General features: G+C 39.6%; 6 protein-coding genes across 12 annotated transcripts; 3 read left to right on the forward strand and 3 right to left on the reverse strand.

The window, feature by feature from the left end:
• Positions 1-7,249: 7,249 nt before the first annotated feature.
• On the reverse strand, positions 7,250-86,693 carry wdr27 (WD repeat domain 27). 5 transcript variants are annotated; one of them, XM_077236584.1, is made up of 25 exons: positions 86,547-86,693; positions 84,068-84,241; positions 83,107-83,251; positions 82,839-82,963; positions 82,297-82,410; positions 81,536-81,587; positions 81,354-81,424; positions 81,136-81,262; positions 80,911-81,013; positions 79,556-79,644; positions 76,064-76,122; positions 75,487-75,620; positions 75,132-75,205; positions 72,868-72,952; positions 65,895-65,966; positions 65,695-65,804; positions 65,171-65,260; positions 64,436-64,557; positions 63,164-63,285; positions 62,227-62,324; positions 61,495-61,616; positions 55,911-56,008; positions 40,180-40,282; positions 32,374-32,472; positions 7,250-7,752 (listed from the first exon to the last, which is right to left on the reverse strand). In XM_077236584.1, exons 2-25 carry the CDS (start codon positions 84,221-84,223, stop codon positions 7,687-7,689), a joined length of 2,436 nt encoding a protein of 811 aa, XP_077092699.1. In that variant the 5' UTR covers positions 84,224-84,241; positions 86,547-86,693; the 3' UTR covers positions 7,250-7,686. The 5 variants fall into 5 exon arrangements, with proteins under 5 accessions (XP_077092699.1, XP_077092698.1, XP_077092700.1 ...); XM_077236583.1 differs by having other exon boundaries at positions 79,547-79,644; XM_077236585.1 differs by lacking the exon at positions 62,227-62,324 and having other exon boundaries at positions 61,495-61,624; positions 79,547-79,644; positions 86,547-86,664.
• A 1,214-nt stretch (positions 86,694-87,907) lies between these two features.
• Positions 87,908-101,847, forward strand: memo1 (mediator of cell motility 1). Its single transcript, XM_077236554.1, has 10 exons — positions 87,908-87,990; positions 88,184-88,281; positions 91,831-91,912; positions 91,997-92,065; positions 92,174-92,286; positions 92,693-92,804; positions 97,925-98,067; positions 99,158-99,234; positions 99,799-99,903; positions 100,189-101,847. Exons 1-10 carry the CDS (start codon positions 87,983-87,985, stop codon positions 100,318-100,320), a joined length of 939 nt encoding a protein of 312 aa, XP_077092669.1. The 5' UTR covers positions 87,908-87,982; the 3' UTR covers positions 100,321-101,847.
• Positions 101,848-107,378: 5,531 nt separating this feature from the next.
• Positions 107,379-109,031, forward strand: srd5a2b (steroid-5-alpha-reductase, alpha polypeptide 2b). The gene is made up of 5 exons (XM_077236336.1): positions 107,379-107,653; positions 108,089-108,252; positions 108,465-108,566; positions 108,702-108,852; positions 108,965-109,031. Exons 1-5 carry the CDS (start codon positions 107,379-107,381, stop codon positions 109,029-109,031), a joined length of 759 nt encoding a protein of 252 aa, XP_077092451.1.
• Positions 109,032-113,814: 4,783 nt separating this feature from the next.
• On the reverse strand, positions 113,815-130,246 carry mkks (MKKS centrosomal shuttling protein). 3 transcript variants are annotated; one of them, XM_077236556.1, is made up of 5 exons: positions 130,132-130,246; positions 128,556-129,541; positions 127,113-127,294; positions 117,364-117,474; positions 113,815-114,289 (listed from the first exon to the last, which is right to left on the reverse strand). In XM_077236556.1, exons 2-5 carry the CDS (start codon positions 129,538-129,540, stop codon positions 113,876-113,878), a joined length of 1,692 nt encoding a protein of 563 aa, XP_077092671.1. In that variant the 5' UTR covers position 129,541; positions 130,132-130,246; the 3' UTR covers positions 113,815-113,875. The 3 variants fall into 3 exon arrangements, with proteins under 3 accessions (XP_077092671.1, XP_077092672.1, XP_077092673.1); XM_077236557.1 differs by having other exon boundaries at positions 130,169-130,228; XM_077236558.1 differs by having other exon boundaries at positions 130,116-130,223.
• Positions 130,247-130,463: 217 nt separating this feature from the next.
• Positions 130,464-199,703, forward strand: slx4ip (SLX4 interacting protein). Its single transcript, XM_077236559.1, has 8 exons — positions 130,464-130,726; positions 130,872-130,912; positions 151,810-151,899; positions 152,212-152,338; positions 172,136-172,213; positions 173,551-173,639; positions 198,099-198,196; positions 198,265-199,703. Exons 2-8 carry the CDS (start codon positions 130,886-130,888, stop codon positions 198,782-198,784), a joined length of 1,029 nt encoding a protein of 342 aa, XP_077092674.1. The 5' UTR covers positions 130,464-130,726; positions 130,872-130,885; the 3' UTR covers positions 198,785-199,703.
• A 980-nt stretch (positions 199,704-200,683) lies between these two features.
• jag1b (jagged canonical Notch ligand 1b) lies at positions 200,684-233,035 on the reverse strand. The gene is made up of 26 exons (XM_077236555.1): positions 232,677-233,035; positions 232,086-232,388; positions 223,786-223,843; positions 219,987-220,238; positions 218,978-219,038; positions 216,221-216,351; positions 216,017-216,136; positions 213,792-213,905; positions 213,587-213,700; positions 213,388-213,501; positions 213,238-213,284; positions 212,311-212,484; positions 210,952-211,102; positions 210,090-210,254; positions 209,748-209,861; positions 209,541-209,654; positions 209,320-209,433; positions 208,226-208,342; positions 207,632-207,659; positions 206,850-206,935; positions 205,746-205,859; positions 205,334-205,443; positions 204,990-205,223; positions 204,154-204,285; positions 203,688-203,835; positions 200,684-202,610 (listed from the first exon to the last, which is right to left on the reverse strand). Exons 1-26 carry the CDS (start codon positions 232,746-232,748, stop codon positions 202,156-202,158), a joined length of 3,642 nt encoding a protein of 1,213 aa, XP_077092670.1. The 5' UTR covers positions 232,749-233,035; the 3' UTR covers positions 200,684-202,155.
• Positions 233,036-288,358: the final 55,323 nt, after the last annotated feature.

Below are 288,358 nucleotides of genomic sequence, written 5' to 3' on the forward strand. Positions count from 1 at the left end.
ATTTTCATGGATTAATAACCTAATTCTGCTCTTTAATGTTACCTCATATAAAACTATTATATACTGCCATAGAGGACTGCGACACATCATCATGTGAACGACATTTGGTACCGGTTTTGACATTTTCTCAATAAATAAATTATTGTGATTATACGTGTCTGTCTGTTGCTTTCTATCTTTGAAAATTACGTATTAATCCCTAAGTATTAACAATGAGACCAGCATTATAATGTAAAACAATTTTCTTCAATTCTTTTCCGGTAAACAGTTTGTGGTTCTAAAAGGCGAATTTGATGATGGCAGACTCGTTGCTCATCTTGCCGCCGCTCACACCAGCAACCAAATGAAGACACTGACGGCTCTGACGGCACGGCAGTATCTTTGCATTGCACCATGGGACGTCATTTTCAAATAATGCCCGTCAACATTGCATTTTATTATTATTGTTGTTATGTGTTGTGTGGTTTTTTTATATGAACATAAAAAAAATGCGTTGGAAAAAATAATCTCGAGGACTCGGTCTGAAATTACGAGTCCTTCTCCTCCCATTGTGGTCCGAGTCCGAGTCAAGACCGAGTCTTTGAAGGGTCGAGTCCGAGTCAAGACAGAGTCTTTGAAGGAACAAGTCTGAGACGAGTCAGAGAAAGTAGAAATCGGTCTCGAGACCGGTCTCACCCGAGTACTAAATCGCTGACATAACGTGTAAAGTTATTAGCATGCTAAAGTTAGATGGGGATGGGAGTGCAAGTGCTGTCCCGGCTGGTGACAGAGAGCTCTGTCACAGGCCCCCTGAGGGCACCGAGGGGAGACGGGCACCGTATAATAGGTGGGATCCGCCTTCAGACACAATAACGGTCCTCAGATCCACCTTGCCCTTCGAGGACTTCGAAATGAGTGTGAGCTCTGCTTTTGCTGCGCCCTATGCGAGGAGCTGGTAGACGACTAGAGCTCCCACCCAGCAGCCCCAGAGACATGAGCTCAGCACGGAAGGAAGACTGGAGCGCCTCCGCCTGCTTTTTGGCTTCTTGACACATCGACTAAATTTACTGAATCATCGAAGAGGCAGGCAAGAGAAAGCCGCCGAATACACTTTACCTGTAGTAATACACAAAACCTGTAGTTTAGCCACATGTCTGTAGGCTAAACACACAGCATGAAACCGGTCTATTCCACGACCTCGACACCAAGGTGTGGAGGTCTGGAAAGAACGGTAAGCACCTGCGTGGAGGTAGAACACCAGAAGGCAGGAAGCATTCATCAAGCTTGCTTTTCTGCCTAGTCTCTTGTTTGTCTGCTGGCCACTCTATGTTTAATTTAGCGACCAAACAAGTGATTACCTCCACAAGCTCCTCACATGCAGGAGACTAAAGTGATGAGTCTTCAGTTTCTCCTGTTTCAATACTTACAACATCCAGCTCCTCAGAACTAGATAATTGCAGTACCGGTGTCTCGGGAAGGAAGTAACCACAGTCGGAGAGATGAAGCAATGGAACTGGCAAGTGTAGGCAGAGAAAGGGCGAAGCCCGTCTCAAACCCCTCTGCCAGATCCATTTGCGAACCTTACGACTTGAGCTGCGGCAGAGTGGCAGAAGCGAGACCGGAGCCGCAAGGACACGAGCCGAGGCTCCCTCCTCAAAGAGTCAAAGAGGCGCCCCGCCGAGGGCTGACTCAGCATGCTGCACTCCCAAACAAACAAGACACAATACATGTGTATCCCCACCCGTAGTGTATGTGGGCAGGGATGAACACACTTCTTGAACTGTTGTTCGCTCTCCATTATAATGCCTTTTTTATATAGGTGAAAAACTCCTGCCTAGCAACTTTCTAAAGACAGACAAAAAATACCAGAGACACAGATTCACTTCAGTGCTTGCTGAAGACAAAGAAGCTCACACTCTTTGGTTTGGGTATGCTTTATAGTTTCCTGGTCGATGACATCACCCGCCTATGTAGTTCTGTCACGCCTATGTAACTCTGTGTTTCACAACGCAATCATGCAGAGGCGTTCCCACAGCGTCTCGACGCAGCGCGAGTTCTCTTAAAAGGAAACTTGTATGTTGTTGGTGAGAATCTGACAAGTTTAAAAAATATTTTCTGGCAAAGGTCACACAATCAAATGACTTCAGTTACAAGAAACATCCCGCAGCTGCCTTCCGCATACTCTGACCGACCGTATTGTTTCCCTCATCATATGAACAAAATGAATAAGAAGAACAGAAATTTTCATTGTAAGTCTAGTGAGAGTCTTGAACTCTGGGAACTGGATTGCAGTTTTTTTGCACACTTTGCACACTGCTCAAAGTAAAACCACCCTAAACTAACATGCTATTATTTGAAAAGAGCAATAAAGAATCTAAGGGTCTGACTGTTTTCTCTTACAGTGGGGTCCAAAAATCTGAGACCTCATTGAAAGTCTGGGTTTTTTCCCATTTAAACCCGGAAATTATGGAAACTTAAAGGGATTGTTCATCCAAAAATGAAAATTCTGCCATAATTTACTCATGCTCACATCATTGTAAACCTACAGTGTCTTTGTTGTCCATACAATGAAAGTCAATAGGGTCCAATATAGTTAGTCTTCTTTGTGTTCCACATCAAACTCTAAAGGTAAAGTGTAAAAGAGTTTGGGTAGAAAATTAAAAATGTTTTATTTATTTTTTTAAGCATTAAACATCAGTGTATCTCAGAAAAAAAAGATAAATGAAATGACCTCTTTAAAGTTTGGTAGTCTATGTGTCATTAACACACACACACACACACACACACACGCACGCACGCACACACACACACACACACACACACACACACACACACACACACACACGGTTATGTCTTTGTTCTGACTTCCCACATGTCAAGTTCAGCAGCTGCGTCCATCTGTTCCTAATTTCAGTGTCAGTCACTGTCTGCAGGAAAAGCAAGGAAAACGGCCTGATCCAGTGTTCCGTTTGGCCGTCAGGCGATCATTTTATCAATGTAACCCAGCATCTAGACTTCAGAGAGTTCAGACGGTTCTCAGAGTTCTCTCCAAAGCATTGCATGCAGTATAAAGCTAAAATATCAGAACAGGACTGTGTTAGAACTGGCAAGCAGTTAATATTGTATGTTGGTTGAGAGAATCTAAAAGCGAGAGTCTAAAAATATTTTGTGGCAGAGGTCACACAATCAAATGACTTCAGTTATGAGAAACGTCTTACAGCTGCCTTCCGCGTTCACTGACCGTAGTTTAACACACCATATGATTAATATAACTGAAGTGAAGGTCTTGAACTCTTGGAGCTTCCTGTGACTTACGATGTAACCTGTAAAACCACTCATAATTTTCTTAATTAGTATTTTTTAATCTTCATTTTCAGTAAAAATATCCTTAAACCTAGACATATAAATAAAAATACAGAAAAACAGTGTATACCTATATAGGCCTATTTTTTGCCCACACAAAGTTCTTTTTTGTTCCCGAATCTGATTGGCTGAGAGCTTTTACCAGCTGTGCAATATTCACACAGTATCAGCACTGGAACCGTTTCACCATTTGTATCACTCTGCTTGTGGCTACTGTCATGCATGGTGGATGAGCATATCCACCTTTTTTTTTTTTTTACGAATACCAATGTTGTTGTCACTAATGTAGTTTTAAGAGTTTTTTAGGTGAGAATATAGTTTAGACTACAAATATGTGACTCATATATAAACATAGCTTCTATTTTACAATTTGTTTAGACGCTTTAGCAGATGTGAGATCCAGCCCGTCAGCGGCCGTTCAGCGCTCATGGACCCGCAGACAACAGCTTCTTCATTTGGTCTTTATGTTTTCAAAAACTTCTTACAAAAACATATACAGTACATAGCTCATGCAGTATTTTTTTTTCTGCAGCGTTTTAGTTGGACGTTCATCTAATGTTTTTTAACATTCTCTGAATGTTTGAAGAATGCTCAAATGGAGTGTTCCCTTAACAATTGCATAACCAAGAAAAAACGGGGTGAATTCGGGTTGATTAGGACACTTTTTTCCAGTCATCCCGATAGCAAACCCATGCAAAAATGTAATATATGGCCATATATTTTAAATAGCATGACATTTATCATATATTTGACTTATCTGAGAACACAATATATGCCTGCAACATATATGAACATTTATGTGTCCAAACATGTGAAGAAAATATTTGAGTTCATCCATATATGATACCATATATCTGCATATATTACAGTATAGTATTGGTTTCTTGCATATATGGACAACATTAAGTATAAATATGTGAAACATATTTGTTTCCCATATATTTAATAAATGTATGTAAACATGCATGTGATACTGATGCATTTTTAAAGCTGTGGCATATGGTTATGGTGGACATATATGCATATATACATATATGCGTCTTACATATATTTAACTTTTATGTGCATATACGGGAAAATATATGGCACTTACATGAAAACGGCCATATTTGCTATATTTTGAAATATATGTCTCATATACGTCCATGTGTTTTACATATATGAATTTTGCATATATTCTCATATAGGCAGCAGAAATACATGGGCACTGGCATTATATATTTAATTTACATATATTGACATATATTACATTTCTGTATGGGAAATGTGTCCCAATCAACCTGAATTTACCCTATATAAAATGGAAACACTTTACAAAAAGGTCTAATTTTTTAACATTAGTTAATGCATTTAAGTAACACAAACTAACAATGAGCATAAAACATTTGTGAATGTTATAAAAATGTTAATGTTTATGTTAGTTCACAGTGCATTAACTATTAACAGATACAACTTTGGATCTTAAAATATCTTTTAAGTTCATGTTAACTAATGTAAACAAATGAAACTTTATTGTAAAGTGTTATAAAACAGACAAATATACTAACATATAAAATGAAAAGCATTGAATGAAATTGATCTTACAGTCAGTGATCTTGCACATGAAAATGAACTAATGCGTTAAAAAAAAATGTCTTTGGCAGAGCCATGCATAAGCAAACCCACACATATAAATCTCTCATTATCAAATCATTAATATGTGTACACCTCCTTTGATAAAGCACTCCTCTCTCTTCCCCATCAACAATATCTCAAATAAATTAATTGCATCCTGTTCTGACAGACTGAAGGAACATCCTTTGAATGAACTTTCATATATAAAGCTAATGTGGGAAAGTTTTATTCTTGAGTCCTTTAGTTTGTTAACTGGTTAGGGAAATAAAGCACCCACACAGTTTTCAAATCGCATAAACCTGGAACAATTTTTAAAGACAATGAAATGGACAAAATAAAAGTCTTTAATGCGACATTGATGTTTTCCATGTGCACTCAGGTTATCTGTAAGTCTAATTGGACTGAGAATGCCAACTAAGCCATGGACAACTGCATTTTTTACATAACAACAGAGGTCTTGTACAACTGATCGAATGAAGAACTGGTTTATCGTCTTTCTAATGTTTTTATAATTAATAATTGTAATAAATTAACAGGTCACACTGGGAGCTATAATAGGAAGAGGTTTGAAACAACATTGTGGCCAATTTAGTAATTTAAATTATTCTCCATTTGTTTTTTTACACCTTATTTCACATATTGCCTAAGCAAGATTTCAGCATCCTGTCATAAACTTGGAGCCGTTAAGAACATATCTTTAAAAATGAGGTCTCTGAAAGCAGCTCGCACACAGACTATTCACAGAAACAGGCATGAGGTAGTTAAGTGCATCCATATTGAACATCACTCTGTTTAGCATTATAAGTGCACAGCTTCTTTGTTTAGGAAAAGCAGCCAAACCCAATCATAAGAGAGAAGTTGAGGCATTATTGTTTTTCTTTAATTCAAAAGTAAAGATCAAACGTGAAACCACTGCATAACTTCCTCAGCTATTTCTTGAAGTCATGTGGGTTGAAAATGTTTTCCTGTAATGGCTCGTGACAATGAACAAAAACTGCTGAATTGTTTCCATTCACATTTAGAAATTAAAAAGTGTACTTTTCGTTTTATCTTGGTATTTCATATACTTTTGTAAAATTAATGTATATCTTGCCATTTTTATGCAAACTATTTAATGCCATTAGATATTAATGGTATAACATTAAAAGTTAGGAGAGTCAATATAAGCTTTTGTAGAACAAGTTCTACTAAAGGTAAGTTTCCAAACGGGCAGAAAACAGAATGACCTCAGAAAAGTTATAGGTGCAGAAATGCTGCCAGCCATTGTAGTGGAAACCACCCATCATTAAAGACTCCAACATTATTCTCTATCACTTATATGAAGATCTATTGGCGCCAGATAGACACAATACATGTATTGCTTTCAGATGAGCATCCTGTCTCTGCATTTAAAAATCGAACCACATCTCGGTGAGGTTTTTGTTCTAAACCCCAAACTGTATGTTTTTAAAACGGCAAATAATTCAGCCCAAACCATTTAATGTACAGAGGTCACTCAAACTTTGTTTCGTAGATAATGTCAGTCTTAGGTCTGCTGTCTATATTTAATTTTGGAGAGTGGAAAGTTCTCCGCATGATCTACTGACGACGCGCAAAATAAAGAACAGTCACAGCCGGATAATTTCCATAATGACCAACACAATCTACCAAGAGCAGCGCAAATTAGTGTCCGGTTTAATACATGCTTTTTTTGGGTCGTTAAATAATGGCAAATTGACTAGCGCAAACCTTAGTAAATCACATTGCGTGATTTATTTAAATACTCTCCTCTCATAAATTTTGCATGTAAAAGGGAAACTCCAACAAATGCATATGCAATAAGTTCAGCCACAAAAATAACTGTTTCCAAGCCTTTTCAGTACTAATTTTAAATGCGTGTCTTTAGTCAATTCCTGACAGTAGTTTTTTTAACGCCAGAAGAGTATTTGCACTGGTGCAAGCTGTTAGTATATCTGGCCCTAAATTGCAAATAGCCTTCTTTCTTACTTCTAATTACATAGTGAATCATGATTGGTCCCTTGCATACATGTATTACATCAATTATAGTCGCCTTCATACTACTGTTGACTCTTAAAAGAGAAGCCGGCTGAAAGGTAATAAGAATGCTAAAGTGGTTTGGATATATAGCATTTCATTTATGCAAAACCAAACCTAAAACAAACTTACCTAAACATGATATCCTTATATCCATCTTCATTTCATTTTCTTCATTACAAACTGCTGCAAAATGGGCTGTTATTCAACACACAGATAAAACATTTTAAAAATGAATCATTTTGGGTCTGAAATTGTAAAGTATATATAAAAAAGTATTTTTTAATTTGTATAGTTACATAAACTGAGTCACTCTCAAAATAAGATTTACTTTCACAATTTAGGTATACTTTAATATCCTTTTGCTGCAAAGAGTATTACATATCAGATGAACATGTGCATAATACTGCATAGTGTGTGTATGTGTATCTGTGCATGGGAACGTGTTGCTATGTAATGTTCAAATGGACTTTTCTCTGAGGGTGCATCTTTGGCTTAATGGTTGAGGGTGTGAGCATGTTGTCACATCTGTAGGTTTTCAACGGCGGCTGAAATGATGAAATCACAGATCCTGTCCATGATGTAGGTCTCAGAGGTGGCACGCCAGCATCTCAACGTCACTGATGTAAGACTTTCATTAGTCTGCAGCATCGGTGGACTTGGGGCAAGAACTGAGCCATAGGGTGAATTCCACACTTAAGGGAGAAGAGATTCGGCCGGATGAAATAAAGCCAGTTTTCCATCGAGTGTTCCAGTCAACAGCTGTGAACAAAAAAAAAGACTTCACTCATGAAACATCCTGTTGCAGCGTGAATTAGTTCATGATAAAACTCTCTATTCTAACTATGAGATCCTGAATGATTCAAATGAATGCTATGCAGTTATAAATTGCAAAAGTGCCGTTTCACATAATCAATGGCATAGTTTTTTTCGTGATCAATTATTAAAGCAAAACCACAGACAAAACAGGAACATAACACATCTGCCGTCTTAATGAAGTCAAAGGGTTGATGGTTTTCATTTATTTATATTTGCCAATAAAAATGTTCTGAAGCTTTTATGTCCTGCACTTTGAATTGTGCTCTCCTGAAGACAATTAGCCATTTAGTTATGAAACCCCATTTATTCATCAGTTTGTGTACTGGAATCCTACCAACTCTGGATTTTTACTGACTCTCTATATCTTTTAACGTTTTGACAGACACAAATCAGAAGCAAAACTTCAGAAGTGTGTTGTGACGTGCAGACCCACAGGCTGAAGGGTCTAACCACCACATGGTGCCTGGAGGGTTATAGACCTGAGGTAGCAACAAAGACCTCATTGCTTTTTCATAGGTGGGAAATTGTCCAGTCAGGTTTTACAGTGACATGAAACTTGGGAGTGACCTAAGCCCCTTTCACACAGAGATTCCGGAAAATACACGGATAAAGTGACCTGGGATTTGACCCGGGTTCGCTTGACTTTGGTTCATTCACACTGCCACTGATTTTCCGGAATCAGAGAGTGCGTTCACACACAACCAGTGGCGGCTCCAGAGATTTTCTGGAGGTGGGTTGCTTGGGTCGTCTTACATGCGCTTGACGAGGCACACAAGCACATTTGCACACACACGCAAGGTCTCTCGCTCTCTCTGCCGTGAGCGCGCTACGCGGTTTGGAGCTCGCAAGCTCTAGATTCTAATTTGCGGGCATCAGGTGCCCGCTATCAATATACGGAAGACTCCAGGAACTTCCGGGAGACTTGGGATGTCTGCAAACGTAAACAGGGCGCTGCACCTGTTGGCCAAAGAAGATCGCCTGTTTGGGCCTCATGTTATTTTAGACTAAATATATATTTTTAAATTATTATTTAATACCCTTTTTTAACAACATGAAAAAGACTATTCAAACATGACATTAAAATATAAATATAAAAAATTACAGAAATTTCTCGGGCGTGCTGGGCGGGTGTTATGGCTATTATAGGGGGAGCTACAGTACCACCTAGCTCCTCCCTGACGCCGCCACTGCACACAACCCGTAAAAATCCCGTAAAGACACGTGACATTGATGTGACATGTAATGTAGGCTACCGGCAGCATCTATAGTTTGCTTATGAGCTGCGATTTCTCTCTCACTCATACCACGCTTGTGCATTTTTTCTCTGATTCGATCATAAACTAGCGCATTACGCATCGTTTTACGCTGGCGAACGATCCCGGCTTCAGCGCCATCATTACGACACGGCATTGATTACGGCTTTTGTTCACACAGCGCGCGTTCCGGGATTGAACATGGCAATGTTACTTAGGTCCCCAACCCGGCATCGATCCCGGCATCAATCCCGGGTCGTGTTTGCGTTCACACAGAAGGTGTTCTGGCAATTTCCCAGGATCAACGCGCTGTGTGAAAGGGGCTGGAGTGCGTTTTGAACAGAGAATATCACATACCTGCCTTTACACACACAGTAAAGTATTCTGAAACACAATTTAAAGACATTTGAAAGTTAAATAATACAATTTGAAAATAATTTGAATTTTTTTTTTTTATAAAAAAACATATTCAGTTCCAAACTTTTTCAGTCACAAGTGTTTCCCAAACCTGTCCTGAAGCACCCCCAACACTGCACGTTGTCTTTGTCTACCTAATCAAACACACCTGATTTAACTCATCAGCTCATTATCACATGGCGAAACCAATGGTACTAGTGTAGGAAACAGAAACAATGCTACATCTGTGTTCGTTTTCAGGTCTTCTCAGTGCAAGAAAGATTTTTCTAATATTAACACAGGTTGCCTGATCATAACTCCTCTTTATTTTACATTTAAATACACAAGTACAATTTAATTAAGAACTGTTAATCATTCCCAGTCCTTTTTAAAATAAGTTTCTAGAGACTACACTCACAATTTCTAACAAATTGTGTGGTTGGACTTTATTTTACAGTAAATGTACTTAGTTACCCAAAAAATTACTGCTAATATAACATAACTACATGGGTTAAAGTTAGGTTTAGGGATAGGTAAAGTGTTATTACCTAGTTATAGCCCAGTTATTGTAATTGATATAATAAGTGCACAGTATGTACATGCGGAACAGGACTGTTAAATAAAGTGCGACCAATTGATCTATAAATTAAATTGACTACAGACATTTCCATGACTTTTAAAGATTGTATTGATTTTCTTAATATTTCCAGGCTTGGAAACAACAATCATCTTCAAAAAGCGCTTTTTTTTTGCAACCTATTGAATATAACAAATAAACAAACAAAAATACATCTATGTATAACAAATGAGATGTATAACAAATAAAATACATCTTTAAGTGTAAATGAATAAAAGATATTAAAGCAAAAGCAGCAAAATAAAAAAAAGTATTATTATTGCTTATTTATGAAGATTTCAATGAGTTGGATGAGATGGTTTTTTTTTTAAGAAGGCAGAAAAAAGTATCCGTCATAAAATGTACATAAAAAATAATGAATTATTAGGGAAGAATTCCCTGTCCTATGTATCCTGATCTTCCTTTCATTGAGTATTTCTACCATAGGAGTATACCTAAGCCTAAATGGTTTTACAAGCAACTTGACGATAAATCAGAATGCAAAATATCGTACATTCTGACGCAGGTTTCATAACCTGATTTACTGCAATGTTCACTGACTGAAAGCTAAGGAAGGAAGAAACACAAATCAAAGTTTCAAAAAGAAAGCTGAAGGATAAATAACTTGTAGACATGTTTACATGTTTGTTTTTAGCTCATAGGGGGATCATTTAATATGGTTAGAATAGCCTCCTCGGGATATAAAGCTTTTAGTCATTTAGTCTATGTTTGCAGTGACCCAAGAAAAGCCTGTATTTTAATTTAAATCCCATTTAAATCCCAGATTACCCTGAAGTCACAGGGAAAATCCTTGAAGCTGAAGCTGTGATTTTGAAGACTCAATTTAATTGCACAGTTGCTCTAAACATGCCTTTGAATAAAAAATTATTAGAATTATGAGCACATATGACATGCCATCCTTCTTCTGCCAATAATAGCCTGGCATAACATTGAGTTGCTTTAAATGATCTGCATTGAAGAATAAAGCTGGCTGCTTTAGGGCGGGTGTCAGTAGAGGTGTCTCCAAAAAATGTGTAGACCTTCGGAGGGAAAAGCTGAGAACAGATACAAAGCAAACTGACAGAGCCACTGCCACTGCCCAAAGCCACAAGAGTTATACAAGCAGGAAAATATGCCATCCTGCTGGGCTTACCATAGAAATAAACTTCTTAAGACTGACCCACACTAAAAAGGTTTTTTAAATGTTCTTCCGAGCACATTCAATCACTCTTAACACACCTCACACCACAGGAATATCTGATAAGATTATCTGTAGAACCTTCGGGACTTTACCTAGGATTGTCGGAGGAGGAGAATTGGGCCCAAAATCGACCAGATTATCTTGTAATGTGTGGGTATCTTTACTTAGGAAAAACTGGGCGTGAGAATTTATTTAGTATACCAATACACTGTATAAAGTATATATTTATGAATTCCACAAGAGTTAACAACTGTTAAGTCATGATGCACTGTGAATCCAAAGATGAACGACTTATTATACACGTGGCCTGACAGCCTCTTCAGTCTGTATTACAGTTACAGCCCAAAAGCTCCCAAAGCTGTCAAGAATGAGACATTTTCCAGACACATTCAAATGCAACCTCAAGACAGACCTCTTTAGGTCAGATCACCATCCCTGTGTCACGGAATGGGTTGATTAAAGGTGCGAGGACTCAAGTGCATAAACAAATGGGTATATTTTTTAAGAAAAACAAACTAAACTAAACAAAACACAGGGAGATTAATTAGAGGAGCAAACATAAGAGGGTAACAAGGCAGGCAGGTGGGGAAAATTAAACAATAACGAGATAACAAGATGGGCGGGGTTTGACAATTAACAGGAGAGCACATGGCACAAGGAAATAACATGACAACATGAGATGTGCTCCCAACAGACCAGACTAAACACAAACACATGACAAACCGGGAGTGTCACAGCTCTGTCACTAACCAAGAGAAAACCCAGACAAGGGTGACAGAACTGTGACACCCTGTCCTCATATGAATCCCTTAATTAAACTTAACTTCCATCCCTTGCATCTTCACTTATGAAACATTTGGATTTGATAATGCTTTGAGATACCAATAAAAATGTAGGAAATCACTGTTATCTATTTTATCATATTTTAATCCATTTAGCAGATTTTACCCCCAAAAGTCAGCATAGAAAATGTGAAAATTTACAGACTCCATTTGTGTCTTTAAAGGGTTATTTAACCCAAAAATTTACATTCTGTCATCGTTTACACACCCTTGTGTTGTTCCAAACCCGTAAGACTTTCGCTCATCTTCGGAACACAAATGAAGATCTTTTTGATGAAATCTAAGAGATTTCTGTCCCTCCATTGACAGTCCACGCAACTACCACTTTGACGCTTCATAAAGTTCATAGAGAAATCGTAAAACTAACTCTGAAGAGACTTGATCGCTTTATATGATGCACAGATTTAATTTAAGCTTTTATTCACATATCAACATTAATCAGTGAACATAAACAGAAGCTCAACCGAACCTGCTGAAGCTCAAACGTGCTGCATAACACACGAGAATGAACCTCACTGGTTCTTGCAGAAGCTCAAACGTGCTCCGTAACACGAGAATGAACCTCATTGGTTCTTGCTGAAGCTCAAACGTGCTCCGTAACACGAGAATGAACCTCAGTGGTTCTTGCTGAAGCTCAAACATGCTGCGTAACACTAGAATGAACCTCATTGGTTCTTGCCTAAGCTCAAACATGCTGCGTAACACGAGAATGAACCTCATTGGTTCTTGCTGAAGCTCAAACATGCTGCGTAACACAAGAATGAACCTCAGTGGTTCCTGTTGAAGCTTAAACGTACTGCGTAACACGAGAATGAACCTCATTGGTTCTTGTGGAAGCTCAAACGTGCTCCGTAACACGAGAATGAACCTCAGTGGTTCTTGTGGAAGCTCAAACATGCTCCGTAACACGAGAATGAAGCTTATTGGTTCTTGCAGAAGCTCAAACGTCCTCCGTAACATGAGAATGAACCTCAGTGGTTCTTCCAGAAGCTCAAACTTGCTGCGTAACACACGAGAATAAACCTCATTGGTTCTTGCAGAAGCTCAAAGTTCCTTCATGACATGAGAATGAACCTCATTGGTGCTGAAGCTCAAACATGCTGCGTAACACACAAGAATGAACCTCATTGGTTCTAAAACATCAAGAGAACATGCTTGAGCTTCCGTTTACCATAACTGATGTGCAAGTTGATGAATGTTTACATGTGAACAAAAGCCTAAATTAAATCTGTTCATCATATAAAGCGATCGTGTCTCTTCAGAAAATTTGGACTAAACCGCTCAATTCATATGGATTCGTTTTCTGATCTCTTCATGAACTTTTTGAAGCATCAAAGTGGTAGTTATGTAGCTGTCAACGGAGGGACAGAAATCGCTCAGATTTCATCAAAAAGATCTTCGTTTGTGTTCCGAAGATGAATGAAAGTCTTATGGGTTTGGAATAAACTATTTTTATAACATTTTTGGGTGAACTATCCCATTAATTCTGTTAAAAAGTCTCTCCTTTCTTAACAAAGTTTGGGGTCAAGTTGGAATTTTTTATGTTTTTGAAAGAAGAATCTTATGCTCACCAATGCTGCATTTATTTGATTAAAATACAGTAAAAGTAATATTGTCAAATATTATTACCATTTGAAATAACTGCTTTTCTTTTCAAATATATTTTAAAGTTTATTCCTGTGATGGCAAAGGTGAATTTACAGCATCATTACTCCAGTCTTCAGTGTCACATGATCCTTCAGAAATCATTCTAATATGCTGATTTGCTGCTCAAGAAAAGTTATTGAAAACAGTTGAGCTGCTTAATATTTTTGTGGAACCGTGATACATTATTTATTAGGATTATTTGATGAATAGAAAACTTAAAAGAGCAGCATTTATTTTAAGTATACTTTTTTGTAACATTATAAATGTCTTTACTGTTGGTTTTGATCAATTTAATGTATGCTTGCTGAATAAAATTGTTAATTTATTTCGCCAACTTTTAAATTAAATCTTAAAGGGATATTTATTTAGTATGATTTAGTAGACCTAAAATTTGAATTAATGGTAACATCCAACAGTGTAAAATTGATAACATCTTTAATCATACAAAAGATCACAAAAGTAAGACTAAAGCAAGTAGAGAGGGACAGCTGAATGATTTACTATAATTTGAGGCCTTTTCAAGTAGCTATGCAGACCTGCATTGATTTTTTGTTAGTACTGTTCTTATTGTTGCTCTTCCCTAAAAGGCATAGGTAAGATGCAAGCAACCCTTCTGGAGAACAAAGAACCTGCGCGATATCACACATCTGTAAAATGTCACAGAAGGGTCACACCTGTGCACTAACTTCCACAAGAATGTCTCAGACTTAGCTTATATGTAGTGTCTGCCTGAACGGAAAGTCTCTCTCACTCTCTGAAGCCCGTTAGGCGGTAAAACTGAGAGCATTTGAAGCAGGAGAAATCAAGGCCAAGGATTATACTTTCAGAATTATACATAGTAGTTGTGCTATTTGGACGCCAAGGGTGTGAGTCACACACTGATATCTTCATGTGCATGTGCAAACCACTGTTTAAATTACTTCATTGTTCTTATCTACCAGGAATGCCTCATCCTTAAATGTCCTAATAACACAAAAAGACAGTGTTTTGAAAAGAGGAACTTAACTTGAATAATTGAATTAAATATAATACACAGTGACTATTCACAATAGGAACTTCTGTAAGTGGCTGAATAACAAGCAAAAGTAGGTTACATGGACTGGCTGCAATATCTTCCCTTGGGATATTATGTGAATAATAGGTCAAACATAAACACAAAAAACTACTTTTTGACAACACATTGCTTTACATTACAAAAGTTAGTGAGACAGACAATTGAATAAGCAGTGGAAAAAACGACTGTTAGGAGAATCTTACACCTGAAATACATTAAAACAGGGGAATGTCCTGGAATAAGGATGACATCTCCTTTGGCAGAGACCAGTAAAGCATTACAGAGAGCATCTGCAGCACAAAATGGGCTAATAACCTCATTGTAAATTATATAAAGTGGCCAACCAACCACTGCTGACCATGTACTGTATTTCTCAAATATAATATTATATAAATATATAAATATAAAATAAGGAATTGAAAATAAATAAATAACATAAAAATCTATTTTAAATACATTTTATGTCAACATCACAAAATGCTTGCCCATTGTAAGAATGCAAATATATTTTAAAGCATTTATTTTATTTATTGTTTTACATTGTGAAAGAATACAAAGTTGAAAAGATGACCTCAGGGTTCTGTACAGTTTTATGCAACATGGCTTCCATAGCACTGGATCTCTCCAAACTTATGACCACAAAGCAGCCATGAGATACAGCTACAGCTGTTTATGCAATAAAATCCGGCATCTGCCTTAGGATATAACTCTCTCGTCACACATAGCTTCCAAAGTCCATGTGCTGCAACTTATAGACAAATACAGCCCAATGTGCAGAAATAATATACAGTTGCCTCCAAAAGTATTTGGTCACTTAATTCAAATAAAAATGTCTGAATACCATTGTATTATATAACAAAATATCAAAGCAAGTGGCATTGCAACCAAATGCTGCTCTGCATGGTTTCAATATTAAATTCGCTTTTCTGAGCCATTTTTATGGTAAATTTTTTTTGTCCCAAATGGTGATTTTTAGTAGCCTGGCAAGCCAGACCCACATCAAGATGTTAGGTCTGGGAAAACACCATTGGAATGCTTCAATCCGAGGGGCGGAATAAACAGTTGTCTTTCAAATTTCCTCTGCACGCAATAGGATAGCGCTACAACCAACCAGAGCAACGAACGGCTGTGGCTGAGTGAGTCCCATGCGTTTTCCCACAAGCGGAGCTAGTTGATATATTAAACTTTTGCCGTATCCGGTCGACAAAACTCTGAACACATCTTGCTTTTTTAAGAATGACTTAAGTGCCGTTCTTTGTTCTTTTTCACAAAAAAGAAAAGCTTAACTCCATGTCCTCCAGAGTCGCGGCCAAAGCCGATTTGCAAGACCGCTGTTCACCAGCAGCAGCCGCCATCTTCTCTGTTTTCAAGTAGCAGGGAATTCACGCGGAACCGTCACAACTCTGCCGTCATTATGTTAAGGCCGCCGACCAACTCTATACACGATATGATTGGCCAGACTAGAGTTTAGTTTTTCCAGCTCGAAAGCCAATGGAGAGATGCTAGACTATACTGGCTGCAAAATAAATTTTAGTGGATGTACTGTATGAATTCGCAACTATGTTCCACTAAGTGCCCAAATACATTTTGTCTTAATATGGAACCATCTGTCTGTTTATCCATCCATCTATCCATCCATCCATCCATCCATCCATCCACCCATTCATCCATCCATTTTAAATCCTAACAAATCCTTGCTTGAAAAGTGCACTTAATTCAGTGACATTAAGATATTAGATGTGACTTTAGTGTCCAAATATGTTTAAGGGACAATGTCATAAAGAGCATCTAGTGCAAAAAAGAATTGCAGAGTTGCAGTAAACACTATGGGAAAGAAACTCTAGCATACTTCACTCTTTGAGTGAGTAACAACAATAAACGCAGATTTGACTGATGGAGTACATATTAAAATCGTCTGAATGAAACGAGACCTGAGAGTTTATGCATGTTGAAATATGAACTGAGCTTTTAAACTTCACAGATCTCTGTATCTCAGCCAGCACAACAGCGACCACTAAGAATTTCCACTTCCAGTCTTGGAAATCTGAATGAATAAGAGCTTGGAACAGGACAAAGATAGAGGACAAAACAGTGCATGCAAATCCCAAGGCCATGTGCATATTAATACCAGCTCAAAACACAAGGACTAATTCACACTGGAGAGTTTAAGACATAATATGGGACTGGATGTGATTACACCTATCAAAGCGAATGAACAATGAACCACTCTGTGGATAGGAGACTGCCAAACAAGACAGCCAAATGGTAAAATGGTAAATGGACTGCATTTATATAGCGCTTTCACAGACCGAATGGCCACCAAAGCGCTTTACATATTTGCCTCACATTCACCCATTCATACATACATTCATACACTGATGGCGGTGTCAGCCATGCGAGGCGCCACCCAGCTCGTCGGGAGCAGTTGGGGTTAGGTGTCTCGCTCATGGACACCTCGACACTTGGTCACGTGGAACCGGGGATTGAACCACCAACCTTTCGGTTTGTAGACAACCTACATGAACCACTGAGCCACTGCCGCCCCAAAGATGCGTGTTTATATTTTCCCCCCAAAATTGGTGGGGAAATAAGCTTTTAAGCTTCCAAAATGAAGCAAAAGCACCATAAGTCTCATAAAAGTACTTGATTAATCAAGATTCACCTTAAAAGAATGATTCACTCATGAAATGGTCTGTACTTCTTTCATGAATGCAAGAAGAGCTAGGGCAGAAGATAGGATTCAGTGAATTATGACTTTAATTTTGGTTTGTTCTTCATGCAAACCTACTTCAGAAGACAGCTGTATTGTGTTGTATATTCAAGTTTTATGCTGCAATTGCATCCTTTTTGAAGCTTGAAAAGCTTCAGTTCCCTTTCAGTCGATAACGTCAGACGTAGTCGACGGTCGACTGAATTGGGATCTCGCTAGAGAGCCTATCCTCTTCGAGTACTATTGAACGAGCCAATGTAATTGGCGTGCGTGATTCGCATCACACACTCCGCCCCCGCTGCGCGGGTATAAATACGGAAGTGGATGCACGCACTAGTTGCCTTTCAGTTCGGAGCCGATCGTTTGATGTCTCTGAGAGTGCTGTTGTCTACAACGAGCGAGTGTGTCGGTGTTCTTCAGGAAGACTCTCCCAGTGCTGGTGTTCTACAGCGCGAGTGCAGCGGTGATCGCGAGCTTTGAGCTCTCAACTGCTGTTTTAACAGCAACAAATTTCTAAATGTTTGTGTGTGTTGATGGCTGGTTAGAGGGCGGAAAAGTGAGTGCTTCACTGTTTCAGTTCTCTGTTCAGTGTTGCCGCGGTCATTCCCCTGTGTGCTCCGGCACTGGTGACGGTCCTATTTTCTGAAAGAGCAACACGGGTGCGTTTGCGTCTTTTTCAAGATGTCATTCCGCCCGTGCGTTTCTGGGTGCGGTCGTTCCCTGTCTCTCTCTGATGGTCACAACTGTTGTGTCACGTGTTTGGGCTTACAGCACGCTGAGACAGCTTTTGTGGACAGCTCATGTTTTCACTGTGGGAACATGACTGTCGCAGTGTTGAGGGCGAGACTCGCCTTCGTTCTCAGAGAGCGAGTCCCCATTACCATGCCCCACCCTCGGGTGCTGTGTGGGATGGGTGACCGGAGGATAGTGTTGGATGTCCCGCCCGGTAACCATTCCCTGTGGGCTCCTCACTCCTCCCTTCCACTGCAACCACTGGAGCCTCCTGTGTTGTCTGCTGGTCCATCTGTAATGGGTGGGCCAGCGGTTTCACTCGGGGCTCCCCTGGAGGACAGGACGCCGATTGCAGCATCGGAGGGTGAGCTGACTTCTAGAGATGATGACTCGGCTGCATTGTTTCCCTCCGGGAGTTCAATGTTGCCCGAGCCGGATCCAGAATTATCAGCTATGCTGAAACGGGCCGCCGAGGCTGCCGGGCTCGAGTGGAACCTCCACCGTGTCCCGTTCAGTCTCGGTTGGAATCTGTAGTTTGGTATCTTGGGGCGGGCCGCGCTGGTTCTCAGCTCGCCGCCCCAGTACCTTTCTTTCCCGAAATGCATGGAGAGCTTATCAGGTGGTGAACAGCATCTTTCTCTGCCAGAAACTGCCTGAATAGCTTTTCCCCCTCATTACCCTTGATGGAGGAACGGTGAAGGGTTGCGAGGTGTCCCTCCATTGGAGCGGTCTGTCGACACAGGTGCACCTGTGTCCGGCGGCCGCTGCCTTTTGGGGGGATCCTCGTCTCCCCCCTAAGGCCTGTGAGTTTTCGTCCGTTCCGACGGGCAGAGCTTACAAAGCCTGTGGGCAAGCCGCTTCCTCTTGCGTGCCATGGCGTTGCTGCAGGCTAAAAAGGGCACCCATGGCATGCACGAGGGTAATCCAGACCGTGCGCTCATAGGTGAGCACTGCACTGCATCCGACCTCACCCTCCGGGGCATGAGTGTCGTAGCGTGTGTGATCGGTCTGGCGATGTCCACCTAGGTGGTCAAGTAGCGCCTTCGTTGGCTCAGCCTGGTTGGTATGGCGGATGCGGACAAGGTTCGGTTCCTGGTCTCCCCAATTTCCCAGGTTGGGCTGGTCGGCGACGCAGTGGAGAACTGCATCCAACAGTTCTCTGCCGCTCAAGCGCAGACGGAGGTCATCCGGCACATCCTGCCCCGGTGGCCAGCTGCTGCCTCCACCCGCCGCCGGTCGCAGCTCATCCGCCTGCTCGTCGCCGTGGGCGTTCCCCGGCCGCCGCTCCTGCTGGCCCTCCGCAGCAGCCTCCACCGAGGCCTCAGCATGGAGCCGGACGCAGTAGAGACGCCCAGCCCGCTCCAGGCGCTGCCAAGCCAGGTGGCAAGCGACAGTGAAAGCATTCCGGAGCGGGCCGCCCAGGAATGGATGAGATGCTCTTGGAGTGGCACGATTACTCCCTCCCCCCGGGTGAGGGCCGGGTCGAGCCTTAGTTTGTGTGTGTGTCTGTTCCGCCGCTGGCTCCCTAAAAAAAAAAAAAAAAAAAAAGCGGAGCAAGCGGTACCCACACTTCAAAGAGAGAGCAATTTTATCTGTTCCTGGGTCCCAAGAGGGCCAGTCTGGCGGGTGTGACCCTGTATAGCCTTACACCCCTCAGCTCCCCCTTGGTCGCCAGCAGGCAGCTTGGTGCGTTCGAGGACCCGGTCATCCGCCTTCTCACGCGCCCCCTGCCGCTTGTGGAGACAGGTAAGTGTTGCACAGCACACTAACACCACTCTCTCTACTTTGCTGCCCCACCTCAGGCTCGGCTACCCCGCTCAAGTCAGTGATAGTCATCACATTAGGTGTTGAGCAGACGTGCTCCTGAAAATTCAGCTATATTCATCACACCGAGTGTTGAGCAGTGCTCCTGACTTGTGCGTGCTTATCTTATCCTGCTGGCGAAGGATTTGATATAGCCGCTCCTCCAGCTGGTACGAAGGCCAGTTGTAAACTCGTTCTTCGTGCTACTAGGTGGTGGGTCGTGACCATCTTGGCCCCAGATTGGTCTGCAGCTCCGACCTGAAAGACATGTGCTTAAAAACAGATCTCTACCTTCCGCACCGAAGGCCATCCTGTGGGTTGCGTGTAAGGGTGGAGTATCAGTACAGTGTCCTTCCCTTCGAGTGCTCCAGAGCCCGTTGGGTCTTCAGGTCAACTGGAAGAGAGTAATCTCGCCCATGGGCTGAGTATCTCTTTTTCAGTTTTGGAGATGGACTCGGTCTAACACGTCTCTCCAATGAGAATGTGTTCAGCTGGTGTTTGAAGTGAGAAAGGGTCCCACTGAAAGAACTTTCAGAGGGTCCTGGGGTATATGATAGTAGCAGCCATTTGCTTCCTCCATATGTGACCGCTTCAGCGCTAGCTTCATGATCGAGTCCCGAGGTGACCGTGGCAGAGCAGCTCACCCTGTGTGACTATAGATCATCCCGGTCTGCTGCCAAACCCTCTTCAACAGAGGGGCCATGTACAAAGGGCGTGTTTTAACGGGGGCCTGGGCGGCCCTCGACTACACGGGCATTGGTGCCTCGAGTTGTTAGACATTGCGACCGTTGCGCAAGCTTCCCTTACATGTCACAACTCACCCGTCACCTCCTCCTTGGAGTCAGAAGCTTCTGAGGACGCTTTGTTCCACTCTTCCCGCTCTACTCAATCGTGCCGCCATCGAGCCTCACGACAGTTATAGCCAGTGCAAGTGGAGACTCCATCCCCTGGGTCCAGCTGGGTCATGACCATTCCGGGGCCGCTCAGTTGCCCCTCCGGTTTCGTCTTCCTGCCAGTGTTTGTACAAACCGAGCGGACTACCCTTGGACAAACACTGGCTCTCAGCTGCCCCAGGGGCCCGCATAAATGCGTTTAACCCCAGTGAGCCTTCTAAAAGCGACTGCTACTCATGGTCGCCTTGCGCCTGCTCAAGTCAGTGAATTCATCACACTTCATGTTGAGCAGAAATGCTCCTGAAACTCAGTGAAGTTCATCGCACTCAGGTGTTGAGCAGCAATGCTCCTGTAGCTCAGTGAGTTCATCACACTCAGGTCTTGAGCAGAAAGGCTCCTGTAGCTCAGTGAATTCATCACACGCAGTACTGAGCGGAAATGCTCCTGGTGCTCAGTGAAGTTCTTTGCACTCAAGGGTTGAGCAGAGATGCTCCTGAAGCTCAGTGAGTTTATCACACTCAGGTGTTGAGCAGGAATGCTCCTGAAGCTCAGTGAACTTATCACACTCAAGTGCTGAGCAGAAAATGCTCCGGAAGCCCAGTGATCTCCACATGTTGTGTTGAGCAATGCTCCTGTCTTTTAGCGTGCTTACGCCTTTAGAAGTGGAACCTAGTCGTTGAGTGCGTCTTCTCTCCAGAGGAGATCCTGAAAGCTTTCGATCACTTCAGTGCTCTCTTTCCTGCAAAATGGGTTGGAGTAGGCTGTTTTCCTTCACCGTCAAAATGATGTTGCCTCGGTGTTTAAACGACGCTCATCGTGTTGCAGAAGTGTGCAGACGCACGTTCTGATCGTCAGGTTCCTGAGGAGCAAGGTCTTGTAAATCCTTGCATCCCTCTTTATCCTCTTGGGCCTTGTCCCTGGTGCGATTGCACTGCAGAGACCGCCCCTGAGCCACTGCAGGGAGTGAGTTAAAAACTCTGTTATATCAGTTCTCCTGCTCACGTGGTCTCTACTAGAGGGTAGGGACTTGCTCGCTTTCGGTCAACGTATTGTGCCTGGAGTCTGGGCCGGCTAACTCTCACAAGCTGAGACCACGGCTCGGATTGTGCCCATGGTTCCTACCTCTCCCGTAATAGGAGCAGGTGGTGAGCCTGCAAGCGCTGCCCTGGAGGAGGCAGATCCAGCCCTGGCTTCTCTGTCCGTTCGCTTGGACGTGTACAGAATGCAAGCTATAGACCTCAGACCAGCTCTACAAATATCTGTTGGAACTCAGCAGAGAGGGAAGGCTGTTTCCATGCAAAGTTGCACTTAGTGCTTGCCTTCATTTCGGTAAAAATCCGAGATGCAACATGTCCACTTAGGTGTTGAGCTCCTCTATGATGAGTGTAAAGTGCTCCGCCTGGGTGTTGACGATATGCTTTGCTAAACAGATTCTAGAGTTGGGGGCTGGACGACACCTAGTTGAACCGCTGCTTCCCGTGGGCTCCCTTCTCATGAAGCCAGTTTCACCGTGAGCCCGGTTCAAGTGTCGGATTGCTGCGCCGTTCCCCTCCTATGGACTGGATACGTGCGCCTTTCTACTCCAGTTGAGTTCCCTTAAAATTGAACCCTGTTGAGTTCCTCCACACCCCTCCGACGTCGGACGTACTGAACGTCTGGGGTTAGGCCTACCACTCGTAAGCAGTGTGGAACCTGTGTTAGGCTGGGTCCATATGTTGCGGTCCCTACGGCAACCCCATATGTGTATTCTTCCACGATACGGCTCCCAGCGGCGAGCCCGTGTCTTCCCTCGGCAGAGTCTCTCTGCCGTCACTGTCCGGTGTGTCTCCCCCCATCTTAGGCTGGAGCCACCCCAGTGACATTCCATATGTTAGACTGCCCGGTTTCCGCCCAGTTCATATGTGTATTCTCCACGTTACCTCCCTCTGGGTTGGATGTGGCTTCCGCAGCGTCCCTTCCTTCCAATGTACGGGGAACGCTTTCCCAGTGGTCCTGTAGGAACAGCAGTGACTTCCCTGGCCTAAGCCCTGTCCTTCCCTGCCTTAAATTTGCGGGGGCATCAGGAGGCTTTGGTTTAGGCACTGCAAGGTGGCAGCGTTAGTGGCGTTTTCAAAGGTTATCCCAATTCAGTCGACCGTCGACCACGTCTGACGTTATCGACTGAAAGGGAACGTCCTGGTTGCGTATGCAACCCACCGTTCCCCGAAGGAGGGAACGGAGGACGTAGTCCCCTTGCCCTGCCGCTAGACCACCGCTGACCCCGGGTTACTCTCGGCTCCTCAGCGAAAAGCAACTAGTGCGTGCATCCACTTCCTTATTTATACCCGCGCTGCGGGGGCGGAGTGTGTGATGCGAATCACGCACACCAATTACATTGGCTCGTTCAATAGTACTCGAAGAGGATAGGCTCTCTAGCGAGATCCCAATTCAGTCGACCGTCAACTACGTCCTCCGTTCCCTCCTTCAGGGAACGGCTGGGTTGCATATGCAACCAGGACGTTCTCAGTCATTGCAATCCGATGGAAAAGAGAATGAAAAATAATCTCCGAAAATATCTCTTTTTGTGTTCTGTAGGAGAAGAAAAAAGTCATATCGTTTTGGAACAACATGAGGGTGATATAATTTTGGGTGAATTATACTTTTAAGTGATGACTGAAGACTTCTTCCAGAGGACACTTCATTTCCTTCTGAAGAATAGACAGGCTATAATTGAACATCTGCTGTGTGTTCTTGAAAAATGAAGAGTACTACCAAAGCAAAACAAGCCATTTATGGTTCACATAATGATCTGATCAGCCATTGTAGTGAACAACCATGGCCAAGATCTCTGATATCCAGACCCGTAAACAACAAAACAGCTAAGAAGTTGACTATTTAGGTAAGAGATGACACTACAGATGTGTTGGTATGGACAATAAATACTCAAATACAGAACCATCAAAAGGACTGCGTTAAAAAAACTATAATATAAAAATGTATGATTTTTTTGGCTCATAGTATGGCCTTAAACAGGGGCCTCCATAAATAATAAAACTAAGCAGGGATTCACTGTGACATACATTACTATTTAAAATATTATGAATCCTGGCCTATAATAATGTGCATACATTAAAGCATTTGAATGTGATGCTTAAATTGCAAAGCCTTTAAAATAATCTTTCTAGAGTCATATCCTTAAATATACTACTGTTCCACAACAAAGTTTGGGGTCTGTAATATATTTATTTTTAGTTGTTTGAACAAAGTCTCTTATGCTCACCAATGCCACATTTATTTGATAAAAAAACAGTAAAAACAGTAATATTGTGAAAACTATTACAATTAAAAATAACTGTTTTCTATTTGAATATATTTAAAAATTTAATTTATTCCTGCGATCGCAAAACAGAATTTTTGGCAGCCATTACTCCAGTCTTCAGTGTCAAAGTGTCAGAAATCATTTGGTGCTCAAAAAACATTTCTTGTTCATTGAAAAAAATTAGCTGGTTAATATTTCTAGTGTAAATCGTAATACCTAATTTTCCAGGATTCTTCTGTTCAAAAGAACAGCTTTTATTTTAAATCTTTTGTCAAAATGTCTTTACTGTTGCTTCGATCAATTTAACACATTCTTGCTGAATAAAAGCATTAATTAAAAAAAATCTCACAAAAGTTAGTTCAAACAATAATTAGTGGACCCTCTGCAGCTCCACCGTGGACCCCTTTTGAAGACCCCTGATCTAAAGAAATGCAAGTATTAATGGTGAGCCCTTCAATCTGACAACTGATGTCCTTTCAAATCATTCCAGAAAGACATACTGTGGTATTGAGCACCTAATGCAGAGCAGGTGCATGACATTCTCTTTTGTCAGGGCTAATACATAACCATGAAATCAGAGTTCCTACTTCAGTGTGGAAGGGTTTTTCAAGGCCATCTCTACGAAATATGATCATGCATCTGTTTCTGGCTTCAGACAAGCAAGTCCGTCAAAAGCTCAGGCTGATCAGTTAAAGTGCTACATCCTGACTTCCTACACACACTCCAACATATAAACAGATGCTCCAATGGATCATTCAGAGCATGCACTGTCAAAGCCAGTAATTTAGTTTTATATTTTCTGTGCTAACATGAAACTGAGATAAATAATTTGAGGATAACTTGAGGAGATGACATGATGTACAAGACCCGCAGTTATATTTACAATACAGACTCCCCAGAAAGCAGTGATTGGTGTGAACAATTAATGTCATCTACACAACCACAATGTCTGTAAATCATTAATGGGCTTTTAAATAGTTTATACCTTTCAGGCCGATGTGTGGTCACACATTGATGGACTGCTCAGAAAAGTTCTCATTTTTCACAAAGACAAATTTTGACCCAGATTTGGACTTGGTTTTCTATTCTCATAATCTTTCTTAGACTCATCCGTCTATAATCCTTCTGTTTTAATGAGTTTTGCAGGACAATATGTCTTATGGAAGAATGGTAAAACCATCAAAAAACAACACAACAAAATAAAACATGCAGGCTTTTAAATCATTTACAATAATTCTTCTCATACATCTCATTCATAAGCATAAAGCGGCCTTGTGCAAATATGATCTGCTTTTCTTGTTTGTGGGGTAGCATTAGAAAAATAACTAAATGCCCTCAGTCTTCTGGAATGCTTTACATAAAAGCAAGAGGATCTACAAAGAAGGTAATACAAGTTAAAAACAACATGAGGGTGAGTTAATGGCAGATTTTTTTATTGGTGTGAACTGCTACTTTAAAGTCAGTGTCATAAACTAACATGATGTAGCCTGTATGTTATTCTGTTTTTACAACTGCTCATCTCTCAAATATTTCCCATTTCTTATTCATAAACAGAGCACACACTTTTTCCGCTCTGATAAGGAATGCTCTGTAGATGACAGATAGTTGAGTTATGGAGCAGAAGTACTGGCACCACCACTGTGCTGGGGATCCAAAAGGTGTCAGTCTGAGTGCAAGGCGCTCTGGGAAGTTGTGACATGGACAGAGGAAGAGGTGGATTCATGAGAAAGGAGCTGAGCTAAGGCACATGGGTCAGGAAGTCAAGACGCAAGACAGCCAGATTGGACAAGATTGGCTAATAAAGAAAAAAAAGCCTAGTCCAAAAACCACTATTTGGGCACTTCGTGAAATGAAACTTTAAAAATTCCTGAAATCAAAATTCTGTCATTATTTACAGTATTTACATACTTATGCCGTTTCAAACCCAAGTATGGTTACTCTTTTCACATATCTTTTCCATAACAAAAAGTTTATACCAAGCTTCAAAAAGTCACCATGAAAACAATAAAAAGTAGTTTACATTTCACAAGTAAGTAGTCTGACTTGTGTGCATTATTGAGACATGATTTGATTATCAGTGAATAATAAATAACATTTTGGCCTGTTAATCAAACAATACTGTTGTATAGCTTAAAAAAATACTCTGCACACTATGAACTGCATAAATATTTATTGATATTAACTTTATTATATTATATTACATAGATGTACACTACCGATAAAAAGTTTAGGTTCATAATAGAAGTATAACAGAATGATTTCTGAAGGATCATGTGACACTGAAGATTGGAGTAATGATGCTGAAAATTCACCTTCACCATCACAAGAATAAATTATATTTAACATTTTTTAAATTGTAATAGTACTTCAGAATATTTTCACAAAAGTATTTTCGATCAAATAAATGCAGCCTTGGTGAATATCAGATGAAAATCAGATATTCAGAACATCAGAACGCCGACCATACCCTATGAAAAGTAGTGCATATTAGATTTTTTTCCAACTTTTTGTCTGTTTCACAGAACAAATATAACAGATTTCCATTACACGAGAGTAGATGTTAAAACCTCATGCTGATTTGTACTCGGCTTTCTCCAAGATAAGCACCAACTAAGACATAGCTTTACAGTAACCTATGCTTCTCCATCCATTTACGCTTCTTTCCATATGGTGATGTAAATCTCCCTCTGTCTGGTGTTAATATGTGTCAGCAAACACAACGGCTGCAACCACAGTGCGGTCCCTCCATGACAACCGTCTGGATTGAGCTGAGTAGGGGACATCTCTAGGGTCTTCAAGTGGGCACCTTGCGTCCTCAGTGTTTCGTCGACTAGCCCACGACACCTCAAGAGGGGTCGACAGTGACTCTGGCGTCCCAGACTCACCCCCCTCCGTCCCCCACTCAACTCAGCCCAGCTTACTGACCTCTACTTCCCTCTTGCTGCTGAGACCTAACCACAATCTCACAATCTCTCCGCAACCCAACCATACGCGCCAAACCGTTTGACTAAGGCTGTCGAGCACCATTGGTGCGTTAATATGCAGTTTCAGTGGCAAAGGTTCCGTATGGCATACCACCTACCGCAAAACACAATATCTGCCCAACCACCCGTCATTCACGCAATATACACAGGAACGTAATGACTGTAAATACTATACAACCTATACAAATAAACCAACAGACTCTTCAAGTTTTCAAGAATTCTACGAAACCGTAGCGTGGCGGCCTGTACACAGCCAGCTAGAATCTTTCCGTCTCAACCACAGCCAGTTGCCGCTCCTTTCTGCTGTTTCAGATAAGTTCTTTACTGTGCGACGCAACTCTTGGCCACTGAATCCGACATCTCTGAGGAACCGGGTTGTAGAGTGTGCCACAAAACCTCGACAACCCACTTCCACTGGATAAACCTGGACTCTCCATCCTCGCTGTTCTGCTTCAGTGGCCAGATGAGCATACCGCAGTTTCTTCCTCTCATATGCCTCATCTACCGCATCCAGTTGAACAATGCGTGCTGATCCAGACCACAAAACAATATCTGGTCGTAGGTTAGTGGTGGCAATCTCAGGTGGAAAAATAAGCCGTTGATCAAGAACAGCCAGCATCTTCCAGTCCCTAGCAGCTTCCAGTTGTCCTGGGCGAGAATTGGTGTTAGCACCTTTTCTTGGTGGTTGCTCGCCTGGGCGGAGGAATATTGTCTTCTGCGTGTAATGTTTTGCTAGAACAGGCGGCAACTTATTGGTCATACTACGCTTGCCTTCAAATGCTAAAGCCAAACATCGCAATACTTGGTCATGGCGCCAAGTAAACCGACCTTGGCTAAGAGCCACCTTACATCCTGTCAAAATGTACCTTAGTGTGGCAGGTGATGAACACAAAGGACAAGAGGGATCCTCTCCTACCCAGAGGTTTAGGTTCTGCGGTGATGGGAGAACATCATATTTTGACCTAATAAGGAAACTGATCCTACTCTCTTCCATTGACCAAAGGTCTTGCCAGCCCATTTTGCGTTGTTCCACACTCTCCCATCTCATCCACTCTCCCTGCTTGGCCTGGGAAATGGCTTTTATACATCTCATCCTCTCCTCCTGCTTTCGCACCTCGTTGACTACCAGCTTCCTCCTTTGAGCTGGGCCTGCCTTGTGCCATTTAGGAGGAGCTAAACTGAGCCCAAAACCCCCTCTTCCATGCTGTACCTGTCCCACGATATCCCCAATTTGAAGGTCAGCCGTTGCCTCTACTACAGATTTCTTTGCTGACCACTTTCTACCAGTTTTTACCACAGCATATATATGAAACAAAGACATGATGGAAAAGTAAATTATAACAGAATTTTCAAAAAAATTTTGAGAGAACTATTACTTTCAAACACATTAATGGCACTGCATTAGATAAAAAATATCAATAAGTGGCATTTATTTTAAAGAAAGATAGCACAGGCAAAATGTTCACACAAAAAAAGGAGAGAAAAACACCTGTCCATGGGTAGTGTGTTGAACTACACCTGTGGTTATTCTGGGACAACTGCCTTCATATAGTCACTAAAAACATATTGGAATCATTTAGGAACCAGTCCAAAAAAAAACAAAAAACGTTAAAACATGTTAGTTCTGAGCTATGCTCTAGCGTCATTTGCTTGCAGACATCACTTGGTTTGATTTTGTTATCTAATTTTTATCAATGAAATTAATGTACTGTAATTGTGGTGTTTCAGGGTCACTGTCTCTGAGATCACTATAGAGTCTCAATCCAATCTAAACTATCCAAGATTAAGAAACACTCTTTCATTAATGTAACAGAAAGTTTGTGTCAATTAAAATATGTACTTGTAAATGCTGGTAAAGTATTTGATCTGATTGTTTAAATCACTAGAATTTGTCTGCCAAAGATGTCATAGCCCTGGGTTTTCAATGCACAGAATCCCTTAATGGAAAGCACAAAAGTCTTTCAGAGGATCATTTGCTCAAGGGCCAAAGACAAGGCAAGACTTCAGACAGCTTCATATCTTCAGTTGATATACTGACCAGATGATGACCGAGCATCTATTCCCCAACAAGGAAGATCTCCCTGCCGATCACGTCTCTCTCTCATGGCCCAGAGAATCAGAGATGTGAGCACACGCTGAGTTTACTCCAGAGCGCTTTATAAATCCCAAACATTTGCAATGCATGAATCACACTTTCCCTCGCAAAAACGTCCTGTAGTACTAAACCAAAGAATACATTTTACAGCGCTGTAAATAACCACTCACTCCTTCCTGCGTTCCACTGTCCAAGGTTACAGCACGTTTGTATCCACCGCTGATCAAAAATGGTTAGTGAGATTGCTAATTTGTAGTTTAAAGATAGTTCACCCAAAAATAGTCCTCTCACTATTTACTCATTCTCATATTTGAAACTTTGACTTTGACTCTCATATGTGACTTTCTTTCCTGATTTCCATTATAACGAATGAGGAATACAATATGATTCTTTTATGGTGGTTTTGTATGGGAGCTTGTTTCCGCCACAGAATAATTTTTTTTAAAAGATAATTGCAACTTTTTCTCACAATTTTGAGTTAATTGTGAAAATAAAAAGTGAATTGCGTGATCTAAACTTTTTTACGAGAAAAAACTCGCAATTCTGACTTTATATCTCGCAATTCTGACTTTTTTTTCACGCAATTGCGAGTTTACATCTCACAATTCTGAGATATAAACTATATCTCACAATTCTGACTTTATAACACACAATTGCGACTTTATATCACGCAATTCTGACTTTATATCTTGCAATTGCAAGTCAGAATTGTGAGATAAAAAGTTAAAACTTAAAAAATTTACTTTTTTATTTTTTATCCTGTGGCAGAAACAAGCTTCCATAGTTTTGCATCATTTTTGAAACATCCAAAACTCAGTCCTTTTTATCTGCAAATTAAAAAACTTTTGAAAAACATAACATTTTTCCTTTTGTGTTTCACAAAAAAAGCATACACATATACACACACATGATGTTCACACAAGTTTTTTGATTTTTGAAGATGACATTAAGTGGAATTCACCCTATCTATTTTCTAAATGCATGTTACTGTATGCACCTTATTGATCTTATAGTGAATTATTCATCCATGTATGTTTTTTTTAAAATGATTAATCAAGTAATTTATCAAAACGTAATTACTCAATCTACCAGTAAAATAACTTTTCTAGTGATATACGCAGACTTCTCCAATCATTTCGTCTGCATAAAACCCGACCCTTTCTTAAAATTGAATGCAAGCTCGATTTCAGATCTGCCTTGATCCAAACAACTACCTCTGGATTAAACCAAGTCTCTGCCCTACATTTCTTCTTTTCAATAGTATGTTTCACTTGGATGTACATCACAAAAACAGGAGAAAGTATCTGTCGCTGCTTCCATAACCTTGATGGATTTCTCAATCCATATTTATTATATCATGTCTAACTCACTGGACTCTTAAACCTATTGTGCTTTCCATGGCAACACAAAAAAAAACTTTTTTAGAGCTCTCTTGTGCCTAAAGTAACAACCTTAGCAGAGTACATACTTGATTCACAGCCCGCCATACACCAGGGAACAAAACGTATATCTCAGATCGTTCCTCAAAACATACCTTTAGCACAGTTGGCAAAATCATTCATGTGAACATGACAATGAAACAGATATTTGTTGGAGTGTATTTGACTAACATTCGATATGAGGACTCTGTTTATTAAAACAGCAGTATGATGGCTGTAACAGGCCCGTTTGAGTGATGTGTTGAGCTGTGTTGGAGACCAGGGACTGAGGTGAGGACACACTGAACCGAGTGAGGGGTGTCGAGGCTCGTGCTGTGTCTCACAGCGATCTCCCCACACAACATTTGATTCGCTGCGTGAAACCCCCATGTGGAAGCTTTTTCTGTGGATTCATTTAACGGTGAAAGGAAGATGGGGTTTCTCATATGTCCAACAGTAAGGCAGCGGGACAAAACACACTGTAAAACATACTGAGCTGCACTAAACGAGAAAGGCTGTAATAAAAGAATCTCATTCAGTAGTCAAAAATTTTCTTCTTTTCAGTACCTTCATACCTTGTGTTATTGTAATCTATGTCATGAGGTATTTGAGAAAAGAATCTTTCTGTCATTTATAGTCTTTGTGGTTAGAAGCAAAATTCAAGAGTACAGTACAAAAAAAACAAGTACACACAAACAATTCCAGTCATTTCAACAGGAATCCACATGACCAGGAATATCTCATGAGAGTGAAACATTTCCCCACTCAGATATAACTTTGGGTTCAAGTTTGTCTCACAATTTTTCTCTGACAGAAAGTGACTTTGTGGACTCCACTATTGACAATGGACCTTTTTTGCAGAAATCTCCTTATGTGACCACATCTTAATTTTAATTAAGGCAGGATAGCATGCATTGCTTGGTTGGGAAGCATCCCAGAATGCACAACAATAGAGAAAAACAAGCCTGCAGACAAGGCGAAAGAAATACAGTATAATTCAGTACTGAAAAATACTGGTAACAATTGTGTAATTAAAATTGATTATTTTACCCAATAGGTTAATGTCAAACATAACTGAAATTAATAATGAATTATGCCTTATAGGTAGCTGCCTATGTAGGTAATGCACAGCATGGCAGCTCAATTGGTTAGACAGAGGTAGATTATAGTGCTTGCAAGGCAGCATTGTATTGATATTTGACAAAGAGTATATTTATCAGTATGGTTTGAAAAAACGTTGCCGCCTTAAAATTTTAAGTACAATCAACTTGGATGTATAAGTCACTTCAAGTTAAATTATATTAAACTGACTTTTATTATACATTATATTAAACATTTATTTTTTTGAAAATTGCTTAACTTATTTTGATGAGTTAAAGCAATGTAAAAATGTAAAAAAAATCAGCCCAAATCATGTACAAAAACAGTTTTGTTATAATTTCAGTCTTAGGTTGTGCAATTGGTTTAATTTTCTTACACCTATTCACACAATGAATAAATGCAATTGGAGGCATTAAGCCAAAGCCTAAAATGCCCTAAAACTTAACACTAACTGCTTTGTAAGAACAGGTATTGTTTTAGTAAAATTAGAGTTATCGTTATATTGTTTTAGTATTATTTACCTCTGGATTTGCAGGGTTGAAAGCCACATTTAGGACCGTTTCAGAGTGTCTCTGGAGCTTATGGAGAAAGTTGCTGCTGCGTGTGTCATATATATAGGCCTAGAAGAAAGGTTAAAGGACAGGTTGAAGGTTGAAGTCTCAGCACATGAAACACATATTATCAACATCAATACAATATAAGCAAAAAATGCTTGCCTCATTATGCATTCACACTCTTTGTAAAGAAACTTTCATACACTGGCTTCAGTGTCTGAGAGAAAAAAGTTAAAAATGTTGAAGAGGCCAAACATGCTACGTCATGTTGCATGCTGTAGGCCTATTTGTGTTACACAAATGTGCAAATCTAGGGATTACAAATGTAGAGTGTGAAATCTTAAAACCTAACTATCCGGGTAACAAAGATAAACAGTATGCATGGGTGCATGTCTAACTATGGAATCTTCTTGATAGCATTTTGGCAGTATTTATAGCTGGCAGACCAGCAATCAGCAGACCTGCACTATTTCCAAGCTCAGGTCTGTGTAGTGTTTGTAGCACAAAGTTACACTACTGTTCAAAAGTTAAGGGTAAGTATGATTAAAAAAAAAGAAATTAATACTGTGGCGAAGGACGGCCGAGGGACATGAGAGAACGGCGCGAGGCCGGTGGTGCGATTGCTAATGAGCAACACCTGTGAAGCACACCGGTCTCGCATCTCTCACGGAGGAGCGGAAGCATAAAGGAGGAGCGACAACGTTGATGATCGAGAGAGGAACAGGCCTGGTTTTATGTTGTGTTTTGGTTTTTGTATTTGTATTTTATTTTAGCCAGCAGTCGTCCGTGAGGGGCTGCTGGCAGTTTTATTTATTTTCGGTACCCAGCAGTCCGTCGTCTGCGAGGGGCTGCTGGCGGTATTTTGGTTTGTTTGTTTTATTTTAAATACAGTTTCTTTGATTGTTCGCCGGTTCCCGCCTCCTCCTTCCCTGAACATTGCTACAAATACTTATTCAGCAAGGATGATCAAAACCGACAGTAAAGACATTTATAATGTTATAAAACTGTTTATTTTCAAATAAAATTCTGTTCATCACAGGAATAAATAATAAAACCGATATCTTAAATTGTAATGTAATACTTTACAATAAGGTTTCATTAGTTAACATTAGTTAACTACATTAGTTAACATGAACTAATAATGAACTGAACCTCCAAAGCATTTATTAATCGTTGTTAATTTTAATTTCAACATTTACTAATACATTATTAAAATCAAAAGTTGCATTTGTTAACATTAGTTCATACACTGTGAAGTAACATGAACAAACAATGAACAGCTGTTTTTTTTGTTAACTAACTTTAACAAAGATTAACAAATACAGTAACAACTGTATTGCTGATGTTAGTTAATACTGTTTTGGTTCTCCGGGTGTCTGCCTGGACCCTTTGTCTGCGCACCGCCCTCTGGAGATGATGATGGGCGTCCTCCCAGACCCTCTGACTCTCTCGGAACCAATGTCAACAGAAGGAACATCAGAGGGCTCTCCAGACCACGGGAACAATGGAGGCTGGTAACCAAGTACACACTGGAAGGGAGTGAGTCCAGTAGCAGACTGACGTAGGGAGTTCTGTGCGTACTCGGCCCAGCCTAGGAATTGGTACCAGGAGTTCTGGTGACCATGCCAGAAGGTTCTCAGGAAGCGCCCAATTTCCTGAATCTTCCTCTCCGTTTGCCCATTCGTTTGAGGATGGTAACCTGATGAAAAACTGACGGCCACACCTAGGAGTTTGAAAAAAGCGTTCCAAACCTGGGAGATGAACTGCGGGCCTCTGTCTGAAACAATATCCTCTGGAATTCCGTATTATCGGAACACGTGGTTGAACAGTAATTCAGCTGTTTCCAGGGCAGTAGGGAGTCCTCTTAATGGGATGAGACGGCAGGACTTGGAAAAGCGATCAACAATCACAAAGATGCAGGTGTTACCTTCGGAGGGTGGTAGGTCAGTTGCAAAATCTACTCCTAGGTGTGACCTAGGGCGGTGGGGAATGAGCAATGGAAGGAGCTTGCCGGAGGGAAGATGGCGTGGGCTTTTGGTGATAGCACAGTCTGAGCATCCCTGGACGAACCTTCTCACATCCCTGGCCATGTTGGGCCACCAGAAGCGATCTTGTAGCAGTGAGAGGGTGCGATTGGCCCCAGGATGACCAGTGCCCACGGAAGAGTGTGCTGAGTGCATAAGGTTATTGCGTTGTGACCGAGGAACAAAGATGTGGCAAACAATGACTGGGTGGACATCCTGGTGGAGATGGCTTAGAGACACTGGAGGAAGTGATCTGTTGATGTAGGGACCATTTAATGGGACTCAGAAGAATCTTTTGGGGGAAGATGGGTTCAGGATCCTCTGTGTTTTCCTCGGGATTGTAGAGACGAGATAGAGCGTCTGCTTTAAGGTTCTTCGTACCTGGACGATATGAGATGTTAAAGTTAAAATGAGTGAAGAACAAAGCCCACCTCGCCTGCCGAGGATTAAGACGTTTGGCCTCCCGGAGATATGAAAGATTCTTATGATCAGTGAGAACTGTGAATCTTTCCTTGGCACCCTCCAACCAGTGTCTCCATTCTTCCAGAGCGAGCTTGATGGCCAGGAGTTCTCTATTGCCGATGTCATAATTAATCTCTGCTGGGGAAAGTCCATCTGTCCATCTGGATACCATGCTTACTAATGTTGTAACCGAGAAACGTTACGGATGTTTGATGGAAAGTACATTTCTCAGCATTGAGGAAGAGCTGGTGTTCTCGGAGACATTGAAGGACCTCCACAACGTGATGGCGATATTCGGCCAGACTCCGGGAGTAAATCAGAATATCATCAATGTAAACAATAACGGAGTGATGAAGGAAATCCCGGAGCACCTCATGCATGAAATCCTGGAATACGGAGGGGGCGTTTACTAGACCATACGGCATGACCAGGTACTCATAGTGGCCAGTAGGTGTCACGAAGGCTGTCTTCCACTCGTCCCCCTCACGTATCCGGACGAGGATATATGCGCTGCGGAGGTCCAATTTAGTAAACACGGCGGCACCACGAAGTTGTTCCAGGGCTGTTGGGACGAGAGGAAGTGGGTAACGGAACTTGACGGTGATGTTATTGAGTGCTCTGTAATCTATGCAGGGCCACAAGCCTCCATCCTTCTTGGCTACAAAGAAAAAACTAGAAGCAGCAGGGGAAGTGGAAGGTCGGATGTAGCCTTGTTGGAGCGCCTCTGCAATGTATTCTTCCATGGCTTTCTGTTCCGGAAGTGAGAGTGGATGGATCTTACCGTGGGGCACTGGTTCATCCGGTAGGAAGTCTATGGCGCAATCCCAAGGTCGGTGAGGTGGTAGTGATGACGCTCTTTTAGGGCAGAAGACGTCACTGAAGGGAGCGTAACAGGTAGGAATTTCAACCGACTGTTTCTCGACAGGGCTCTCGATGGATGTGAAGTGGATGGGAAGAGGAGTAACGGGTCGAGGAAGACAATAAAAACAGTTTGGGAAACACTTATCGCCCCACTTCAGGATTTCTCCGGTGGTCCAGGAAAGTGATGGATTGTGTTGTGCCAACCATGGAAGTCCCAGAACTATATCCGCAGTGGAGTTCTCCAGAACCAGCAGGGAAATGGATTCGATGTGAAGGAGTCCAACCTGTAGCTGGATGGGTCCTATTGTGTAACGTACATTATTTTTGTTGAGTGGCTTACCGATTATTGACTGAACTTGATATTGGACCGGATTGCGCCTCTTCGGGAGGTTGAGCTGGCGACAGAGGGAGTCGGAGATGAAGTTGCCAGCGGACCCGGAGTTGAGAAGGGCGTAGACTGGAATCGAGAAATGGGAAGTTGAAATGGTTACTTGAGTAGTAAGTGGTTTCATACTGCTGGGGAAGTTATGGATTACACTCACCCATGGACGTGGTGGACGAATGGGGCAGACGGAAATGAGGTGTCCTGCAGCGCCACAGTATAAACAGAGACCCTGGGCCATCCTCCTCTGTCGCTCAGAACGTGAAAGACGGGTGTTGTCAACTTGCATGGGAACTGGTTCTTGAGAACTGGTTAGTTCGGGTTGACGAGATGGAAAAGGTGAAAACTGGCCCTGTAGATCTCCTAGGCATGGTTGCATACGACGATCGGTGCGGATGGCGAGATGCATGAACCTTTCAAGACCAATGGCATCGTCGTATGCAGCGAGATGTAGTCGCAACCACGGATTCAAACCTTGCCGATAGGTGGTAAGGAGCGAACGCTTGTTCCACCCGCTGGCTGTTGCTAGGGTTCTAAACCTAAGAGTGTAATCGGAGACAGAATCAGCATTTTGTTTGAGGTGATATAGTTTCTCAACCGTGGTTGAATCGCCATCCGGAATTCCGAAGACCTCCCGGAAGTGAGGAACGAAGTTGTTGTGTGTTCGTGTGACTGTAGTATCTTGATTCCAGATTGTTTGGGCCCAATGCAGAGCTTGTCCCGTCAGCAAGGAAATTATATACGCGATTTTTGCGCGTTCGGTGAGATAGCGCGGTGACGGCATCTCCAAGGCCAGTGAACATTGCAGTAGAAATCCCTCACATTCCTCTGCCACACCAGAGAAGGGTGCTGGAGTGGCCATGGGACTGACGACGGCGGGTGGTGAAGAAGGATCGGTGTCGGATGACGCAGAAGTAGCTGAAAATAGTGCATGTTTGAGGACGTCCACCAGTTCTTAGAATGATTCAGGGGAACTCATATTGCAGCTGTGTTGGTCTGGTCTTCTGTTACGGAACAGACTCCAGAGTAAACAGGTGAATTGATGATAAACAGGTTTATTGGTATAACAGATGATAAGTCACCACAGTCAGAGGAAATAGATGACAGTGCTGGAAGGTGGATGATGGAAATACCAATAGACTGTCCTCACTGGTGATGATGAGTGATAGAGAAGGTAATAGATGGATCTCTGATGCTTTAGGAGAGGGACGGAAAGATCGCTGGAGAACGTAAGGAGATAGCAGGAGCCTGAGGTGAGGAATGGAGAGGTCGCCGGAGATCAGGGAGAGATCGCTGGAGACCAGGGATAGATCGCTGGAGTTCAAGGAGAGACTGCTGGATAGCAGGTTAGTTTGTCTTGAAGAGAGTCTGAACATCTATAAATGAGACCAGACAATGTGACTTTGGTTGACGAGTGCTTATATACAGACTGTGAAGAGGATCTGATGACGTGCAGGTGTGTGGTGATTAATACTCAGGTGATAGTGATCTCTGTGATTGTGTGGTGATGAAACCTGGCTGATCTCTGACAAATACATTAATGTAAACAAATTCAACCCAATTGTAGTGTTACCAATTGTAATAATATTTCACAATATTAATGTATTTTTTGATCAAATAAATGTAGCTTGTGTGAGACTGAAAATCTTAAAGACCCCAAACATTTGAACGGGTTTAATTTTCTTCAACCAGGGTTTACAGCATCATTTACAGCATTAACAAATTAATGAAAAGATAAATAATGCCTTAGATGAGGAAGAGAAAACCGGCCATTAAAAAATCTGCCATATAGATAAAAACATGAGACCTATCACAGCAGTCTGTTTGGGTTCCTCCATATGTTTCTTATTGAGTTCTCGGAAATACATTGAGAGTGTTCTGGAAAAGACACGGGTCTCTGTGCCAGAAAGAAGCCAGAGATAGCTACTGTAACAGGTTTTTGCAACAGGTTTTCAATTATGTGTATATTTAAGGCATTTAGCAGATGGCCTTATAGAACACTTACAAATCAACTTCAGCTTCAGGGGCAAACCTAACATGGTCAACAGATAGGAAGCCCATGAGATCTGCCAACACTATGTCCAAAAAAGACGCAATGTGACAAAGCAATATGCAATAAATGCTTCTTCATGTTCAATATTTTATCTTAACCAGCTATCAATGGAATTTAGTCAATGGCTTGCTTTTATTTATTTTCTCTTGACATTCCTCTATTTCTTTTGTTTTTAAATGGATAGCTCACCTAAAATTCTATCATCTGTATATCCAAATCTATCATTATTTCTTCTGTGGAACACAAAATAAATATTTTGAAAAACGCCTCAGTGCTATATTTTGTCCATACAATGAAAGTCAATATGCTCCAGAGTTGATCTGGACACGGAAAAAAGATTTTCCACTGAACTAAAGTGACATTAAGATTGGGTAAATGATCATTTTTATTTATTTATTTTTTGATTTTGGGGTAAACTATCCCCTTAAATTACTAATAGGTAATGGCAACACAGTTAAAAGCACAATTTACAATGTGGTTAAAAGCATAATTTGCCATGTTTTCCACGTCATCACTCCTATGAGGTCAAAATCAATCACTTTTTGATGATCATACTTGTATTTGGTACTTATGGTACTTAAAATAAGGCTTGGGATTAATGCAGTAATGAGATGGCGATAAAGTTATTTTTTTCTGTGATTGTCTTGTGAAATATAAAATGCATCAACAAATTCATCTGGCTTATCGAAATCTCAAGACAAAACTACTGTTCTCTCCATTCGGCTTCCAGGAAACACTGGAAAGCAGGCGGTGCTGTGGAGATCTTCTCAAAACTGCTTTACCCAGTGCCGGCGATTAATAACAGCTATCAACACGCACATATTATTCCACTGACTTGAGCAAAGACTAAAAACACATACACAAACAGAACAGAGACGGCAGTCCTCCCACACTGGCAACGAGACACATATGGAAAAGTAATTTGATTGATTCAAAAAGACAAAAATAAACATTTATTATATCCAAAATATGGCTAATAAAAGAAAAGAGTAAGTGGCTGCTTTAAATGGTAAGTTTGTGTAAAGCCTGATGATCATGCTATCCAGCTTGAGAATAAACCAAAGAGCATCTTTTGCTTCATTGGAAGCGAGAAAATCTGACCATCTGTATAAAGACATTCACAATCAATTTTATTTGATTAGTGACCTAGAAATATTGGTGAATCCTAAATATTTCTCTTTAAATCCTAAATCTAGGTCATTCATGAGAATTCGTATAAGTCAAAACCCAGTATCGCGAGTCATCACAGTTTTTTTTAAGGTCAATGGGACAATAGCTCTGTAAAAGATACAATTTTTTTTCTCAGAGCTCTTTTAACCACAGAACACCATGAAAGTATGGATATCCAACTGTTTTCCTCATATGAGTGAACTGTTTTGACAATCCTGGCAAAGGACATAAGACATGGAGAAGCTCAGCAGTTAATGTGACGCAGCTGCTGGATATGATAAGAGATACTCAGAGAGGGAGAAATAAAGAGGTCAATGGAAAAAAGTGGCCTGTCTGTCCATCTATCTATAACTATTAAGAAAGAAATAATTTACTTTTGGCTGTTGAACTTGAACATTTTCTAAATTTGAAACGGTCTTTACATATTCAAACTCAAAGCATTTTCATAATAACATTTTCATAACTCCGATAAGAGAAAAGAAAAAAGTACTGACAACAATACCTGTTTTTACCTATAATGTGAGAAATGTGGTGTTAAGCGGTCCTGAATGGCGGTTTTATTACCTCTGTCAAGATACACAGGCTCACACTGGGCCAGAACAGGATTATCTGATTTACAATTATGCTGTACATTTTGTACAATGCTTGTGAAAAATGTAGAGGCACTATGAATTATAGGTCTTATGAATTCTATTACACCTTGTGCTTATCATGACACCATAAAACACTCAACTTAAGCAAGAAGAAACTATTCTCAATAAACACAGCAGAAAGAGACGAGGGTTACAGGACACTGTAGCAGATGTATTAAATGTACTCACACAATGGTCCTCCGAGCCAGTAGCTATGAAGCGTCCACAGGGTGAGAAGGCCGCAGTGCAGTTATGACAGCGGTTAACATGGCTCTCATAGCGCCGAACACACCTGACAGAGATGGACAGAAAGAAAGAAAGAGATATTAATTAGTTGAGTTTTGTGAATAATTCTACAATGTGCCAAATTTAAAAAAAAAAAATTGCGGCTGCCGGAACTGGTTTGCTGGCGCTTTGTGAATAATATGCAGGTGTTTCACATTAAATGCCATGCACTAAAGTCGCCCAACTTTGCCCATTATGCTTTAATTCAAATATTTATCCAATAGGATCCACTCATGTAAAGCAGCTGTAAAATACATATCTAGACAGTATAAATGACTATTGCCAAATTTGAACACATTCACAATATTCCCGTTTGACTTGACCAGTCAGAAATGATTATCTGAAAGAAAGAAAAAAACACTCAGGAAAGTCATCATTCCTTAAAGTGGATCTGTTTAAAATCAGCTTTTCATTTCCAGGCCTTCTTTTGTCTCTCTCTGTAGACATCACATCCTTTAGAATGTAAATATTTATTTAGCAGATACCACTCATCCAAAGCAACATACAGCACCATCTTCTGGAACACTGACCCCATTTACACCTGGTATTAAAATGCGATCTGTATCCAGATAAGTTATCCGGATAATAAAAAACGCATGTTAATGCAAGGTGTAAATACGTTGTGATCGGATCTGCCTGACCACATCTGGAGGTAGTCTGGCTCGCATTGTGTTCGGATCTTTACTAGGTGTAAACGCAATCCGTACCACGTGATGGCATTCGTACCTAGGGTGGCCATACGTCCGGATTTTGGCCGGACAGTCCGGATTTTAAGCCCCCTGTCCGGTGTCCGGCGCAGCCTCAAGCCGGACACTCATTTGTCCTCCTTTTTGGAGTTGCGCTGAATTGTTTTAAAAAAAAATTAACCTAGAAAAATCCCGCATATTGATAGCGGCTGCGTGATGCCCGTAAATTAAAGGTGGGGTATGTGATTTTCCTTTTTGACCATTTTTTCAAATTCACTTGAAATCCTATTCCTGACCCACTTGCTGGCTGTAAATTAGAAGCACTGACATTAAAATTAAGCAATTTAATCATCTGTGGAACGGGCAGGACTCGAAAAACTCCAGCCAATCATTTTCAAGACCGTCTAGAATCATTGGACAGAGAATGCGTCACTCAAACGGTCTTACCATGCCCCCCTCCCCCCACCCCCCTCGCGCGCGTGTCCCATTCGTGGGCATACTCAAAGCTCGTGACCCAGTCACGGTAAGTGTAAGTCGCTCCGGTACAGAGAGAGAGAGAAGGAGAAGGTATAGTTGCTTCCGTTTGGAGAATGTCAGACAAGACACCATCACAGAAAAGGAAATCTATTTTCGAGAGAGCAATTGCGAACAAAACGGCCGAAAGAGAAAGGTCTAAAACAAGGGTCATTCTAGGCGATGCTTTTCAACGTTGGCGGCAACTGAAGGACCAGGAAGGACTACCAACAGATGCGGCTGTGGCATTTTTTCTGCTTGACAGGTGAGAAGCCGATTATCTTGTAGTATTTACTACTAATCAGGGAACTGTCTTTACTGACGATATGCGCACGAGAATTGTAGCTGTTCTAAAGTTATAGCCCAGCCGTATGTAGAACTAGCTAGCTAAACAACCTGTTTGGGGAGGAAGCTAATGTGAGCGATTGTATCTATGTACAGGCATCTGAGTTTTCGCTCGTGCTTGATTGCGCGTCCATGTTTTTCGATTGGGTGGAGTCAGAGCCAGCGTTGGAGGAGAAGTAGGTAGGACTTTATGAGACGTGTATTTTCAAAATCTGCCGGCCGTTTTGCAAATCACATACCCCACCTTTAACTGTTAGTTCAAATCTCCAGGAATCTAGAGCCGCGCATGCGAGACAGAACATACTGTATGTGCTCCAAACTGTGTAGCGCGCGGCAGAGAGCGAGAGACCTTGCGTACCTACCGCGACAGAGAAAAAGTAGAAACAGGCGGTACAGTAATAGCATCTCTAACGATCCTACACCTGCCATGTTGACAAACTACAGCTGATTTCCCGCCACCTCAGTGCTCACGCGCAGGTGTCACTCTGGATGACAGAGATCCGAACTCAATGTGGATAAAAAGAACACATTAAAAATACAAGGTGTAAACGCAAAGGTAAGATCAGAACACTTATTATCCGGATAACTTATCTGGATACAGATCGCATTTTAATACCAGGTGTTAATGGGGTGACTGTGATGACTAAGAAAATGTCCAAATACACAAAATAATTTTCAGTTGAGTAGCCACACATCTGGAATCAGTGATTTCTCTGAAGGTGCTATCAAACAGTCAGGATCCATGTTTCATCATGTGGTCCAGAGGGACTATGTAAACTAATGTGAGACGATGCTTCACTTCATTACTCCCATGCTAGGGGCTGTGTTTGCATTTGCTAGACCACATTTCCCTGCATTCTTTTAGTTTATGCTAAATGATGGAGGTAACATTACTTAAATATATTTAATTATTCGCTTATTGAATTCCATATTGACCTTCAATTTGTCAATATGCATACTGTATAGATTTAAAGGCTAATCATATAGGACAGCTTTCAGGGTCAATGAGGTCAATGTTACAAAGATGTAACAACATGGAATTCAAACACATGCACTTTCATTGGGAATTTAGGGTCTGCACGGTGAGCATCCACAAATTAAAAAGTGCTATTTCAAAATCCACAGATGGGAAAATACCTGTAGAGCTTAACCCAAACCTTTTTTTTTTAATATAAACCTATGATTTGTGCCTAATGAGATCATTATGCCATTATGGAAGTCACAAAATGGCATATAAATTAATTTAATGCTAGCCACATGCCTCTATGGACTAGCACAAGCATAATAAATTAACTCTTTTAATGAGACTACATAGACTGCCAAAGCAGGCTGTTTCAGTCCGCGCAATAAAAAAAAAGCAAAAAAAGCAAACAAAAAACAAACAAACAAAAAAACTGGCATAGACATAACCAGAAAATTCAAAAGATATATAATATATAATATAAAGGTTAAAATAAATTGGAGTGCAACAGAAAAAGCATCATGGCACATCATGGAAGAGTTTGCGTGAGGTTCTTGCTCATTACATGGAGTCGGTTGTTATGTTCACTCTGATTGCTTTGCACGCCTTAATGAATCTAGAGTGCTTTTCTTAGGATCTGGGTCTCAATTCCCATTCTGTACAAGCAAGGTTAATCTGCTTCTCATTACGAGGAAAGTTTATGCTTTAAGAGAAAGAATAGACAAATTTATTGTGTAAAGCCCACATATTTTCTTCACATTTAGTCAACCACCAGAGCGGAAACTAACAGAATGCCAACATGAGAGCCACCACAGACTCTGCATGTAACGGTGCATCAATCCGGGTGTTTGTTCTGAGTTTCTGTTGGTGTGTTTTGTAGACGTGGGTTTGTGGGTGTGTTCACCTGTTTGTTGTTAGCTCCAGCTGACACTTATCAGCCTTCAGCTGCAGCTTATCATTAGACTCGTTAGCTAACACTAAGTTAGCGTTAGCTAGTTCATGCTTACAGCTGTTAGCTAACAATGACTGTACCTAACGTTAGTTGTTTGCTGGTTCGACCAGCTTACATGCATCTTTCATTTGGATCTACGACTCCTCATTGTGACAGAACGAACAGACCACCTTATGGATCCAGCAAGTGCGGAAGAATTGCAGGACATATTGCTCAAGAGTGACACTCGTCTTCAGCAACAGGAGGAACAGTACGGTAACAGACTATTCTATTGAATTTCTTATGTTGGTTGCTGAGTGTGGCTGGAATGCCAAGGCCCAATGGGACATGTTTTTACACGGACTTTCTGAGTACATTAAGGACGAGATTTACGCTTTGGAATTACCCACCGGGGTGGATAGATTGATTGATCTAGCAGTTCAAGTTAATACTCGACTACGTCGACGAGATCGTCGGTCACAACGAGGCCACGTGAATTATTCTTCTGATCACACTTTTTCTCCGGTCGAGACCACAGTATTTCCTCCGGAACCCGAACCTATGCAGCTTGGCAGATCTCGCTTATCCTCTCGGGAGAAACAGAGGAGAAAGGAGAGGGGATTATGTTTTTATTGTGGTACAGCTGGTCATATCGCGCAGCAGTGTCCGGTAAAAGCCAGCCCCCGTTAGTAGGTAAGGGGTTACTGACGGGTGGGGTTGCACAGACTGAATCCTCTTTTTCTGCTACTCATCTCCCTGTGAGTTACACGTCGTCTTTTTGTCAGTACTAATAAAGTTCACTAGCTAAACACTAAGTTAGCGTTAGCTAGTTCATGCTTACAGCTGTTAGCTAACAATGACTGTACCTAACGTTAGTTGTTTGCTGGTTCGACCAGCTTACATGCATCTTTCACTGTATTTTACTGAACTCAGCAAAGAGCAAACCCACCCCGTGACGTCACCGGTTATAATACTGCACAATGGCGGCGCCCTTGCCACGAAAGATATAACGGTGTTTCTTTTATATGTTAACATTTGTCATGTTTCTTATATAATTTTTGATTATAGTGGAAATCCATCTTTTAAATCATGTAAACTTGACTGACTGCTTCATTTCCCCTTTAAGGCTGTGGTGGATTGGCCAACTCCAGATTCCCGTAAGGCCCTACAGAGGTTTCTGGGGTTTGCCCATTTTTACAGGCGTTTTATTCGCAATTTCAGCCAACTAGCCGCTCCTCTGACTGCCATGACCTCCACCAAGACGACGTTCAGGTGGTCGGGTGTAGCTGAAGCTGCATTTACCAACCTCAAGAGCTGCTTTGTTTCAGCCCCCATTCTTGTTGCCCCTGATACATCACGTCAGTTTGTGGTGGAGGTCGACGCGTCAGAGGTGGGGGTAGGAGCGGTTCTTTCCCAGCGCTCGTCCGTGGATGACAAGATACACCCTTGCGCGTTTTTCTCCTATCATTTATCTCCGGCTGAATGCAATTATGACATTGGTAACAGAGAGTTGCTGGCAGTCAAGTTAGCATTGGAGGAGTGGCGCCATTGGTTAGAGGGTTCGGGGGTACCCTTTATTGTCTGGGCCGATCATAAGAACCTTGAATATATTAGATCTGCTAAAAGACTCAACTCCAGGCAGGCTCGGTGGGCACTTTTTTTTCGGTCGTTTTGAGTTTACATTGTCGTATCGTCCGGGTTCCAAGAACATCAAACCCGATGCTTTGTCTCGCATTTTTGACCGTTCCGTTCGCCCGTCCACTCCCGAGTGCATTTTTTCCGAGAGACTCATTGTCTCCACACTCGTTTGGGAGATCGAGTCGAAGGTCCGTGCGGCCTTAAAAGGGGTAACGCCTCTGCTCGGGTGTCCACCGAGTCGCTTATTTGTACCGGAGGGGTTACGGTCCGGCGTTATTCGGTGGGGTCACTGTTCCAATGTAGCATGTCATCCAGGAGTCAATCGCACCAGTTTTTTGGTCAGCAACGATTCTGGTGGCCTTCCATGGCTCATGATATTCAGAGTTTTGTTTTGGCATGTTCAGTCTGTGCGTGTGGTAAGACTTCCAATCGCCCACCGGATGGGTTACTCCAACGCTGTCTGTCCCTTCGAGACCCTGGTCCCACATCGCGCTAGATTTTGTCACTGCCCTCCCAGGGCAATACGGTCGTTTTGACTGTAGTGGGCCGGTTCTCGAAGGCGGCTCATTTCATTCCCTTGCCCAAATTACCGTCTGCCGAGGAGACAGCGGTCGCTGTTGTAGACCACGTCTTTCGGTTACATGGTATCCCGGCAGACGTGGTCTCTGACAGGGGTCCCCAATTTATTTCCAAATTTTGGAGATAATTTTGTCGTTTGTTGGGGGCGAGTGTCAGTCTTTCTTCTGGGTTTCATCCTCAGAGCAACGGGCAAACTGAGCGTGCCCACCAAGACTTAGAGAGAGTATTGCGATGTTTGGTTTCTCAGAATCCTTCCTCCTGGAGCCAGAAGCTCTCATGGGTGGAGTACGCAGATAACTCGCTACCAGTGTCATCCACGGGCCTATCTCCATTTGAGTGTAGCGTAGGGTACCAGCCACCTATTTTTCCCAGTCTTGAATCCGAAGTCACGGTCCCCTCGGCTCACGCCTTCGTCCAGAGGTGCCACCGCACTTGGACCAGAGCCCGTGAGACTCTGCTCCAGGTGGGGGCGCGCACCAAGGCTAAGGCCGATCGCCACCGGTCAAGGCCTCCCGTATACGTCGTGGGTCAAAAAGTGTGGCTTTCTACAAGAATATTCTGCTCCGTTCTGTGTCTAATAAGCTAGCTCCTAAATTTATTGGTCCGTTCACTGTCACCAAGATCATTAGTCCGGTGACAGTCCGTCTCAAACTTCCTTCAGCGTACAGGAGAATTCACCCCGCCTTTCATGTCTCCAAATTGAAACCCGTTTTTCATTCTGACCTTAATCCGCCCACCCCAGTTCCCCCACTGCCACGTCTCGTAGACGGGGAGCCTACTTATTCGGTTAATCGTATTCTGGAATCGAGACGGAGGGGACGCGGATTCCAGTACCTGATGGACTGGGAGGGTTACGGTCCGGAGGAGAGGAGTTGGGTTCCTGCTGGGGCGTCAGTGGCTCAGTGGTTCATGTAGGTTGTCCGAAAGGTTGGTGGTTCAATCCCCGGTTCCACCTGACCAAGTGTCGAGGTGTCCATGAGCAAGACACCTAACCCCAACTGCTCCCGACGAGCTGGGTGGCGCCTTGCATGGCTGACACCGCCGTCGGTGTATGAATGTGTGTATGAATGGGTGAATGTGAGGCAAATATGTAAAGCGCTTTGGTGGCCATTCGGTCTGAGAAAGCGCTATATAAATGCAGTCCATTTACCATATACTGGATCACTCCCTTATCGATGATTACAATCGTCAGGTAAGCTCGCCTTTGAGCTAGCCTTCTCTGGAGATTCCCCGTCGGACTCCTTCCAGGTCACCCGCCTGTTAATCGTGGCGTTTTGAGTATCTCCTGTGCTGTGTCTACAATAAACTGTTTTACTTGCATTTGGATCTACGACTCCTCATTGTGACACAGTGCAAGCACCTTCAAAAATCAGAATGAAAATACCAAGCAGTAACCACCAACAGTCACCTAAAACACTCTAGCAACTACATAGAAGCATGCTAAAAACCAGATAACAGTATCTTCTCTGACTTTGGTTATACCCATTTCAAGGGGTGAACTTGAATGACTATAAAAAAGCTGCCTAAGGACATGATGGCTGTTGAGTGAAAAAGAATCAACTTTGAGGCACAACTGTCGATTTTAAAGGTCGCAGTTGTTTATATTCATTCACTGATTGATTTGAGGATTCTTTCAGTAGATTACATCATAATACCTGTAGTTACTTGTACAATGTAAAAAATGATTGTTGTAATTGGCTATCACAACTTAAAATGTAGCGTTGGAGTAACTTTCCTGAATTTAATTTGAAATAACTCAAATATCCAAGTTGTCATTTATAGAACTCCACATTTAAAGTTGACTAAACTTAAAATTGTAAGGCAGTATGAACATGTGGACAGGGTGAAAAAAAATGTAAAGTTAAATTTACTTTTTACACTGTACCAACACTAATTCTCCAAGAAATAACTAATAAAGCTTTTTAGAAGATGGCAGCTATGACAGAAATAAATTAAGGATGTCAAAACCCCAGGTATTTATTTGAAACGGTGGCTAAACTAACGAAAAATAAAGTTTCAAGCCCAGACGTTTCCAAGCAGCTTAGTAGTAATGCCTTTATGAACTTTTTTACTTACAAGATTGATAATATCAGGGAGAAAATTATAACTATGCAACCGTCTACTACAGTATCGTATCAGACAGTGCACTGTAGTCTCCCTGACGAAAAATTCTATTCATTCATTGCTATAGGAGAGGGTGAATTTTATAAACTTGTTAAATCATCTAAATCGACAACATGTATGTTAGACCCTATACAGACTAAACTACTGAAAGAGATGCTGCCAGAGGTCATAGATCCTCTTCTCAATATCATTAATTCATCTTTGTCATTAAGATAAGTACCAAAAACGTTTTAGCTGGCTATGAATAAACCGCTTGTTAAAAAAACGCAACTTGATCCTACAGAATTAGTCAATTACAGGCCGATCTCGAATCTACCTTTTCTGTCAAAGATACTAGAGAAGGCAGTATCTATCCTTTTTAGAAAGAAATGGTCTCTGCGAGGATTTTCAATCAGGATTTAGACCGTATCATAGTACTGACTGAGACAGCTCTCATTAGAGTCACAAATGAATCAGCCCTGGGAAGGCCTCATGGACACCTCAATAAACTCATCTCTATACCAGCGTGATGACTCTGACCCCCAACCGGATGGAACTGGATAAATATTGTGAAAGTTCTGATCCAATCTGACTTCTGACCTATAATGCTGCCTGAATCATAATCATACACTGTTCGTTCATTGGCCAGAGGAGAACTGACCCCCTGACTGAGCCCGGGTTCTCCCAAGGTTTTTTTCTCCCTTCTGTCACCTGATGGAGTTTTGGTTTCTTGCCACTGTCGCCTTTCTTCGCCTTTGTCGCCATTGGCTTTTGGCTTGCTTAGTTGGGGACATTTAATTTTATATTTAACAATATTATTACAACTTTATTTTTCTGTTATCTCTGTAAAGCTGCTTTGAAACAATCTGTATTGTAAATAATATAAATAAAGGTGTCTTGACTTGACTTGATGTACAAACAATGAAAAATGCTTTAACAGTGTGTTGACTGTACCAGTCCAAGGTCCAGGGTCCAACCGGCGGTGCCCTGACCTCCTGTGCAGCTGAAGACAGAGTGATGCTTCATAAAAAGATTTTAGAAAGTCTTCATGAAGCACTTCAGAGTCTCAATTTCTCATACATAATTCAAAATCCAGAGGGCTGCTGCTCCCATCTTAGTCTGAAATTCAATATACTACTGTATACCTATAAAGGCATCATTGTCACATGCAAAACATACAGTCCCAGAACAGGTAGAGAATGGTGATGTGGAAGATCACAAGAGCTTCCAGAACTCCTTGGCTTTTGGCTGAAGGTTTTGTCTTGGCCTCTGGAATGATGTCACTTGTGCTTTAAATGAAGTTTTGGGGGAGATAAATCTGTTTCACGTGCTTGAAGTTGGAGCACTGTTAAAGAGCCAGCCATTGGAAAAATGGAAAATACACATAAAATGGCTTGCTCTGAAAGACTTCATTGCCAGATCTCAGTTTGTCAATGACTGCAGACAAATGATGTCACTAATTCTCACATATGCTCCTGTAAGCCCGACTCAATCGGCCTGAGAGGAGGCATCCGATCAGCGTGTGAAGGTCTCTGCGCGTTACTGTCTTTCCGCGTGGCAAAGTGATTTGATTAAATTAAATACATTTTCTCATTTGTATCAACTCGATATTTCATCTGACTCTATAAATGAAAAAGGTTTTAATGATATCTGTGCATCATTAAGTATGACCGAATGTTTGACTATTCTTTTTAACTCTTTACTGAAAAATAATGTCAGAGTCGATTAGAATAAAATCAAATGTTTACAATTTATTATGTCAGGTAAATGTATCACACCAATTGCATAATCAGTTCAAAGATAATAATACAAACATCAAATGCTCTGAAATAAAGAGAGAAGATGCAATACCTTGAGATTATAAAATACATGATGCAAAGTGTTTTGCTTACACTTCGCATCACGGCTATTCTGGGTTACAGAATCGCGCCGAGCCTCTCGTTGTATTTCATTATATAGACAGACCAAGGCAGAAACCTCTTTTCAAATGTAAACATGAGTTCACAGTGGGAATTTACATTAATCACCGTCCCAGACTTACTGGGGGCAGAAGTTGATTTACATGTAACCATTTGCTAACAATGGGAATTTTAAATGAGTTTACACCTTCTGAGAGCAGGAGACCATTTGCCTGGAAAAACCCACCCTCCTCTGTGTTCAAGTTATCTCTAAACTCTTATAAAACTTTATTACCTTTTGGTTTACGTCTCAGAAAATATCACGGTTTACAGGATTAATCAATTATTAAATAAATGGTATTATTAAATTATGGTTATTATTATTATCATCAGTTAAAATGACAGTTAAATTAAAGAAAACAGGTTTTTTGGGGGTTGAACAAATACTTTTATTATAACAAACTTGAAACCAATTGTTTGTTTTGTTTATTAAATTTTCAATAGAACATGTCTAATCAATTAAATTCAACAATTGATAATGAATTAGATTAACAACTCATTTTTAACATTAATAATTTATTAAATTTTTTAAGAATAATATAGTCCTATGAAATGTATTTTATTCATAAAATTAATGTTTCTTTTTATGATTTACTCCAAATATATTATCAAAAACGGTGGCAATCAAATGAAAATTTAAACTTGTGTCCTTTTATTTTTTGGGGAAGAGCTGCAAAAAACAGATTTACTAAATTAAAACATGGACAAAAAATATATGCCTTAATTAATGTTTAAATAAATTGTATTATTATTGTTGTTGTTGTTATTATTATTATTTTGAGAAGTACATTCTATGTATGCCTACAATAGTAATATATTTCTGTCATAATTTCTCCTAGTCAAACCAAACTTTTATTTTGATGGGTTGTAGTGATGACCTGTTTCAAAGTGTAAGCCTTTTTGACTATGGTTTTTCTCAAATAAAATGATGAAAATGCTCATTAGGCGTTCTCTCAGAGTAGCTCTGGAAAAGTTCATGTATTCATCATGTATTCAAATTGTTTGTGAGATGCTGAAAACACCACGCGTACTTGAGTATGTAGTAGACAAAGTGGAGCAGCTCATTCACACCGATTCACAGAAACGCAGAACAAGCAGGTTATATATTTACATAGCAGTGTTTTTGCGCTTAAATATTCCAAGACCATGACCAGGATTTATTGCACAGTTCTACTTTCGATGTATTCATCCATCCATCATTTTGCGTGTTTTATGTGACATCTTCTGCGTTATGTAAATTCCATTTTCATGACTGGATTCCGGGATTCCCTCTGCATCACGTAAATCATTCGGCCTTACGTTATAATCGGGACATACCTTTATCTGCAGGAGGGATGGTGTCCTATGTATCCTCCTTTTGCAGCCACTTTGTGTCCACATTTTTTGCAAATTGGATATCTATCCTCGGGGACAACCACACTTTTTTCTACATCCAAAGTATTTCCATACTGGCCATAATTTGTTTCATAAGAATTCGAGGGCGCTTCGCTTTCAGCTTCAGCTGGGTCTCCGTCACCTTTTTTGCGTGTTTGTAGTCCCGCCCTTCAATCAATGCAGTAGTTTCCTGAGTGTGATTTTTTTTCTCCCTTGTATTATTTTTTACTCAGTAATGGATATGATTTCAAATGTAGCGAAGTACAATACTTCAAACAAAACATACTTAAGTAAAAGTAAAATTACAGATTTTAAAAACTACTTAAAAAAGTAGAAGTAGCCTACACAAAAAAACGACTCAATTACGTATCGCGAGTAAATGTAATTCGTTACTTTTCACCTCTGGTATTTTGTGTTAAGTGTTTTTAATGCTTTCCTCCCTGTGACAATTTTCCTTTCTAATCCGGTTCTAATGATCTAATCCTTCAAAGAAGTGAAAAAATATTCTATACAGCAAGGTTGTTTTTAGGCAATCAGTGTGATGATACCATTTTCCTGCAGCTCAAGAGTGATCAGTCATATGGTTTTTACAACTAAGGTGATTGGCTCAAAAACATTTTGTGATTTCATGGGCAAAAATGGCAGAATTCGACTTAGCAATAGCAGAGTTTGTACTTCAGGGGGTTCATGTGGCAGGAGAAAAACTGCCATTGAGATGAATGGGAATGCTATCGGATAGCTTTCTCTAGGTATTACAAACCTCCTTGGGGAGGAAATTGTCAGTTGTGAAACATACAGCATGTTTGCAAAACATATCAAACTCTTTTATTTTAAAGCAGAGAATTCATGCTTCGGTAAAGCAGAACTAAGTAACTTTTTTACCTTAACCAAACAGCTTTGGAGTCATTGTAATGTTTATATTACTGATTTCGTGTTGAATGGTGGTCGTCTCGCACCCCCCTGGTGCCTGTGAGCCGCAAAACCACCCTTGCAACTTTGGGCCGGCGGGCCTGATATCAGGTCTCGCGAGGTAACGAATTGCTTTACGGCACTGCACGCGTACACGCCCCCATCCAGGATACGGCTATCTATAAGAACAACTATCGTCCCATGGCAAAGCTGGCAAATAAGAAGCAGAAAGCTAGAAAAGCATTGTCGGAGGAACAGAGAAAGAGGAAATGGCAGACTGACCGAGCAAGGAGTCAGACACGAGTAAACATCGGACCAGCGTTTTCAGAATGGCGAAAAACGAAGAAAGCGCGGTCGGAAGAGTCTAGAAAAAGGTAACGAGAATCTGACAGCACGAGGAACCGGACAAGAGTCCCACTCGCTCAGTCTTTCACTGTTAAAGTTGATTCCTGCGATTATCATGAGAACAGTTGTCAATATCTCACATAATTATCAGGACATAAATAAGCCTACATGTTGTAAATAGTGTAAATGAGTGCAGTTTGCAAACTTTTATGATAAATTGCAATAATCATGTCTAACAACATCATAACGGACATTGTTACGAAATCAGGGCTCTCAAGTGTCACGCATTGAGCGTGACAGTCACTCATATCGGTCTTTTGTCACACTCTCCCGCCAGGCCGCCACACATTGTATTTCTCATGCTGAAAAACTATTTAATAATATATTTAATATGCCAAAACTCTGGCCGCGCTGCTCTCACTGTGGAACCGGCAGGAATCAAGCGCGTCTCCTCTGGTGTTGTTCGTCGAGCTACACAATAGCCAATCAGAAAATAGCACTATTGTATCTGGGTAAGATTTAACGCAACAACCAATGACAAAAATGTATCTGTCGGCTGGATGTCACTCTTGCCTGTCTTCAAAACTTGAGAGCCCTGCGAAATAATGCGACGTACATGATACACTTTATTGGTGTCATCTGGCATTTAGGCTCAGGTAAGCCTAACGCGGTAGGCTACTTTATTATTATGAAGTGCAGAGGCCGTGAGTGCAGATACGCTCTGCGTGAGTGGTGTTTACAACAGTAACGTTACATACAAGTACTCTACAGCGACTCTAGGGATTGCTGTTTGACAAAAACAAAAATCCTGCATAGTGCCGCTTTAAAGACGTTAGATTCTGCAAGGATGGATGAAGTTGTTATACGCTGCTGACCAGAACTTGACTCTTCCCTCTGTGCAAATATTTATCAAGGCAAGTAAAAAGTATTTGACACTTTCTTGAGTTTTCAAGTAAGAGCAGGAAGATCTAAGATCCAAGCATAATAGAATAAAGGATGTATAAGTATAGAAGCAATTCATACCATTTCACAAAGTTAGGGAATTAAAAGTCTATCATCACTTACTTCAGCTGTCCTTATAAGGGAAATAAAACTGAATGGAGAAGATCAGGTGCAGAATATAACTAAGTTCCGAGACAAAAATATGATCAGAGTCTGGAACTTTCTGCACAGATTCCTGTATCTGCAGTTGTTGTCTCTGTTCTAGTTTTGTTTCCTACTTTCAAAGGACAACAAATGAGTCCAAAATGCTTTCCCCGCCCTGATGTATTTATGGACTGTTCTTAAAGGAACAGGCCATTCAAAAATAAAAATCTGTCATCATTAATCTCCCTACGGAGCCCCTAAAGGGACGCAGTGCTGGAAAAAATGTGGGATGGGAGACATTTTTTTTTCAAATCCTTTGCGTTTCCTCGCAAAACTTTTGCGTACCCCAGAGAAACTTTGCGTTCCCTCGCAAAGTTATTTGCGTACCAACGCAAAACTTTTGCGTTCCCTCCAAAAGATATTTGTGTTCCCACACAAAACCGGTTGTGAGCTCGGACAGACACTACCTCTTTAATTCAGAGATCCATACGTTAATGGAGCGTTTCATAGTGTTTGAACTTGGTTGAACTCAAATATAAAGAAATGCGGTCAGTGCTTATCTCAAGGAGTTCAGTAAAGTTGGCAATATATTCGCGTAGGCTATTCGAAGTTCCCGGTTATCCGTGAGCTAAACGTTGTTAAAACACAAATGACACCTATTTACAATCACAGTAACCAACGAGCTACAACCCAGTTTTCCTCAAAGCAAGCTTTATAATATAATATTTTCTCTAAACAGCAGATTGAGAGACAAGTCCGAATAAGGGGCCGTCTGCAAAGTGCAAATCCCAACACCCTTCTGCACATTTTATATTATCAAACATATTCAGTAGCTTCACTGTGGCACACTGTAGCTACTGTCACCAAATTCAGCTCACACATCACTGCTCTCTCACTGAATTGGATGGCACTAGTTTATAACATTGAAGTTAATGACTATTTTTGTAGTCACGTTTTTTGGGTTATATTACACTTTGCAGGTGGTCCCTCTGGACTTTTCTCTCAGCCGCCTGCTCATAGAGATCCATTTAGCCTATATTATAAAGATCTGTCAAGAGGATTTGATAGCTAATAGTCTAAAAAATATGACAATTAAGTAGAAACTAATAAAAGCTATAGAAAAACCTCCATGTTAGCTCTGTTATGTTACTGTATGTATACACACATACATATACGAAAATTGATACAAGATTAGGGTGCGCAAATTATGACAAAATAATTTGAGTGAACTGTCAAGTTAAAGAAGTAATTTCTCACTAATCGGTCCTACAAGGAATGAAACAAAACCAGGTCAGAGACAGAAACTACAAGTACAAGAATATGTGCTTAAAGTTCCAGACTCTAAAAACTCTGAAAAATGTGTTTGCACAAAGATGACATTACTATTACATTCAAATGATAAATGGATAATAAAACACTAGCACTATACAAGCACAAAATTAATTTTGAACAAGAATTAATACAAATATTAATAAATTTAGAAGTACTAAAAGGTTTATTTTTCACATAGCGCTGGTTTCGTTGTCTATTTATCTATATATTTAACTTGGTCGTATACAGACCAACGAGGGACTGTAAAAGAAACAGCATTGCTGAATTCACTCCACATAAAGCAGAGTGGTTACTGTTAGGTCAACTGCAGGGAGGGAATTCTTTCCAGAGTCCTTTTGGCAGTGGGCCGGGCAGACTCAGCTTCTAGAGAATCTGGAAATTTTGGATTCTTTGTTTAAATGATGTATGTACCTTTCTGAGTGCCCCTAATCCTGGTTGTTCTCAACGATCTTAAGGGCATTATGTAATGGTAGTATCCCGCAAGCCTATAAACAAACTGGGATTTGACTGTTATTCACTTCTCTGAAGGATATGTAATCACCGATTTACTGAGGTGAGGGCATGAAAATGTATGCTGGAAAAAACATAACTTGAGCAACATATGTAGATGGCCAATTACTCAATAGCCAATTTTAAATCATCATAAATTGTAAAATGGCACAAAAGTAGACATTTCATCTTTGGCTCAAAGGTGATTTATAATAATGTTCTGTAAGCCTAAGCATGGCAGCTAACAAACTTTTTAGAATATTGTAATATTTATTAAAAGAGAATTGCATAATTCAACATTTAGGTGTTGGTAAATGCACTGAATTTTATGCAGTCTTGCCCTCTAAAGGTCTCAGAAAGCCAGGGAAAGGAGATGAAGGGTCTACCTAGCTGTGCGCAGGTCCCACAATTTCAGACCGTCCGTTATGGCACTGCTCAGGAAGAGATTGTATGATTCCAGGGCCTGTGAACAGAACGAGGACCCCTGCAATAAAGGAAACAGAGGAAAGAATCACACTAAAAGAAATTGGCACAATAAAAGGAGAATCAAATATCCTGAATGGGGAAACATTGGCAAACCGGCCAACAACTAATAAGGACACAATGAGGACCTACAGGAGACACTAAAGGACAAATGTTCATTGTCGTATAAAAGTCTTTAATTAGCCTGATATTCAGAGAGAATATAGCAACTTTTTGAAGTTTTACTTGTGGTTTAATCAATCTGTGAGCTGCAATATCACATCAGTCTTTAAATATACACAACTGTTCAAAAGTTTGGGATTTTCACTGCTTTTGAAAGAAGTCTTTAATGCTCACCAAGGCTGCATTTATTTGATCAAATTACAATAAAAAATAGTAATATTGTGAAATAATATTATAATATAAAATAAAAAAATTCTGTTTAAACATATTTTAAAATGTAGTTTATTCCTGTGATCACGGCAAAGCTGAATTTTCAGCATCAGTGTCACATGATCCTTCAGAAATCATTATAATATGCTGATTTGGTGCTCAAGAAACATTTCTTATTATAATCAATGTTGACAATAAAATAGTTGTGCTACTAAAAAAATACATGCTTGCAGCATCCTTGTTAAATTTAGTTGTCATAGCTGTTGACCGGTCATAGAAAGAGACATGGATTTGGCAGAAGATTGCAAACAAAGCTGCACGTGTACGCTGAAAGCGTGCAGACTTTCCAGAACTGAAGTTCTCTCGAAAAGCCAGAAAAGTCCACAGAATGGAAATGTTTGTCATACATTGTGGAAGCCCAGTCAAACCATCTCTCTCCTGCCCTAACACAAATAAAGATGGTTTAAAGTGTCCTGCGTGATTACTTACACACAATTCATCAGAAATATTCTCTACGAATGTAGCTTTAGAAAGAGGAACATGTTGCCCACGGAGGAGAATGTAGAGTAGCTGAGAAGAGAAAAGGTTTGTTGTAGCTAATTCACAGCTGGCAGGAATTCCCAGTGATCAGCTCTCTTGATCCCTCTAGGCGTCTCTAATGCATGGGCTTCTTGTTGGAGGATCCCATATGTATGTAAGAGCCAGGTTGTGTTATTGTGAAGAGATCAGACTCACAAGTACAGCAGACAATGTGTAGCGTGACTGAAGGTTGGTATGCTGGTATGGAAAGTGGCCGCTCAGGGAACGTGGGAGAGTGCCCGCTAGCTAAAACCATTATACTGCATTAGATTAGTTATTCCAGTCCACTGTCCACTTGTGTACCCAACTAATCTCAGTTGACCCTCTCAAACTGGGGAGTATCTGGGGCAGTGAATTTGCAAATCACGTGATACACTGCTCTCACGTCATACAAGACATGAGAGCAGAGGTCGGTAAGGGCAATATACCCTACAAAAGCCTAAGTTTAACCTGTTGCATCTCACATGTGTGGTAGTACATTTTCGGACACTCAATATTTGAATATACAATCATTTGGTGCTCAGAAAAGAAAAGAAAGAATGTTTAAGTACATTTTGTAGCAACCATTGCAGCAGTAATTCATCAAGTCAGAGCATTAGTGTAATTAGTAAGTAGTAATTCAGAGCAAGATTTCTTTTAAAGAAATTAATACTTTTAATCATTAAATTGATCCAAAGTGACAGTAAAGGTCTTTTCTGTACATTGTTACAAAGAATCCTGATGGTTTCATGGTTTCCACAAAAATATTAGGCAGCACAACCATATTCAATTACCATTTTCAACTTTTGTGATAATAATAATAATAATGATAATAAGAAGAAATGTTTCTTGAGCATCAAATCAGCATTTTAGAATGATTTCAGAAGGATCATGTGACACTGAAGACTGGAGTAATGATGCTGAAAATTCAGCTTTGATCACAGGAATAAATTACATTTTACAAATATTAAAATAGAAAACAGTTTTAAATTGTAATAATATTTCACAATATTACTATATTCACTATATTTTTGATTAAATAAATGCACCCTTCGTGAGCATAAGCAACTTAATCATACTTGTAGGTGAATGGAGTGCCACAGTGGAGTCCATGTCAGTCCAACAGTTTCACAGATGCAAAGGGATAGTATGCAGATGTTCATAAAACATCACAGACTCTACAGACAGAATATGCTTACCCAACATGCTTGGCTTAAGGGAGATCCTCACTCAACTTATTTCATGTTTCCGTCCTAATCTGTAAACCTGAGGGATTTAGACCAAGATACTCTGCAAGATAAATGGGACACGCGAGGCCTACAATTTAGGCCCACCTTGGAAAACCTCACAACTGTGGTTTGGATTATCCCAACTAAAACGGTGAACTTTTATCCTTCAAATAAGAAGACATAATTTCTTGCATAATGTTCCAAAAGGCCTTATATAATGGGAGGATGGGAGTGCCAAACTGCAGAGAAAATTTGGTTTGGAAAATGAACTTGTTAAGGAACTCCCAACACAAGCTGAATCCGTTCATTATCTTTCACTCCCTTCAAGGATGCCACACATTAAGGTTGAGGTTGAATTTGGATATTGAGAATAATCTACTTCTTCCTGACTACACTGAACTCCTGTTCAAAGAAGCCTGAATAAAGTAATATCTGGGTGTGGACGGTAGTATTAGTATGGGCCCCATTTCCCCTCAGTATGATTTCCCAGCAAACAAAACTCATCCAATCAGCTTCATTAACTATAATTATCTTTAAGATGAGGGCTCAGTCAGTATTTCCTTGGTATTGTTTCTGAAAGTGACTTCATCAAGGTTGCCATGGATATGAGGTTAACCCAAGAGTAAAGTGAGTCAGAAGCAAAGCATATTACTTTAGGTTTACAACGAACCCAGAGCACAGTCCAGACACACAACAAATATACATACACAACCCACAAACAGCTTAAGTGGTTTGTAATTCCAATTTTAGTGTTGTAACTCAAGGGTCACCACCAGTATTGAGTCGTGTGCACCTTGTAAATGACCACTGAGGTCAGACAATTCTGAGTGAAAAGGGCACTGGTCTCTCTGCAGCATGAGCGTCACTGCTTTGTTTTTAAAATGGTGGTCACAACAAAACAAGTTTTAGAGGGTTGAGTAAAAGGATGGTTGTACATACTTCCCCTTGATATATAATAAACACGAACATTCAAAAGGTTAGCCAGTAAAAAATGTTTTGAAAGAAGTTTCTTATGCTCACCAAGACTGCATTAATGTGCTAAAAATACAGTAAAAACAGTAATATTCTGAAATATTATTACTATTTTGAAGAACTTAACTTATTCCTGTGATCATGGCAAAGCTGAATTTTTCGCATCATTACTCCAGTCTTCAGTGTCACATGATCCTTCAGAAATCAATCAATCAATACACTAATTTGGTTATTATTATTGGTTAATATTTTTGTGGAGGGTGTGATACGTTTTTCAAAAGAACAGCATTTATTTGATTTTTTTGAGCATTTGCTCATTTTCAAGTCAAAACTGCAAGGACAATATTTTTCAGTAGTATACAATTACAAATAAAACATACCAAATAATTGAGAGCACTTTAATAGCTAAATTCCTCACTCATTTCTTAAATATAATATAACAGTACTGGCTCCAAAAATAATTTTTTTAGTCGTTTAATTGGTTTTTAGTTGCCAAATAAGAAAAATGTAAGGATGATTTTAAAAGGCAGTAAAATATTTGTAGTATCCGGCACAGCCAGTCTCTGGATTGTTTCGGGAAACTGTACACATTTTGGGGAACTGTATAAATGGGCCTGTTCACACCCGGTCACTTCATGCGTTTTTACTGATTGGATAGCTATCTGATTTGTTAAAACAGTTCCATTTACACGTGGCCACATAAATGTGTTCCAGCAAAAAAAAAAAAAATATATATATCCAATCTTCAATTCCCACTCTATATGTAAATTCAATGGAGTTCACGTCAACAAAAGCATCAGATATGAGCTGCATTTTATTTATCATCAACTAATTTCAAGATCAAAGACCGGAATAGGAGGTAGTGCAGAAATGTATTGTCAACACTGTTCTGTGATTTACTAATAAAACAGCTCAGAAACTGAAAAGTTCTAGCATATAATTCTTAGTAACTAAAACCCACAGGTTCACTGTTAGTAGAGTGACGCTGCCATGTAGAATTAATTCACACGCAATCTTTCTCCCACTAATGCATTCATATAAATGTAATCTTTACTGTGCTACTTTATCTGTATCTGATTTAGATACAAGCAGAAATGCTTTGTATCTTATACAAGCAGAAATGTGTGAGAAATATAACGACCCAAAGACAAAAGAACTGATAAAAATAAGCTGTTACGTAGGAGCAAAAGCCTTGTGGGCAGCAATGTGTCATATGCCGTAGCTTTGATTTAAAAAAAAAAATCTGAAGTCATAGTCATTTAACCCCTAGGTTATACCATGTAGTACAGCTTTATTACACGCCCTCACACACAAATTTTAATTTTTTTACATTTTGGGAGGAGTAAAATTTATATATGTGGTTTTAACAACCAGAAGCATTTACAATTGTCCAGTCAGCAATGCATATCAGACCACCTCCTGAAATTGTTTGAGCGATTGGATTTAAATTAGTCTCAAATGCGTTTCGGAGGGCATTTACAACTGGTCTTTTCACGATAGGATAGCTATCCGATCAGAAAAAAACACATAAGATGAATAAGTGCAAACAGGCCCTACACTACCAGTCAAAAGTTTTGGATCGATAAGATTTTTTAAGGTTTTACAATGAGTCTCTTCTGGTCACCAAGGCTGCATTTATTTGATTAAAAATAAAAAAATAAACTTTAATATTGTGAAATATTATTACAATTTAATATGTTTACAATTATAACAATTTTCTATGTGAATATATAGTAAAGTGTAATTTATTCCTGTGATCAAAGCTGAATTTTCAGCATTATTACTTCAGTCTTCAGTGTCACATGATTTTTCAGATATCATTCTAATATGATGATTTGATGCTCAAGAAACATTTCTCATTATTATCAATGTTGAAAACAGTTATTTACATTTAATTTCTGGATTCTTTGATGAACAGAAGGTTAAAAAGAATAGCATTTATATGAAATAGAAAGCTTTTGTAACATTAACCACTACCGTTCAAAAGTTTGGGGTCAGTAAGAAATTGTATTTAATTTTTTGAGGGAAATAAATAAAAGAAATCAATACTTCCGTTCATCAATTAAATTGATCAAATGTTACAGTAAAGAAATTTATAATTTTACAAAAGATTCTACTTCAAATAAATTCTGTTCTTTGAACTCTCTACTCATCAAAGAATCCTGAAAATACATTGTACACAACTGTTTTCAACATTGATAATAATAATAATGAATGTTTTTTAAGGATCAAATCCACATATTAGAATGATTTCTGAAGAATCATGTGACACTGAAGACTGGAGTAATGATGCAATAAATCCAGCTTTGATCACAGGAACAAAATTACATTTTAAAATATATACAAATTCTCTTACCTTGTTCTGGGTGAGGTGGTGGACAGCTCTACTGTGGGCATCAGGGATCTGAGTGGCTATACAGCCCTGGTTCATATCGAACACCTGGATGGTGCGGTCAGCGCCAGCAGCCAAGATGATGTCTGATATACTACGGTTAAAGAGGTACACTGAACTTACACTTCAGCTAAAGTCCTGTCACCTTTAAAGAAATCTAATATGGTTAAATAAACATTTTCTGAATAGTTCATGACTTTTATAGCACTACCAAAGAGGGCATGAGATTACCCTCTACATTATATATTATAATCTGTACAAGCTTTATTATTTCAGAATCCTAAATACACACAGAAAATTATTTGATCATTACGCTGATGTGTTTCACTGCAAGTGTTGCAAAATCAGGCCAACTGCATTACCTTACGCAAGGATAGGCTAAACTGAACAGACTGCAGTGTTCAGAACATTTATTGCTTAGTAAATTAAATGTAAAACATTTAATAAGGAAAATGTTTGGACACACTTCTCAAGAGCTTAAACAACTTTAGATCTAAAAGCATATGCTTAAATGCTTGAAATTCAGTTTGTTGACAAATATAAATGTGTATGTAAATTTATGTTATAGGTATTCATATCTACCAAAATATTCAGAAGAAGCCTGTGCGTTTAAGGAATCTTCATGCAATGACACCTTCAGCTATCGCTTTTTGAGTTGTGCAAAGCATATATTCTCCGTCAGGTTTTTTAGGATACAGGAGTAGAAGTCATTGATCGCTGACATTGAAGTAATGTCTGTTCCTGACTTCATGCTTAATTTACTGGCCAGTTTGGACTTGCTTCTTTGCGTATACCTGTATTATAGGAGAAGAAAGAGCAAAAAAAATGCTTGAACAGAGTCCATAAAGCTAATCATTCTGAAACATAAATGTTTCTATGGATAATAACAAAGCATTGCAGTAGCAGTGTGGACATGAGCCTTATGTGCAAATATTGTAAGCATAGATAGCACACTACTTTTAACACTTAAATTAAATAATATACTACCATTCAGAAGTTTATATTAAGCAGCAAACTGCTTTTATGATAAAAAATATGATTTTTTTTTCTTGAAAAAGCGCCTTATTTCTGTAGGATTCTGTAGAATTCAGTTTTGCCGTTACAGGAATGAATGACAAATTGAAAATATATTAAAATAGGAAACAGTTATATAAATTGTAATAATATCTCACAGCAAGTCAGGCAAAAACTAAGCATAACCCTTACACAACAACATTATTGTATTTTTTGAACAAATAAATGCAGCCTCGGTGAGCAGACTTTTCAAAAACATTATAAATTCTTACCGACTCCCAAATTTCTTTTAACAGTATATCAACTGTGATTGCATATGGACCATTTCAGAGAAATATGAAAAAAAAGAAAGATAGTCTTTATACAAGTTACAAAGAAATTCTACACAGTAGGAAGCCTGAAGTAGGTGTTTGTAATATTAAACAGTGTTAACTAGAGTTTAAATTATGATTTTGATATATGGCTATAAATCTGATCGCCTGGCGTACTTCCAGTTTTTACATCCCTCGAACTGAACCTTGCAATTGTCATACCAGATCTTCAGTTATTGTACGGTCCTCAGTACCCTGCGTTTACCCTTGCTCACTGTCTATTAACTGCTTGTGTGTGTGTCCCGTACCTCTTGATGTCATCTCTTGTGGTGTCCAGATGGTATAGGTACAACATTAGATTTGATCCTGACGCCAGCAGTAAAAACTTGTCCAGATAATAAAACTGAGCCGTTCTGATGGGCTTTGTGAACTGCAAAAGCATGAAGTTAAACAAACAGTGCATAAACAGACAGTCAGTAATTCACATCAACATTGCAGTTTATTAATAGCTTTTAAATAAGTGCTAAGTGCATTCATATGTCACGTCGTATAAATTACAGCACCATATCAGTTTAAAATATCAAGATCTCAGTCATTCTCTCTTTTTACCAAAGATGGAGTGTGAAGAGATAAATGAGGATAGAGGAACATAGGAATGTTGTTTTTTCTGTCTGGAAAATATGAGAATATTGAAAGTCAATGAGAGACAATTTGGTGAGTGGAATATGAGTGCTACTGGATATTTAGTGTATGCAAGTACGTGAATGTATGTAGTTTCTAGTTCATGATTTAATGCATAGTTGCCTTCCGAAATGTGCACAACTATGTGCTCAATTATCATCACTACCACAAGGGCCCATATTAGTGTAAACATTCTGCTTTTATTATGCTATTTAAAACAATATATATTCTTACTTTTTACTTATTTTTTTGCTACCAGTCAAACCTTGACTCCTTGTCTGCAATGTTCTTGCCAAACATTTGTCCTTGTTTGTTTGCATATTTACTTTAGTGTATTTCTGGCCAAAATGCCTAAAATGTATTTATACTCTGCTTTCAACATTAAGTAGCCCTGTTTCTTATTGCAGACTCAGGATTTTCTTTTTAATATAAATGACACAAACACTGATACATTGGGTCATATTTGGCTCCACAGATACACACAGGTGCACAAGTCTTGAAGACTGGGTGGGAAGACACCAGAGAGAAACTGTAAGCCAGAATGTGTTTTGAATGAACTTCAGTTGTGTTGGGAGTTCTGGGAAAGAGTGAAATAAGGGTTTAGAGATGTCTGCAAGTGTTTAGAGCACTGATGTGCTGATCAGGGGACTGCACAGATGCCTTTGATGTTCCAGCAGAGGTATACTGCCAAGACAAACACTTCTCACAGGAGTACGCATTCAAATGCAAATGAATTTCTTGAATCTTAAAACTTTTCTTCAGATACTTTGCTCATTTGTTCACTCTGAGCTGGGCTTGACTATAATTATAGGTACTGGAAAAGCTCAGAACTAATATAACCTTTTAAATTGCTCATGTCAGAGCAAAGACTGTATTTGGCTTAATTTTTGATACGTTACCATGGTCAGAACAGGTTCAGAAGCACTTGCAGTCCAGATGCAAAGGGTGGGGTCCTCACACGTACTCATAAACCACCGCCTACTATGACTCCAGCATACAGTGTTCACAGCCTTACTGTGCCCTGCAAACAGAAAACAACAGTCAAGTGAGGAACAACTCTAGTTTAAAATTCTGATGCCAGGTCCCCAAAAATGATGATCCCCTTGCAAGATACCCTCTACTAAAACTATGCAGGCAGCTATGAAACTATATTAGACTAATTTATACTGTTATCAAAAAAAATAGTAAGCCTGAAATTATAAAGACAACATTTCAGACATTTCGTTTCAGTGCATTTCTGTCTAAAACTCTCCACAAAAGCATATGAGGACTGGACATCTGTTATTGAAATGAATGACACGAACTGTTGAGTGACAGGAGCTGAAAACATAAAAATATGTAGGCATATTTTGATATATTTATAAATTGCAACACATGTGTGAACTGTTGTTTCACTCTTCCTTGTTTATAACAATCCTTAGTCCAATGAAAAGAGCGTCTATTTCAGGGACAAGAAAGGCCTCCAAATAACAGAATTCCCCAACTGTCAGTTTAAGCTGTGCTATCAGAAAGGTATGTAAAAATTCAAATACTGAATCAATTCCTTTGCGCCACTCATTCAGGAAATGAAAATAATAATAGTGCGAAGGAATTTTACAAAAATAAACACTACAGATCTGAAGCTCTCCCACTACCTGTATAGACAGCTGGGTTACCGGTGAGTGGAGAGTTATACAACAAAACCGAACTGTCTCCAAGACCACACACAAGCTGCTTTCCATCTCCTAGACACAAAAATAGAAAGTTAACAGACAAAAACGAAGGCATAATTAGTTCAAAAATGACGCTCCTGAGGCGAAAGTCTAAAACTAAAGCACTACAGCACTCTTAAAAACAGGCGTGCACAACTTTATTGTGTTTAACTCCAGGAGTCTACTCTGCTTTGCTGCTGCTGCTACAGTATATTGCATCTTTATGTGAGACCACAGGAGAACCAAAAATGCAAATAATCAACAGGCAAATGATCGTTAGATACTGCTATTAAGTGCTGTTGGTCATGCATGAAGTTGGAAAAGAAACTATGTGCTATGCAATGTTAAGCCAATAAAATTACAGAAGGTTACTATAGTGCTATAGGGTTACACTTTGTGTAGAAAAAAGTATGACCATAAAAAAACCTCACATGCTTGAAGCCTAGTGTGACCGTACCGTTACTCACCTGAGTACTGTAGAGAGTTGACTGTGGTTGGAGTTGTGGAAACCATCAAACGATTGTAAGGCACACTTGGTGCTTCAAAATGTGATGGATACTCATTTAAGAGGCCTTTTCTGTTGAAAAACAGCACATAGATTTCAGCAGAAGCCACAATGATCTTATTGAGTACTGCTGCATTCTTGAGACTCTGTACTTAAACTTACGTATTTGTGGTAGTTGTTGAAGCAGAGTGGGTTTTCTTCTTAACGTTGGTCTTTGGTCTAAACATTGTCCTACTATAAAAGAGATATATGCTATAGTTTATAGTCTAATTCCTGAAAAAACCCAATAGAACATACCCTAGTTCCCTTTCGTAGTCACTCCGAGTTACGTCGGATGACGGAGAATGGCGGTTTCGCCTAGAAAGCTAATCATCTTCGTGTATTATAAAACGAGCCAATGGCGATGAAATGCCACGGGTCTGCGGAATTTGCATAGCGTATCTCCGCCCCACCTCGTGGGTATAAAAGGAGGACGCCGGCAACATGCAGATATGTTTTCGCTTCGGAGCCAAGAGCTTCTCTTCACTCCACAAGCCAAATCCTGTGACATCATCTTCTTCGAGACGAGCGAACTCTCCGGTGTTGGTGTGACGGCGGTACCCAGCGAGTTCACATTGCCTGCGATCTGAGCAGTGATCTGCCAGTCTGTGTGTTTCTCCCTGGTCGCCTCAGCATCGCTGAGTTTTTCTCTAAAAGAGCTGCACGTGGAACGTCTTTTTAAAGATGTCTCGCCCGTGTTCTTCTGGATGCGGTCGTTTCCTGTCTTCCTTTGATGTGCACAATCGCTGCTTTGCGTGTTTGGGCTTAGAACATGCTAAAGACATCTTACGCTAACATGGCCATCGCAACACTAAGGTCTAGACTCAATGATCTCATTCGAGAGAGAGTCCCCTCATCCACACCCCGATCTACATCCTCCACGAGAGGCTGTACTTCGGCTGGTGGACAGGGTGACTTGAGGGTGACGTGTGGGACAATCCGACGATGCCTCCTCGGACCACGCCCCCCTCTACAGTGTTGCAACCCGCGAGTGCTGCGGTGATTCTACCGGGTTCATCTTCTGATGCCCCGCGTGTTTCATTCGGCGCTCCAGAGGAAGACTCGATGTCGATCGCGGCATCACAAGGCGGGCAAGAGTCATCGGGAAGTGACGATGCGGCTGCGTTGCCTCCTTCTGGAGTTCCAGCGTTGCCCGTATCAGATCCCGAGATGACGGCAATGCTCTCCCGTGCCGCCGCGAGCATCGGGCTTGAGTGGAACCCTCCGCCCTGCCCTGAGCGCTCGCGGTTGGATGATTGGTTTTTGGGTGCGGCTGCCGCCTCACGGCCACAGCCGACCCCAATGCCATTCTTCCCGGAAGTGCATGAGGAGTTGACGAAATCATGGAAGGCTCCCTTGACCTCCCGTGTACGTTCGTCAGCTTTCTCCGCCTTTCCTCCCCTCGATGGGGCGGCCGCCCATGGGTACACTGGGATTCCCCCGGTTGAACGCTCTGTTGCCATGCAACTATGTCCTCAGAGTGCTCCATCTCGTGGTAATCCTAAGCACCCGTCCAAGGCCTGTAGATTTTCGTCCACCCTAGTGGCGAGATCTCACAGAGCTGCAGGACAGGCGGCTGCCACTCTGCATGCGATGAGCACCTTGCAGGTCTACCAGGCCCAGCTGCTCAGAGATATGCACGAGGCGGGGACTGACCCAGGGCTCTTCAATGAGCTGCGTGCCGCCACTGACCTCGCTCTCCGAGCGACGAAAGTGGCCTCACGCTCCCTGGGTCAGGTGATGGCCACCTCTGTGGTCCAGGAGCGTCACCTGTGGCTGAACCTGGCTGATATGCGGGATGCCGAGCGAACCCGTTTGCTCGACGCCCCCATATCCCAGGCCGACCTCTTCGGCGGAGCGGTTGATGACTTTGCCCAGCAGTTCTCAACCGCACAGAAGCAGTCTGAGGCGATTAAACATATTCTGCCCCGACGGCCTGCTGCTGCCTCCACCCAGCCGTCGGTACAGACACCTCAGACTGCTCGCCGCCGAGGGCGCCCTCCTGTGGCTCCCTCCCCTCCAGCACGGCCCCAGCAGCAGCCTTCACCCGGGCCGCGTCGTGGAGGAGGCCGCAGGAAGGCGCGACAGCCCTCTCCAGCCCCGCGCCCCGCTAAACGCCAGGTTAAGCGGCGCTCCTGAGACGGGCTGCTCAGTGATGGTGTCGGTTTTTTCCCAGGAGGTGGTTGCAGGCCCCCTCCTTCCCCCGGCGGAGGGCCGGGGGAGAATCTTTTGTTCTCCCGCTGCTCACCCACGGGTGGGCAGTACCCTATTATGGTCAAAGAAAGAACCAATACACCCATCACTGAGCACACAGAGCCGGTTGACAGTGCGCGACGCCCCCGGGCCTCGCCGCTCTCATCCCTCTCTGTCACAGAGTTCTTGGACCGCAGTGTGTGCCGCCTCCGGGCCTCGCCACTCCCGTCCCCCTCTGTCCCAGAGGGTGCGGACGACAGTGTGTGCTGTCTCCGGACCTCACCACTCTCGTCCCCCTCTATCGCCAGACCCCTGGCAGAGCAGACCCCCGTGGAACGCTGGTCCTTCCCTGGTCTCCTCTGTCAGGACGCGGAGCATGACCGCGCCCCCGCACCGGGCCGCTTTGCCAACCTCGCCTGGGCCGGTCACTCCGCTTCGCTGCCCCTCCGGGGGGATGCCTGTGGTTCGTATGACCCCACTGGTTCAGTATCTGACAGCTTGGTTGGAGCTTCCCAGCCTTTCTCGCTGGGTCGCCCGAACTATCAGGCTCGGCTATGCGATTCAGTTTGCACGGTCTCCTCCCCGCTTCAGGGGAGTTCGCTTCACTATGGTCGGTGGCAATGCCCCTATCATGAGAGCGGAGGTTGCCACCCTGCTGGCGAAGGGTGCAATCGAGACTGTCCCTCCAGCCGAGATGAAGTCAGGGTTTTACAGCCCGTACTTCAATTGTCCCCAAGAAGACCGGTGGGTTACGGCCGATCCTGGATCTGCGCGTCTTGAATCGCTCCCTTCTCAGGCTGCCATTCAAGATGCTCACGGCCAAACGCATTTTCGAATGTGTGCGGCCACAGGATTGGTTTGCAGCGATAGACCTGAAGGACGCCTACTTTCATGTCTCCATTTTACCTCGACACAGACCGTTCCTACGGTTTGCTTTCGAGGGGCAGGCATACCAGTACGCGGTTCTCCCCTTCGGGCTAGCCCTGTCTCCTCGCGTCTTCACGAAGGTCGTCGAGGCTGCCCTTGTTCCCCTTCGGGAACACGGGGTTCGCATCCTGAACTATCTCGACGACTGGCTGATCCTAGCTCACTCTCGAGACCAGGTTTGCGAAAACACGGGGACTTGTGCTCCGGCACCTAGCCTGTCTGGGCCTTCGGGTCAACTGGGAGAAGAGCAAACTCTGCCCCGTGCAGAGGATCTCTTTTCTCGGTATGGAGATCGACTCGGTCGCCATGTCCGCGCAGCTTACGAGCGAGCGCGCACACTCGCTGCTGACCTGTATTCGACAGTTCGATGGCAAGAGTGCGGTTCCACTGAAATTGTTTCAGAGGCTCCTGGGGCATGTGGCATCTGCAGCCGCGGCAACGCCGCTCGGATTGAAAAAAGCATATGAGACCGCTTCAGCTGTGGCTTCGCGATCGAGTCCCGAGGTGGGCATGGCATCATGGCACGTTCCGAGTCCCAGTGACTGGCGACTGACGAGACCCAGTGGAGTTCCCCTAGAAAGAGTTTCCAGGCATGTTGTTGTCTCCACAGATGCCTCTTCCACGGGTTGGGGCGCCATGTGCAACGGACATGCTGCCGCGGGCTCCTGGACAGGACCCCAGCACCTTCTGCATGTCAATTGCCTCGAGTTGCTGGCAGTACGCCTTGCCCTGCACCGCTTTCTCACGTTGCTCAGGGGTCAACACGTACTAGTCCGTTCAGACAATACCGCGACTGTAGCGTACATCAACCGTCAGGGTGGTCTACGCTCCCGCCGTATGTCGCAACTCGCACGCCACCTCCTCTTATGGAGTCAGAAGCACCTGAGGTCCCTTCGTGCTATCTACATTCCGGGAGATCGGAACTTTGCAGCCGACGAGCTGTCACTGTTTCGGCCCATCTCCGGCGAATGGCGACTCCATCCCCAGTCGGTTCAGCTGATTTGGGACCAGTTCGGGGACGCACAGATAGATCTGTTTGCCTCTCACGACTCGACCCATTGCGCCCTGTTCTATTCTCTGACCGAGGGCACCCTCGGCACGGATGCACTGGCGCACACCTGGCCGCGGGGCCTACGCAAATATGCGTTTCCCCCAGTGAGCCTTCTCGCACAGACCTTGTGCAAGATCAAGGAGGACGAGGAGCAGGTCATTCTGGTTGCGCCGTATTGGCCCACCCGGACCTGGTTCTCCGAACTGATACTCCTCGCGACAGCACCTCCTTGGCCAATTCCTCTGAGGAAGGATCTCCTTTCTCAGAGACGGGGCACCCTATGGCACCCTCGACCCGATCTTTGGAGGCTCCACGTGTGGCTCCTGGACGGGACGAGGCAGGTTTGAGTACCCTGCCACCAGCGGTGGCGGCTACCATCACTTCCGCTAGAGCATCGTCCACGAGACATGTCTATGCGTTGAAGTGGAACCTCTTCGTCAACTGGTGCTCTTCTCGTCGAGAAGACCCCAGGAGATGCTCGATCTGTGTCGTGCTTTCCTTCCTGCAAGATGGGCTGGAGCGAAGGCTGTCTCCCTCCACCCTGAAGGTGTATGTCGCCGCATATCACGAAGCAGTTCAAGGTAAGTCTCTGGGGAAGCACGACCTGATCGTCAGGTTCCTGAGAGGAGCGAGGAGACTGAATCCTCCTCGCCCTCCTCTCGTTCCCTCTTGGGACCTCTCAGTGGTCTTAAATGCCCTGCAGAGGGCTCCCTTTAAGCCTCTGCAATCAGTTGAGCTTAAGTTCCTGTCTATGAAGACAGCGCTCCTGGTTGCTTTGGCCTCTATCAAGAGGGTAGGGGACCTGCACGCATTCTCCGTTGACGAAGAGTGCCTGGAGTTCGGGCCCGGTCACTCTCACGTGATCCTGAGACCCCGGCCTGGATATGTGCCCAAGGTTCCCACCACTCCATTCCGGGACCAGGTGGTGAACCTGCAAGCGCTGCCCCTGGAGGAGGCAGACCCAGCCTTGGCACTGCTCTGTCCAGTACGCGCTCGCCGTGCTTACGTAGACAGAACGCAGTGTTTCAGGACCTCAGACCAGCTCTTTTTCTGTTATGGTGGGAGACTGAAGGGAAAGGCTTTCTCAAAGCAGAGGTTGACTCACTGGATAGTGGACGCTATTGCTTTGGCTTACCAACAGCAAGGCCGACCGTGCCCCCTTGGTGTGACAGCCCACTCCACCCGGAGTGTGGCTTCCTCTTGGTCACTAGCGCATGGCGCCTCGCTGGCAGACATCTGTAGAGCTGCAGGCTGGGCGACACCCGACACATTCGCCAGATTTTATAATCTCCGAGTGGAGCCTGTGTCCTCTCGTGTACTCGATTCAACCAGCTAGTACTGGACCCGCTCAGGTGTCTTCGCTTGCTCGCCATTCCACTCTACGGACTGGATATGTGCAATATTCTCCTCAGGTGAGCCTTCCTCTCCGAAGCCCTGAGTTCCTCCAGCACTGTTGACGCTGGCGCCAGTGTCTATTGCCTGTGCGTCGGCTAGGTGCCTCCGTGTGCTTGGTTCCTCCCCTGAGTAACCCCCACATGTGTATTTCCACTGTAAGCCTCCTTGAGCATGTGTCTTTCCCTCGGCAAGTCACCTTGCCTCTCCTGGAGTTGAAAGTTGCCACCCCACGGGCTGGTCACTCCAGTGTTCCTCCATATGTAGCCCTCCGGCCAAATGTGTATTCTTAAGTCCTCCCTACGGGTAAGAATGCTGCGTCATATTTCTTCTGAGATATGCTTCCCAGTGTACCTTGGTATTCCTGTGCTAAGTAGGACTCCTTCGTCCGTGCCAGTATCACGACAGGGGGATCAGACTTTCGCAGGGCACTGGAAGACAGCTGTGAAGGTGGCGTGATTACACAGGGACCCCCATTCTCCGCCATCCGACGTAACTCGGAGTGACTACGAAAGGGAACGTCTCGGTTACGTATGTAACCCTCGTTCCCTGAGTAGGGAACGGAGACGTTACGTCTCCCTGCCACTTCCGCTGTACCGCTGGGTAGACGCCTGAGTTCAGTCTCGGCTCCTCAGCGAAGACATATCTGCATGTTGCCGGCGTCCTCCTTTTATACCCACGAGGTGGGGCGGAGATACGCTATGCAAATTCCGCAGACCCATGGCATTTCATCGCCATTGGTTCGTTTTATAATACACGAAGATGATTGGCTTTCTAGGCGAAACCTCCATTCTCCGTCATCCGACGTAACGTCTCCGTTCCCTACTCAGGGAACGAGGGTTACATACGTAACCGAGACGTTTTTCATACACATGGTACTTGAACTGGCCACAAGCAATGCAGAAACCACATTTGTGATCGGCTTCGAGATGAGAGCGATTCTACTAAGATAGTCCTTAAATACATCATGAAGATACTTCCCCAAGGTCCTCTTGTTCCTTCACAACATAATATTGCAACAACAAAAAAATCTTAAGACAAAAAAGCCTTTCAGCAGAGTGAGTCTGAGCAGGCCTGTAGGTTCCGTGGAAACGGAATTAAACAGTGTTTAAATCAATATCATGCAATTGACCTCAGATTAAACTCCAAAGTTACAGCATGGAAGATATTAGGTATGAGTACAATTAGAGTAATTTGAGATGGAAGTCACATTTCAAAGCTACCAGAACATAGCCTGAGTAATATTTTTTATTATAATTCTATAGAACTTCTTAGTCTATATTAATGTTGTTCCTAAAAGGAAGTTTTGACATAGGCACCATTTTATAAATATCTAAAACTCTCATTACACACACTGAAGGGATGAATTTCACACATTTTCTAAATGTTGTACTCAACAGGGAGCTTGATAGCTTACAACTTTCAAAGCCTGAAACCATGCAAACTATATGCACACAAGCCAGAAACCGTAAAGTTTGTTAGACTTCTGTTCTGACCCTAAAATGCATTTCTCTGTGTCGTCTACTGACTTACTGAGGAGCTGCATTGTATCCTGATGACTTCACTTGTGTGTGAAAAACTAAAGCCTGATCCTTCACAGTCTTCTGACAGCTCACACCTAGAAGACAAAAAGAGAACAGGTCACTCATATAATTAAGATCTACCTATATGTGGTCTGAACATTATCGTAATCGTGTGGCACCAACACTACATTTGAAATACGTTGGATAGATGGTAACTAAAGCGTGTAATAACCCAACTGCTGTTTAGCTATTTTCATAAATCTCATTTCACTCTTCAGTCTCTTTCCACTCACATAAAAAAATATTTTTTTCTTGTCCATATATTTATTTATTTATTTGGTAAGAAGCTCTGCTTGATACTGTACAGTCAGTTGGTTATTATGGCAAAATATACCCCTTCAAGATGACATTTTATTTGGGTTTATTTTGTGATACTGCACAGTTGACTGTACATTTTACCTGACTAAAGCGTTATTGACCACACAATTTATACTAATAGGAACTTATTCAAATAAAAAGTCATATTACAGTAAAAAATATGTCATATGATACAAATCACAACCTGAAGAACTGACATTTTTCCAAGTTTCCTTCTCTTCAGTGAACTCCTTTTTTCCAGCTCCATTAAATCTAATGCACACTTTTCCAAAAACGGTTCCTCTGTCAACCACAGACTAAACGTATATTCTGAAAAGTGGCTTATAAATTCAACTACTTCCTAAAGCAGGGGTGTCCAGTACTGCTCATGTAGGGCCAATGTCCTGCTGAGTTTAGCTCCAACATGCCCCAACACACTTGCCTGGAAGTTTCTAGTAATCCTGAAAACCATGATTAGCTGGTTCAGATGTGTTTAAAATCAGTTAAATTCATTATTGTGCAAAAATCTTTTTGGACTTTATAAAAAAGTTCCTGTAATGAGTTCAGTCAATAAAGAATCATGTACAGTATTCTTTCATAGCGCATACTTATTTCTGTGGTATCTCAAATTGTTTCATTTTACATTGGCAAATGGTACAGAAACAGTGTACCAAAGAGAAGTAGTGGTTTCGGTTCATTGTCAACAAACCACATACTGACATAACCCGTTCTTCAAGAATGTTACTCTGTTCTGAGAACAGTGATCAGCCTGTTATCAGACCTTTAATCACACAGACTAAACTGCTAGATCCTGAATAGTGCATGTCAAACCCCAGCAGTAGGAAGAAAATGAGTTGTCCTAGCTATGGTATTGACTTAGGCCCCAGAAAGAGCTATGGAATAAATTTAAACCTCTGAGGATATGTAACTCTAGTAAGGAAGAGAAATAATGCCCAGATGGAGATGGAAGAAGACCCTCCCTTAAGGGAAAAAGAGAAATGATGATGATGATAGATTGCTTTTACATCTATGAAACATATAATAATCATTATTCAGTTAAAACACACACTCAAAAAAAATGTGTTTGCAAGGAAATAAAAGAGCTTTAAAAAGTATTTTAGAATTTCTTTGATTCATTTTAATTTTGAGATTAGGAGAGAGAATGGAAGTACTACTGTAGGTCAGTATGTGGGCCACATATATTACTGTTTTTGCTGTATTTTTGATCAAATAAATGCAGCCATGATCAGCACAAGAGGCCCGGCCCCAAACTTTTAAATGCTTATACTGTAGTATAAATGAATTTTGTCAGTTTATTCAATATCAAACTTTACAAACACGCTACCACATTTCATTTTATGGATACATTTTTAGTCTTTTGAATAATATGCAGTGATGAATCATGCAAATTAAGACCACGATCCTGTGTTAAGGAAATAAATAGGGTACAGGGTACTAAAAAAATAAGAATGATTTGATGTTGGATTTTGTGACATAGTTTGGGGCTTGTCTCTTCATTCTGTGGTTATGAAAACCCTGTATCTGTGTGACTTCAGACACCAGATGGCATCAGACTGTTTTACTGAAGATAAATATTTAAGAGTTACATTTTTATTGGACGGTTTCCTTTCCATGTATTTCAAAAGTATTTCAAATAAACCCAAATATCTCAAACTGCAGTCTATAAAGAACGCTGCTGTGCCTAATGACGACTTTCTTTTGAAAAGTTATATTGTGGTACAGATCATTCGCCAGGCTAGAAAGATAAACATCTTGGACAGTAATTCGTTAGCTTCATAAATTTTACCTTAGGGGTGTCAATAACACAAAAACGCCACCAAAGGTGGCTTTTTTTATTACATGGCAAAAATGCGTGTGTGTGTGTGTGTGTGTGTGTGTGGTTTTGTGAACTCCAACCTATTTTTCTCTGAGGTTTTGGGTCCTGTTTTGCCAGCTCAGCATTCAGAGGGGACATAGTCATCAGAGGAGAGCTGAAAAATGGTGAATATAAAGGAAAAAGTGGCAGAAAATCAAGCATGGAAAAACAACATAAATAGACTTCTATTACTGGAAATAATATAATACAGAATTTTCCATTGTGGTGGTTGACTCATCAAGAACAGACAATACTGTATATCTACTAAAGAAAGTTCTAGCTAAAACCAAAATAAAACAATGAGTAAATTTTTCTTGGATGTTGTTTAAAATGATACCCTGCATATCCTTAATCCAAGAACCTCCTGACCAGTGGCTGAAAGATACGTTTTGCTACCTGGGCACGACTGAAAGATGCTCTTCCACAGAGAAGCTCTTCGCCATCCTAAAGCAGAGCTTGTCCAGCCAAGCACTGTTAACCTCAAAAAGGACGACTGAATTTCCAAATAGAGAGGACACCAAACAACACATCTAACCAGAAAGAGAGAGAGGATGAGGGTTATGTCATTATGTAGTCCTTATGTCATACTGTGTCGTACACAGACAACTTTCCTCCCAGAATGCAAACCACAGCCAAACCTTGTAAAATCTTTACATCTTAAATAATCTAGGCTTTAGAAAACTGTAAACTGCTAATTGCAGGGCTGTAAAAATACCAAAGGTGCTATACATGTGAGCTCTAGAGTGGTTGAAGGTTAACTACGGGAATCATTAAAAAAATAGCAAGTATATGACTTCTATGAAAGTGATCCTCACAGTTTGCCATTAATATGGAAATGTATTCTGTTAAACAAATCATCATAAGAATCTATCAAGAGCTGTACAGACATGGAATACTGTAAATCAATACAATATTGTATTTGTATACACGATGCATTCTTTTACAGACACCAAAAATGTAACACAGTACTTACATTGCCACCATGTCCATGGGTGATGGCCCATGATTCTGCTATTGAAATGCTAAGGTCACCTGTCAGGGGAAAATGCAAAACTTCAAAAGAAAACTAATTTAGATTTAGAGATAACCAGGCAAATATTTAATGACTACTGTAAGCGCCAACATGGATCTGGGAATCTGAAGGATCTGGAGATATTCTGTTTGGAGGAATGATCTCTGATCTCTTGTCAGATTCTCCAAACTCATCAGGCATTATAGGAGAAAACTCAGAGTTGTTATCTTGGAAAAAGGAGGTTGCAAAAAGTATTTAATAAAGGCGGGTAAATAATTGTTCCAAATAATTGGCAAATAAAAGCATCTGCTACCCTCTGGATTACGGCCTATGCCAAGGAAATTTAGCATTTAATCTATTTGATACTAATTTGTAAACAACTGTTAAATAATTTTTATTCATACTTTCTTTTACCTCCTGAGTCTTTCTGGTAGAACTAATTTGACCGACTAGCAGTTAGTTAGGGGTAATCAGTTTATTTTTCAGTATAGTTTTTTATGTAACTGACATTAAAAAAAAATGATGATCAGTCTTGAAGAAAAACATTTGATGCCTAACTTGTTAGCAGCCACATGAGAAATTAGTGTATTTGAAAGAAGACAAACAGAAATTCGTAACCCTCAGAAACCCAAGCATTAATATTCATGGTGACATTTTCACTGATTAAATGTGTTCCTAGGAAGCCATTTGTTATAAAAAAATCATGATGTTTATACATATTTTTGAGGTGAATTTTGTTTTGAGGTTGCAAGAGTTTACCAATGTTATCATTAAGTGTACAAGTACTTACGCAATGACTTTCTAAAGTTTCATAATCCTGGAATATTCCAAGTTAGAACACTGAAACCCTAAATGGTTTTCTCATAGCACCCCGCTGACAGGTTATGCTGAAAATGATTTATCTAACATTTACTGAACGTGCCTTGTTGACATTCAAGTTTCACTCATGTTTATGCTAATAACTTTCGAACCATAAGGGCTAGAAACAAAATTGAAATAGAAATGAAAATTGGTCCGCCATTTAGAATTTTCAGAAAAACCTACTTTTTCGAACTCCTCCTAGGCCGATGCTCCGATTTTCACGAAAAGCGATCCAGATCATCTCCAGGCCATGTCGATTAAAAGTTGAGGGATTAATGTCGATTCGTCAAACCGTTCTCGAATACCACGCAAACTAATTTTACGTAGCGATTGCGAAAACAGACGAAAGGCTTTATCTCCACAACGCTTTATCGTATTCAGACCAAACTTGGTACTTGTCATCACAAGCATGACCTGAGGCTACATGCAGTGTTTCGGCGCAGCGCCACCTACTGGTCCGGATATATGAAAAATGGCTATTTTTGCTTATAACTGAACGGTTAGATCCAAAAATCATCAAAATGGACTCGTTAGATTCAGGACGTCATGCCGAGTCGACTGATATCCAATTTTTTCCATATCGACTATTTTAGGCGACGGCCATTTTGAATTTTGTTCCAAAATGCTGTATTTTCTGAACGCATGAACGTATCGTTACGAAACTCGGTATGGGTCATCAGTATGATGCCCTGAAGGAGCCTGAGAAGTTTCGAACCAGCACCACCTAGTGGCAAAGTTAAATTTTCAAATGCTTATAACTCTGGATGTGGTTGACTGATTTCCACGGGAGACATCTCCTTGGGTTCCTGAATCCTTGCCGAGTCCAACGATACCACCCATGCCAGGTTTCACCTTACGGTTTGTGTAGCGTTGTGATTTAGCGCTTAAAAAACATTTGCCAATATCTTCGAAACAGTTTGACCGATCGAGAGGAAACCACCGTCAGAAGTTTGGAAATATAGGTTGTTGGCTAGACTTTAATGCCCAAATGTCAAAATATTAATAGTAAGTGGCATGAAAATGCAAACAAAGTCATGTGTAGGTCATTTTTTAAGCGTGTATACATATAAATGACTATAACTCCAAAGCGAAATGAGATAATTTCACCAAATTTGACACACATATGTATGGGCTCACTCCTAGGACATATGAAAAAAAACTGTGGGATTGTGCCACTTGTTGGCGCTTTAATAGAACAACACGTGAAATTGCCATTTAATTCATTACAGTTTTGTGATTAAAATGCTATACTTAATGAATACATTGGTGTTACATTACGAAACCCAGTATGTGCCATCAGCAGCATGCCCTGAAGGTACTCAAAAAATATTTTAAACAGCGCCACCTTTTGGTCAAAATTTATAATTAAATTTACAACAATGCTAATATCTTTTGAATTAATTTGCCTAATGTAATGACTCTGGGTTATGCCGAAAACAAAGATACCAATTTTGCCAAAGTCAGCCAAACTTCCTGTCCACCATCTTCTTAGACCGTTTTTCCAATTTTCACCAAAATCGAATCGTATCATCTACAGACCGTACCGACTAAAATTTATGGATTTAGTGACGAGAGATAAAACGGTTTTTGTATACCACAGCAGCAAATTTGAGGTATGATGCCAAAATGACTATTCAGGCTTTATATCTGCAGTGACTTGAAATATTGACACCAAACTTTGTATGTGTCATTCTCACTTCACACTGACCACATCACATTGATTTCGTAACTGCGCCACCAATAGGTCGCAAGCGACAAACCATTAAATCATCTTATAAGTTACTTTATATATGAGTTTTCAGTCATTTGCCCAAAATGTCTCTAATTGCTCCTTGCTGCAGTTGGTCTGACACTCCCAGCCATGTTGGCATGTCTTAGCGTCTTCTTTTGCACTTGGCCCCAGTAATGGCTGCTTGCAGCTATATTTTGTATTATATTTATGTTGTTTAAGTGTACATTTTTTTATATGTTGCCATTTTCTACTAATAAACATACCAGGAACTGAGATAAAAAAAAATAAAACAGGTGAAATAGGTTACAAATTGAGCGTCAGTCCTGGCAGGCCTATTTGGCCAACAACACGGTCTCATCAGCTGATCTGCATCAGCGCATCAGCTGTTCAACTACCCTCGCTGCTAATGGCTACGCTCAAATCAAGGCGCCCTATTTTAAGCAGATTCAGTTCGCTCCTAACTGCTTGCTGCTCGCTTCTCTGCAGCCCGCCACCTCCTACTTGTCGTGTATAACGTGGCATTTGTTATTCTGTCATCGTTGCCGCTCTGTTCATATGGGGGGAATAGTTCAGCTCTCCCAGTCCGAAACTGTGGGAGCGTTCTGTAATGCTGCTGCTGCTCTCTGACTCTCTGCTATTTCATGGTGCTCATGAAAGGTCAGAGGACTCCCTGAACAAAGCCACAATTTATTTTTTAATTCAGAATTTATCAACTTGAATTGCAATTTATTTGATAAAAAATTTCCTAAATCATTTTTTGTCATGTGGGTTCTTGACTTAATGGACCCGACAGAAATGGGTAAATTTGAATCTAAAACATGTTTAAGTGTCTCCAAGAGTTAAGTGAAAACCTATTATGCCTTTGAGTGGAAGAATCTTGAGAAGCTCTGAAGTATCCAGGTCAAGCAGATAAAGCCCATCAGAACTTCCGATCCACACACAACTTCCTCTATGGAAAAAGTACAAAGAAGAGACTGTTTGCCAAAAGACACTAAAAGGAACTAAGGCCTGATTAATGTAACTGAGTACAACAGACAACAACAACAACAACCCAAAAGATCGTATAGTATAGGTCTACTGTAGTGTAGTCATTCAAACCCACAAAGTCTCTATAATAGAGAACATGAAAACCTGTAATATATAATTGAGACTACAGTTGCAGACTCTATGATTAGAGATTGATCTAAAGCAAAACTCCACTAAAGCTTTGAAAACTTGATTTAAGTCAGTGGTCAAACCTGTTGTACTGCATTGCAAATGATAAAGTGTCAGGGGTCAGGGGTCATCTCTCCTGTCTAATAAACTAGAGTTGTTGAGGTAACATGTTGTTTTCTAAGAATCACTGGGACAATGAGAAGAATTCATGCACAGTTACAACTAAGCATGAGTGTGTAAAAGAAGAAATTCAGATAATATATTTTATATTATAATAAAATTAAAGGTTTTTGTCCAAGTGGTTAGCATTAATGCTTTGGAAAACAAAGACATTTGCGTAACCTTGCCTATTCCAGTGAAGACTGTTGGGGTCTGCAGACATTTCCTCCAACAGTGTTTATAAATGAATTTCATATAATGACATGATTTTCATGTCATGCTAAAGCACTTATGTTCAGTTCTGAAGTCAGCAGGGCCATCACAGGCTCTGCTGGTGCCCTAGGCGAGAGTTTAGATACTCTGATTAACTTAAACACCTATGATTGGCCATTGTGTTCAATAGATCAACAGACATGTCTGTAATTGGCTTCATTGCTCAACGCTGCATAAACAAGTAAATAGAAACCCTTTGAGGCTCTCCTGAGTGCAAACACATACACACTGGAGTGAATGCCAAATCTGTTACAGTATCTGTTACTATTACATTATCATGCAGTATCAACTGTGGGTGCTCTTGCTTTCGTATTGCGGTGTCCCCCGGAGTGATTTCAACCGACCACCCAAGGAAATCGCCTATGCCACGGGCCAGCCCTGGAGGTCAGGGACTAAAAGCATGTCATAACCTCCAAACTCTACAGATGTCCTTTGCTTCCAACCATCTTGTCATAGCTGTAACTGTAGTTTGGACAGCATGAAACCAGAAAAAGGGGTATAATGACTTCTTATTATGGTATGTGCAATCTAACCTTCCCATGTCTGCCTTACATAATTTCTCACCCCAGAAATTCCACAACTGCACAACCAGATAAAGGTGAACAACAAAAACGGGCCAAAGACATACCCCTGCTGCAGGCTAGCATGGCTTGACTGTGGTCTCTGTGCCCAGATTCTCAGAACAGGCTTTGTTGTCTCCACTGTTCCTCTCACATCATTACGAGTCGTTCCTAGCAAAGCACACAGATGAAGCTTACATTGAAGCAGATGTATCATTTTCCGCAGTGAGGTAGGCACATGAAAAACAGCAGTCATACGCAGTCTGAATTGTGGCTTGTGGGTTTTTTCTAACCATGTGTTCCATTTTGAGGTGGGTTGATTTTCCTGAGGTTTCTCTCATGCTTCTGTTCAAGCTTCGAAAGGTCCAGTTTTGTCACCAAGCGACATTTGTGGTCCACAGGGAGAGTGTAGCACCAAAGCTTGAATCACAGATATTCCAACATAAATAAGCGATATATGGATTACACAATAGAGGCTGCAAGAGTTTGTGTGTGTGTGTGTATGACTCACCTGTCCATCACCAGACCCTGTGATGAACTGACTGTTTTGCTCCAAGAAGAACAGACTAAGCAGTGGATACGCTGTGAAACAGAAACATCTTCACTACATATTCTCTACATTTACAGGCTATAATAAATTAGGAATTTCAATTTCTGATGTATAAATATTGGTGTTAGAAATTATACACCAACCTGATAGAACAGCAGATTCAAAGAGAATATCCCCCTTCTTCACGTCCCACATCTGATACAAAAAAGAAAGCCATATATATAAACAAGTATATATACAGTATATATACAGGTATATATATATATATACAGGTATATATATATATATATATATATATATATATATATATACACACACACACACACACACACACACACACACATATATGCTAAAATTTGATTTGTACAATAAATTATTATCCCCGGATTCACAGACAAGACTTAAGACTAGCCCTAGACTAAAATAAATGTTTGAGCTGTTTTAACTGAAAGCAACTTGCACTGACATATCTTAATATATTTTCTGAAGATGCACACCAGTAATATTTTTTTCTAAGGCATGTTTACAAAAGCTACTTAAATATCCTAATTGAACTAAGGTCTAATCCGGGCTTAATCTAAGCCCTGTATGTGAAGGTTTAATGCAGTAGACATTAATGCAAGTCTATGTTGATTTGGAGCTCAAGAAAAATGTCCTATTATTATCAATGATAATCAATTGATATTTTCGATTTATTTAAAACATTTTTGCAGTTAATTTTTTTAACATCTATATTTATATCTATATATACATTTGTCTAATAATTTTTTGATGAATTAAAAAAACAATTCTGACCCCAAACTTTTGAATGGTAGTGTGTGTAAACACAATAATAAAGACTTAGAAAAAACTTAGGCTATTTACAGGTACAGTCATGGTGTTCCGGTTTGTATCGTATCTGTACCTTGAATGTTCTGTCTTCTGAGATTGAGATGAGAAGATTAGCATCCCATGGACAGAACTCTGATGCAGTCACAGGACCAAGATGAGCTTTCAGCACTCCAAGCACTTCCTCCTTCTATAGGAAAAAGATATACAGTGGCCTCAAGTTTTGTCTTTATTTATCTTAATGGAAAATATGTTTATTGTTTAATAATTTCATTGAAAGGTGTTTTAGTACATACAGCAAAGATGATCGTATATTTTTAAGTTAATACATTAAAAAAAAAAAAGTTTTATATACAAGACAGAAGTGAGGGGCTTATTCTGATTTTTTTGTACACTGATTTACTGCTGGTTTCATGTGAGTATTTCAATGTAATCTCTCAAACTTTATGGGCTGGTCAATCACAGCCTGAGTAACGGAATGTTCTGCATGCAGGCTTTGTTCAGCGTTTCATCTGGAGATGGGTCAAAAGGGCTTTTTTTCTCTCTTTTACCGTTTCAGCATAACTGTTTTTTTTTTTCAATTCACTGAACAAAAACGGTGTGCACCTTATTTCATACCTCTGCATTCAATAGAACCACTCTGGAGCCTGAGCATGCTGCCACTTTCCAGCTCAGTGGACATAGTGACAGATGAACCACCCTGCCGAGCAATGTGCCAACAACTCTACCTGAGGCAATTACACCTGGAACACACATGTCATGGTTATGAGATAAATAAATAAAAATAACAGAGAGAGAATAATGGCAACATTCTTGAGAGGCACCATTTATATTTCTGGATGTTTTTGACTCCAGATGAGCAGATTTTTTAAATGTATTTTATTACCTTCTTTGATTTGTCTGTAACAGCGATAGATGTCCCAGACAATCACATAATCTTCAGAAGCACTACAGAGGATGAGACGATCACTCACTGTCCCAAACACCATGGCAGACACTTCGCTATGGTGGCCAGTAAGTTCCAAGGGAGACTTCAGGAAACATTCAAATTAGTTGTAGGTTTAAAAATATATTTGATAAAAATACAATATTATTGTAATAACGTGAAATATTATTAGAGTTTAAGCAAACTTAATTGTATTTTAAACATTTTTAATTATTTTAAATTTATTCCTGTGATGCAAAGCTGAATTTTCATCATCAATACTCCAGTCTTCAGTGTCACATAATCCTTCAAAAATCATTCTAATATGCTAATTTGGTGCTTAATTTCTAATAATAGTTTGTATTATAATGTTGAAAAAAGTTTGTTGCTGCTTAATATTTTGGTGGAAATTGTGATAAATTTTTCAGGATTCTTTGATGAATAGAAAGTTCAAAATAACTGCATTTGTTTGAAATCTTGTGCAACATTATAAACGTCTTTTGTGTCACATTTGATAAATTGGATGCATCCTTTTTGTAAAAAAGTATTAATTTCATTTTTAAAAAATATATTTAAAAATGACTTAATCCAAACTTCTTAGAGTATTAGTTTCTACAAAAATATGCAGCACAAATGTTTTCGACATTGATAATAATAAGAAAAGTTTCTGAAGCAGCAATTTAGAATGATTTCTAAAGGATCATGTGACATTGACGACTGGAGTAATGGCCACGTTGCCATCACAGGAATAATGTACATTTATAACTATAACTATATTATTTTAAATAGTAATAATACTGCACATTATTTTTTTTTACTGGATTTTAAATGCAGCCTTTAGTGAGCATAAGAGACTTCTTTCAAAAACATCCAAGTTTAATTTTGGCATTCTTTGAAAATATATATGTAAGTGCACAAAGACCTCTAGGTTGTTGTTTTCATAAATCTTTATATTCTTGCCCTGCCATGGGACAGCACAGTGGGTAGGGCAGCAGGTCAGCTGCAGGTGGGACACTGGATTATTGCAAGTTACAGCGAACCTCTCGACAAAATACTGCTCTGAGGTCACAGCAGCCATGGAGTACCCAATAGTCACCTGTAACAACACACAATGAGAAGTCTGAAAAAAAAACATTGCTTAAGTGTTCAGCAGGGAAGGATGACATCTAACAGGCCTAGTAAAAAGGCAGTATTAGTAATTACTAGTGTTACTGGATGGAGGTTTTAAAAATAACAGACAATTGCCAAGCACACATGACGGATCAATGTAACATCACCCCTCCCTACATCAGTTTCAGTTGTAAACTCATACTGCACAGGTGTTGTGCCGAATTTGAACTCCCAGCCAAATTATAACCCCCTTGTTGAGGCCGCTATCTGATTGCCTAATCCTAACCCCATGTAAAGCCTTTTTACCATGCCATACCATACCATGAACCTAGGAGCCTGTGTAGACCTCAATCTGCCCCTGATGGTTTCCCATTAGATTTTTTATAAAGCATTAGTGGATAAGAAAACTATTTTTTTTTTTTAGACCTAGTAGCTATGTTTGATAAACTAGCATATAACATTAAATTAATCAAGCATGAAAAACAGACATTGTTAAAGACAGTAATCCTTCTTGAATGTATAGTTTACAACGCCATGGTTGCAGTCAATAATATAAGTGGTCTAAATATTAAAACATGTACATATATCTTCTGTGGAAGTCTCAGGAAAAACATTTTTTTTGTCCAATCATTGCAATCGGTCTGAATTTGGGAGCCGTAAACAAACAGCAGACATCTTTTACAGTTCCTCCTGAACCAAAACAAGCTGCTTAAGCTCCGTTCACACCATTCTAACCATAATTACAAGATGGTAACCCATGACGTCCTACCTGGAGCTGTTCACATCCTCAGACTGGGATTTATCCATTTCTATGTCAACACTATCAACGCTGAAATGAATCTGCAGCAGTCAGGTGGTAAAAGTAAGAGCTCTGTAAGTTGCTTATGTTCATTATTATTTTTATGTTATGTGCTTATAGATATGCCGTCTCTAATGACACTTTGATGAATCTGCTCTGGCTGTGTGAGACCTGTGCGTTCATGTGTTTTTAATGTATTTAATAGGGGAAACTGTGAAAACGAGAGTAAAACAAACGATTATCAGTTTAAACTAAAGGTTGGACTCAATATAGTGTTCCTTACAACTTACCAAAGATCCATCCAGTGATCTATGGATATTGACATGGAGCCAGGAATTTTGTTTCCTGACATTTATATGTGTCTGATTTTGATGCCGGGGAAATACATAAAGCACATTTGCCTGTGAACGCTTTATATAAATACAATATATGTAGGTCTAAATCCGGATCACTTATATCAATGTTATATAAGTCATCAGATCATCCAGCCCTAAAACTTAAAAACATCCAATTATGCAGAATATTTAATGGTAAATATTTAATTGATGAGTTGATACAATATATAACAATACAATTTATAGGGTATGATTTTACCCTTAAATTGATTTTACCCTTAATTCAGCATATTGATACAAAATGATAACTGCAAATCCACCTTTCGCTGCCTGGAGTCCATTTTTTTCTATAAATTGCAGCGGTCCATTTGCTTATCTGTTCTGTAGCTTTCGGCAGTCCGTAAAAGTATAGGCCTACCTCAGATTTCTTGTCAAATCTAGTTGTAGCAAACAGTCTATAGCAAAGCTCTTTCTCAATTTAGATGTGCTTTGTGTGTTTTTCGCAGCATTCACGCTGAAAACCAATGATGCCGCTCAGTCTTTTTGCCACTCAGTGGGCGTAACCGCAGTCACTCCGCCCAACAGAGACATCACACGCATAGGCTACCCTCAACAAAATTGCCAACCCTACCTTTAATATTTAATTCATTGGAACAACATTTTAATATTAATTATTAACTTTAATTAACACAAGCGTAATATTCAACTGTGTCCCACATTTTATGTACACTCTTAAGTTACCACATTATTTTACTCCAATATTTTTTTTTTTTAAATTCCTTACAATTGTGACGACACAGAGCTAACATCATGCAATTTGAACCAACGATAGAGAATGCAGGAAGTAAATAATTTCATTCAATTCATTTTTTTTCCAATTTTTACACTAATTGTAATTTTCGACTGTATTAATCAAAGTCCTATTAACCAAGTTACTGTACAGACGTTAGCCCTTGAGAGAAAGCTTAATTTACTCTTTAAAAACTCAAAACCTGCTTTCACTTACAATTTGTTGAAAACTAACTTAGCTCTAACAGTTACGTTTTTTGAGTTATAGGCTATGGTTATAGGTCGTGTTTTGTAACGTTAACACTTAATTCATGGAAAGTGCCAATGACATCAGCTTCAAAAGTACGTTTATTCCGTTCATCACTCACCTGAAAGTAAATTGCGTTTGCTGGTTAAGTATTACGAATGAGACCATGCATATGGTTTAATCATATATAACTGAAGTTCAAACATTCGTGCATTTCAGTTTTTGGCCTCTGATCCAGTAGCAATTGCGTCTTTGTTGCTTTGGAAACGGGATCTTTTCGGGACGGCACACCAGAAGGGACAATTCCTAACGTTTGTACGGTTTGTTCAGGCGATTTTCAAAAATGTATTAATTTGTGATTTAGTCAGTGTACAGTGAAAAAAAACATGCTGATACGACACTGTAGATTTGTTGGAATTTTTGTGTTTCTGGCTTATTCCAAATATTTTTTAATGTCTATAATAACAATTCACGTTGTTAAAGTCTTACATGAAGAACAATATAACTGAAGAGTTGACAGGTTGATTCTACTTGGATTCGTATTCGTAGCGCAGCAGATCTGTAGCCTCTGATTTTGTATTTACACAAACGGCCCAACTAACACAGACTTATTGTTGGAAACCGTAAAGTTGGAAACACAGTATTAGTTTAAAAAGGGAATTAATCTTCTATGCAATAATGCCCTCTGGTGGTAAACTGCAGTCAGTCAGTCAGTCAATGCACATTGAAATTAAGTCACAATGAACAATTATACAAGAAAAATCATAAAACAATAAATTAAAGCATGTTTAGATTCAAGATGAATGGCGTGCTCCATTCCTTTTGAGTTTGATTTGGGTGCTCTTCGGTCCAAGGTAAAACATCTAAGTGTAGAGAAATAATTTTCTGATGACTGAGGCACTTGTAATACATTAAAGCAAAAAGAAAACTTTAATAGTAAGAAAACGTCAAAGATTAACAGGCTATTTTTTGTAAAATAATATATAAAACATGAAATTTGGCTGGTTAAGATATTGTATATTACCTTAATATAAGCTCACAACATTTACACATTTGTGAATATAAAAGTATACATTTGAGCATGTTGTCAATAATTTTATCATATTCACAATAACAAACATAAAGTTATAGAAAATAGATATTAAAAATTTCCAATTTTTTTAGTACAATTTGACAACGATGAAACAAATGACATATTCTATGACTCTTCTGTCGTTTCACGACAAAAACAAAACATTTCTTCAACACAAAATGTATTTAATCCTATTTGAACGTTACAAATGTTGAATGGTGCTTTTAGCAACAAAACGTCTGCGAGTCCACGCCCACATAGGTTTTCCGCCAATGAGTCTCAGCCAAACACATGAGCTATCCAATAATCAAAGCGTTATCTACATATGCATCCTCTTGGACACGCCTTTAATCTCCATCGACCAATCAATCTATTGCTTTAGTCAGTCAATCAACTCTCCCCGCCCAGTTTTTCTGACGGAACGGAAGCCGACATGGGCCAAATCAGCCCATCCGGATAACACAGACAAACTTGGCAGCGAGCGGATGAACTGGTTGGATCTTTGTTCTTCACAGCTAGACTATCAACCTCTTTATATATTTCAGTGTATTGTCACTCATATGTATAGCATTTATATCAAGATATAAAATACTCCTTCTTTGGGCACGCAGCTTCAGCACAGGCAGATACTTTGGGGCTAGCATATTTTCCTAGTGTTTTTAGTTCATTCTTTCCCCACCGACAAGGTTTTATTGGACCAAGATAGGCGGCGCGGGCACCAAGATGTCGAACCGGATGGTGTGCAGAGAAGCGAGCCACGCCGGCAGCTGGTACACGGCCTCAGGTAGAGCCAGAGAGACAGCGGCCCGGGCCTGAGGTCCGGTGTCCTGCTTAACACAAATGTGTGTGTGTGTGTGTGTGTGTGTGTCTGGCAGTGTCTCAAAACCTGGTGAGCAGCCTACATAGACAGCATAACTTGGATTTTCAGCACGCTCCTATGATAGCCAAAAATGCTGCCTAGATAGGCAGCTCACGAAGTTCTTTGTCACAGCCTGTGCGATCAGCTGGGAATTATTAAATAGCCGAGATTAAAATTGTTTAATGACCACAGGACGCGTTTCTTTACATTTATACCTTTTTCCTGAGTTGACATCTTTTTAAAAAACGAACTGGCTTTGTTTTAAATGCAAACTAAAACATGTTAGCTTAATTTAGTTAAAATGTACTATAAAATTCTGCATCCCAATTCTTCTAATTCTGTAAACAAAAGTGCGGCATTTACTTTGCCGTCATATAAATTGCCATTTCATTAATTAGTTTATATATTAGAAATACTTTTGAATAATTATTTCTGCTTTTCAGGGAGTAAACTAAAATCACTTGCATTTAAATTCATGGCAAATTTTTTATATCGACCAGACTCTTGTTTTTTTTTTTTTTTCATATTTGCCTGTTGTTGTTGTTGTGTATTTTTGTGTCTCTATTGTGTGTAGCTTCTCTGTGTACCAGCAGCCGAGAACAAAAACAGGCCAGCAGTTTAGCGGGTTAGCCTATAGCGTGTGTTTGTGTGTGTGTGTGTGTGTGAGAGAGAGAATCTCCTCTTATACACACCAACTACACAAAGTAATACCACAGATTAATATAGCATCCACACTAACTTTACCCAGCCCTACTTTGCCGGATCAGTAAATCCAGATAGAGAAACTGACGCAATTCAGAAGACTGGATTGACCCTGCTAACCGCTAAAGCTATTTGATGAAGTTCATATACATAATATGTACATGACAGCTATGTTTTCATGGAGAATCAAACCCTATGTTTCCTTAATACTGATGTCAAGTGATACTGTTTATTGTTATATCGGTCAGCCTTTAGTTGTCCAGTTCCATTCCAGCAAATACAGTAAGCACAGTCAGCACATGAAAGTCTTTAGATGGCCGATGATGTTTTTTTTCTCTCTCTCATGCAGTAACAAAGGATGCTTGACATAAACGCCCAGTCACACACACACACACACACACACACACACACACACACACACACACACACACACACACACACACACACACACACACACACACACACACACTAGATCACATATATTTATACTGTACAGAAATCTGCAGTCTGCTGGTTTTTACATGATGACATGTGTTCTGCAAGCTGCCAACATATTTAGAGATCTTGTTTTGTCCAAAAAAAAAAACACCATGCTTTTGCATGTGTATTCTAGAAGGTCTATTTCCAGCAAATAATAACTAATGTAATTTATTTGTGGGTCCTTATGTTTTGTTGATGTATTCCCACATACAGAGTTACTGTGGCATACACTACTATAAACATCCTTAGGTTATTATGTCTTCAGTGACAGTTTTTAGATCATGTTTTTAGATCATGATCATCCAATTAGCCAATAAAAAGGTGACAGATTGAAAATGTACAGACAATGTTGTCAATGAACACCCCCCCCCCCCCTCAATATTATTATTATTATAAAATATTTTTTGTATTGTATGAAATTAAATAAAATGTCACATTTGTTGTCATTAAATTCTCTCTCTCTCTCTCTCTCTCTCTCTCTCTCTCTCTCTCTCTCTCTCTCTCTCTCTCTCTCTGTCTCTGTCTCTGTCTCTCTGTGCTGGGTAGTAACTGATTACAGTTAATCTAGGTTACATAATCAGATTTCAAAAATAGTGCTTGAAATTAGATTATATTACATCTTAAAATACTTGCAATCAGCCTACAGTTGCTTTTTTTATTGGTTACATATTCACATAATGGCATTTTTTTCTTTCTAAAAAAAATTATCGCATCAGAAAGTCTCCTAGTTTTGTAAAATTACACACACCGACCAGCCACTAGTCAAGTGTCTATAATTGCATGGCAAATTGAAAGGCCACAAAGCATTTGACTGCTGGATTTACTGAAATCATTTCACTTTTAAGGAGTGTTTTCTCAACATTGTAACATTGCATATCAAACTCCTTATGAAAACATGTATTATTATTTGAATTATCACTCAGTAATTCATTTAACCATGTATTACTATGTCTTTGGAAGCCATTTGTCTTTCAAACACCGTTTTATTGTAATTTTCATTATTTTAAAATTATTTATTTTAATTAGACTTTTTTATGATTTATAAAAACTGACAATGTTTAATGCACTTTATGTTGATAAAAAATATACAATGATAAAAAATATATTTCTTTCTCTTTGTATTTTTATATCATTATGGTACAAAATTATCCTATTCAGTTCAATGTGTTAAAGGAGTTAGGTCAAAAGTAATTTGAAAGTAATCAAAAAGTAGTCAGATTATATTACCTAAAATGTCTAATGTATAATAATAACTAATAAATAATGTAATGGCTTACACTACTAACTTCAAATTTTGACTGTCATTACACTATATTATATAAAAACATTACTGTAGATATTGGTGTCCCCATCAGCCATTAAAATCCAACACTAAAATGAATAAATTTGCACATTAATAAATATTAAGATACTCTTGGGAACATAATTCGTGATATTAGTATGATTCATTATATTTTAGAGATTTGATTAACAACAACTGTTAAATTTGGTTATATTGTTGCTATGCCTTTCACAGAATCAGCTGAAGTTCATCTGTTCACTGGTTCTCATAACTGTAATCTTGTCCTGTCAGAACAAGAATTTCATTAGAATTGGGACAATGACACCGTCTGAGACTGAAATATTGCTGAAATCAACATTCAGGACAGCAATTTTAGCTATTAATTCATTTTTGTTTGAACGATTGAAGTAGAGTAATCCACAGGTGAATACTTTATTATAAAATTGTTTAGCATGTTGTGGTACTGAGGTGATACTATGATGAATGAATATTAAATAATATAAATTTTTTACTGCATTGCAGTAATTTGATTATTGTTTTTTTTTTTTTATTAACCCAATGGAAATTAGGGATGAAAATAATGCTTAATGACAATCAAGCGGATTTTTATACTGCTGTTTTTATTTATTTCTTTTTATTTCTACATGATCACTTATTCTAAACAATATTTGTCATGGATACAATGCATAAAAAAATCACGGCACGATTGTCCTAAATGGGCATAAATTTTCTTACTGCCTTGAATATTGTGGTCCAATCAAAGCACTCACCCCTCTCATCTTGTAGATCTTGAACATTGTCTTGACAGATTTTGTGGGTTTCACCCTTACATTTAATGTTGTAGATTGTAAAGGGAGACTTGTAATACTTCTGTTGATTGAATAAAATTATTTCTACAAATTGAGAATGGTACCGTACAAACTACATCCTTGCTGAGTTGTCCAAGCTGTCAAATTATGTCTGTATCTCTCATATTTGCTGATAAGGTTTTCTTCTATTTTTGCATTTAGGATCCCAGCTTAACGCACAACTTGAGGGCTGGTTATCTCAAGCACAATCTACAGTGGGTCCAGCTAGAGCCATAATAGCACCGTATGTGGAGTCAAACCAGACATACATCTTTTTTGCTTCAGTTTCCGTTGCGTTTTTGTTTTCTTAAACAACTGTCTTTTGCAGGCACGCTGGCTACACCTACTGCGGCGCGTGTGCCGCTCACGCCTACAAGCAGGTGGACCCCTCAATCACGTAAGTGTTCCTCCTGTCATCAGAGCTTCTTTAAATTCTCTGGAAGTAGCCGTAATGTTGAGTTTGCCGTGGGGAGAGAGGTAACCGCAGCACTCTCTTATTCATCAGTCGGAGGGTGTTCATTCTCGGCCCCTCTCACCATGTGCCGCTGTCTCGCTGTGCCCTCTCCCCCGCCGAGGTCTACAGAACGCCACTGTATGACCTGAGGATCGACCAGAAGGGTAAGGTATCTCATTTCCTCCCTGCCCAGTCTCAAAACAGAAACCTTGGGAGGATTAAATACGGATTGAATAAGAAGGCACAGAAAGGTGTTCACCCAGATTGTTTTTACTTCTGGCTCATTTGCTCTCGAACTGAGCATTGCAGAAGTGATTGCAACATTTTCAACTTGTAAATGACTATATTTGTTATTACGCAATAGTTTTCTAATAGCTGTTGTCTTTTACTATAATCATGACAAATGTGCAACACAGAAATATAAGGGATAATCTTTTTATTTCATGGTGTTCATGTTAATGAGGGTTTGTGTAATTATCATAAAGTACCTGTTCTGTTTGTAACTCCTCAATGAAAGCCTTTTAGTGAAAACACAAGGGCTTTAAATCCCCCCGTTTCTCTCTTACGCAGTTTATGCTGATCTGTGGAAAACGGGCATGTTTGAGAGGATGAGTCTGCAGACAGACGAAGATGAACACAGCATTGAGATGCACCTGCCTTATACCGCTAAAGCCATGGAGAGGTAACAACCAGACAATGAACATCTTCATCTGGACTGTTAAAGGAACAGTTCATCCAAAACAGAACATTCTGTCATTATTAAGTCACCCTGATGACAAACTGTATGCATTTCTTTCTTCTGTGGAACACAAAGTCACTGGTGTTTCAGTGTGTTGTTTTGAAACCTATTGACTTTAATTATATGGATAAAAGCCGTTGAAACATTCTTCAAAATATCTTCTTTTGTGTTCCACTGAAGACAGTCAGTCATACAGGCTTGGCACAACATGAACTATCCCTTGAATACATAAGATTCTGCGAAGAATTTATACATTTGAATATATTTATATATACACACACACATATATATATTTCTTGTTTGCCCTACATTGTTTCTAGAAGTTGTTTCACTCAGATATACCTCACAATAGGCAAGAAAAGACTCGCAACTTCCATTTCATGCTGGTTTTAAGTGACTGAACGCCAGTGGGTGGGACCTATGTAGTGGTCGACCGATATATCGCCACGGCCGATATATAGGCCGATATTTGGCTTTTTTAAAATATCGGCATCAGCCTATAAGTTTTTCTGATTGGCCGATGTTTTGGAAGCGGGACTTTTATTTTGACGGCGCTGCAGACTTTTATTTTGACGGGCGGCAGTGTTGCCAAGTCCGCTTATTATAAGCGACTTTGGGCTTGTTTTTCTGTAAAGTCGCTTACAAATATTGGTAGTCGCGGGTCGTGGTTTTTTTGGGCTTGTTTCGAAAGTGTAGTTGCTTATTTGGGCTTGTTCTCAGCTCGTTGTCAAGCAGATATTTTCTGTTATTTAAACGTAGGAGTTTGTCTTGCCTGTTCCCTCTGTCTCTCCCCTTTCCCTATACAGAGTTTTTTCCCACCCACATCCTGCTTCTAATTGGCTCTGACCCAGATGGCAATGAGTACTGGCCAATCAGAGGCAGATCAGGGCAATCGGTTTTTTTTCTGGTTAGGAAAACGTCAGTGAGTGACGTTTAAATGAAAATACGTGCGAGTCGCGACTGATGGTGACTGGACTGTAGGAGAGTTTTTATATATTAATAATATTTTAGATATTCTAGATATAGATATTATAGTTTAATATCGTTTAACCCTTTAACTGTCACTCCCCCTTTTTTCGCATAGACATGAAAATCACTATTCAAACTTAAATGGTTGTAATTCAAGAATGATTTGGAATATAGACCTAGGGTTGGTCTTGTTTTAAAGAAGACATTTGCCAGATTATTGTTGAAGTGAAGTATTATGAAATTATGCAAGTGAAACAGAAAAAAAGTTATACAAGTTTGAGTTTATGAAAATGAACAATGAAAAAATATAATAATTTATATTTTATATAAAATATATATATTACAAAATACATTTTACTCTAAAACTGCAAGAAAATGTAAGCCAAAATTCTGAAGAAGTTGTGTTCCAAATTTTAGGTTTATATCTCAAAAAAATGAGCTTTCAGTAAGATTTTATTTGGCCGCAGTACCAAAATTTTTCACTAGATGGACAGCCAAGCTTCATTACAGAAGAAAAATAAACTGTACCGTGTGCACAGTTTTACAAAACTGGGCACAGTTTACCAATATGTCCACATGTATGTAAATTGACAATCTGTACCCAGAGTTTAAAACTATCCGTCCCCACGGATTGTAAAACCGTGCACACAGTTTATTTATTTTTCTCTTCCCGGAACCTAGGGGGGCTCCGTAGAAAAAGCTATTTACTGTCTATGAGAAAAAGTCGCTTGTTTTGGGCTTGTTTTCACGGGCCTGGTTGCTTATTTGTCTCGCGAGATCTGGCAACACTGACGGGCGGCGCTGAGAACACCAGCACCTGACCTGAGAAGAGAACGGCAGCGCCTGAATCTGATCACACAGCGCTCACTCACATTCTCCGTCTTCATTAGTTTACGATCTCTGTCAGACAGATCTAATACTTTGTTTGGCAGAACCGTTGGCTACAGAACTGGTCTAAGAAAGTAAATGGTATGCGGAAAAGTAATACGTTTGCTTTTATATTATTTGTAACCGAAAAGGCAAACAATCAGCCTAAAATACTTTCTCATTTACCGTCAACATTCAGCAAATGCGCATCTACATCATTTAAACAAATCTCTGAATATCTAATAAACATTAAATTTCACAAACCTTGCAGATTTAATTGAATCCAGCTGTGATATCTTGTGAAGTGTGCATTGGTAGCCTGCATAAACGTGTTCCTGCGAGTGACGGTCCGTGCGCAGCGAGTGAATGCGAACAGAAGATCAGCTTCACAGGAGACGCGATCGAAACACTTTAAATCCTTCATTTTAAAATATGCTGTGCTATATCCAGTGGCCCACTGTTTCATATTCATGTCGTTTTCACTGTGTGCTGTATGTAAAATTAGCGATTTTGAATTTTTTTTTTTAATTTAAAGATTTTTAAATATTTATTAACCCCTTAGCTGTCATCCCCCTTTTGATAATTGACATTAAAATGCAGTATACAAACCTAAATGGTTGTAATTCAAGAATGTTTTGGAATATAGACCTAAGTTTGGTCTTGTTTTAAAGAAAACAATCAGCAGATTATTACCGAAGTGAAAGCACTTCAAAAAATTAAAGTATGAAAAAGTTATGGAAGTTAAAATTTACAGTAAATCAAATATACTTTATTAATATATTTTTTTTAATATAAAATAAATATTTTACAAAATATTTTTTACTTTAAAATTACTAAAAAATGAAAGCTATATATCTAACCAAGTTGTGTTCCAAATTTAAAGTTGATATCACAAAAATTGAAGTTCCCATGAGATTTTGTTTAGGCGTTATACCAAAAATAGCCACCGGGTGCCATTGCATTCCATTGAATTTAATTGTATGCATTCTGCCATAACAAATTAATACATTTCTATCCAAATATCACTTCTGTCACTAAATATGGAACCTTGAGACTCAGACCTTTCTGACAATATGTGTTTTGTCAAGATTAGAACATTTTTGATAATAAATTATGAAAGATGATGCCCAAAAGGGGAGGGGCTAATAAAAAAATACCGTTTCTATGGTAACGCAACGTCCAATTTCAAAACGTTTTTACAGGATGAATTCTGAGTTCGTAAGCTTTCAAATGATACCTAATTTATGATAACTACTAAAATATGTGATATAATAATAATAAAAAATGATATATATATATATATATATATAATATATAATATACTTTTTAGGGGACTTTTTACTTTACTTTTTAAAATATAATTTTATCTTTTTTTATTGACAAATACTAGATTATGTTTTATTATGAACTTTTAGCATTAAAAAAACAAAGTTTCAATTATTAAAAGTGTGTACGTCGACTTTTTGTGACAAAGGTCAGAAACTCCTGTAATGACGTCGATTTTTTGAGGTGCACTCTTGTCATAAATTCATATATTACTGTTCATACAAAATTTGTAAGAAAAAAACAGCGCTAAAATATCTATTCAGGAGTCTTAGACCATTCCAACGATATATAGTTTGTCATGATTAAATTAGGATTTAATAGTAATATTTTGAAGTAAATTTCGGTTGCCCGTATACGGGCAAGTGACAGTTATTAAATATTGATTTATATAAATATAAAGTGTGTGTGTATATATATATATATATATATATATATACACACACATATATGTATATGTGTGTGTATGTGTGTATATATATATATATATATATATATATATATATATATATATATATATATATATACGGCTTTATATCGGCCATCGGCCACCCTGCTCTCTAAGATATCGGCCATCAAAAAACCCATATCGGCCGACCACTAGACCTATATTGCGATGATTTATAACTATTTACTGATGTCTTGCTATAGAGGCAGTCATATGCAAATGTATATCGTCTTTGGAGCTTGATTACATAATTTTTTTTATTTATAATGAGGATGAAGTTTTAAATGATAAAAAAACTGCAGGATGCTTAAATGGTACAAAGACCTCGTCTTATATGTCAAACGATCAAAGAATATTAGATTTCTCGTGTCATGAATGCTTTGCACTGTTTAGTAGTGTATAGAACTTTGGTCACATTTTAGATTAGGGTCCAATACCACTATTAATTAAACCTTTTGCCTCAATAAACTTCTAATTACTGCTTATTAATAGTTCGTAAGGTAGTTAGGTTTTGGTGTTGCGTAGGATTAATGATGCAGAATATGATGTAGAATATGGTCCTGCAGAATAAGGCATTAATATGTGATTTATAAGTACTAATAAACAGCCAATATCCTAGTAATATGCATGATAATAAGCAACTTGTTAATAGTGAGAATTGGACCCTAAACTAAAGTGTTACCATAACTTCTGTCTGGATAAAAATCTAAAATGTAAGTGATTTCTTTGAAGGAACCAAGAATATTAGTGGTACTGTACATATTTAACATCATCATCGGTTTTATAAACTACAAAAGTCTCACCCTTTGCTTTTTAACATTGTGTCAATGTTGCGTTCATGAAAAATGCGTGATATTTGGTATAGTTTTCTGTGGTTTCCTCAGTGTACCTGTTTTTTACATTTGGCAAGTATCTATCAAGGTTTCACCTCATTTCTATGCAGAAGCATGAGCAGCATTATTGACCCATAGTCCCACTCTAATGCTCATTCATCTCTGCCAGATCCACTAATTATGTTGTCAGGATCTGTTTACCTAGTGCTGTACCTCCTAATTAGTTTGCAGTGATGGATGTTCTGTTATTTTTTTAAACTTTTTTTTTTATTATTATTAATGCAGAAGCCACCAACCACTTCTGTTATGCCATTAAAACATTACAATATGTGGGCATAGGAAAGATAACATCCCCTCAATTTGTTTGATTAGACATTTGGTATTTTTTTCCAAGCAGAGCAATTAGTTGCTGAGCAACTGTAATATGTAAAAAAAAAAATCCTCCACATTATATTCTCACCTTAGAAATTTGGTTGAATGAAAACCCTTGCAGAGCTATTGATTTGGCATGGCCACTGTTTTAATGAGTGATGCAAAAATAATTTTAATAAACATGCAGATGTCAAATCTCCATCTGGGTCTTGACAAATGATTCTCTGCTGTGCTTTGTTTCTCATAAACAGCCATAAAGATGAATTCAGCATTGTTCCTGTGCTGGTGGGAGCTCTGAGTGAATCTAAAGAACAGGAATATGGCAAGCTGCTAAGCAAATACCTGGCTGACCCCTCCAATCTCTTCATCATCTCCTCTGACTTTTGCCACTGGGGTTTGTGTCCACTCACACACTTAAATTTTTCAACTGTCAAAAAACGGAAACTAGCCAATATCAATTACAGTCAGTAATCGGTGAAGAATTTCCTGTTAGTTGAAATGAAATGTACTCCTGACAAATGCTGACATCTTTTCAGCAGTAAATATACAAGGGTTTGCACCGACTAGTCCTTTAGTTCTGGCACAGGTCAGCGCATTGGATATATTATTGATTATTCAAATGATTTTGGTAGGTCTCGTTTGCGTGTAGCAATTTTTGGTAACACTTTAGTTTAGGGTCCAATTCTCACTATTAACTAGTTGGTTATTAGCATGCATATTACTAGGATATTGGCTGTTTATTAGTACTAATAAAGCACATATTAATGCCTTATCCTCCATGACCATATTCTACATCCCTTAATCCTACACAATACCTAAACTTAACTACCTTACTAACTATTGATAAGCAGTAATTAGGAGTTTGAGGCAAAAGTCATAGTTAATAGTGAGAATTAGACCCTAATCTAAAGTGTGACCCAATATTTTTTGTGAAAAAAAAACACCAATTTTGTTGTAAGCAACATGCATGTAACAGTAACATATGTGCGTATGTTTGCATATAATACGAAAAGCAACACTTAACACAAACTTTATACAATTTCCAATTATTATATATAAATTATTTATTTATTTATTTTCAAAATGTATTATGTATTCCAATAATCATAAGAGTGGAGTGTGAGGGCATGATATTAGTTTGGTATAGCAAACCGCCCTAAATCAAGTGTCGCTCAAATTAATGATAACGAAAGCAGCATGTTATCTGTTAAGGAAGATATGCATGCTTTCATTTCTCACCCACCTCATCTCGGGACACAGACATTCTCTTCGGAGAATCGTCAATGTGCTGGACTTGTCAGAAACACAAGCTGCCTGCTTAGACTTGGCAGCATCCAAACGGAAATAAACCTTGTAACTTAAGTGAGTGTTTTGAAATGCTCTACATAGGTAGGAACTCGTACAAATATCCCAGATGGAGTTTTTTTTTTTGGTGCCTCCTTTGGTTAAATGATTAATTTGAACTCTTTTCGTCTATTCTGCAGGTCAACGTTTCCGTTACACCTACTACGATGAAAGTCAAGGGGAGATCTACAGATCTATCGAGCACCTCGACAAAATGGTAAACCAATTTCTATGCCCTTTCCTTCTGGTACCTCACTTAATGTCTGACATATGAGGTTTACATCCAAGTGGCCCATTCTGCTTTGGGATACACAATGTGCTAATCCTATTGGTGGTTCTAGAAAAAAAAGGTGAGGAATTTTTCTCCAAGCTACAGAGTTATTGTTATGGTTACTTTGACGTGGAAGTCTGTGATTCAAAGACCGACTTTAATACTTTCCACCCATGACAGTGTCAAATAGCAGATGTTCTTAGCAACCAAGACCTCATTAAAGGCCTACCAACTGGGCAAAGTACTTTTGCCTCGGTAGGGTCATGTCCTATACAAAGATCTCGTTTGATCTGGAGCTCCTTCGAGGAAATATCCATTAATTACTGTTACTGAAAATCCATCTTGCTTTTTGAAAGTTAAATATTTTTTTATCATGATTTTGTGTTGTACAATTAAACTACAGCAAATGTCTAATGCAAAAAATAAAAATATATCACATTATTAATGGCAGTAATGAGAAAGTTTTGTTGATGTTAGTGAAAATATATGCATATTTATTTCTTTTTTTAGGGAATGGGAATTATAGAACAATTGGACCCCATCTCCTTTAGCAATTATTTGAAGAAATATCATAATACTATTTGTGGTCGCCATCCCATCGGCGTTCTTCTAAATGTAAGTACTTAATGAATGATTCATATGAATTTCCCCCGGGACATTTTATTTAGCAAACCATTGATGACTCAATAAAGCAGAAGCAAAATAACGTGAATAATGGCTAGTCCGTAAGCATGGTAATTAGTCTAGCACTTAACAGTCGCGGAGCTTTTATTAATGTCTTTTTTTCCCCTCCAACTAATGTCTTGCCAGCTGTCTAGTCTTTCATCATGAAGCTTTTAAGATTACCGTTAAGTATCTCTTTAGTGTTTCACTCTCCAATGATTCTCCTCACTCCACCAGGCCGTGGCGGAACTGAAAAAGAACGGCATAGACATGAACTTCTCTTTCCTAAACTATGCGCAGTCGAGCCAGTGCCGAAGCTGGTCCGACAGCTCAGTGAGTTACGCTGCTGGAGCGCTCATCGTTCATTGAGGTGAACTCTCCAAGGAGCCACGGAGCCTCCTAGAAGACCCCATCCCTTCCCACCCGTCCTGTTCCTGACCACATATCCCCATCCCTTCCCACCTCTTCTTATAGGAAGGACATGCAAAGCTTGTCCCAGATGGGAATCCTCACAAACCCCGAATCCAGATGTAATGTTAGATACTAACCTGCTCTTCCTACAGCTTTCCCTGTACCCTGTTTTCCACGAGGCATCCCGGATGATGCTATAGCTTGAAGTTCAGCCGCAGTTTTTTTGGGTGTTGCAAGGTCAGATGTTTGGTTGGTTTTTTTGATGTTGTTTGTTGGGGGTCTTAATGAGGCAGAATCGGCTTTTGAGCCTCCGAGGACTTTAGGTATCCAACGAGCCCTTGTGTAATTTAAAAGCAAGACACACTTCAAGTTTAAATAAAGTAAAAGAAATAAAACCATCGACATTTCACTCTTTTTGCAAGTCTGCAGAATCTACGTGATAAATGACATGTCTCACCTAATGATAAATCATTTGAAAAATGAAGTTGACAGACTGCAACATGCCCATGTACACCCTGAGAATTGCATTGGTCCTGTTGTAGTTTTTAAAGGGCTACACAATATCCACTAACCCTCCACTGTACTGGTTATACAAAAAAAAGTTTTTCTTTCATTTAATCTTTATCATAGTCAAATTAAAGTCTTTTTTTCTGATTCTTATATTTTGTTCTGTTTTTTTTTTCCTTTGTGATTTTACCCTTATTTAGTTTTCTAGTTTTACTGTGTTTGATATATAATCTCAAACTGTGTTGAAACATTTAGTAGTATATGAAGTCTACAGACGTGCAGTACATGTTTGACTTAATGCTGGTTCAGTTTCAGACTGCCTCAAAGTAGCCATGCTTTCCCATCAACCCTGAAGCTTTTAAATGGTATTTTTGGGGTTATTCTTAAGCAGTTTTATTTTCTCATGCAAGTTTAGCAGCCATGTTTAACAGCTGACTAGTAGTTAGTGATGCACACCCGTACAAGGAACTGCCAGAAGGGAATTTTCTGAGCGGCGTAGGCATTTTGTCTTGCTTTCCTCTTTAACGTGTCCCACCAAGGTTTGAATGTCTCAAACCGGATCCTCAAAACAGAAAACAGACAAAGCATTTCATACCATGCAGATGTGCCTTGGGTCAGTGTTAAACATGATTTTCTGTTGTTTTTGTCCTTCACCTATACTCGATTTAGTCTGTCTATAAAATCAGTTTTCACTGTTTTTTAAGTAGGGGAAGAGAATCATTAGCACCCATCACAACACCTGTTCTTGAACTGTTCACATTTTTTGTTAGTGTCGTTTATTATTATTCTAACTATTATTGTGGAGAAAATAACAGTTCAACCGTTGTCAAATCTATGTCAAAAATGAATCAAAGTGCTCCTTAGCGGAGTAATTTTTGAATCTCAGGTTACATTGAAGCATTACAGAATTCTCACCAGATATGACAAGGGTCATGGCTGATGTTGCAAAGAAACAATAAAGTGTAATGACAAAAGTTACTATGCTGTGGTGTTTCTTTTACTCGTCTTAGTGTTTGTGATTCCTTTTGGTGTTTGTGACATGTTTACGAGCAGTTAGTGAGTTTGTTATTGAAGTGAGTGCTGAGCAAGATTCATTTAAGATGCCATATATTATAACTTGAGTTATGTGCTTCTCTTTCAATTTTGTTTTTCATTCATGTGTTTCACAGTCATTATGAGCATGTTAACAGTACATCTGCTATGGCTACGGCTAATAAGCTACGGCTATGGAATTTTGCATTTTTTTTTTTTTTGCAACACCTTTAAATGTAACCAGGTTTAACTACTCCTGACACTTGCAGAACATAATGACTCACTGCTGTTCAAAAGTTTGGAGTCAGTAAGGTTTTTTTTGTTTTGTTTTTAAAGAAATTGATACTTTTATTCATCAAGGACATATTCAATTGATCAAAAGTAAAGACATTTATAAAGTTAAAGATATTTAGTTTCAAATATGTTCTTTAGAACATTCTATTAATTAAAGAACCATTAAGAAAAACATAAGTTTCCACCAAAATATAATGCAGCACAGCTGTTTATATAATAATAATAAATGTTTCTTGAGCAGCAAATCAGCATATTAGAATGATTTCAGAAGTATCAGGTGACACTGAAGACTGGAGTAACAATGCTGAAAGTTCAGCTTTGCAATCAGGAATAAATGGCGTAAAATTTTTTCAAATAAAAAGCAGGTGTAATATTTCAGAATATTACTGTTTCTACAATATTGTCGATAAAAATATGAAAGACTTTTGAATGGTGGTGTCAAGCCTTAAATTAATAAACGTGGACTCACATGAAAAACCTTTTCCTTAATTGCTTTTGCAGACTAACTTTTATATTGAAAACAGACCTGCCTTGCTTTGCCAGCCTCATGCAATCGTCACATTATTGTGGATTTATTTTAAATGGGAAGAGCACACGCAGTGTAGTGCATCTGCATGGCAGACCAGTTTACCTTTTAATTTTGTGTGCTATGCAGCTAAATTCCTGTGGGATGAGAACTTCCTGTTTATTTATTTTTTTCTTTAGATAGATGTTGACTGCTTAGATATTGTTTAATACCATTAAACAATCCCAGGTTCTTGAGGAGATTTTGACTGAGGCAGGAACAGAGGAAATAAAAATAAAAAAATGCGTTAATGCGATTTGTTAATTTTCTTTAACAGACAAAAGTACAAAGAAAAGATGTACAAAATTTTCACTGACCAACTTATTTATATTTTATAAATATAAACAGATTTTGATGGCTGTCCCAACACAGTTTTTAATCATTTAGGAATTGTGGATACTAGTTGTTGCAGTTTTGCAAGTAGAATATTTGCCCAAACTTGCCAGATATAAGACAGCTGCTCAACAGTCAGTGGACGTTGTCTGATTCTCCTTTTCATGTTGGGTCATGCATTTTCAATAAGAGACAGATCTGGACTGCAGATAGCCAGTCAAGCACATCCACTGTACGGTGTAGAGTGTCTGAGAAACCATTAGCATGTGCAGAATGAGGCCTATTTCTTGATGCAGTGTTTAAGTGAAAACAGTTTTCCAAAGTACGCCAGAGCCCACATGGCTATTTTTAACACTAGCATGATGGTTTCTCATACAATGACATCTGGGGGCTCAAAGGTCACACACATTCAACAGAGTTTTCTTGCCTTTCCCTACACCGACTGAGATTTATATTATGATGTTAGATGCAATAGCTAAATATTTGACAATCTTGCATTGAGAAATGTGATGTTTGTATTGTTTGACAATTCTCTCATGTAATATGGCACAAAGTGGCTTGGCAAAAACTAAGATTCTCCTTTTATACCCTATCACGATACCCTCACCTATTACCAGTTCGCCTGCTACTTGTGTACTGTTTCAAAATAATTTATCTTGAATATTCTGTAAAAATTTCACTTCATGCATCTGTCCTAACTTTTTTGGAGTGTGTTGCAGCTCAAATTTTTTTTATATTTACAAAATGTGTACATTGCAAATATATATTTTTTGTAGGCTACTTTTGTCACTTTTGTCAGTTAAAGGTTCAAATCACAGATTCATGATTACTGTATTTTAGAAATGTCCCAACATTTCTGGAATTGGGGCTATAGATTCTTGGCAAACTAGCATGAAAGATATCTTTAATAAGGTGGTAGTAATGGGAATACCCTGGGGGGAAAAATAGAGTCTGGTGTGTTGTGTAATGTCATTCACCTGTATTCACAGCTTACACAATTGTGTTTTTTTTTACTTTTTTGCACTGTTTTGAGAACAAATTCAAATAATTTTCCACCCATTTTCCCTGACCCTTCTTTGAAATAGAATTTGTGAGGTGACGGTGGTTCCTATTTATTGGCCCAGCTCAACAAATATCACTTCATCAATCTGTTCTCGCTGTTTAGCGGTGTCGACATTTTCAAATCTCCTGAGCCGTTTCAGGTCGCACTGAACGCATTAGGGTAAAGAGAACGTTGTTGAGAATTAGGTTGGACACAGGTGTCAGCTGTGGTGACTGCAAGTTTCTCCCCCAGAAATGACTTCAGTGTTGATCTCCAGCTTACATCATGCTCTCAAAAACAAAATTAAGAACTTGTTCTAAGTTAATTGGGTGAATCTGGTCCGATTTTTATTGTCTTTTTCATTTTTGCAGAGCAGGTTAATATGTTTTTGTAAGTCAACATTAAACAAAATCAAGTTGCTTAATGTGCACTGTTAATTTTTTAATTAAATTAATGCTAGATGGTTATTTTAAGATAAATGTATCAGTCAGGCTGTAGTAGAATTGTACTATTTTAAGTGTTTCTTTGGAAACATGATTTGAAAGACATGGATTTGTTGCGCCGCCCTGTTTTAAGTGACTTTTATTGAGTGACTGCTTTACACTGGGGACATAAACACTGAAAGGTTATTGGTAATATGGGTAAATGGTGCGAGAGGAAACACTTCCTGCGGTTTCATGTAGTTCTCTACATAAACAGAATCCATGCATTAATCACCATTCTCAGCAGGTACTCCCTTGATTACAGGAAACAACCTGTTGCGAGCTAAAGAGGTTTTCTGAAAGTGAACTGAATTCATCATACGTTAACAGCTTCAGGATATGACCTAAAAAAAAAAAAATCTGCAATTTTAGGGAAGTACTCCTGGCTTATGTAAAAATGTTAGAGTCACTGTGTGGGCTTCTTCAGATCACTGTACTGGGGAACAAAAAAAGCTGTTAAGTAGGCCTACACAAAATGTTATATATACATATATATATATATATATATATATATATATATATATATAATATCCATAGTATTTGAGTACTTGACACAATACAAGGGTGTGTGCATAGCAGGCAGACAGACAGACAGATGAAGACTCAAGAGGAATAGGCTATACTTCCAACACGAAATTTAATAAATCCACATTGGCAAGAATATGAATAACTTGACATCCCTGCAGGGCATCCGCAGAGAGGGTGTTGGAGGACTGGCTGGGCTCTGTGGTGGTGATAAAACGAAACTAGGCAAAGCCAAAGTCAGAATGACACAGTCAATGCATTCAGGTTAATGAAAATAATCATTCCCAGTCCATTAAAAGAGGTAATTCAAAATAAAACCGGACAGATCAGTCCAAATAGTTCTCATTGCGCAATAAAGAATCAGATACCGGGTGGGATAGGGTGGAGTCGACAAATCCTTCAGCCAGTCATCAGTCTTCGTTCCCTCGGCCGCCGGTCGGTGTCGCGGTCTAACTCCACGCATCCACTTCCGGGGCGATGGCAAGCTCTGTCCTCTTGTCCACGGGCTCATTTTTTGCGGCGGGTGGTGCTTCTTGATCTGCGGGTGGCTCATGTGAGTTCACCGCAGTCCTACGTGATGAAACGAGCTCTGGGTCTGGTTGTGCTCCGAATTGGGAAGCGATGCTCTCCAGACACCTAATGATGGTTTCCCTCCAGTCCAATCCTGTGGTGTCTGGGAGGTCGATAGGGCAGTTCAAGGTTGACCCGATCCGGAACAAGGTCCTCAGGGTCTCGTCGTTGAGGGAACTGGTGACGGCCAAACAACAAAAGTCTTTGACAAATGAAAATAAATTATGTCTCTCCTGAGCCAGGTGATTATTTTTGTCATATCGTCCATCTTGGGAGGTTCGGTCATCTGTCACAATACAAGGATGTGTGCGTAACAGGCACAGACAGAGACTCAGAAGATGAATATACTTCCAAAACGAAGTTAAATAAATCCACATAGGCAAGAATATTCGATGAAGGCAGATAAACACACTTAACGTGAACATGACCGAACAGAGAAAGAATGTGAGGGACCAACTGATATAGCAAACACAGACGACATGATTATTAAACAGCTGAAACAAATAACACAAATGAGTCGGAAACTGAACAAGGACGACACGTGACACATGAAAACAAACAAAGTCCATGAATAAAAAATCTAACAAAACATAATTGTGACAGTACTATTATTTCATTATTAATATTAAATAATATAATTTAAATATTTAAATTTAAGTTCTTTTAGTGCACACTTGAGGCACCTTCAAAAGATGCCCAGAGGTTCTCTGATGGTTTAGCTAGAGTGAACATGTAAGGAAACTTAAATGGTGCCTCAAGCATCTTTTTATTTTTATAGTCTGAGAGGAGATTTCCTATTGAAAAGTATTAAAAACGTACGCCAAAACAAACACAAAAGGGAAAAAAATGCCCATTTACCTCACTGAACTGTAAACACTGAACACAAAATAATTAAATTGTTTAGGGTAAACTTAAATTAAACAAATTAATTCAATCAAATTAACTTTTATGAGTATTTCGAATTTTCTTTTGAGTTCACAAAACTGACACATTTTAATTAATCGGAACTTGTTTCTTTTCATTTAGACAAACTTAAAATTAACTGAAATTGGGCTGGGATTTCTATTTTCCAGCATGCTGTGTCATGTGTGCAAGACCAATGTTAAGTGGGAGATTTAGTAGTGTTTGATGATTAGCTATGCTAATTTAGAAGAGTTTCTGCTATGTATGTTTTTTCTTGTAGGGTTACCATCATGGTGACGAGTGGAGCATGAGCTTGGTTTGAGAACAGATGTTATGTTCAATATTGTCGTATTTATTGCTACGCTATGCTAATGCTATCAAAGTATTGTGTTACATCTTTCTAAACACAAAATATACAGGATTAACAACAACATGTTCTTCTTATTGATGTAAAAAACAATAGCCAAGCCTCACCTACATGCTTGTGTTTTGATACCACTCCATCACATGAAAATCGATGTTCTCCACCAGTGCATAAGTGGAAAAATCTCTCGCAATATGTTAAAGAAGGAAATCTGCTTAAAAAAAGGCTATCTCACATTTCAGCAGGGTGCATACTGTCGCATGATCAGGATTCGGCTCTCCCTCTGCTTTTGGGGAGGAGCTGCTCTGAGACGCTGTGTTTGCTCTGGTGAGGGGTTAAGAGGGGAGATACAACATTAGGCTCAAACCTGGTCTGGAATTGGACTGATACTCAACCTCCATGCAGTGCCAAGAACTCCTCGTGCAGGGCCTGAGTTTGGGGATGATCCTGGGTGGGGTAATGCACTTTATATGTCTCAGGAAGTCTCACGCTGCCTATGGCCGCTACGTGGACACCTCGGGTAGCTCCATCATGGTGCCCGCAAGGCTAGCCTGGTTCCTCCAGGAGCTTCCCGCTCTCTTGGTGCCCCTTCTTTTGATGCTGATCACGGATGGAAAACACAGCACTGGGAAACACCTGATGCTCTGGACCTTCTGCTTGCATTACTTCCAAAGGTAAGCTGTGTGCCTGATGGGACAAACATTTTTACAAACAATTTTACAACATTAATGAAAGATCACTAGTATAAAATGCAGACATTATAGGCCAGAGCGGATGACTGCATATATATAATACTGGATGTATTAGCTCACCCAGAACAAATGAGAAAAAAATAACCCTTAATCCAAAGACAAAGGGGAACGGACTGGGTGGAATGTTCTGGATTCCTGCTTCTTTAACAATAATGCTGTGCTGACAATAAATTAAGGCTGAGGAAATGTAACATAATATTTGAGTTGATGCATTAGCTGAATCAAAAGCAGGTGAATGACGTGAGAAACGCTTGGATTTAGGATTGTGAGCAGGTGTTCGCAGACACACAATAACAGTCGAAATGTAATGCACTGTAGGCAGATGACCTAACATACAAATAACATTCTGGTTTCCAGGAGCTGCATCTACTCTCTGCTGACCAAAGGGCGGCCGTATCCATTCAACATCATGCTGTTAGGGATGGTGTTTTGCTCTATTAATGGCTTCCTGCAGGCACATTATCTGCTGCATTGTGCTACATATAACAACACATGGTTTTCTGATGCCCGTTTGGTAGCCGGTAAAACTCGTTTACTGAAATAATTATTATAATAAAAGTGTGTGCTTTTCAAAATTATATATATATATATATATATATATATATAAATAATTTTTTGCTTATCGTATTATTAAATCTTTTAAAAAATTACATTTACTTTAGATAAATTGCTTGTTAATGTTTATATAAAGTTGTACATTTATTAAACTCATTTTTAAACTGTATTTCTCTAGGCCTGATTATATTTTTCATAGGAATGGGAGTCAATATTCACAGTGACCACATTCTTCGCAGCCTGAGAAAACCTGGAGAAATTTCCTATAAAATCCCGAGAGGTATTTGAGGGTCTTTTTAATGTTAGCAACACTCATCATTCACTCAGCAGTCTTTATTTCTGTCTCTGAAAGCAAACTGCAATTAGCTTCACTGAATAAATGCTGAGCTGATTTATTTGTTTATTTTATCTGCAGGCGGCTTATTTGAGTATGTTTCTGGTGCAAATTTCTTTGGGGAGATAGTACAGTGGCTGGGCTACGCTGTTGCTACCTGGTCCTTACCCACATTTGCTTTTGCTTTTTTCACAATTTGCTTCATAGGCCCAAGAGCCTATCACCATCACAGGTAAGTAAACCAAAATTCACAAATCACTTACAGAATTATTAAACTGTACTTCTTCAACATGTTTTCAATGGTATTTGATTGATTTAGATGTGGTTTCTTTAATGTGTTCCAGGTATTATCATGAGAAGTTTAAAGATTTCCCCAGATCAAGAAGATCTCTCATACCCTTCATCTTCTGAGCTGATAAATGTAGTTGCGTTCTGACAGAAATAAATAATTAATCTTCAGTACTACAGTGTACACCTGTCCTTTTTTTGTTTTCATTGCCGGATTTAGCATACAGTAAATGGGAATTATTGGCACAAATAGGAACATTTATGACTTGAATATCTTACCAGATCGTGTGTAATGGTTTTGACTTCCTGTATGATAAAGAATTAATCATATAAAAGGACACTTTACTACGCCTTAATCTTTTTTTTATTATTTCTACAGTATGTTATTGCAGTTGTTAGTATATTTGCTTGTTACTGTGTGTAACTTTTATATCACTTCCTCTATCCCAGCTTAATATGTAGAGACAACTGTAAATTGGTTGATTTCCTCAAGTGTAAACTGTATGACTAAACTGTATGTGGTGTTATTAAAACATGAACATCTCAGCCATTCAAGACAATTGCATGATTTTGTGTTTACAGGATTATCTGTTTGCTGAACAATGACATGTTTGGTGTTAACACCATTGTTGATTGAAAACTAGGGATGGCCCGATAACATTTTTTTCAAACCGATACGAGTACGAGTATTTACATTTGTGTACTTGCCGATATCGAGTACCGATATTTCTACCGCAAAAGTAACTATAGGCTCCCAGAAAAGAAGACAGAAGACTATTTTAGAACACAGGTTAAAAGACTGTTTTTATTTTCTTCTCTGCTTGTTTTAACAAGTCTAAAAATAAATAATAATGAGTAAAATAATAAATGTATTAACACACAAACCACTGTTAATTTAACATAAAAGCAAGCAGTTACTGCGTGCATGGTCTGACATGACTGAATGCGCCCAAAGTGCGCTCCCTTAGTCTAATTCCTAAAAAGCTGACAGTTCATCGCGATCTCACACATCTGTTATTATCAATGAAGCTGACTGCACAATGAATCTTTCATAATATCCACACTTTGTTTGTTATAATTAGAGGATTTGCCAGCATACAGAATTCAGCACTGAACAAAAAAGTTTTGAGCAGTGAGGGGAGTCTATCTTAAATGCTTCTGATTAGCCATTGCGTTCAAGAAATCAACACACATGTCTGTGATTGGCTACATCGCTCAACGCTGCAAACATGTTATGAATAGAAACTCTGGCCTGTAAATCGTTTCTATTTTGTTTTAGTTGTTCTTCTTGCTTTTCTGCAACAGATGAATGAAAATCTATTAGTTTTAATATGTTGTATTCATAGATATTTCTAATTTGCGGGAGTCCCGCGAATCGTTTTATTCTCCCGGAACCCGCACACACAGAGTGAGTGTGCGCTCGCGCTCGGCCATCAGATCTAGTGCCGCGCCGCACTCTTTTTGCGTTGGGAGTGCACGTCCCTATGCCTCAGTTCACCTCGACAAAGCACTCGCGGCGGCCAGTTTCGTTTCGCAAAATGTACGTGGTATCGGCGAATTTTTATGAGTACGAGTACGAGTATATGAGGACAGTATCGACCCGATCCCCGATGCCAGTATCGGTATCGGGCCATCCCTATTGAAAACTATCATTATTTAGCTAACAATCATGATTTTGGTGATGCTATGATGCATAATTTCACTTCATATTTAAAGAAGAAAATATAATAAACAGAAAAATGAAACCATATGTGTTTTTTATAAAATGCATAATCTACAGTTGTTTAAGGTACACTATGGCCCTCTGTTGGTTAAACAACAAAACTGCATGCATTTTGCAGAAGAACATGTTTTGGTTGTGCTTTGGATCTGCATGACTGTGCCAGGACTTTGCAGTGAGACATGTTGTACGTGCTACAAAAAAGTAGGTCTGCATGATGAATAAATTTACCACACAGTTTTGCATGTGTGTGAGACAGAAATGATGGTTTGTCTGAAGCGAGTTTGTTGTGTGCTTGTTTGTTTGGTTAATCTATGACTCTCCAATATTTTACTAGCGGTGGTTGTCAATAACAGGCATGTCTGTTGAAAAGAATGGCCAATCAGAGGTGATAACTGTAGGTTTTTGTGTGAGTGAGCTCAGGCTCACTTTCTGTATGCTATATAATCATTTGTTTATTTGAAAAAGGGTTTGTTTGCCATGCAGAGGACCAACTTCCACTGCATACTGCAAAGTTTTAGAAGTGACAGAGGCATTTAATATGGGAAAAAATCTGTGAAATTCTTCCGTAAATCACTTCCGTAAATCAAATTGATATGACTGAAAGTGATAAAGTAGCAACAGACGGCAAATATCTAATGAGTGGTCCTCTGCAGCTATCTACTGGTTGTAGTTGTACTTTTGTCATCTTGTTTTCGAAAGTGTTTGTCTTCCACCAGATGTCAAAAATTGTCCACTAAAGCATTGCACGATCCTCTTCAAGTCTGTCTCTCAACATTGCGTAATAGCTTACGCTTTGGGGAAACTCCTTTCTCCGAAATTACTGAACCCTGATGGAATCACGCTATTGCATTAGCCAATGGCGCTTGAGTACTTCCACGGTGGGCGGGCCCAGCTGCAATATAGGTTACGCAGAGCGGAAAATGATCTTAGAATCTTTCTCCATCACTTCACATCACTTTGGAGCCTGCTTCGCCGTAGACCTGAGCGAAAAGAGCAGACAATGCTAGAAGCAAACCACTCCTTTGATCCCGCGAATCAATGAGATGTAACTTCGAGGATGCCGCATGTGGGACGGGCCCATAGAGTTCCCGGACTCGCACGGACTCCCGGGCTTTCGCCCACAGTGAAGCGGTGCTGAGAGGGTCTGATTGCCCTCGTGTGAGGACCTGCCTATCAAGATTCTTAGCGCGAGGCTCGCTGTTGTGCTCAACGGCAGCCTGCCAGCAATCACGCCTCCCACTCCTGAGAGGCCACGAACAGCTCCCTCGGGAAGCTCTGCTGGTGAGTTAACGCCAGCCCAGTGCCCACGTTCTCATTGCCCACCAGAGCCCTGGTCTCCTACACTAAACACAGCCTCTGCCCTTCTTCTGACGCACGGGACCTGGTCTCTTTTGGCTATGGAGAAAACGACACGATGTCCACCAACGCATCCAACCCAGGTGTCTGGTCTGAGGCCCCACTCCAACTTCTCTGGACAAGGATGTCATGAATATTCTATTGGAGGCCGTGGCCAATATGGCCCTGGAATGGTCAGTCCCAGAGCAGCCAGTGAAAAAGTGAATGGACGGGTCTCAATGCAGACTGCCAGTGGGATGCCCCTCAAAGACCAGCTCCCTTCTTCCATGAGTTCTACGATGAGGTCACGCGGTCGTGGCCCTCCCCTCATTCAGCCCGAGACCTTGCCCAAGAGACCCACCTCCACTCAGTGGTGGATGGGGCGGACAAACCTGGTTTCACCCGGTCGTCTCCCTTTAAAGAGGCCATCACGGCTCACCAGTGTCCGTCTCGCAGATGGAAGTCGAGTTCGCTGCCTTCTAAGCCAAGTAGAACTACAGCCCAAATCACAGAGAAGGTATACACTTCGGCTGGACACAAAGCATCTGCCCATCATACAATGGCGATCCTGCAGGTGTTTCAGACTAGACTCGTGAAGTCCCTGAACGAGGAAGCCATGGAGTCATTTTGCAAGCTGTGCACGGCAGTAGATCTCACCCAAGGAGTCAGGCGCAGCATGCGCAACCTGGTAGTGCTGGCAGCCCCTCCGCTCCAAGCATGCTCCATGATCCTAAGCTGCCGATGTGTCAGAGACCAAACAAGAAGTCCTGTTATGGTGCAAAGCAAGTTCCCCGAAAGTCCAAGAACTCAGTGGACCAGAAGCAGAGTTCCTGAAGGTCCTGTCTGGAGGAAGAGAGCGATGCCCGTGGAGAGAGGCGGACTGCCTTCTAAGAGAGCATAGTCCTTCTCACCGTTCCCCCTGTGAGTTGCAGCGAGTGCAGAGAAATATTTGAATGATGTTTTACCACTGCAAAGGGTTGTAATAAACACTTAAACAAACATATCTCAATATCAGAGCTCTTTTCCTCACCAATTGGAAGAGTCACAGCAGAACATTTGCGTCTCCGATCACCACAGTGGTGGTTCGTTTTTTGAATGATCGTCATTTTCTGCACAGTGGCCAGCCTCTTTGCTCCAGCATGCTCCATGATCCTGAGCAGACTCACAATTCTGATATTATAATACACAGTTGCGACTTTAAATCACGCAATTGTGAGAGAAAAAAAGTCAGAATTGCGAGATGTAAACTCCCAATTGTGAGAAAAAAAACCCTCAGAATTAAGAGATAAAAAGTCACAATTATCTTTTAATTTTTTTCATTCCTTGTCAGAAACAAGTTTCCGTATTTAATAGCCAAATCAAAAGCAGTAATTTTTGTACTGGAAAGGATCTAAAATCAAAGACTACACCCAGTGTGGGGAACTACACGTTCAAAACACACACTCGTTGTTCTTTCTTGCAATATATGATTTCCTAGAGTAGATAGTTCTATGTAGTAATCTAGCAGTTGTTGTTATCCTTTTAGTCACTGCACTAATTACAGGAACATTACCTCTTAAGCTACCAAAGCCACAATGACGATGACTTAAGCCTTACCAAATAAGGACCTTTTGCCACACCTAAGTATTACTTTGTAGCCACGAAACTTTATTTTGCTTAATTTAAAAGTTTGCAGATTTGGCCGTTTGAATATTTGCAAAAAGTGCAGGTCATTGACACTATCAATATCAAATAAGACATAACTTATATGTGTTCTTCAAATTTTGGTTTTGGAGGTATAATGTAAGGAATATTTAATGTGTACTTTGTCACATGAAGTTATGAAGAAAAATAAGTCTCTTAAAAATATTTGATTATAAAATATATCAAACCTAGAATCTTTATTTAAGCACAGTTCATTCATCAAAATTCAATTGATATCCTTTATTATATATTTTACATCAAGAACAAAATTAGCCATCTCGACCGCCACATTCAAAGCATTGAGCTTGGCAGAAAACGAATCTAATATTCTGGGCTGATTGTCAGTGTTTTCCAGACAAACAGGAGAGAAAGTGTGGCACGTAGCATTTAGTGGAGTCTTCTCCAAGTCGGATCTGTCTTCCACCAGACCACAGCCACAGGTTTGCCTAGCACTGGTTAGGGGGTAGATATCTGGGACCCATCGGTGAGCATATGTCAGGTCAATGAGACAGTCCTGCCCGTCATGCTCTAAAGAAAGAGCCACAGCGTGCAGAGAGCTGCAGAATGCCTTGACTGCCATGAGAAACTCAGAGTGAGAGACGCCCAGAGCTGCAGCTGTTGTTGTGGCTGTGGACTGATTCTGTGAAGTAAAATGACAAAACATTTAATATAGCAGCAAGCAGAAATTACAGGGCACACAGCAATAGAGTCAAAACCTGGAAGACTAATTCACCAGTGGTTCCCTTAACATTTTCCTATGTTTTTATAATGAGTTTTTTCAATTTATGAGTAAAATAAAGTCTGTGGTAAACCTAAGTTGACGATACTTGGAAGTTTTGTTTTACAGCGTAAATTACACACACTTACTCCCCAAACATTCTTATCTAGTAACTTGTTAGAAACACGTTTTTAAAAAACAATAAAATAAACATACCTGCTTCAAAATTCACGTTTTCGATATGGGTGTTTAATTTATGTTGTAGAAAAAATGTCCAAGTATCGTCAACTTATGTTAACCACTGATAAACACCTTTAAAATTAAATGGTTCATAAAGTTTTTGAAGAATAGAGAAAGTCTTTTAAATGCATTTCCTAATTATATATTTAATACTCTTGGGGGCATAGACTTTTTGTTGAAATGCAATTTTTATGTTGATAAAATTCCTATTAAATTGGCCAGTTTTCACAGACCAGCCCTTCTAGGATGGATATTGGTGTATAAGCACAATTTTGTCACCGCACAATTATTTCATATTGAATAACAAAGACGTACTATTTAAAAACAAATCACTATTCTATCATACTTGGTTCAATGAAGGGATTATATTAGTAAGACAGTTGTTTAATTCCAATGGATATCTGTTATCATATACTGAATTTCTACAAAAATTAATTAATTATCAGTTAAACCAAGAGAGTTTGCTATTGTTCTTGAGGCGATTCCAAAGAGTGTGATGTTACTCTAATTGAGTGGAAATCAACATGGATGATCTTTGAGGTAACATTTTCAATGATAATGTTAATGTTTTAAAACAAAAATGTAGCAATAACGATATAAAAAATGCTCTTTGTTCGGTGTCTTTTCCTGCAGCAAGATTCTTTTGGTCTTGTTTATTTGGTAATATCTCTTGGGTCACAGCATGGAACTTGCCAAATACGTTTTATGTTAATAACAAAATTAAGGAAGTGTCTTACAAAATACTTCACAGAATTTATCCAGCTAAGCATGTTTTGGAAAGATTTAAGCTTAATATTTCATATACCTGTGAATTTTGTGCAATAGAAAAATAAACTAATTTGCGTCTGTTTTTTCACTACTCAAGATTATTTTGGAAAGATTTAGAAACCTTTATTAGTATAAAACTGAAGTGTATTAAAGATATTTGTGTGTATTTGATGTGCTTTTTTATACTAAGAATGACAATTTGTAAAGAACAACATTTATAGAGTTATTTATTTATTTTTGTTAGGAAAATACCATATACATAAAAAAAGTGGGCTCAATGCAAACCAAATTTTTCACATTTTAAAAATGACTTTAAATTATATGCAAATCTTTTGGAACAAACAAAAAGTGCTGAAAACATGTAATGCTTTGAAAGCACTGGATTTTATGTAATTTTTCTATTTATTTATTTTTTTCATTTCCTGGCAGCTAATGTTAATTTGATAATATGAATATGTAATACCTCTTGTTCAAATGGCATTGAATTAATAAAAAAAAATAAAAAAAGTAAGGTTGAGCAGATTTGTTTGCCCATGGCTCTCCTAGTGGTCATATTAAGTAGGTATGAGTAGATTTGCCAGTAATTAACAATATATATATATATATATATTAAACATTAAAATAGGTTAAATTGGCGTCTTCTAATTTTGTGAGAACTGGTCTGAATATGAGCTGAGCTAGTTTTTGTGAAGATTCATAAAACCTTGTCAAATCTTTTAATAACTTTTAACCAGCATGGCCTCAAAATTAACAAAGAAAAGTGGTAAATGTCATTACACTGATATTAAAGCTCCAATTTTTTTTCATTACAACCAAGAACAACGTTTCAACCAGTTAGGTCTTCATAACGTATTTCATCAGGTTGTAATAATAATTTATTTATTTATTTTTTGCCAATTTGGGTTTTGGATGTTCACACCAATTTACCCACTTCCCTCAATTTTTGTTGCTAAAAAAAGTAGAATTTAAAGTAGAATAAATTTAATTTCATAATTCAAATTATGACCAGTATGACTGTATGGGCGATATGACCAAATTCTTATTTCACGATATGAGAATTTTTATTTGAAGGTATAGTTCTTTTTTATTATTTTATTATTATTTTTTTTTTATTATTATTATTTATTATTTCTGTAATTAAAAAAAAATTAAAAAAATAAACAAATTACAAACAATAGGACAAATACAATATAACAAAAATATGACAAAGTTTTCCCAGTACAATAGGTTTATTTAACATACTTAGAACATACTGAAGAAATTTAATAATCAAATGTAAAAATAAAATATTGCATAGTCTTCACTGTATGAATTAAATACAAATGTATTCTTATTAAAGCTAAAAACAAAGTTTTTCAATCAAGAAGAGCAGAAAGTTATTTTATCTTTTGTTTGATTCACATTAATGACACAGAGCAGCAAGTAGGTACTATATTAGGCTGCTATCACTTTAAGACCAAACGCACAGATCCATTATACTGATACACATCCGATTCACACCCAACTGTTTACTTTCACTGGAAACATAACCGGCTGTGTTTACATGAATACTCCACATGATGGGCATTTTGACACTACAGCGCGTGTATTCGACCATTGAAGCGCAATAAGACGTGAAAGAGAATGAATTTGGGATCGCAAATCCAGAGACGTGGCTTTCTGTGCATGCGTTTACGCTCTGTGTCAATCAGCACGAGCATCGAATTTAGTTTTATTTCACTGCTTATTGTGCTTAACACTTTTTAACATCGAGCACGATCTGAGAGGCACATATATTTACATACCGCAATATACACGATATAGCAACAGACATTTTATACCGTAGTAACAATATACATCGTCATTAAGCCCAGCCCTAATTCACAGTCAAGAAATGCATAATGCATGCATCTTTTCATAACATTTTGACTAGTAAAACTTAGTCATCTAGTAATCAATATTGTAGAAATGCAACTGAATGTGATGTGTAACTCGGTAGAACAGAATACCATGTGTGTGATGTGGGTGGCCAGCAGTGTCTCTGTGCAGCCTCCTCCAAGCAGGGCGTAGGGCTCCCTCAGAGTCAGTCGCAACACATGTTCTGCTCTTTGGCATGTCATCTGTCCAACAAATTAAACAAATGTTCATCATATGAGAGAAGTGAAAGAGGGGATTCATCCAATAAGTTTGAATAAAGAAATGTGAGTCCAGTAAATCTAGAAAAAGTCATTTGGAAAATAGGAACTTAAAAATACAAAGAAAAAAACTAAATAGCTTGGAGAACTGAGAGGGAAGAATGCTCCCAAAATAAACCTGACAGAATGGTACGGCACAACCAGGGATTATTAGTAGAGCAAGGGAATACATTGAACCTTCATAAAATACACTATATAGCCAAAAATATTGGGACACCCCTCCAAATCATTGAATTCAGGAGTTCTAATTACTTCCATGGCCACAGTTGTATAAAATCAAGCACATAGGCATGCAGACTGCTTCTACAAACATTTGTGAAAGAATGGGTCGCTCTCAGGAGCTCAGTGAATTCAAGCGTGGTACCATGATAGGTTGCCACCTGTGCAATAAGTCCAATCATGAAATTTCCTCACTACTTAATATTCTACGGTCAACTGTTAGTGGTATTATAACAAAGTGGAAGCATTTGGTAACAACAGCAACTATGCCACGAAGTGGTAGGCCACGTAAAACCACAGAGTGGGGAGTGAAGAATCTGGATTGACGAATCACGCTTCTCTGTCTGGCAATCCGGTGGACGAGTCTGGGTTTGGTGGTTGCCAAGAGAATGGTACTTGCCTAACTGCATAGTTCCAAGTGTTAAGTTTGGTGGAGGAGGGATTATGGTGTGGGGTTGTTTTTCAGAGGTTGGGCTTGGCCCCTTAGTTCCAGTGAAAGGAACTTTTAATGCTTCAGCATACCAAGACATTTTGGACATTTCATGCTCCCAACTTTGTGGGAACAGTTTGGGGATGGCCCCTTCTTGCTCCAACATAACTGTGCACCAGTCCACAAAGCAAGGTACATAAAGGCATGAATGAGTGAGTTCCCTTTCGAGAGGTCTCTTGTATCGCATAAGTAGCTTACGCTATGGGTAAAACTCCTTTTCTCGAGAATATTGAAGCCACATTTTTGAAATTCAGCGCATATGCACAGCAGACACTAAGCTGAGCGTCTAAAGCGGTCATTGGCTGTGCTGCGGCAACTGCAAAAAACCTATGGCGAGGCGGCTCATGCACGCGAACCAATCAGGACACTTTGCGCCCTGGTAGCCCGCCAGAATAGGCATGGCTTATAGCTATATAAGGCCCTATTCTCCACCATACAACCAGATTCTCCTTCAGCAAGTCTCCACTTCGCTGACATCCGGATCAGAAGCTTTCTTTACCGCAGTCGAAAAACCTGCCTAGGCACCGACCACGCATAAGCTGCACTCTCCAAGGCGGGCTGCCTGGAGTGCAATGAGATGGCGCCCTCTACACTGTGGGCTCGACTGGCCAGTTTCGCCGCCGCCGATCCCACATCCGCTCCTTTCCCTTTGCTCGAGCCGCGCAAAAAGAAGCACCGTGCACAAGGATGCCAGAGCGGACGATTATGAGCGAGCACACGCTGTCCCCGTCCCCGCGTGCCCGCTCCCTCCCAGAGAAACCCCCTTGCCGGTCCTGTTCACACAGGCAGACCAACGCCCCTCTCAGTGAACGACCGGTCACGTCTCTTTCGGGGCATCAGACGAGGAGGACGACAAGAATGACAGCCTTTCTCTCGCTGCATCCGAACACGATGAATGGACGGGCTCCGTGACGGACCCTGCCCCCTCAACGCAAGCTAGCACGAGTAATGTGAGATCCAGACTCGACGCAGAGATTCTCCGCGTGCTGACTAAGGCCGTTGAAGCCCTCGGGCTCGAGTGGTCTTCGCCAGTGGAGCCCATGCGTAGCAGGTTAGAACAATGGTTCCTGCCGGGGCGCCGACAGGCCCCTTAGCAGAGGCCTGCACCTTTCTTCCCCGAGGTACACGACGAGCTAAAGAAGTCGTGGAAAGCACCACACTCAGCTCGTCTAAAGCCTTCATTTTCCTCAGCGCTCTCCACCGTCGACGGCGCTGTGGAAAAAGGTTACGAAGCGATTCCTCCCCTCGAGGAAACGGTGGCCGTTCACCTCTGCCCACCCACCCCCACGTAGGGGTGGGAGATATTGACAAAAATGAATATCTCGATTTTTTTTCAATATCTCGATATCGATATTCAGACGATATTTTTGCAATCCTTCAAAGAAATGGCAAAGAAGGTCCAATTGGTCTTTTGACTTTCTGCATTTGACCTATTATTGTATAGAATTACTAGTACCTAAAGATATGAGACATTATTGATTTAAAGACTCCTAAACCTTTTAAAATAATAAAATATTATTCAATAAGTCTTTATTGTTCTTTTATATTTTTAATATGGGTGTAACGGTTCACAAAATTCACGGTTCGGTTTGATACGATACAGTGGTGTCACGTTTCGGTACGTTTTCGACACAGCAAAAAAGAAGAAATGCCATAGAAATTTCCTATTTATTAAAAGAAAAAATATTTTTAAATAAGTGAGTTTTCCTACATCTTGAAACTTTTAGTTTTATAAATGGGGGTAATCTTTGAAGCATGAACAAATAATGTTTTGGTCATCAAATTGAAAATAACATTTAAATAACATTTGAGTTTTGAAGTGCTGGAAAAGATGTGTGACGTACTTGAAAGCATTTTAATATTTCTCCCAAACTTCATGGTTACAAGTTAGTGTTACTACATTAAATCCATGGTGAATGATCTGTGGACTTAAAACCTATAACTAGTTCATTCATGGAACGATGTTTCTCCTGGTTTCCACATCAGCGCTGTTTGATCAGTTAAAAATGGAGAAATTGTAACGCTTCTCACTCGATCTCGTAGCGATGTTATTACTTAAGTGGCGAATTCAAATGCTTTGTTTACTGGATCTCTTATGTAGTAATAACTGTGTCGCTTAATCAAGATCGGCTCGCGCTGCACTGACATTTGTCCGAACTGATAAACGGTCCATGAAGCACAAAATAATGAGTTTCGTTCCGCTTTCATTACATTTGCCAATTGATGTTGCACAACGTTGTGCTGTTTGCTCCAGCGCGGATTTTGGTCGGCAGGAAAAATGGTCCAACCACCGGAATGGTTCGGTTTGTAATGCGTACGGAACCGATCTCTTGGGAAAATGTATTCCATCTTTTGGATTCATTATACAACGCAATTTTGTAATGATGCAATCACGAAGCTCGCCACTTGAGGACGCCAGAGACATTTAAGAAAAACTTTTTAACTTCAGATCATTTTTCCACAAACAAGGCATATGTTGCCTTTTCTGACAGCTATTTTATTAATCGTACATCGGCTTTACTCTTTACGATTTTGGATTGTTGCTTCAACCTAAGAAACGTCATAACACACAGGTAAGAACTTCGTAGTTGTATATTGCAAATTAGTAGCAGCTTACTCTCTTTGCAATTGAGGAACGGTCGTGATTTTGTACAAAAAATAAAATAAAATACAGTCAAACAAACCCCTACAGTATTAAAATCGCTAATTATAATTGTTTAGAGGGTTATGCGTTATTTGTTTTCTCTCTAACTTCCTTCAACCCTTTTCATGTTTGGGGGGTCGGATTGTACAAACTATGAAATATTCGATATCCCAATTTTGCATATCGTCCAGACAACAATTTGGATATTATCGTCTAAACGATATATCGCCCACCTCTACCCCCACGGGATGGAAATCTAAAGCAGCTCACCCGTCCAAGCCTGGCCGTGTCTCTTTAGCTCTCGCCGGCTGCGCATACACCTCCGCTGGCCAAGCTGCTTCGTCGCTTCACACCATGGCTGTCCTCCAAGTTTTTCAGGCTAAACTTTTCCGCTCAATAGACAAGTCTGGACCTGAACCGGAGGCTTTTAGAGACCTGCACAGCACTACTGACTTAGCTCTGCGAGCTACCAAGCAACCGCACAGGCGATTGGTAGGAACATGGCGAACTTGACAGTGCTTGAACGTCATCTCTGGTTAAACTTAACGGAGATGAAGGATGCGGATAGGGCAGCTTTTCTTGACTCCCCTATTTCCACCACCGGTCTGTTCGGCCCAGCAGTCAAGGGTTTCGGAACGTTACACAAAGGCTCAGAAAGCGTTGCAGGCTATGCGTCACTTCCTCCCTAAACACTCCAGCTCTGCTTCGGGCTGCCGCAAAAGGTGCTGCCCCGTTAAACTTTAAAGCCAACGCCGCCAGTCTCACAGCCTCACCTAGCGGCTGAGGTACGTCAACTCTCTCGTTCAGCGAAACGTCAGCAGTTCCCGGAGCAACGTGGACCCAGACCCAGGTTTGTGTTGGACCCCGAGCCTCTAAAGCCTTCCTAGCCACAACGGCAGGCAGGCAGGAAAAGAGAGTGTTTAAGTCCCGGGGCGGCCGGACCAACCTCCAAGAAAGCTCTTACACATCTCCCAGTCCCCTGTTTTCAGGCAGTGTAAATGTATTTACTGCAGTAAACTAGTCTGTTTTAAAACATGCACATCTGCAAACAAACGCCATTTTTATGGCGACCCAAATAAAGCACAAAAAAAGCACTTGTCTGTCTGTTGTCCCTCCGGCTCACGCTGGAAGTGTAATAAATGTAGGTTGTGTGCCCACAATGAAGTATGCACCCCTACACATAAACACTGTTTCCACGCCCCATCACAGGCCATTCTTGAGATTCGCTTTCGAGGGGCAGACTTATCAGTACACGGTCCTACCGTTCTGTCAATCTTTAGCACCCTGTACATTTACGAAATAGATGGATACAGCTCTCAGCCAGAACATTTCCGTCCTGGGAACAGTCATAAAAACTATACAAATGAGAGCGCGGCTCTCGGCAGAGCGCAAGAGATTTCAGAGGATGTTAGGTCTCATGGCTTTAGCATCATCAGTACTCCAGCTGGGTCTACTGTACAAGCATCCTCTTCAGCGCTGGCTAAAACCCTGTGTACCAACACATGCATCAAAGTGAACCAAGGCTGTGTCAGAGCCCTGGCTCCTTGGAAAGCAGCCGGCTGGTACCAAACCGGCGTGAGTATGGGAGTGATTTCAAAAAGGAAAGTTATCTCAACAGACACCTCCAACCTAGGTTGGGGGACCCTTTACGAGGGCAGGCCCATCTCCGGCCTATGGTCAAGCCCGGAGAGGAGCCTACATATAAATTGTCTGGAGATGAGAGCGGTCGCTCTGTCACTGCAAACTTTTCTCCCATACCCTATAGGGATACCACGTCTTGGCTGCACAACATGCACTTGGCTGCACAAAACCTGCACACCATGGCCGACCAAAAGCCTTTTAATATGAGGGTGGCGCATGTGCCAGGCACTCTGAACCAGGGCGCGGATATGTTATCCAGAGACAGAATTTCCAACCGGAGAACGGTTCAGCTGATATGGAGCATCTTCGGCGAGGCAGAGGTCGACCTCTTTGCCTCTGAAGACAATGCTCATTGTCAAAAAAATTTCTCCAAGGACAGGGATGCGCTTGCCCACCATTGGCTGAGCTGCCCTCTGCATGCATTCCCTCCAATCTCGATGCTTCCTCAGGTCATATAACGGATCAGGGTGAGCAAGTGTACAGTGCCCTTGATAACCCTTCTCTAGAGGAACCAGCTACGGTTCCCCGAGTTACCTCAGCTGCTAGAAACAGCCCCATGGGCGATTCCGCTGACGAGAGACCTCCTCTCACAGGCGAACGGGAAGATCTGACATCCCCGTCCCGAAATGTGGGCCCTACATGTATTCACACCTTTCAGAAAGGGTGCTGATAACTATTACTGAAGCTAGAGCGCCCTCGACCAGGCGTCTTAATGCTCTAAAATGGTCAGTGTTCTCCGGCTGGTGAACAGCTCGGAACCTGAACCCCTACTCATGCACAGTGCCGAAGGTGCTCTCCTTTTCACAAGAGCTTTTAGACGCGGGGCATTCCCCGTCCACGCTCAAAGTATATGTACTGGCCATAGCAGCATTTCACGCTCATGTGGCTGGGCAATCACTGGGAAGAAGCGACTTGGTCGTGCGCTTCCTCAAAGGGGCCAGAAGGTTAAACCCACCTCGACCCCCCTCCGTGCCTGTATGGGACCTCTCCATGGTCCTGGAGGCCATTAAAGAAGCCCCATTTGAGTCGCTTCAGCTCGCTGACCTGAAGCCTCTTTAACTCAAAAGTGCTCTCTTGCTGGCGCTAGCATCAGTCCAGCGAGTAGGTGATTTACAAGCGCTTTCAGTAAGCACTTCCTGCCTTGAATTCGGGCCCAACGACTCCAGAGTCATCCTTAAGCCAAGGCATGGGTATGTTCCTAAAATGCTCTCCACTCCATTTAGAACACAGGTCATTTCACTGTCAGCTCTTCCCTCGTCAGATGATGAAAGAGATGCTAATTTACTCTGCCCTGTCAGGGCTCTCAGAATCTATTTGGAGCGTTCTGCCCCATTCAGGCAGTCAGAATAGCTCTTCGTATGTTTTGGCGGCCGCTCCAAAGGGTTCGTGGTCACAAAGCAGAGATTATCACACTGGATAGTAGACATTATCTCACTGGCTTATGAGTCTAAGGGCCTCCAGTGTCCCATAGGCGTCAGAGCTCATTCCACGAGAGGCATGGCCTCATCTTGGGCATGGTCGTATGGAATACCAATTGAAGATATCTGTGCGGCAGCCGGCTGGGCCTCGCCGTCCACAGATATCATAACCTGGAAGTTCCCGCTTTGCAAGCAAAGGTTCTTTCAATATAATAAGTGTTAAGCACATAACTATAAGGCCAATGCATATATCTGGTCCTAGTTCATACATATTATATAAGGATTGGGCCTCTCTATGCCCATTCCTTGGTTCCCTATAGAAGGCTCAACATGGGTTTGGCTCTATTAGGATTCATACTTTACTCTTATATGGGCTTCGGGACTTCTCCCCTGGGCTATAGCGAGGAGTGAAGTTTTAAGCACGCACAGCGATAGCTATAAGCCACGCCCATTCTGGCGGGCTATGACGCACTGCGTTTAAAAAATTTGGCTTCAATATTCTCAAGAAAAGGAGTTTTTCCCATAGCGTAAGCTACTTACGCAATACTCATTCCCTTCTCTCAGGGAACCAAGGTTACGGTAGTAACCGAGTCGTTTGGTGTGGAGGAACTTGACTAGCCTGCAGAGTCCTGACCTCCACCTGATAGAACACCTTTGGGATGAATTAGAGCGGAGACTGCGAGCCAGTGCCCGGTTGCATAAAGCACCTTGAGTTTTTCCCTTAAGAATGAGACTTAAGGCGTGATTTCCCCTCAGCTAAGGGAATGACTTAAGGGTGTTGCATGTAATCCCTTAAACAGTTCTCTTAGGTAAGGGAAACAATTAAGTGTTTCACGACAGTGACACAAGTTTTGCCGTTTTAAAATTCTATTGCTTGCATGGACACGTTGTTTGTTAATACAGATAGCAGTAAGTTTAACAAAAAACAGCATAACATGGATAAGGAAAACAAAAAAGAAAATCAAAATATAAAAAAGAAGGACCAGATGAGACAGAAACTCAAATTGATAGTTTACTCAAAATTTTAAATTCTGTCATCATACTCACCCTCATGTCGGTCTAAACCCATAAGATTTTCATTCATCTTTAGAAATAAATACATATATTTTTAATATTCACTCATTATTTCTGTCCATTTAATGAAAGACATAAAAGTAATCCATATGATTCAGGCTGTATCGGGAGCTCAAACGTGCGCGCAAGTGCAAGAACCAATGAGGTTTGTTCTTACGCATGATGCACACACGTTTGAGCTTCCGTTAACCATATGAGATGTGCTTTATGTGTTTATATGTGAAAAAAACAGCAAAATTAAAAATGTTTTATCATTTAAAGCGGCAGATCGCGTCTCGTTAGAAGACTTGGATTGAACCTGCTCGCTCCGTGTAACATTTAAGGTGAAATTTTCCAAGCCTTAAAGTATGTTATACTTAGGAAAATAACTGTTAAGTGGCTTTATGCAACACTTATCATTTTTTAAGGGATTACTTAAGGGAAAAATATATACTTATGGGAAATTCTTAGGGTGTTTGACGTTTCACCTGAAGAAACCCTTAAGTAACACTAACGGTTGCAACACCGTTAAGTTTAAGAGAAACCTGTGGGCGTCCTTAAGAGAAAATTACACTTAAGGTGCTGTATACAACCGGGAACAGACCTTCTTGTCTATAATCAATGCCTGACCTCACAAATGCACTTCTAGAAGAATGGTCAAAAATTCCCATAAACACACTCCTAAACCTAGTGGAAAGCCTTCCCAGAAGAGTTGAAGCTGGTATAGCTGCAATTGGGTGAGCCAACTCCATATTAAACCCTACGGATCAGGAATGGGATGTCATTAAAGTTCATGTGCATGTAAAAGGCAGACATCCCAAAACTTTTGGCAATATAGTGTATCTGTGATGATTTGACTGCCGATATAAAAGTGCGCATTGTAAACATTGCGATGATTTTAATGCAGCTTTTATTTGGCCATTATGTTTCTTAAAGGGACTATGTGTAGTTTTTTAGGCATTTTATTATCTAAAAACAATATTTTTATTCATAAATATGTCCTCAATGGTGTACAAATACCTCTGCCAATTATCTGACTTATCTTCGTACACGAAGAATTTATTATCTTTATATACATGTGACGGGTCGGTCCACGGAGGCTTCCATGTCGTTCCGCCATCTTAAAAAACTATAATAGCAGAGAGGGTCAAAAAGTACTAGGCCAACGCATTTCCACAGCGTGTTTTCTTTCAGAGCCAGCGCCACGTAACTGAAAGCAGCAGAAACGGAGGAGCAGAGCAGTGAGAGGCGCTTCACTGCCCCGGCATGTTTAAAAGGCTGCATTGCACTATCATTTTTAATGGCATACATATGCCGAGCCACAGGAGAAGAAATCCTTCTTGCCAAAAAAGTCCAAAATTTAACGTAAAAGGAAACGTGACCGGAGATTACAAAAAAACAAGAGTCAATGTCGGGATAGCTTTTTCGAGGTGGAAAGAGCTAATGCAGGAGAAAGATTCAAAAGAGACGCTGAAGTTGCCTGCTTTCTCCTCGACAGATAGGCTAAGTCAATATTACAGTCTTAATTACATGCTTTTTTTCATCGCTTGGTTGTGTACTTTATTATATAGACAGTAGAACATTTATAGTTAAAAGTTAAACAGGCTCTTTGATGAATAGCAGCTATTGAGTAAAATTGAGAAGGCGCTAAACACAAGGTTTGTAAGTTTACTTTTTGTAACCTAGAAATTTGATAAGAATATATTTTAATAGAGCATATTGTTCTTGCATTGCTTGTCATAGCTTTTTGGTACATAACAGCTACCGTAGATGCAACACGCGTTTGAAAAAGCGAGGCGGTGGAGAGCACAATTCGTTTAGAGAGCACAAAACGCTAGATGGGAGAAATTCCTACACAATGTCCCTTTAAAGATCCTTTTTTTGTCTCATGACTGGGGATAATGAGAGCATTAAAACAAATGTTTTTAAACACATCTAAGACAGATGTTTTCGTAAGCTTGATTCAATTTGGTGAATTGTTTCAAACTGTGTGTTTAAATTAATTGGTATAAAAACTGTTATTGGTGCATTTAAGTGAAAATAATTAAAATGATTAAATAAACACATACAAAACTTGACTTTAACATGTTGGACGAACCTTCAGTTCTTCAAGCATAGTTTCATTTCTGTGGCAAAGTACCAAGGTGTTAATTGCAGCATCTTTAGAAGGAAGAAGATGGAGCAGCTCTCTGGATCCACATGACTGAAAACAGAACCCTCTAATCAGCCCGTAAGCTTCAGCCGGGAATGGAGAGCAAGGAGAAGCAACAGCCTGAGCACCTGAAATTAAAATAAAATAAAGTCTCTAAGAATGTAGACTGAAATTTCTATTCAATACTATTGTATTGCACAATGATGTTATATACCATTATTAGGTGTAACTCATTACTAAGTGATTACTGTAATTTAATTACTTTTCCTTTGAAAAAGTAAAATAAGGGATTACTCTTAATTTTTCTGTAATTCCATTACATTTACAGTACTTCTGACGTAATTGCATTAAATACAGTACAGACTATAGAACAATTTTATATCAAACAATAGTGGATTTAACATCAAAATTTTATGTCTAATGATAAAATGTATGTTTTTAATTTAACCTTATCACTTTAAATACTTTGTTCAGTTCCAGAATAATTTATGCAATTTTTATATTTATTTTGAAAGAATTAAAAGAGCCTTCTATTGTTCAACTGGTCGAGGTTGATATTGGATTTGTAATGTAATATTTTTAAGAGAGTAATTAGTGCAGTAATATAATTACACTGGTGAAGCTGTAATAATTAGTAGCTAGTAGTTAATTAATTTAGAGTAACTTACCCAACACTGATTATAACCAATAAATGAATCAAAGAAGGCATGTGTTTAATTAATAACAATTATGTGTATGTAAATACATACACTACATAAAGTTGAAAAGTTTGGGGTCAACAAAAGTACATTAAAAACAGTAGTATTGTGTAATAATTACAATTTAAAATATCTATTTAAATTTTTATTATATTTTCAAATGTAATTTATTCCTGTGATGATAAAGCTGAATTTTCAGCATCATTAGTCCAGTCTTCAGTCACATGATCCTTCAGAAAACATTCTAATATGCTGATTTGGTGCTTAAAAAAACATGTCTTATAATCAAAGTTGAAAACAGTATATAATAATATTTTTGAAAATGGGAATACATTTTTTAGGATGAAAGTAAAAAAGAATGGCATTTATTTAAAATAGAAATATAAAATATTTTTTAACATTAAAATCATCTGTAACTTTTGATAAATTTACTGTCTTTGCTGAATAAGTAAGAACTCTAAGTTGAAATTGTGTTTATTTTCTAAGGAAATTAGTTTTAAAATAATTATTTAAATATTTACTTAAAAATACATATTATGTATTTCCATAAAAAAAAAACTTAATTCACAAAAATAACTCTTTTTTAAATATATAGTCAAATGACTGTCATAGTCATAGTAAACTATATTAAACAATTTAGAAAACAGCTATAAATCCATATTCAATTCTATACATATTCAAAAATATCTACCTGATATCTGGATAAACGGCTCCATCAGGGCAAGTCCAAGCCTCTCTATCACCACCACTCCATGTTCCCTGAAGTAGTGCTGAAGGACTGGATGTACTACTTTCTGACAAGCAAATAAGCTCACTTTGTCCTTAACAACTTGTTCCCCAAGCTGCAGGAGCTGCTGAAGGAGATCAAGCTCTGGGTCCACTCCCTTATGGATCTCCAATGTTACATCTCCAACCTCAGACATATCACCTGACAGTGATGCACTGAAAACCACCACTTTAAATGGACCAGATCCCAGTCTCTTAAGATCTGCAGGTTGAAGCATCTCAGGAACATCTACCAGTAGTCCAGGGAAAACAGAAGAATCGCTCACTGGTTGGCCCTCAATGCTGATGGTAACTGTCCTTCCAAAGCAGGCCACACCAGGAGAGTTGCAAGGGATTGAATACAGAAAGGCCTGTGCGATCAGTGAACTGATATGCTGTGTCTCCCTGCTATTCAACATGCAGGCTGGTTTGCTGGTGATCATGCTGCGGGTGAGGGCAACGAGTGAATTACAGCTGCTGAAGTCTACCGAGACCTTACACCCACAAGAGTCTCCTTTAAGATACATGTTGCATTCTTCCACAAGGTGTTTGTATGACTTGGCTGCAGCAACAGTTCTTAGGTTATATTTTTGAGTATTTTCAATAAGTCTCAGCATGAAAATCCCCATAAACAGCCCACAGTCACTGTAACATGCGGTGTGATGTTGAAGAGAAGTTGAGATCAGTTTGAGAAGCGGCTCAGACATATCTACTCGCTTGAGCAATGCTGTAGAGGTTGAAGTGGTCAAGACGTGGCCCCCAACATCGTTGTGTATTTGTTTCAGTCTGCCAGTAGGTCCATAGGCAGTACTGAGTATATTTCTCAACAGAGCTATCTTTTGGCAGATGTTACTGTCGGAAAGTGGTTCATCTGTGCACACAGCAGGTTTCTTCTTACAAATGCGAGACATTCTGTGGTTTCATTCAGAGAAATTCACAGATGGTTATCGATACAGGTCAGTTGCTTCTATTCAACACTTAGAAATTAATAGATCACATGCGTAATAGTACAATATTATGATTTTATGTAATGAATGATCAATATGTAGTAGCATAATATCTTTGATTTAAACCAACATCAAGATATTAGGTTAACATTTATAGCATAGATGAGATATGAAATATGTAAGGTCAACGTTTCTCTTAGATTTTCGAACTTTTAACCTTTAACAGTCCATTTTAAATGGCCCTGTGGCGCATTTTACAAAATAAAGTATTTTATAAATAGTATAAATAGTTAGTCCGTAGACAAATAATATGAGGTCATAAAAACTGCATATGTAGTTACAAAACAATTAGTAAAATGCTGTTTTGGAGTTAAGTAAGTATTTTACGTCAACAACCAATTAACATAATCTTACTAAACATTATCATATTAAAATAACTCGATGGCATTGTAGAAATTTTTCATATAACAACTCTTGTTAAACTTAATTAAAAACAAACACAATAGATTTTAAAACGCGAGGAATCGTGTAAAGTTTACTTTACGAGGCTCGTACATTCTCCAAAGTTAAGCTTATTGTTCAACGAACCAACCAAAACATAAGAAAGAAAAACCAGACCGTACGACAATAGCCAAGAAGCAGACTGTGTTTACATTTTACACATGCTCTTATGTGGTAACCAAACATGCCAGTTAAAAAGTATTTAACAACAGAAACCATTAAAACAACCATTGGCTTTTACATCGCCAACATTACACATTCAATGGAGAACTGTAATTTTGTTAAGATATATAACATCATGGATATTTCGCAATTTACGAATAACGATCATGACTGTCCGGCAAAATATGTAGCCTCCTATATCCGACTGCGTCTCTATGACAACTGTACGCACTGGGGTCCTAACATGACAGAGCAAGTTTCAAACCATCGGCGGGAGAAAATGATTCAAGTTTCTTTTATTACCGTTATTCTATCGTTATTTTGGACAAATTTTAATTACAAATATTAATTTTATATTGCCAATTATATCTAATTGACCCAGAATGTCATAAGAAAAGTATGTGAGCGCTATTTTACCACCATTCCTGCTTTGTGTTTTGATCTGGGCTTTTCTTCAGCTCCATCCAGCTGCTTCGGTCACAAACACGTGAGTATTCCACTCTACTGATTTGGGTTTCATCACTGTATGTTCTCAGCAATAAGAGAACATACAGTTTCATTAGATGTGGAGATTTTAACTAGTTCCTCTGTTGTTTGTGGTTGTTCAGCGCTTTCTCTTTGATTTTTTGCAGTGTTTTTCATCAGAATGCAGTCCTCTAAATTTGTGGTTAAGGTATGTAACTTAGACGTATTTATTTGATCTTTTGGTCATTGCTGCAGTATTTCGTGTTCATGTTATCGTTTTTAGGTTGATTAAATGTGATTTTCTCCCACCACATGAGAACAATTCAAGTTTGTCATAATTATGACATATAAAGTCGAAACTTTTTTTTTAATTGCAAATGAAAGGTTACCGATATTAACACTAACAAATAAATAAATTGGTTAAATATTAAGAGGGGTATACGGACATCAAAAGAGGTTATAAGAATTACACCACAATATAACATTTTTTCAATATGAAAAATCAAAGGACTCAAGGATGTTAACGTTATACGTTTTCAAAACCTTTGAGTTCCAAGGTTTTGACATTTTCTTATAGTCGAATCTTTTTTTGTCATAATTTCGACTTTTATCTAATCATTTTAGACTTTAAATTTCCTTTTTGTCATCATTTCACAATTTATGTCATCATTTCGAACTATTTATGTCATTACTTTTGTCATAATTTAAAATCTTTTACTTTTATCTAATCATTTGGACTTTTTATGTAATCTTTTCGACTTATGACTATGGCTATGACTTTTATGTAATTTTTGACTTTTGTATTTTTATTTGGCCCTTTTTGTCATAATTGTGACTTTTTATCTTTCACTTTTATCTAATAAGTTGGACTTTTTATGTCATTGTTTCGACTTTGATTTTTGACAACCATATTATAGCTTATGTTAATTTAAACTTTTATGTCATAACTATGACTTTTATGTAATGTATGACTTTTATATTTTTATTTCAACCTTTTATGACAAAATTATGACTTTCATCCCCCGTTTTCACAGACAAGGCTTAAATCTAGTCCCAGAATAAAATTAATGTTTGAGCTCTTTTAACTGAAAGCAACTTGCACTGACATATCTTAAAGGGGTCATGAACTGGCTTTTAAAAAAAAATTATATTGTTGTCTGAGGTCAACTTATGACGTTCGCTTAGTTTTTACATTCAAAAACATCAAAATGAATAAGTAATAGGCTATACATGGATTTCTCGGCGACGTCATCACTGCTTGCGCACGCAGCCAGGGGGCAAAAGACCCGTGGTCTTCGTACCGGAGTAAAGGGTTTCTGATGACAGATACATTTTGATAGACGTACCCTGCCATGCATTTGCAGTTAACCGTAAGGATGTCACCAAGGCCCTTATGGACATACACCCAGGCATCAGGCTTTAATGCCTTGCCTTTGACTAGGGAGCACATCTGACCTCAACACGCAAAAATCCGGTGCAGCATCAAAGTATTTGACGAGCTGCACATGACCACATAGCACGTAGTTGTATGCATCAAGGGATTTGTACGCTCTTATCATTTGTCTTGTATACACACTTGGTGTCTGAATTAGACAATTATATATATATCAGGCCATACAATTGCTGGCCACTTCTTGTCATCCACAATCCAAAGATCGTCAGGTATTGCGTAGGGATCCGGCAAGATGTCACCATTGCTGAGAGTAAGTTTTTTAATATAATCGCCATGGTCGGAGGTAGCTACTACTTCCCACATAATCCATCGTCAAATCTTTGATTTACAGTAAAGTAACGTTATATGTGTGCAGTCATGATATGTTGCAGGTCGTAAAGTAACGTAAACAAGGTTAACTTATATAAAAGCAAATTCGGGCTCTATAGAGGCTATTACATTACTAACTTTTTTTTTTATTTTATTTTTTTTATTATTATTATTATTCAATGCCACAAGAACAGAGGTATCACATATTCACAACATTACATTTACTGCCAAAAAAAAGAAGAGAAAAATAAATAATAATAATAAATAATAAAAAATAATATTATTATTTTTTTTACATAAAATCCAGTGTTTTCAAAGCATTGCATGTTTTCATTGCTTTTTTGTTTTTAGTTTGTTCCAAAAGATGTACATATAATTTAAAGTCATTTATAAAATGTGGAAAATTTGGTTTACCTTGAGCCCACTTCTTTTTATGTATATGGTATTTTCCTAATAAAATAAATAACTGTATAATATGCTGTTCTTTACATTCCAAATTGTCTTTCTGAGTATAAAAAAACACATCAAAAACACAAATTTCCATCATACACTTCAGTTTTCTATTAATAAAGGTTTCTAAATCTTTCCAAAATAATCTTGAATAAATACAGTGAAAAAACAGATGCAAAATTGTTTCTTTCTCTAGTGCACAAAATTCACAAGTATACGAAATATTAAGATTAAATCTTTCCAAAACATGTTTAGCAGGATAAATTCTGTGAAGTATTTTGTAAGACACTTCCTTAATTTTGTTATTGACACAAAACTTATTTGGTAATTTCCATGCTTTAACCCAAGAGATATCACCAAATAAAGAAGACCAAAAGAATCTTGCTGCAGGAAAAGACACAGAACCAAGAGCCTTCCTTATAATCATATTGCTACATTTTTGTTGTAAAACATCAACATTATCAATGAAAATTTTACCACAAATATTGACCATGTTGATTTCCACTGAATCAGCGTTTTTTAAGAGTAAAATCACAATCTTTGGAATCGCGTCAAGAACAATAGCAAACTCTCTTGGTTTAACTGGTAATTTAAATTTTTGTAGAAATTCAGTATATGATAACAAATATCCGTTGGAATTAACCAATTGTCTTACTAATATAATCCCTTCATTGAACCAAGTGTGATAGAATAGTGATTTGTTTTTAAAAAGTATGTCTTTATTATTCCATATGAAATAGTTGTGTGGTGAAAATTTGTGTTTATATACCAATTTCCATGCTAGCAGGGCTTGTCTGTGAAAACTGGCCAATTTTACAGGAATTTTGTCAGCAGAAAAATTACATTTCAACAAAAAATCTATGCCTCCAAGAGTATTAAATATATAAATTGGAAATACGTTCCAAAGACTTTCTCTATTCTTCAAAAACTCTATCAACCATTTAATTTTAAAAGTGTCATTAAGTGTATTATAATCTAAAACCTCAAGTCCCCCTTGTTCTTTGGTGTTACATATTACCTCCTTTTTTAAATAATGTGTTTTTTTTTCTCCATATGAAGTCATAAAGTATCTTATCTAATTCCTTAATCACCTTAGGAGGCACATCTAATGATAAAGATGTATATACTGATCTAGATATACCTTCCGCCTTTGACAATAATACCCTCCCAATTATTGATATATCCCTCATTAACCACCAATTAAATTTATTTTTTGTTCTCTCAATAATTGGTTCAAAATTTAACTGACTCCTTTGTTTTTCATTTTTGCAAATTACTATACCTAGATATGTTAATTGGTGTTTAACTGGGATGTTCTCTATTTCTGTAGAGGAGCAATCTTTAAGGGGAAACAATACAGATTTATCACAATTCATTTTAAGGCCAGATACAGCAGTGAATGCCTCAATACATCTAATTATTTTTGGTACCTCGAATTTGTTTTTCAAAAAAATTGCAGTGTCATCAGCAAACTGGCTAAGTTTAAATTCTAATCCTAAAGCTGTGATACCATTATACTTATTTCTTTTTACATGCATTGCCAAAACCTGGGTGACCAACAAAAATAAAGAAGGAGAGAGGGGGCATCCTTGCCTGATGCCACGATGAATATCAAACCTTTGTGAAGTACCAAATGCAAGTTTGACAGAACTATTACAGCCATTGTACAATGTTTTGACTGCTTTCGAAAATACATCTCCAAAACCTAACAATTTAATAACTTTGAAAATAAAATCATGATTTACAGTATCAAATGCTTTATAAAAATCAATAAATAAAATAAAACTATCATCTTCAATAAAATTATTATAGTCTACCATATCTAAGATTAGTCTAATATTATTCCTAATATGACGGCCTTGCATAAAACCAGACTGTTCCATATCAATTATTTGATCTAAACCTTGTTTCATTCTTCTAGCAAAAATCATTGCAAACAACTTACTGTCATTATTAAGCAAACTAATAGGCCTCCAATTTTCAATAAGTAACTTGTCCTTGCTAGGTTTGGGAATCAGTGTTATAACCCCTTGTTTTAATGAAGCAGGCAATTCACCTTTTTCTATAGCTTCTATAAATACTAATAATAAAAAGGGTGAAAGTTCTTTAGAAAATGTCTTATAAAACTCTCCTGTTAGCCCGTCATTGCCTGGAGATTTGTTATTTTTTAGCAAGTTAATGCACTCTCTCAACTCCTCAATAACTATTTCTTTATCACACACATTTTGGAAGTTCTGATCTATTTTTTTGGTATCACTCTTAAAGTTATTTAAAAAAACATCAATATTGGAAGTAGCCATTGTGGAAGAATACAAATTACTAAAAAACTGAGAAACATATTCTGAAATATCTAAAGAATTATCTACTATTTTGTTGTTAATCATTAGTTTTGAGACTGAGGCAAAATCACTGTTTCTTTTTTCAAGGCCAAAAAAATATTTTGTATTTTTTTCCCCTTTTTCTAACCATTTAAGTCTAGATCGAATAAATGCTCCCTTTGCTTTATCCTCATAGATATGATCTAGTTCAGTATGTAATACATTTAATTTATTTAATTCTAAATCAGTCAATGCTTCTTTCTTCTTTTTATTCAAATTTAATATTTCCTCAATAATTGAATTTTCTTTCCTTTTTTTATTTTTTGCTTCCAATTTTCCTTGGTTAAAGGATGCCGTTCTGATATCAAACTTCATTAATTCCCAGTACTTTCCATATGTCTTTTCCATAGCTGCAATTGTTCTATATTTTTCAATAATGTGTTTGATTTTTTTCTTTAGGCATTCACTTTCAAGCAATTTATTATTTAATTTCCAGTAACTATTAATTTTTTTGACCGATTTATCTTTCACCATATTTATTCTTATGAATATTCCTTTATGATCTGTCATTATGCAAGGTTCTATCAGTACAGAGGCCACATTATTAGCTAAATCATTGGACACTAACCAATAGTCAATACGAGAATGAAGAGATGAGTTCTTATTACTCCACGTGTATTCCTCTCTGTCTGGATTCTTATCTCTCCACACATCTGTGAGGCCCAATCTTAAACATACATTAACTAGTTCACTCGAAGGGCCAGGCCTACTTTTAGGAGGCCATCTATCAATGGTTGCATCAAACACAGTATTGAAATCTCCTCCCCAAATAACTTTAGCTAATGGATATGATAAAATAAAATGCTGAATTCTAGATTCAATATGCAAAAAGAGTGTTTCATTGTTCATGTTGTTATTGGTGGCATAACAATTAACTAATACAAATATTTCTTTATCCTTATCTATCACAAGTAATATCCATCTACCACAATCATCTTGTTCATAATTTAGTATCCGCCCTGTAAATTTATCCTGTAAAATAGCGACCCCCGCTGATCGATTACTGCCAAATGACAACCAAATCTCTTTTCCCCACTGATTTTTCCAGAACTTTGCATCTGAAGAACATGCATGCGTTTCCTGAATTAAACATAAATCTACACATTTCCCTTTGCAATACAAAAATAAAGCTTTTCTCTTTAGAATATCACGAATACCTCTGGCATTGATAGAAAATAAAGAAAGAGACATAACTTGTCAAAAGTAACCAATTACTGAAAAAATAAACCACAAGAGTAGGTAAATAGCCTAAACTTTAAATTTTAACATAATGGGATTCCCACAAACGATCTTCAAAAATGATAACAGTTGCAAACATTTAAATAAACCTTAAAGTGCATCCGTTATTTAACCATCCGATTAAGAACTTAGAAGCAACCACTTCTTGTCTCTAATAGAGATGATTAACCTTGACCTTTTCAGGACACCTCCCACTGCAGAATCCTACTAAACGACCACAAGTCTATGAAGATCCGTTGTCCTCTTCGGGATAAATCTCTTTACCATCAACGAACGCCCTCGCTCCACTGAAGTATGCGCTTTTGCCCTCCTTCCTCGCCCTCTCCACAGCCGGCCAAAGACGATTCCGTGCTTCAATGTCAAAAGCAGTCAAGTCCTCCTTAAACCGCAGCCCTTTGGTGGTCAGATACTCGTTGCTTTTTGAATTTTTCCAGATCAAATCTCTGGCTGTGCGAGAAATGAATCTCATGATCACCGGTCTTGGTAGAACTTTTCTGCCATCATCCGAGGTTTTAAGTCTGCCAAGACGATGTGCCACATCCAAAGCATCCGCTACCATACGCCTGTCTGCTGTGTCGGCGGACACTTGTTTGCATATTTCCATGACTCTCGTTTTCACGTTTTCACCGGATTGCTCGGACAATCCATATAAACGCAGACACCATCTGCGGCTGTAACGTTCCTGGTCATGAATTTTCGTGTTCATTTCTTTGACTTTTTTTCCTAGGAGAGCATTTGCATTTTTTAGGATTTTATTTTCATTTTGCAACTCCATTACATCATCATGAACTGAGGTAAGAGATTTGCCCAACGCTTCAATGTTGGAAGAATTCTCCTTCACCATTCTTTCAATCTGGTCGGATCTCTCGTTAATCTTCTCAGAGAGAATTCGGATGATATTCTCCTGTACTTCACTTAAAGAGAGTTCACTTTCTTTGGCAGAGGAGGTCACCACATTTTTTTGCCTTTTGGAAGGTTGATTTTTGCTTGGTGTGTTAGGACACGAATCACAACTTCCTCCGTTTTTTACTTTACAGGCATACGAGTGGGTATCGCTGAAGTTTCTCTTCTCTTTTACTGTCTCAACCTCCATCTCTGCACCAAGATTAGCATCCTCAGCCATTTTTCCTGATGCTCTGGTAATTACTGTTCGCACCGCTCCAAAATCAAAATTTAATCAATTAATCAACCCGTAAAAACCTATAAATATTAGTTAGCAACTTTACGAAAACCGTATCTTCATTTGTGGGGAAATACCCGATATTGCTTCTCAGCTTGCAAAACCACAACCGCTCACGGCGCCATCTTGAGCCCCATTACATTACTAACTTAGTCTAACATGATAATTCATTCATGCATCACAGTATTTCCGGATTTTGATTCGTAAACAGTTGGACGTTTTACATAATGTTATATTAATATGAAACAAACAAACAGATCCAACTCTGAAATTGCAGTTTATTATTGAGTCAACAAGAAATTACAAACAATGCGAAATCTACGTTAATTGCAATGTTCTTTTACAGAACTCCACATAACAGATAGCGGTTTTTTGCCCCCTGGATGCGCGCGCATCCGGTATTGTTTATATACAAGAAACTCGTGTATTTTCTACCCTAGTTTTGAGCCTAGCTCAAAAACGCTCGGTTTTTATGGGCGTCTCGCATTGAAGACTTGGAAGTAAACGCCCACTGCTGTGAGTGGATACAGTTTTGCATAATAATGAGTTTCAACTCACTCGTCAGTGCACGTGGGGGAAATTGTTTTGAAAACTTCCAATGTTGTAAAATGGCAACCGGAATGATTCGCCCATACATGTTCGACACAGAGTCCGATCCCGAATCGCAGGACAATGAACCAACAACACCTCAAATACAACGGATACTTCAGCCTGTGACAGCGTGGTAAGTTATTGTTAATTGTTTATGCTACTTCTAATGTAGGCTATCTTTAATGTTTTTATAGAAATTTTACTCACATAAGTGTGTTGCACCATTCCTGTCGGATCCAATATAGAAGGCACAGCACCGTTTTTCAATCTTAATCGGTCTGCAAATCCTGTCTCGACCTGTGTCTTGTTTACAAAACAGTCCTCGGCGAAATGAAGCGAACAAACGGACAATGTTTTACCCACATCAGCTGGAACCTCATTAAAAACAAAATTTAACCATGCATTCCTATTGGAATCCAGAGGAAGCTTATGCAGCGACTGTCTTCTTCCACAACCAGGCACTGCACAATATTTAGTAAACGGCATGTTTACTGCTCGGTAGCTCGATCCGGTTTGTCATCACGAGGTAGGCCTATGTTATTTAGCTATGCCTGTAATGCGCGAATCGGTGGGCGGGGCTAAACCGGCCGTGTTGAAGTAGGCGTTGATCTTCTTCTGCGGGGTTGGTGTTTTATCCTCTTTGACGTCATAGTTCCCCAGTTTGAAAAACGAGTCGTTTGCTGAGCCTGGTGTCAATAAAATCATTTATTGGACTAACAAGGACGTTTTCAGTTCTGAAATTTACAGGATATTCTTATAATATGGTGACCTCTTAGATGTCAAAAGCTCAAGGAAAATTCGATTTCTCAGTTCATCACCCCTTTAAAACATGTCAGTGTTTTGTCTCAAGATGCACGCCAGTAATGTTTTTTCTCTAAGGCACGTTTATAAAAGCTACTAAAATGCCCTATGCCAGCAGCCATATCACCCAAGACTGGTTGCCAGCTGAAGCTACTCAGGGTTGAGCCTGGTCAGTACCTGGATAGTAAACTTGCTGGGAAAACCAGGTTGTTGCTATAAAAGGTGATAGTGAGGCCAGCAGGGGGCACTCACCCTGTAGTGTAGTCTGTTTGGGTCCTAACACCCCTGTATAGTGATGGGGAAATTATACTGTCATAAAGCACCGTCCTTGACTCCTTCGGATGAGACGTTAAACTGAGGGCCTGATTCTCTGTGGTCATTAAAAATCCCAGGATGTTCTTCGAAAAAAGAGTAAGGGTTTAACCCTGGCATCTTGGCCACATTTGCCAATTGGCCTCTGTCCATCATCATGACCTACTAATAATCCCCACATATACTGATTGGCTTCATCACTCCGTCTCCTCTCCACCTTTAAGCTGGTGTGTGGTGGGAGTTCTGGGGCAGTATGGCTGCCACATTAGTGGTGTTCGACGAGATTCCCCCCTTCCATATGTAAAGCAAGTTAAGTGTCGAGAAAAGTGCTATATAAATGTAATGAATTATTATTATTATTATTAGTTGAAGGCCTAATCCTGGCTTAATCTAAGCTCTGTCTGTGAAGCTGGCCACTTTCTAATTTTTTATGTCATAATAATGTCTTAATTGAATTTCTTAATTGTGATTTTACCAAAGCATGATTTTTTTCTTATGTAGTGGAAATGGGCTTCCTTATTATAAGAAACCTAAAGGGATTTAAGATAAGATAAGATAAGCGTGTATTGTCTCCTATTGGAGAAATTCGTCTTGGCCATTCGAAAGAACAATGGCGGCACATTGCGCATAACACACAACAATCACACAATTAACCTCCACAGAACATGCTAATAAATTATCCCATTCAGTACTTCAATTAACATCCCACAACCACACTCAATATCCTCCACAACTTTCCTCACATTCACAGAAAAACAGTAGAACACCCACATCACAATTCCCCCCCCCCCCCCCACATCACACCCCATCCTGACAATTGTACATTTCCTGTTAACTCATACTGTTGTCAATAGCTTCTGTATTGCACAATACCCAATTGCATAATACCATATCAACTATAAAATAGTGTACATACATGTATCCATATACATACACTACACACATATATACACATATCCATATACATACACTACACACATATATACACATACACACATATGTAATATTGCACCAGTGCCCTATCATTATTATTAGTTGAACTAAGGCCTAATCCTGGCTTAATCTAAGCCCTGTCTGTGAAGCGGGCCACTTTCTAATTTTTAATGTCATAATAATGACTTAATTGAATTTCTTAATTGTGATTTACCAAAGCATGATTTTTTTCTTATGTTGTGGAAATGGGGTTCCATATTTTAAGAAACCTAAAGGGATTTATAGAGAATCAAGATCAACTTAAAATTCAGAGCTGTTGAAAAAATTTAACTACCTCATTTCTAGACGCTAGAGGGGGTAGTTGCCTTAGCAAATGAATGCTATCAGCATGCAGCTTTCTGAATATATTCATTTAGTAGTTTTACAGAACATAGCTCCCACTTTTTCATGTTCTTTGTGTGCTCATTACATGTTTTGTGACAAACCATGCCTAAAAAAGGTCCAGATTTCAACATAGCGTTATGCTGGCTGTATTATATTTTCCATACCACCTCAGTCACTTTCTTTTACAATACATTAGTTTGATGTTAATAATCATGCATGCATCTATCCAGCTGAATGTCTCCTCGGGCCGTGTTTCTCGGCAGCACAGATCATGCTGGACCGGCCCTGTCTATTCATCTTCAGGCCAGATGAATGTCAATGAATGTCAGTGCTAATGCATGTCAGATGTTTCTATTAAGTGCTAGAAAAGCCCTGGGTCTCTTTCTTTGTTGATGTTTCATATAGTGAAGGCTTTAACTCTAGTTCCTGGACGCTGCTGTGGATCACACACATCCGTGTTTAGTGCCAGACTTTGGCTGCATATTTCTCTCTTTCTGTCTTTTTCACTCATCATTTTTCACGTCTTTGTGTTTTTCATTGTGGGAGAGCACCACTCACCAACTTCACCCTCCCAGTCTGCACATAATGATACTGTTATATATGTTGCTCTCCCTGAGAAAGGAACTGTCATGCCCAACACTGTGACCACAGGGAGACATTTAAAACGGGGAGGCAAACAATACCATCAGCTGGCCCAGTTCTCAGCTGAACTCTTGTAGGTGAGCATAAGACCTGTGTCAAGATATTAAAATACTTTATTCTTTTCTATCCCAGCTGAAAGGGATAGTTTATCAAAAAATGAAAATTCCCTCAGCATTTAGCCTCATCCCATTCCAAACCTGCATGCCTTTCTTCTGTAAAACACAAAAAATATTTTGGGTGAAACATGAGGGTGAGTAAATTATGACGAAATGTAATTCTTGGGTGAACTATCCCTTTAAGGAAACGCTCTCGGTTACTAACGTAACCTCGGTTCTCTCTAGATGAGGGAACGAGTGTTGCGTAAGCTAGCTTACGCTACGGGAAAAGCCCCTTTTCTCGAGAATACTGAAGCCAAAAATTATCAATTTTGCATTAGTTTAAGACGCATTGCTGCACAGAGCAGACCTAGGCGAAGCAGCTTTTGCTTTTTCACACTGAAGCGAAACCAGAACGTAGCACAAGCACGGCAGGGTTACACAACATTTGTTCCCTCATCTAGCAGACTGATCTCATGAAATGGCGTATGTATGACACGCCAATTCGTATTTCCATTTTTGGCGTGCTATCAACACGCATAATCGCTTTTCAGCGTGTTTATCAACGCCTTTGCCTTAACGTTATATTACTGTATTATGTATATATAGATATATGACCTACCCCAACCCCGTCCCTAAACCTACCCGTCACTGGGGTTAATACCATTTATGAGTGTTCTCCTACCATCCTAGGAAAAAAAAGATCGCTCCACAGATGTAGATATAGATTTTGCTTCGTTTCGCTCGGACATTTAACGGCGTACACATACACGCGGAATCACTCGGACATTTAATGGCGTAGACATACACGCAAAAGATTTCGGCGTGGACATACACGCGGATAGCTCAAAATGCGTATAGATAACACGCCACTTGACTTGAAAGTCTCTTACGAGAGTACTCTTGTGTTGCGTAAGCTAGCTTACGCTACGGGAACCCAATGTAAAAGCTGTGCGTGCTGAAGTGTCCACACATGGCCTCAAAGGGTGTGTATCCGGAGAACCATACTTGTGAACTATACTAGCGAGTGATATTCAGACCAACGAGTAGCGGGCCTAAAATATATCATAATCCTATAACTATAGGAATCAGTGCTTATTACATAATCACAGACAGGAGGGACCTGAGTTGGCCTGAACTGTAGTGCAACTGACTGTATAGTCCGTCAGTCAAGTATTAGACTGAGAACAATTTAGCCTGCAGCGCAGGAACTTCCAGGTTGTAAAATCGCATGAATGTAGATGGAGAGGCCCAGCCTGCCGCCCTACAAATATCCTGGAGTGAAACCCCACTGGACCAGGCCCATGAAGAGGCCACGCCTCTGGTTGAATGGGCTCTGATGATTAAGGGGAATTGAAGACCCTTAGACCTATAAGCCAGCTCGATAGCGTCAACTATCCGTCTGGAAAGAGTCTGTTTCGAGGCTGCGGCTACCGAACGAAACGAAGAGCTGTTCTGACTGCCTGAATGCAGCAGACCGCTCGACATATATCCTCAATGCTCTGACCGGGCAGAGGAGACAGCCGCGCTGTCATGGATACAGGGTCTAAGTCTATTCCCAGAAAAGAGATAGTCTGGGGGACAGCGAACTCTTGGTCCAGTTGACCTAGAGACCCAAGGCTTGTAGATGTGTAAGCAGTAAAGCTCTGTGCGCAATCAGTTCTGCCTCTGACTGGGCTAAAATTACCCAATCATCCAGATAGTTCAATATTTGCATCCCCTGTAGTCTCAGGGGAGCGAGCGCAGCGTCCATGCACTTCGTGAATGTGCGAGGTGCTAGAGACAGGCCGAACGGCAGGACGGTGTACTGATAGCTCTGGCCCTCGAAGGCGAATCGTAAGAAAGGCCTGTGATGGGGTGATATTTGAATCTAAAATAGGCATCTTTCAGATCTACTGAAATAAACCAGTCCCTCGGGCGAACTTGCGCAAGGATTTGTCTGGTCTTTAGAGCATTTTGAATGATCTCCGCCAGAGGGCTCTGTTCAGGCGTCTGTGATCTAGAATGGGTCTGAGACCACCATCCCTCTTGGGAACAAGGAAATATCTGCTGTAGAAACCTGACGCACTCTGCGTCGGGGATGGTTTCTATCGCTCCCTTCCCCAGCAGTTTCGCTATTTCGGCACAAAGTAGATGTGCTACTTCGTTTTTCACCGTAGTTTCGACCTTGGCCGAAATCGCGGGGGTCTGTAAGCGAACTGCAGCGAATAGCCTCGCTTTATGGTGTTCAGTACCCATTGTGACACGCCCGGGATCAAACTCAAAGCCAGGGGACGAATGATATCTGGGCTCTGGCCGCTGCGTGTGTGTGACGCATAGCTCGCGGTGTTGGCCTTTAAGCCCTCGCTCTGAGAGGCGCGTGCGTTTTCTACACACTGAACACAATCTGTGTGCATGTGAGTCACAGAGTGAGCTGTGCTTATGTGTAGGGGTGAACACTGGGTAGTGGGCACCGCTTCTTCACTTATAACATTCGCGGCGTGAGCCAGTCGGTATGTCGTATGACAAAAGTGTTTATGGGTAGGAGTGAACACTGTACAGTGGGCACATAACCTACGTTTATAACATGTGTGGCGTGAGCCAAGTTTAATGGGGTGGGCCGTGAAAGAGTGTGACACTGAACGGGCCTTGCTTATGTGTAGGGGTGAACACTAGGACGTGGGCACCTTTCCTATTTGCAGTCTCTGCGACGTGAGCTGGGCACAGAGAGAAAATGCTCTTTTTGAGATTTATGTGGGTAGCCGTGAAAATGGCTTTTGGATACAGGCGAGCAGGTCGATTGACGGGCTCGTTGACTGTAGATTGTACTTCTCCAGCCGGTTCCGAACCAGTTCTTTTTTCCACCAAAAAAAACGCTTCGTCTTCCTAGACTGGTCAGGAAGACTTTGAGGGCTCGGGCTTCAGCGCTATCTTAGGCCGTGGTCCCCGGGGGGGCCGTGGTCCCCGGGGGGGAGTTGGCCTGTGGCGGCTTGACGAGCATGAGCGCTTGTGAGAGTCCCTCTGTTGGCGGGGTGGCGGAGGCGCGGGCACTGTACCACGGCTAGGCAGCTGCTTTTTAGAGCGACCTGCCGCGGAGCTGGAGCGCCACGGTATCAAGTGTCGCATGGCTTGCAAAGTCAGACTGTCAGACTCCTTCATGTCGGCCAGAGTCAACCACAAGTGCCTCTCAGTCACAGTGAGGGCCGCCATGTTCCTCCCAATGGCCTGTGCAGCGGACTTGGTGGCTCGAAGAGCTAGGTCCGTCGGGCTTCTGAGATCTGTAAAGTTCTCAGGATTCGGGCCCAGCTCGTCCATATTGCGGAGAAGGTTGGCCTGGTAGATCTGAAGCACCGCCATCGATTGAAGGGCTGACACGGCCTGACCGGCGGCGGCATATGTGCGACCGATGAGAGCCGAAATGGTCCTTCGGGCTTTTGAGGGAAGAGCGAGCTTGACCTTCCATCCAGCGGACCTACAGCTTCCTCTACCGGAGGAATGGCGTGGTAGCCTTTATCCTTCGCGCCGTCAACACATGAGAGCGTCGAAGAGATAGAAGACCGTAGCCTGGCAGAAAATGGCGCCTTCCAGCTCTTAGATAGCTCCTCGTGCAGCTCTGGCAGGAAAGGAGCGGGCCTCGTCTGAGGCGTCTAGCGGCGGCCGGGCAGGAAACAGCCATCCAGCCTGCTGGCTGCGGGTTTTTTGGGCAGTGACCAATCGAGGCCGAGGTCGTCCATGGCCTAGGCTGGGCGGCCGTGATCGAGGGAGGGGAACCAGATAGCGATGCACGCCGGGAGATGGCCGGCGTGCATTCACTCACTGCGGAAGCTTCCGGAGCTCTCTGTGAGCGGCGCTTTTTACGTCGCGGCCCAGACAGAAGAAACGGAGGAGTGGGATCCACGTCAAACGTGGCTAGTCGAGCCCATAGGGTCGACATAGCCATGTCCTCGCATTCCGGGAACCCGCCTTGGGAAAGCGTGAGGTCGGCGTGGGTCCGTCCCAGGCAGGTGGGTCCGTCCCAACGCACAGGATGTGGCGGTCCCCGTCGCTGAGAGGGGCTCTGCAAGAGCCGCACTTAGAGTTGAGGCGTTGATACAAATGCCTCGTTTCACTTTTAGAGTGAGTTCGAGGGCGAACACACAGCAAGTATAAAAGGATATGGGCGCCGGAAAGCGCAGCAGGTACGGGTGGAGAAGAGGCGAAGATGGCCAACTCCTGTTCTGCGAAGCAGATGCTCGTCCCGATGTGGAGTCTTCGCTGAAGAGGTGAAAAATCAAAGAACATCCTATCTGGACTCGGCTTATATAGACATAAGCCACACCCATTCTGGCGGGACGTGACGCGACGCGTGCCCTCGCCCTCGCCCTCATTGTGCTTATGTCACAAACAGTCCATCGATAGGCTGCAGCAGTTGCCGAAGAGCAACCAATAGGCGGGCCAGCTACTTCGCCTAGGTCTGCTCTGTGCAGCAATGCGTCTTAAACTAATGCAAAATTAAGGATAGTTTTTGGCTTCAGTATTCTCGAGAAAAGGGGCTTTTCCCGTAGCGCAAGCTCTCTCGTAAGTACTCTCATAAGAGAACTGTAAGTACAAAAAAATCTGTAGAGAATCCGAAAAGGTACTGGTAATTTTCTGGTAGGACTTCACCTGGGAAAAATCAATACAGAAAATTCTTTCATATTACCACTGTACATTGTACCCTATTTTTTACATTATAAAATTACTTTTATAAGCCATTTGTAGATTGATTGTTTGAACACCCTGACACAGCAACATTAAATTGAATGTCATGTTTCCACGGTGCTGTGCAGTTAATGTTGGAGATGAGATACTCCCACGTAAATTGACTCATGCTTCAAGTCGAGGCCCTGACTTAACGCCTCAGAAGACACTGAATATTTACACAAGACCTGCCACACCACTCTGCTGTTATACCCATTTGGTGCAGGAGATGATGGGAGAGCGTGCTTCTTTGTTTTTGAGTATGAACATTAAGTGCTGGGTAGTATGACAGATGTCTTGGCTCTGGTTTATGTGCTAGGTCGACTTCCCTGGTAGATACGGACCACACACTTGGACCTCCAAGCATCCTGTTACTGTCATCGGATCAAGGAAATATGTTGTCATTTCTGAAACGCAGAGGGAAAAATGGGATGGATGCAGCTCAACAGACATGGGAGGATGTAGTAGGATTCTAATCAGTCGTTTTTTGGAAATGTCCAAGAAATATTTCAGTTTGTTAATTACCACAGATGTTTAGATTCAACAGCTTAATGTTGGTAGTTTAGCAGCATTTATTATGAAAACCAGCGTAAAAAAGTGGAGGAAATTTTTTTTTTCTCCCAATACTTCCTTTTTACTAGAAATGTTTGGATCTTTCTGATATTGTTTGTAGAGCTTTACCAGGTGATATTCCTGCCTGTTCTTGCAGTTGGAATTTTGCTTCTGGGTTGTCCTTATGAAAAAAAAAAAAAACTCCATTCAGGTGTGCTTACATCTAGAGATTAACTCACAGAGCACCTCAGAGTCCCTAGTAAAGGTCAGCTTAGTCATAATCATGCTGATTTATTATTGGTTTGTGTTAAGGTTTTCAAATCGCCTGACCCTTAGCAAGGGCTTTAGACTAAAAAAAAAAATGATTAGGGACTTTTTGCCCAGTCATTTGTTCATGAAATGGGAATCATAACTCATGTGCTCAATGAGCACATTCATTGTTGCATGGAGCAAACACTAGCACACACTTTAAAGATGTAATTAAAGAACACCGCCTCATGAGATATATGACAAACACAAAACCATATGTTTTTAGATTTTTTTTTTGTCTGCACTGTTATTTTTACAGGGAAAAAATAAAAATGCTACAGTAAAAACCTGTTATTTGATCAACTTTTTCAACTTATGAAACAAAGTTTCATTACCATTTATGGTGATTTTTTTTTTTAAATGGTGTAACATGGCGTTATATGTAATTTTATTGTAAAATACTGCAAATGTATGGTTTTTGCAAGTAAAAACTATGAATTACCATATAATTTATAGTGGAAAAAAATGTGAAAAGACATTCCCTGCGTTTATATAAATAATTTAGTTTTTTTGTTTTTGTTATCAGTAATGTTTAGTTAATATTTATTGCATTATTTTAGTGTAATGTGTGTTACCCTGATATTGTTTTGACCCTGTGTACTGTATTATTTTTTACTGTGAATTTCAGGCAGTGTTTTTTTTTTTTGCAGTGTAGATTTCAAATTATTTAGTCTCCTTTTGACCGATTTTTTTGACAGTCTGGAGCCCTGCTGCTATATTTAAGAACTTAAGCTCATAACTCATCCCACATTAGGTTTGATATGCTGCGAATTTGAATGATGTCTCAAATCGTTTGGCTTATTGAATATAGGTGTGCTGGTATGTCAAATTCAATAGGCTAGACCTTCATTGAAGGAGAGACCTGAACCATATCTAGAGATCAGAATATCTTAGAGAGCTGGGGGTGGGCAATTTTTCCTTGAGCCAGTAAGAAACCACCACAGAACACCTTAGCAACCACATAGCTGCAACCCTAGCAGCTGCCCAGATCACACTAGCATCAGTGCACTGAGTTTTGCGTGTAAATATCTAGTTAAACTTGTGTGTGCCTCATGGCTCTCTTGCTGACAACGCTAATGTTGACCCTCTTGAAGGAACGTCAGGTGACTCACGCCATACAAAATCAGCAAGTCAAGACCAAAGATTTAAACTTTTAACAGGCAACACCCATAGATCTAAAGAGTTCCCTTAGGCTCCGGAGACTGTTCGTCGACCTGCGACGCTCTTACAAAGACAAAGACGGAGTTAGATAGAGGGGGGAGTTTTATTGAGTGAGACTGCTTCTGCTGCCCTCTGTCTCTCATTCTCTCTTTCTCTCTCCCAGCATAAACATCTGTGGCTGGTTAATGTTAGCCCTGGAGCTAAGTGCAGAGAAAAGGGGTCTGGTTCTCACAGCAGCGATAGCAGTGGTAAAAGGGCAGGGATGTGTGGTGGCGAACAGGCAACTGCAGCACAAACGCTTCTGGGCCGACTGCCCGACACTAATCAGAGTGAGGGCAGGAGAAATATCAGTTAGGGAGGGTGAAACTGATAAGAGAAGGTAACATGGGAGCATCTTGGGAACTGCAAGTGATGCAGAGCAGAGCCAGGAGTCCAAAAAGCCGAAAGCAACCCGGTTTGCCTCATGTGTTTTCTTAATGATTGGGAGTAGAAAATAGCTCAGCTTAAGCCGTGGACTTCGGTCAGAGCGGCAGGGACTGATTTGGTACTGTTCTGTTTTACTGTTTGTTTGGTTTCAGGGCCTTTGTAGTGTTTTTTTGGCAAGCCATGCTGATCTGATAAAGAGTGAAAGGTAAGAATGAGTTTAATCAGGAGGTTATTGACCTACAAAAAGCCTCAGGTGCATTCAACAAGGATCAACAAACGAAAGAAAATGTTGATGTAGATGTAGAAAAAGCTGTTCTTTACCTCAAGCCCTATATACAGTAATATAGTGAAGAGACTGAAGACTGAAAAAAAAACCTTGTATGATAATATCTGTAAAAGTTTCCAGTATCATTCTTCCTCTAGAATGTGACACAGAGCTGTCAAGACTGTCATTGCACAACAGTGAAGGATTTGTTACTCTGTGAACAAAAGAAACTCTACAAACAAACCTAGATAACATTTCAGAGAAATTTAATGTATCTGCCAAGGGATTGTTTAACAGAGGTTGTGTTGCGGGCTTGCGGCTTAGGTCAGAGATCACCTCTTGGTTCAGCTGTTTTCTGGCACCCACCCCCGAAAGGCTTTTCTTTAAGGCAAATGTATGTTTTAATACCATTCTCTGCAAATACAGCCTAGGATTTTCTTGTTACTGGCATAATAAAAGACTTTGGATGGCTTTAGTATTTGTTATTGTGTCATTTTGCCTAAGAACTATTTTTAGATTTCTCACAAAACGAATATGAATCCAAATCTTCTGGATTGTTCCATTGTAGCTTGGTAATGCAACAGTGTTTAACTTGCTTCTATTCATGCAAACAGTACATTTGTTAAATGTGCACAATTCTTTTATCCAATCAAACAGGTGTTAAAGGATAGTTCATCCACAAATTAAAAGATCTATCATAATTTACTCACTTTCAACTGTTTCTTTCCCATGCAATGAAAGTCAATGCGGTCCAAAACAAAGTTTAGCAAAATATCTGCTTTTGTGCTCCATAGAAGGAAGAAATGCATGCAGATTTGTAACAACATTCGGGTTAAGTAAATGATGACATGATTTTCAGTTTTGGGAGAACTATCTCATTAGTACCAATAGCATTAATCCTTTCACGAACCGAACCTCATTATTCTTTCCAATCACTGTATGTCAAATTGACTCAACTGCACATTTAAAGACAGACCCCCATATTAGGCAAATCCATTTTACTGTTTCTCTCTATCCCATAGTCACACAGGGCCTAGAAAAGCCGAGCGAACATGCCTCTCAAACACTGGGAACATTCCTACAGTCTTCTGTAATGGCATATTTCGGATTTCAAAAAGAAAGTGGAGAAAAACAGAACAGCACGCGATTAGTGTGGCAGTTCCAGAGGCAGCGTATGAAGATGCATTATGGGATCATCGAAGCCAAGCTCCTTTTCACCGCCTGATTGACAGTTCCTGTCCATTCCCTCCTATTCTTTCCCACGCCACGGTAATTGTGCAAGGTTGTCAGCTGAAACCACTGGTCAGTTGCAGAATGGTTACAGCACAAAGACGTGAGGAGAAAGCCGCCCAGTGTTTTCTAAAGGATCTGCTGTCCTTCACATACACGCATACATAAAGATTCTTCTGTTTCTTCTTATAGCTCTTGTCTCCGCTTGCCCACAATGGATTAACTTGGCTTCAAACGCTGCATGGGATGAGATTTATCACGGATATTGGAAATGAATGTATCTGTAAGGATCCCAATGACAACCTTGACACAGATCCTAACAGGGTTGTCTCATATGTCACCACCACCTACTATATATAGCTGCTTATCTTTAAAAAACACACTTCCATAGTCTGACACAAGGGGGCAGCCTGTCCCTCAAGTTCAACACGGCTGCCATCAAACTAACCCTCATGTACACAAAGCAGCAATTAGAGAAAAATATGCTTTCATGTCAAAAACAAAGCTATTTGGCAGCACGATTTGGCCTGTCTGTGTGCTAATAATGTGCCGTAATCCTGCTTGACTGGAGATGAATTCAGAGGTTAGAAGCCAAACGTGAATGCTGGAGACGTTTTATTTACTCAGTCGCTGTAGATTCCACCGGTATGGGGAGGCATAAATCATTGCTTATGTGACGAGTGAGAAAGAGACAAAGATTTAAGGAGAGAGAAAACTAGTGTAGCCATAGAGCGATGCTAAACAATGGACTTTACCCAACACACCCTTTTAATTCACTTTCTCACGTCATCCTTTCCCAGCTGGCCTCGGAGAAACACGGACCTAGAGCATTACAGCCTGGCCCGAGCCACTTTAGCTCCTCTCCAGGGCCCACTAAAACGCACTCGCTCATTCGTGTTCTATCAGGATTTTATCAGGCACTCTGGAAGTGCTCTAGAATGTGTTCTGGACTGTGTCTTGAAAAGGGGAATTTATTCCTGTCTGCTCCCCTCTGATGTCATCAGCTCATTTCTCCTATAGTCTATCAAGCTTGCGTCCCTGCATCATCAATGCGGCCACATCTAGCTTTGAGCTCAGGTGTTGACATGCTTCAGCGCCGGCTCCTCTTCGTCCTCTTGCGGGTGGTCCGGGAAAGGCCTGTGTGAGCGGACCGGAGCACAGTGACAGGCTCGTTCTTGCGCTCATGTGTAAAACATAATCAGGCCAGTGTGGAGTGGAGATGTAACAAGTGCTTAAACGGCCGTGACTGCTCTGGCTCTCCTACTTCGCCGTGACTTATTGTCCCTGACGTGCTGATGCAGCACTCCAATAATTCCACTCTTCGGACGAAGTTCTGGAGCCTCCCTGAACCTGGCCCTCTTCTCATCACATTTCCATAAACTAACAGGTTAGCGAGGTCATCCTTTAGCAAAACCTGCAAATCCTTTGGCGTGTCAGTCCTCTGTACGTCTTTAGTTTTAACACCATCGTCTCTGAGATCAAGTGTATCTGGTTACTGACATGATGCTAATGAGCTGCGTTTACAAAGCTTGTAAACGTGGTGGGCAGAGAGGGGGGGAAGCAGATGCACAAAGACAAACGGAAGAGGATGGTGTGACTTGCCTTCAGCTATGAATTTAAAGGTGTCTTTTAATCAGCTCAGTGATGACTTTTTGTTGTATTTAAGACCCCCATCTTTTTCTCTTTCTCTCTCAAAGTGTGGGAATTTTGCAGTGCTAGTGGATCTTCACATACTGCCCTCAGGCAAAGAAGACAATGGCAGCTGGTTCTCTGCAGAGCACAGGAAGGTATGGGAATTAGGGTGTGTTTCTGGTTGTTTGTGTATGTCCTCTTACACTACAATTGGCTGATACTGCAGAAATCTGGAATTTGGATCTACTCTTGGGGATCCCCCCCATCCTCCTCCTGCCTTTATAAGATATGTTTTCCTTGGCCCACACAGCCAAAAGGCTTTGAATGATTTTAGCTCCCAGGTTTAGCGCTACATGCAGCACTTCTAGTTAAATTTGAGCTCCATATAAAAGGTCACCTTGGGAGGTTTGTCTTTGTTTTCAAGATTGCAAATATGTACGCAAACACTTATGTGTTTGTATTCACAGGAGGTCAGCTCTCTGATAAGAGATGCATTGGAGCCGAGGGTGAGGCAGTTTCAAGAGGCCAGATACCAGAAGATCCAGCCCAAACAGAGAAAAAATTACACCCTGATTGCTCCACTCTGTCTAGAAGGTAAAGCACACATGCGCTCTGTTCCAAAACGTCCAGAATCGCATATTATCTAGTAGGTGAATCACATATTATCTAGTAGGTACTTACTTTGCGACTTTTTAAAAAAAAGTGTTCTATATAGTATGACTATGAAAATGGGTAGCATTAATGAAATTTGAATATACTATATCCACCATGTTGTAACTGTCACGTGACCTATCATTGTCAGTTGTGTCGCTTCACTGCCATTCACAACTGCTCTTCTGTGACCTAATTCATCAGATGGGCACTTCAGAATCTTGCTGGAAGTAATAGTACTTTTTGTATACTGCTTTATGAAAACAATGAATTCAGATATACTATTCGTTTCGCATACTGTTTTTCATCTATTATTATATAATACGGAAGTAGGAATATTTGGATGCAGGGCCAGTGAGTTCCATCCATTGGCACCATTTCATAGGTGTGCTTCTGACATTTAGCCAATCCAATAATGCATTGCAACGTTGAGTGTAAAATCTGCTGCAGGTGATGAATGAAGCGAGATAATTAAAACTGATTCTTATTCGGTTTATAGTGAAAATGTTGATAAAATAAACAATGGAATCAGTGTATTTTCATGCTAAGTAGAATATTGTGCCATTTTCTTATTAACATGGTTAACATTCACTAGTTTTGTGAGGAACACTATTTGAGGTTTCTTTTCAATTTGGATGTCACCTTAGAAGGCATTTAAGCAGTATACAGCAAGGCAGCTCACTAGATTTTGGAACAGAGCTATGATGTTTTGGTCCTTTTTTCTGCATTAAACTTGTATTAAAAACATGACTGTAACAAACATTTTAGAGTTGTTGTTGTTTATTAGGCAATGTTTGACATTTAACGCCATTCTTTAGTTATGCCATTGGCATGTGTTCAGAAGATGGTAACGTACAGATCCGTTCCTCATGTTCATTAATGTCTAATAATGTTTAACTATATTGAATTATTTTGTTTTTCTGTCTACTTTTTTTACCCATTTGAACCACAAATACCACTGTGATATTCCAATACAATTACGAATGTACCTGTCAAGGTATGTTGCACCTGAATATTTGACAATTTGCTATAGGCTATTGAAATATATGATTACCCGTGATGAAGCTGCAAGTAAAGACCTGTGTCTTTCCCTCACACCTACTTTAGAAACGATCTCTCCTTCATAAACATGAGACATGTCTCACTGCTTCACAGCTTGGGCACTCTGTACACAGCCGTCCCATAGTTGAAGGGAAAGGTTTCAAAACGAAGTGGAGAAATCAAGGCCATACCTGTATGCCAGCAAGAAAAAAAACTACATTTAAATGTATACAAAAGAAGAAGCAAGCTGTTTCAAACCACTGAAACTAAGTCCAAACTAACTTTGTTTTAGCCAGATTTAGTTTGAAATGACATCAGTCCCATACATTCTTCGATTTCACTTGATGTGTATTGGGGCCTTAAAGGAGGCGGTTCTTTCTACACAGGTAGCACTTAAAGACTGTAAAAGGCTGACTCACTGCATGGGCCAAGTCCCGCTGAGAGAGGTAGATTACAGGGCAGTTAAGCTCATAAAAAGAAATTTCTCCTCTTTAGATGTTGCTGCCTCTCTCACGGCCAGTCAAGGAATGGCTGCAGAGGTGCTCATCTTTCTATGTTCTTGTTGTTCAGTGCTAGTATTACATGCAATTTTGCTTGTTTTACTCTCCTCTTGCTGCTGTGAGATAAGTCAGACAAAAAGATTAAAAAAAAAGCAAAGAGGCAGATTCTTTATAGTCTAGCATTAGCTATTAGGGTTTTAGGATCTGTCTTTCAGTAGCTGGTTTCCCAGGTACGATTGACTTACCTCAACTTTCACTCTTGACACGGTTTATGTGTCCAGTACCTCTAATTAGAGAACGATTTCAGATCTGAAGAGCATATCATGATTCACTGCTTACTGTGTATATAACAGCTGTGAGAAATGCAATGTCTCGCCTTTGGTCCAGGTGAGAACAGGGTTATTGTCTAATATATCAGAAAGACTGACTCATTATCTCTGACAGATAAGCATAACAAATGAGGAAATGCACTCACAGGGTGTGTGTGCATGGACAGGCTGTCTCCTTCACTTGTGTCCATAAACCTTGAAGTTTAAAAGTATTTTTTATGCCTCTGGCAGGAAATGGAGCTGAACTGTGACTGGGAAATAAATGCAAGGGTCACATGCTCAATGTTAAGGTCAAACACTAACCAGCTGATCTCCTTTTCTAGTGCAGCCAACATACACACATGTGAGGGTGCTCACTCAGCAGATATGAAGTATCTTTTATGAATAATGTATATTAATCATTTTTTTAATGTGATATTTTATATATATATATATATATATATATATATATATATATATATACATATATATATATATATATATATATATACATATATATATATATATATATATATATATATATATATATATATATATTAGGGGCATAACTATATTCAAACTGAACCAAAAAAAACTAGATACACGACCCACGGTACGTATCGCGATATGTCGTCCTGACCCAAACGCGCTCAGCCCTAGCCTACTGTTGAGGTTGAACTCACTTTACCTTGTGTGACAAAACAAATTTTTTACAAATAAAATATTTTTTTTTTATTTGATTAAATGGTATTTAGGGGTGTAACGGTACACGTATTCGTCCCGTGAATTTCCGTGTGTCTTATGTGTACAAGATGAATACGGCGTTGTATCCTAACCACATTAACCTTCAATAATTTGCAATAAGCTCCACTTTTTGTTAATTTCGATAAGAAACAAAATGTCATTTTTCAAATTGTTTCCATTTTATCGCGAAATTCAAACAATAAATGCCGTTTTGACGCTCGTTAATGTGGCGTGACATCACTATATAAGCGCCTTAGTTTAAGCAGCTGCACGTGCAATGCGATTCTCTTCCTAATAAACGTAAATGAACATCTGAAGGTATATTGAAAGATACAGTACAACTTCCTGAAACGTATATCTTGTGTAATCACTCAATTGGTGTTTCAATGGCAGAAAGTCATCATTATGTCATTTACCTCAGGCAAGTCATTCAGTGTCCACTGCTTGTTAGTTCGCTAGAGAAATTAACTCTTTCACTAAATATATGCACTATATTAGCGTATATATTGATTATATTTTACTTAATCTGTTTTTTATAATATATATATTTTTTATATAATATAATTTACATAATTATATGTGATTTGGTTAATTTATAATATGTATGGCGGTGACATTCAATGTATCCTTGATTCCTATATTGTTTGTAGAGTCTGCTGGACTGAGTATACACACTCCTATGGTTTGTAATTCCAATTCAATTATCCAAATACCTTGTGAAGTCCACTTCGCGACACACTTTCAGGCGATTGGGAAAATCGCTGAACTCTTTGGGTAAATTCCAGTCACAGAACATGCGACTACTACAGCTGTCGGCTATCAACAGCTATTAACTCTCCCCAGATCCTTTTGTGTGAACTCAACTTATGCACTAGAGAGATTTTTCCCTCTTTTGTATGTGTTAGCTTACATGATTTCATCATGCATACATCAAGCATGGTGTTTTGTGTTCAGTCTCAGCTTAGATGTGTCTTTGTCAACCTCTGTGTGGTTGTTTGAATGTGCACGTCACATTTATCATATCCAGTGAGCGTGTCACATGCCAACACATTTCCTGAGCAGTCTGCTCTGCTCTCAGCTGCAAAGGCCATTTTTCAAATGTCAGCCCTTGTAGCTTCTCCCTGACTGGCTACCTCATGGTTCCCCATTAGCTCATAGTGAGTTGATTTATTTATGCTTTGGAGAGGCCGAGAAAGGGGAAACTTTCCCACCAAATGTCTTGGCTTGGTGGAAGCACGAGCCGGACTCTTGGCACACTAACCAAGAAAATGTTTTTTCGCTGGAAGACAGCAGATTGCAATGTTTTATGTAGCCATTTGTTGAAGCATATCTGCCCTGAAAATGGCAAAAGTAAGGTTTCTTTCTGACTTTATCCCTTATTAAGAAGTAATTATTTTTGGAGTGAGATGAAACGGTATGCTTGTTGCACTCAGGGGAAATTACCTTTTCCTCCCCGATTAATCCCTACTCTTAAGAAGTCACTGCAGCTCCTGCATGACTATGTCTGTCACCCAGAGAGTCTGTTTGCTGCGATGTTTCAAGTGCTTTAACCTATTATCTGATGCTACAGATTCAAAATAGAGTTATTAGGTTTAAACTGAGAACATGAGCTAATTAGATTTGTTTCTCAAACTTTTTTTTTGTAAAGATGAAGCTAAATTAACTCAGTGTATTTCATTGCTAGAGGTACAGCATAAGAGATGCTCGTTTTCTTTTTCTTAACTTTCTCTGACCTAATTTTTCCAGGAGTATTTTTTTCTGGGAAAACAAAGAAATTAAAAGATCAATCTCCTGCAATAGAGTTCACAAAAGCAAACCAATTTCAGCAAGCATGCACACATTTGAGAACTTAATGAATGATTCACTTCGCATTCTTTCAGTTTGGAATGCAACTAATTTGTGTGAAATCGATTTTGTGTGAATCAGTGTATCGAATTTGGGCACTAGCAAAGATTTTGATCGACTAAACATCAAGACTCTGATGACTCAGTTTACTTGCAACACAATTATGTGGTTACGCATGAAAGTGCCACTGGCATTTATAAACAAAGTTGTTGTTTAACATGCCAGGACCGAAACATGCCAGTTTCTCCGATAACTGTTAAAATGGACTCTCATCGTTCAATGTGCACTCTTCCTTTTATTTGATAGTTTTTGGTATGTGAACCTAATTTCTCTTTCAAACCATGTACAAATATTTCTGTACTTTCTAGGGATGCATCGATATCATAGTTCTCCCCAATATTAAAATTCTTTACTATTTTGTCTAAAAAATATATTTTGAAATATTAGTGTTTTTCAAGATTAATGTGTTTTTATTTTCATATAAATAATATGGGGGGGAGGGGGGATCATAAAATAAGTGTAAATATTGTATATGTATTAAAAATATTATAAATTGACAGTTTGATTGTAGTGGACATCAAGGTAAACTATTGTAACTATACATTTTTGTGCTGGTTGTTTCTCATCTAGTTCTTAGTTTCTTACAAATTGTAAGGGTTATTTGTCCAAATGGAAGAAGCTCCAATTTTTTTTTTTTTTTACTGTGCCTAAATTTTTAGTGTCACAAATAATACATTTCAAGTAGCCTTCCATCAAGTTCAGCCACGCTGAGGCAATTAACAATTACAATGCAGCTTTCGCCCATTTTTGGTAACTCTGACGTCTACCTGTGCTTGTTTCCCCACGTCAGTGTTTTTGATCTGATTAGCAGGTCTTAATGGAAGAAGGGGAGGAGAAAAGAGGTGGGTGGCTGCTTCATACCCCTCCTCCTTGCTGAGCCCCTTCCTCTTTCCCACAGGTGCCATGGCTTACAGTACTGGTGTGGCAGAGGGGGAGGGAACACCTGGCAGGCTGTTACCCCTGATGGTCTGCCGGGTTCAGATGCATTTTCCCAGGCTCCCCAGATGAATGGTCACTAATAGCCGTGGGAGAGGGCTTTGCGAGCGCTGCACAGTGTACCAGGCTGACTCCTCTTGGCAGGCCCTGTGAGGAGGGCTTAAAGCAGTGCTGGCTGCCTGTGACCCAGCCCTTCAGCCAGCGCAAGTGCACTGCAGCAGATAGCCTTACTGCTGGAGAATGTGTTTACAAGGGCACAGAGGGAGTGAGATCTCACTCAGTGAGTGGAGGGATGTGGGACCGGCTGCGGCACTCCATTCACTTCTGATTCACTCTGGCTGTCTTCACACAACAGCAGCAGATTACGTTGTTGGTATAGAGTGATAAATATTGTTACGTTCACTTGCACTTCTTTGTGAAATGAATTTGATGCTGCTGTCAGCTAATTTAAGATTTGAATAATTGACTTGTGTTTCGATTTGAATATAGTGATGCATGATATATCTATAACTATAAATTATATATATAAATTATTCTATATCATTAGATATTGAATTACACTACAGTTCAAAGGTTTGCTGTAGAGTTGTCAAAAAGTACCAACTTCGGTACTAAGTCGGTACTAAAAATGGGACGCTTTGAGCGCTGTTGAGCAGAATCGTAAACACCTCCGATTGGCCATCGTGTTCATGCGCTCATCGGATATGTCTGTGATTGGCTACAATGATCAGCGCTTCAAAACATGCTGTAAATATACATCAATGACGCTCTTCACCGAGTACTTACACAGATGCCTGCTTGTGCCTTTAAACACTTCCGTGTGCTCTCTAACGCTCCTGTGCATTGATCATTGTAGTCAATATCCAATGAGCGCGTGAACACAATGGCCAATCAGAGGTGTTTGCGATTCCGCTCAACAGCACTCAAAGCGTCACAATTTCAAAATTTCAGTAACATTGGTTTTGGTAACAAAGTCTTTACTTTTTGGCAACTCTTATTTGTGGTCAGTAAGATATTTTTTTCTAATCCTAGTGTGTTCTATTTAAGCCCCTTTAAATATACAGCATGTGGTGGCATTAGTAGCAGTTACCTGCCCTGGAACATGTGAGAGGGACTAGGCAGGATTACCAGCATGGGAAATGGAGAGCTGGGAGCAGGAGCTGTCGAAATTCCCTGGGCTCTTTTGACTGCCTGTCAGTCTGTCTGTCTCCTTGTTCTAGAATTAGCCCTTGATGCTTTGTCATGTTGCAGTTGCTGTCCAAATCCACCTCCTAAGTCCAACGTCTCACTGTACAGAAAAGCCCCTGGACAGCCGGACTCTTTCCGCAGACCTTTCTCCCACGCTTTCACACACAAACTTCCTAATATACAAATCTACACCGCTTTAACACACCCGCCTCTGGCCTGAAACTGATGTTTATACATTCAGTATGACTCGATCTCACCACACACCCCCCTGTCTTTTGTCCGGGGTCAGCAGTGTTCCTCTGGTGCTGTCCCACCACAGGCTCTGTATATAATTAGGGATTGGGGAAAGAGAGCTTGATCAGTATGGGATTCATGGGACTGTTTCTCAACCACAATCTGGTCAGGCAGACTCACACACACATACAGACACAGCCTCCGTGAACCCATTCTATACATGCCGCCTGACCAAACTTCACTTCAGGAATTACTAAATCATTTTAGAGGATCACCCTGCTTTTTCCCACTCAACATTTTCATTTCAAGGTCCAATAGCAGATCAAATGGCAGGTCATGTGCTCAGGGTTAAGGGTGCCTTTCTCCATTGAATCCATCATTATTTTTTGACCACTGTTATATTATAACTATGTGCATGTTTGCCTGGTAAAGGAAGTTTGATCGTTCTTCCACTAAATGGCATATTTCGTTATTAAGGCCTTGCAGGCACCAGTGCCCTACCAGGTGAGTCCGTTTTAATGCACACACAAGTGGGATAGATTTATTAGGAGACAGGGATGAGGAGGTCTGGTTTCAATGACAGGCCTAGCTCAGGTTCAAAACCTTCAGCGCTGCAGAACAGCACATAAGTCAAGTTTTCAGAAGCCTTCCCCACGTCGTTAATCTGCTGGAATCAAACAGGAGGGGAATGTGTTTCTCTGCCCTTATTCACACCACATTTTCCTGTTTGCCCTTGTGGCATCCTTAAGGGTCTCAGATTCCTGTATTTACTGTACTGTACCTGCATATCATTATGGATAGTTTGTACCAAAATATGTATATGCTTTGTAAGTTGTACTTTTAAAATGATTATACAACCATAATTCATTCTAATTGTTGTCTGTTTAGACAGGACTAGTTTTCCCTGAGAAAGGTCAGGTAATTTATTTGAACACAAATCAGCATATTGGAATGTTTCTGAAGTATCATGTGTAGCAAATCAGCTCTATTAAATATTAGTAATCAATAATAACTGGTTATAATTGATTATAAATATCTGGATCAGTTAATATGATTATCTTGAGGTAGCTAAATTAACATTACAATCAATTAAGCAGTTCGCCCAACGAACTCTTTTGATTATTCATTTATTCTAAGAAAAGGATATCTTTCATTTCTACAGAAAAATAAGTCTTTCCTAGCATGTACAGCTCTTACAGCATGTAACAGGGTCAAGATCGTAAATTAAACTTTGTATGCAAGCAGGGAGTCAGAACCAAACACATATTGTGCACAAGTTTTATTAACAAAAGCACGAAAACATAATTAACATACAAACAATTACACAATCATTCATGTATTTATAGGTAGATGGTTAAAGTGACAGAATGAAACCGGAGGCAGGAAATGGAGCTATGGAAAAGATCCATTTAACTATGAAAAGAACCATGAGTTTATCATTTTCAAAACACCTCATTAAAAGTATACTTGCGATTTGCGTTTGCAATGGACACAATTCTTGAAGTTGTTGAAAATTGAAGTTGTTGATGATTCCGTGAGTGTCAAATGTTGAAGTTGCAATCATTTTCTTCTGAGTTAGATTGAAGAAAATATGATGAACTTGCGTGGTTAGTTCGACTCTGTTCTCATGGCTGGAGTGCAGCTTGTGGCCTGCCGGCCCTGGGCCTGGGAGGACATGCAGAGCAGATGGTGGAAGTTGAGATGGACTTCTGTGTTGAATGAAGACGTTTTGACCAACTCCTGAGGTTGTCCTTGATTTTGTCATGCTTGAGAGAGTCCTCTCTCCTGAATGACCACATGCCTGGTTTGGTCAAGGCCTGGGGCCCTGGTGAGGGCACGCAGGACAGCACAACATCCCGAACCTTTCTGAGAAAACCAAGAAAGTCAATGGTGGGAGTCGATGCAATTTAAAGGCCATGTTGCAGGGTTAATTTTTCAACGAATTTGTGCAATTTGCTTGTTGGTAATAAACATTTAAACTGTTATCCACTGTATTTTATGTTGTTGGGTATCACAAAACAGAATATAATACGAAAAAGTAGGCACTATCTTACAGCGGTTTGCAACGATTCTCCTTTCCCCCACAATGCATTGCATTACGTCACCTTGGGGAGAGAATTTACCAAAGACCGCCTTGAGAGCATTGAGAGTGACTAGAGAGAGACGTGTAGTAGACGAGATTATTCAGATGGCAGATTATAGATAAATTAAATAGATAAATACATAGATATAGATAGATATATAGACTAGATATATAGATAGACAGACAGATATATATAGATATAGATAGATAGGCTAGTATATGTGGTAACTGCACATCCATTGGCGCGGGCGCCTCTGACGTGCGACCAACTCTACGCTGTCAATCTACCTACTATATATTTCTATCTATTTATCTATCTAGTGCTAGCTATCTATGATAACGTTATGCTATCTGGCAATCTGCCTATCTCTCTCTATACAGCCCACACAAGCACCTGCCAAACACAGTGACAGACACGCAGCGGCTACGTTTGCAACAACATTTTCACCGGAGGAAGAGATAAACGTTTATGGTGTGTTCACACCGAACGCGAATAGAGTTTCAAATACGCGTCTAGTTAGACGCTTGAACATTCGCTTGTTCCAATTTTTCAACTTGCGCGGAAGACGTTCGCGGCAAACGCGTCACCCAGTTCACATCATTCGCGCCGGGCGTCGCGAATGACGCGAACTGGGTGACTCCTTTGCCGCGAACGTCTTCTGCACAAGTTGAAAAATCTATTTGCGTCTTTGCATTGACTTTGTATGTAATCTACTCGCGCAAATAATTAAATTCGCGTTCGGTGTGAACGCACTACGCCCATATAGCTAGCATGATGCCTTCTATTTCTAGATGACAAAGACAAAGTTTACCAGTACTACGACACTATGACAAAGGTTACCGGTACTTATCTGAACTAACGTCATAATCACTGCCACTAGATAAAAAGACCGATTTTTCACTCGGTGCTATTCAATGACAGTAAAAAAAAATATGTGTCGTTATTGTGCACTGCTGCTCGTAGACTAGCTCCAGTGCTCATTGCTGCGTTGTTAAATGATAGCAACTCACCAGAACACTTCACCAACTCTCCGCTCATTCACCTCGCACCATGCATTTAATTGGCTTTGACGGCCATCAGTTCTTGGCAATTCCTCATTTGCCCTCTCACGTCTGGCAGGTTCGAAATTATACGGCTGCGGGCCATCATACATGTTGGCTCTTGCCACCTCTTCCTCATCCCAGTCAGTCGCCATATACTAGACTGAGGCTACCTTTCCTCCACTTCTCCCCAACGTGACGTCATCACTGAATTGTGTAAAAAAAACGTTACTACCAAAAACGTAAAAAACTGGTCTTTAAGACCATTTTTGAGACATTTTAAAAATTATATACATATCTTGAGTGATTTATGTACCCATTTATCGACAGTGGTGGTTAACCTGCAACATGGCCTTTAAAGCTTTAGAAAGGTCCCACCTCTCAGGGTTGGCTCGGCCAATAAAAAAGGTGGAAGTTCCAGGCGAGAGAATTTGGTTTATCGCTCTTTGTTTTAAGGGTGGTCATTTGCATGTGCCCACTGGAGGGGTGGTAGCTGATGAAGAAACTGAAAGATTATTGTAATAATAATATGTTGTTGTTATCGACATATCATGTACACAGTCATTTCGATCTTCAAAGTACCAAGTTATAGAGACCAAATATGCCATATGATGTTGGCTAACCATACTATGCAAAGTCGGAAACATTAACCCATTAGAGTTTACAAGAAAACATAGGCCAAAACAACATCAGAAGGAAAATCATGAGATGTGAAAAAAATAATATATATATATATATATATATATATATATAGAATATATAGGATTAACAGGGTTTATTTCCCCTTCTCATGAGAATTAAGTGAGTGTCACATCTCTCAAGAATTCCCTTTTAGAGGTCGTAAAAATCCTTATCTATGTAACAGGACCCCGAGTTCTGCCGGTGGTGTTAGCTTCATTGGGATGTTAGTTTTCGGGGGAAGTTACACTGGTCTTTGTTGGGAGAGTGAGTTTGCCCGACTATTCATTCAATAAAATGAATAATTTGTGTGTGTGATTGGTCCAGACGCTACACGTGTGACACTGAAGACTGGAATATTGGCTGCTGTTAATTCAACTTTGCCATCACATGAAAAAATGACATTACATGTATTAAATATAAAACAGTAATTTTACATTGTAATAATATTCAATGATATTATTGTATATTTGATTTGGTAAATGCAGCCTTGGTGAGCAATAGAGAAATGTCAGCCAAAAGTATGTCGTCTTAGAGAGACATTGTAGTATTTAAAGTTTTGTTCAAGAATGCTGTGCTGGTGTTAAATCATTAGATGTTCTCACCCGTTTTCACAGAAATTATAATGTCATATATGTTTATAGTGCAGGTGTAGGGAATTAGTTGAGTGTTGTGTTAGGAGCTCTAATTAAAGGGAACATCTGCTGGGACAAGAGATGGGATGTTCTGTTTGAATGTGACTTGCTGTGTCATGTTCAAATTTATTATAGGCTTTTGGTTGATAAATGTCACAATGTTAGGTTTTGGTCTTGGTTTTGATTACTTTGTGAATATAGAAGGAGGTTTCTGAAGGCGATTTAGTCCATTTGCTTATCTTTACAGTTCTCCTTTTGATCATGTGTTGCATCCTCCTGTTGGGCCACATTGTAGCATTTCATAACCATGCTGAAGGGGTCACCCAAATGTTAAATTGAACACTCATGTGCAAATATTGTTTCAGGTGGACGTTGAACAGAGTGATAAGACACACCGACCGCTCGGCCCAGGCTACAGTTACGCAGCCGGGTGTGATGTGCTTCCAGGAAAACCCCGCTCGGCCCTTCCATGTGGCGACCCCCGTGAAACACTCACACACATATGCACAATCGCCCAGGAGCCCCACCCTGACCCAGTAAGAGCGAAGGACAAGATCTTAGAGGGTGATCATTCACATCAAAGTGAGGAGTGAGAGAAAATATTTCTACAAATTCCAGGTCGGTCACCTAGACACCCGCTCTTCACCCACCGTCCCCGGTTTTAACGTATGTGAGATCGCTTCGAGATCGTCCATTACACACAGTAGCTATATGCTCAGATATCACGGATCGTATCAGAGATCGTATCAGAAATCGTATCTGATGTTGACCGTTTTTAGAGCTTGACGTGTTTAGATTGTACAACCTCTCTGGCTTGTCAAGATCTAGACTGTGGTGCTGAGAGATTATTATTATTCTTTCGCATGTTGAGCTGTCTGTGCTCTCCATTTGTTTAGAGCTGATGAGATTTTTATAGCTCATGTTCTTCTTTGAACTCTGAATCAATGGAAAGAATTGCTCTAGTCGGAGACAAGGGATCACTCACCCCACTCTTCCATTTTATTTCACATTCCTCTTTACATTCTTCTGGTTTGTTGACTTTTTGTTCTCTCTATTGTTTTCCCAGGAAGTGGTAAAAGCTCCAGGAGGGGTCATGCATGCGTGTGTACTGATGTACTGTATATATTTCTGCCTTGGCTTAGTGTCAGCGAAGCCTTGCATGGATGCTGTGATTTGTTGGAACACAGGGCATCTCAATCGTCTCACATCACATGCTACTTACATGAAACATTTTCAATTTTAATTTAGTTATACATACCTGGTAGAATGATATTTCTGTTTTTTTATTAAAAGTTTAAAAGTTTTCTTTTCTTTTTTTTCTTCAGAAAATATTTTATTTTCTTTACAAGAAGAAGTTTTACTAAAAGTAAATTTTAGTAAGCTTGATTTTATGGGCACATTTGTTTACTTTTGCGTGATAAGCAATCTTGATAAAGTGTTGAGTCGCCACAAATCTGGGTCCTGAATCAAAGACAGTTAATGAACATTGCTGTATGGAAGGGTGCTTTAGGTGTGCTTAATCTGCAAAAAGACACTGAGAATCACATTTAGCATGCACCCCCGGGTCAGAAGAGTTGGAACTGTAAGAACTTTTTTTTTTTATCAACCAACAGCTGATATCTCAAAATGAGCCTTTTTGAGGTCCTCTGTCGGCCTTGTCTTGGGAATTGCCTCTTTGAAGTGAAGGAAAAGAAGAAACAGTTTTTTTTTTACTTTTTTTTCCTTTGGTTAGGAGGTGGGAGGATGGGTCAATTTAAGTTGGGATAGACATGAATGAAACAGACTTGACTGAAGGTTTTGAAGCACACAGGAAATATGCCCATTTTTTTATCTCCTGAAATATGCAGATTATCAGTTTGTTGTTTGTTCTATCCATCAACACCAGAGTTAAAAAAGGAAAGAACATGCCCTAGGCTCTTGATGCTTAGCAAAGAGACTTATGTTATGACCGAAGAGTTTTATTTTCCCATAACTCTCCCAAGCTTTTTGGGCGGTTCGTTGCATCCTTGAATGATTAGGAGCAGGAAAGATAAGACGCTGATACTGTCCGCGTACTTTTTTTCACCCTCATTGAATTTGGTAGGGTTCCATGTGCCATCTTGATCTCTCTACCGGTGTTGCCTTTCTCCCTTAAGCGCTTTAAGGTCCAAGCCATCTCAAAAGTATATAAATCTGATATCGAAATCCTTCTCGGTTAATTCTTTGAGATGGAGAGGAACACCCGAGGGAGCATTTGATTCATATTATTAGTCATATTAACCTACATTGCTTAGATGAACAGTTCTGTGAATGTAGGTGTTGCTGTTCCCACTAGTCTTGTATCACCTCCCTTAAGCAAAAAACGAAAAAAAAAATAGCACCAATCGCCTGAAACCTTGACATGTATATCAACTTTAGGAGCCAGTTTGGCAGGCTCACCGGGGTTTCACACAAGATGCTTACCATAGCCTATTATTCTCGTAGGTGGGATAAAATAACATTTGTGATAATTAGTTTGTATCTTGGATACAGTGACTTGAGTTTGGGGTTTAATAGGGTTTAAATGCTCTGTTTGTTGTTTGTTCCTTCAATGGAAGTTATTTCAAAGCAAGTATGTGCAGGAAGTTCTACCTAGTTTTACTAATCTACCTTTTTTCTTTACTGTGACGGATTGCCCCTTCATTTTTACAGTGCAGTTAGGTTTGACTGCCGATGGAGGAAAAATGTATTGTAAATAATTCAAACAACTGGAGAGGAGCTGCTGTTAAGCAGTGAAAGAAAGTAAGAGGTAGATCCATCAATCACATACTGGGGGTGCTGATGACAGTTTTGTGGCTGGCAGACACTGTAATAGCATATCATTACCTGCAGAAGCTCACCAAGCTCCTGTTTGAGGACCTAGCTATTTGTTATGGGAGCCTGCAATGACATCAGCTGGTAAATCTGTCTTCACTACTGCATTTCTGCTCATTTAACACATCTAACAATGCACTCTGACGATAGCCAAATGCTCTCGATGTGAGGGATCAGGCTGAGGCTATTTTAGAGTTCACTCATTGAGTTTGTTTTTCTGTTTGGTTTCTATGATCTGAAATGAGATGCTTAAGCGCTTGTGGTCATAGGATAGTTGTCGGATCCATTTTGTGTGTATTTTATGGTCCTGTGGCAGCCTATGTCAGTCTCTCACAGACAGGCGAAGAGGCTGAGGGGTCTATTCAAGGCACAGAGTGAGAGCTGATGGATTCCCATGCCTGTTTTCTTGTTTACAGCTGCACCAGCAGATAGCTAGCGTGTTCACCAGCCCCCCTCTCTTGACGTCAAATTCCTCCCAGATTAAGAAACAGTGCTCTGCCTTCGCGTCCAGTGGATCTTGCATTCCTTGGACAATGACAAACAGATCTAGGCTGGATTCTTTCTTTGCCTCCTGTCTCTTAAATTAAAACAGAATGGTTGTGTCGTTGCTCCAACAATAGGAGGGTTGAGTGAACTTGTTTCCTTGGCATGTTAACAGTGAGTGGGTATGGTTGCTCCAGCAACTGTAAAAGTGAATGAACACATAATGTTGACATCACTAAATGCTTCATGTAATGAAGGTTCAGGAAAAATGTCTCATTTAATTTGATTTTGATAGATAATGAAAAAAAGTGCTGTGTATATAATATAATATAATACATACAAATATAAAAATAATTTAAATAAAATTTAAATGAATATTAATACATACAATCTATACAATACATACAATATCTATACATTTATGTATGTATATATATATATATATATATATATATATATATATATATATATATATATATATAAAGCATTACCTATGGTTCAGACTGAGCAAATTAAGTATATTTTTTTAAATAATATAAAATAAATTTAATTAATTATTTAATTTACAAGATTTTTATTATATTCTTATTATTACATATATCGACTGTAAATTGCTTAATATAGTGTATAATATTCTCAAATTAGGAACTAACCTGAGTCCACAACAGAAGGTCTACAATGAAAATGTTTTAGCTTTGAATAGATTTTTTTTGGTAATATCCAGAATGCTTGTTCTGTTGTGATTCTTTTTGAAGGATGTCATTCATCAGTTTGATTGGCCTTCGTATACACCCTATTTATTCACTTCTTCCTTTGTGTGAACATAATAGTGCAAACAGAAAATTTTATAATAAATCTTATTTTATTAACCTGTCATCTTACCTTTGCAAAATAAACACTGACAGAATGATCAGGGGCCTCATGTACAAAGACTTGCGTTGAATTCATACTAAAAGACAGTATGTCACGTTATAAAAAGGCTCTAAAAGCAGCAAGGGCTGAGCATCTCCGCAAACTAATAGAAAATAACCAAAATAATCCAAGGTTTTTATTCAACACCGTGGCTAGACTAACAAATAAACAAACATCACCAGAGCAAAATATTCCATTACAATATAGTAGTAATGATTTTATGAATTACTTCAATGAGAAAATAGAAAGCATCCGAAACACAATTGTAAATATACAATCCTCTATGATGTCTTATGATTCAGCCTCAATTATGGCCCCTCTAGAACAACTACACCGATTTACAACTATAGGACAGGAAGAGCTAAATAAACTTATCATTGCATCGAAACCAACAACATGTTTATTAGATCCAATACCCACTAAACTACTGAAAGAAGTGTTACCTGTAGTCGAAGAGCCTCTTCTTAATATTATTAACTCGTCTTTATTTTTAGGTCATGTTCCAAAAATATTCAAGCTGGCAGTAATAAAACCTCTCATTAAGAAACCGCAATTAGATCCAAATAACTTAGCAAATTACAGACCCATCTCAAATCTTCCATTTATGTCTAAAATACTAGAAAAAATTGTGTCCGCTCAATTGTGCTCTTTCTTACAAGAAAATGATATCTATGAAAAATTCCAGTCGGGATTCAGACCGCATCATAGCACAGAAACTGCGCTAGTTAAAATTACAAATGATTTACTTTTAGCTTCTGACCAAGGCTGTATCTCAATACTAGTTCTACTCGATCTAAGCGCTGCGTTCGACACTATCGATCATAAAATACTCCTGGATCGACTACAAAACTACACTGGTGTTCAGGGACAGGCATTAAGCTGGTTTAGATCTTACTTATCAGACCGTTACCATTTTGTCTGTCTAAATGGGGAAAAATCAAAGATAACGTCAGTAGACTATGGAGTGCCGCAAGGATCGGTGTTAGGCCCTCTGCTATTCTCAATATATATGCTGCCACTTGGTAATATTATAAGAAAACATGGAATTAATTTCCACTGTTATGCTGATGACACTCAATTATATATCTCATCACGACCAGATGAAAACACTAACTTATCTAAATTGACAGAGTGTCTAAATGATATAAAATGCTGGATGACGTGTAATTTCCTGCTATTAAATTCAGATAAAACGGAGGTACTACTTATTGGTCCAAAAAACTACCCACAAAATCCCTTACAATACAACTTTAATTTAGAAGGATGTCCTGTTACTTTATCCACTACAGTAAAAGACCTGGGTGTTATACTAGACCGCAACTTGACTTTCGAAAATCATATTTCATATATTACAAGAACAGCCTTTTTCCACCTTAGAAACATTGCTAAGCTACGCAACATGCTATCTGTTTCTGATGCAGAAAAGTTAGTTCATGCTTTCATGACCTCGAGACTAGATTACTGTAATGCTTTATTAGCTGGCTGTCCTACATCCTCAATTAACAAGCTACAGTTAGTGCAAAATGCAGCTGCTAGAGTTCTTACTAGATCAAGAAAATATGATCATATAACACCTATTTTATCATCTCTACACTGGTTACCTATTAAGTTACGTATCAATTACAAAGTATTCCTACTGACCTATAAAGCCCTAAATGGTTTAGCTCCTGTGTATTTAACAGACCTTCTATCGCCATACAATCCATCGCGCTCTTTAAGATCACTAAATTCGAGGCTTCTGGTCATTCCTAGGATATCTAAGTCCACTAAAGGAGGGAGGGCGTTCTCGCATTTAGCTCCTAAACTCTGGAATAGCCTTCCTGATATTGTACGAGCCTCAGACTCGCTGTCCCAGTTTAAAACTAGATTAAAGACGCATCTCTTTAACCAAGCATTCACTTAATGCTTAACCTTTGATACTGCTGAATCGGTTCGAATGCATTAACATTATGAACATCAGCTATGCTAATTATTTCCCATCTGCCTTTCTGCTGTTATCTCGGGACGCTAGTCCCGAGGTAAATAGCGTTCGTCAGCTCCAGTTTGTATCCAGCCTCTCACGGAGACTTCAGATGCCCCAACGCCTGTGAAGAGACGACTCGACGCCTGTGAAGAGACGACTCAAAGCCGGCGATATGTTATGCCATAAATTAATACTTGATTAACTAACTGTATTTTTCTATGTACATTTCCGAAATGCAATTTCTGTAAAGCTGCTTTGAGACAATGTGTATTGTGAAAAGCGCTATACAAATAAATTTGAATTGAATTGAATTGAATTAAAACATTGCGTACGGACAAAGCTGTAAATGTGCGTACGCACAAAAAAAAACAGATGTATGAATCTCTGCGTACGAAGGATCCCACGCTTATTCTCTTTGTACATCCCAATTAACGTAAAATTGAGCGCACATGCACGAGCACAACGCCCCACCCAGTCTCCTCCCTCAATTAAATCATTTAAATATGGTAATTAGTCCAATGTGGCGAAATAAACCTGCAAGAACATGGCTAAAGCAAGCAAGAAACGAAATTTCACTGAAAATGTCTTCTATGTGAATATATAGTAAAGTGTAATTTATTCCTGTGATCAAAGCTGAATTTTCAGCATCATTACTCCAGTCTTCAGTGTCACATGATCCTTCAGAAATCATTGTAATATAATGATTTGATGATCAAGAAACATTTATGATTATTATCAGTGTTGAAAACAGCTGTGCTTCTGCTTCATATTTTCGTGGAAACCATGATATAGGCTAGTATTTTCAGGATTCTTTAATTAATAGAAACTTAAATCAAACAGATGTCGAAATCTTATAATCTTTTGTAACATTATAAATGCATTTACTGTCACTTTTACTTGTCACTTCAATGTGTCCTTGCTGAATAAAAATATTACTTTCTTTTTTATCTTTACTGGCCGAATTAATGAAGTTTATTTTTTTTAGTTAAGCCAACGCTGCCATTGCTAGACGGGTTGTATCAATTTGGACATGCTTTATATAGCCTATGTTCTTACTTAATTGCATAATATAATATTTTAATAAAACTCGTGTGACAATAATATGTCAAATAATTTATCAATTACAAATTATAAGCAATATCTGACAGCTGGTGGTGCGATAGAACAATTCGTAGTGTAATGATTGCCACTTCACTTTATTGCCTCTATGAGTCGCCAACAGACAAAAATCACGACAAATATACGTACGCCAGACATGAAGTTTACTTGGAGGAACGCACATTCTTACGTTAATTTCACTGTTAGTACATCTGGCCGTGAACGTGAAAGCTGACGTACGCCGTGTTTTTGTGCGTACGCAGTGTTGATACATGAGGCCCCAGGTCTTATATCATAATGAAGAGGTTTATTTTGTGGTAATTACCTGCTGACTGTACATTATCCCACTTTAAATTATTTTATTATGTGAGAAAAACAATATCGCTGTATGCATAACAAGAGGCACAAAACTAGCAGTGTTATTCATCCATCATAGAGTATAGCAGTTATTATACTAAAATATTTGACCTCAGAATGCAGAGATAGATCAATCACAATTGAGTATTTCAGAGAGTTGTGTAAGAATAATAAATAACAGTCTTCATCGCTAATTTTCAGCCACTCATCCAGTGTTTAGGGATGTTTGCAGTCTAAAATATAGGTTATGCAGGCAAAGTGGCACATTATATGCTGTTCTTAAAAGAATGAAGGATGAATTCATAAAACTCTCCCACCAGTGGAGGCTGTAAATAGTTTCAGCGTTCAGTCAGTCTTGTTACAGTAGACTTCAAAGGCCAAGAAGCCCCTGGCATAGCTTACGTTTCTGCCTGAACTATGATGAGGCTTCTTTATCATTTGCTTAAACTCTTTGGTATTTTTCAGACATTAAACCGTCTTTAGCAGAGTCATATTTGGCAGACATATGAAGCCTTTGTTCTGGCCTTTTGCATGTTGGCCACATATAATTGATAAGGTCCATGTTCCGTACAGTAGACATGTCACAGACTATTATTAATGCTGATTTGCATTTAAATTATTTTCCATAGAAATGTGTTTCCTCATGCCTAAATGTGGATTTGTTTAAACAAACATGCAGTCCCAAATGCGATTGTTTCATGATTAGCTTAACGTGTCAAGCCCTCGCTGTTTCAATATTACCTGTTCTAAATGTGTTTTGATGTTTAACTGATTTGACCATAAAATATATTTTCTTTTGCAGGTGGGAATGTTCGTCTGGCGGTGCACTTCATGAAACGACATGTCAACTTGAGATGCATAGTCAGGCAGCACTATAGAGGTAGTTCATTTCCTCTCCCCCTAGACCAGGGGTAGGCAAGTTCGGTCCTAGAGAGCCGCTGTCCTGCAGAGTTTGGCTCCAACACTGAAAAAAACCTCACCTGCCTATAGTGTTAGTAATCCTGAAGATATTGATTAGCTTGTTCAGGTGTGTTTGATTAGGGTTGGACCTAAATTCTGCAGGATAGCGGCTCTCTAGGACCGAACTTGCCTACCCCTGCCCTAGACTAAAGAAAACTGATTTGAGGATTTTTTTCCACATTAAGTTGCCTCATGATTATATCAGAAGCACCTGTGTTGTTATTAGTTCATACAGCTGTCAGGCTCAGTCGGAGGTCACTGTCCGGATCAGTTTTATTTTGGAAAAAGTCGACTGAAATATGTTCACTTAGCTGGCAACTCAGAACTTGGTTCAAAATACGTTTTGTGCTGAACTTGTGGTTTCAAGTCAAATTTATACAGATCTGAGAGAAACATCTTTGAAGAAACCATCCATTATATCTGGCTAGACAGTATGAGACGAATGCACTCCGTCCTAATAGAGGCAGAGCTCCAAAAATATTTGAGACTAAAGCCAAGTCCACCCGAGCCAGGCTTGACAGCAGCTCACAGGGAAAATGTGGTTTGCTTATCATAGTAAACAAGTTTAGTCTAAAGTTTCACTGTATCTTTAGAGGTACAGTATGGCATGTCAGGCTCTATGAAGCAAGTTACAATCAGCATTGTACATGATTTATGTTTAACACGACTCAAATAAATCCAAACAAAGTAGGAGCCTAGTGTACATACTAATATGACTAATAAGGTATATGTTATTTTAAGTGATGTAGGAAAAACAAAAAGAAGAAAATGTAGCTGACCAGCAATTTGCTTGGCCTTCATTTTTCAAGCTAAATTTGGCCAAGTTTGAAGGAAATAAACCGGAAAATACATCAAACAATGTGGTTTGTTTTACTTGTATCGAGTTACATATTTGAAACTTTATTGACTGAGGGGCAGTGGGGACGTGAAGTCGCCAAGTGTTGACATTCAACTTTATGGCAACTTTGCTATTTTCTTAAAAATAACCAAAAACATTTTCAACAGTATTCAATATTTCCCATGAAAAGGGTATTGAGGTCAGTGTATGGTGTTGATGCTCCTGTAAATTCATCTTAGTCATCATTGTTTTACTTCAAATGTCTGTGAGAATTTAATATTAATATATCATGCATATTTTGACCTCCCTCTCCCATTTCACATTCGTTTCAGACAGAAAATGTACTGTATATTTTGCTAAATGGTTTCCACATCACTTTAGCAGCAGCTCGATCAGTGTTTTTTTTTTTACCTTCACAGAGTTGCGTGTGTTTCCTGAGCGTGTTGTAGTGTGTGCCAGTCCTCCAGAGAATTCTGCACTTCCCAGTGGAAATCTGAACCTGGATGTGGTAAGAGCTGCTTATGTTATGAAATAATGTTTATAATCAGTGTTGGATAAGCTACTTTGAAACTAGCTTGCCAAGCTACAGTTTACTTAATAAATGTATTTATGCTACAGTAAAATTACCCCCTTTAAAAATAGTTGGCTACACTATAAGTTAACAAAAGTGTCTAACTATTATTGAGGGGGTAAACTGATTTTATCCTCCTGTGCACGGTCTGTGGGCTTGAGATGGTGACTAGTTATTTTCCAGCTCTTTATATTATATATATATATATATATATATATATATATATATATATATATATATATATATATATATATATATATATATATATATATATATATAATATATATATATAACATGTGTCTTTAATGTATGGTGTTTCCCAATCTTGAACCCATTCTCTGCAAATTCCATGAATTGGGTTCTGGACTCTGGACGTAGTTAATTCATATGCGTTTTGTCCTCCCCTCTTACTTATTATGGAGTGACAAATGAGTAGTTGGAAAGGGCTGATTGGTGAGGCTCTATACTGCTCTCTGAGGTGGACCACTAAATGCCTTTGGCCTAAGACATGGAGCACTGGGTTCTACACACCAGTGAGTGCAGCATGTAAGGGCTACCTATATAGTTTACAGCATTAGCAAAGATCTTTTTTTTATCCTTAAGAAATTTTAGTTATAATTGTATTTATTTAATGACAGACATAATTTGTTCAGTAAACCACTGTTTAATAAAAAAAGAAGCAATTTTACGTTTAATTTTCTCATGTTTTATGACCTCTAGTTTCTGTTTTATTCTGTTGCTCTCATCTAGCTTTGAAAACAAGAATGCATCTTTCTTTTGTGTACTGTATTCCTCTAAGAAACACCTACAATCAGGGTCAGGTGAAGCTGAGATCAGCCTAATTAAACAGGGCTTATTTAAAGGGCATTCCACTTTAAAGGTATAGTTCACCCAAAAATAATTTTTTTATCATTATTTTCTTACCCTCATGTTGTTCCAAACCTGTATGACTTACTTTCTTATGTGGAACATAAAATAAGATATTTTGAAGAATGTTGGTAAACGAACTGTTTTGGTTAACCTTGACTTCCATTGTAAGGACAACACATATTTCTCAAAATATCTTCTCTCTATGTTCAACGGAAGAAAGTCAGTCATACAGGTTTGGAACAACATGAATATATATTTTTTTTTTGGTGAAATATCCCTTCAATGTTCATCCATTATTCTTTTAAAACCAATTTGTTGAGAGGTCATTCAGGGAATGCACTGATGAGTTGATTGGAAATATGTAGTTTTATACATCCCTAGATGTTGTAGAGTTATTCATCTTGAAGATGCATTAGAAAATTTAATCCAGGATTCGCATTCTGAAATCATAAGTTGCATCACTGGTACACGATGTATTTTGCCTCGGAAACAAGACCACAGTTTTACTTGGCTCACACACAAGCCCTCTTACTCACCCACTTTTATGGCAACAGTTGTGTGTGGGTATGAAGACTGTGATTTGGTTCAACAGGATACTCAGCGGTAGGATCTCCGGAGCCACAAATGTCAAAGTGAAAGTGTCTTTGTTGGACTTCCTGCTGTGTGTCCCGAGTCATCATCTGTCATCATCTTTGCCCCAATCAGATGATCTTCAAATCTTTTCATGTCCACTTCTTCACTCTGAGACTCTTGGTTTATTCTACTCCATCTCCCAATAGAATCCTGGGAAATCTGCACAGAGCCGCCCACCTTGGGTGGACAATCAAGGACGAAGACAGTCTCCCATCTATCCTGCCATTAATGTCGGTACTTTTTCGAGTTGAATCATTTGCCGTTGTTTTTCTTTGAGACCTTTTCTTTGTAGACATTTTTTCCTGCCTTGCTTTGGCTTTCAATGAAAGCATGAATTGTAATAATTCGAGTGAAGTTATTCAGTTCGACAGTGAAGAGTTCACATTGTGTAACCGCTTTTCCAGTTCATGGAAGCAAAGGCCCTTGTTTTTGCATTCCCCTCCTCAGGATGTGGTTCTCTGCTTGTATATGCTGCGAGGAAGGGTTAGCAGGAGCTTGCGGTGGTGCTCTTGCTATTTGGCAGATTGGAGGAAAGAGGCATCAGGAGAGTGAGTTGGAGTTTCTCTCATGACAAAACAATTATTTCAGTTGCTCCATTCTAATTTGTCAGTGGGAGCCTTTTCATACAGTTTCTTTCTTTCTCTTTTTAGCTTGAAGTTAGCCAGGAAAGTTATGACTTAATAAGAAACTAAATAATCTTAATAAGAAATTCAGCTCGGCTGTATGAGTCACATGCGAAGTAGAATTTCTATTTGAAAATGATAATGGCTCAGTGAATTTGTTCTTCCAGTGTTGTCATATGTTTATGGTGAGTTTCTCTCACCGCAGAGCTTGACAGTGAGAGTCTGAATGACGCCACATGTTTTGAGGCAGTTTGGGAATTTGTCTGTGGTCCTTCCATTTGATTTAGTGCTCAGTTTGCAAAACAAAGTTTATATCAGCCACTCAGAGCTGCCATAACACCTATCCAGAGGTTAGGCTTTAAGAACGAGCGGTGATGTAACACGTGGTTTCTTGCAGCAAGAGAGAGCGTGTAAAAGATTTTTGGTACTATTTGGAAAGTCACCGGTTCAAACCCTGGAAGGGGTGTTTCATGAACTGGAAGGTGACTTGTATCCTCTGTCAAAGCAAGATTAACGGTTCCTTGAGTGATTCACATCCTGTGCTGTGGTCTGATGTTGGTCAAGCGGGAAGGATCCTTCATTGTTGCGAAGCAAGAAAGCGTTGTGGGTGCACAGTCAGCACAGCATCGTGTCATCACAACTGAGATGGCAGACATATCTTCCTTTTCCTTTTAATGTACTGTCTGAAACGCCTTGAGAAGATGTCTAGCTTATTAGGGGCCAAGCACCGAAGGTGCAGAGGCACCTATTGTATCTGTTCCGGTTCTTGTTATTATTATTCCGCTCCGGGAGTCTATGGCAGCCCATAGAACCAATTGCGGGAAAGTTGTTTTGGTTTGACATTATGATTGAGGACAGTCCCAACATCAAATACACCAATTTTGGTGTTTCTAATTCATTCCCTCTAGCGCCACCACCTGTCCAAAGTTTCACTTTTATTATGCTAATAGCTTTTGAACCGTAAGGCCTATCATCAAAATTCTTTTTTACCTTGTTCCTGAGCTCATGCCGATTCGATTGCACCTTATGACGTCATTTTCCGTCATAAAAATATGGCCGTCATCTTGAATTTTCCAAAAAAAGCTACTTTTTCGAACTCGTCTTAGACGGTTTGTCTGATTTGCACAAAAATTGAATCAGATCATCTACAGACCATGACGACAAAAAGTTATAAAATTCAAGTTGATTCGCTTAACTGTTTTTGATAAACCTACGAACAAATTTTACGTAGCGCTTGCGAAAAGAGACATAAGGCTGTATCTCCGCAACGCTTTATCGGATTCAGACCAAACTTGGTACAAGTCATCACAAGCATGACCTGAGGCAACATGCAGCGTTTCGGCGCAGCGCCACCTACTGGTCCGGAGATATGAAAAATGGCTATTTTTGCTTATAACTTTGAACAGTTTGTCCAAAAATAATAAAATTGGTCTTGTTAGATTCAGGGCGTCATGCAGAGTCGACTGATATCCAATTTTCCCATATCGGCCATTTTGTCTGTCGGCCATTTTGAAGTATGTGCTAAAATGCTGTATTTTCTGAACGCATGAACGAATTGTTACGAAACTCGGCATGGGTCATCAGTACGATGCCCTGAAGGAGCCTGAGAAGTTTCGAAACAGTGCCACCTAGTGGTGATTTTTTTTCAAATGCTTATAACTTTTGGTGTGGTCGACGTATTTTCACGAGACTCATCTAATTAGACTCCTGAATCGTTGCCGAATCCTACGATACCAAACATGCTAGGTTTCGCCTTACGGTTTGTGTAGCATTTTGATTTAGCGCTTAAAAAACATTTGGCTATATCTTCGAAACCGCTTGTTCGATCGAGACGAAACCACCGTCAGAAGTTTGAAACCATAGCTTGTTAAATACATGCTAATGCCCAAATGCCAAAATATTGATAGTAGTAAAATTCAATCAAAGTCACGTGTCAGCCATTTTTGACACGTTTTTTCATATAAATGTCAATAACTCCGAAGCGAATTGAGATATTTTCACCAAATTTGGCACACACATGTATGGGCTCATTCCAAGGACACATGAAAAAAATTGAGAGATTTTGCCTCTTGGTGGCGCTATAATAGAACAAAACATGAAATTCCCTTGGACTTCAATACAGTTTTGTGATGTAAAATGCTATACTTAACAAATGCATTACTGTAACATTATGAAACTCAGAATTTGCCACCAGCACCATCCCCTGAAGGTACTCAAAAAATTTCGAGACAGCACCACCTGTTGGTCAAAAGTTAAAATTATATTTCCAAAAATGCTAATAAGTTTTGAAAAAATATGCCTATTGTAATGATACTGGTCTTAATAGATTCCTTGGGTCATGCCGAGAACATAGATACCAAGTTTGACGTATTTGGACGAACTTCCTGTCCGCCATCTTTATTTACTTTCAAAACCTTCTTTTTCGAACTTCTCCTAGACCAGTGGTTCTCAACCTTTTTTGGCCCAGCGCCCCCTTTCCAAGATCCAGAACCCTGACCGCCCCCCACCACCACCAAAAAAGGGCTAAATGTCTTTATTGAATGTATGCTGATTATCATTCTGTTATAATAATAATAATAAAAACAATAATAATGTGTATGATTGACGTCCTTATTTTCTTCTTAAAATTATAATTATCATTATTATTATTATGAAATCCGTAACTTTAAGTATTTAAATTGTGAAACATTTATGTATTGAGTCAGTATATCCATTTTCAAAACCGTGCTTTTGTCTTATTCTGAATTACTAAAGTACACCTAATAAGTGTACATAAGGGCCGCATCGTTTTCTCCTTTCCACAAGCGCTTGCGCTCCCGTCTGTTGTTGCTAAGAAAGCATGAACTGCGCTCTCCATGACATGATGACGAGGATTCATTGCATTTGATACAAAGGATTGATTGATTTCTAGCCCTTGCATTAGCTTTACTAGTAGATATATTTATGGAGATGAGAAAAAAAAACCTGCCCTGTACAGCTATGATCAGCTGTCCGGCCGAGCGTTCGATGTTGTTACGGAAAGGCCGAAGCTGATCAGATGGGTTTTGTCATTATGACTTGCTGTGCACTTGCGGCATTCTGAAAAGTTGAGATGTTTTCAACCGAGGCGTCGGTTAACATATTATGTCTTCAGTTAACTAATTTATAGTTATAAACGCAAATAATAATAATTACCATTATTACCATTATTATTATTACATTTGGGCTATGTAGAAGACGCTTTTATCCAAAAAAAAAAGAAGAACAACAAAGCAATTCTTCAAATGTCTCTCACAATACAAGTTAGTAGTTAGTAGTAAGATTATCACAAATAAACACAAGATGTTTACGCATATCCAAGTGTGTGTGCGGAGTGTGGCGCTTGCTGCATGCAGGCACGATCACGTGCATTTTCCTATCAACAGTGGAAACAACTGAAAATACTAGCTATATAATTTCTGGTCATACAAAAAAAAAAAAAAACATAATTTGCAACTTTTATTTAAACTCACAATAACAAGAAAATGTGCTTTTGTAAATAAAATCAAACTATCAGGCGCACTTTGATGAACTGGAGCGCGTCTCAAATATGAACAAACAAAATATAGCCTACCTATATTGAAATGTCCACTTTTAAACTAAAAAAATCTGATCGAAAGCAAATACCCGTATGAAAGGTGCATTTCTCTCTAAAGGCGTGATTGTGTGCATTTTGATTGGACACATTAATCTTAAACCACGAAGCTTGTGTACATTTTGATTGGACACATTCTTTCTACCACTCTGCCGGCTGCGGCATTTGTTTTTAAGCGTTGCCATGGAGATAATTTGCCGGTAACTAGCCGGAACAAGTCTGAGTGGGCTACTAGCAACATTTAAATATTAATTAATTAACACAGACATAATTTTATTTTACATTAAAACATGGACGCTATGGAATTATGTCGGACAGAGACGCATTCGGAAGGGCATTTTCAAAAGTGCGAATGACTCATTCATTCTTTTTTTTTTCTTTTGCGCAGGTAATGTTTTGAAAGACGATGTCTTGTAACGTTAGCTTACTGATGTAAATAAATAAAAATGTATACAAAGATGTGATGATGTCCTGATTCACTTTTTTTTTTTTCTCTTTTTTTTTTGCATAACAAGAACAATATATAACATACACATACGGAGGATCACATAGTATTATATCTATTACATTCATAATAGCATCAAAGAAACAATAGACAGAAAGAAAAAAAAAACTATAAGGGGAAACATTACAAAAAATTCCAAAAAGAAAGGGATTCAAAAATAGTATACATCCGTTTCGCTTTTTTATTTCTTACATCTTTTAGGGAGACTTTCACTTTCCGTAACGGACTGAAGTGCGCGTCCGAGTGAAGACAACACATTTCAGCGCTAGATCGTCTCTTATTTAACAAACGAATGAAACGAATGCTGCTAGTTAACTGGATATGTTTTATTTGTATTGGTACATCCGTGCCGCGAGATGTTTTAAAAGTGTTTCAAAACCGCCCTGTAGGCTAAATGACGCCTAGGCTACTATTTCATATACCGGTAGGCTACATGTTCTACGATATGATATTTTATATTAATATTCTCATAGGAACCTGAGACTCGCGCTTGGGACTGCACGTGCGTATTGGATCGTCTGGCCTGGTGGGACTCCGAATGAAGGTGGAATGGATTTGAGCAGCAGCGTGGAAATCAATGCTGTACCTAAAACGCCCATGCATTCAAATTAACATTGTATGTGTTGTCAGAGGCTTAAAAAAGTTGTGATAATAACAGTGAGTACATAGTGCCACAGTCAGACATAACGCCCCCCATTTGTGCCTGAGCGCCCCCCTCTCAGCTGCCTCGTTCCCAGCGCCCCCCGACACTGTCCAAACGCCCCCAAGGGGGCGGTACCGCCCCCGTTGAGAAACGCTATCCTAGACCATTCCTCCGATTTTCACCAAAATCGAATCATATCATCTCCAGACCATGCCGACTAAAAGTTATGGATTTCGTGACGATAGACGAAACCGTTTTCGTATACCGCAGCAGCAAAGTTGAGGCATGCTGCCAAAATGACTATTAAGTCTTTATCTCTGCAATGCGTTCACATTTTGACACCAAACTTTGTATGTGTCATTGTCACCTCACTCTGACCACATCAAATTGATTTCATAACTGCGCCACCTATTTGTCGAAAGTGATAAACCATTAAATCATCTTAAAAGTTACTGTATATATGATTTTTCAGCAGTTTTGCCAAAATTCTCTTAAAATGTCTTTAATTGCTCCTTGCTGCAGTTGGTCTGCCACTCCCACCCATGATGGCATATGTTGCCGCTTCTTGCGCTTGGCCCCGGTAATGGGTGCTTGCAGTTATATTATTGGGTCTGTATTTGTTCACACATACTATACACCACCTTTTAAAAAAATGGGCTCTGTTAGATTTTTTGAAAGATTTATTTGAAAAGTCTCTTACCCTCACCAAGCCTGACCAAAAATGCAATAAAAACATATTGAAAGTTTTCATTATCACAACATTATCACAATCAACATTAACATTATCAATATAAAAATATTATCACAGTTAAAATAACTCTTTTTCTATTATATTCTCTTTTAAAATGTAATTTATTCCTGTTATTGCAAAGCTGAATTTTCAGTCTAATAAGCTGATTTGGTGCTCAAGAAACATTTCTTATTATTATCAATGTTGAAAACAGTTGTGCAGCTTAATGTTTTTATAGACACTGATACATTTTTCAGGATTCTTCGATGAATGGAAAGTTCAAATCAACAACATTTACTTGAAATAGAAGTCTTTTGTAACATTACAAATGTCAGTGTTGATCTATTTAAATCAGATGGATGGATGGAGATATATATATAAAATAAAAAAATCTTACTAACTTTTAAATCAATCTAAGCTAGGGATGGAAATTATATGGATATTTAGATCATTCTTAACAGTTTTTCTTAAGGAACAGTCCACCGTTTTTTGAAATTGGGGTTATTCACCGTCTCCCATAATTTAGATAGGTGGGCAAATGCATTTTTGTCTCAGTGCATGCATTGTCTTAGTCTGGCAGCGCCGTCGCTAGTTGAATCCTTTGTTGCCAGATAGCATGTAGTGAGTAAAAGTAATCCAAAAAAACCCTAATTACTTTGCACAGGCGAAGCACTGCTACTTGGGCACAGAGATAGGCGCCAGCGCGTGAACTGGAGCGCGTCTCATAAATGAACCGAAACTCAGCGTATAAACTACTTTTCTCACAGACCTGAGAGGTATATCTATATATATATATAAGCTTGAAATGTCTACTTTTAAACAAAACAAATAAAACCTAAAAGAAATTGGCTTCTCTCTGCTTTAGGGGTGGGCATTCGATTAAATTTTCTTAGTCGATCGTCGGGAGAATTAACGATCGACTATCGATTAATCATTAATATTTTTATATTCAAATTAATTATTTATTTAACTTTTTATAAATTAAAAAATGCAATGAAAATACAAACATACAGTGTGTTTTTCCTCGATTAGATCTTTATTACAAGATGATCAACTTGTGGCAGTAAAACTGGACGTTCGGTTAGGCTAAACTTGAAGATATATATGCGCTGCGGTGCTCGAAAGCAACGGAACCTGCAGCTGCGAGTTGGCGTTCTTAAACAGAGACCCTCGTTTGTTCCAAAATAATAAATAATAAAAAAAAATCATGTTAAACAATAACTTAACCAAAAACATAATAATTCTTAGATCTGACAGGTTTTGTCAAAATGTAACTCAAAACTATCCGAGAACGGAGTCGAGAAAGAGGGTGAGAGAGATTATAGCCTACCTACAGTAACAATCAATTAGGCCAGGCTACTTAACAAAGCCTCATAAAAAATAACTAGTAACTCACATACAACTTCTACACCAGTCTACTGATTTTTGTTGAGAAAGATCATTGCATTGCATAATTGATGACATGATCTGGGGTCAGACGCGACCGCAACCTGACCGTCAAGCCTCGTTTACACCTTCGCCTGGATCTGCAGCGCGAGTCTCCGCAGACTGCGCGCGCACCTCCCCAAACAGACGAGGCGTTTATACTCGACGCGCTCGCCTGTGAAACACCGAATACCGCAATGACGTCATTTTTGCCGCGCTCACCTTCGCGCTCGTGCGGACGCGTCGAGTGTAAACAAGGCTTCAGTCCAGCCGCTGGAAACACCCGCTCTGAGGAGACTGACGTTGCCCGGATGCACAGGTACCTCCGCACTAACTTGACCATCCCGGGGAACACGTTCACTTTCCACTCACACTACGCAACGCAGCAGCATTAGTTTAATGAGAATCGATAACAAATTAACCTGATCGACGAAATTCTTAATGATCAATAATCGATCGTCGATTAATCATGCCCATCCCTACTCTGCTTATGTAGGCTAATTCGTATGAAGTGCATTTCTCTCTATAGGCGCGTTCACTACTCCGTCAACTTTATCTTTGCAACCAACACTGACATAGGAAACGCTAGTGTATTAATAAACAATTCAAATGTTTCATGCATAATCATTACTTTTGCCGGTTCTTTGTGGCAAGCTTTATTTCAGGTGTTATGTGATATCTCTGCGCCCAAGTAGCAGTGCTTTGCCTGTGCCCCCCCATATAGTCCCAAGTCAATATCTGCCTAGGAAATCGCCTAGTCTTAATCTGCATTGCTATTTGTACTTGTTGTGAATAAGCAGGCCACAAGAAGTAATTAGTTTTTTTTTTTGGATCAATTTTACTCACTACATGCTATCTGGCAACAAAGGATTCCATTCATTATGCTAAGCTAGCCGCGGCGCTTCCAGACTAAGACAATGCATGCACTGAGACAAAAATGCATTTGCCCACCTATCTAAATGTAGGGGAGACGGTGAATAACCCCAATTTCAAAAAACGGTGGAGTGTTCCTTTAAATCGAAGTACCTTACAATTACAATAAAACAGTTCCAAATCTACATTCTAATCTGAAAAATGAAGCCTACCCGGAAGAGCGAAAAACTGCAATACATCGAAAATCCGTTAAGGGCAGGTCCCAAAAGGGAGCAAATGTCCATAGACCCCATGTTAAAATGTCTGTTTTCACAGCAAAAATTCATGTTTTTACAGGTTGGTCCCATAGATTTTTATTGTATTTTTCGATAGGTTCCGAGTGCCTGACAACTGTGAGGGGGGTGAATTTTTTTCTAACTCGTTAGTTTAGATCGCATTTAGATATAAAATGTATGACAAATACGGGCGTGGTTCACTTTGATTTTCAGCAGATAACGGGCTGCGCCGAGGGGAATTCCTGAAATTTGACGTCTCTGCCATGATCTGACACAACACATCATACCTCCTCTGTATCCTTTCTGAACATTTGTATTGAAATATCGTACATAAAATGCGTTGCTCTGCAATAAACTGCACTAACCGACACTGTAGGAGTACTTCGCTCATTCTTTCCTGTAAGTGACATTCCACTATTATTTCACGTAGTTAGCACTATTTAGCATCAATGTTTGTGGGCAGTGGCACTGCAACAGTTAGCATTAAATCGCCTCTGATAAGTTAGCGTCCGAGGTACTTTACCTATGGTTATAACTGACGTTGAAACACTATTTTGAGCAAAATACATATTTTGCAAACCATTACCCTAAAATGTTATTTAGTTTTACTCATTGCATAATCCATAACAAAACATCCCTTGTATATATATAATATACGTACCTCTTACGGTAATGGCGTCCATAACAAAAACTGCAGAAATTAATAATAACTATAATCCATATATGGATTGGCCAGAAGATGGGCGGGGTTGGGATTTTCAAAGATGGCGCTGCCCATACCTCCCATAAACGGCCTCAAAACCGTTATTCAGAAAGTCTATGGGTGTCGTCACAGACGTGTGCCCCACCCACCCTCCCGCCACTGAAAGTGAGTCAGCCATTTGGCCTTTCTAGGCTCCCTTTGGACCATCGGCTCCACCTGAGTCGGACATCGTCACGCATTCGCTGCTCTCCGGCTTTACACCCCTTCGGCTTAGGCTAGCTCCGCCCTCCCTCAGGCTCCACCTCTGCCCTCAGTCGCTCCAGCTTCACCTCTGCCCTCCAGATCCCCGCTTCCATCTCGGGGGATCTGTCGTGGCTCCGCTGTGGCCGCCTATGTCTTCTGTATCTCTCCACTGCCTTGGCTCTCCATCTGCGTGGTGGGCTCCACCTCCATCGTTGCCTTCAGTTGTCCCCAGGGTGGCGTCGAGACACCATGGCTCCTCCCTCTAGTGACGCCGCCATGGAGCGCAAGCCTGGCTGTGGCCTTGTTCTCCATCCGTTCGCCCCTGATCAAGGCCATCCACTGGCTGCTACCTACATCCATCTGCCTACTCCCAACCCTTCATCTGCCCCTCGTCCACCTCCAAAGCCCCCTCCCTCCTTCCCTCCCTTCCTCCCTTGTTTGTCTCATCTGTTACGGCGCGAGGTCGCACCTTCCTGAAAGGGGGTTTACTGTCACGATTATGCTTAGTTTCACCCTCATGGACTCTTAGTTTGAGAACAAAGGAGACATGTGACTGAAGATGAACAGTTTCCTGCCACTTGTTTGTCTCCTAGGTTACTCATTGCTAGGGCTGGGCGATATGGAGCAAAAAATATATCTCGATATATTTTGCTATATCTTGATATACGATATATATCTCGATATCTTTACAGGAAAAATAACCCCCCAAAAACTACTGCAAAAACAAATATGCCAAATACCACAGTCTTTTTTTTATTGAAGTGCAAAGAGGTAGGCAGTTCATGTAGGAACAAAGTACTTCTGCAACATACAAAAATAAATAATTTAACTTTGAAATAAAGGAATAAATAATACATATTGCCTTCTTTTCATTCAAAAATGAAACAACTCAACTCAAGGTAGGCAGTGCAATTAGGAACAAAGTGCTTCTGCCTGCCTAATGTGTTTTCTCTCTAAATTCATGCTCACATTCTGTATTTTAATATAATATAATATAGCCGTCGCCGAATGTCCAATAAAGCTGTTCTCATTTCCTATATTATTTTTGTCAGACAATAGAACAAGTAGCAATACCTAGGATATAGTGAATGACTACATTTTTTTATATGTGTAAAATGTACTGAATTGAGAGAGTTCGGGAACTGGGTGAAAGCAATGTGATAGTGAGTATTACAAGTAATAAGAAAAAGAAAGGAAATTAAAATGGTCAAACAAAACTTTAAATATAAAACAAAAGAGAAGCAGATAAGTGACAAGTCCGTGGAAAAACAAAAAAACTGGCGCGCGCTCAACACATGAATGTGCTGCTGCTCGTCTCAGCCATTCACTGAACAACGTAGACGCAGTTAGAGAGAGTGACGGCAGGGAGAAAGCAAGAGCTTGCGCTCGCAGAACAGTACTGGCAACATCTGGAGGTTACTGAGGTTTGTCTAAAAAGTCGCTAGATTTGTCACTAGTCGCTTTTTTGAAGAAAAAAAATTTCGCTAAAGGGGTCTGAAAAGTCGCTAAAATAGCGAAAAAGGTGCTAAGTTGGCAACACTGCACGCGAGGGGAGGGGGAACAAAAGCAAGGAGGCGGGGGCGAGCACAGCACAGAGAAGGCAAACAAGCAAAGTGGCGAAATCAGAATTAAATATGAACAATATATCGATATATACGATATGTCAAAATCCATATCGTGTTTAAAAAATATCTCGATATATTTTAAATATCGAGATATCGCCCACCCCTACTCATTGCTTTCTAGTTTGTTACTATAGTTACTTATAAGTTCCCTCCTTGGTGTCACCTGTGTTTATAAATCACCTTTGTGTTCTCTATGTATATATTCTGACTGATTTATTCTGACTGATTAATAGTAGACTAGATTTACTTGTGGTCAGTTCTCATTAATACTACACTGAATTTGGTTTTGTGAAGTCTTCTGTTAAATAAAGTTTGTCATATTCTTCTTCTCCGTGCTCATTTGCTTACCATGCTTAGCAAGTGTGACACCTTGATTAGCTTGTTCAGGTGTGTTTGATTAGGGTTGGAGCAAAACTCTGCATGACTGTGGCTCTCCAGGACCGAAGTTGGCCACCCATGCTGTGCAGTATTGTTTAGAACCAATTGACTAAAAGTATATATTTTTGTGATCCACAGAAGAAAGAAAGTTTAGTATTTTGATGGTGTCCCATCAGTACCTCTGAATGTATGCTGGAAGAACGGTGCAGATAGCAGCCTTGTAATGAAGCGGTGGATCAAAGCTCAGGGCAGATGTGTTTTTACAGCCTCCTCTCCCTTTGGGGAGAGCCACAGTGTTTATGGACATAACTTTATCCTTTCTTTGTTCCTCTCCTATCTCAAGTTCTCACGGTTTCCAAAAGCAAGCCACACAACACTGTCATTCAGGGCTTCTTGGCCAAACTCATTGTCACATAATCTGGTTTATATCCACAGAAACGAGGTGGATTTCTGGAGTGGTTATGGTTTATAGATGCTCCTTATGTAAGTGCTCTGGTTTAGATGGCTGGAGTGTTGTTCTGACAGGTACTTAGTGATAAAATACACGAATGGTGTGTCTTCTCTAAGATAAATAAAAGGTTGTTCTGAATTGTATTCATCGAATAAGCAAATGCTTTTCCTTGCAAAAGTTCATTGCATGGGGTGATTTCTTCATCCTGGTTTGCATTGTTCTTGCTGTGGTGACAATAAATTTGGTTCAAACAACCAACAGGAACGAAGCTTCCAAGTAAGCAAGCCTGTGTCACATTAGACTCGAGCCTCCTCAAAGGTATCATCTTGGTGATGGCAATGTTACGCAATGATGACTATGTTCAGATTTTCCATGATGGTAAAAAAAGGGTGACGGTGCCCCTGAAACCCTTCAGCTGTCACTATTTCCACAAAAAAAAGTAATTGTATGTATATTAGGGCTGCACGTTTTCAAGTTTTTCATTAACCGTTAACCGAGGCCCTTAGCGGTTAATACTCGGTTAACCATAGTGTACGCGCCGCAACCCCGAGATACAGACACACGAGAAAGGGGTAGTTCATTTTTAACACCTTTAATAACTGCACAAAACATCTTTAACTTTTAGGTGGCAAAATATTGTTTTAGGCTACCTAATTCTGTGAATTACACTGCACAAACCAAAAGTACTACTGCCAAATGAAGAAGGGTCAGTTCTCCCCAGAACATAAAGTATTCATTTTATTTGATTTTTCGTGTTCGCATTTATATGGAACAAACAATGGGACGTGGCAGTTCTGGAAGAGGCACTAAAACTTTCACAGAGACCTCAAACAGAATGCACAAAGCCTTTCTTTAAAGTGAATTTCGTTTTGTATTAATTGTATCTTAATTTTAATCAATGTTTCATCAACCAATTGTCTGCAACCAATATAGCAGACATTAGATAATACGGAGCCGCCGGCGCGTGAACTGGAGCTCATCTCATAAACGAATTCCGAAACTCAGCGTAGGCTATAAGGTAGCCTAGTTGTCTCACAGACCTGATAAATAAATCTATATTGAAATGTCTACTTTTAAACACAACAATTCAAAACGAAAGAAAACAGACTGCTCTCTGCTTATGTAATCCGTATGAAAAGTGCATTTCGAAAACATGGAGATGGAGATTTTTTTTAAATAATCGCACAACCTATTTGATATTCCGTTTAAATAGGCTACTCAGTTAGGCTACTCATCCCAACCAACTATTAAAAAAATGTTTACTTGTAAGCGGTCTTTTTACATGTTAGTTTTTTTCTGTGAGCGGGAATTGAAAACCAGGAGTGGACTGTTAGCGAAGTGATTACAGAATGCTTAGAGTGGAGAGAGGAACGTGCTTTCGCTCCACTCCAGGCTTTGATCACATCCCCCTCAGCAAGGTGAATACACCTCGTCTTTCCTTAATTTAAGACCTATTCAAACTAAAATTAAGACATTACACTATTTGAGAAATGAAAGCCTATTTACGGCCTTAAAATTATGAAAAGTGAACTTCTTGTGGACAATTCAAATGTCTGGGAGCGCTCTGGCGGTGCAAAAATGTATTACAACTAAATTCAATGCGCGCCATTGACGCCACTTAACCGAGCAAAATGTTTCACTCGGTTACGCAATTTTTAACGGTTAATCGGTTAACCATGGACACCCCTAATGTATATATATATATATATATATATATATATATATATATATATATATATATATATATATATATATATATATATATATACAGGTCCTTCTCAAAAAATTAGCATATTGTGATAAAATTCATTATTTTCCATAATGTCATGATAAAAATTAAACTTTCATATATTTTAGATTCATTGCACACCAACTGAAATATTTCAGGTCTTTTATTGTTTTAATACTGATGATTTTGCCATACAGCTCATGAAAACCCAAAATTCCTATCTCAAAAAATTAGCATATCATGAAAAGGGTCTCTAAACGAGCTATTAACCTAATCATCTGAATCAACTAATTAACTCTAAACACCTGCAAAAGATTCCTGAGGCTTTTAAAAACTCCCAGCCTGTTTCATTACTCAAAACCGCAATCATGGGTAAGACTGCCGACCTGAATGCTGTCCAGAAGGCCATCATTGACACCCTCAAGCAAGAGGGTAAGACACAGAAAGAAATTTCTGAACAAATAGGCTGTTCCCAGAGTGCTGTATCAAGGCACTTCAGTGGGAAGTCTGTGGGAAGGAAAAAGTGTGGCAAAAAACGCTGCACAACGAGAAGAGGTGACCGGACCCTGAGGAAGATTGTGGAGAAGGACCGATTCCAGACCTTGGGGGACCTGCGGAAGCAGTGGACTGAGTCTGGAGTAGAAACATCCAGAGCCACCGTGCACAGGCGTGTGCAGGAAATGGGCTACAGGTGCCGCATTCCCCAGGTCAAGCCACTTTTGAACCAGAAACAGCGGCAGAACCGCCTGACCTGGGCTACAGAGAAGCTGCACTGGACTGTTGCTCAGTGGTCCAAAGTACTTTTTTCGGATGAAAGAAAATGTTGCATGTCATTCGGAAATCAAGGTGCCAGAGTCTGGAGGAAGACTGGGGAGAAGGAAATGCCAAAATGCCTGAAGTCCAGTGTCAAGTACCCACAGTCAGTGATGGTCTGCGGTGCCATGTCAGCTGCTGGTGTTGGTCCACTGTGTTTTATCAAGGGCAGGGTCAATGCAGCTAGCTATCAGGAGATTTTGGAGCACTTCATGCTTCCATCTGCTGAAAAGCTTTATGGAGATGAAGATTTAATTTTTCAGTACGACCTGGCACCTGCTCACAGTGCCAAAACCACTGCTAACTGGTTTACTGACCATGGTATTACTGTTCTCAATTGGCCTGCCAACTCTCCTGACCTGAACCCCATAGATAATCTGTGGGATATTGTGAAGAGAAAGTTGAGAGACGCAAGACCCAACACTCTGGATCAGCGTAAGGCCGCTATCGAAGCATCCTGGGCCTCCATAACACCTCAGCAGTGCCAAAGGCTGATTGCCTCCATGCCACGCTGCATTGAAGCAGCCATTTCTGCAAAAGGATTTCCGACCAAGTATTGAGTGCATAACTGAACATAATTATTTGAAGGTTGACTTTTTTTTTTGTATTAAAAACACTTCTTTTATTGGTCGAATGAAATATGCAAATTTTGTGAGATAGGAATTTTGGGTTTTCATGAGCTGTATGCCAAAATCATCAGTATTAAAACAATAAAAGACCTGAAATATTTCAGTTGGTGTGCAATGAATCTAAAATATATGAAAGTTTAATTTTTATCATTACATTTTGGAAAATAATGAACTTTATCACAATATGGTAATTTTTTGAGAAGGACCAGTATTTATATTTAAAAAAACATTAATTCATAGTACAATTTTTTTCTTATTATTATACATGTATTATAATTAAATGAATCATCTAAAATTATATTCATAATATAAAAATACTTCAAACTCCTATGCCTTACTGCTTTAATAAATAAAGCTAGGCCTATATAATAACAATATTAAGGATTCAATTGCTTATTACAACAAGCAAAATCATTTTGTCAGTCTTTTACAATCATAAAATACTCAAAAACATTTAGTAAACATTGTAGGACATGGCAGGAGCAATAAGAGCAGCCAAGAGGAATCTGTGGGAAGAAAACTGGTATCAGCAGGCTGTTCATTTAAATTACTTTTTAATATTTCAATTCAAACTTTTACTAATATTTATATGATCGCGGTGCTGCGTCATGCCTGAGCCCTGGCCATACCATTTGTTTGGTGGGAGGTGAAACTTCCATGGTGGCTGTAAGTGTAGATCCGGTGCATGCTTTGTAAAAGGCTAGAGTTCCAAGCAGACGTGAGCTGCGATGTACATGTAAACAAAAAAGGTAAAATGTGAGACTACAGATCTTTAGTACAGTAATACATTTATAGGAATACAATGTAATACAACCCTTAATTTCATTCAGGACGTTTCACCTCAGGATGTTGTCTCTCAGAACAGAACACAAAATGACTATTGACAAATTTGTCAAGTTTCAACCGGTTTGGCACAGACTAACCAACATTGGGTTACATTGACCCAGCTGGGTAGGTATATGAGGGGGTTCTTCATTTCTACGTAGAAATGACAGTAAAAATGGCCCAGCAGCTGAGTTGCACAAAAACTACCTAGCACCTGGGTAAAATATTAAAAACAACCCAATAAAATGACCCCCCAGGCTGAACCTGACATTTGGTTTAAAAAAAAAAAACAGCATTTTTTAGTGCATGCTTATGCTTGCGTTCCCAGTCTCCTGCATTTGTATAGGTATGAATGGAAGTTAATGTGTGACCGAACATTTACTCATAGTGACTACGGTACACTTGTTGGGACAATCCTCTTAGAGATACTTTAAGTTAAGTGCTTTGCTCAAGGGCATTATGGTCACTGGCAAATCAGTTCACGGATCACCTCTACGTGACTGATCTTTGTCCTGATCCGTAACTGCACTTCCACTACCTGCATTGCGGGCCTTCAAGTGCTTGTGTAACGGTGATCTGCCTAACGGCTAATGAGACTAGATAATGTGAATAGTGGTACATATTTGTTTGTTTACTTGTACAGATGAGTCATTGTTAGAGTGTCCTCTAAGCGTGCCAGCACTTATAGCATCAACTCAACCTCATTTCATGGTTGATTATGTACAGTATGATTGAGCTTATGGAAATGTGAAGGGTGAATGAGTTTGTGAAGACTGACTCATTTCCTTTTAAAAAATGACTTGTCGTTGATAGAAGACACTTTAGCTTACATTTTCAACAATCATTTTGTGTAAAGACAAATAGATGCTATTTTTAAGTGTTTATTTCAAGTGTATGTGGGCTGCAGTCCTCCTTACTGGATTCTGCTTGAATTTCACTTAAATTGCAATAATCATGTCTAACGACATCATAACGGCCAATGTTATGAAATAATGCGACGTACATGTAACTTTATTGATGTCATCTGGCATTTTGTAATGTTTACATTACACACACAAAAAAACATGAATGAAATTATATAGTAGGCCTAGGCTATTTACTTATTTATTTAGCTGCAACCATGTGAAAACGTTATAAGCCATCAAACGAGGTAGGCTACTTTAACGTTATTACTGTAAAGTAGGCTAACGCTTGGCAAACTTATTATTATCCTATTACCATTATCAGTAGTTCATCTTCGATAGCACAATATATACAATTATGCAGTAGCCTAATATTTGTATGAAATCGTGAAACATTACCTGGTCAATGGACATCTTCAGAGTCTAGGAGGGGCGTTTTAGGCCGTGAGTGCAGAGACGCTCTGCGTGAGTGGTATTTACGACAGTAGCGTTAAATACAAGTACTCCACACCGACTCTAGGGGTCGCTGTTTGACAGAAACGGAATTCCTGCATAGTGTGCCTTTAATACGTATGATAAAATGTATACTTTTTACAAAGAAAGAATACACTTGAAATATTGTTAAAATTGTAATTGTTGTTGTAATTGTAACCTATTTGTAATTGGTTACAATTTCTAATTGTAAAATATCTATATATAGATAATTTCTTTTGTCCTTGATTTTCAGATCAATTTAAAGCAAAAACTCTAGGCAACAACGCCCATCAGTCAAAAGTCTTATGGACATATTTAGTATGTGTTTTGTGGCCTTATTTCAGACACCTTAAGTTTTAGTTTTTTCAGTAACCATGCATAAACAAAATTCTCTCAAAAATGCAAACATGTACATACATTTTGCTCACATATTATGGTAGCCCTGTTTGTGCTAAATAGAGTGTAATTACATCTTTGCTATTAATATGTTTATAAGCAACTGAAAAAAGTACAAATGTCAGGGCATGTCAAAACATCTCAAGGACCCCAAAAACACCTTAGACCCCTGAGGGTTAACCAAAAGAAATGAATCAATGTTACCCAAAAAAAAAAAAAAATGAAACAATCTTGCGCACCTCTCGAACTTGCTGAATCAAGTAATGGCTTTAATACGCAACTTTTCGGACAACACACTTTCCTCAGGCAGGTCTGATATATATTTTATTTAAAAAATGTAAAAAAAAAATTAGGATTCTTTGAATATAAAGATGAAAAGAACAGAATAATACATATTTTTAAATATAATTATTTTTAATATTATAAATTTCTTGTCATATTTTTACATCAATTTAATTAATTATTGCATAACAAAAGTATAGATTTATTTTATAAAAAAATTGACCCCACACTTTTGAACGGTAGTGTAACTGCACTAAATTTCTGCACTTTTTTTCGTAGATACTATATTCCTTGTTTCCATACACATTGACTGCTCTCAGTTCCTTATAACAAATCCTTATCCAGTTCCTTATAACAAATCACTCCACTTACTTTCTGACCAAAATTTCTTTTCTTATCGCTTTTTCTCTTTCCCTTGTTCTTTGAAGACCAGCGGAGTACATGAGAGAGTTGCTTCTTGGGTGTTTCTCAGGGAAAGAAACACTGCTCCATTGTTGTTGTCTCTTTCATCTATTTTCCAAAGGTTTGTAAAATGCATATGAAGGCATTGAAATTCAAATGTTCTTCCTCCCCTGTCCTCCATGTTTTTGTCAGACGTGTGTGTCCGCTGTACCGTTCACGCTCACTGGGTGTGTTTATTTTCAGAGAACTTATCGTTAGCGAGTATGGGTGTGTTTTTGTGCGCTTGTGTGTCTGGATATCCCCCTAAAAACCATCCAGTCTTGGTTGCTGTGGGCTGAAGGACGTGGTAAATAGGGGGGAGTTTCTGTATGTGTAAGAGAGAGTTCAACAGACAGTGGTCATGGATGGAGCACAGACTTCGGATGAGACAGCAGCTTGATCGCTCTGGCTTTGGCAATGAATTGTTTTTAAACATTAGTGGCCCATGTTACAACATGATTTCCTATTAATTCTTGTCTCTTTGGGTGAACGGTGAACACACACTGCAGCGAATCTCTAGGGCTCTGATAGACTTTGTTCTCAGATCTTCACATGCATTACCCTTCCCTGCACCTTAAAATGAACCTTCCTACTAGCTATTGATCAGCCCATATAGAGTCAAGCAGCAATCTGCAATCCTGCTAAGCCTGTTTCTTTCAAACAGCGTGTGGGAACAGAGCTTTAACTGAGTTGGGCCTTTCGGTCTGTGGCTGGGTTTCCATTCCATTTTAGGGGTGGGTGATACACCACTAGACATGATTAACCGGTAGAAACTTGACAACCGGTATAAATGTTGTATTATCGTCTCCATCACGGTGACGCTCACGTGAGGTTGCAGTTTTTATTTTCCAGTTTAAAGTGCCCCTATCAGTGTTGAGGAGTAGGCAAAATACAGGTAGTTACATGTAACAAAGTTACGTAATTTAATTACTAAATAAATGTAAATGTACTCCGTTACAGTTACTGAGACAAAATGTGTAATTAAATTAGTTACTTATGAAAATGTTAACGATTACAAAGTGGGTTACATTGAATATTTTCTATAAAAAGCTAGGATCTGTTGAATAATAATAATTTGTTGCTTCGCCTGTTTTTGATGTGCACGACGCCTCCTGCCATTTAAAGGCTGTTTAGTAAAGCGATGCTCTTCTGATGCCTTTGATTGGCTCTTTTGTTTGAATTTGCAGTGCACCAATTCTGCCTATTACATCAATCCACATTGCCTCTGAAAGCTTTCGGCTACAACCTGCCTGAAGTGCTGGAAATGTAAAAATAATTTCATCCAGAAATCTGTATTTGACCTCAGAATGATCTCAAAGAAAAAAGTTAACTAATTTATTATAATCTTAATTCATGTGATGAAAGATTTTGAAAGTCTGACAGTAATCAGTGTCGAGTACTACTGTAAGGTTAACCCTGCCTGGTTTAAATGATCTGAAAATGATTAACAGTTGAAAAGATTCGTTAGAGATTTAGAAAAGAAGTTATCAAATGTAATCAGTTACATTACTTTAAAAAAGTAATTCAAATGTTTACAGTACTTATTACAATTTAAATAGGATAACTTGTAATATGTATGTAGCCTATTACATTTCCAAAGTAACCTTTTCAACACTGGCCCCTATTATGCTATTTTAAAGGTTCCTAATTTTGTTTTGGAGATCTCCTACAACAGGTTTACATGCATCAAAAGAAAAGAAAACACTTTTCTCATAATATACATTGCACATCACATTTTTCAAAGATTCTCAAGTGACTCATCTGAAAATTCAGTCTCTCTAAACCCCTCATTTCCGAGAGCCTGCTCTGCTCTAATTGACTAGATTTTCTCGACATGGACAAAACACGAACCAGCTTCATTTTTTTGAGAGCGGGTCAAACTAGATGATGCTTGTTTGCAGCCAATGAAGACTATAGGTGGGCAATATGCAAATTAGTTACATTGTTACGTGTGTAAGTTAGGAAAGTAAGACGAATAACTGATGAGGCTAACTTTATTTTTCGTGCAGAATGATTTTTAAAACTTTGCAGACCTTTTACATTCACAAACAGGTATATTACACACTGCATGAATTGTAATATCTGAAAAAAGCATAAAAGGGGCACTTTTATGTTCCAAGCGATTTTAAATGGTTTAAGCCTGATAAGAGACAAAAGAGAACTCAATTTGGTAAGTGCACGCTGGTGTTGTTTTTGGCAATTTTGACAATTATGCTCATGTCAGGTTGCAGTGTTGCATCATCACAAAAATGTATCCTGTTTGTGTGCCAGTTTAATGTTTGAAGAGATTTTAAACCATTCAAGTGCACGAAAGAGAACTAAATTCTGTACTTGCGTGCTGCCATTGTTTTTGGCATTGTAAGTACCTTATTTCTAACAAAAATAACAATATAATGATATATATATCATAATTTTGAAATGAAATTACTCTTATTGTGATATATCTTGGTCATATCGCTGTCTCTGAGTGTGAATTTTAGAATGTCACATTAAAAATGCTGGATTTAAATGATGCTAATACAGTTTACTGCAAATACTGATCCAAAATGCACATACAAAACATACACTTGCTTGAGGTGGATAAATGTTTTATTCAATTAGAAGACATGCACATAAAAAAGTGGAAACACGTGAACCAAATCACAAATCTTTTTGCGAACCCATTGGTTGCTAGCACCACACTATACTGTTTGAGATACAGGTCACGAATACTGTAAATTAAGATTTAGCTTGCAACCAAGAACTGAGATTGTGTAATATTTTTTGTCTTCATTATATTAAACAAAAAAGCACATGATTGAGGTTGCGCCACAATCACATGCTGCAGCATGCAGTAGGTGGACCTTACTTGTGTGTTTCAAAACTTATTCAGCATGACTTGCTCACTACGCCTCAGCTAAAAGACAAGCAATATGGATAAGTCAGTCTGTCATCCGTTTTCATTTATCTTTGATGCTTTCTGTTTGACTGTATTGTACTGTTCACCATTGCATGCACTATAGGGTTCAACCCTACAACCTTTTGGTTACCATTCCATACCATTATCCACTAGGCCACACCAATCCTCTTTATAAAACAAGCCATTATATATGGGTATATATAGAGACCCCTTCTTTAGGCCAGCGTCTGCACTTCATATGAAACGCATCCCTCTGCAATTTCCTCATTTCGCTCTAATGACTTTACGGACCTTGTGCTTATCTGGCCGTTTGCTCCTAAAATAGAACTAATAGCTTATATATCTTGAACCTCTTCAGAGGCTGGTTGGTAAACCTACACTTTTATGAAATCCAATCAGTTTGGACTGGAATGATTGTTTTGTGTTGGTTAATCGCAGTTCAATGATCCTGTGCCCCTAAAGACGGCGACCACAAGCACCCGCTCTGTTCTTGCTCAGTCAAGGATTGTTCTGTTGATAGAGCTTCATTAGGACTGTTGAAGGTGTATGTTGGTGGGATTCAATAAGCTGCCTCGTCTCTTTATTCTTCTCAGCGCTGCCTAGTTAAGCATGGCTGGTACTAAAACAAGGACTTCAAAGTATTTGTTAAACTATTTAGGTGGGCAAGCCAGGTCCTCCTGATACACACACACACACACACACACACACACACACACACACACACACACACACACACACACATACACACACACACACCAAAGACAATGGGAAAATTATTCTGGAAATAAATTCGATTTAGTTTTCATTTAAAATGTAGTTTTGCTCAACGTGTCCAATTATGATGTCTTGACTTCAGATAAAGTCTCAATTCGGTATATGTACAGTATATATACATATTTGTGTGTGTATACATATTTAACCATATTGGTACCTGTTTTGACATGCTTAATATTAAGAAACATATAATATACAACATGTACAAGTTTGTTTCCCGTAAGCACACAGCCACACACATTTTTATATTTTGATGAACATGATCAGACATTTGAGCCAGAGAAAAGGAAAAAAGAGAGCTTTCTCTGAATTCTGGCAGTTGAACACAAGCTTTTTGCTTGTGTTTTTGCTTGGTCTCTTGGGTATGGCCATCAAAACAAAACATTTCATGGATTCGTTCCCATGGCTACACCAAATAGTTCATTCATGTCTGCAATGGAAAAACAAGAAATAAACAATGTACTTCATAGTTTCTGTCAAAGTGTTTAGAGAGTTGCTCAGACAGCATTCTAACTGAAACTAAACAATTAATAAATGGATATAAGCTGATTTATAATCAATATTTATCTTTTTTGTCCACCATCTTTAATTTAATGAATCTCTCTCTTTTTTTTTTTTTTTTTTTTTTTTTTGTCTGAACAGAGTGAACAAAGCCGATCGAAGTATTTTTCTAGCTCTGGCGAGACCATAGATCCATTACCCGACTCCACAGCAACAAAAAGAGCTGTCCTTCAGAAGATGTAAGTTCTTAAATATAGCTTGTGATGATCTATCCTTATCTTCATTTAACATTTCCTCATTCTTCCAGTGCCAGGCAGGCTAACGTCCAACCCCAACAACACCAAGATAATCAAGAGTCCAGATCAGACCAATTGCAAGTGGATGAAGCACAAAAGGGTTCTTCCGAAACGTGTCAACCTGTCCTTGTATTGTTCACTGAGTCAGTTGAGGAAGGGAAAGTTGTGTTGTTGTCTAAATTAAGTAACGATAAAGAGGTCACTGAACCACATCTTGATGCTATCGGTCCGAAGAGACGACCAAGAACCCCAACCAGCTCAGGAGATGATGTTGACCGCCAAAAGAGAAAAAGATTGCGTCTTGGAGACCCTGCAGCATTGAGCAATTCCAACAAGCTCTCTCTAGACGTTTGCAGTCCACAGCCTGAGATTTCACAGACTAACCGAAGCGGGCTGGCCACAAGTCTGAGAGGCCTATCCGTCAAGCCCGTATCCTCTGGCTCTTCTATTAGTTCCAGATTGGCCGCCAGAGAGGGAAGGAAGGGGGGCGAGCCCAGAACATCCCGATTACGCCGCCTCAAGAAGTCCTGAGGGGCGCAGCGGCATAGAACGAGAGAGGATATCTGACGCCACCACGATGGATGTTACAGTACACACTTCTACCGTAATGCTGCCTGTCAGCGGTGGTTGCACAAGAGTTCACCACACACAGTCTTTACAGTATTTCCCTTTTGCCTTCAAAGTAAAAAACTCAATAGCTTATATTAGATTACCAAGAACATCTCAAATATTTGGCTTCATTAGTAACAGCTTAAAAGCGACTCATGCAAACAATAACTTTGCTTTTGGTTACGCGTTGTAGTTTGCGTTTTCTGCGTAAGATTTGTATTTCAGACTAACGGGAGCCTCCGAGCAAACTGTGGCTTCAAGCCCAAATCTCTGGCTCCATCCGTCTGAAATCTCCACTCTTCCAGCTTCAGCTGAGCACATGATTGATTTCGCTGTGTTTTCACATACACCACGCTCCTTAAGCGATCAGGGGTTTTCACCGTTGGAGCCGACTGCCGTCTCCCTGCGGTTATTATTTGTAAATGTGTTATTGCTTTTCTTAACAGCTAAAAGTTTGCTGTGGGATGATTGACAACGTTATGGAACGCTGTAGAGCAGCTCGTGGACGAAATTTGGCTAATCAGGGGTGCAGTCGACATTGATGTAGTGCGTGATGGCAGGATAAATATATGTATTCGAGTCACATTCTCATGCTTACAAATCACTTGATGTTTATGCCTTTAGTATAATAGATTTGTCATACAAATTGTATCAGAATATATAAACATTGTGCTGTAATAATGCCATAACATTTCAGTCAAAATGCTTCTGGTTTAGAGTTAGAACAAATTTTAAAGTCATTTTACTGTATATTTTGATTTCTGTAATGCAGTTCGAATCATTAAATTCTTTTGAGATATTTGTGAACTAAATGTCCAAGAAATACTAAAAACTGAAATCCTAACTGTTCATGCAATCTATTGTACTGCATTGCAATTTTAACACATATTTAACTTTTACTTTAACATTAATAATGAAGAAATTAGGATTTTTTTTTACTTTGAATTGTAATCCTCAGAATGACATAACATTGGAGATTAACATTGAGCAAATTTAAGCTTAAAATTGCACTTGTAATTTGTCATTTTTGAAGCTTGAAAGCATCAGTCGCCATTCAAAGCACCATACATTTATCATCAAAGTGACTTGTGCTTTATATTCAGTGTTCAGAAGCTATATGAAGCCTTTGTGTGAGAAACAGACATAAGTTTAAGTTGTTTTTCGCTGATTATTCTCTGCTGCGAATGAATTGAGTCAGTGAGTTTATCTTGAGTCTCATCATAAATCATTCAGAGAGGTTTTATAAAATGAATCACTGAAAAGGGACTTGTTACTTCACTCATGACCAGGAGAGCAAGAGTGGATTTCAAGATTTGTCCCTCTTTTTCTCACAGAAAGCTATCATATGACATAAGAAGACTTTGAATATAGGGCATTTTTTACGATGCTTTTGGGTTCTTTTTGCGCCTTGAAACCTCCAGTCCCAATTCAGTGTGCTTGAGAAACAGCAACCTAATTCCTCAAAATGTCCTGTCTTACGTACCACAGAAAAAAGTAAGTGTGTACAAAACATGAGGATGAGTAAATGATGAGAAAATTTACATGATTCATGACTGAACAACATTGGGAAACCCCTTTCTTTTGCTCATCACCATAAGCTTTGCCTTTTGCCCTGCAGTTTTTTTTCTGAATACCTCATTCATCAAGGAGGGAAGGTTTTTCAGTCACAGCGTCAGTCTTCACATGGTACCGAGTACAATCTGCACAGCTATACCATTTAAACGAAGCTTGTGCCTCACGTAATATTACGTCGGCGCAAGAGAGGATTCAGCTTCTCCCAAAGCAGCACAATAGAGCACAAATCGAAAAACAAACATTTAATTTTCCTTTTATACAAAATGTTTAATAAATATAACATTCAAAAAATATTGCCAGGAACAAACTAAAAAAGAAACAGACAAATTTACAATAAGGTCAAATATGAACATTGAATATTGCCATGATCTCATAGAATTTACAAATGTGATAAGCATGTCGGTTTGGTGTTTTAGAGAGCCTCAATATAAAAGAACTACGAAAAGAACACTACATGTGCACAGCAATAGAAATGGACTCCTGAAAGCAAGGCAGTCATCTACAGTGTTTCCATTGGCCCCCTACTGTTCAAGTATTCACAGCCTAGCTTATGACATACTGCAAACCGAAGCTGAGGAGAAATGATTTGTGTGAATCAGGTTTACCAACAAGCAACTAAAAGACTCGTGTTCCCTTTTATTTTTTATGTTTTTAATGATTTATTTTTTTCTTTTTCATCTGTGGCAAGCAATATGTCTGCCACCAAGTATCCAAACAAAAAGCAGCCATGATGATGACATTACCTGCATTGAGCAAATACGAGTTGGCAAAATACAAATATTGAAATATCTGACAATGTATAAAAAAAAGAAAGAAAAAAAAATCTCGGGCACACAAACGCCCGTCTTGTTTCTTAAAAAATAGACTGCTTTATTTCCTCTTTGAAATTTTGGTATGTGAAACATGAAACAAATGTCGTCCGAACAAAGCTATAGGCTGACAAAGCTATCAAAACCATCAAAACTAGACAGGACATATAAATAAAAAGGAATGATATTTTAAGGCTCTTGATTATTAAGTTAATAAATCAAATATACACAGTGATTAATTAAAAAAAATATACATATCTACACTAAATTGACAATTCTTCATACTGGCAGCAAAATGCTGACCGACCTATCCCGCCCAAAGAAAGGAAAAATAAATTATTTTTTTAATCTTTTTTTTTCTTTTTCTTTTTATACTCATTTCCGACAATTGCTGTGGTGCGTAACTGTGAAGGCACTTTCAGTTCAGAACTAGAAATAAAACCAACTAGAGAGAGTTTCCACACAGCCGCTGGATAAGGAAGAAACAACTACTTTAGCTTTGAGAGCATTGTCATTATGAACGAAAATAACACTTAAAACTATTTGCAAACACTATGCAAACTTTTCAGACTCAATGAGATACTCAAACGTATCCACAAAATATAGACATTTGAAATGTGTACGTATTTTTTTTTTTTTCGTTTTTTTTTTCTTCTCTCTTTTACAAAGGAAAACACTGGATGTGAAACGCAGCATTTGGGTTTTCTAGCCATCCACAGCAACTATCAATTGCCAGTGTGAAGCCAGCTTGTCGAAACTTAAATTAACACAGGATTTTAGGCAGATAACAGCCTTGGAGTCCAGAATACGACTCAACAGTTTTAAGAAGCACAATCCTCCCCCCCGAGACCCTGCCAAGTGACCGGTAAGTGCAACGGGGGTTCGGTCGCACGGCAACACAGCTGCCTGCTATACGATATACTCCATCCTGTTTAAGCTTTGTGCCGTCTCCAAGTCTCTGTTGTCCTGTTTGTTAGTCCAGTTTGGGTTTTTGTTGGGTGCGCGCTCCTCCCGCTCCACCAGCGTGTAGGCCGGCTGCTTAGTGAAGCGCGCTTTCTGCAGGTGTTTGTCCATCTCCTCTTCCTCCACCTCAGAGTTATGCGTCCTAATTTTGGCAATGATGGAGTTCTTCCCCTCGTAATCTTTTATGGCCACGCCATGGGCCGCATGTTTCTCGATGGGGTTTTTGATTTGATTGAGCTGCTCGCGCACATTATTGGTGGTATTGTCCTCTGTTGCTGAGGTAGTTGTGTTGCCGTGGGTGTTCTGTTTCCGTCGACGGTGAATGCACCACATGAAGGCAGAGGCCAAGGCGAGGATCCAAAGGACAATGAAGATGGAGCTGAGCAGAGGAACCAGGTAGTCTAGAGAAGAAGAAGAACCAGAGGGACAGTTGGTCAGTGTTCAGGAGAATGACTAATCTTTTTAAAATATAGTTTTTAGAAATGTATTCATGTAGGTTTCTTTTGGTTTTGAAAAACGTTTGTGTTTAATGAAAATCAAATTTAATGACAAAAAATATCAAGTGGTGTAACCATTAAAGCCCAAAGTATACAAGGGTTCGCATGACGGAAATTTCGGCACCAGAATAGTACGTGCACTGTCCAATTTCGTCTCGAAAGCCAAACTAAAGAGACGGAACAACAAAATACTGGAGACTGCAACAACGACTGACGCCCACATTGACGAGCGCTGTGTAAGGGGATTATGAGATAGATGCAAACTTTTAGTTTAAAAGAATACAAAGACGTTTTTATCAGCCATAACTTATGGAGAAATATAGCACAGACACTGGACAAAAATGTAACTTTCTTTGGTGCATGTATCAACGGCCTGCATTCAAGCACGCTATCAAAACGTAGTACACTCCATTTTTTTTCTTGCAAAAAAAGAAATGTCGTCATGACCTGTTCCTACATTACAATGGAAACTTGTCTTAAAAAGAGCTGCAGCACGTTTTATTCCTATTTACTGGTGAACATTTGTGCATTGGAAATTGTAAAATCTTGAAGTTATACAGAAGTGCTGCAGGGAAAAAATAATCCACACATCAGCTTGTTTTGGACAAGACATACCCTGTTTATACCGGGTCCCCTGGCCCAATCTACAGAGGCTGGCGCATGTGTTTTAAAGGTTTCTTAAGTGAGGAAGAGACTAAGCAGCTTGGCAGAAACATTGGACGCCATTTTTGATGAACAGCATGCATAAAGAGGGCCCTGATGTCTAATTGAAGTTCCATCCAACTGGCAGAGCTGATGTAACATTCCATGGCTTCAATGACTTAAAGCTTCTTTTGACAGTTAAACATTTCTCAAGCAAGACAGACCAAGGACAGACAGTTCAAAACGACTGGCCTCGACTGTAGAAACCTTAATGCATTGATTTTCGATTACTTTCAGCAAATATGGACCCAATGTCCAGTATGATGGACAGATGCTTACCAGTTTTGGGGCTTTGTGGCTGGTGAACCCGTACACCAGTTATGGCTTTGATGATGGTACTGTTCCCATTTTGCTTGCTCACCAAGTCAATGATTTGAACCGTAATATCTTTAATAGGATACCTGTCCAACCTGGCCTCTTCTGTGGACTGCACAAAAAAAAAGACTATCATAAAAAAGTTATTTTATACAAATTCAGCCTTCCTTAAAATAATTGGGGGAGGGGGAAAGGAAGTCATTGTATTTGTATTCCAAAGTAGAAGGAAATCAAACAGGTTTGGAACAACATGAATTCAAATTTTTGAGTAAACTATTCTTTTAAATAAGGGGTGTCCCTTATGAGTTTAGTTGTAACCTTAATTAAAAACTGAACTAGCAAGGTCATCCAGAAAACTAACAACTTGTGTTAGAGCTAAAGGTGGACCTCCAGGAGCATCTTAAAATGTATTTTGGAAAGCCATACTTACGATGCTAACGTGAATCTCGTTGCTAGCTGAAGAAGATGGCTCACAGGTGATGGACACCGCATAGTCTGCCGTGAGGTTCTTCAGCAGGTACCAGTGCCTCAGCTCATTACATACATGTTCAACACTCAAGCCCTGTCAGAATAGAAGTGTCAATTATGAGTTTGTTCATATTTAAACCCATTCTAAGTAAATAATTAGTGCAATATGCACCCAAATCTGCTCCTCAGCAGACATTGAGGGCAGGACGAAAAGACCAGAATGAAAGATTTAGTCGGTTGGGAGGAAGTAAAAAAGAGTCAAAGATGGTAAGGTTTTTCCCTTATCAAATATGAATCCTCTACACTCCTCCCTAGTTTCTGTAGCACATTAGAAGAAGAACTGTTTTTTTTATGCCTGTCGCTGTCATGTGTTGCAGTCAGTTGTCTCTCGTTCAGCAATTCAGACCCGCTGGTGGGCAGTGGGTTTCTCAAACTCTGTTCTCATACAATGACTGCCTAAGTATTAAACCGTTACGGGATATTAGCTCAGGAATGCCTTGGTTCGGAAAGGGATACTGAGCCAGGGCTTATTGTACAAGATGATGTATTTCTTGCGCTTTTTTCATCTAAAGAAAAAGTGTTTGGATACGACAACAAAGCTTGCGAGAATACAACTAGCCTGGAAAACTTCACCCACGAGGAACGTTGTATCCTAGATGAAGAGAACCTGATATTTCACGCCCCAATGCGCTCTCGGTTCTCCACCGAATTAGAGAAGGGTGGAGGAGACGTTTGGAAAAGGGGAAAACGGCTCAAAAGCTCATAATTCAATGGCTCTCCTCTGGAAGTATAACTCACTTGAGGCATGTTCTCCTTGTTAAAGGTGAACGTGATGTTGGCACAGCTGTCGTCTTGGTAAGAGAAGCTGGCGTGGCATTTGGAGGGTTGAGAGGGCGCGGGGGGCCAGCACTCTCCCAGACTAGGACATGGTTTGACGAAGCAGTGCTCTTCCTTGATGGGAACACAAGATTGGCCAGCAGGACACCCACCTCTGGTCTTTCCTGCCCGACATGACTTTGGCCCACACCACATCTAAACAAAACAAGACAAAAAGCGTCTAACAATATGCTTTTTTTAATGGCATAATTAAGAGAAATATTACAAAATGCATCAAGAATATGCTGAAGTGGCCGCTAACTTACCATAGTGCAATGAATTCTTCCATTTTGACATTGGCAAAGGTTGCACTTTTCCTCCCATTTGGCGCCATCAGCAGTTACTTGTCCATTAGCAATACAGGGTCTCCCAATGACTGTGAACGACACCAACAGAAGATTATGACATGGCAAGAAAGGGGGTTGTTTGAACTTTTTGAGTAAAAAGAGTCTTTTTGAGTCATAATCGTGCAGCCCAAAGTCAAATTTTGATGAGACTTTCTTTGACAACTTAACAGGGTCAAGTTATTGGTGTGGAAATTAAGGATTTTGGAGGTGTTAATGCAGATCTTGGATTTATTTATTTTTCCAAGAAGAAATTATGGTCTCCCGATGGGACAGGTGAGGTTGGTAGGTATGCGGTGTGTTGCTAGTTTGCACAAGATTTTATGACTCTCACCTTCTTGACACTCTGGTCCTGTTCTTCCAGGTGGGCAAACACAACGGTAACCATTGATTTCATCTACGCAGGTAGAGCCAAATGCACAAGGAGAAGACTGACACTCATTTATATCTGAAGGAATGAAGAGAATCTGTTAGGAATCACACTCCGAAAGCCCTAAAAGCATTCCAATAGCAATAGGTACAGTCTTGTTTCCCAAGAAAAATATATAAAATATATAGATTTACCGGTAACACTTTACAATAAGGTTCATTAGTTAGCCTTAGTTAATGTATTAACTAACATGAACTAACCATGAGCAATCCAATTGTTACTGTATTTGTTAATCATTGTTAACGTTAGTTAATAAAAAATACAGCTGTTCATTGTTAGTTCACAGTGCATTAACTAATGTTTACCAGATTTCAATAAAGTATTAGTAAATGTTCAAATTAACAAAGATGAATAAAGAGACATTTCATTATTAATTATTCATCAATACAGTTCATTATTAGTTCATGTTAACTAATGTAGTTAACTAATGTTAACTAACGAATCTTATTCTAAAGTGTTACCATATAATAAGCAAGTCAGCTAGCAATATTTAAATGCTTGTTTTCTAAGAATATCTTGAATCAAAATTAGTTTTTGCTTAAACCAAGAGAAAATTGTAATGCAGTCTTGCATATGAGATAAGTATACATCATTAAGTGAGAATTTTGATTGCGACAAGTTCATAAAGTATGACTGTTTAATCATCAGGACGGTAAAGTCATGAGCTCATTTGCAGGTTTGGATGCATCAAACAGTAAAGCCTAAGGCATGTCTTGTGCAACCAGATGAAAGCTTTTCCCACAAGAAAAACGAGCTCTGTAATCAGTGCTGGATAAGCAGGCTGATTGGCTTTCGCTCACTCAGAGTAAGTTTTTCCCGAGGGGCCGTGAACATCAGCGCTGCAGAATGCAAGGACGGTGCTCACTGTGTTGTTGGCATTCTGCCCAGAGGGCTGGCTAATTGGGTGGCTAGACTGCATTTTGCTCCAGCTCTGTTTGTTTTTGAAGAGATGCGTTGCACATTAACAGGGCTGACAGCAAAGAGGATCAGGCATCATCTAACACTCACTTATGCGACAGTCTGGCCCGGCGAAACCCGGAGCACACTCGCAACGGTACCAGTTTTCACCATCCACACACGTCCCGGTGTTATAGCTGTAGAGAGAAAGACGGAGGGTCAGGCACTATTCAGTTCAGCCACCATTGCAGCAATGTAAACAGGGTTCAAAATTAGCACTCGCCAAGCGCCAAAGGACAGTAAAAGCTGGCATATTTACATTTTGGTTCATGGTTAGAGTTTGGTCAACTAAAGTTGAAAAAGTAATCAAATCAAATCAAAATACAACAATTTTATTTAAAATAAAGGTAAGTAAAAAATAGAATAATTTCATTTAAAATAAATGAAAAATAAAACAAACAATTTAAAGTAAAATATAAAATAGCTTAACAATTGCAAACTGTCTACTGATAAAAACATTAGTCGCAGCTTGCGCATCCCAACAACTTTTACAACGACTATGTAATAAAACAGGTAAATTCAATTATCAATACATTTGATAATTTCACTTGCTATTGGCAGGTGTTTAACCATAAGTTAATTTTAGACCCTGATTCCAAATGACACAAAATCTGTTTTGATGGGATATGTTATTGTGATTCCTGACAGCTCAGAATCTTGCTCAGACAAAATGTCAAAAGGACAATAGGCAGCCAGCTTAACGCACCCTTGGAATGACAGAAGCTATGGGAGTGCCTGTTTCCCAGCACTGAGAGAGTGTGAGAAAGTGCGGCACAGCTGTACGGGCCTGTTTACAGCGGCAGGCTGTGTGTAAATGTTTTGCCAGGACTTACCATGGGTGTGGGTTGCAGTCGTTGGTATCTGAAAAAGAGAGAGAGAGAGGAGGGTTTGTTTCACTTCACACCCATGTGAGCACATAAGAACGAACACAACAGTGAACATGTCAGAGCTTGTGTCGGTGTGCGCGTGAGTCTGCGTGCTCGCGTGGGCGTCCAGCTTGGCAGACTCGCTGATTGTTCGTTTAAATAACTGACTCGCTGTCTCCAGCTTTTCTTCTCTCTTCATTTTTTAGGACTCCAGATTTCTCTGTTCTCACAGTGAGAGGTGTACAACAATGCATGAGAAAGGCACATCAAGGGGGGAAAAAGAGAGAGAGAAGGTGGTGGGCTTGAGGAAGGGGGGGACATCTGTCTCCACTTTCCCTCATTTAAATTTTTTCCTTCATAGCTGGGAGCAGTCGACAATGTCCAGCCAGGGTGAGGTGGGTTTAGAGAAAGAGAATGGAAAAGAACCAGCAAGACAAAGCCAGGAAAATGGATCCTTGCTTTATTCGCAGACCAAATGGGGGTTAAAAAAATGTACTTTTATGAGTAAAATGACTCCCTCTCCCACTTTAAATCTATCTAGGAAGTTAACGCACTACTCACTCTCGGTACAGGTGGATCCTTCCCAGCCTTCCTTGCAGACGCAGTTGAAGGAGTCGCCGTTGACCACACAGGTGCCTCCGTTCTCACATGGGTTGGGCAGACAGCTGCTGTTGTTGGCTGCAGAGGAACCACAAGAGAGGTCAGAACCCTTTGAACTGAACAGATCAACACGACTGCAACCACAACAAGACTGCCACACTTAAAACAGACCGGCTACATCTTGAAGTATTACCAAGTATAACATTTCCCAAGGCTCGTTCCAACTGAATTTCCCATCAAAGAATTGGAGCCGACCATACGGCAGATATTTTTTCTGCATCGAGCAAATTTGTGCAAAAAAAAAAAAAAATTGTCCAAAAATGTTTACAGACTGTGCTGTTTGAAGCAAATTACTGCCAACACATTGATAGAAATAGAGTGAGAGTTCATATGTAAGCTAGAATGATCAAATGTTTAAATAAAACATATTTTCCTCATATTTTGCTGCTTAACTTTGTCTTGGGTTGCATTTTAAACCATAAAATTATTCCTGAATATTCAGGGGGTTTTCAAACTGAGATGGCCGTGAAGAAAAATTAAGAGAGAAAAGTGAAGAAAAAAGTTTAAAAAGATAAAATTATTGTATATAATTTTTATTTTATACATTTAAATCTATATTATTATTTATTTATTTTTGCTTTAGACCTGTCTTTATTCAGTATGTCTAATATCACAGTTACTATTATTCTTACACTGTCAAAATTGGTTTTAAAAAATTGAAAGCCTTCAAATTTCAGGAGGGAGGTGGTAACATTTGGGGGTCCTTGGCATTATAAAGTTTGAACATTTAAATGTCCATAACATTCTAGGAAGGAGCGAGTTAAAAAAAAAATCTGAAGCACTTGCAAGAAATACTTACAGCAAATATGTAGCTTGTAGGTTTGCTATAACTGCTTGCTCCAAATTGCATTTTAATGTAAAAGTATGACTTTGTAGCAAGAAGCATGCCACAGGGGTTTGTGGCATTGCTGTATAATTGTAAAGACTCGATGCCCGTGAGCTGTATCACATTCTAAGAGAGGGAGAGCAAGTGAATGGGCATCACCCAAACTGACCTATGTTACATGTGGCACCATCCCAGCCAGGTGGGCACCTGCATTTAAAGATGTCCCCTTCATCATGGCATGTACCTCCATTGTTGCATGTGGCTTCGTCACATTGGCTATCACCTGAAATTACAGTTGATCCGATAGTAGTTTAAAACTCCATGTTTACTCGCAAGCAAGCAAACAAATACTTAACAAACTGGGTGGGTCATAAAAATAGTCTTTCGTACGGGAGTGGCATGTTTTTCCCTTCCAGCCATTTTCACATTCGCAGTAGAAATCGTTCACCAGGTCTTGACATGCTCCCTTGTTCAGGCAGGGGTTCAAGCTGCAGTCATCTATGTCTGATAAAACGGGGAGAAAAGAATGAGAATATGAACTCGAATATGCACAAACATTTAGTATAAGTAGAGAAAAATCTATTCAAGTGAACATACTGATTTCGCAGTGAACACCTTCCCAGCCGTCAGCACAAATGCACTGATAAACGTTCACCTTATCGATGCAAGTCCCACCGTTGCGACATGGGTTACTTTCACAGTCGTTTATATCTGAAAAATGACCAAAGACACCATAGAATTTAGGATCATCTAAGACCATGTAAATAAATCTTAAGGAAATCTCCAAATAAATATATTTTTTAAACCATATATTATAATAGCATACCAGCTATATAGTAGCATTTTTTTTTTTGGTGTGTTTTATATTTAAAACGGACTTATTGGAAAGAAGTGCAATATCAATGGATGCCTATAATCCAATAATATGTTCAGTCTTACTTTCATGACAGTAGGTGCCTCTGAAACCTTCCTGACACTCGCACGTAAACTGGCCCCCAGCCTGGCTTTTGCAGCGCCCGTGAGGGCCACAGACGTTGGAGGAGATATATCGCACCCCGTCCGGTGTACTGTTGGATGCCACGGCAACAGTGCAGCTGTCAATCACTATCAGGGTTTCAATGAAAGAACGAAATCCAGCTGTTAAATCTCTGGGTTCTTTGCAGAACGACAGCAAGTGACATAGAATCTACAAAAGCGTGTGACACTACCCATTCTTCCACTTAACAGCAATCCAGGCAATGTATTCAGATATTTTGTTTGGTTCACTTTAGAAAGCAAATCCAGTTTTTACATCTGCTTTTGCAGAAAGAATGTGCAAGGAGGCCATTTAATGCACATAAGCCCTGACTCTGCTCACAAAGAAACTTGATGGGCTTATCTAGCTGTGGGGTTTGCCTCTCCTCAAACACACACACACTTTAAAACATCCAAGGCAGAGAATCCCACCAAGTCATAACCACGGAGAACACACACAGAGCTTTTAAGAAGCTGGCAAATGTTCAGGAGGATTTGGGAATGGGGAAAGTGTTTGAGAGACTATGTGTATGTGAGCTGTGTGTCCAGAGAGGTTACTGTCAAATAGCTCACTGTGGGCTGAAAAAGCCTCATGTAACAAAATATGAGTTCTTTTTTCTCATCTTTCCCCCTGAAGGTGGTGGGAGAGTCCACGGGCCTGTAATCTCGTTTTACTCAGCAGCTGAACAATGGCATGCAACTAGCAGATCAGCTTACTATGGGTTTTAGAGGCGCTTTACAAAGAGATACTGAGACGAGATCCGTCCCGGAGACTGAGATTTCTCACCTTGGCATGATGTGGTTCGACAATGGTCCTTCAGGTGAGAGCAGTTTTTACCCTCGTAGTCATCGGGGCATTTGCAGAAGTAGTCCGAGGCCAGGTTGAAACACTGCGCCCCGTTCTGGCATGGGTTGGGCTGGCAGTAATCAATATCCAGCTACACCGGAGAAAGATTTACAAGAGGAGAAAAGAGAGCTCAATGATGAGGGGAAAATGATATCCAGGCATTTTTGGATTCATAGAAAACAGAGCAACCCTCGACAGCCTCGACACGGCGTCTGCCAGGAAAAAGCGTACCAAAATGCTCAGGAGAATAAAAACAAATAGAAGACTATTTTAAAGAGCTAGCCAAACCCTGCCTGTCTCAAACCTTGGCCTTCTTTCTTTGTCTCTCTCTTTCCTTGGGGTACAACTAGAGCTGGGTGAATGAAGGTATAAACTGCTGTTTAAAAGTTTAGGTTTAAGAAAGTTTTTTTTTTTTTTGATAAATTACTAATTTTATTCGGCAAGGATGCATTCATTTAAATCTAAGACATTTTATAATGTTAAAAAATTATATATGTCTGTTATTTTGAACTTTCTATTCATCAAACAATCTAGAAAAAAATGCATTACAGTTTCCACAAAAATATTTAGCAGCACAACTGTTTTCAACATTGATAATAATCAAAAATGTTTCTTGAGAAACAAATCAGCATATTATAATGATTTCTGAAGGATCATGTGACACTGAAGACTGGAGTAATGATGCTAAAAATTCAGCTTTGCATCACAGAATAAATTACATTTTAAATGATATGAAAATAGAAAAGTTATTTTAAATTCTAATAATATTACTGATTTTGCTGTCAAATAAATGCAGCCTTAGTGAGACATTAAAAAAATCACAGAGCCCAAACTTTTAAACGATAGTGTATACCAATAGAACTGTTAGAAATTCTGCTATAGCGTTTATATATAGATGAATTTTATTATTTAGGAGAGCCATTTTGTTTGTATGCATCAGGACAAGTGTCCAGTTTAGCCAAAGTTTAACTATAGATTTGCAGGGTGTTTATGGTTGACGAGCAACATCACAATTTGGCACATTTTATACAGAAATCAACTAGAAGAAATTGTATAACTCTGAACTTTGTCCATGCAATCATATTTCTATTTTGAGTCTTATTTTTAACATGAGCATTACATAATGTGAGGCGACTCAGTACTGATACAAGATTTAAAATAAAGCTTTTGGTTTTTTTTAGGTCAGAAATAAATATTTGTGTCATATAATGTTATCTGTTATATAAGATTTTATATACAAAGACCCCCCCCCCCCAACCTAAACAAACAAACAAACAAACAACCAGGAGATTCTCTCACCTGACACAGCTGACCCGAGAAGCCGGCAGGACACAGGCACTGAAATCCATTTACTTCATCCTGACACTGACCACCGTTCAGACAGGGACTGCTAGCGCACTCATCCACGTCCTTCTCACAGTGTTCACCCGAGTAGCCAGGAGGGCAAAGACAACGGTAACCGTTCACCAAATCCTGTTAAAGAAAAGAGCAAGAATTTAAAGAAATTCCCTGAAAAAAAAACCTACAATAACTCAGTGTACTTAAGTCCCAAAGGTCAAATAAGCCCTCTGCCATAATTGTGGACACACTTTCCTGACACTAACCCTAAAAAATTATTATTCTGTTTAGAGGCCTTACATTTTTTCGTACAACACTATTGAGAATCAATTGTATTAAGATGTCAGCCTCAAACGACACACCCATGAACTCTACATGTTTCTTTTCTGGATCTTTTCAGCTTCCAGGCTTCTACAATGAGCCCTTTTGAAGACAAACTAGTCACTGGATTTTTCAAAGTTTGAGAGGTTCATGGCATTCACTCTGAAGGGATTTGGGAATTTTGTTTGAAGCAGACAGTAGCAATTATAGGGGATATCATTGAGTACACCTGTACATTCCACTTTGTTCATAGTTATATCCAATTTCAGATAAACCCATATCTAAACATCATGTACAAAATAGCTAGCTGTACTTGGCCGCTTTACATGCCAGCTCCTTCCTGCTTAAGTGGGCAGATCTTGGACAGAATTTTACACTACCATTCAAAAATTTGGTGTGGGTAAGATTTGAAATGCTGAGAAGCTAATAAAATTATGAATTTCTTACTGACTCCAAATGTCTGAACAGTAGTGTATATCGATAGTAAAGGAATCATTTTAATTTTTAAGGATCAAAGATTGACAACAAAGACTTTTGAAAGTGAAGTCAGATCAGGAGATCTCCTACCTTGCAAGTTCCTCCATTCAGACACTGACCCTGGCATTCATTTACGTCTGAAAATGAGAAAAATGTGAGTTTATAAACCATAAACACAGTGCAGAAATACATCTTTGCAAACACAAGCAGAGCTAAAAAGAAAAACATAGATATACTCACTTATGTCACAATTCTGACCCTTCCAGCCAGGGAGACACTCGCAGAAATAGCCACCGATCAGATTGTGGCATGACTTGGCATTCACACATGGCTTGTCATCACATTCATTGGCATCTTTAAAAATACATTTTGTGAATAATTTAAAAGCCTGCACATGTTTGGGAAAAAAATATAGTTAAAAGATGAGGTAATCTCTCACCAATCAGACACATTTTGCCGGTCCAGTGAGGAGGGCAGGTACATTTAAAGCCATTGACCAAATCCTGACAGGTGCCTCCGTGTTTGCATGGGTTGGGCGTACAGTCGTCCACATCTATGAGAACAGAGCAGGTTAGACACATCAAGTGTTGTTTGGCATCATCTGTTTGGATTAATGTAAAAAGTGTGTTTGTGTGCCGCCTTACTGATTTCGCACGATGGGCCGATCCAGCCGACTGCACAGACACACTCGTAACCCTGACTGTTTTCCTTGCATGTCCCTCCATTTCCACATGGGTTGGACAGACAAGCGTGTTCAGCTGTAAATGCAAGCACATAGTCTCACTCATTTGTGGTCTGCAGTTTCAAACGCGTACAGCTCTTTTGTGAACACATATGATCATTATATTGAAAAGAATATAATCACAGAAGAGAGAACATTTTTAAATGGTTCTTGGGTAAAAAATTTACACTTTTTCAGCAAAGATGCATTAAATTGAACAAAAGTGCTGGTAAAGACTTTATAATCTTACAAAAGCTTTCTATTCATTCAAAGAATCAAAGGTTTCCACAACCTACAGCATGTTGATCTGACCTTTCCACAGTAGTCACATGACTGACCCCATTAACTTAGCAGTTAGTTTAGCTTTTATCTTCCTGCTCAAGACTGAACGATTCCTCCAATGGTTTGGATAGGAAAGATTTCTTCACATTTCCCCAGGAGGTTGTCACCACCCTAAAGGCTTGAATGTGGATCATATGAATCCGAGAGAGGGATAGGGAGGGGGAAAAAGCCATAACGGTCCATCTGGCAGATTTCATCACTATACCCATCCAACCATTGACTGTCAAAACAGACGAGATCCACTGGCAGGACATATCATAACAGAGGATTAGCAGAACTGGGCGAACTTCCTGACACTGTAGACAGTTAAGGCCCAGGCTCTGACATCATCTGATCCCCCATAAGGCTCTCTACACCCTTTCCCATCTACAGTTATACCAGAATACAATGACATTGCTGCAGTAATTTGACTTGATGTCAATAGCAGAATGGCAATGTGTATAAAGGGGACATGTGAGTCGTGCCAATAGAAATACAGAAAGCACCGCATAATGACTATGAAGATTTATTTAATGAGAAAATCAAATTCAGGCTGAATGACTGCATCTCTAAACTGCTCCGTGTATTAGGTTTCATGCAGCTACACTGTCATTTTGTTTCAGGGTCATAAACAGGGAAAGATGGTAAATCTTTTGGGCAGTACTGCTACAATGAACACACTATGGTGTGTGTGTGTGTGGGTACGGGGTAAATTTACAATTTAAACAGCTTGTTACAGGGGCAGTATCCTCAAAGAGGCAACTTTGTAACTTATTTACCCCTAAAATGTTCATAGTAGTACCTTAATGGTACATTTCGGTTCATGTTACTACTCTAAGGTAGTAGTATGAATCTTTTAGAGATAGATAACTTTATGGGCACTGCCCAAGTGACAAGCTGTTGTACCCCTAAAGGTAAAATTTGTGCACATTTTTCTCTGATTATATTTAAAAAATGTGCACTAGCCTATACATCACATTTTATGCTTTAGTAATTCAGTTCCAATAGAATGACAAGAAAATTAGTTATACTCTTTGCTACGGTACACTCTTGATGAAACTTTTTCTCTGGAACTTAAATCTAATGACCAGAACCCACTCTAAATGCATTTAGAGCTATTTAAAAGCATTAACTTCAAACACACCATATTTAAATACATAATACAAAAAGAGAGACCTTCAAATGGACTGGTAGAAAAACTGATGACAAAAATGCCCTGTTCAAAATGTCAGCCTAAACACTCGCGGTCTTCCTAAGAGTCTGCACTTTCATGACGTAATGCCGCTTTGACGCTGGGTAGACGTCAGCTGCGGAGCTCGCTTCAGTGCGGGCTCGCCAAAAGTGCGTATCGAGGACGCATATAAACCACAAAGGGAACGCTCACAAACACCCTAAAATGAAAACTAAAATGACAGAAACCTAATATGACAAATGGGACACCCTATGGTCGGTGCATATGATCGTAAGTGCATATGAAGTGTGCCATTTGGGACAGGGCAAAAGAAAAAGAAACAGTATACTTCAGAAAGCTCAATACTGACATTTTTGCTACCCAAAACAATCGGTATCAGCCTTAGACGGCACTGCTAACAGTTTGTTCACTAACTGATGCATATTGCATAAAAAATGCCAAGACTCGCCATTTCCAATTGGTTTATTATTGTGATATCAACTATTTTAGATAAATCCACCAATAAAGTGCACAAAAAACCAAAACAATATGCAATTTGCCGGCTTTTTTATGTCAGTCAGACATATCTTTGCTGTCTATGTGGTCGTTCTTGTCCAGAATCTGCAAACTGAACCACTACAGCATGACAGACTCACCTCGTTCACAGTTCACACCAGAGTAGCCGTCTTCACAAGAGCACTGGTATTTGTCAGGCCCTGTATTGCTGCACGTTCCTCCGTTCAGACACGGCTGGTGCGTTCCACAGTAGTTTAGATCTGAGAGGTAAGAACATTCAGTATTAGTAATGAATGTTAGAAACCAAAACAGAGTCAGAATAAATAAAATGAATGTGTGCTTACCTTTGTCACAGAGTTGTCCACCCCAGTTAGTGTCACAGAGGCACTGCCATGGTTCAACGCAGGTCCCGTGTACACAACCCGGGTGAGGGATGCACTTATCACAGTACGGACCCTGCCAGCCATACAGACACCTGAAAGCACCAAATATACCCTAAGGTAAGATTCTGTAACTGAAACTGTCACCAAATGCCAGTATATATACAGTAGTATACCTGTGCATTTACTTATTTGCAAAATGTAAGTTTATGTTTATGTTGTGGATAATATGCATTCGAATGAGATAAGTTATCATGGATAAAATTAATAACAAGTCAGTAATTTCACGACAAGACTAACAGTATAAAACTATTTTCTAAACAACATTACTTTAATGATGTTATTTTGATAAACAGAGCAGAAAATGGTCTTGTTTCCTCTGAAAAATGTAAATGATATTCACCAACACCTCTTTTAGAAAGAGTTTGCTTTTCCAATTCTCTCATGTTCTCAAAAGGCGTCAGGGGTAAAGAAGTGCATTCTGTTATAAAGGCAACACCACAAAAAAAATAATGTGTAGTGATTTTCTGAAGTGTAATTTGCCATAATTTACCCAAAGTACTTTGAAAACATTTTTGAATTAGTTTTTCAGGGAATTCAATGCGGAAAGGTTACCCTTTCATAAACTGCGTTTTAAAAGTTCGCTCCAGTCCACTGGGGAAAGAGGAACCGCCGACAACTTCTTGTCTGATTATTTAATGCCAAACCATGCAAACAACAAACAGCAGCTTTAAAACTCCACTGGGTCTTTTAGAGAGACTAACATTAGCTTGTGGAAGGACACTCTGTCTCAATAAAAGCGGAGCGGCTTGGCCCCAGAACAGCTCGGACCGTCTGGGTGGGGGATTGTGTTTGCAGACTGCTCCACTGGCCAATGTATTTATGGCAGGTTTTTTTTGCATTCTCACGCCTGTTCCCATGTAGCCATTCTCTGCCCCGGGAATGAAAAAAAAGAGAGACAGAGCTACGGCCGCAGAATATCTCTAAGCCTGTAATTAAAAGTCATCTCCAAAATGGCTCAGAGATAACTCTCCCCAACACTTCCCCTTTAAGATGGCAGTAATTAAGCAGCCCAAGCGATAACCTGTTCCTTAAAAGAAGGACTCAGATGAGATAGTAAGTCGCTTGAGTGCTCAGCCACAGGAAAACAGACTGCCCTCTGGGGAAAAAAGAAAACAATTAGCCTGAGGCGGCAGTTCAGCTGTAAAAATAAACACGGTGGTTGAGGAAAACTCTCTCTGTGATTAAAGACAACTATTCTTAAACGTGCGAGAAAATTTCACTATGAGAAACGTTCACAAAACAGGTTAGCAAGGTCTTAGAAGTGCCTTTGTATGATAATAAAGCAGAAACGTTAAATCTGTATGGCTGAGAGACATTTTCACCCTGTAGGCCTTGACCGTTCCAATATAGCACAGTAAGAGCTCTTGTTACAACAGTTGCACAATTGCATGGTTGTGTGTTCTGGCAAGCTTTCAGTGAGAGATGAATAGGTAATGGGATATAATCATGCCAAATGCAACAAAGAGCTGAGGTTTTAGTATACATTGAATTCTGTAGACTTCTAGCATTGATTTTGAATGCTTTCAGAGCTGGTACAATGACAAGAATTAGTCAAACAAACAAGAACTTCAAAACATCACCAAAGTCAGGCTGTTGACCAGACCCAAGTAAAAACCTATAACGCGCCAATGAAAAAACAGAAAAATCTCAATCAAAAACTTGCCACGACTTGCTCCAAGCAATAGAAGATCAGTTTGTTGTGAAAGACATTCAATTTTCACTAACTCGATGCCCTACTCAACACAAATAAGTTACACATGATGCATTCCTTTATGACGACGCAAATAACTGTGGACAGCCTCGTTTCTTCATTTTCTTTTTTACATCGTACATATTACAAAAGCAAAACATTACTCAAGAACAAAACTCAAGAAAAAAGCTCCTTAGCAAAAATTTGGCTATGAAAGGATGAAAAAACTGCAAAATAGCTTAATTCTGTTCTCTAGGGAATCAACACAAGTTGTAGAATAAAACCACCATATTATTTTAATTTCTATAAGACACGCCAGTTGGTTTATGAGTTATTTTTGATGTGCATCAGTGTTTCAAAAGAGAACAAAAGTATTTATGATGCACTCGGGAGCTATAGCTGTATACGAACACACACAAGATATGCATCGCTTTCTCTTCCCCTGTGGCCAAATTCATACATCATTAGTAAAACAACCAGTGCATTTTAAAAGCCAATTAAATGTTCAAACTAGCAGATTATGGATTCTAGATAAGGCCTCGAAATCTTGCCAGACAAAAGCAAAACATTAAATAGCTATAAATAGCTTTGTGCTTCAGTTGTCTCCACAACATGGCCTTATTGGCACCATCTCAGAGCTAAACGCCAGCCATGTTGGAATACTTGTAGGTGAATATCTACACATTCTGTAATTTCATTGTCTGTGCACCAGAAAGCTTGAGCTATCAGACCCTGACAGGTCAAACGGGACACATGGATTCTAACAAGATTTAACCATGAGCCTTTAGTTGCGGTCAAAGCTTGCACTGTTGCATCATTCACTCTTAACAAGGTTTGACTTGTTGCTCAAAATGTTAAAGAGTAAAGCTGAGGATGGAATTAGCCCGTTGACAGTGTACAACTTACTTTCTTGCAGGAAATGACACAAAATGTTATAAGAATGAAGAAAACATTTGCAAATAACTCACTTGCAGCCACCTGGTTGCTTACAGGATCCGTGTTCGGTGCTGCAACCTTGTCTGCAGATAGCTGGAAAACAGAGAAAAGGGAAAGGATGAACAACAGTAAGTTTGGGCCGTGTAAAATAACACCGTGGGCCTCAATGTCCCCTGTTCACCCATGAAAACTTTTTGGGAATGTATGGTGTAGGCATCTTTCAAACCCCAGATCAGCTCACTGAATCCTACTCTAATTTGAGGCCTGTCGTCAGGCTTTGGGTTCTGCACTCTCCATTCACAGCTTATTCCAAACTACCCTCACCCATCAGCCCCTAAAATGGCAAGTGTCTGAATTGAAAGCATTCAAATCATGAAATTAACATAGAAATCAGAATCAGCAACATGAAACGCAATTTACAAACCATTTAGCATAATTAAATTATCAGATGTATTTAGGAATGCCCAAATCAATGAAATATGACTTTTCCTGCCTTTGTGATTGTAAAAAAAGTATAGAAATTAGACAAATTAAATTGAGAGACTTTGACATTGTTATATATTTATATTTCAAAATAAGGCTGTTCTTTTGAACTTTCTATTCATCAGAAAATCCTTAAAAACTAATAATAAGAAGAAATGTTTCTTGAGCAACAAATCAGGATATTAGAATGATTTCTGAAGGATCATGTGGCACTGAAGACTGGAGTATTTATGCTGAAAATTCAGCTTTACCATCACAGGAATAAATTACATTTTCAAATATATAAAAGCCAAAAACAGTTATTTTAAATTCTAATAATATTTCACAATATTACTGTTTTCATTGTATTGTTAATCAAATAAATGAAGCCTTGATTAGTATAAAATACTTATTTCAAAAACATTAAAAAAAATAGTGAATATATTCACTAAAGAATTGGCCATGACTTTTCTAGGTCTAAAAATCAAAAAAAAATTTTTTTAATTTTTCCGTTTTTTTATGATCATAGGAATCATGTGTATTTGAAACAGGATATAGTAACAAAGTCTACTTGCGCACCTGTATTGCAGTCTGGACCTGTCCAGCCTTCCAGGCAGGTCTTGTTGCCATTCTGGTCACAGTTGTAATGTCCAAAAAACTCGTCACGTGGCCGGCAGAACTTGTTGCATCCAAAGCCGTAGTAGTGTTCGTCGCAGGTTACCCGGATATGGTACTCAAACTGGGCGACGGGGCCGTTATGGGTTAGCCTTTGCCATTGTCGATTTGGGTTGATCATGCCAGAGTGGTACGCTTTCTCGATCAGCTTTCCACCTGAACAGTCAGTGTGTGAAAGTCAGAAAGGGCTTCACAAAACAACACCACACACTATTAAATTATATGATCAATAATTTATGACAACATATGTTTTTGTATTGCTTTAACTCACCAAAAGTTAAGCAATTAAAAAAAAAAAAAAGTTATACAAGATTCCCCTTTTTAAAGTCAGTTTAATGTAATTTAAGTTGAAATGACTTAAACGTCCAAGATTATTGCAGCAACATTTTTTTACAATGTTGATATATGGGCGCTCTTGCTCATAGATATTGCTGGCCTTAAATAACCCCTCTTTTCTTATATAGCAGAAGGAAAAGTCACATTCACTATTAATTACATTGTGCAAAATAATAAGTAATCCCACTGGCAGGCAGCACTCATGACATCAGTGAATAAACACACTCTCTCTCTCTCTCTCTCTCTCTCTCTCTCTCTCTCTCTCTCTCTCTCTCTCTCTCTCTCTCTCTCTCTCATTCAACCTAGGAGATTCAGATCCCATGTAGAGGGGTGGATGAGATCAAACTGGGCCACAAGAGGGCCCATGCAAAATTTCCGAGAGAAAAAAAGTTGGGCCTATACTATAGAAATACATGTTAAATTAATTTAACTTTATAATAATAATTAATTATTACAATGGCAATGTAATCCCAATTATTTACTTTTTTTTTAACAGAATTTTGTCTTTATAACATCACACTTAATATTTTTCAATGTAAGGAGCCATTCACTCAGAATGCAAAAAATGTGTTCTGTGTGAATGGCCTCTAAATGAGTCTTAAAATATATAGCAGCTTTTATATTTTTGGAAGGGGGTCCATTGGGATCATCCATGGCATCAAGTTTGAAAACCGCTGGATTAAAAGAGTAACACTAAATTTAGCATCTGGGAGACACGTACTGGAAAAGATTAATGCTAATACTTGTAAACTAAGTAAACTGACCTGTATTCAACTCTCTGACCACAACCAAACACACACACAAACACAGATTTTATCCTTGAATTCTTTAAAAAATTACTAATCTATATTGTTACAGTGATATGAAATTTCTCCTACCAGAACCGCCCATCTCTATTCCCAGCTGTGCTGTTTCTAACCACAGAAGATGAGGTAAACTGACAGCTCATGTCTTTCACCATTTCATTCCTGAATCTGACTAGGACAAGGGACTGTGAAATGTCTATTCCTCCCTTTCACATAAACACTTATCTTTAAAGTTCAAGAAAGTTTCTCTGCAAACGTATGCATCATGGGTTTATTTTACTATCATTCCCAGAGGCAGAATAAGTGAAAAGAGATGATATTATGGAGGCCAGGTGGGCCTATAGTTCATATGACTTTGGAATGCAGAGAGTCGTTGTGGCATTTCACTTGCACCCTGAGCCCTGCGGCCAGAGCCAAGTGTCACGTCTTTACTACCTGCAGCCTGATCCACTTCACTGTGGGGTGAGGAAGTCACATTAAACTGACAGAAAAATCCTTTGCGCTCTCAGGGAAAAGACTACAGAGACGTGCTAGCAAAAAAGAAAAAAAAAAAACGAATGTCTTTTCTTACTGTAGACGGTTATATATATTACTGTTCAAAAGTTTGTGGTGAGTAAGGTTTTTTTAAAAGAAACTTTTGTTCAGCATTAAATTAATCAAAAGTGAAGGTAAAGACATACAATGCTACAAAATATTTCTATTAGGCCCTACAAGTTCTTTTTGAACATTTGACTAATCACATTCAGAATTTGACAGAATTCAGAAAAAATGTATCATGGTTTATCTTCAAATATATTAAGCAGCACTGTTTTCAACATTGATAATAATAATAATAAATGTTTCCTTGAGGACCAAATCAGCATATAAGAATGATTTCTGAAAGATTATATGACACTGAAGACTGGAGTAATGTCCATTAAAACAGTTGCCATGCTAACTTGCTACTGTAAACAATAGTTTGCAGCGCTTGCCCCGCCTCCGGGGTCTTCTGATTAGTCCACTGTTTTGGAAATGATATTGATGAATGGGACTGCGTGTAAAAGTTGAAATTCTGCAAAAGACGTAAAACACGAGCGCAATGGTCATCCACGCCTGCCTTGCATGTTACATAGTAAAACAATGGAAATGTAGCGCATTGAAATGGAAAAACGTGTTCTGTGTGAACAGCCCCAAAGACACATTTGCAACTTATAATGCATTCAAGGGTAATGTATACTGTACATCAGATTTATGACTTTGGTGTTTCTAGCGCCATGTTCTACTGTTTGAGTTGGTACAACTTTAAGGCCAAGTTTCACAGACAGGGCTTAGATTAAGCCAGGATTAGGCCCGAGTTCAATTAGGATATTTAAGTAGCTTTTATAAAAATGCCCTTAGAACAAAACAGTACTGGTGTGCATCTTGAGACAAAACAATAGCACATATAGACATATTTTAAGGTATGTCAGTGCAAGTTGCTTTCATTTAAAACAGCTCAAACATGCATTTTAGTCTGGGACAAGATTTAAGCCTTGTCTGTGAAACAATTAGCCTAAATCTGCCTGAGATGGACAAAATGTTATTTTACAATACTTATAAAACTAAAGTATTTACAATACCTTCTCAAAACACAGCAAAATCTCAACTGAAGGCGAGGCTTAATTGGCAGCAGATTTGGGGATTTCCAGATTCTAATATTTCATTCAAAGATTTAAAGTCAAATAAACAGAAACAAATACCTCTAAAACATACTGTAGCAGGGCACATAAGAAGTATTTGAAAAGACAAAAAAATGACAGGTTCCAGGCTCAGAGAAACCATTAGCGTATGCGTTATATAACCTGATACACACACAAGACAAGAGCACAACTTCAACATGTAAGCTGTAATATCTGGACCAAGCTGAAAGTCGCTATATCAAAGTTAATGGTAACACAACCCAGAAGAGCTATTCAAATGAACTCCGCCAGACTCAGTTTAGTGTCTAAATGGAATTGTTTCTGGAGTGTTAAGCCCTGTTGAGGTGTAAGAAGAGAGAGGTTATAGCAAACATAACCTTGCGCTTGAGCTATGCACCGTGACAGAGGCCGTGAGACCTTGACTGCCAACACCTGCCATTAGTCATCAGGTATTCGGAAACATTTTCATAAGCATGAGGCCCCCTCAACAATGTTTCACACACACACACACACACACACACACACACACACACACACACACACACACACACACACACACACACACACACACACACACACACACACACACACACACACAGTCTTCCTCTTCTCTCTTCCCTGTCCTGTCACACACCTGTCAGCACATTTGGTTTAAAGACTAGCGAGCTATGAGCGGAAATGGCACGAAAACGTCAATTTGTGGCATTTTTTCCCAAAGTTTAAACAGAGGAAAAAAGAAACAAACCTAAATAAATGAAAGGGACAGAAAAAATAGACAAAGCAACAAAAAAAAATTAAAAGAGAAACAAACAAAACAAACACAAAGAAATCAACACAATATAAATCAAGCAAACAAAAATAAAAAGAGCAACAGATAGTGAGTATAAAAATCCCGCTACTCACTTTCACTGGCGGTGTCGTTATTGAAGTCCAAGGCCTCCACTATCAACGTGTAGGACCTCTGCGAGAGAAAAACACACATGCAGTTAGCAATGAAACCAAAACAAAGAAACATCAAAGATCATTTTACATCAACAGCGCTTTAGTCAGGGACCTTGACTAGTAACCAATAAACACCAATGACAAAATATGACAATTGGGACACGCTGAGAAATGTGCCGTGAAAGATCAGAAGAACAACACAACCTTCAACTTATCTGGCAGTGCTCTCCTGAAACTTTGGTCAGATACTGTATCACCATCTTTATAGATAGATCTTTATAGACAAACAAGCATCCTTGTTTTGGTAATCTGACTGTGCGAGACTATAGTTCAGCTAATCAAAAGAACCAAGCAGGTCTCTGCCTGTCAGTCATAAATATATTATTTTCAATTTACATGACACCATTATCAACTAAAAACAGAAAACTTTGAATGCTTTTTGGTCGTTCATTTACATGACAAAGGCGTTTTGGGGGCCTGAACTTTTGAAAACGGGTTTTAAAGTGCAAGTTTTTGAAAACAACGTTATCGTCTCAGTGTAAACTACAAAAACGCGAATTTGTGAAACCGGTGACGTCATGCGCATGCGTATTATGTCTTCAGTCTATTGGCGCAAAGTGTTTCAAAGCCAACTACTGGCCTGGCATGAATAATACAGCGTTTTTAGTCGTTTTCACGGATCAGTGTGAACGGAGATCGTTCTGACATTGCTGTCGTGTAAACAAACCATCATTTTTATAGTGCAGTGACACTTTATAACATTATTTAATCAAATAATTTCTTAATGAAAAATGGAAATTAAAACCAAGCAATAATTAAAAAAACAACAACAACAGATCGAAGCTTGTCATTGTTCTTGAACATTGCAGCATCAGGCTGTTTCTTTTCATTCTGATTTTTTTTTTCTTAGATAATAATGAAATTTCCAGAAATGACAGAGCTCAGACGTTAGAGTGTGTTTATTATGTGTGAGGATCTAGTAGAGTTGAATCACTGGGTCATGTTAGTCTCACTGACAGTTATGTGGCATCAGTTCAGCGGTCATTGTAAGGACATTAGGTCCAACATTTTGTACAGTCAAAGAAGCCCTACTATCATAGTAATATATCTTTATTATGCAAAGCAGCCATTTAATTTGCAGAATGACAAACTGTAAGAAAACATCTATACTATTATGAACATATAATGGTTGGGAAACACATTGATGGAATTGGATGGAGACATCATAGTTCTTAAATATACCATGATACTGAATGACAATTGTATTAATGTACTACATTATTTACATGGTACTCCAAGAATACCATGGTTTTACACAAAAGGTCAAGATTTAGCTTGCTATCACGACCAAGTGACCCCCTACTGGTAGATGTCGTAACTACACCATTAACAGGATCATTAGCTACTGAACGGTTTGGAACTGTGCATGTTTTTGTGGTGCCATCAGCAAATCAGCAATGTCATGACGATGTATTTTTCTGCCAGTCGCTGAAACCATGTGATTAGTCAAATTACAATAGTGCAAATTTAAATTGTAGGCTTCTCTTCTGTACCAGTTGAGTAAAAGGAATGGTTTTCTCCAGGTATTATAGACTTCCTTGGTTCAACCAAGATAGGTATAAAAATAATAATAATAAGATTTAAAAAATGATTTGCGTTATTCCTTCCACAGAATGCTTTACAGTAAAGGGCATACATACTAACACATTCCCACTAGTGTCCATTCTGCTTAGTTACCTCACATATCTGACAGAAAGAGTTACAAGAAGGAGAAGAAAATAGCAAGTTGAAAGTGGACTTTTTTTCTTTGAAAAACCCACAAAAATCCCCTTTCACTTCTCTCTTTCAGGTCTTTTGTGTGCTGCGTTTTGTTCCTCTTTTTCCCCACGGAGAGGAATGCGGCGTGAGGATCTGAGGGAGTTGCGGGGGGTGCGCTGCTTTTAGCATGACTCCAATGCAGGCCGAGATCTCTGGAGGGCTTGGCTACATTTCAGCACTTCTGAAACGCTTTGTCTGACTTAAGGTCATCATGGCTCTCACCGGTATCAGGTAACAAGAGTCACGGAGAGAGATTACTCCGCCTGAGAGAATAAAATGTGCGTCCATATCTAGATTTCAGTGTTAGAAGTTGAACGGAAAAAAACAGAAGTATATGAGAGAAAACGAGCGTGTGTGTGAACGTGTCTGTGCCAGAATTGAAGCGTCTCTTTTCTGGCACCCACTTGTCAGATTCACACTCTCGTACTCTTGACGAGGCACTACGGAATTTCCAACATCACCAAGGTTCTCATTGTCCATTTGCAGCAACGACGGACCCAGAGTTCCTCACGCCAGACCATTGAAACAAACCAACGCGCAACACCTCTCACTGTACAATCATCAAATCAATCGAGTCATGATCTCGATGACCTGAAGAATATCAAGATAACCATCGAGCCAAAACAAAGTAACCCCTTAAGTGGAAAATGTCAAGTGGTACTTGAGATGCACCAATAGCTATCAAAATTGTAGCCAATAACTGATAAATGGCCAATAATATTCAAATTCTATACTATTTTAAAAATCAAAACACTAAAAGCTGAAATCAATCATTTTAAATGCTGTACATGAATTTACACATCTAAATGTAAAACTAAACAGTAAAACTAACAATTGAATATCTGAATATTATTGAATATCTAATATTAATGTCACACAACAATTCTGGTGCTGATTAGGGATTCACAATATTTTAGTAACGTCATCGGAATCGACTAATAAAGACTTAAAATGTAATCATCGGCCTGATATAAAAAAAATATTCTGGTTTGCCACCCGATAACATGTGTTGATGGTGCGCCTGCAATAACTCACATGTGATCAAGGAGTGCTAGTGATTTTTCAACTGGATGATGAAAATAACTTGAATCCAAGGAGCTCTAAAAGAATTGTAGTATTTTTATCTGAGGCTAAAGGTGGCATCCTTCAACTGAGGTTAATCTACTCGTGCTTCATGTGTTAACGATTGCATTGCTGTTGCCCATCTCCAAATGTTAAATTCACAAATAATATGTTTAGCTTACAACCACATCTGTCTGAAAAAAAGCAGCAATGATTGATTGTATTATTGTTATTTTCATATGTACTCTCATTATAAAAATAACTTTTTTGTAAGGAGAACCTCTCCTTAGAATCTGTTACCTGTATTAAAAAAATACATTCTGCATAATGAAACAAACAAAGGAATTTTCCAGACTAAGGAAAAAAGAAATATATATTGGTATAGGTATCAGCTATTGGCCAAAATGAGATGAAAGATATCGGTATATCGGATATGGGCAAAAATTCAATATCGTGCATCACTAATGCCGATATTGTGCATCCCTAAAAGGTTCCGGTTGAGATGCTTAATAAACTCCAAATATTTTTATTTTTTTTAAGTAAAGATGCAACAGCCAAGGACATCCATCTGCATGTAACCGCAGTAATAGCAGCGGTGCTTCAAGTGCATGAATTAAAAGATACAACTTCTCTAAGATTTCACTGTGCTAAAGCACAGGACACAAATTAAAGAACCGTTAAAAAGCGTTAAAAATACCAAATACTCAATACCAAAATTAAGTACTCAAACTCACTAACCAACTACTCAGCCATCACAAATCTTTTACAGATGCCATGTTTACGTGCAAATATCAGTTCATTTGATGCAAGCTGTGTCACCTCTGCAAGCTGTTGTGTTGAGATACACCTTGTCCTTCCTCTCCTTCTCCATACTTGACCGCATTGTGAACACAAACATGCTGTTGATTCACAGCCCCTATTAAATTGTCAAATATTGCCAGTTTATGTATACCAAGCGCACAGCTCATTGATTTCAACTGCCCTGTCCTTTGAAGTGCCCGCTGCTGTATATTACGGACATGCCCGGGCATGAGCTAGAACAACCTCCCATAAGACCAGGGGAAACATCACAGACACAGTGACTAAAAAAAGTTATGGACTTAGTAACCTAAGCGATTGTTTTACCTGTCTATATGTAGTTCTGTCCTGACAACTGTCAACGAGATTGGCATGGTAATGGATGTGGCAATGTTAATGTATTTGGTCTTGGCGGAATAGACTCTGCAAGTACAGAGACTTTCTACTGCCAATACATTCACAGACATGCTGCTGTGAGCATGTAAGAGATGTTACATACATGAAATAACCCCTGCAGCAGATCTATACAGGTGGAGCTGGGGAAGATGGAGGGTTTCTGAAAGCGCGCTGCATTCAGCTAACAGAAAACAATGCCAAGTATTTGAATGTTGAAGCTGCAAGGTAAATGGCTGCTGATGCCACAGCATCAAAAATAAGAGATAAAATTGGAGAAATTAAGAAATAAACAGGCTAAATGAATGAAAAACAATCACATAACAATAGTGCAGTTTTGGGGTCAGAAGAAGGGAAAGGGGCCGCAATGGATCTCACTCCATAACTCACAATATGGTTATCAGCTCTAAATGCCTGCTGCCGCCAGGTTCATTTTTCCCATGATCGTCACTGACCTCAGTGTCATCGTTGAACTCTAACTATCCCCGGCACCAGTCTCCCAAACTTTACATTGTATTTGTCTTATCGCTCTGGGCCTACATCTGATAAAGGTCTACACTTGCTCACAACCCCCCTGATCTCTGATATTTGATGTTTTTTGGCTTCCATAAACGGCTCAGGCTCCTAGTATGTTGCGTTTTTTTTGCTTTTATCACACCCACTTGCTGTGGGAATCTGTCGAGTGATGTCTCCCCTGGTAAAAGTGTGATTGTTAATGAGAAGGGGCTGACATGGAGAGTGACAAATGGTCTCAACAATGTCTCCGGATATACTCCGCCAGATTCCAATCAATCAAAGTCAACAGGGATACATTAGCAGCTCGGACAACTAGATTATCACCAAGAAGGTAGACACCCTTTTTTGCCTCTCAGAGGGTGCAATCACAGAAGGAAGACTTTTTTTCCAGGTGATTCCTATCAGGAGTGGTGGCCAGAGATAAGGGGGGCTTGCAGGGAAAGCTTTTAGCAATCTTTCACTGCTCTCTCTGGCGTGGAAAATGAGACAGGCTTCCCTGATAACAGGTCTGTCAGTCACCTGTGTGCACACAAGCGCTACTGGCAGCCATCTAATCTCCTGTCACTCACGAAGGTGATCACAGGCAGGGACTGAGAAGAGAATCGGATCAAACGGCACATCAGCTATCAGATATAGTTCGAAAGGTGAGTATTTAAGACTAGATATCTCAATAAAACAAAATGTTTCCTGGTAACATCATGAGTAAGTCATGTGTGAGGTGTGGGAGTAAAGTTAGCTAAACAGAACATTAGAATGGCCTAACAATACCTAATTTAAGACCTTAACCAGGGTGAGAAAAAAGACAAACGATGCATTTCCCCGCTCTATGGCTTGAGTGATGTGTGCTTAAGTGTAAAAGCAAACATGTCATTATCACATAGCTATTGGTAGTGCTTTCCCTCAGGCTCTCGGACAGTTCACCTGCATTTTTACACACACCAAAAACATGGTGTAGAAACAATTTTCACTCATAATTACAAAGAATGAGCAAGTAGTGCATTGAATTAAATGAGAAATTTTGAAGTATAAAGACTAAAATAGTATTTTCTTGTAAAACACAACACCAATAATCTTTGTTTTAAATTTGATAAATCATCTTTCGCAGTACAATGGCATAAGACAAATTGAGAGAATCTGGTCAGAAAAGCATACGAAAACGCACTCAGAAAAGCAAAATGAAACTTTAAAATGTGGTTTGGATTGCTTTTGTATTTACTTTGAAATGCATTAAATACTAGTTTGGCTTTTGGGAAAGGGAACTGGTTCACAGACCATTAAAATGAATGGAAGATGGGACAGGAAAAAAGGAATTATCCAATTTGTTGGTGAACCAGTTTTTTGGCTCATGCTGAGCAGACAGGCCCCCAGGTGCATTCAGGGCCACGGGGCCAGAGAGCAGTGCTGTAATTTGCTGAAATGGCCAGTATGAGAAGTAAGGTCAGGGTTGGGGCGGGTTTGTCTAGGAGCCGATCTCATCACTGCTGAGTCGAGCGCAGCTTCCTGTTGCTTGCCCTGGACCGGCATTATTCCTGGACGGGCTCCATTATGCACAGTAATCCTCCCTGTAGCCAGTTTGGCCCGGCTATTGTCACCCCCTGTTTCATGTTCTCTGAAGCTGGCTCTGTCTGGGTGGGCCATGCCTAAAACCCTCGCTCTCTTTTACTCTATACCCCTCTCTAAAACTAAAAGTACAGGGCAATCAAATGCAGTAAAAGGTGCAAAATAAATGGGTGGCATTTCTGTAAATGAAACATTTAACGTTTGGCGACGATATTTGGCTGTTGAGTCTGGGAACTTGCTGAGAGTAATTACCAAGGGTTGCAAAGTTAAAAGGTGCCATACCTAGTCTCCAGTCAGCCGTGACTGACACAAAGCCTAAACTTCAACTATCCCCAGCTGCCAACCGAAAAAATAATTAGTGACTGACTGAAATGTGCTATAACGTCATTTTAGATTTAATCATAATTTGGATGATTAAAAGAAACCATTTGCAGTATGCTTTAGAAGTGCACATCACAAAAATAGCTGAAGTATTATATGATCAACACATTCCCATTGGATGTCTAGTTCACATACTGGACAGGTGGGCAGCTCACTGGGTGAACAGTTCAAACAGGGACACGTTCGCTTTGTCAGATCGACAGTTTGTCCTTTGATTTTATTTTTAATCTTTTTGACCCCACTGAGAATGTATTAACAATGACATCATCAAGCAAGCAGGTGCACGAAGGCACATGCCAACAGAACGTGCGAAAGGACAGTTCAACTTCCCCACAGTCAAGAGCTCCTGACAAATGAACATGAATACAAGGTTCCCACACTTTCTGAACAGTGTATTTTCACAACTGTTCCATGACTTTTAAGATCTGACTCATTTACATAACTTTTACAGGCCTTAAAATCATATTCCCTGACACTTTCGTGTTTTCCAGGACCGTGGGAACCATGTGTATATCTCCAGTAAGCTATTTCTGAGAGGGCATTCCTGAAAAACTATATAGATTAATACCACTAAAATAACTCCAACTAAGGCATTGTTACCAATATAAGCAGTTTAAGGTCACAGTACTCCAAGGTTTTTTAAGTTTTACGATCCCCAACCAGACTCTCAGACAACCTTGTGACCCTGAGTATAAAAATAGCTAGATTTTCTCAGACATAGCCTATATTATTTAATGATTAACAGATCATTAGAAAATAGTTAGGCTAGAATTTTCCAAGTTCTCTGTTTTATCTACCTTACATTCTCTATTGGCCCCTTGGAGTAAGATCAGGGACCCCCAGGGGTCCACAGGCCCACAATTTTTTTAGTTGATACGGCCTATGTGACCCTTACATTGGCAGACATCACACTACATACTACAGTAGGGATTCTATTATACTAGTCTGGTGCATATCATAACACATAGGTTTACTGCAAATCCCCTTCAGATAATATCCCAAGCTTGATAACACAGGTTATAAAAGCCCCTTAAACAGATGACTACCATTTCAAGAGATCACGGTCAACTCATAAATTCTTTAGAGCAGCAAGACAAACATTGGTAAATCTCTCCTTTATGGAGCTTCAGATCATGTGCTTCACACCAAACAAATCTTCTTTTATTTGCATTCTAATGCAGTGACACAAGTTAAGAGGTTGAGTAGGTGCAAGCTAACAGTTTATTTGACATATTTATTTACCAAGTTAGTTGACTGCCAGAAACAACATTTAGGAGCCACTGATGATCATCATCATCATGAGGAGTGAATTTACTGCAAGCCAATGTCAACAAGTGCTAATCAAGACATTTATAAATGTTTTATAACCCAAAACATCTTTTTTTCATTTATTTAACATTTAAATTGTATTTTAACATTCAACTCGACTTTCTTTATCAGTAAATATATTCAAATAACTGTAATGAACTTTGGCACCACCCTTGAAAATGCAATGCCGTGATTAAACTTAGGTTCTCGATTTTAGAGGGTTGTTGTTGTTGATTACAGTGCACATGCACACGACTAAAACGAGCAGCTATATACTCGAGGGATAACAGCACACGTGGATAGAAACATTGCTATGATGTACTGTATAATCAACGTTGCGTCATCATAACACTCTGATTTCATTAAATACGCTAGTCAAATACTAGAAATCGCCATGAAATGAGAAAGGAGGGACGTCTACTCACCGGCCACGCAAAACTGAAGGGTAAAACAATCCTTGACTTTTCACTCCGCGTTCCCTTGGTCGAAAATTTATTCCCACCGATAACGGGCGTAGATCCAGTTCCGAAACTGCAAGCCCCTGCCGCGGAAACTCGCGATTGATATTCCTTCAGACAAACTTTAAAATATGTATCACATTCGTCCCGCGTGCATTTGCGATCCACCGGGTTCCTCGCGCCGCCACAGCACGAGCCGTTCTGCAGCTCACCGTTCGCGTTCTGCATCGATAAGATTTCCAGCTCGAAGTGCCCCGATGCGTCAGACACCTGTTGAGAAGAACACACTTTAAATCCATGTTTATAACGTACAGTGAGATCAAATTTGTCTCGTTTTATAGGCTACAACAGCAAAAACTGTTTGCAAATTGTCTGCCAATCTGTCAATGTCAAATTGAAAAATAGCTTTTGTGCTGCGGGTCCAGTTTTTTTTTTCTTCTTTTTTTATATCAGACATACAATAGTCTATACTGTTTTCTAAATATATAACTTTATATATATTTATATAGCCTACACAACGCAAAGATTGTTTTTTTTAATGATTTAAAACGGACTCACCTTCGTCGGCAAGCATAACAAAAAGGCATGAAGGTAAAAAGCAGAAAATACTGAACTCCGTCGCACAATCATGCCTTCTTGTTGGTGTTGCGTTGAGACTCAGAAGTTCTAGCCGCCTCACGGCTCTAATGTACTCCCCGATTTAACATGCACGGGTGGAGAACAACTTTATTTCTTTCAGAAGACTATTTTCCAATGTGTAGGAAAGTGCCTCCTATTATCCAAGCGTATATGAAATTCTTATCTTTCTTATTCTGCTTCTCTCTTTCAGCGGCGGGGATACATTACACAGAAGCCATGAGAGCGTTTGTCCGCGACTGACTGACTGCGCATTCAATACTCCAAGTTCAGTTAATGGGGGTGGCAAATACATGTGTAATTTTAATATTCAAAAGTTAAAGGGTGTGGCTTGTAAGAAAGCCCCGCCCGTGTCCCCCAGCCCCGTGATGACGGGTTTATCTGTGAGACTTACAGAGGGCTAACCGCATGTTCTTACACTGCAAAACACTTTTAAAATGGAAAGGAATGCAAAATACCACTCTAATTAATATACTACATATTAACTACATAGGCTACTACATACATACTTAACATAGGCCTACTTATACTACATACATACTTAACTGTATGTTACCTAACCATAAATGGTGAAAAGTATTTTAAATTGTATAATTAATTATTTAATATTCCTATATTATTATAACAGGAAAATAATTTTTCATAATTTTGCCATAAGAATAAAATTAAAGACAAAATTTGTCATAAAATTGTCATAATTCGTTTTCACAAGCGACATCAGAGCTGTGGGTTTGCTTTCCAGGGAATGACATCAACTGCTACAATTGTACTGTAAAATGTTATAAAACCCAAGATATCTTATTAATGAAGATACAAGTTTTATATTCAGGCAATGCATATTCTTTATATATTTAACTGTAAACCATCCATCTATCTATCTATCTATCTATCTATCTATCTATCTATCTATCTATCTATCTATCTATCTATCTATCTATCTATCTATCTATCTATCTATCTATCTATCCGTCTATCTGTCTATCTATCCGTCTATCTGTCTGTCTGTCTATCTATCTATCTATCCGTCTATCTGTCTGTCTGTCTATCTGTCTGTTTGTCTAATTCTGTGGGTCTTTCTCTGGATCAATATATTTTATAGCAATAACAATAAATGCATCAGTATCTAAAAAAGAGGTCTTGCTGACAGAGGTCACAGATATGCCTGCTGTTTTTCAGAATTATGGAATGCTCATTTAGATACTCAGAAAGTAATACAAGTTATCAGTGTGGTAATATTGACACAAAAAGGGTCATTCACCTCATAATGTCAACATTCAGTATTTTAAAAGATTCTTTCAATGGTCATGTAGCATTGATGCCTCTGTGAGTTAGACATCCCTGAGGCATGCATGGTGCGTGCATCCACATACAGTAAGCTTGAGTTACAGTAATTGCCCCCATGCTTGCTGCCCTCTTGTGGGCATGGGGCAAATCATTGCAGACAGGTTATATAAAGCAAATCAAGGCTTGAGTATCTGCCAGATATCTTCTATTCTTGTAGATATATCTAACATTACAGATCATGCTACAGGTCATACCACAGACCTTAGAGCAAACAGTCACATGCGTGAGACATAGGTAATCAGTAACTAGTGGGTTATTTCACCACATCATTTTACAACCACTGTAGTATGTGAAACAGGCAGGATTGTAGAATGAAAGCTACTGATAAGCAACCCTAGTAGGAAAAGTGCATTTCTACATGTCAATCAAATGGCTTTTTAGTCACAGTGTTGGGTGTCTATTAATCTTGATGCTGAAAGACGGGTGAGGGTCTCTCTCTGTGTAGACTAACCAATACCACAGAAAGAAAATTAAATAAAAGGAAATACAAGCTTTTAAAAATATATATGTTAACATTAATCCTTAATAGAATCACTGGTGTGGGTTTAAATGTGATGTTTATAAAATGTTGTGTTGCTAGTACTCTGCTTGTCTGACATTGGTCAGTCAAACAGATAGCCTTTGCCCCAAACTCACACTAATGGGTGAGTAAATGTTTCTGCTTTGAATGAGTCATAGGGTATATACTGTAGTAGAGTTTATATACTGTACAGTGTAGACCTTATGAAGCCCCGCCCCGTTATACTTGGGTTATTCTGTCTTCCGGTTTGTATTTCCACAGCATAAAGGTAAAATCGTATGGATGTATGAATGAACCGCTTATTTTAAGAACTTCCTGGTCTACTGACATTTGTCATGAAATCCTCTACAGACATTACAATGCTCATGATTACTTTGTTAACTCTACATTAAGTTAATCCACTTCACCAGCTAATTACTCTTCGACAGCGATGCCAAAGGAATAAACAGAGCTACCGCAAAAACGGGAGCACCAATGTGTAAAGATGGCTGTGCACTCGTTTCTCTGGCGCATACGGTCTTGTTTACACTTTTCACTTGCACTTACACTTCTACCCACATTAAACTGGGATTTGAGAAATAAGTTTTACATAGAGCCAATTTACATGCATGTACAATATACAATACACTTTAAAATAAAATACACTCTGGTTAAATATTTTTCTTCACCTTCATTTTTTTAATGACAGCAGAATCACAGCCCTCACTAATGTGTGTGGCCACATAGGAGATCCATAGCAAGTTGAGGGCAAGATGCCAGGCTGATATTTCCTGTCGGTGAGGTTCAAGATTAAAGGTGCGCTGGACCTTTTGTACCGGCCACTGTGCCTTTAAAAGATTCTGACCCCCATGAGAGGTCTCGAGTTACTCACTGCATTCAAATAGCCACTCTGTGTAATAAGGGTTAATTAGACTATTTAGACCTCAAAACTTGAGCGCTTTCCCCTCAAAGGGTTTCACCCATTTTGATATCCACATTCACATTTCATCTGGGATGCCAAAGCCCTTCTTTTGAAAATCAGACAGGTTTGTGGGATTTAAACCACTGCCTTTGTTAGAGAGTCCTGACCTGCCACTTTGGATGGCGCTTAAAAGCAACTATAGATTAGTAATAATAGTCATAGATTATAGAGCATATCATGTTCACTCTGCTATTGTCTCATCAAAAGTTGTTGAAGCTGTAGATCTGAAGTATAGCATTCGTATTGTAACATTAAGAAATCCTGGTTTTTGCTGACAATACATATGTTTATTTTTGTATAAATATATCATGTATAAATGATATGAATATAACAGTTATATAAATAAATGAGATGTTCCTGTGTTTTTTTTATGACTTTTTTCATATCAGCATATCCACAGAGCAGAATCTGTGTTTGTAAAGCTGCCCCAAGGCTAATGTGATTTGAGTAATGGCCACACAAGTGAGCCGCAAACCTTTGGGGAGCCCAAATTCGACTGGAGACCCGAGATGTATACGGGTCATCAGATTGAACTAGACTTTTCCGGTCCCACTCTGCCTGCTTGCCCCCTTTTTCATCCTTGACTGGGATCAAACCAGGCAGTTATGGGCCTCTAAATCACGCCTGAAACCAGGAACAAAGGGTCAGATGGCTGTTGCAGAGATGACTATCTATTGTCTGACACTCAGTACAAATCCAATTACTTAAGCTTGTTGCCACCTCTCATATTACAGTTCACCAATGCAATAGACGTGAGTCCAGCCTGACAAGAATGTGGTTGAACAGATTATGTCCTTAATAAGAAAGCCCATGTGCTTTCAGTGCAGCTTCTTGGATCTTGACAGTCTCTGACTCGGACTTATTCATTTGAATCTGATTTTTTTTTTGGCGGTTTGCAATTGGGCCATATATCATGTGAGATTTTTAAAAATATTACTAAACAATAATGATGATCATTATGTTTAGCATTTTCTTCATCATGAAGAAAGTCTGTATAAGGATTTGAAATACACAAAGTATTTATGAAAGATCAATGCTGCGCATCTTCAAAAGGCACACAGCTGGACAATGCTGAAACAGAACATTGCTGGCAGATGATTTTACAGAAATCAAATGTCTCTCGGAAATAATGACGTACTAATGTTGATCCAAAAATAATATTGTTGTGCAAAGTCAACATGCGACTGGACAGAGGGTTGCTTTGTTTTTCTCAAGAAAGCTGCAATATGACATTTTTGCACATCTTCAATGGTGGTCATAGAATGAATTTGATTTTATATTCATCCACATGAGAGATATATAAGAGTAAATGAGAGATTCCTCAATTAAACTGTCCCCTAGTTTTTTTTAAAGCAATCCTGACTTGTAAAAGATTTCTTTTTTTTTTTAAAGTGCACAAATTATGAAATTTCTACTCTGCCATAAAAAAAGGTCAATTCAAATGATATTTTTAATTTTAAATAATGTATACAACACTGCTTTAAGAAATCTAATATGCTGATTTTTTTCTTCCGTTTTCATAAACATTTAGTTTTTATTGCATTATTTCCTGTGTTTCCTGTGTTTGCATTATTGCCCTAAGTTCGTTGTGTTGTTTGTGTTCAAGTACACATGGTTTCCTTTGTTTCTCACACTGGTTATTGTTATTTTGTTTCGTTTAATCAAAAATGAGATCCCCTACGCCTAACCTTGTCATCGCCTCATAAAAACTTGTCATATTCATTTGAAATAAAAACATTTTGTAACATTTTAAATGTCTTTACTTTCTCTTTTGGTCATTTCAATGGGTCCTCACTGAATACAAATAATTTTTTATTTTTTTAAATCTACTAACCACAAATTTTTGAATGATACTGTACTTTGGAAAAGGTAATATTTTTTTTCTAGTTTTCAAAAAGTTCCATCAAGGAACACCCATATTTGGATTTAAAAGGCATGCAAACTTTATACATTATGGACATTTTCATTTCGGTGCTTGTGAATGTGTACTTTCATGAATGTTTATGTAGCTGTTCATATGTTCTCTCTTAGACTGTTCAACAACATTGTCAGTCTGATAGCACTTTGTGAGGATGGGGAGAATGATCCTGGCCAGATGACACAATAAAGGCAGTGGTGTTTGATGGAGTGATAGATAGAGTGCATGGAAACATCTTTCTGCTTAGTGCTTCTCACTCACACTTTTGGAATATTTACACTTTCTGTTTACGTGACCAGCTTTTACGTACCACGTCTTAGATGGCTGAGACAGTGTGTCCTGAAATAAATATTATTCTCCCCTAAAATGTAGGACCTCCATTGTTATTTTCAACATTTATCTTAAACTGGGCCTTGTGAAATGAATAATGGACATTTCATTGGCGACTGTGTGGGGTGGCTGATGGAAAGAAAAGTAATCAAGCTCTAGGTCTAGTTGTATGTTTAAGTTTTCCACTTTGGCTTGGTCATCTTTTTTATGGTTTTATTACAGCATAGGGTGAAGGAAATGAACTTTGCATGCTAAGTATTATCTTTTACCTGGATGACATCTTATCATACAAAGATCTTGACGTAAATTGTAGGGTATAGTAAAATCATGCTCTACTTTCACTTACAGCAATTAGTATAAAACAAAAGTGGCTTTCATTATTGGATTATCAGAAGGGTATGATAGAGGAACGTTGGACTCTTTACCCAGCCTCATTCTCATTATGAGATTTCCAGAAAGGTCAGGGTCACGGCTTCTGACCTCTGTTATTCTATCAGCAAGAGCGGAAACTGACCACTAACCAGTCTGAGAGTCTCCCTTTCGTTTGTCAAAAGCAGGGGCCAGATTTGGCTAGTTAGTAGTAGCACAGTGAATGCATTTAAGATTAAAATATTTACCAGGAAAACACCATTTATGAGAAGTCCAGAAGTGGAATACAGCAAGTTAGGGGCAAAACAATAAATAAATATATAAAACAAATGAACGAATGAATGAATTTCCCATAAATATACCTTTTCAAATGTTGTGGATTGAGTTCCCAAATAATAGACAAGACATACTGTAGGTAGGCATATACACACCGTCTGGTGTAGGCCTATCATTTTAAAGCAAATATATATTAATTTTCACTCTATTACATGTCACAAAAACTTGCTGTTCTTCATTATTCGTAGAAATTAAGAAAAAAAATATTGATGTGGTTTAGTAAACGAATCCGATTCTTTTCAATGAATTGACTGAATTGGTTCGCGAAACGGACTGAGCAATTCGACCTGACCTGATTTCCGAGTGAACTGATTTGGTTTGCATTATTCGTCCATGTTAGAGTTTGTCAAAAATGTCAGAAATTAGTCAAGAACATGGAATAACATGATCTTCAGAGATAGCACATTTGAAGGATTTGACTGATGGAGCAATACAAGTAAGTTACTAAATAGCCTAGTACTCAAATTAAAAAAAGTATTGGCCTAAACATGTTCATAGCTTGTTCGAATGATGTTGCTATGTTATCAACACCTATGTTTTTAAATCTTAAAACGACGAGACATCTGGTAGATGAATTATAAATTATTTTATATATTTTCTACAACGTTGTTTATGTCACATGCCTGTCCTGTCTTGTGTTGCACATGGGTGTTTTGTTATTTTGGGCCATGTGCTCTTGTCCTTGTCTGATCCCTCCCCGTCGTTACCTGATTATTGTTTTAGTTCTTCCACCTGTCCCCTCTTGATTTGTTCCCTTCTTAAGTCTCCTCTTGTTTGCAGTCTTTGTCGGATCGTTGTCACCTAGTTTTCTTTAGTTGTCACGTGACATAACGATCCGACCAAATGAGGACTCAGCGGAGAAGAGGGGCCAAGTCAGAGACTGTTCACGTCGCGTCTGCCCAGCGAGAGACTGTTCACGTCACATCTGCCCAGCGAGAGACTGTTCACGTCACGTCTGCCCAGCGAGAGACTGTTCACGTCACGTCTGCCCAGCGAGAGACTGTTCACGGCACCTCTGCCCAGCGAGAGACTGTTCACGTCACGTCTGCCCAGCGAGAGACTGTTCACGTCACATCTGCCCAGCGAGAGACTGTTCACGTCACGTCTGCCCAGCGAGAGACTGTTCACGTCACGTCTGCCCAGCGAGAGACTGTTCACGTCACGTCTGCCAAGCGAGAGACTGTTCACGTCACGTCTGCCCAGCGAGAGACTGTTCACGTCACGTCTGCCCAGCGAGAGACTGTTCACGTCACTTCTGCCCAGCGAGAGACTGTTCACGTCACGTCTGACCAGCGAGAGACTGTTCACGCTCCGTTTGCCCAGTCAGAAACTGTGCACGTCCCATCTGCCCAGTCTGAGACAGATCAGGAAATGCCCATTCGTGTGGCCGCCAAGGCACTTATGGACTAATTTATTCTGATCGATCGACTGATTGATTCTAAATCTGCTTAGGTGTTATGTTGTATAACATATTGCTATTGGTCTGCCCACAAGTGTATGACTTCATCCCCTATGATGCCACAAAGGAACAGTGACGTCTTTCAGCTGTACAGTACGTCAATTTAGTTACCAATAGGGATCCAAGTGGATTAGGGATGAGAGTGTGATTGTAGGTCTGTGTGTCATGAGCCAGTGCTACAAGGCCTGTGTGTGTCAGTCAAAATGGCATTTACTGATTTGTGTGTCAGTTGAGAACATGCTCATTAATCCAGAGTTTTGATCCGATCATATAGGGGCAGAGATGACTTGCCTACGCACACTCAGTGAGTCTGATCCGATCATCCCTGGCTAATGCTAAATACTGTCGTCACTTTCCCTCTCTGTGATTAGCATCAGCACTCTTTGTCACATAAAGATGAAGAAAAAAAGAGGAAATGTTGCTAGAATAATGTTTGTGTGAATAATTAACCAAATGACAATAAGTAACCATAGAGATTTCTACCCATTTAGGTGGGTTTCAGTTCCATCTTTCATCTAAGCTTTCTTTAACATCTGTGGTTGTGACTACAGTCACACAGGTGCATTCTCCATCCCTCAACTATATTCAAGTGGAATGATAGATCAAATAAAATGCAACCAAATGTATTACTTTCTGATGTAAATCTATTAATGCACAAATGCAATTTTTATTGTAAAATTATATTTTTATCCAAATTTAGAGCATCACGTTGTAGGGTCAAGGAGTCACTTTGGTTATAGAATGCAGTTGTCACGGTTCATAGAGCACAAGTTAACCAAACTCACTCTCAAAATTTGTTTATTAATCTGAAGTCACTTATAGAATGCAGTTGTCACTCTAATTCATAACTGAATTATGTATGAATATTAGGTAAAAACAGTTTTCACTCTCAAAATTTGATTGTGAGTCCAGTCACTTCAGTTAATCAGTGCAGTTGATGAATTGCTAGATTACTCAATCTTAACTGGATTGTGTGTGAATATAACAGTATTTAGCACTTTAAAACAAACTGTATTCTGCTTTTGTGTGAATCTAGCCAGTGTCTGCACAGACCTTAAATTCCCCCTTACGGTTAGCCAGACTCAGCAGAGGATGGAGAAGCAAAAATGTTAAACTGATTAAGGGATGTTGGTGAACAAGTCAAATGACGCACTGTTTCCACAGCGACAAGAGGGCCATCTCAAGTCCTGATGAATGCTCTCACTTTATGTACATAAGTGCCTCCTCTGTACACGCTTGAGCCGTGCGTGAAGGGTCGCATTAGCACAGCTGTGTGGGAAACCCATGTCACCGCTAAAACCCCTCGCGCCCAGCGTCCTCTGTGTCCAGGCTAACATTAGCGTGAGAGAGAGACAGCATCCACAGATGGGAAAAAAAAGTGAGAGGGAGAAAGGAAGGAAAACAAGTGTGGAGCCGATGGCACTGTGATCGCAATGTTAGGAATGGTGATGATTGATGTGACGAGGGAACGGATCGGAGGAAGTGAGGAGCGCTCAGTTGTATCTCTCTGCACGCCCTGAAACAACATGAGCTCTCCCACACCGGCCCCCCGAGTTGAGAATTCTGCGGGACTTTGGGAGGGTTCCACTTCACTAGCTCAGGGTGCCATGTGACAGATTCTCAATGAGGTGGAACTGTGTCCTCCTTGGACAGGAAATGACTTGCTGGGCCTCGTGAGGCTGATTATTCACATTTCCCATCCACAGGAAAAGGGGGTTTTGATTGACTTTATCAAGCACTTCCGCTGCCATTTCCCTCCTGTCATCCCCTGAAACAAAAGTGTGTTGGATTTACATGATTTAATCATGTACATCGGTCCCACATAAATCACTTAAGTTAATCAGATATAATTTGTTCACGTAATTTCAACATCACAGAATCAACTCATTTTTAAGTGACCCAATTAAATAGAATCAAAGGGATCTTTGACGGTTCCCTGACAGGGTTTATTTATTCAATTTCATGTATCTTTTTTGTCACATGACTGAATTATAAGATTGTACTAGCTAGCTAACAAATGATTAGCTAACAGTAGCACATATTAGAATGCTAAGTGCTAAGCAGTAAATGCAGAAATGAGCGTTGTACCAGTCCACAGCCTAAATAAATGCTCCACTCTTCTTCACAATGGTTTAAACAGGTTTAAACACTTCCCAGTGTAATTTAAACAGTTCTAATAATTCCAACATAATCAAACATTAAACAATATCAAACCCTATCAATTCTCCCCGTTTTCTCATGTTGCTCAAAAACAATTAAAATAACACTTAATTGCATAGTATGCATAGGCCACACTATGCATTTTGTAAAAAAAGTATATATACTTCTATGCTCAGAGTGCACATTTTCTTTTAAACAAAGTTATAATTTCATTACCCCCCCCCCCCCCTTTTTACTTTACGATTGGTTACTAAACCATACAAATATTATTCTTGTGTGCTCAGAACATTTTTTTATTTTATTTTAATATCCTGTACTTTACGATTGTTGCTGGTCAGATTACACAATATGACCAGAATGAGATCATATAGAGTATATCCTATAAAGAAATATTTTATTCTGTCAATAATAATATAATTATCAAAAAATCGGACTGGTCTTTAAAAAGCAGAATGAAATAGTAATATGTCAAGTTCTGTATTGTGTTTATTTAATTAAAGGAAATTACTTGGCTGTAATCAGTGAGCATGTCATAAGCGATCCAAGTTACGTTTTCTGTTTTGCCATATGTTTGTCTCAGACTGCAAAATTGTGGCTGTGGACATAAAAAAATTGAAGTTGGAGCTCATAACATGTTGTCGCTGGTTCAGTTCCCCAAAAGCAATACTTTTTGCTTTCACTGGGCCTAGGAGGTAGTTGTGCCTGTGTAAATCTTGGCTCAATTGCGTTCTTTCCCCAAAGTAGGCTATGTTTACACACAGTAATGGCTTTGCTTGCAATGAGAGATTTAAGGTTAATTAACTTGAAAACACCCTGTTAAATTGTCAGCAATCACTGAATGCTCAGGTCTTTGCTTTAAAGCTGAAAGGAAGTTACAGATTTCTCTTAGGATGTAGTGAGAGTCTTAGTTGATAACGCAGTTTTCTGCTCACCCGCCCGTCTGCTCAATTCAGCAGCTAGCGGTGAGAGGCAGGAGAACTGTCAAACAAATGCCTCGGTTACAACTGTAACCTCGGTTCCCTGAAGAGGGAACGAGACACTGCGTCGATTGATGCTAAGGGAACGCTTTGCGTGATGATGTCTTGAAGCACATGTAAAATCATTCCAATTGTGTGGCGGAACGTCAGAGGTAGGTGACGTCATGAACCAGGAAACTATAAAGCCTGCCCAAACAAAGCAGCGCTAGCTTCTTAAGGTCTGAGCAAGTCGATTACAGGCACGTAGGAGATATGGCAGGTGACGCAGCATCTCGTTCCCTCTTCAGCGGACCGAGGTTACAGTTGTAACTGAGGCGTTCCCTTTCAAGGAAATTCGGCTGCTTTGATTGACGCTAATGGAACGTCTATACCAATGCCGCCTTAGCCAGAAATGTCTGTCCTGTCTGAAATCATAAGAGCAGCACTAGGACGAAAGCACCCGAGACCTTGGCGTAGAGTCCAAGTCCAAAGAGTAAAATCTGACGATTGTATGTGGTGAAGACAACCCTGCCGCATCACAAACGTCCTGGAGGAGCACTCCTGACAATAGGGTCTTAGAGGCCGCCATACTCCTAGTTGAGTGGGATCGGACAGCCATTTTTGAAGGCTGTCTGGTTGACTCATAATAATAATTAATAATTTATTACATTTCTATAGCGCTTTTCTCGGCACTCAAAGCGCTTTAGAAGGGGAATCTCTTCAACCACCACCAATGTGCAGCATCCACGGATATATATATATATATATATATATATATATATATATATATATATATATATATATATACTGTACATGGGGATGATTAGGAGGCCATGATGGACAGAGGCCACTGGGCAAATTTGGCCAGGATGCCGGGGTTAAACCCCTACTCATAAGCAAGTGAGATAGCCTCGACCACTCACTTGCTCATTCTCTGCTTAGATGTTGGGGACCCTATGTTAGGAGGTCCAAAACATACAAATAATTGTTCGGCTTTACGCCACAGCTCTGTGGTCATAAGTATCCAGTGCCCTAACTGGGCATAGCAGATTGTTCTTTTCCTGGTCCGAATCTTGAAAAGGATTAGGACAAAAGGCCTGCAATACTATAGATCTGGCCACATTAGTGGGGACCGTGGGAATATAATCTGGTCCAGGATAAAGGAACGCTTTAACCATGCCAGGGGTAAATTCCAAGCACGAGGGTGCAACCGGCAAATCCCGAAGATCTCCTATTCTTTTAAGAAATGAGATAGCGAGTGTGGCAGTATGAGTTAGTCCAATGAGCTGCGTTCCTTGGGTCACTCCCCGTGTGAAGCTCCGCCCTATAAATGGCGCGTAATCCCTCTGACACCCTCTCTTGCTCATCGGTGACAGGAAGTTGGTTGTGCTTCCTGGTCTCGCTCTCCGTGGGCGGTGTTGTGCTGCGCTAACAGGTAGGGTAGCGGCTTTGCTGTCTCCGTGCGAACATTGTTTCCTACCGTCTTGCTTACTGGTACTATGTGGTTACTTGCGTTCGTAGATCTCCGGTCGGATGGACGAACTTTCATCTCATCGTTCAATTCATTGAACCACTGAACACACTGCATTATCAGTGCCGTGGGCACTCGTCGAGCTTTCTCCCTCGGGTATGTCTGAATGATGGGTATGTATCTCAGATGATGTGGGATTTATATCTGGTTTCTTATTAATTGGGGGTTAATAGTAATTTTTCTTTGTGTAGCTAACAAGAATGAGGCCAGTTTAACCGGAGATCATCAATAGCGGCACAGGATCGATTCGCTGTCTGCTGTTTTGCTTTGTGGTGTTCTGTCTGCTGTTTTGTTTTGTTTTGCTTTTGCCGTTTCGCTTGCGGCTATATCGTGGATTTTTGCCCAGTCAAGGTGCTGTTTTGTATACATTTCTGTGTTTTAGCTATATCTCCGTCTAGCATATGGGCCACTTTGCCCAGGCCACTGCCTTGTTTGTGCAAATGGCGTACCAGCGGGTGGAGTAGATCGCTGTACGCTCGTCTTGCTATCACGGCCACTGGGTAGTTACGGCTGTCTGGCCAAAAGTATGTGGCATTTGTTCCATAAGTGCTATTGTTTTTATGACATGTGAATAGCTCAAGGGGTTGGGGCTTTATATTATAATTTTGCTGATTTGAGTAGTTTGTTTTCTGGGTTTGTTTTCTTTTGGTTTGTTTGTTTTTGATTCCAATTTAGATTAAAATTGTTATTTCATTTGATTTCTTTTTTTTTCTTTTTCTTGATCTTCTGGGTTTGTGTGTGTGTATATATATTTATATATATAGTTTTCTTTATACTGCCGTATTATAACCATTGTTGGTTTTGGCAGTCATTTTGTACCTTGCGTTAAGTTTATTTATTTATTTTTGATTTTCTTCGATTTATTGAATTAAGGAGCATTTGTTTGTTTATCTTCTTGTGATATTTCTACTGCCTCTTTAGAGCCATTGTTGGTTTCGGCAGTTATTGTTTATATTTTGTGAAGTTCGTCTTTATTTTTATTTTCTTTGCTTACTGAATTGAGAAACGTTTATTGTGATAAGGAAAATTGTTTTTTTTATTTCTGTATTTTCTTTTTGGTGAATCTTTGTTGAAAGAGTGTGTTTGTGTGTGTTCTTCTTTTTTTCTTTTTTTTGTTACAGTAGCTGAGAGCCGGTGGTGGTATTGGTGTCTGGGTGGCATTGTCCCCGTTTGGAGTGCTGTGGACTTCCCTGTTTGCACTTGTGTGCATTGGTGTTTATTGGGGTGTGTTTGTGTGTGTTTACTGGGGGGGGGTTTCCTGGGATCTTTTACGACCCTTTTGAATCCTTTGCCGCCATCGGTAAGCCTCAGCAATTTTGTTTCTTTTCTTTCTTTTCTTTCTTTTTCTTTTTTGCTTTTGTGTGCTCTTCCCTGAGAGAGGATTGTTTTAAACTGTTAAATTATTTGTATTAATAAAAGTTGTGCCTTCAGAATTGAACATGGTCTTTGGCTCTATTGTACACGTACCTGTGTGTCTTTAGCTGTTGGATTTATAGATCCTGAGTAGAAAAATCATTCTCTGGGCGAAATTCCCAGGGTGGCGTAGTCGGTGTTTAGTCTGTCCTGGTATAGAGCGCCACACGAGGAAGAACATAGCTTTCAAGGTAAAAAACCTAGTTGACACCTCCTCCTAAGGCTCAAAGGGAGCCTGGGAGAAGCCTTGAAGGACAATCGCCAGATTCCATGTCAGAATCCTGGTGCGTGCGGCAGGACTCAGCCTCAAAGTGCCACGGAGGAAACAAGATACCAAGGGCATCCTGCAACGACAAGAAGCACCCAACACGGGGCCCTGGGACAGGAACCAAGGTTTCTTCCACATAACCAGGGCACGTAGGCATCGCTGCGTAACCCTGATCACCAGAACCTGCTCAGGGCCCACCACAGTGGATAGGACCCCCATACACCTGGGCGGGTGAGACACAAATTTTATTTGATAACCCTTTTCTATGGTCTGCAGGACCCAACGAGAAATATTTGGCAGTAGCTTCCACGCTGTCCAAAATACTACTAGAGGTACCAGCCTCTCGACACTGGCTTCTGGATTTAGTTGTTGAACAGTCAGTCCGTCACCCTACAACGGCGAACCGGCAGGGAACGACTGAACTGACTGCTGTGGGACCCTCCTCGGAGGGGGCGGGCATCCCAGGACCACCGGGCACCGAAGGGAGACGGGCACCATATAATGAGGTGTTAACCGCTCTGCTTCGGGGGGAACTGCCCTCAATGGCCTGCGCCCTTGGGTGTCAGGACCTTTTCCCCGCAGCCTTCTTGGAAATAATGATAGTCGTCAGATCCGTCTTACCCCTTGAAGGCTGCGGTTGAGCGCGCTTTTCGTGTCAGCAGTCTTTGAGTGGGGGAGCATGGGAAGCCACTCTCTGTTTTTGTGTGGCAAGGTGTGAGGCACTGGCTTTAGATGTTTGGGGCTGCTCCCACTCAGCAGCCCCGGAGACATGAGTACGGCGGAGAAGGAGTTTCTGGAATGCAGCCGCTTGCTTAGCTAATTCCTGAAACCTCTCGACAACCAAGTTTACAGTGTTGCAGAAGAGGCCAGAGGGTGAAATAAGAGCATCCATTAAAAATTTCTTATCTTTCTCCTTAATATTGCTCAAATTATTGAGAGACAAATTTGTGACCCGACGCAGTTCGGAAACAGCATCCGGGCCAATACCCCTGCCCTCATCAAGATCTCCTAACAGTTCAGCCTGGTAAGCCTGCAGCAGTGACATGGTATGAAGAGACGCTGCAACCTGACCAGCCGCTGAATAAGCCTTACCCATCAAAGCTGATGTTACTCTAACTGGCTTGGTGGGTAATACCAGGGCCTTGAGGGAAGATGCTGATTCAGGGAGGCCCCGGTGTTGAGGTTGTGAATGAGAGGGCAGGAAGCGTTTGTCTGGTTTGCTTTTAGAACGAACGTCCTGCTTATATGCCGGCCAATCGATGCTTAATCTTTCGACCGCTCTCGTTACAACCTCAACAAACTCCTCAAAAGCATGAGACTGCGGTGGCGAGTCCTCAGTATCTCCTGCTTCAACACTAACAAAATCTAATTCCTCCGAACTAGATAGCTGTAGTGTCTGTGCCTCAATCGGGGCGTAAGTAACCGCAGCGCATGCTTCCAAACCCTGAGAGAAAGCACTGGATCTGTCAGGTGAAGGCAGAGATAAGGCTGGGCCTGTCTCTACCCCAGTTGACAAATCCATTTGCGAACCCCAAGTCTGAAGCCTTGGGGCTTCAGCAGCAACTGTGTCTCAGCAGCAGCGGGACCTGAGCCTTGGGTAATGCGAGCCTGAGGCCCCATCCACACTACTGCGTTTTCGTTTAAAAACGGAGACCTTTTGCTACGTTTGCACCTCCCGTCCACACTAAAACGGGAAAAAAGAAGACCCAAAACGGAGAAGTTTAGAAACGCTGCAGCTCCGTTTTTCGTTTTGAATCTCCGGAGGGCGTTTTAGTGTAGACGGGACAAAACGGAGGAGTTTAGAAACGATGACGTAGAAGGTCACGCTCGACTCTATGATTGGGTGTCATCACCCATGACGTATCCTTCCCTGATTCGTCAGCCACCCATCACATGTCCCGTCACCGGAAGAAAACAAACAAAAACATCCTGGACTACGTAGCTGATGTTAGTGAGTGCAACATGGATAACGAATTACAAGCGTTACTGACTTTGATGTCTTTGTTAGCAGCTGTTGTGCAAGCAAATTCTGCATTTTACAATGCTATAACTGCCTACATGCGCCGGAGGCAAACTATTATTCGAGCGATCTATGACAATTCCCGTGTGCAGCGGCGGTCCATGAAAAGAAATCTCTGGTCTTCGACATTTTCTAATCTTTGCAGAGGTAGCTAACGTTACTTGCTTCCTCATCAAATCTGAGGAATAGTCCATCCGTTTCCTGTTTACACCGACACGCGCATGCACAGTGTTGGAGAATGGTCACGTGATCCGAGTTTTCAGTCGTTTTAATGTGGACGGAGATCAATTCTAATACGCAGCTAAAACGCTGGTGTGGACGGAGATCGTTTTCGTTTTAATTCTCCGTTTTTAAACGAAAACGCAGTAGTGTGGACGGGGCCTGAGTGTCCTCGCTAAAAATATGCCAGGCGGGATCGGAGTGTCCGCAATGGAAGCACATCACAGTGCTCACAGCCAGCATCCTCGAGTGCTGACCGTGCATGCTCCTCACCCAAACAAACAACACACAAAACTTGTGTGTCCCCATCCATTAAGTGTTCATGGTAAAGCTGTGTTAATTAGGCCCCATCCACACTACTGCGTTTTCGTTTAAAAACGGAGACCTTTTGCTACGTTTGCACCTCCCGTCCACACTAAAACGGGAAAAACGAAGACCCAAAACGGAGAAGTTTAGAAACGCTGCAGCTCCGTTTTTCGTTTTGAATCTCCAGAGGGCGTTTTAGTGTAGACGGGACAAAACGGAGGAGTTTAGAAACGATGACGTAGAAGGTCACGCTCGGCTCTATGATTGGGTGTCATCACCCATGACGTATCCTTCCCTGATTCGTCAGCCACCCATCACATGTCCCGTCACCGGAAGAAAACAAACAAAAACCTCCTGGACTACGTAGCTGATGTTAGTGAGTGCAACATGGATAACGAATTACAAGCGTTACTGACTTTGATGTCTTTGTTAGCAGCTGTTGTGCAAGCAAATTCTGCATTTTACAATGCTATAACTGCCTACATGCGGCGGAGGCAAACTATTATTCGAGCGATCTATGACAATTCCCGTGTGCAGCGGCGGTCCATGAAAAGAAATCTCTGGTCTTCGACATTTTCTAATCTTTGCAGAGGTAGCTAACGTTACTTGCTTCCTCATCAAATCTGAGGAATAGTCCATCCGTTTCCTGTTTACACCGGCACGCGCATGCACAGTGTTGGAGAATGGTCACGTGATCCGAGTTTTCAGTCGTTTTAATGTGGACGGAGATCAATTCTAATACGCAGCTAAAACGCTGGTGTGGACGGAGATCGTTTTCGTTTTAATTCTCCGTTTTTAAACGAAATGCAGTAGTGTGGACGGGGCCTTAGTGTTGGGCAAGCTACTTAGAAAATGTAGTGAGCTAAGCTAGCAGTTACTCTACATTAAATGTAGCTTCACTACACTGAAGCTACCACCCTGGGAAATGTAGCAAGCTAAGCTACAGCAATATGGCAAAAGTAGTTTAGTACTACATCTAAGCTACTTTTTCAAATTAAATTTTTATATTGAACCAACTTAATTCCAAGTCAATGCTATCTCAGTGATCAATAAAACTGTCAATCAAACATATAGGCAGGCTTAATGTGTCAGTTCAATTGTTTACAACTGTTCCAAACCAATTTGGCACAAAAAAAAAAAAACATAACTATATAAAACCATAGAATTATATAAAACTATAATAAAACCAGGTGTCAAGAGTGTGTGCATCTTTTTCCATTTCTCACGTGTCAGCCCAAGGATTGATATTGGTACGTGATGTCACACCATACGGAGCAGAAGGTGGTGGTAATGCACCGAAAAGCTGGTTTGTAGGGCCCTATGAAATCCATTGTATTTTTTCCCACATTCCAAATTCAGTTTTATTTTGTTTTTATTTTTCTGGACTCCAATTTTAATGGTTAAATAAAATTTTAGTAATCAAAAACATGTGTAATTAATTGAATCATGAAACATATACAATTTAACAATAATTTATTAACATTTTTAAATCAATTACATTTTAAGGGCACTATGAAATATATATATTTTTTAATGGTTTAAATTGTAATGACCAATTTTTTAAAATGTAGGCCTAATGAATTAAGCAAAACTTTCTTCAAAGGTTAAACCAATCTTTTATTTTGACAGGTTGCCATGTAGCTAGACCTTTGAGTCTCTGGTTGTTTTTTTTTTTAAATGAGATAGTTTTTCTCAAATCAAGCTAAAATGCTGCTAAAGTGACTCTCAGAGCGGCTGTGTAGATGAAGTTCATTGATCCATTAATGAAAACATCGCAAGCGTCATGGGTGCTTCAGTGTGTGGTAAATTAATCCGAGCGTCTGAGCCATTCATTTACAGAGACATGCATAATATGCATGATTCCTTTTTAAATAGTCTTTATGTGGTTTAATAAATAGTCTTTATGTGGCAGACACTAGTCTATATCGCGATTTTATTTAGTTTACTTTCCCTACCTTCTTTTCATCCAAGATCTGACAAAGTCCGTGAAATTCCGTGTTATACAGTAAATTTCATTTTTATGCATGGATACTGCGATTCATTCCATGTTTTCCATATTGCGGTAATGAAATGGCCCTATGATAAACCACCATAAAACAAGAAGAAGAAGTCACCATCAGTAACTGATCCAGCATCAGTGATACTTAGCAGTTGTATTTCCGATTTGAGCTAGAGCTTTAGAAATGCTTGGAAAAAATATAGCTTGTGCGGACGCTACCGCACTACTTGATAAAAAAAAGAGCTTCGCTACTGAAAAGCTATCTGATTCAGAAAAAAGTGATGCTACCACCACGCTACTAAGAATTGTAGTTAAACTAGGAGCGTCACTACTTGTAGCGACGCTACTGCCCAACACTGATATATATATACAGACAACACCAAATAGACAAAAACAGTTTCACATAGAGCACTTGAGAAGACACAGAAGCTAGCGCTGCTTTGTTTGGGCAGGCTTTAAGGCTTTATAGTTTCCTGGTTCATGCATCCTCTGACGTCCCACCACACCATTGGACTGATTTTACATGTGCTTCAAGACATCATCACTCAAAGCGTTCCCTTAGCGTAAGGGAACTTGCCCTCACTTTCACTTGAGTTGTGTGAAGAAATGCAGCCTGGTGGCCTGTAAACTCATAACTGATAAAAAGCACAGAAAAAAATGCTTTAATGTCTTGCTCATGCTGAATTTGTCATAAGTGTTGACAGTAAAGTAGAGGCCTCAATGGTTTTCAAGCCTCCTTCAGCACATGATTAAACAGGTAGACACTCTTGAATGACTTGTTTTGAATTGAGCAGATTAAAAATTATCCATATAAATATGCCATGCTCAATAATGGAGTTTGTGGCTTTTATTCCTCGTCTATTAGTTTTAAACCAACTTACAAAATGCATTTAAAATGTAAATTCTTTCCCTGGAAAAAAGCTGAATAGATTGACAACTCTTTCATTCACAGCTATATCCAAATTGTTCTCCCCAAATAATACCTGTGAATGACTAGCAATGAGGCCACTCATCAAATAATACCAATCATTATGACTTGTTACTCTAAGTAAAAAACATAATTTAATATGGAAAATGTTGATGATGTGTACATACTGAAAAGAAATATGTACTTTTGGACCTTAATTGTTGACATATTTTTATTTTTATTTAGTATTTTTGCAAACGACAAGGTTATCTGTCAAGGTAAAATAAATGTTACATTTATTTTCTGTGGAAACTTATATGAGGTGGAAATGTTAAAGGGATAGTTCACCCAAAAATGAAAATGCTCAAATTCAACCAGAGGTGTATCTCAGTGGCCACCAGGGCTGCCATAGACCGGCCTCAAAGCTTACGCTACTCATACATCCTACATCATATACATACATCTTCAAGTGTTACTCTTTTGGCGTAAGCCGACTTGCGTAGGCCGTCTGTCGGAAGCTAGTTATTTTAGTCGATAAAGTTTTAAATAGGCATAAAACAACATAAACGGCCATTCACTGCCGTTATAAAGCTTGGAAGAGCCAGGAAAAACGAAAGAAGAATGTCATATACACTTAGGATGGCTTGAGGGTGAGTAAATCATGGGGTAATTTTTGGGTAAACTATCCCTTTACAGTATGTTTGCTGTTCTAAAACTATTAAGGCTAAGTGCTTCAACTTCATATTGTGGTATCTGCTATAAGCTTTGTGGCTGGGGAAATACCCATAAGCCCTTGCAAATGAATAATTTAATTTTAGAGCATGTAAATAATTGCTACTTAGAATTAACAGATTTTTTTTTAGCTTTATTTACTGTGGTTTATTCAAAGTCAATTTTAAGATTTTCCTTTTGGTGAACTTGGATTCTGCTTAGTCAAAATAGTTTCTATCCCGTGACCAAAAAATAACATTTTGTTTTATTGGGGAATAGTAAGGAAAAAAAAATCCATAATCTGGTGATACTTTACATCAACACCCTAGTTACTAAAACACTACGTTGAGTCAACCTGAAAGTTTTTAGGTGCACCACATGTAGTTACATTTTGAATTTCTCTGTTTACTCTGTTTGAAATGTTAAATTGCTCATACTAAAGTTGACATTCTTAAATGTCATCTCAACTTTTTCTGCATCAGATATCTCAATCAACCATTATAATAAAGGTTATCTAACAACTATATATTTTTTTCAGTGTACTGCATCTCGCTCTAAAACTGTACCACGTTGTCAGTCAACAGACATATTGAAGCTTGGTGAAAATATTGATGCTGGCGGAGTGAAGGAGCCTGTAGCAGGCCATGACGTAGCGGTTTTTCCATGACACTTCTGATGATTGTTTCCAAATGGTCCTGTCAGTATTAATAAATCTAACGTAGCCATTCAATTTTGTTTCAAAGTAAACAAAATCCTTTTCAATCCACATGGCTCATATGAACATAAAGGCAATAACTTCAAGAGGTGCAGGCATCATTGTAAGATGATGTATGTTTTTATGCATGAGGAGTTCTTTCCTCCTTTTCTTTTTTCATACGTTCTCTCTTCTGTGGAATGTATGAAGCACTGCAGGAGGGTAAAATCAGATTGATACTGTTTTCTTAACTTTAAAAATGGCAAAATCACACTGTAATTTAAGAGAATCAAGCATTACCAGTAAAGTCAGCTGTGGAAACATCTAGCTGCCCGGCCTAACACTAAAATAAGAATGATTAACAACTTACAGCCAGGTGTTAATCCAACTCTCCCCAAAGATGTAGAATTTAGAGTTCGTATTTTTATTGTTAACCACACCAATTTATTCAATAACTATTAGGTGACTCTATAAACATCCCTCTGATCTGTATGAAAAACAGAATTCAATAGAGAATGACTACTAATTTTGAATCTTGGAGGCATCTCTCTGAGATTCCTTGAAGCATATCAACAAATGTTCCTGCCTTCGTGACAGATTGGTGGTTTAAAAGGTATTTTGTTAGGTGTAAATTGTGTGTGCACTGGCGTTTCCAGTGATAGGCTTATGAGTTGGGTGCTTTTTTTCTGGAAATGATTGTTTGTCTGTATATGAAATGATGATTTACAGCTGTACTATTAATATTTTGTACTTTTTTTTTTGGTATGGGTATGGTCCTAATAATAAAAGTGCTAATAATGTAAAGGATCAAATTTACTATCAGCTATTTTATTTAACAAAAAAATTTAAATTGCCCAATTGTGTTAGTAATGCCTATTAAACTCCAAAGACAGAACATATGCTTTACACATGCTGCATTGCAAATTATGCTTTGAAGATGTGTTGGGTTTTTAAGATTGTAATCAAAAGTTTCTGATGAATTTTATTTTCTTGCGATTTGGCTCGAAATAAAGCTTGTTTTAATAAAAAGAAGATAAGCATAGCAGTCTGAGAACAGCTGAAACTTGATGCGGTGTAGTAAACGCTATTAAAGAGCTGTGTGTGTGTGTGTGTAAGTGGGAGAGATAAGGAACGAAAAGAAACAACCGGACCGATGTGGAAAAAAGTACAGACGGTGAAATGTGTACAAATTAAGCTGTTGGAATGTTGATGGGAAAACATCTGTTTTGAGATTGACGTCATCTAAAAAGATTGTTCTCAGTCTAATTAAGAGTAAAGCATCAGATCTAAATAAAAAAAGTGTGGCATGCAGATAAAAATTCCAAACCGCTTGAAATAGCTCATTGATGTTTGATGAGAAGACAGACATGAGAATCTTAATTATGCTGTACTGTACATTAACAAAATAGAAAGCTAGAATACACTTAGGCCTACATGTACTGATCATAAAACATTCACTACTAGGCTTAAGAGATATATAACGAGTTTATATGGAAAGGACCTCAAGCTGACTAGCTGAAGACGCTACTGTAGTTATACCTGTTAAAAGACAGTACTTACTTGAAAATAAATTCCAGCACAGCGCTACAACAACCATAATGAAATGACCTATCACAATAGATAATGATTTACAACACTGTAAAAAGTGATCAGTTGACAACTTACGAAGTGGAAACTGGTTGCTTTAAAATTAAGTAAAATTAAGTTACGTGAACTTGACTTTTTTCAATTAGTCAGTTTATTTACTTAATTTTAAGGCAATGGGTTTCCTAATTTTAAGTTAAGTCTGCTCTTCACTTTTTACATTGGATGAACTAGAGAGAGCTACATACGGCAATTTACCGGTGCAATAAAATACCTTACTCACCTGTTGAGTAATAAAAACATCTCAACATCACTTAAATTTCAAATCCCTCAGTTATTACCATCATCGAAAAGCCAAGCCAATGTTGATTCACGTTTAATTACGAGCGGTGTCATGTTCTCTTTTTACCGGCAAACTCCTCAGTTTGGTGGCGTTTTTAAACAGATGATTCAGCGTGCTCCATGTCAACCACTCTCGCTCGTTGTGACAACCTATGCCACTCCCACAGAATATACGTGTGTAAAAAAGAAACTTCTCTATTTACAAATATGATGAGACACAGGTGAGTGATGCATGTACACAATTTCCCACAAATACCATCCTGCTAGGTCTAAAATATAAACACTTATAGGCTTACCATTTTGTATACAGGAAATACAGACTGGACAGGAAGTAACTTAATCCAGATAACAGCTTTATTGAAGACACAAGCAGACACCGGGTGAGCAGGTGAGTAAACTCAATGTGGATAAATATAGCTGGTGAAATGACAACTAAACTGTCCTTTTGTCTTACTGGAGATCCAGAGGGAGATGGCAGAGCTTGCAGATGAACACACACCTCAGAGGACAAGCACCAGAACAGGTGAGTAACACAGGCAGATATTGACTGGGGAAGACTTGGGAACACAAGGAACAAACACATGGATATCATCGTTGGAGAACTTGAATCGTTTAAATTTGAATCAGGTGAGGATGATGGTTGACTGAAGGCAGGTGATGAACTTGATGGATGATGGGAAATGCAGCGTGCTAAGGTGCCTGGTGACTGGAGTTCATGACAGAATCAGGGTATCAGAATTAGACAAAAACACGTTTAGGAAAAACGACTGATGTATTGACTCATTTTTTAAATTGAGTTAATTTTGAACAAAAAAAGTTGCATAGTGTACCATTAATTAGAAATAAGTCACTTTGGATAAAATCATATGCTAAGTTTAAAAATGTAAATATTCTTATTTACTTATTCATTCAGTGTTGAAAAGTATAGCTAAATATAGTGTACAATAAGTAAAAAAGTCCAGTCTTCCATGTGCTTCACGTGCAGAGAACTATTTGTGTGTTCCAAATCAGTGATTTATGATGTTCCACTGCAGTCAGGATGTGTCCATAGAAAGTAGCTGTCTATATCGGCAGTAGACCCTGAAGCGGTTTTGGGACAGTTTAAAAAAAAGTAATTGCTCTAGCAAAGGAACAAGTACACTGAGGTCAGATACAATTCTCGGCCAACCTGGCCTTTTAATTTGAGCCACTGATCATCCCACTTACATGAACGAGAAGAACACCTTGTTCAGTCCTGCTTGGACTGGTAGTCAAATCTTATCATGCCACCATCCACCAGAAGAAAGCCAGAAGGCACACGCATGGTGTGAGAACGTGCTCTTCAAGGTAAAACCTCTGGAGCAGGTCAGTATGCAGGTGTGATGAAGTGTGACATGAAGGAGCCTGTCTATCGGTTGCTCCGCTGGCATTCAATGAAGGAAAAAGTCACAGGGCAAGTCACAGGGTGTTTGGATCAGTGCTATGGAGGTGCCAGCAGTACAAGAGGCCTGACTCTGTTTTTCTGTAATGCAATGATGGACTGAGCACATTTTGTTTACTGTGTTGGTGGAACCAGACAGGGGTTTGCCCACAGGGAATTCTGTCCTCTCGTTTTTCTTTTCCCTGGTCCCTTGATACTTTTATTCGTAGTAATTTCATCAGGACTTGAGTAGCTGTTTGTAAATTTTATGTTTTGCTCCATGAGTGGGTGTGTATGTGGCTGGTTATGGCCATAAAATTAGGCTGACATCATATTCAGTTATAAAACATGACTGCTGGGCAGAAATTACTTTCCCTTCAAGCAAAAACATGCTTTGGGGGTGATCTTTCATTTAAGTAATTCTATATTCTAATGAATAGCTTTAATCTTTAGATTTTAATTGTATGAATGCTACCTCATTTGTAGACTAGTTTCAATTAAATCCAAGATTAAGTAATTAGCTGAAATAGTCACAGTAATCACACTTGCTTTTAAGAACACTGGGTGGAAACTGTGACATGTGAGACAGCCATTAAGACTGAAGAGGTCTGCAGGACTTGTTCCCTTTTTCTATAAAATCCTGTTTCGGCCTGTACAAACTGCCAAGAACAAGGCTGTATGAAAGCGTTTGAGATTAAAATCTATAGTAATAGAACAGATATTTCTCTCTCTGAATGATCACCTCCTGTACTTCAAATAAAATTTTTTTTAATAAAGATTTGATGAAGATTGTAACAAAATGCAATGATTACAGTGAAGTCTTTTTCTTTATCAGTGTAAAAAACTGTGAAATGTAAAAACTGTTTGCAGCACTGTATCTTTTTCTGTTTGATTAATGGTTGACAATGCAAATGAAAGAAATCAGTAATAAAAAATAAGCTTAACTGAAAAAAAAAATATTGTTTGAAAACTTGTCTTAACATTTTTATATTTGTAACAAATGTCTTATTTAAAAAATGTTTAGTTATTTGTAATGTTGATCTTTAGGAACTCTCTTTCGCCTAATAAAATAATGACCCTAAACCGTAGTTGTTTTGAAGAAACAACTACCGCCCCCGGCTTACCTGAAATCTATCCGCTCTTTACCAGTCTCCTTTCAGAGTACTCAGAAATTCCCCAAATTAATTCTGGCTCAATTAATCTTGAAGCGGCTCTCATTGAACAGCAATCATTACGCTCTGATGATCTTAAGGCCATTGTCACTGTGGCACTTGAAGGAATCTTTTGTGAACAGAAAGAATAGGGGGAAAATCAATGAAGCTGCAGAACAGAGCCAGTGAGGTGTGTGTGTGTCTGTGTATGTATTTGCTCCTGTGGATAGTGTTTCGGGGTCCAAGTAACCATGAGTGGTGCTGATTGACGTACAGAGTGAAAGAGCCTAAACCCTATAGCTTTGATGATTGAAATGAGATGAGTATCCTTTATTTGACAAAGCTAGTTGGTCTGTTTGGGCAGTGGTTTGTGTGTGACAGTGTGAGAGAGCTCCCCATTGTTGTTATGTCTTTTTCCCTTTGGACTTGACTGACAGTTGTCATCCTGTCATCCTGGTAAAAGTTAACAGTCATATGCTCAATTAATTAATTTCTATTATATATACCCTAGTGAAAAAAAGTGTACTTTATTGTATTTGAAATATGTTCCCTTTTGCAATAGTGGATTGCAAATATACTAACAAAAATTTTACAATCTTTAAATATATTAAAATTATATTTGCATCATGCTTTTACCTATTTTCACAATACAAATTTTATCACACTTTAAAATAATTGTACTTTAGTATATTTTCTAAAAATATATTTTAATAAAATAAAATATAAATATATATACTTGAAGTGAAAATTAAGTTTATTTTTTTTTAAAAGTGTATTTATTTGCACTTTATCAAAAATATGTTTTAGGTATATTCTATCTGTGTGCTGCAAAGTATCATTGCAACAATGCATTTAAAGTATACTTTCAAAATACATTATAGTATACAATAGTATTTTGTACAAAATATAGTAGAAGTTTTATTTGTCTAATAATGTACATTTGTTTTTGAAGACAAAGTTTGCAATTTGTAGTATTTGGAATAAGCCAAAGGTATTAATGAGCCTATACTTTTTACTCAAGTATATTACACCACAAAAGCCTCGTGAGCATGTGGTTCGGGAGACCTGAGCTCGAGTCCCAGCATGTGGACCTTTCCTGATCCCATCCCTCCTCTCTCTCTCCCACCTCACTTCCTGTCTAGCTACTGTCCTATACTAATACAAGGCAAAAACATCAAGAACATCAGAATTTGTAATGTACTTGTTACACAAATAAAGTACACTTTAATATCAGTAATCAAGCAAGTAATTAGTCCCTACACAAGGATATGCTTAAAGTTGGGCCAATTTAGTTCAGAAAAGTACACTAAATACACTTAAAGTTATGCTTTAGTTCAATTTATTTTGTAACTAAACTTTTTAACTGAGTACAAAATTAGTTATTTCAAAATAGCACCGTTCAGGTTAACGTCCTGGTTGCGTATGCAACCCACACTCCGCCCCCGCGGCGCGGGTATAAATACGGAAGTGGATGCACGCACTAGTTGCTTTTCGCTGAGGAGCCGAGAGTAACCCGGGGTCAGCGGTGGTCCAGCGGTAGTGGCAAGGGGACTACGTCCTCCGTTCCCTCCTTCAGGGAACGGTGGGTTGCATACGCAACCAGGACGTTCCCTTTCAGTCGATAACGTCAGACGTAGTCTGAATGGGGATAACCTTTGAAAACGCCACTAACGCTGCCACCTTCCAGTGCCTAAACCAAAGCCTCCAGATACCCCCGCAAATTTAAGGCGGGGAAGGACAGGGCTTAGGCCAGGGAAGTCACTGCTGTTCCTACAGGACCACTGGGAAAGCGTTCCCCGTACATTGGAAGGAAGGGACGCTGCGGAAGCCACATCCAACCCAGAGGGAGGTAACGTGGAGAATACACATATGAACTGGGCGGAAACCGGGCAGTCTAACATATGGAATGTCACTGGGGTGGCTCCAGCCTAAGACGGGGGGAGACACACCGGACAGTGACGGCAGAGAGACTCTGCCGAGGGAAGACACGGGCTCGCCGCAGGGAGCCGTATCGTGGAAGAATACACATATGGGGTCGCCGTAGGGACCGCCACATATGGACCCAGCCTAACACAGGTTCCACACTGCTTACGAGTGGTAGGCCTAACACCAGACGTTCCGCACGTCCGACGTCGGAGGGGTGTGGAGGAACTCAACAGGGTTCAATTTTAAGGGAACTCAACTGGAGTAGAAAGGCGCACGTATCCAGTCCATAGGAGGGGAATGGCGCAGCAAGCCGACACTTGAACCGGGCTCACGGTGAAACTGGCTTCATGAGAAGGGAGCCCACGGGAAGCAGCGGTTCAACTAGGTGTCGTCCAGCCCCCAACTCTAGAATCTGTTTAGCAAAGCATATCGTCAACGCCCAGGCGGAGCACTTTACACTCATCATAGAGGAGCTCAACACCTAAGTGGACATGTTGCATCTCGGATTTTTACCGAAATGAAGGCAAGCAATAAGTGCAACTTTGCATGGAAACAGCCTTCCCTCTCTGCTGAGTTCCAACAGATATTTGTAGAGCTGGTCTGAGGTCTATGGCTTGCATTCTGTACACGTACACAAGTGAACGAACAGAGAAGCCAGGTTTGGATCTGCCTCCTCCAGGGCAGCGCTTGCAGGCTCACCACCTGCTCCTATTGCGGGAGAGGTAGAAAACCTTGGGCACAATCCGAGCCGGGGTCTCAGCTTGTGAGAGTTAGCCGGCCCAGACTCCAGGCACAATACGTTGACCGAAAGCGAGCAAGTCCCTACCCTCTAGTAGAGACCACGCGAGCAGGAGAACTGATATAACAGAATTTTTAACTCACTACCTGCAGTGGCTCAGGGGCGGTCTCTGCAGTGCATCGCACCAGGGACAAGGCCCAAGAGGAAAAGAGGGACGCAAGGATTTACAAGACCTTGCTCCTCAGGAACCTGACGATCAGAACGTGCTTCTGCACACTTCTGCAACACGATGAGCGTCGTTTAAACACCGAGGCAACATCATTTTGAGGGTGAAGGAAACAGCCTACTCCAACCCATTTTGCAGGAAAGAGAGCACTGAAGTGATCGAAAGCTTTCAGGATCTCCTCTGGAGAGAAGACGCACTCAACGACTAGGTTCCACTTCTAAAGGCGTAAGTACGCTACCCATTTCTAGGGGGTGTTCGCAGAAGTGATGGTAACTATCACATGTCCCTGTGATGGCCACCTGAACCTCCGCGTTCAGATGTAAGACCACCCGGAATCTCCGGGGGAAGAACCCGGGTGCCATCGTGCCCCGTTCCTGAAAGAGTTTTCAGGGGAAGTCAGGAAGGCTATCGATGGGAAACAGGGGCAACTATGAAGACCTGTTCCTCTCCTGACTTGGCACGTAGGTGCAAGCGACGGGCGCAAAAAGACAGGAGCATTGCTCAACACAACATGTGAAGATCACTGGGCTTCAGGAGCATTTTCTGCTCAGCACCTGAGTGTGATAAGTTCACTGAGCTTCAGGAGCATTCCTGCTCAACACCTGAGTGTGATAAACTCACTGAGCTTCAGGAGCATTTCTTCTCAACACTTGAGTGCGAAGAACTTCACTGAGCACCAGGAGCATTTCTGCTCAGCACTGCGTGTGACGAATTCACTGAGCTACAGGAGCATTTCTGCTCAACACTTGAGTGCGAAGAACTTCACTGAGCACCAGGAGCATTTCTGCTCAGCACTGCGTGTGACGAATTCACTGAGCTACAGGAGCATTTCTGCTCAACACCTGAGTGTGATGAACTCACTGAGCTACAGGAGCATTGCTGCTCAACACCTGAGTGCGATGAACTTCACTGAGTTTCAGGAGCATTTCTGCTCAACATGAAGTGTGATGATTTCACTGACTTGAGCAGGCGCAAGGCGACCATGAGTCGCAGTCGCTTTTAGAAGGCTCACTGGGGTTAAACGCATTTCTGCGGGCCCCTGGGGCAGCTGAGACCCAGTGTTTGTCCAAGGGTAGTCCACTCGGTTTACACAAACACTGGCAGGAAGACGAAACCGGAGGGGCAACTGAGCGGCCCCGGAATGGTCATGACCCAGCTGGACCCAGGGGATGGAGTCTCCACTTGCACTGGCTATAACTGTCTTGAGGCTCGATGGCGGCACGATTGAGTAGAGCGGGAAGAGTGGAACAAAGTGTCCTCAGAAGCTTCTGACTCCAAGGAGGAGGTGACGGGTGAGTTGTGACATGCAAGGGAAGCTTACGCAACGGTCGCAATGTCTAACAACTCGAGGCACGAATGCCCGTGTAGTCGAGGGTCAACCAGGCCCCCGTTAAAACACGCCCTTTGTACATGGCCCCTCTGTTGAAGAAGGTTTGGCAGCAGACCGGGATGGACTATAGTCACACAGGGTGAGCTGCTCTGCCACGGTCACCTCGGGACTCGATCATGAAGCTAGCGCTGAAGCGGTCACATATGGAGGAAGCCAAAGGCTGCAACTACCATATACCCCAGGAGCCTCTGAAAGTTCTTTCAGTGGGACCCTTTCTCACTTCAACACCAGCTGAACACATTCTCATTGGAGAGACGTGTTAGACCCGAGTCCATCTCCAAAACTGAAAAAGAGATACTCAGCCCGTGGGCGAGATTACTCTCTTCCAGTTGACCTGAAGACCCAACGGGCTCTGGAGCACTCGAGGGTAAGGACACTGTACTGATACTCCACCCTTACACGCAACACACAGGATGGCCTGCGGTGCGGAAGGTAGAGATCTGAAGCACATGTCTTTCAGGTCGGAGCTGCAGACCAATCTTGGGCCAAGATGGTCACGACCCACCACCTAGTAGCACGAAGAACGAGTTTACAACTGGCCTTCGTACTGGCTGGAGGAGCGGCTATATCAAGTCCTTCGCCAGCAGGATAAGATAAGCACGCACAAGTCAGGAGCACTGCTCCACACTCGGTGTGATGAATATCACTGAATTTTCAGGAGCACGTCTGCTCAACACCTAATGTGATTATCACTGACTTGAGCGGGGTAGCCGAGCCTGAGGTGGGGCAGCAAAGTAGAGATAGTGGTGTTAGTGTGCAGTGCAACACTTACCTGTCTCCACTAGTGGCAGGGGGATGTGAGAAGGTGGATGACCGGGTCCTCGAACGCCCCAAGCTGCCTGCTGGCGACCAAGGGAAGCTGGGGGATGTAAGGCTATTGCAGGGTCACACCCTCCAGACTGGTCCACTTGGGACTCAGGAAGAGAAAATTTGTTCTTTTTCTGAATATGTGGGTACCGCTGACCCCGTTTTTATAGGGGCAAGTGGCGGAACAGACACACACATAACAAAAACTCCAGCCGGCCCTCCAACCAGCCAGAGGGATTGGGATCGGCGACCACTCCACGAGCAACTCCTCCATCCCTGAGAGCCCGTCCAGGTTCAGCGTTTTCTTTTGCGCTGATGCTTACCACCTGGGTTGGCAGCGCCTGGACCAGGCTGGGCGCCCCTTCCGCGGCCGGCTCCACGCCGGAACCTGTGTGAAGGCTGCTGCGGTGGTCCGGCGGGAGCTGAGGCGGCTGCGGGCGGACGCCCTCGGCGACGAACAGGCGGAGGATCTGACCTCGGCGGGCGGGTGAAGGCAGCGGCGTCCCTCCGAGGCAGGATGTGCCGGGTGGCCTCTGTCTGTTTCTGAGCTGTAGAGAACTGTTGGGCAAAGTTCTCCACAGCGTAGCCGAATAACCCAACCTGGGAAATGGGAGAATCCAGGAACCGAACCTTGTCCGCTTCTCTCATATCGGCCAGGTTGAGCCAGAGATGGCGCTCCTGGACCACAAGTGTGGACATCGCGAACCGACCGCGCGAGCTGCAACCTCCATCGCCCGGAGGGCGAGGTCAGTTGCAGTGCGGAGCTCACCCATGAGCTCACGGTCCGGACTACCCTCGTGCATGTTCATGAGTGCCTGGGCCTGTTGGACCTGAAGGAACGCCATGGCATGCAGAGAGGAAGCGGCTTGCCCACAAGCTTTGTAAGCCTTGCCCGTAAGAGCGGACGAGAACTTACAGGCTTTAGAGGGGTGACGAGGATCACCTCTCCAGGAAGCGGCCGCCGTTGGGCATAACTGCATCGCAACAGCCCGCTCCACCGGAGGGATAGCCACTCAGGCGGTTTCTGGCAGAGAAAGGTGCCATCCATGCCCTCGTAAGCTCCTCATGCACTTCAGGAAAGAAAGGAACCGGGGCGGCGGACTGAGAACCAGTACGGCCCGCCCCGATATACCAATCATCCAACCGAGACGGCTCGGGACACGGTGGAGGGTTCCACACGAGCCCTACTGCCTTGGTGGCCTTTTTCAGCATAGCTGACATTTCTGGATCTGGCTCGGGCAACACTGGTCTCCCGGAGGGAGGCAGTGCAGCCGAGTCGTCATCTCCAGAGTTCAGCTCCCCCTCCGATGCTGCGATTGACATGGTATCCCCTGGAGGGGCCCGAATGACACGGCTGGCCTGTCCATTACAGAGGGACCAGCGGGATCAATGGGGAGCTCCACCGGTTGCCGTGCGAAAGAGGAGTGAGGGACCCACGGGGCCTGGCCGGGCGGATTACCCCTCACTGTGATCCTCAGATCACCCAGCTTGAACGGCACCCCAGTCTTTCTCTGGGAAGGTAACCCAGAGGAAGAACAAGGGCGGGGCCCAGAGGTGTGGACTGCACCAACGCTTTTGACAAAGGCGAGTCTAGATCTCAACACCGAGATGGCCATGTTCCCGCAGTGAGAACATGACTCATCCATGAAAGCTGCCTCGGCATGCTGTAAGCCCAAACATACGACACAACTTTCGTGACAGTCAGAGGGGGATAGTGCCAGACCGCACCCAGAAACGCACGGATGGAATGGCATCTTGAAAAAGACGCACTCACACCCGTGTTGCTCTTTTAGGAAATGGGACCGTCACCAGTGCCGGAGCACACAGGGAATGACCGCGGCAAACACTGAATAGTCTTTCAACCAACAGTGAAGCACTCACTTCTCGCCCTCTAAACAACCGTCAACACACAAACAAACAATAGAAATTTGATGCTGTTAAAACAGCAGTTGAGAGCTGAGAAGCTCGCGATCACCGCTGCACCATGCTGTAGAACACCAACACTGGAGAGGTCTTCCCGCAAGAACACAGACAGACTCGCTCATTGAATACAACAGCACTCTTCAGAGACATCAAAGACGAACGGCTCTGAAGCGAAAGGCAACTAGTGCGTGCATCCACTTCCGTATTTATGCCCGCGCCGCGGGGGCGGAGTGTGTGATGCAAATCACGCACGCCAAATTCCATTGGCTCGTTCAATAGTAATCGAAGATGATAGGTTCTCTAGAGCGATCCCCATTCAGTCGACCGTCAACTACGTCTGACATTATCGACTGAAAGGGAACTAATCATTAACACACTTGAAGTATAATAATTAGTCTGCATGCAAGTATACTTAGCATATATTTTTTCACCAGGGTGTATATATATATATAAAAATATATATAGGGTTTGAAATTAACACTTGCCAACCCGCCGAATGCGCAAATATGCACAGATTTACCGCAAATATTAAACTCGTCATTCATCATGTCATCATGATTTAATAAATACAGCGTATTGAGGAGTATCCTCGTATATATGGCTTACTTGAACATACACGTCACTACGCAACAAATAACGGCACGCTTGTTCATTTGATTTATTGCATGTTTCATTGAAGAATAACATTGAAGCAATAGCGAAGATTAAAAAGCATTTTGTTAACAGAAAAAAACTAATATATATATATAATCAGTGACGTAGTTAATCGGGTTCATTTCTTTTTCTTTTTTTTTGGCTAGTAGAAGTTCTGAATGGCCGTTAACTTAAAATTTTGTAGCCAAATTGGCTGGTGAGTGAAAAAAGTTAATTTCAATATCTATCTATCTATCTGTCTATCTGTCTATCTATCTGTCTATCTATCTATCTATCTATCTATCTATCTATCTATCTATCTATCTATCTATCTATCTATCTATCTATCTATCTATCTATCTATCTATCTATCTATCTATCTAAGAAATGTATTAATTGAGTGGATTGGCTGAATTGGACTCAACATGGTCACCCTTAATGAACCATTATGATGCATGTATATCTGACAGCTTCTTGATTGACAGCTGGCTTCTGCAGTATTCTGGATGTGAATGCACACCCCCACAGTCTGAGCCTCAATGACGGGCTCCAGAGCTTTCTGTCTGGCCTCTGAACCTTTGGCCCCTTGTGGGGCACATGCAGTCTTTCTTTCCCCTGGAGTCCACTGCATGGATCCCTGGGGCTCTGTGTGGCAGGCGTAGGTTCTTAACATGTGTTCGAGAGAATGAAAGAGGGAAGAACGAGAGAGGCCCCTGATCCCAGCTTCCCCCGCAGGGTATCTGTGTGGAAACAGAGTGTGTAAAGTCTGGAGAAAGACAAGAGCCCACTCAGACAAATGTCACGAATTTCACTGACAGGGCTTCAAGTGGCTGTCTTTCTTTCTTTCTTTCTTTCTTTCTTTCTTTCTTTCTTTCTTTCTTTCTTTCTTTCTTTCTTTCTTTCTTTCTTTCTTTCTTTCTTTCTTTCTTTCTTTCTTTCTTTCTTTCTTTCTCTCTTTCTTTCTTTCTTTCTGTCTGTCTGTCTGTCTGTCTGTCTGTCTGTCTGTCTGTCTGTCTGTCCGTCTTGTCTTGTCTTCATTGAAAATTATATTCTACTTTACAGGACACTACATGCAATTTCAAAATGCAGTAAATCTGAGAGCTGTCTCACTCCTCCATAGGCTTCTATGGGATCGAAACTTGCCGGCCCAGAAAGATAGTAAAGACAATTTTTAAAATAGTCTGTGACTACAGTGTACAGTGTACAGTGTGACTACAGTGGCTCAACCATAAGTCGCATCACACACATGGCCAGCAGTGTCGGCCAATAGTGAGCCTACGTTCTGAGGTAGTTTCGATCCCATAGAAGCCTATGGAGGAGTGATCCAGCTCTCAGATTTAATCAAAAATATAGTAATTTGTATTCCAAAGATAAACGAAAGTCTTACAGGTTTGGAAGTTAGAACAACATGAGGGGTGAACTAACCCTTTAAGGCCAAATAAAACATAATTGATAATAGGAAAAACAGGCAAAAGAGTTTTGTTTGGTGGTTGTTTACAGTTAATGTGCTCAGTATAGTGGAAGTGCTTTGTGAGGTGGGGTCCGCTGGGGACGAGCATCTCATTGTCGTGTCTTTCTAGGTGGATGTCTGTTTTCACAGCTGATGCCTTTTGCTCAACAGGGAAATGTATGGTGTTGTTTGTTATTCAGAGACAGTCCTGGTGCTTTAGTTGGAGTTCATATTTATTTTATGAAGGAAATATGTCAGTGCTGCTGAGCCAAAACATAAATTTTATTCATGCACAGTCCTGAGCATGCATGTCCAGCTACAGATATCAATCATGGGCTCGGCTAATAATAATAATAATAATAGTAATAATAATAATAATAATAATCCGTTACATTTATATAGTGCTTTTATGGGGACTCAAAGCACTTTACATATGGAAGGGGGAAATCTCCTCAACCACCACCAATGTGCAGCATCCACCTGGATGATGCAATGGCAGCCATATTGTGCCAGAACGCCCACCACACACCAGCTTACTGGTGGAGAGGAGACAGAGTGATGAAGCCAATCAAAATGTATGGGGATGATTAGGAGGCCATCATGGACAGAAGCCAGTGGGCAAATTTGGCCAGGATGCCGGGGTTAAACCCCTACTCTTTTTCAGAAGGACATCCTGGGATTTTTAATGACCACAGAGAGTCAGGTCCTCGGTTTAAAGCCTCATCCGAAGGACAGTGCTCTTTGACAGTACAGTGTCCCCATCACTACACTGGGGCATTATGACCCACACAGACCACAGGGTGAGCGCCCCCTGCTGGCCTTACTAACACCTCTTCCAGCTGCAACCTGGTTTTCTCAGGAGGTCTCCCATCCAGGTAACAGGGGTTGATGGGTAGCGGAATCTAAGCATCATCTTTCATTTTTATCTTGGCATTGCTAAAAACATTCATAATCATTGCATGCAGATCACATTAGTGTCATGCCCCTATTCTGAGTGCTGAGAGATTTAATCTTGGCCAAATTCCAAAATGACTTGGATATACAACCATGAGTAATGAATATTCACAGAGTGATGACATTTTTTCATGTCGAATAGCGTGGGAAAATGGATATTTGCTCTATGAAGCACATTCATTCTCTAGATTTTTACTTGTGACATGCATATTTCAACATAATTTTTTTCTGTACACAGTAAAACATTCAGTGTTGAAATCCTGGTGTCGAGGACTCTTAGATTAAAGGGATAGTTCACCCAAAAATGAAAATTCTGTCAGTATTTACTCACCCTCATTTTGTTCCAACCCCGTAAGACCTTCGTTCATCTTCGGAACACGAATTAAGATATTTTTGTTGAAATCTGAGAGCTGGATCACTCCTCCATAGGCTTCCTCAGAGATTGAAACTTGCCAGACCCGAAAAGTTATTAAAGACATCGTTAAAATATTCCAGGTGACTACAGTGGCTCAATCTTAAGTTTAACAAACCACGAGAATACTTTTTGTGCGCAAAAAAAACTAAAATAACGACTTTATTTCAACTATTAATTTCCTTCTCTGTGGGCCTCTAGTCAGTTCACTGGTGTAATAGCGTAAGCTTCTGTTGTTGTACATCACACGCATCACCCACATGACCAGCGGCCTAGAGGCCCATAGAGAAGGAAATTAATAGTTGAAATTAAGTCGTTATTTTTGTTTGTTTTTGCGCACAAAAAGTGTTCTCGTCGCTTGATAAACTTAAGATTGAGCCACTGTAGTCACTTGGACTATTTTAACAATGTCTTTAATAACTTTTCGAGGCCGGCAAGTTTCAATCCCTGAAGAAGCCTATGGACTAGTATGGAGGAGGGATCCAGCTCTCAGATTTCATCAAAAATATCTTAATTCGTGTTCCGAAGATGAACGAAGGTCTTACGGGGTTTGAACAACATGAGGGTGAGTAAATACTGACAGAATTTTAATTTTTGGGTGAACTATCCCTTTAAAGAGTTAATGTTGCTCTAAAGTCATAATACCTGCACTTAGTTTTTTATGGGACAGTTTGGAGTGCACGTGCATGTTGAATTGCATGTAATTTTGACAAATGTTGGCTTTCTGTTACACCTTTTCATTTGCTTTTGTAATACAGAGCAGCATCTAATTTTCTCTACTTTTTCTTCAGAGAGAAACCGAAGAACCTCCTTCCAGATGTACCTGTGACACAATAGCACCCCTGTAATTCAGATGAGTACATTTTTATTTTGTCCCATCACTAACGCGGTGCGTCTCCATTTTAAACAGGTTTGTCTGGTTACAGAGTGTGTGAAGTGTCTGACATTTTCATCTAATTATCAGTGTTCTGCTAGAATGGCTGAAGATCAGAAAATGTTGGAGTATTGTCTTGTGCATAGTTGGAAAATTACTGTATTTATCTTCTTGATCACTGTTGTCACACATTTTCAGGACAGCATATGTAATGGCAGATTCATTTATTCATCTTCATTTATGACTGTACGCACCAGTGATACCCTCCACTATTTATTATCTAGGATTATGGGTGATTTTTAAATAATAGCTAAATCAACAAAAAGATTTAGTTGATTGATTCCAACTATTTTTTTTTTCTGGCATGGTCATGGGGAATTGCTGAATTTTTTAAATCTGTGCTACCTGACTGGAGAAAACAAAGAAAAAAGGCTGTTCTCTTCCCTTTTGCCTAATAAAATACCACCTTGATTTAGTAGGAAATACTTCTAAGCAAACTTTTAGTTATTGTATTGTTATTTTACACTTGTATTGCTCTCAGGTGCAAGTACTTTCAGTGAGTTACTTTCAGTTTTCAGTGAAAGATCCAGCGCATTGTAGGCAGTGGCTATTGGCTACAAAGAAACATAAATATGGAGAGAACGCTGCGACGGAAAATCTTGTAGTCAACATTTCAAACTGGATGACTACTAACAGTGTTTTATGCCAAACGGAGGTGAAAAACTGAAAGAAACTGTCTTTCTGTCAGTTCCGACCAATCCTCCCGAAGCAAACTGCCATTGTCATAGAGTTCCATTGTTACCAAAATGCTGTTTTTTTTAAGAATAGACAGTACGATACATTTTTCACTGAAAAACTATTACAATAACTGTGTCTGTTCTGTTAATAACCCTTTGTCGATCTGGCTGTCTGTGGGTGGGGATAGTTCTTCTGTCATACCTGTTTCCTCGTTAGTCTTGTCAGCTGTGCCTCGTTTCCCTGATCTATTTCCCTTTGTGTTTAAGTCCTGTGTGTTGCCTTGTTCATTGATTGCCATTGTATTTAGTGTGTGTTGCTGCCTGTCCTGTTGTCCTGTGTTCTCTTATCATTAAAATCTTAGTTTTGGAATTATATCCTTTCCTCCGTCTGCCTTCCTGCAACCACCTGTGACAATAGTATTCTTTCCTTTTATTTGAGGGGATATTAGTAAATCCACATATATTGTTTTCTAAACACACAGCAAAAGTGGGGTCAATGTTATCAATTATAAATCTAGTCAAGTATAATCTGTAGTTTTCACAAAAGCCCTGGAGCTTTTGCGTCATCCGGCGGACCTTTGCTGACAAACGAATGTGCATTTTTCGGTCCAGGGCCGGTCACACTGAGAACGAGTAAACATGGTTCAATTACATATACTGCCAACATTGCTACAATACAAAGCGGGTTGAAAATCTGCAAATTTGCATTTTAAGCTTATTAGCCATGGTTTGTGTAAGGCTAATTTTGATGAACTTTAACCATGTGTGCTTCTGTTTTACCACCTGTATTACTACGGTGAGTATCAGTATATTTGTATTAACCAGATTTTAGTAGACAAGTTGGTTTGTATAGACTTCTAGATTTTTACTGTAAATTTAACATGTTTTTTGACAGTGTTTGTTCATTGCACAAACACAAAAAACGTGTCTTACTGCATCAGAGAGGCTATAACAGTGTTTCCCTTGTTTCTGCTGCTTACAGACACACACAGCCAGACAGCGCCTCATCCCTTGGCTTTTTTTCCTCCTTTTCCTCGTTTTCTGATCATTAGGGGAAGTCCCGTTGAGTAATGCAACATGGGAGTAGGTGGAGTGGTTGAAAAGGCTAGCAGCAGGCCTCACAGACTTTGACTGGTAAAGCAACTGGGCTGGGCTCTTATACTGAGAGTGTTTGCTCTTGGACTCTGTCGCAAACTGGAATTTTCCCATTTGTAGATCTAGATGGAGAGGAAAGAGGGTATGCAGCATAGGGCAAAGAGTTCACTTCATTTATAGTGCTCATTATGAGAGGGACTGTGCAATATGACGCTATGCAGTTAGAGGGGTAGTACAGCTGAAAGTTTGAGATTTTGAATTGAATGGAATTGAGACTTCCTGGCACAGATTTTGGGATCTGGCTTGTACATCACTCCCCTGGAAATAAGGAACAGCACATTAAAATTGCACAATGAAAACCTTTTTTTAAATGTCCAAGACATTTTAAGCTACTTTTGTGGTTTTCAAACAAACATTCTTAGTTGGACTGTCTCTTCTCTGTGGAAATTGTTACAAAACTAATAACCCCAGAGAAGAATCATTAACAAACTTCATTATAAAAGAGGAAAGGGAGATAATGCTGCAGTTTAACGTGGATGGATGAGGACCTTAAAGGAGGATCAGGCTGAGTGCTTTTAGGTAATTGGTGGAGTTCCATTAAATCTGTACCGTAAAGCTTGACCCTACGAAGTGTCACTTCCTCTGACGGATCTGTAAATTCACCGTAACAAAAACGTGGTTACTTTTCAACCACTTCTTAGAGAGTATATTGTCCAACTTGTATAATAGAGTCCACAAAAAAAAAAAAAAAATTATATTCATTGATCACTCCAATAAAGGCATAATTATGTTATTATGCCTTTATTGGCATAATTAAATTATTTAGTATTTATCTTGTTAGTCTAATCATTGTAATGTTATGTTTAGTAGTAGGGATTCACTATATATTTCTTATTAGCTTGCTTATCAATTAATATTATTAATTCTGTATCATTATTTGTTGAAATCATTTCCACCTTTTGTCCACATTTAGATAACCTCTTTACCTTTACTTAATGCTCACTTAAAGCATCACAAATTCTGAGTTTCCAACTATACAATTAATTCACAAGTTTGTTAAAGATGAGATGTTTATTTGTATTACTCTGTGTGAATGCACCAATGGAATCATATCTGAGTTTCTGAGACAGTGTTTATTTTAGTGTAGCACATGGAAAAAAGTTATTTTCATTGCATAACAATTTTAGATGCTTAAGAGATCACCACTCTTCATGATCCTCTCTAAGTCTTTTTAAACCGACAGTACCCCACAATACTACAGGCCAAACGCATTTGGGGATAATTCTAATAATGTGCATTAGTGAAATGCAGTAAACATAACATTTAGCTATTTTACTGTGAATATGATGAACTAAACATTTCTAAATGAGTACTGCTTGTCTAATTAGACAGCAAGGCTGTAAGCTGTTGAGCACTGTGAGAACATTTGCTGTGAGTGTATATATTATAATAGGGCTCCTGGTGTATTCTCAGTGGATAAGGAAAGGACCTTTCGTTTCCGGAGGTACTCAGATCTGTGAAGAGTGACAAATCATAACAGTTAGGGAAGCATTTGACCTCCTGTACCCCTCCAATTAGACCCATAGGGTCAGGTTTACACATTAGCACTCTCTAGATATGAGCTACATCGCAGAGCAAAGCTCTTTAAACTGTTTCATCTTCTTTTTTTTCACTTTCATTCTCCTAATCCCTGTCATAGATGGGCAAGCCGACTTCAGTTAGGGATGCACTGATATTAAAATGTCAGATTAAGTAAATTAGTAAGTAATGTAAGAGTATTATTAAATTAAATTTTAAAGATTAAAATGTTAGGAAATGGCAAATGTATCTAAATAAAAAAAATTAAATGAGTAGCCTATACACTGTTACATAGAGTTGTCAAACGTAACGTTATTACTTGAGCACCGGGTATATCGGTACCCTCTGATAGATGCTGCTGCTCTTGTTCGTGTTTGTTTGAGCGCTCTTTTGAGTGTCAAAGATTTCCATTTATAGTGTGTTTTTACAAGCATTGAGCATTGTAGCCAATCACAATCATATCCGTTGAGTGTAAACGCAATGGCCTATCAAAGGTGCTAGTCAATAAGTTAGTCAGAATCCGCTTAACTCCACTGAAAAGTTTTGTTCAACACGAGCCACACTCTCGCAAATCCTTTTATTATAACCAACAAAGTGTAAACACAATGTAAATAAGAGATTCATTGTACAATTAAGACAGATTTTAAGGAGTTTTTTGCGAAAATGCAAATTTCAGTGAGCTTGTGCTTTAGCTCTGGTAATGAGATTGGTAGAGAGAATTGCAAGTTGTCACTGGTATTGGTTCCGACTACTGAAACTTTGGTACCGTGACAATATCTTGTCTTCTACTTTTAAATATCCAATAGTGGCCAAAACTGAATTAATATGAATATGACTGCTAAGGAATACACATACTGATAAAATGTATACATCAAATATACTTTTAAAAGTGCCAATATTATGAGTCAAATCCAAATCATTGTGGTTACTAGCAAGGTTCTACCTGTTGAACTATGAACTAACTGTTCACGTGTGAGGGTAAATAGTCCCTGGTATCTCTTCTCCTTTCTTAAATGTTTATTATTTGGCAGTTGTTCATCACTTGAAGCATTTAACTTTCCTTCCCTTGTGTTTGTAGACATTTATCTTAGTCAATATGTTTTGTCTCATCAGGATTTGAGTAAAGGTCTGTTGCAGTAGCATCTCCGTTGGAGCTAATGCACTGATAAACATCCTGTTAAGTCACACAACACTGAGCTGTGTTTGCCGTGGTCTTTTTGTGGGTAAGGTGCTCTGATAAGCAAGGAAAGTATTTCCCAACAGCCTGTTTGAAAGTGATGCTAATCTGTTTACAAACAGTCCCAAAAGAGAATCCGCAGGTAGCATGGACAAACAGTTGTGACAGATGAGATGCTTCTCAGGTTCGCCCTGGCCTCCATCAGTAAACAGGAAACCTTAGACCTCTTGACCTGTCTAAGATCCTACACGTTCTTCTCACGACTCCTGAGAAGCCGTGATTCAAGAGACAAGTATTAGTTACCTCTCATCTGTTGATGTGATGTACTTGAATGTTTGATTGTTGCATTAGATCGGATTCAGAGAGGGTAATAAAGCCTTGTCTTGTAAGTTTTGCCACCATGATTTTTCTAAAATGCCAATCCATCTACCAGGGAAAAGCTGGTTTCGGCTATCAAGTTAAGTCCATTGTGGAATGGACTTTAATAATGAAACGCATTGTTTCTAACGTCAATATCGGGGAGAAATCCGAGTTGTCTCAAACCAATGATTTGTGCGCACTTCCGCAGTAACGAAAATGTTGGCAGCTGAACAATTGTCCCATTGAGGTGTGTAAGAACCTCCGGGGCCATGCAGAGGTCAAAAAGTCAGGCCCCCTGCCGACCGCCTTTCCCAGGCCTGGGTTTTATCAGAGTTGGGCATCACAACACAGCCTGGGAGAATAGGGAAGCACTTCTGTTGTGGAGTCATCCAAAATTACAATGACCCCATTTCAAAGACATCAGTTATGGATATTAGCCAGTAATATGTATGTTGATGTGAAAGAAGTCTTAACTTTAAAGGGATAACTCACCCAAAAATAATTATTTACACCCTTGCATGTATTTCCAAACATGTATGATTTGCAAACTGTTCCAAATAAAGTTATGACATTAAGGTGAATAAATGATGACAGCATTTTTATTTTTGGGTCAACTGGCCCTTTAAGATAGAAGCATTTCCTATATTTAAAAGCCAACTAGACTTCGAAACATAGAGAGTGCAAAAAATCCCATTCATTTCCTCCATATACCATTAAACCATTAAAAATAGACCTTGTTAATCAATGGTATATAAATTTGTTGAAGCCATCAGCCTGCATTTTCAACTTATTTTTTAAATAAACTTTTAACAGTGTAAATCCTGGTAAAAACTACATTTTCCATGATTCTGCAAATAAATCCCCACCGGTCACGACAAGCACGTCACGCAAAAAACAAAACAAAAAACAAAAACAACACAGCTCATAGACCCTTCCATGAAACAGTTTCCTTATATGCTGTCAAACTACTTAGATATTTTTCTTCACACATAAGTATAACCCACATTTTTAAATCAATAATATTATATTTATCAATTGTTTTAATGCAATTATATCATTCACAATTCTTCATGGGATTGTAGTGCTTTCCCTCATTAAGCTGTTAAGTAGACAGTCTTCTACCTTTGTCTGATTTTAAAATATTTTTTTCCTTAAATCAAAGTTTGTATTGTTGTAATTCACCTCGTAGCTGGTTGGATTGGTTCGTGACTTATAAATCTTTAATGAAGACGTAAAAAAAGAATCCTATGGGAAAAATACTGGCCGCTGAAAAATTAGATAGGAACTGTTGAACTCTAATATTCCAAATCACAGTGTTACCATGCTACAAAACATGGTACTATGTTGTAAGAGAAAGGGGGAAAAAACTAATCAGACAGAGTAGTGGTCTAGGTTGTGGTGCTCATATGGGAAATGCAATCTAGTTTAATTCCCTGATCCATTTTCGCATACATTCCTGTCAACTCTCCACCTTATCTCTCCACAACAGATTTAATCTTGTTTTAACATAGTATTATTGTAGAATTTAACATTTGTCATGATGTGAAAAAGTCCCTCAACCTCACAAATTATGTTTTGGCTTTTTCTCTTGTGTGTTTCCATCCACCCAGAGGAATCCTGTCAACAGACTGAACTTGCTAGTGTGTATTTATTTCATTAGTAGCATAAACCGTCACTCTCCCTGTCTGGCTTTGGATCGGAGAGGAGGGGCTCATCTGTTGGACGCAGAAGGATGGGAGTCAGTGAGAGAGCGAACACAAACCAACTATTAACGTCTAGACGCAACATAAAACCAAGCAAATCCTAATAGCAAGCACTTGTGGACTGTCAAAGTCGACCTCTGAAAAGTGTGAGGGGACGTGCACTTTCAAAACATCTCTACTAATCACCAAAGGCAGCAGAAAAAACCCCACACAAACCAAACTTGGCTTCAGGTCACTTGAGATGTCTGCTAGTTTGGCTAGTAAGAGTTCACCGCTGAAAAAGCAAGAGAGAGAGAGAGAGAGAAACAATGGGTGCACCATTGAAGTGTTTTTGTTTTTGCGATTCGTAAAAGGCATTATTCTTTTTATTTTATTTTTTATTTATGGCCACACAGAGAAAGTGCTGGCATGGCAAATTGAGTGGGCCCGATTGCTCTTTTCCTCATTCTTTTATCCACTAACGACGCACTTTAATGACCTCTGGGCCTTGGCATGGTTAGAACTCCTGAAGGGAATCATTTTCCCCATGATTGCATCTGCACTGAGGCCAAACATGAATTTCATTTCCAAGAGGTCCCCCACCCATCCTAAATGTATAATGTATAAGTACAATACAACATTTAATTTATAAGTCATAGAAAGTTTTTTTATGGTGCTTTTTTTCTTTTTCAGAGTTGACAGGCATTATTGTTGTGAAATATAAAGAGATGCACAAGGATTTCTACACTTACACACACACACACACACACACACACACACACACACACACACACACACACACACACACACACACACACACACACACACACACACACACACACACGCACACGCACACACACACACACAAATGAAAATGTATGGTTAGGATGAGACAATGGTGAGTAAAATATGACAGAATTTTAATTTTAGCTCCACTGTCCCTTTAAGATTAGTGACTTTATAATGACCTTTTGGATACAAATACTGTTACCACTTGTTTGGATCACATTTGTGATTTTTATGTGGACTCCATCCATTCATTCATTCATTCAGTCTTTTCTTCACCAGTGAACATGAATTGCTAATGTGGAATAATTGCTAATGTGGAAAGGGCATGTTGATACTCCAAACTTTTGATCAATTTAATGCATTCTTGCTTAAAAAAAGCTTTTTCTTTAAAAAAAAACATACTAACCCATTTATAATGTTACAAAAGATTTCTACTTCGTTTAAATGCTGTTCTTTTGAACTTTCTATTAATCAGAAAATCCTGAAAAATGTGTCATGGTTTCCACAACTGTTTTCAGCATTGATAATAAGAAATGTTTCTTGAGCACCAAAGCAGCTAGACTGATTTCAGGATCATGTGACTCTGAAGACTGAAGTAAAGGCTACTGAAAATTCCGCTTTGCCATCACAGGAATGAATTACATTGTAAAATATTTTCAAATAGAAAGACAGTCATTTTAAATTGTAACAGTATTTCACTATATTACTGCTTTTACTGTTTTTTTGATCAAATAAATGCAGCCTTGGTGAGCATAAGAGACTTCTTTCAAAAACATTAAAACATCTTGCCAACCCCAAACTTGTGCATTTTAAGTATAATGTTATAATGTTTTAGCATGCCAGAATCTTTGGCAAACAAGAATTCAGTATATTATTTATCTTTATTTGACTCTGAGTTTTTAGTTGTATGTCTTTAGCAGAAATTTGGATATCTATTTGTTCACCATCCCTCGCAAACTTTCTCTTTCTCTCCCTCCCTCTACATTTTATTCTCCTCCCTCTCTTTTTTGTCTAACCCTGAAACAGAGCGCAGCTCTGCTAGGTAAAGAGGAATGAATGTAGTTGTTTCTCTGAGGAGACTGGAGGTCTGGCTCGCTCTTCAAATGGCACGGTGTTAGTTGGGGAATGTGCAATTATGGAGCTCGGTCCTTTGATCCCACTTTTTCCATCAGGCCTAAATTGTCCTCACATTGAGCACTGCCGTGTATCCTTGGGCACTCTCCTTGCGCAGGCTTTCTTTCATGTACGCCCCTTTGGAACTCGAAGCATCCCAGTCTGAAAACTGAGCTTTTCCCCAGCCATGCTCCAGTGCTGGAGAGAGCCACGCTTTTGTTTCGTGTGTGTGTGTGTGTGTGTGTGTGTGTGTGTGTGTGTGTGTGCGTCTGTGTGTGCGGAGGCACTGGAGTGAGCGGAAGACAAAATTGGGTTTAGCTGAATGTTTCAGATTGAGAAATATGGGTGTTGGATAGTGCGCTTGTACTTCTGATTGCATTCAGATATGTTTGTGGACATTTGTACGAAATTCTAGACGTTAAGTTCAACGTTTGGTATAAATAACACTCTTTTTATCCATGTAGTCGTGCATGCAGAAGATGCGTGCACGTCTGTTTGCGTGTGCGTTTGTGTGAGTGTCACACTCTTTTTCACTGATTCTTTCCATATGCTCCAGTACGTTATCTATGCTTCACATAATAGCTTCCAACTCTAGGGGATTAACCCATGAAGTTTATAGACTTTCTTTCATTATTTGCCCCCTTTTTTTTTCCACCCAGGTCTAAATTACTAGTGGCAGGCGTAGTGTCCGTTAAGCTGTGGGACCACAGCTGCATGTTCTCTCCTTCTGTACCCTGCGGGTCGCCTTTTCTTGTGCTAATGGCTCTGTACAAAGCCAGGGCACCTGGAAGGTCTATGCCACCACTGCGAGGCACTGCGTTCAACTCCCATCATGCCACTGACAGGGTGGCATGCTCTATCAGGGCCACATGCTCTTTGTTTGTCTTGACATGCTCAGTCAGTAATCGATAATAATATGATAGGAACATGAACAAGGAGTCTGATAGCAAAAGCAGTTAGAGGTCTGCTGTTAAAGTGCTACATTTACTGTTGGGTATCCTGTGTGTTCCTGCTACATATTTTTGGTCTCAAAACATGCATTTGATTGATGCTTATGTAAGCACATTTAGACCACAGATGGCTTCGAGAAAGCAGTGATTTTGCGGTGTCTGCCACTCTTGGTTTGCAGATTCTCAGCAATGCCATATCTTTAGTTCATGAGTATCCAAGAGAACAACAGTCACACATGTTTAGACACAATTGGCATAATCATAAAATTATCATGAATTAATAGATATCTTTAATTAAATCTTGCTGTTAAAATCATAAACGCATAGACTTTGTCTTCATCAGCCAGGATGGGAATTTTATTGTGTATTATATATTGATTATGATACTAGTTCCAGTTGCTCTCAGCAATTCTGGTTCCATCAACAATTAATTTTAGTACATTTGAAGAATATGTTTTTTTGGGAAAAAGCAAATACATTTTGTGATGGAGAGCCAGTGTTGTTTCTCCATTCATCAAAACCGTGTCCTTATTGTTCTTCTGATCATGCATATTGCAATTGTTCATGTGGAGTTTTACTATTTTATTACCTGTGGTTAGAGGAGTGGGCTTAAACTCTAGGGATGTGCACACCCTGGGTGAAGGGGAAATGCTCATTTGAACTAATTTAAGAATTAGATTACTCAGGTTATGCTTTGCAGCATATTGTAGATTCCGTATAGTTTTTTTGGCGCACATGAGTAGTGAATGAGTGTAAGAATGCATGCTGAGAATTGGTTCTCATTTCCCAGCCAATGTTGTTATTGTTAACTAAAACTTACACTATTTAAAATAGTTTTCATTTATTGTAAAAAAATAAATTGATACAAATAAAATATAGATATTAGATGAAAAAAGTAAAGGTAAATAACTTAAATGAAAATTAGAGATGAGAAAGAAATAAAAAAATACATTTATATTAAATAAATATAAAATTAAAATCTCATTTATAATATTACTGAATACTACAATATTATATAAATAATACTAAAAAAACTGTTCCCAACATGGACTATATGTGATTCTATATCTCAAAGCATTGTCTGTCATGGTTTTTCTGAGTAAACTTATATGGTGATTTATTAATTTTGTCAAGATGGCCTTCTTCAAAAATTTTACTTGACTGAGATGCGCATTTTAAGTCCAGTTAGTCATAAGTGGTCATCTTGCCAATGCTTTTATTTAAAGTGACAGTACACTGACAGTGATAGTGCAATGGCACAGTCCTCAGGAGAAACCTGGGGTTGAGTTGCTTGTTCAAGTGTACAGTGGTTATGGGCCCTGTCCCAAATGGAACCCTAAGCCCTTGCAATCTTCCTCTTCGGGATGTAATGCCGCTTTGACTGTTGGGTAGAAGTCTGGTACAGAGATTGGTGTGCATCTAACATGCATGCCAGCTGCAAAGGGGGCGCTTGTGAGCACCCTTCTGAAACCTAAAATGACTAATGGGACTCCCTACGGTCTTGTGGATTTAACGGACAACCCGCACACAGCAGCCATTGTAAGTCCATAAGACTAAAAGTGCACATTAAGTGTGCCATGTGGGATAGGGTCATGGTTTGCTCCTTAAAGGGATTGAGCCCAATGAAACTTCCAGGTTAACCACTACATCACACCAAACCCAGTTCATAACGAATAAGGGCTGTTTCTCAATATGCGTTCTTCAGCGATCTTGTGTCTTTGTATTCTCGTACTTCGTCATCATCAACCATCGAAATTCAATTCCAGTCCTTAAGAACGCAAGTACAGAGGACGCATGAAAGTGCCCCGATGTGTTCTTGACATTGAGGATGCATCGAATGCAGACTTGAGAAAATCCCAGAAGACGGTGCGGTGTTGGTGGACGTACGGAAGCCTGTAAGCTTTAAACTTCTCGTTCTCACTTAAGAGATTTTCCGCTACACCCTTGAAATACTTGACAGCTCGTGAAAGTAAACATTTGTTTGTCTCTTTTGCTTAATTTTAATAAAGGTATAAAGACTAAAGAAAGCGCCAGTATTTTTATTGGCATATTAAAAAGAATCTTAACATTGAAAAAGCATAGGTAACAGGCTATTCATTTTCATAAATACACGCAGTAAAATGAAAAAAGATATCAATTATATGAAAACAATGCCTATAATAATATGAAATAAATGTTTAAAAGGTTGTGACATTTGGTTGTGATGTTATGTTGTATTTATTGTGCTTCGGTCATTAATTGCTATTTGCTGAGATGGTCAGTTAAGCAGCAAGATCGCAGCACATCTCAATTCTCACAAGGATGCCTTCTACGTCCTCACATCCTTCCGAGTTCATTCTTTCAAGGTCGCCTGGCAAGACCGTTCTCAACGAGAGCGCAAGTCCGTTCTTTGCGTTCTTGGAATTGAGAAACAGCCAAAGAGTTGGTGTTGGACAGGATGTGTGCCTAGCATACACAACTTGAGGTATTCACTGTTTTTAAATACAGGATTTTCCAACGGCGTGTTGAAGTAGTCTTGCTGCTTTGGTGGTCGTATGCACATGGTAGCCAAACCCACAGGGCTACCGCACAATAATGGCCTTTATATATATGAAACGTATATTGTCATTGCAGTTTTTATAGTTATTTCATCAGAAATGTCTAGGCTGTATTGACAATGAAGTTGTATTGGATATTGAGTTTCAAAGTTGCTCTGTAAGCTTCCAAAGAGTTTCATTCCTTGCTGCTTGTTTCTGCATGATGTGAAGATAAGAAGCATCAGCCACTTGGAAAAACAAGGAGCAAAACAGTTGGCGGTGATAAACAATTCCACTTGATGGCCAGCACAGCATTCTGTTCTGAATCACATGGCGAACTTTTCTGACGATCATTTATGTATTTTCAATTTGATTGCCAATGCCGTAAATTTCCAGCTCAAACTATCTTCATCCAAAACTTTGAAAAGTATGTTGTGAAGTGGCCAAGTCATGCATATAAATCTCATCGGGAGTTTAAGATTACTTTGAAAGGCACTGCATGTGCTTTTAAGCGTGAGCACTAGCTAGTGTTGAGTTGAATGGCTTTTTTTAAGAGCATCTCCAGTTCAGTAATTCTTGTCCAGATGGATTGCTATCTGAAGGGAGTGTACTGTAACTCAATGTGCCAGATCACAATTTTCTGTAACAAAGGTTAATAATGTCTGTTGGCTATCATTTCTTCTGTCAGGGTGTATTTTTTCCACACAGTTGGCTTCTGTGTATTTCCCCCCCTGCTGAGCTCCGCAAAGCTTTTTGAGGAATGCACCCAGGGAATCTCTCCTGAGATACAGAAGAGCTCAGTTTGGGGCACTTATCCTCTTTGTTTAGTGCTGAACTAACTGAAAGTAACATACAAAATCTGGCCTGTCAGAGTAACATAGCGGTTTCATTTCACATACACACACTGAAGTTTAAATGTAAGCTGAAGGAATGCTTACGTTTGCAGTCGGGAGGAAAATGTAGCCTAGTACCTCAGTCCAGGACTCTGGAGGATTGTGAAATAGAGTATTTTTAAACACAAGAGCTCTGGCTGTGGAGGGAAATGTTGCTTATTCACCCACTGTTTCAGAACTGACACCTCAGCAGTCAAACACACAGATCTTGGCTCAGAAATGCCTCTAATCCAAGTCTACACTGTTTTGGAGCCCAGCAGAGTATCAGCCTTTTTACCCCCTCAACATATGCAACTAGGGATGCACAAAATATCAGAATCATTATTCAGCACGGTTATTGACCGATATTAGTGATTTTATCATTATTGATAGTATTATATTCAAATAAATCTTTTGGCTAATATTTAATTGTGATATTTAATTGTGTCTTTTTTTAAATTAATTATTATAGAATTTAAAGTCCCCCTGAAATCAAAACTGATGTTTTGTTTTTTGCCTCTTAGTATATGTTAGTGTGCTCCCAAAACAATGACAAAATTCACATTTAGAAGATAGATGCATTAAATTCTCACAAATTAACAATTTTGATGACATCATTCTTCACTTCAGTTTCTCATCAATCAAATGATTTCTAGAATCTGAAGCGTCCCGTTCTCTACACTACGTATAAAGGACAATGAAGCTGTGGCTTGTTCACACATTTACTATGTTATATGATGAAGTGCACTACATAGGGGAAAGTGAGTGATTCAGACAGTTTAAAAAGGCTTTCCTTTGGGGTGAATGCCTGGTTTCACATCAGTCATGTGGACCACTTTCATAAATCTCTTTCATACTTCCATACATAAATTATAATTTTGTGTAGCCGAAATTTATTTGCTGCATCTACCACTTATTTTTTTATAAGTTAGTTTTTTTTTAATTTAATCTCTTAGCAGATAACAAAAGAAAAATCATCTTTCAGTTATAATTTAATGATGCCTACTGTATATTCACAGTATATTCACTTAGCATTCAGAGCTACTAATTTTATTTTAATAACTTATTAATTCTGAAAATTATTTAAAAAATAATGCCTATTTTACACCATTTTTTTTATGTTGGCCATTTCTCTGTCATCGGTTTTGATGTTATAACTGATGCTCATTTCTTTGACAAAATACATTTGCTCATCTTTTGTAAGTCGCTTTGGATAAAAATGTCTGCTAAATGCATAAATGTAAATGTAGCCAGAATTCGGATACCACTGTATCCCTACCTACAGCAAATGTCCTCTATGGAAAAACCTGGAAGACTTGTCACATCTGCATTTCACCAGGTACTGCAGGAGGGTAGAAGGTCTCAGAAGCGACCGCTGCTGCAGAGAGATGGCAGTATGTCAGCTGTCGTGAGGCGTTAAGCGACTGGCGACATGTGATTGAAGTGGTAAGGCTGGCGGCGGACCCGTGTTGAAACCACCTTCCTCTGGCCCGCTGCCCATCCCAGCTGCCAGATCCTACAGGGAGGTACAACCCTGACCCACAAAACCCAAGAATTAAACATCAGATAGGGTTTCCCACTGAGGTGTGGAGTGCTTTTTCAGACATGGTATCTCACACAACTTGGCAAACCTTAGACATATACATAACATCTGTGATTTACCAGTGCTGCCGTGCCTCCCTGTGAGTGCTTAATGAGATCACATGTATGTGCTGCGGCTAAAGGATTTTGTTGTTGTGTTAGATGCTTATGGTTGAATTGATTTTTGGACTTTGGAATTATAGCTAGACACTGAGATCTGATACATTACTATTTATGTTCGGACTGTGGTATGAAAGCCTAATGGGGATTGGTTGTGGTACATTTTGGTGTTAGTCTTCTGGGTTGAACTCAGGATTGCACTTTAGCAGAAGTGTATTGTACATTTCTTTTGATAAGAATTAACACATGAGTATCTTCATTAGATATTGAGAAAAATGGACTCCAGAAAACTGCCTTCTGTGGAGACAGATTTCTGCGTCTCATTCGCACATTCCTTTCTGATAAAAATGTTTTAGGGAGGACGAATCGAGCCGCTCGCAAAGAATGAAAGAGTGCCAGGACTGGTGCCGGCAAGAGCCTGGCTGCCTGCCCTGGAAAGCCACACATGAGTGTCTTTAATTGATAGACAACAGAATAATTCTTTCATAATCTTAATTTATATAATTGCATTAGTAGGGCTATAACATGCTGACAGAGAGGTCAGGGATGATCATTCTTTGTTAAAGGAAAATCAGTGTTCTCTCAAAGGAAAAAAATGCCTTCGTTGTTGTGTTTAAAGTCTCAATCCCTGTAATCAATTGATGTGACCCCCCCCCCAAATATAATGCAGGTACATAGAGAGCTGCCATCTAAGGCATTATTCTAAACACTCAGCAGAATAGGGTTGTCAGTCCTGTATTTGAGTCCTTGATACGGTTACATCACACATAGTTCAGTTATTTACAGGAGTGACAACCGCATTCTATAACCGAACTCACACCCCTAAAATTTCAGGACTGACAACCAAATTCTCTTAAAACCCACGCTGTGTGAACGAACCGGACTGGACAACTAGTTGTCTGTCACATCATACACTGTGAGAGAGACGCTCTGGGCCGCACAAATGCGTGTCTACCATGTGTTGCGGGTTTCATGTGTTGTTTCAGTAACTTATGACGACAGAGATATGAGCTGTGTGTCATCTGAAGAGTTTCTCCGCCGGAGCTGCTCAACAGTTTTGTGTTCTAAAAAAGAATCAAATGCTCCGCTCTCCACCCAGATATAAAATCTGCTGTCAGTTAATGAAGATTTGATGGATGAACTCACGGCTCGATTGGACTCTTGTCGTGTCAAAAATTATGAGGCTTTTCAATTTTATGGACATTTCTTTTCGCTTGACTCCCATTGAAACAGTCAGTAGTTGAGACTAGGTTTTGAAACAGATCATCTCTTTTCTTTGGACACTGCTTTTGAAGTAATATATTTTTATTCCCACCCACCCCTTCAGTGAACTTTTTTTTTCTGTCAAGGATCAGTGGTGTGCCACAGAGATCCTAGTTTCCCTCTTAAACGTCTGACTGGTTAGAAGGTTGGCGCTTCAAGGGGAATGTCCCTGGCCCCTCCCTTGACCCCCGTCAGAAAGATGGTTGTGTCTGAGACTCCAAGGTGAGAACACCGGGTACTTCCTCATAACTCATCCACCAAAACATGTTTAGAATGAATCAAAGTCACATGATCACTTTTTAAAAAATATATATTTTAATTTTTTTATTCTTGTGTGTTATTGCATTGATATAAAGGCTTATATATTAAATACATATACATAGATATAAATAATAATTATATATAGAGATTCATACATTTAAATGTAATTATAAGATTGACAGATACTAAATTACTTCGCCGATACCATTAGCCGATTATTCAGAATGATATCTACAGATACCGATACAGATATTCTCTCATTTGGTACATTACTATATTAGAGGTTAAAATTAACAACAGCTATTATATTTTTTTCAGATATAATAATTACACTCAAAAACTGAAATGTTTATATGCAACAAACAAACTGTGAACACTGGATTACTGTCCTAAGTTAAATGCAACGTTACATATTGTTCACACTTTCCACGGTTGAAGCACTGATTGAGTGATTACATGAGACATGATTTGTTTCAGTAAGTTATACTGTAACTTTTAAAATATCTTTTGATATTCATGCAAATGTTTTTTTGTGCTATAAATTGTATCAAAGTGGAAGAAAAGGCTTGCGCTCTGCGCTGCCACTTAAACTGAGGCGCTACAGTGATGTGTCACGTCTGATTTAAGAGCGTCAAAACGCCATTTATTGTTTGAATTTTGTGATAAAATGGACAGAATTTGAAAGCTGAGACTTTGTTTCTTATCAGAAGTAACAAAGATCAGAGCTCTTTTTGATTATTCGATGAGAGGCATGCTACAAATAATTTTTGGTGTAGGGAAAAACTATTCATAAGGTTAAATAGAGCCTGCTTTTATGTTGCTATTTTCTAAAACTGTTATTGCATTATGGTCTTGTTAACTTGCTCTAAATTCAACACAACACATTTTCTTCACACACAGTATGAGCAGTTTGAATTTTTTTCCAACCCATTTTGATTGACAGGATATAATCGGCCCTGATCATAGGTTGCTTTTAAACAATCGGCCGATGGTTGATAGCAAAAATAATTGCTTTTATCAGCCTATACCAATTCAAACCTGCAATTCTCTCTTAAATATGTTATTTTAGTTACCTTGCTGCTATAAAGGTGTTTAGCACCAGTAGCTTCCGCCATCTGCTCTGTCCATTAAAGAGGTACAGATGCCTCCGGCTGCCTGGGTCAGATGGATGTGTCAGGGTTGCTGACTGCAAGATGAGTTTTTTAACTTATTGAATGTTTCCCTCTTCATGGCCGAAGGGTCTTGTTTGTGCACATATGTCTGTTCTGTAGCACTGCTGTGATGAATGACTATCTCTCAGGTGAGCAGTAGCTTTTCCCTCATAGAGGGGAGGGGTGGAGGAAACAGGGAATACGTTTTGCACATCTGAGGGGTAGTTTTTTTTGGAAGAGCTTGCAGAAAAAAAATTGAGGTCTCTAGAAGTGCTGGAAAATTAATCTATTCAAGATTCATACAGCCAATTCTGGATCTAAGCCATTTTAGAAACCAACTGTACAGTATGAAATTCCACCATATGCCCTCGGGTTCTCATTCTGCCAGTGATTTCGTTTACTAGGGCTGGGTATCGTAGCAAAAATGTCGATACCGATACTTTGACTTTGATACCGGTTCCTGAACAATACTTTTTTATGAAACCAGTTTTAAGAATATTGCATTACTTAAAAAAAAAAACTTTTATTTTTGCAGTTTGTTGTCATATTTTGAGTCTGTAAAAAAGCACCAATGCTAAAGTTTTCTATGTTTCCTAATAATTTAACAACATGTATTCTTTACTTCAATGAGCTAATTGTTTCTGCCTTAAAGGGATAATTCACCCAAAAATGAAAATTCTGTCAGTATGTACTCACCCTCATGTTGTTCCAACCCCGTAATACTTACGGAACACAAATTAAGATATTTTTGATGAAATCTGAGAGCTGGATCACTCCTCCATAGGCTTCTTCAGGGATTGAAACTTGCCAGCCCCGAAAAGTTATTAAAGACATCGTTAAAATAGTCCAAGTGACTACAGTGGCTCAATCTTAAGTTTATCAAGCGACGAGAATACTTTTTGTGCGCAAAACCAAACAGAAATAACGACTTTATTTCAACTATTCATTTCCTTCTTAGTGAGCCTCTAGTCAGTTCACTAGTATAATAGCGTAAGCTTCTGTTGTTGTACATCACACGCATCACACACATGACCAGCGTCGGCCAATAGTGAGCCTACGTGTGACGTAGCACTACACAATCACACTACGTTAACTGACTAGAGGCCCACAGAGAAGGAAATTAATAGTTGAAATAAAGTCGTTATTTTTGTTTGTTTTTGCGCACAAAAAGTATTCTCGTCACTTGATAAACGTAAGATTGAGCCACTGTAGTCACTTGGACTATTTTAGCGACGTCTTTAATAACTTTTCGGGGCTGGCAAGTTTCAATCCCTGAAGAAGCCTATGGACTAGTATGGAGGAGTGATCCAGCTCTCAGATTTCATCAAAAATATCTTAATTCGTGTTCCAAAGATGAACAAAGGTCTTACGGGGTTGGAACAACATGAGGGTGAGTAAATACTGACAGAATTTTTGGGTGAACTATCCCTTTAACTTAATGCATTGTTTAACAATGAAACTGAATGAAAATTAATTGAAATGCATTACACACAGTCACCTTTGATAACAAATCACTCTAAATTGTAATTTAGACAAATGCATTTTCTGTAAAGCTGCTTTGAAACAATATTTATTGTAAAAAATAAAATATAATAAATATGAATTGAATTAAATATAGGCTACTGGGGTGCGGGTTATATGCCTTGTACTCAGCACACATGAAGCTTGCCGCAAAGCACTGGAAAAAGTAGCCTAATGATTATGGATGTGTCGGGAAACAACAGCAAGGAGATATTTTAATTGTTTATTAATAAACAAGTGTTTACTGAGTGTGTCGGCTGCAAAGATGAATATGGCGATGCTGACTCGTCATTCCTGCAGTAGTGAACACGCCTATATGGATTATATGGATTAGGTGCCTATATGGATTAGGTAATCACACTATTTATTTCTAATTGTTTCGTTTAAAAGTAGACATATTTTGACCATCTATAGGACTATTTCTCATGTCTGCGAGGTAGTATCCTATACGTTGAGTTCCGGTTCATTTGTGACGCTCTCCAGTTCTTGCAGTCGAAGACGGATAAACTTTCTACTCTCAAGTGTATTCTGTGCGCTTTTAAGTGTCTTATCAGGTTTACCGTGTTGCCGGTATTGGCAGCAATTATCTTGTAGAAAAATATTGCAT

The sequence above is a fragment of the Siphateles boraxobius genome, unplaced genomic scaffold (genome assembly GCF_051911475.1).
Source record: "Siphateles boraxobius isolate OS27281-9 unplaced genomic scaffold, OSU_SipBor_1 20, whole genome shotgun sequence".
NCBI classification, from domain to species: domain Eukaryota; kingdom Metazoa; phylum Chordata; class Actinopteri; order Cypriniformes; family Leuciscidae; genus Siphateles; species Siphateles boraxobius.

What these genes read in the sequence shown, in the direction of transcription:
- wdr27 (XM_077236583.1), bottom strand. Translation starts at nt 84,223, where the DNA reads ATGGCTGCTGTGACCTCAGAGCAGTATTTTGTCGAGAGGTTCGCTGTA. An exon ending in TTACAGACAAATCAAAGAAG is followed by an intron (nt 82,964 to 83,106) that starts GTAATAAAATAC and finishes TGTGTGTTCCAG; the next exon opens with GTGTAATTGCCTCAGGTAGA. An exon ending in ACAAGAGATGACATCAAGAG is followed by an intron (nt 62,325 to 63,163) that starts GTACGGGACACA and finishes CCTATAATACAG; the next exon opens with GTATACGCAAAGAAGCAAGT.
- memo1 (XM_077236554.1), top strand. An exon ending in CAGCTGGTACACGGCCTCAG is followed by an intron (nt 88,282 to 91,830) that starts GTAGAGCCAGAG and finishes TTTTGCATTTAG; the next exon opens with GATCCCAGCTTAACGCACAA. An exon ending in ACCGCTAAAGCCATGGAGAG is followed by an intron (nt 92,805 to 97,924) that starts GTAACAACCAGA and finishes TCTCATAAACAG; the next exon opens with CCATAAAGATGAATTCAGCA.
- srd5a2b (XM_077236336.1), top strand. Translation starts at nt 107,379, where the DNA reads ATGCAGTGCCAAGAACTCCTCGTGCAGGGCCTGAGTTTGGGGATGATC. An exon ending in TTCCTATAAAATCCCGAGAG is followed by an intron (nt 108,567 to 108,701) that starts GTATTTGAGGGT and finishes TTTTATCTGCAG; the next exon opens with GCGGCTTATTTGAGTATGTT. An exon ending in AGAGCCTATCACCATCACAG is followed by an intron (nt 108,853 to 108,964) that starts GTAAGTAAACCA and finishes AATGTGTTCCAG; the next exon opens with GTATTATCATGAGAAGTTTA.
- mkks (XM_077236556.1), bottom strand. Translation starts at nt 129,540, where the DNA reads ATGTCTCGCATTTGTAAGAAGAAACCTGCTGTGTGCACAGATGAACCA. An exon ending in CTATGCTTGAAGAACTGAAG is followed by an intron (nt 117,475 to 127,112) that starts GTTCGTCCAACA and finishes TTTGTTGGACAG; the next exon opens with ATGACATGCCAAAGAGCAGA. An exon ending in CCACCCACATCACACACATG is followed by an intron (nt 114,290 to 117,363) that starts GTATTCTGTTCT and finishes TTTACTTCACAG; the next exon opens with AATCAGTCCACAGCCACAAC.
- slx4ip (XM_077236559.1), top strand. Translation starts at nt 130,886, where the DNA reads ATGCAGTCCTCTAAATTTGTGGTTAAG. An exon ending in TCTCTGCAGAGCACAGGAAG is followed by an intron (nt 151,900 to 152,211) that starts GTATGGGAATTA and finishes TTGTATTCACAG; the next exon opens with GAGGTCAGCTCTCTGATAAG. An exon ending in TGCTCCACTCTGTCTAGAAG is followed by an intron (nt 152,339 to 172,135) that starts GTAAAGCACACA and finishes TTTCTTTTGCAG; the next exon opens with GTGGGAATGTTCGTCTGGCG.
- jag1b (XM_077236555.1), bottom strand. Translation starts at nt 232,748, where the DNA reads ATGATTGTGCGACGGAGTTCAGTATTTTCTGCTTTTTACCTTCATGCC. An exon ending in TCGAACCACATCATGCCAAG is followed by an intron (nt 210,255 to 210,951) that starts GTGAGAAATCTC and finishes AAACCCTGATAG; the next exon opens with TGATTGACAGCTGCACTGTT. An exon ending in GACTGCAACCCACACCCATG is followed by an intron (nt 206,936 to 207,631) that starts GTAAGTCCTGGC and finishes TTCTCTCTACAG; the next exon opens with CTATAACACCGGGACGTGTG.